This window comes from Mytilus trossulus, chromosome 2 (assembly GCF_036588685.1).
Source record: "Mytilus trossulus isolate FHL-02 chromosome 2, PNRI_Mtr1.1.1.hap1, whole genome shotgun sequence".
Classification (NCBI taxonomy): Eukaryota; Metazoa; Mollusca; class Bivalvia; order Mytilida; family Mytilidae; genus Mytilus; species Mytilus trossulus.
In genome coordinates, this window is record NC_086374.1 from 60317061 (window position 1) to 60560853 (window position 243793).

Genomic DNA, 243793 nt, shown 5'->3' on the forward strand with positions numbered 1-243793 from the left:
TATTTTAGCATTTTCTCTCAATTCCATGAAATATTTGCCACTTGACGTTAAGCAACCAACAGTCGGTATATTGATCTATATTGAACCCACATTAGTCTGTATTCTTTATTTTTTCCCTTTTTTCTTAGTTTTGTCTCGTTATTCTTATTTCTGTAAATCCTTGTTATAATTTATGCTTTCCTTTTTATATAATCTTTCAGATATCTGACGCACTTACCTTACTCGAAAAGCACACATCACGTTACGTTTATGGAAAGAACAACAACTCATAGAAATACTTAGATTTCAATGTAGAAAATCCTCAATAACAACTTATTACATGTACTGGCAGATCAGTGAGATCATACAATGAGCCAACTCCATTTTTATTTACAAAATTAACTGATCTTAAAATTGCAAACAACAGAATAGTCTAAATGTTTCAAAATAATCTATATCGCCTAATCCTTTTGGGAAAAAAAACATTTCGGGACCAATCTTCACACAATACCACTTTGCCAGTCTCCGTGTCCCTGAAGAAATACATAAGTTAACCAGCCATTTATGAAACCCAATTTAATACTCTTTGAATTCATGTTTTAATCAATCATATGGACAAGATGGAATGGGATTTATCAAATACTGCATGATAACTTGTAAAAAAAACCCTGAAAAGTGTATTCTCCTACTACAAACTATTATGCTGAGTTCACACGTAATACGAATTCGATTCCAATGTCCATCGTGTATTAAAGGGCAGCTTCACAAAAATTCTCCTGTACATGTGAACTTTTATATAAAATAAGGAGATTGGTATGATTGCAGTTGAGGCAACAACCTAGCAGAGTTCAAATGACATGGATGTTCGCAAATATAATCACTGCTCGGCCTTCAATATTAAGAAAACTCCACACCATATAAATAACTGAGAAGGGTCAGACATGAAAATGAGATACAATGCCAACGTGAATGTCTGTGTACCTTTTTTCGCTTTATGGTTGCTGTCAAGAATAATGTTTATATACTGTGATTATAATGATTGCTGGCAGCTTCAGTAATTAAAAACAAATCTTTGAATCTTTTTTTTTTTTTTAAATTGGAGCTGTATATGATACAATGAAAATTCAAGTATTATAGATTTTTTTTTAATTCTTCACATTTTACATATAATATCTGTGTCCAGAAATCTTCATTGGTTTGTCTACAAAAGAAAGTAAATGTTAAAATCATATTGATTTTTTATCACCAGCATAGTATATATAAAAACAAAATGTTTGGAAAAAATATTATATGTAAATATACATTTTAAAATGTCTTGGTGCAAGCTGAATCCCGCTACGACATGCGAGATTATCTCGCTGTGTTGATGACACAAACCATTGGTGACATTGGGTTGTTTCCTGTTCTTTTGTCGGGTTGATGTCTTTTTGACACATTCCCTGTTTGTATTCTCTATCAAAATCATGCATGAATTTTTATCATTATTGAAGGCCATACAGTTGCCTATAATTGCTCACATCTACCTCGTTTGAGCTTGGAGTGGATAACTGTCTCATTGGTATTCATATCACGTCTTCTTATTTGTATAATATTGACCTTTTGGTACTTTTATTCTCAATTTTTGTTTAGTCTACATTATGACCTCTTAATCATGTAGATGTCTACTTTGGGTAATGTATGTCACTGGGATCACCGGTTGTTGCCTCATTGACACCTCCTTTCATTGATGCTGGATCTATTGTTTTGCATAAAATCGAATTTTCAGTGTTTTCCTCATGCCATGGTTTTATTTCAAGGTTAAGAAAGCCAATTGGTATATATTCACCGACAACATTGCATGTATTCTTTTATGATTTTTTTTTAGTGTGGAAAAAATGCCTTTTAAAAGTGCAAAAAAAGTATTGTCCAGTTGACCAGTCCAGACTTTGTTTACCAACAGTATTTTAAATTACTTTTTTATAACAACGTGTTCCACTTCTTATATGTTTGTAAAAGCTAAATGCATTTGTTTTATAAAAAAAATCGAGCATAAATCATTTTGACCATTTGGTGTATGTTCAAATTGGCATCTTCTAGATATACTTTGTTTGGTTTTCTCCTACTAATGGTTTTGGATTGCGTTCCCCCTATAAATGTGTACAACATTGCGCATTCTTCCCCCCTTTTTTTTACATATCTAAATGCGAACTCCATTATACACTGCAGACAGATACAACAAACTTATCCTTAATGAAGTTCACATTTCATAGCACTTTTCAATAAAGTATTTATAAAGTTAAAGATACTACTAATCAACCACAAAATGTATTTATAGCGTATACGACTGTTCGAGTGGTCCCAGTTAATACAAAAATTGCCATTTATTGTATATAAGTATTAACTTGTTTGCGTAGCACGGACATGCATGAAAGAATATAACTACTCGATGTTTCAGGTTGTACTAGTATTAAAATTTATGTAACAGTTTGTGTTGTTATATCATCTTACCAAAGTTTGATGTGCTGTTATTTTCCTTCGCGGTGATGGAAGCCATGCTGTCTGGTGTTTTCCACGACTTGTATGTCGTCACAAAATATAAATAGCTTAAAACAACAATCGGTACACTCGGGCTTTTCAATAGTATTATCGTAATATAATTTCTTCCGAAGTCAATAACCAACTTCTTGGTTATTCGTCTTGGACATTATCTTTAAATACAAGCTAAAAAATCCGATACTATTCCGAATGTCATAAATTACCATTTTTTTATCACATGTCATCCAGACGCTCTACTTTGAAAAATAAAGCGGCTGGATGATCGAGACTACGATAAATGTACAACTTAGATAAATATAATGATTGTTCGGATTACATCAATAAAAGTCGTTGTATGTCGAGTTTGCGATTATACTAAATATCTGTATTCATCAAATTACTTTTGGATTTACCCAGTTTTTGGTGGGATTCGTGTTGCTTAGTCTTTAGTTTTCCATGTTGTGTCGTGTGTACTATTATTTGTCTATTTGTCTTTTTATTTTTTAGCCATGTCCTTGTCCGTTTATTTACAATCTACGAGTTTGACTGTTCATCGGGTATCTTTCAACCCTCTTTTATCACTATCGGAGCAACCGATTCTTTGCTATATAAAGATAAATACAAGTACACAATAACAAACCTTGTTATCAAATATGAATTTTAAAAAACACTAGAACATAAAACAAAAACAAAACTTTCTTTAACGCTTCCTGAATAACTTCGATAATTAAATAGTTAGCAGTTCTGTTATATACAATACTTTTCTAAAATACTGTACACAAATTTACTTTTACAAATTATGACTTGGATGAGAGAGTTGCTTCATTGGCACTCATACTTATATCTACAAAATCTCTTACCAATTATTATCTCTCTAAATAAATAACGATCTGTATTCCTAACCAAAATAAATTACAATATTTATAAACTCAAGACAACGTAAAGTATATTACATAGATAAATTAATTTAGTATTATTAAATGAATAAACCGGACAATTTGGAACAACATTAGAATTTACACTGCTGACCTACGTTTGAAAGCATGAAACGCCACAGAGATAAACACAAATAGTGTAAATGCAGATTGATCATCTTAATGATATGGTTGACAAATGATGCATGATAATTTCATTTTCTACAGAAACAGTACTGTTGTCAATATAAAGGAATTTGATCTGTCATGCAAGTGAGAGATTTAGCTAGCTTTAAAACCAGATTTAATCCATCATAAGAAAATGACTGTACCCAGTAAGGATTATGACAGTTTTAAAACAAAATCGGACGACATCTGTCATGCTTTCGAAAGATGAATTTAATTTTTCCATTAACAACGCGTGGTTCATTAAAAAATTTCATCGGAATGTATCAAGACCTATTGTATAACTATTCCATATCAACTTCACAAATAATACGTATAGATTATGGGTACTGACGTTGTGTATCTTAAAATAACGTGTTGCACAATTCTTTTATTTGTCTTTATTAATATTACTTTTACTGTTTAGTCTGTTTTATGATTATCCATTTGACGTAGCTCGGAACTGTTTTGGGGCTTTTGATTTTTTCATTTGATAACGAACTTTCCGTTTAGAATTTTCCAAGGAGGTTGGTATTTATGTTATTTTACTTTTTACAATACTTTAATTCGTACCACGTTCCATGGAAAGATTTGTACGCGGCACAAAGGTTACCGTACTTCATCTACTCTGCCTGTTGACTTCTACCTACAGATCATTACACTCAATTGGCATTGAAAAATCTCATAACTATCCTTCTAACTTCTAATTTACCTATGTCTTGACAAGTCTTACAAATAGACTTGAATATAATTTATTCGACTGTCGTCAATGCTACTTAATTTTCTTTTATTGTCCTTTTTATTCCAATGCATTCTTTAGACTACTATTTAGTAACCCTTTGAATACCAGATAATAAGTTGGTTTTGCATCCACGATACTGAATTTATACGTAAACATTGTCTTTTTAGTTACTAAATTAAAATAATCTAACTGTCTCTGATGCATGAGTTTTGTATTATTGATCTGTTTGTTTTTTAACTTGCTTTCTGTAACTGTGAGTACTCTCAAATTATTGTTTTGTGTTGATTTGATGTGTTGACACAATTTTATTTCATCAATGTTTGGGTGGTTTTATTTTGATATACTAAATATCTGTATTCATCAAATTGCTTTTGGATTTACCCAGTTTTTGGTGGGATTCGTGTTGCTTAGTCTTTAGTTTTCTATGTTGTGTCGTGTGTACTATTATTTGTCTATTTGTCTTTTTATTTTTTAGCCATGACCTTGTCAGTTTATTTACAATCTACGAGTTTGACTCTCCATCGGGTATCTTTCGACCCTCTTTTATCACTATCGGAGCAACCGATTCTCTGCTATAAAAAGATAAATACTAGTACACAATAACAAACCTTGTTATCAAATATGAATTTAAAAAAACACTAAAACATTAAACAAACAAAAAAAACACAAAAAAATCACTTTCTTTAACGCTTCCTGAATAACTTCGATAATTAGATAGTTAGCAGTTCTGTTATATTTCTTAATGAAAGATACAATACTTTTCCAAAATACTGTTTTTAAAAACTGTACACAAATTTTCTCTTACAAATTATGACTTGGATGAGATAGTTGCTTCATTGGCACTCATACCACATCTTCTTATATCTACAAAATCTCTTTCCAATTATTATCTCTCTCGATAAATAACGATCTGTATTCCTAAACAAAATGAATTACAATGAATATAAACTCAAGACAACGTAAAGTATATTACATAGATAAATTAATTTAGTATTATTAAATGAATAAACCGAACAATTTGGAACAACATTAGGTTTTACACTGCTGACCACCGTTTGAAAGCATGAAAACGCCACAACGATAAACACAAATAGTGTAAATGCAGATTGATCATCTTAATGATATGGTTGACAAATGATGCATGATTATTTTATTTTCTACAGAAACAGTACTGTTGTCAATATAAAGGAATTTGATATGTCATGCAAGTGAGAGATTTAGCTAGCTTTAAAACCAGGTATAACCCATCATAAGAAAATGACTGTTCCCAGTAAGGATTATGACAGTTTTAAAACATAATCGGACGACATCTGTCATGCTTTCGAAAGATGAAATAAATTTTTCCATTAACAACTCATGGTTCAGTAAAACATTTCATCGGAATGTATCAAGACCTAGTGGATAACTATTCCATATCAACTTCACAAATAATACGTATAGATTATGGGTACTGACGTTGTGTATCTTAAAATAACGTGTTGCACAATTCTTTTATTTATCTTTATTAATATTACTTTTACTGTTTAGTCTGTTTTTATTATTATCCATTTGACGTAGCTCGGTACTGTTTTGGGGATTTTGATTTTTTCATTTGATAACGAACTTTCCGTTTAGAATTTTCCAAGGAGGTTTGTATTTATGATATTTTACTTTTTACAATACTTTAATTCGTACCACGTTCCATGGAAAGATTTGTACTCGGCACAAAGGTTACCGTACTTCATCTACACTGCCTGTTGACTTCTACCTACAGATCATTACACTCACTTGGCATTGAAAAATCTCATAACTATCCTTCTAACTTCTAATTTACCTATGTCTTGACAAGTCTAACACATAGACTTGAATATCATTTATTCGACTGTCGTCAATGCTACTTAATTTTCTATTATTGTCTTTTTTTTTATTCCAATGCATTCTTTAGACTACTATTTAGTAACCCTTTGAATACCAGATAATAAGTTGGTTTTGCATCCACGATACTGAATTTATACGTAAACATTGTCTTTTTAGTTACTAAATTAAAATAATCTAACTGTCTCTGATGCATGAATTTTTAATATCGATCTGTTTGTTTTTTTACTTGCTTTCTGTAACTGTGAGTACTCTCAAATTATTCTTTTGTGTTGATTTGATGTGTTGACACACTTTTATTTCATCAATTTTTGGGTGGTTTTTTTTTTTGGTATTATATCTCGTTTTACTATGTTTTATATGTACCACCTTTGTTTAGTATTACGATAAATGTTCAATTCTGTTTTCGTATTATGAGCAACAACATTATTGTGTTAAACAAAATATTTCCGTACTTCTAACAACAAAAGAATTTTATTCATATTCGTTCAGTGTATGTTTACTTGTTTTTTATATATTTTTTTTTTATCAAGTTAAGCCATTTCAATTGACACTTTATGGTTAGTCAACTATGTTGTAATGTTATGTCACTGTTTCAAGTCAGGATGAAAGTCGGTGCTTTTCAAAACGTTTCAAACCCACTTTTTTAACCTGTCCTAAGTAAGGAACCTGTTGGTCAGTGGTTTTCGTTTGTTGTTGTAGTTCATTACTGTTTCTATTTTCTCGTTTTTTTGTATATACTAAAAAAGAAACAGTACAATTACAGTTTAAATTGAAGAGTACAAGTAACTATGATGACTTTTACCATTGAACTATTTGAAATTACAATATTTGACAAGGAAATTAAAACTACATATAGAAGAAGGGAGACAACACGCACAGTAAACATGATTCATACGAAATATTCATTGATAGATACAATGACATAATGTTGAAAATAAAATTGACCTTTACCCAGATTGTAAAATTAAAAGGACAATTAGAGTTGATGAATAGATGATCACTCGTCTATTTAGGGTCTACCTTGATGATGTCCCATTTTGTAAGTTAGATAGATCTTTAAAAAATCGTCCAAGTAGCATTCCGTTTTCGTTTTTTTTAACAAATACATGCAAGCAATTTAAAGTAGTATATATGTTATGACTTAAGCTATAGGTTGGCCACAAGAATCAAACTTATTCCATACAAAACTTTTTTTGTTCTAACACTTGCTACAAATAAAGGATTTTATTGCTTCATATTTTTTATTTATTGAATATTTGTAAACTGGTATAGGTAATGTAAATAATGTTCACAGATGTTTTACATTAGATGGAGTATCCATCAAAGCATTAGCGGCAAATATTATGCCAGAGAAACACTTCATATTTTTTATCTTGATAAAATTGTTTTGCACAAACAATCTTCAACATCAATTAACAAATTCAATTTCAAATCATCAAGTCCTTATCCTATCAGGCTACCTCACTCTTATCTGATAGGAAGCTTATTCGTTCAACATATTTCAGAAACTTATACAGAATACAAAAAAGAACATAAAAATAGAAACACTTCATTTAAAGAACAATATATATGGTAAAAATCATCATATTATAAGACTGTATTTCATATTTTCATGTGTAAAATATAGATTTTTGTTTTAAATTGTATAAAGAAAGGTAGCAGTTGTATACAGCTGTTCAATGTATGTCTTATACTGCACAGCATTTTGTTCACTTATTGTTTTCAAGAGCAATGCTATGAATACTTGGGTTTCGTTTATAATATTAGTCTCAATTATCAAGACGCTCCATATGCATATAGTTCGCAGAAAGAACAATAAATCCGGTGCAACGGGACAAATATAACATTGAAAAAAAATATTTTATAGAGTTTCCCTAATGGGAGATAACTCAAAAACTTTTTTTTTTAACTACTGTGTAAATTGTTTTCTCTCGCTATTTTCCAGGATTAACAAATATTAATACATATCAGAACAAACATGTGTATTCCCCTGTTTCATCTTTTGATCAAATCTAAAGGCTTCAGACTAGAACAAAGCGTATTAGCCGGTGAAATCATCAAAATAAAAAGTACATTTATGAACGAACTGTTTTATTTTATTATAGGCATATTTATTACTGTGTCATGACTGTATTATGAGTTGATCTCCACATATTTCAATTCTTCAAAATTCTGACCAAGCTGCAATGTGTTAATCAAACCAAACACTCTTTAACTGCTCAGAAATTTTAACAAACTGCTGTAAAAAGAACAGAATAAAAAATTATTGTCAAGTTATATAAGTGTACAGTTTAAAAACAAAGCATACTAACAATCCTATTACACTTGTATTCCAATTCATTAAGGGCAATCTTTCAAAAAAAAAATCTGCATATCTTTATTAGAATTGTAACGCTGAAGGATTTTTAAATACATAACTAAAAAATATTAAAAGATTTTGAATTATTTCTTCTAAAGTTATTTTTTTTTCTATGGATGCTTCATAGCTTTCTTTTTGTTTAATCTCATAATCTCTCGTTGAAATAAACTTCAAGTTAAAAGATTTTCTATTAAAGCTTTAAAAGAAGATCAGACTAAAAATTAACAAATCAATATTTCAGATTATTCCCCATGGAAACTAATTAACGACGTTTTTTGAAGTTGGTCAATTATTTATCCCTTAATAACGTCCTTTGTGGACAACAGAGAGTACCCCCTGTAATCCTACACTATTAAAGTTCACCAGGCGTCTTTGTGATGGTCATTAAACCGGATAAATAGAAATTATATTTGATCCGTTTGTACTTAATCACAATTTCATAATGATCACTTACAAAACATGGGAAGGAAGTTTCGATTCCCTTAACGTACGAATGATGGTCACTAAAACCAATTTTTTGACGGAAATGCAACAAATTTGACAATGGCCTATTCAACTATGTCTGTTACTTACAAACAGCAATTATTGCAAACACAATCAATATCCTTAACCTTCGCCATCCACCATTTATGTAGGCCTAGCTTGGTTAAGTTTCAGGTTTACGGGAACAAAAGTGGTGATCAATCACTGCACATTTTTAATTGGTTTCCAGATTCTGGTAAAATATCAGAAAACTGCACATTCTTTCCTAGGTCCACTTTCTAGCTGCCAATCTCCTGCCGCGTTATGGTGTTGTGGTAAAAACAAATGTAGTCTTGTCTTTGCTACATATGACGTGGCTCTATCTTTATACATCCCGTCATTGTGCTACTGTTCTATTATAGTTTTTGTATTCTTGTCTTTCATTTTTGGTAATGTGTCTTTGTCTTTATAGTCTTTAAGATTATAACACAATGTTAACTGCTGTACCTACTTTTGACATTTTTACCTACTATGTATGTTTGTTTTGTTCACACATCGTTGTCAATAATAAAATTAACGGTACCAATTTTCTTGCACCAGATGCGCCTTCCGACAAAATATGTTATGAGACAGTCAAACAAGTGTAAGGTTTACCTACCATAAAAATCATGAAATAGGCGTTTACTACTGATAAATTTAACCAAACAAATGTAAGTAACTGTTCAAAAGTCATACATCGAGGGAAAGAAAAAAATCCGGGTTAAGAAACTAAATCCGAGGGAATTCGACAACTAGAGCGGAAAACAACGGAAAAACATAAACGTTTAAGTGAAACAAAAACAAATGTAAACATACATATTTCATATTTATTATTCAGCAATCACTGTTAATGTTTTAGGCCAATTTAGAACAATAAACAATACAAAACACTTGGTTACAAAGTATAGCAATAGAAATGAAAATCATAAAAGCTCTTTTAACAGAAATCTGAAGCCTAGTCTTTCATTTGTATTCATAGTTATACATACTAAAAAGTTTATTCAGTCGTTTGAATAAATATCATATACCTATTTGTCGTTCAAATAATTCTTTATATCATACATAAAACAGAAGATAAAATTTCCAGCGTGAAAAGGTAAAATAAAACAAAACAAAACAAAACTCCAAAAATAATTCAAAATGAAAAGACTATTATCTAAATTAACCAACCTTATCGTTAACACCTCATACATATAAAAAAAATAATGTTATAATCATGACCTACTTCAGGCACTTTACCGTGTAGAAAATGGTAAGAAAAAAAAACCAGCAAATATAAAAAAAAAAGATGATGTGGTTTGATTGCCAATGAGACAACTATCCACAAAAGACCAAAATGACACAAACATTAACAACTATAGGTCACCGTACGGCCTTCAAAAATGAGCAAAGCCCATACCGCATAGTCAGCTATATAAGGCCCCGATAAGACAATGTAAAACAATTCAAACAAGAAAACTAACGGCCTTATTTATGTAAAAAATATGAACGAAAAACAAATATGTAACACATAAACAAACAACAACAACTGAATTACAGGCTCCTGACTTTATATAAATAATGTGGCGGGGTTAAACATGTTAGTGGGATCCCAACCCTCCCCTAAAAACCTATAACCTGTACGACAGACGCACAGACCTCCACCACATTGACAAGTTTGCTTATGCTTAACAATACTCTTGTTTAGATAAACTCCTTTAACTTTCATTTAACTTGATTCGATTGAAAGTGCACCGTACGAACAGATTACGAATCGGCGATAAAGAAAATGTTTCCAATAAGCTTACCAATGGTAAATGATATAGCTGGATGTAAAATAGATGTTTTGAAAAAAATGTTTTACATGCCACATATCACTCCGTAAATATGCCCTGTCTCTTTAACAGAAGTGTTATTATCCAGGGGTTAATAAGGAAACAATCCAACTATGCAGGCACAGACATTACAGAAATCTGTGTAAGGTAAAACAGATTATGATATTATATATAAAAAAAAGTTCGACAGAATTTTTAAAAAGCGATTAATGTATATTGATATCAAGTAATCTTTGTATTTTGTAATGAAATTACATTTAATCCTAATTACAGTTTTCATCAAAGACACACGAATATGTCACATTTCTTTAGTAATAGTTGGAATTGCATATATCAACTTTCATCATAAAAATATAGTTTATATGAAATCTGTTACCAAGGTTATGGTACAGTGTTCGTGTGCTAAAAAAAACCCAGAAACATTGATTAATACTATGAATTAAAATGTCGTTAACAAGTGTTGAAAACAAGATATTTAAAGGAAAAGCAAAAGGAATAAAAAAAATTGAACACAATATGTCAGGGACTATAGAATTATCTGCCTATTTTACATTGCTCTGTAATCTTTGATAGAAAACTTAGCATACCTTTAAAATAATATTCAAATTTTTATTGTGCTGTAATGTTTTAGATTCAGCTTTGGCGTTTCGCATTTTGCACATATCAAATTGGCCTTGGTGTATAAAATTTGACGTGTAAACAATAATTTGTTTTGCAAAGATCTTTTTATGTTTCTTTACTTTTTATATCTGTGATTTCTTGTTTCATTTTGATGTAGATACTGTATAGTTATTCAAGTATCTTTCAATGCATAGGAAAATGGTTTCTCTGTCCGAAAAAAAATATTGTTAACAATCAATTAATTTTAATTAACAGAACATTTATTGTTTGATTATAAGTTTGAGTTTTAAGGATTACAATTCAAAGAAATTTCAAATTGTCATCTTGTCTGAACGTAGTTTTTTATGTGCCGTGTTTCCTTCATTCCTGTTGTTTAAATCCTTATTTTTTCTATCAAGCAATGATCGATTCATCGCAGCGTTTCATTTTGCCATTTGAATAAGGACTTCCATTTTGAGATTTTGCTATTTTACTTTTTATAGAAACAAATAAGTCTTTGCAACCTGCTTCCGTGTTTGCGTAGAGGTCAAACCAGTTGAATATAGAATGAACAGATGTATTCCGAAAACTGAAGCAAAATGAACAAATGTCCGAGTGACCACAAAGCCGCCAATACAGATGAGTGAATTATAAGGGTCTCATAATATAATTCTTCTAACAAATAAGTGCAATAAGATTTGTAAACAAATAAATAATTCAGAACAACAAAGCACCGCAAAAAGACAAAAAAAAAAACTATAGGGTTGAAAAGCATTGGGGACTAAACGTTTTGCCAAATACAGCTAAGGTAATCTATTCCTGTATTCGAAGTTTTGTAAACAGATAATTTATAATAATGACCATATCAATGATAATTCATGCCAACATAGGAGTGCTGACAACTGGGCTGCTGGTGGTACCCTCGGGGAATAAAAAATCAATCACCAGTGGCATCGACCCAGTAAATGATAGGGAATAAGATGTCTGGGAAAAAATGACAGATAGTCGGATGACTGGAGTTTTGAAGCTGAAAACATAAAACTCTTTATACAAGTGATTAAAAGTTCAAAACAATCCGTGTAGAATACTTGTATTGCAAATATACAATATGCAGTATAAATTTCAGAAAAAAAGTTTTATTTATCAAAGTTATAAACATATATCTGTTCAATAAAATAATGACTGCTAATTTTTTTTATGATAAACACCACTTTCATCACTCTTTGCAATTTCTTTGTGGACAAATTTTATTGGTATTGTAAACTGGAGTACCCGGAGAAAATCACCGACCCTTGGCTTGATAAACGAAAAGATAACTGAAACAATATTCATTTATGAGAAAATGGATTAAAAATGTCAAGTCTATGGCGAAATGACCAACAGTACAAATCACAACATATTAATTAAAAGTTTTAATTACAAAACGATGGTATCAATAAAATAGATTATTACACATAAGTTACAACATTATTTCGATCTTAACCTTACTAAGAGAAGATTTAGACGAATACAAACACGTGATAAAGTGTGTGTGTCAACTTATTTATTATATCGGTACTAAGCAAATAGTTCAACAAAATGTATTTGGATAATTTGAGTTATCTAATTTTTTCAACAAGTATCGATTTTTTATATTCTTTCATAAAGAAAATGGTGTTTTTTCTATATCTGTAGATTATTGTTATAACTACAATAAAGTTCAGATACATGTCAAATTAAATGTCTTCATTTCCAAAATTTTTGTATTTCCACTTTTAAGCAAACACATATGCAGACCATCTGGTGTTAAAACATGCAGTGTTCATACTTAAAGAAGAAAACGCATGAATAACCAAAGTATTTGCAATTAACCAAGTTTTTCCAGCTAATTTGATACAAAAAAAAATTACTTCGTATTCTTTCTTTGATAACGAAGTGTTTTGTTTAAATCTAGCAATGTATTTTGTAAATACAATAAAATAAAAAAAAAACACTAAGTGCAATAAAGAATAAAAGTCTGTAATAAGGCTTCCCATGTAAAACATGAATGACAGTATTTGCATTTAGTGCTGGGTTTTTTTAATGTCAAATGGCTTATGATTGTGTTTTGAATTCCAATTACTTTTGAAGCTTATAATCTGGCAACCTTAGATAATAATTATTCTCTCTAATACGTGTTATCGTAAATTTGACACCAGTATCCTGCAAGACTGATTGGATATTGACATAGTTACTAAACAAAATTATTTTAGTAGCACATAAATGTATCATTTAAGTTGATTAAATATATATATATATATATATATATTTATAGGTCTCTTGATGCTTCCCACACATCCTTTATAGAACAAGTAATCTTGAATAAATATAACAGTTTATATACAGCTTTGCAGATGTACAGTTCATATACCGGTTTACAGATATACATTTGATATGATCTTTAGAACTGTACATCAAGATTACTTGTAGAAAAGTAGCTGTGTATGTAATACAAAATACTTATTTTTTTAATGTAACAAAAAATACATAAAATCTGAAAAAGGACTCTTTTCTAATGATAATCTTTTTTTAATTCTTGATGGGGTATATTTGCAATCAGACTTTTATTCAGTGGAAACGTCATTCTTTTTTCATGAGAACATTATTCTTGATCTATCAGGACCATCTTTTCAAATGCAATAGAAAAATTAATCGATTGTCAGATGTAAAAGTCCTTGTATTGTATAAGACTCTCGATTATAAAGCTATAGCGACAACGATACAGTTTTGATCCCGTGTTAATTTCTTTATTTTTCACCAAGTCCTTTCAAATATGTAATTTAAAAAAAACCTTCTTTTTCACTTTAAGAGATAAATGGCGTCAAAGTTTAAGACATTTACCCAAAATTTCGATTTTTCATATTTCTACCATTTGGATAGACAAACCTTACTTTTTATTCAAAATATAAACACATGGTTTTTTTGTAAAATATCTGCAATAGCTTCTTTACACAAGTATTCTATTATTTTTTATTACAATTCTTCTGAAATATTTTTTTAAAGGTGCAAGATTTTATAAAAAACGACATTTTGTTGTAAAATTGTCAATTTTTTTTTTTTTTTAATTGTTGACACGTGGTCAAGGTAAATCAGTCAAAAAAAATCATCTTTTCCCGGTATATGTCGCCGTTTGACGTCGCGAAATAACATATTGACAAGCAACATCATTACCTCCCATGTAACTGTATCGTATGCCCTTAAGAAAAACATTCTTGCTGAATTATTTGACATTTTAGATACGCTACCATTAAAGAAACTAAGATAACGGCATTTATCTTTTGTAATTACAGATGAATGTTCTTTTAACTATGATATATATAAAATAGTGGCAATTTTGTTTTTCACTATGACTTAATAGCTACAATGGCGAGCTGATCACTTTGGTATTAAAACATAAAATGGCGTTATTCTTTTGGCAATGTATGTTATTTGGTTGAAAACTTGAAGTAAAATGAAACAAGAGTAAAACTATTTTTACGCGTACAAAATTATTGGGATAGTTGTTCGGTTTTATGAATGAAGTGGCGTGAATTTCAATTTGACAATGATCTAATAATGCGGTGGACTTGACCACGTGACGTTCTTGCACTGATACATGACGTCATAGCTTTACATTTTCGAGTATGTAGTCATGTCTTTGATATCATGAATATTAGGCATGAAGATCAAAGAGGGAATGTTCAAATTGTCAATGATTTTGTTTTCCATTGTAGTATTCTCAAAATTCTCTGCTGACGTCCACTGTATTACTTTTACAATGAAATGCTTTCATCATAGCAACCTTGACCTCGTGTACACGTAAGACGTACAGGAACGGACTTACTAAAACACATATTAGTAATAGTCCAAGAAGGCAATATCTTATCCAATCTATGTTTAGAATAGCTAATATCTGACCAACAATCAAAGACAGGCTGTAGATTGAGACTAAAACTATCAGTGATCGTACATTCTTTTGAGCCTTTCTATGCCAATTAGTGTCATCACGTTTTTCAGATTCTGTAAAAGAAAACAGAAATTTTAGTATCGTAATTTGCAGATCACATTTTTACCTGCTACAATCTGAAAAAGCACCTCTTTTCTTTTTGTTATTAAGCTCCAATAAAAAAGTTATATTCTTTTCGACAACTTGATGCAAAATACAAATATTTCTGCTTTTTGTGTAATAAATAAAACTTTTATGTATGTGTTACTTAGCGTTATAAACACATTAATACAGAATTCTAAGATCTCATTAGTTTAGATCAATTGTGCAGAAAAAGATTTTGCAAGGTACAAATCCGTCCTTTAAATGATCAGATTGACTTTTTAAGTTAAAAATAAGACAGATTGGTCATATTTTCACAGAATTAACAAACTGATTGCGTAAAGGTTACACTGGGAATATAGTAAGACGGAAAACTGATATTTTATGTCAAGACATAGAAGCTTTTTACCTTGCGTAGGTGTGTGTAAAATAAATTTCAGATGATTTCCCTAATTTGATTTTGTAACAATGAGCAGTCCATATAAAAATCATTAATAAGATTAATAAAAGTGGATGAACATAAAAGATTCTTTATTATTCTCTAGTAATTGCAACTAAATTATATTCAATCATTTTTTGGGACAAAATTAGGGCAATCTTTATGTTTTAATTTGCACAGTGAAGAAATGGTCAACAAGTTCTATTTTTTTATTCTTCATTAAATGAAAAACAGAAGATTTAGTAAGCTAACCTTGGTTTGAATCGACAGCCCCATGAACATTCTTATTTTTCTTTTCAACATCTTCCTTCGTTTCCTGAATGATTGATATATCTGTCAGATGCACATGTAACTTCTGTACATCTGAGAGAAAAAAATATGCTGAATTCAAGGTTTACACTCAAAAAACATAAATAAAACAACCAATAAAAGAGATTTGTTTTTAAATAAATATGCAATACGTTTAAATGAAAAATCAAAGGAAATAAACAACAATAAATAAAGGGAATTAAAAATTATTAAAAATTAAGCTGTATAAACTTTGCATCGTATATTCAATTTCTTGCTTGTAAGTAACGTTGTTTGCTTGCTTGTTTTAGTTTGGTTAGTTGGTTGTTATTTCCGATGGGTGTCTTTAATTTTTTGTTAGTTCAAACACCATTTTCTTTTCTTTTTTTTTTGTAAATATCAGATATTTTCAGGGAGTGAAATAGAAGTGGTCAGAAGAAGTCACCAACATTCAGGTAGTAAATAAAAAAAACTGTCAGAATATACTATGTAATTATCGCAAATAGTTGGAGCAAGGTCCGACAGTATACAAAAATGGCGATACAGTTACCTTCCGCGCTTAGGTTTCTTGGTATTTGGCAATCGTAGATGATCTCATCGTTTTTGTCACATGTCAAGTACTCACTGTCTTCAAGATCACGAGTGTCCGTCGATCCTAGTTGACTGTTTGTACTTGGTACACTAGATTTTGGACGGTTGTTAGACATAATTATCTTCTCAAACAGTACATTAGTATTTACATTTCTAACATTGATGATGTTATCCTTGGGTGCCAATATTGCTATCCTACGTAGTGTCTTTGAGTACAATCCAACAGTTATTATAAAAAAACAAAGAACAGGAATTGAAGTCATTCCTGCAAATACCGGGTACAGGTTACGAAATAAGTGAACACCATCACATATGACTGCATTATTGTCCTGAGTTAGTGAAAAGATTATCGCTAAATAGATAGCAATTCCTAAAGCGGTACCACTGACTATCTTATGTCTGTATGTTTGCATCCAATTGACAGTTTTCATTGGTATCTGTTGAACAATGATATATTTTTCAAGACAAATCAAGAAGGTCATGAAGTTGTTATAGATGATGCCCCATGTCATTGTCCAAGTACTGATGGCACATACGTAAGGTGCACCTTCGATAAAGAAATTAAGTACAGACAGAAAGGTGGAACAGCCCATCAAAATATTTCCGAGACATAACGACATAATGAAGAATCCATGGACATTTTTGGGTCCAGATCCAAAGTAAAACACCATGGAAACTGCGTTACTAAGTATTGCAAGAACCGAACATGTGAGAAAGAAAATTGCTCCATAAGGAGCCCCGTTCTCAGTTGCTGTAAAACTCGTGTTAACTTCTGTTCTTTTTGAAAATACAGCTGAGGTTGATTCGTTCATCTAAAACAGATTGAATCATTGATGAGATATAATATAAAAAAGAAGATGTGGTATGATTGCCAATGAGACAACTATCCACTATCCACAAAAGACCAAAATGACACAAACATTAAAAATTATAGGTCACCGTACGGCCTTCAACAATGAGCAAAGCCCATACCGCATATAGTCAGCTATAAAAGGCCCCGATAAGACAATGTAAAACAATTCAAAGGAGAAAACTAACGGCCTTATTCATTTTAAAAAATAAACGAAAAACAAATATGTAACACATAAACAAACGACAACCACTGAATTACATACATAAATAATGTGGCGGGGTTAAACATGTTATCGGGATCCCAACCCTTCCCCTAACCTTGGACAGTGGTATAACAGTACAACATAAGAACGAACTATCAAAATCAGTTGAAAAAGGCTTAACTGATCAGATAAACAAAAATTCAAGTATAAGTACGTATATGGTTTAGGCGACTATCTTTTGCAAAAAGGAAAAGCATGTATTTCAAGAATTTGTTGCTTACTCATCTTAAGTACATGAACTATGTTCCGATATAGGCGCATGATTAAGTGATTTATAATATACTTAATTTGAAATTTTACATGATGAGTGATATATATGATAATTTAAATGAATGACGAAATTGTTTCGCACTTCCATTTTATCAACTTAAAATGCTAAGATATACCATTGATGGCATATTAGTTTTTACATGTTTGTTTGGTGGTCCGATACCCCGGAAAGCATTTGAAACCTTTCAGACATTGTAGGTGCAGCGTGATCTGCAAATTTGGACTTTAATTTGCCTTTCTAACATTTTGGATTCGAGCGTCACCAAAAATACTTTTCTAGGCGAAATGCACTTACAAAATTTTAATCCTGGTATCTATGATGAGTTAATTCTTAAATGTTGTTCGCTACCGCCTTTTATGATATGTTTCATGAGAATAAAACATGGCCTGACTGAGAGAAAAAAACAAAAGACGAAAATGTATCGATGTTTACCAACAGATAATGTGAATCTAAGTCATGATGGAGTTTTACATTTTGTGAACCTTAACACGAAAATTTGTTTTGCAGTATTTTATATTCTAATTTCAAGCTGATAGATGCTAGAAAAAATTTCACAATGCTAACTTCAAAAACACATAACTCACAAAAAGGTAAAATAATAAAAATACCGAACGCCAAGTAAAATTCAAAACGAAAGTCTCTTTATCCAAGGAAAAAATCAAACGCTCAAACACAGCCAAAAAGTAATAAAAACAGCTGTCATTGTAAGTGCTGTGTATACTATTGTTTTTCCTTCCATGATGTTGTCAGTTTATTTTTTAGATTTTACTAATGACATTGAACTTTGATATCTTTTGCCTCTCTTTTACAAGTATCAAATGTATTTTTTAAATGCCGATATTATAATCTTCTTTGTGCATGTGTAATATTCTTGTCATATGACCAATCTATAAATATTAGTAATGGTGAATAAATTTGATCTGGTCTACTAGTCTCACCAATTATCTCTCCTTTCTCATTCAATGTTTGAAACCTTGATTTATGAGATCTTTAAGGTAGCACAATACAAAGATTTTATAACTCCAACTACCAAGTTTTAAAATGCTGTAACTTTCTTAAAATTGCTTGAAAATTTATAAAAGTGGTAGTTTTGGATAGCTAACAGATTACTCTTTCAAATTAATGCAATGTTAGCATTATGCAACAATTATGTAACCAATTATAATGTTAACGGTGTCTAAAATATTTTTCACCAAATTTCCACTTTCAAATTAAATTAGCTTCTGCATAGGTATCCCTAGAGGCTTGATTTTATTATATGTTGTTCCTATGGTCATTATCTACAAAAGGGTGTCTCAGATTTCAGATAGAATGTATAGAACAAATTTTGCACCTAATTAAACATTATCTTCTTTTATGTGGTTAGGATGTTTCACTAATTGGAGATTTATGAGAGAATAGAATACAATAGAGACAATCTGAGACACCCTTTTGAAGCCCATGATGTGTTGATTAAGATTTCGTTAAAATTTTCTGTATAGTTAAAGAGATGAAAGAGCTAAATTCATTCAAGTGACCTTACCCAGATTTTGCCACTAATTACATAATAATTGATTACATAATGATTGCATAATGAAAATATTACATTCATTTTAAAGATTAATCTTTTATCTATCTATATGTACCTCTTTTATTATTTTCTATGCATTCATAAGAAAGTTACAGCATTTCAAATGTTAGTGATTGGAAGTAAAAAAATCTTTGTATTGTGCTACCTTAAATCGCTAAACTACTGTATGTAGCCTGAAGTTGTGAACTAGTTAACCATAATTACATAATTGTCTTTTTACAGTTTTATGAAAAAATCTGTAGGAATTTCGAAAAGTGAACAAGAGATTTATCCATCACTTTTATTTCATTTTAGTAATTAGGTATATTGATGTACTTTTTCAACCATATCCCATTCTCAATATGATAAAAAGCTGTCTGTTGAAATTCTTATCTTAAGGATTTTGATGGAAGAGACATGTTGTGCACCAAAAATTGAATGAAAATTACACTTTATAAATATGGTGTGTTCTGTTCAAATTTCTGCAATCTGAAATTCTTAAATCCAAGGTACTTCTTTGACCTTTTTAAGGATACAAATAGGAGAGTTGAGAACAAGACAACCTACTTTTAGTTTCTGCAATTTGATGAATCAAAAGCAATCAGCGCGCATTTTTTTTTTGTGTGTGTGATTTTTTATGTGAATGTACTAATTTTGTGCCATTGGTGGATACTCAATATCCTTTGTTTTTCTCTTGCATGATTTTGCTATAATTTATATGTATATTCTAGTCATATATATGTTCTTATATAAAGATATAAGAAGATGTGGTATGAGTGTCAAATTGATATGTATTTATACATTTATTTATTTTAGATTTGGTACGAGTGTTCTTGATGAAAGTTCTAAAAGGCGATAAAGATGTTCGAAATTTGTATACAGTTATTTTTAGTATATCAACCTTCAAAAGTTAGATTATAAATCAAAAATGTTCGGTTCTCTTCACATTTTATCGACTATAGCAAATATATAAATATTGAAACCAACTGTGTATTTTGGTAGGCTATTATTGGTATCTATATTTATCGACGGCATTTTCCGTAAAGAAACTGTACAGATAAATCAAGAGGTACAATCAAAATCACGTGATGGATATACACACACCGAAAGTTACAGTCGAACCCGCCGCTTGAAAGGTTAGTAGTTGCATTTTCTTGTTTATATCAATTAAATTTTGATTAATAAGTTGGCACATCAAATGTCGGATAGTATGTAGTTTTAAAATACACAATTGTTTTTGCTAGAAAGCGTGCAGTTATTGCAAACACTTCGACACAGTTATCTGGTGAAATTTTGGAACTGTGTCGAAGTGTTAGCATTAACTGCACGCTTTCCAGCAAGGATAATTGTGTACTTCAAAACTAGATAGTATCCGACATTCGGTGCACTACCTTATTTATTAAATTTTATTGATATAAACAAGTAAATACGACTACTTACCTTTCAAGCGGTCTGCTCGACTGTTACTTCCGGTGTGTGTATATCCATCACGTGATTTTGATTGTACCCCTTGTAAATGATAAGGTAATAACCATCGGCAAAAAAAGAAGACGATCCAGATTTGAAATGACTGACTTATTGATTGATAGATCAAATGAAAAATGGTCCCGTTTTAATTTTTTTTTAAATCGAAGTAGTATTGTTTGATTAAAATATTTTCCTTTTGATATTGTATACTTATTTATGAGATATAAGATAAGGCATTTCGTTTAGAATTATTTCAGTGATATCAAAAAAACTTTAATAACAATTTTTGTCAATACTTAGACAAAATTATGGAAAATTATTTCTAAAGGTTTTCATTTTAAACATCGCACACACCTTCTGACCTAATGACGAAATAATTAAAACTTTTTAATTGTACTTTCCGAAGCTTTTTGTCATTGGTCACTACATATTTTTTTATTGTGATGTTGTATTGGACGAGTACTTATTTCATATCTATCAGCGTTTACATCAGTTAAATAGATAAGAAAACCATAGATACCAATAATGGACCTAATCAATAATTAAAGAAATGTTTCTGGTAGAAAAATAAGTATGTCAGACACACAAACTAGACCAAACTCCATACAGTTGTTGAATATGGAGGTAGACTTTTTCAACAAATGATCGGCATTCCTGTGGAAACGAATTGTGCTCCTCTCTTTGCCGACCTCTCCTTATTTTCCTTTAAGTTCGAGTTTTTCAGCCACTTTTCAAAAACAAGAAAATCAAAGAATTTCACATTCAGATATATTGTTTATGATCGTTCCATTAAACAACCAAACTTTTCTGATGGGTTCCAATAATATATCCTGGAATAAAAAATACAACAGACAATGCTCCCTTCTCATTTTTCTAATTATACCTCAAATTTGACATTATTGGTCCTCACAGTACAGAAGAAATCTATATCAAAGGAGACGATTCTAATCTTGGAATTAACAATATTTTCCACCTTAGTAGTAATATACCAACTGTACCTGCATATGGGGTATACATTTCCCAACTTCTAAAACAAAAGTTCTCCGAAGGATACTAAGACATTGTTGATAAAAAAATCAGTAACAACTTATCAAATGATACATGATGGTCTTGATGTATAAACTCTAGGTACTAACGTTGTTTATCATCTTAAATACATATTATAGTGTTCATGTATTTGTCTTTGTAAATTATTAACCTGAACTGTTGAGTCATTGGTAATATCTGTTTTGGAATGATTGAGTTAGTTAGCATTCTGCCAATGTATTTTTGTGATATTGTTAATTTTTGTATTCTTGTCTTTCATTTTTGCTTATGGCATTTAGATTTTATTATTTTAGATTGTTTTACATTTTTGTTTGTTTTTAAGTAATAAAGATTTTTACACAATGTTGACTGCTTTATTCCTTTTATGACATTTTTATCGATATTTCTGTTTGTTTTTGGTCACACATTGTTTACAAAATGATGGAATTTTATGCGACTTTCATACAAATGAGGGGGTTAGCTAGCTACAAAATTAGGTTTTATCAGCCATTTTGACACAAGGAAAGTCCTGTGTAAGTTCAAATAAAGTTGTTTTCTTTTTTTTTCGTCATGGATTGACTGGCTTTACATATATTTATCTGTAGTGGCACATAATAAAGCAAGCAAGATAAAAAAAAAAAAAAAGCATAATCAAGGAAATTAAAGTAAATAAAATTAGTAATAATAATACCATACGATTTAACAGAATTTCATAACATAATGATACTTGTAAATACAGTTGCCTTAATACTTCAACGTTAATATCTTATCAGTGACTTTAACACAGGGTTTGTAGTACAGGCTTTATCCTTTCGCAATATTTTGAGGATATATGCTTCTCTAAAAAAAGAATGTTAAAAATCTTTGTGACAGTTGATTTCCATTCGTTCTTAATTTTGACCGTTGATAAGGGACTATTCGATTTGAATTTAAATATTTTTATATCAAATCTATACAAATTTTCAAAAAGTCCGGTTAACCGGTTAGCGTTTTTGGTATTCGGTTATTGGTCGTTCAAACGGTTAACCGGTTAACCGTTTACAACACTAGTTAGACTTGCTTCATGTCCCTTCCTAATGTTTTTTCTTCTTTTTTTCAATTTTGCCCCTTTAATAGTTTTACTGCTATAACTAGGAGATTACAATTATACTGACATCTGCAGGAGGGCAATCAGTAGGCTAGCAATTATCAGTAAAGATATAAATTAGTAAGAGAAAAATAATAGAAAGGGAATTGTAGCAAGTCTAAACACTAGTATAAACCTCTTAATTAATTCTTAAATGTTTCTTTCCGATGTTTTTGCTGTATCAATTTACTATAATTTCATGTGCTTACATACAATTTCCTAAAAAGAATTTCTTACCTCGTGTCTAAGTATCTATTTTCCTTCTTGATATAAGACCATTTAATTCAAAGGTCTCGAATCAACAAAATATATACACTGTCAAGCATAATAATTGAAATGTAATTAGTGTTAGTTATACAGCACAAACTAACAACTTTTTGTTTAGAACAACATCACCTAAATGTTCATAATTATATTTCATGACGTCTATCAGAACCCAATTAATTTTCTATAATTATTAACTACAATACGATTTTGACTTTCATGTAATGATAAATCTTTGTCATAGTTATTACTTCTCATTACATGTTGTAAGTCGGTCGAATCCAGTTTTAAGGAGGACGAGTCTGGTTTGTCTAATGATACGTTTTAACAGAGCACAATATAAAGTTACAAGAAATATTCTTTTTGGACTTGAAACAAGATGAAATGTTATCTTCTGCAGAGTCGGAGAAGGTTTTACTTTATGAAAATAGTTGTGAAATGTTACATATAATCAATTTTGTTAAAATATTACTTTTTTTTTAAACGTGAAATAATGTAATAATAGGGCACACGGAGGTAATACGAGTAATGCGCATGTGTTGGATCTGACTTTAAGTGCATGACTTATGTTTGGTCACAAATTGGATTTCAAAATATCAACAATACCAATACCAATACCAAATTGTTTTTTTATAGTGAAATGTGTTTTATAACAACATACAATATTTCAATAAGCAGTAGTAGTCACATGTATAAACACCCGGCCCTATAAGTCACTTGAAACATTTATACATATTAAAGAATAATCATTTAACATCGGACAAAATTAGAATTAATGTTTGATTGTTTCTATACAAAAAGCCTTTTTTTATTGTTGAATGCATTGTTCTAAAATATAGCAGTTTTCCTAGGATATTTGCAGGTAAGCACTTTAAATTGTTCATCTTTAGAAATACCAACAGTATAAAATTCTAAAAAGAAATGTATTTACCTCGAAACAAGCTCATTTCATAAGATTTGCAGAAACAATCATTCTTTTCTTATTATGAATAGCCGTATCTCTTTACAAAAATTGTGTAAAATTAAACGCTTTCGGTAATTTATAATGAAACATATATTCGACAAAAGAGATTAGACGCTGTCAGCTCTCTTTCAAATATTTACAACTTGACGTAAAATAGGATGAATGCATTTTGTTTTAAAATAAAATCTAACGAGACGAAATTATGATTTCTCTCCATGTTTAAATTCATATGAATATAGTTATCAAAGGTACCAGGATTATAATTTAGTACGCCAGACGCCAGTTTCGTCTACATAAAACTCATCAGTGACGATCATATCAAAATATTTATAAAGCCAAACTAGTACAAAAATGAAGAGCATTGCGGATCCAAATTTTCAAAAAGAGGTGCTAAATACGGCTAAGGTAATCTATGCCTTTGGATTAGAAAATCCTTAGTTTTTAGAACAGTTCAAAGTTTTGCAAACAGGAAATTCTTTTATAAGAAATTAATAAGAATCAGTTATTATCCCTTAACATCCAAAGCATGTTTGATTTAATTTATTCATCCCCTGTTATATGGTTAAACTTAGCCGTTCATTAATCATATTCAGCTTTTGAATCAAAATATTCATATCACTTACTCGCAGAAAAAAATTCGCTGCACTTTTAATTATGTTATTTAAATAAAAATTAATACCACTGCTACCTCTGTTTGGGAAAACCAATGTTTTGTTAATCACGACATTTGAACAGTTAAATTTTCAAAACCTTCAATGTTGTAGATGAATATAATACCACTTATTCATAATTGATTACAAATCGATTTATAATTATCAATGTTTTCCCAGAGTATTTCAATATCAAGTTTGGCCCAAAAATTACTGCGTATTTAAAAGTTATCACACATAAATTTTGAATACTGAAAACTTGACTAAGGTATAAGGTACATAGAAAAATAAAACAAATTTGACATCGAACAAGTTACCATGGCAACAACTCATGAACTTATTTGCATATTTTGTTAAATTTCGTGATTTTCCTTGTTTTTTTATCAAATTTTAAGTATATTTCAGATTGAAAAAGTATGTGCTCACCCAAGAAACAACTTTATATTTGGTGAGATTATGCCAACAGTTATAATAAAGCTTCTGTTAACTTATTTTGTTGTTTTTCGGCTGCGCAGGATGTTTCCACAACGGAAATAAAGACAGCTAACTGCATAAATTCTGTATTTTTCATCGTTTTTGTGAAAACAGTACATATCATGACGTAATTGTGACGTCATTAGATAAAAAAAACTTTATGTTTTTCATTTATATTTCTTGGTCCTGTGCATTTCTAAACATGATGTGCCAATTTGAAATGGTTATCAAACATTTTATTTTCTTAGGCTAAAACTAGGCCTTAATGACACTACTGCTTCGATAAACTGTAGTTATTTGATGGAATAATTACAGTTTGTCGAATTTCATGCACATTTTTACTTTTAAATTGACTTTTTATCAGTTATAAATAAGTGTTCAAATGTGTTTTCAGTTATATTGACTTATCTTTTTTTTTTTGTTCTATTTAATTTGTCAGATAATAAAAGACGTAACTTCAGTTATAACTTGGTCTAATGAGTCTTTATAAGATATAAATTGGCATTGCACTAATCAAGAAAGGATATACCCGATAGATTTACACGAAATTATGTCTCGTTAATCTTTCTTCTACAATTACAAGGGGTACAATCAAAATCACGTGATGGATATACACACACCGGAAGTTACCGTCGCACTCGCCGCTTGAAAGGTTAGTAGTTGCATTTTCTTGTTTATATCAATTAAATTTTGATTAATAAGTTGGCACACCGAATGTCGGATTATATGTAGTTTTAAAATATACAATTGTTTTTGCTAGAAAGCGTGCAGTTATTGCAAACACTTCGACACAGTTATCTGGTGAAATTTTGGAACTGTGTCGAAGTGTTAGCATTAACTGCACGCTTTCCAACAAGGATACTGGTGTATTTCAAAACTAGATAGTATCCGACATTCGGTGCACTACGTTATCTATTAAATTTTATTGATATAAACAAGTAAATACGACTACTTACCTTTCAAGCGGTCTACTCGACTGTTACTTCCGTTGTGTGTGTATCCATCACGTGATTTTGATTGTACCCCTTGAATTAGTTGAACTGCAAATTCAGTATTAAAGACCTCGTCAAATCGATACATAGCACATAACATATTGTAAGGATAAAACAAAAACGATATAACAGTTCTCACAGTAATTTAAAATAATCCTGAAATCTGCTATTAAATAAACCATTTTCCTCGATAGAAATTTCAAATGCCTTTTTCTGTGTATCTGTGGAACGACAAATCTATGTGACGTATAAAATTTTCTGACGTCAGACACACAAATCAATGAATGTGTTTGTTGATAGATGTGTTTGTGTTCTGTTAAATTGTTCCTTTTAAAATTGTTACACGATGATGACTGCTGTACCCATATTTTGACTATCTTATTTATTGTGTATGTTTAGTTAACGCATCATTGTAAATATTACGGAATTTGATGAGACTGTCATCAAAGTGAGAGGGTTAACGCTTTAAAACCAGGTTAAATCCACCATTTTCTACATTTGAAAATACCTGTACCAAGTCAGGAATATGACAGTTCTTGTGCATTCGTTTTTGATGCGTTTTAATTTTTGATTTTGCCATGTGATTATGGACTCTCCGAATTGATTTTCCTCTAAGTTAAGTATTTTGTGATTGTACTTTTCATTATTATTCGATGGATACTTATTTTTGTGGGTTTCGTGGGTACAGATGAACCGCTAATTCAAATGTTCAACAAATAACATATTTTTGTATAGTGTAGGCAAAACCGCGAAATCGAATATCAACGAATATGCATGTTTTCGGCAATCAACGAAAATTGATACCCACAAAAATAAATGAATCCACAGTAAATCATTGACATTGCATAGTCCGATATTTTGCAATCTTATTTACCATACGTAAAACATGTACATGGACAAAACAGAATATGATTCACAGATCACACCCGATGGATGCAGCCTGCCTTTTCAATTTGCTTGGCAAAGGCATGAATAAAGCTGGTCTTGCCCGGGTATAAGTTACATATGCAAAAGGTTTAAATGGGGTGTTAAATTACCTTTAATACAATAACATCTATCTCAAATTCCTACTCAAATCGAATGTTGAAAAAGTGATTTTTCATTGATATCATGATAATTTGTAAACAAAAATGTCTCAAAAGAAGGGCGAAAGATACCAGAGGGACAGTCAAATTCAGAGATCGAAATAAACTAACAACGCCATGGCTAAAAAAAGAAAAAGACAAACAGACATCCAATAGAACACAATACACAACAAAGAAAATTAAAGCAACACGAAACCTGCCAAAAAAAGTAAGCGAGGTTTTTAACAGGTGACAGGTTAAACTACTTGCCGATTTGTTTCTTTATTATTATGAGGCTGACTTCATACAGGAAATTCTTAGGAAGAAAGATACGAAGTTATCAATATCCTTTAACTCTTCTTTCCGCTATATAGATAATGTTCTTTCAATACATAATTCAAAATTTGGTGACTTTGTTGAACGCATCTATCCCATCGAACTAGATATAACAGATACAATTAAGTCGGCCTCATATCTTGACCCACATCTAGAAATTTACAATGAGGGTCGGTTGAAAACAAAACTTTACAACAAAAGAGATGACCTCAGCTTTCCAATTGTGAACTTTCCATTTCTGAGTAGCAACATGTCACCAGCACCTGCATACGGGGTATATATCTCCCAATTGATACGATATTTCCGTGTTTGCATTTTCTATCATGATTTTCTTGATAGTAGATTGCTGCTCACAAGGAAGCTATCAAGTGCCTGATCTGTTATACTAGCATTATATTCTGTTTTATAAGCGAAAGAGTGAGGGATCACACTAATACACTGTAGGTTCAATTGGTAACATGGGCGAATCCGAAAGATACATTAGATCATTCGACTTTTTCATCCTCGTTTAATCAGTTTTTTTGTGTTTACTGTATAATTTGGTTCGTAGCATAATTAGCAGTGTTGAGAGAGAAAAGAAAACACATACTGAAGATTTATTATTATTCGTTGCATACAAATTTTCATGGATTTCGTGGGTGCAAGTGAACCACGAAATTAAATGTTCAACTAATGACATATTTAATATAGGTTTGTACGTAGATTTCGACAAAACCACGAAGTTAAATATCCACGAACATGTAGATTCTCCTTAATCATTCCTAATCCACGAAAATTAGTACCAACGAAAACTAATGAATTCACAGTATTAAGGGTCATATCACATATTTAATTATTTTCCTGCATATCTTTACTTTGATATTATTTAGACAGATACAAATAATATTGAACCGTATATAAAATTATCTGAATATAACTGTGAATGAGTTTAAATTATAGAAAAATCTAAAGTTTAAGTACAATTAATGCAATGTTATATTCAGCGCCAGTTGCGGAATGTTCAGCCCCTAAATATGTTGATCTATCGGAATCTTTTCCGTCTGTGTAACGGACTTAAAAAGATTCAAAACACAGCCATCTGCGTCTAATGTCATGTCGTCGCAGTCTGATTTTAAGCGTATCATGACACCCACAAACAAAAATCGTGGATAATCTTATGTGATCCGGAATGGTATTCAGATCCTGTTCCATGTTTTACATCCGTCGTGTGGCTCATCTAAGTTCAAGTTTGTTTACAAATTGGGAGCTGAATCATATGTTTTTTCCTCAACCGATCGTCATTCTCAATGTCTCCTTTATTTGAAGTTCGATGGGAAATCAACATAGTCATGAAACTTTGCATTAATTAGTGAGAGGACGTCTTTTATAGAGAGAAACGTGAAGTTAAAGGATATTAAATTTGCTAGCTTCTTTAAATTTAGTCGGTAAGAAGTGGGGCACAGTTTGGTTCCAAGAGAAGTAGTGTTAGGACACTTCCTCCAAACGACAAAAAAATGTTTTCAACCAAGTAATCATGTATTTTGATAAATAAGTGTTAGTTTCATAGAATTGTTTGGTTTTGTAGAAGACAATTTTTCAAAACCCGGTTAAATTTGAAAAAAAGTTGTTCATTTGTATGGCATATTTTTTTTAATTTTATTTCAAATAAAGGCAACAGTAGTATACCGCTGTTCAAAACTCATAAATTCATGGACAAAAAACAAAATCGGGGTAACAAACTAAAACCGAGCGAAACACATTAAATATAAGAGGAGAACAATGACACAACACCGAAACGCAACACACACAGAAACGGACCAAGCATCAGACAAAATCCCACAAGAATAACACGTATAACATCTAAACCAAATACATGAATTTGGGATGAACAAGTACCGTGCCACGTCTTATCTTAATATCTCAAAAATTAGAGAAAACAAACGACACAACATTAAAATGCAACACACACAGAACGAACAATAATATAACAATGGCCATCTTCCTGACTTGGTACAGGACATTTTTAAAGGGGAATACAAATGGTGGGTTGAACCTGGTTTTGTGGCATGCCAAACCTCGCACTTTAATGGCCAAGTGAAATATAACATTGAAATGACAACATAATATTACAGGACTACAATACAAATAAATAGGAGAACATATTAGACAAAGAAACACATGATTAATAGATAACAAAAAGAATCAGGTTTAAAATTCAATACGTCAAAAACGCGCCTCGTTAACACAAGACTCACCAGTGACGCCCAGATATAAAAGATCGAAAGTGAAAAAAAGTACAAAGTTGTACAGCACTGAAGATCAAAAGTTGAAAAGGTTGTGCCAAATAAGGCGTAGTTTTTATGCTTGGGATAAGAACATTCTTATTATTTAGAACAATTAATGTTATTGTAAACAGTAAATTTTATCAAATTAATATGAAAGAGATATATATATAATGAAACTGAAGTATTAACTAATTACTGAAAACTAAACCCGAATACATAATGCTAAGACCAAACAAAATAGACACACCCGACTCAGTTCAGGCCTAAACGCAGTAAATCATAAATTTTAAAATGACGTCACATACGATGGCGAAAAGGCACAAACATTACGCCACATTTGAATTTATGAAATTTAGAAACAGCGTGACGTCACATATGAAAAACTATAATTTAAAAGTAGAATAGAATTAGGATTGATTTAAGATTATATTAGAACTAAATACTGATATTACATTTAAACCATGCATATTGCAATACTTATTAATAGCAATTAACTATAGTATATATATATATGTCCAGTTTGTTATGAATCCAACTTCAAACGTAAATTATCGTACAAAATTAAATATAATTAATAAAGGCAGTGGTTAATTTTTCTTTCCGTAACTCTTAAATATAATAAAAAAAAGACGTCAACACATTTGACAAAATCCGATGAGAATTACAAATATAACATTAAACATTTAAACTAAATAAATGAATTTGGGATAGACAAGTACCGTAACACGTCTTATAGTAATGCGAATTCACATTCAGCAAAACAGTCACAATCGGGAATAAGTCATGTTTGTTAATTAAAAGATTAGACGACCTAATGACAAACCACAATCTACCACGTGGTAAAAATGTCCTTAGCTAGTTTGGTTAAAGACACATCGTATGGATCCATCAATTCGTGATGGTGTCAATAAAATTTACGGAGTGTCAATTTTAATCTGTCCTCCTCATAACTTTGTTGGAGCAGTTTCTGCGTAAGGAGCACACTCCTGTATATGAAGTCCGTATAGTGTGAACAAGCACGTGAATAACGTATCAATTATGATATGTAAACACCATACGAAGGGCAGAGGGTATGTTACTGCTGAGAAATGGGAAATTGATAATTGGGAAGTTGAAATCGTCCCGTTTATCATAGATTTTCGTGTGAAGTCGTCCATCTACGTCAATATTGAGGAAAAGATCAAGGTATGAAGCAGTCCTTCTAGTATCAGTAGTATCCTTAATTTCAAGTTCACTGGGATATATGAGATGTAAGTATTGGCTGAAGTATGGGTTATTCAATGATAGAACATCGTCAATATATCGGAAAGTAAATTTAAAGAATTTCGCAAGGTGCTTTTTCTTTTTGTCTTTTAGAAGGTTCTGAATAAATTCTGCTTCATACGAATACAAAAACAAATCAGCCAGCAGGGGTGCACAATAAGAACCCATTGGAATACCGACTGTCTGTTGAAATATGAATCCTCCAAACTCAACAAATATATTGTCGATCAAAAAGTCCAGCATTTTAATAATATCATCTTCAGTATATTTTCTGGAAGATTCAATGTGATTCTTCACAAAATATGAATTATTGTATCCCAAAACAGGAAATCTGTATCTACGATTCCCATTTTTATAGAAAAAGCTCTGTTTTATGAGATGGTGAAATCGATCTTTCAACTGAGCATGAGGAATAGAAGTATATAGCGTAGAAAAATCAAAAGTTTTTATGTTGCTGCAAAATTGCAAAGATTGTGATCGAAGGTTAAGCAGTAGATCTTTCGATTTTTTTAGAATCCACATCTGGTTAACACCACTGGTAGAATATATCTCCTCACAATATTTGTGAAGCCCATCTTTAACTGTAGAAAGAATAGTAGTCAGTACTTTAGAAAGATGTTTAGTCGAACATTTTGAAGACCCAGCTACGTATCATTCTTTATTTTGAGTTTTGTGTAATTTAGATATCCAGTATAATGAGGGCAAGTTTTCTTCGTTTTCTTTGATGTTGATACCAAAAGAAAGAAGGACAGATTTATGATTTTATAAAATTTCATCCGTGGTAAATGATGTTAAAGAATATGTAGGATTACCAGTAGTTTTATCAATTCCAAGCTCTGTAGTGAGACATTGCAAATAATGTTTTTTACATATGAAGACAATATTATTGGAGGCTTTATCTGCCGGAACAACGACATATTTGTCATGCAAAGAGGATAAAGCATCCACAACCTCCGGATTCTTGAAAGGGTTGGAAACTCTAGTACTCATATTACATCGTAGTTTTTGTATGCGCCTCTGAATGCATGATCGAATAGCTTTGATCCATTCAGACAAAGTGTCCAGTTCGGGTTCGTCTGGTTCGCGCTTTACCCATTTTCTTGCATAGTCCTCAACTGCATCCATCAGTAACTTGAAGTTCTTTTTCCAGTTGATGGGCTGGGGGATTCTATATTTTGGTCCCTTGGCTAGCAACTCTCTGAGTTGTTCAATGGTAACAATGCCAAGGTCACCAGTAATAATATGACCAGCTGGACTATAATTGTATTGTGATGTTTTCAATGGACAGATTTTTTTTAAAACTGATAACGTCCTACTGTGTAACCTCCGTGAAAAGTGAAGCTACTGTAGGGTTTTACGTCGTTATACATACTGGGATATACGTCGTTATACGTCGTTATACATACTGGGTTATACGTCGTTATACATACTGGGTAATACGTCGTTATACATACTGGGTAATACGTCGTTATACATACTGGGTTATACGTCGTTATACATACTGGGTTATACGTCGTTATACATACTGGGTAATACGTCGTTATACATACTGGGTTATACGTCGTTATACATACTGGGTTATACGTCGTTATACATACTGGGTTATACGTCGTTATACATACTGGGTAATACGTCGTTATACATACTGGGTTATACGTTGTTATACCTACTGGGTTATACGTCGTTATACACACTGGGTTATACGTCGTTATGCATACTGGGTTATACGTCGTTATACTTACTGGGTTCTATATTGTCACGATTGATAGAACATTGCAGATTGTCATATGAAAGAACATGAAACAATAAAAAAAAAAACTCACTTTGTGGATGTGCTTTCCTCCTCACGTATTTGAGTTCTTTGTAAAATAACGCAATATAAAAATAACAAGATGTTGTTTAATTGGCATTTAGTCCACTCTCCACCACAGACCAAATGACGTAGGAGGTTAGCATAATTATTCTTGTGCAACAAAAGAAGGTTCGTTTTGATATAAAGGTATTATTCACAGTTTTATAATTATTTCTATCTTTATATAGTTATTATTGTTTATAAGAAAAATATGATAATAACATAGTCATTCATTTGTATGTTGTTTTGTGATGCATTTGTCTGAATATATTTGTTCGCGTGTAAATTGATTTATATCTATTGTTGAGCCTAAAGTACAGTGTAACAGTTACAAAATTGATAATGGAAATAGGGAATGTGTCAAATAGACAAAACCTGACCAAAGAGCAAAAAACGGATGAGGGCATCAATTAAGACCTGATCCATTCTTCAAGTAAACATAAACCTTGTCATTAAAGCATGATTCATTTGAAGCAAGTTTCTTTATCAATTACGATTAAATTGTATTTGTGTTTATGTTAAAGTAGGCCTACTCGGACAAAAAATAGTGCATTTGATGTTGTTTACTTTAACTAACGAACAAATTGGCAGAAATGGTGAAAGAGAAATATATTAAGACCATTTTGAGCTAAAATTTACTAGTTTATGAGTTTGCATTCAAAATTGAGGATTAATACACTCCATGGTATACTAATTTAAGATTTCCAGAAAACCAGGGGTTATTTTTAGTGGTACCTCTATTCGGATGACCTTTTCTTTTTTATATGACTTTAAACATCTTTTGAAAATTGGCATGCAGAAAGCTGATACATGTACGATTGATATACCTGGTTTCTATGAAGTTAAACTTTAGGTAAAATATTAAGAAAGCTGTGAAAATTGCAAAATTTGGTTATAAAGACTTTTAATTGGTGGTATGACACCTAAAGTGCATGTAAATTGTTAGGCATTCTTAGTGTAAACATATTTTATTAATTAAATTCAGGTAAATTAATGTACACAAATAGGCATTTACACAATAATACAAGTGAATAATTAATAGGATCCAGAAAAGGCTCTTAGCTTATATTAATCCGTTTCCTAATTTAAATAAGAAAATTTCAGATTGAAATACTCCAGGAGTAGAATGTTAAAAAAAATAACAATGTTACACTAGGTGGAAAGAAAAAAAAACATATAATAAGGTTTTAAACACATAAGAAAGAAGAAAAACAATTATACATCGGAAATACAATACTAAAGTGTATGTTTCTGAACGGACACAATTATTTAAGATATAAGCCTTACTTGTTGAACAAGATGTATGCTATCATATAACAAATCTTTTGCTACTGAGTATAAATGTTTGAACTGCCAAGAATTTTTCAATGATTTGTTCGTAGCTGAAATCCGTTGAACCGTGTAGCAAGATTTTTTAAGACAAGAAATGTATTATATTGATATTATAAAAATGCTGTTCACGCATAATTTGAAAACAGGGGCAGTGCAACAAGTGGTGCCCTGTTTTTTTCTATAGCACCACATAAACAACGTGTTTTAAAAAAGTAAATAAATGGAATAACGTTATTTTAAACATTCATGTCAATATCATGTAAAAACAATTCATGTGATTTTCGTGTGAAATTCACGCGAGTTTCATATGAGATTCCCATTAAACTTATATATGAACTGATTTCACACGAGTTTCATGTATAAGCTCGTTTGATGTGGTATTCACATGAGATTCCCATTAAACTTATATATGAACTGATTTCACACGAGTTTCATGTATAAGCTCGTTTGATGTGTTATTCACATGAGATTCCCATTAAACTCATATGAATTTATTTCAAATGAGTTTCATGCATAAGCTCTATTGGGGTGAAATTCACGTGAGTTTCACGTGAGATTCACATGAATTCAAATTCACGTGAAATTGATGTGAGTGATTTTATTCTGTGTCGAATAACAGATATGTCTATTATTGGTATCTAGACCTGATCCATTCTTGAAGTAAATAGAAACTCTGTCGTTAAAACAGACACATTTGAAGCAAGTTTCGTTTATTGATTACGATTTCATTGTATCGAATTGTGTTTTAGTTGAATGCTACAATATTTCATCTCTTGGTGACTGATATAGAAATTAGATATAGACATTTTGTGTCGGTTTTGTTTCTTTTAATCTAAAAGTATTGTCTACAAAACACTCATTCGTGACGCTCGATTCAAAAATGTCCAAAAGGCCAAATAAATTAAGAAGTTTTGGAGTATTGAGGACCCAATATTCTGAGATATGTATCAAAATACAGCTATGAATATGCACCAACGTCTTTTGTAGAAATAAAACCGAAGAAATGCATTACTCGAAACAAAATATTATATATATATCCGATAATCCCCTTAGCAATAAGCAGTTTGAATTTGGGTGTAAGAGCAGTTGTTGGAAGTTTGGTAGTAGTGTCACTGCAGGATGAGTCTTTTGTAGACGAAACGCTAGATTGACGCAAAAACAAAATTCCTATCCTGGTATCTATGATGAGTTTATTCACTCTCTGTTCTACACCATGTACACTGTGTGTTTCAAAGTTCTCATGCCATTGTGGTGTGCATTCATTCAGTACCTTTTCTTCCACTTTTTATAACTAAATTAATGTGAACAAATAGAAGTTACGTTGACAATATCTATTTGCGTTTGTTCAAGATAAAATATGTAATGAAGTACTTGAAATAAATGAAATATTGACAAAAAGTAAAACGTAGTTAATTCAGGCAAAACATAATGACAAGACACTTTCCGTTGCGACAAAACCACAATGACTTAAGCGTAAATATTACAGTCGTATTTATTTTTAATACACGTACAAATATATAAACGTCTTTATTTGGTGAGAACACAATTCAAAAACAATTGAGCAACACACTGGATTCCTAACTGCTGATTGTAAGTATAAGATAAGATAAGAAAACTTTATTTTGATTCGGCATGAGTACAAATAAGCAACACAAGCTCTAAGGAGATTTTGACCGAATATAAAAACATATAAATAACATAAAAACAGTGCATTTTGACATGTAAAACAACCTGTAATACAAAGTTGAAATCTCACATACATAGCATGCAATAAAAATAATCAACAAATTTTAGAATGAAGTAAAAACATGCTTGACCAGAGCAACCAATAAGCAGCATAAATAATAAAACAGTTTAAGAATTATCTGCAAGCAGAACAGTGACATTCCAAACCGTTCCAGGACAGAACAAGACTTTTAAAATGTGAAAAACTGTTTTCAGTCCTGAAATGGTTTGGAAGACTGTTCCATAAAGTAGCAGCAGCAAATTTGAACGATTTTTAACCGTAACGGGTTGACTTTACCTGTGGAATTTCAAGAATATTTACATACCTGAAAGAATATTTAGATTTTTTGACATTCACAAAATTTTGTAAGCACACAGGAGCGATGTTGTTTATAATTTTAAAAGTTTCTAGAGCCATTGTTCTTATCCGTCTGATCTGCAAGGAAGGCACCTTAGCTTTAAGTAAGAGGTCCTCGTAGGAGCTGGTAAAATCCTCATAAACAAAACGGAGTGCTCTTTCCTGCACCTTTTCTAGTTTTTTGGAATTTTTCTCAGTGCAAAAATGCCATGCCAAAGGGCAAAAATTAAAATTACTAAGAATAAAAGTATGAAATATAGTAAGTTTACTAAGTCTATCCAAAAATGAGCCTAAACGTTTTAAAACATTTAATTGCTGTGATGCCTTCCTACAGATTGAGCTGATATGAATATCAAAATGTAGCTGGTAGTCTATTTCAATGCCTAATAATTTTACTGTTTTTTCACATGTGAGGTTCGAATTTTGAATATGTATAGATGGGTTCTTTTCAAAGGTCTTTTTGCCAACAGCCAAAACTTGAAATTTGTCAGGATTTGCTTGCATTTTATTTACCCTGAACCACTCAATAAGTGTTTTTGAATCAGATTCCAAAGTTGAAATTAATAAATCGAAATCTGGAGTACAAAAAGATAAAGTATTGTCATCTGCATAGTTATATAAACTACCATTTTTAATAAAAAGAAAAATATCATTTATAAATATATTAAACAACAATGGCCCTAGTATCGAACCCTGTGGTACGCCTTTATGGATGCCAGCCCAACCACTCAGAACATTGTTGACTTTAATTTGCTGTTTTCGATTAGATAAATAGGACTTTAAAAGAGCAACTGCATTGGGGGTTAAACCATATGCTGATAATTTATCTAGCATAATATTGTGAGGCAGGCAGTCAAAAACCTTAGAAAGATCCATTAATACTGCTGCAATGTACTGGTTTTTATCAAGAGCTTCTCGCCAGTCTTCTAACACTCTGAGAAGTGTGGTCTGACATCCATGTCCACGTCTGAATGCACACAAAAATGGATTAAATATTTTATCAAAATAATCAGTTAATTGAATTTCATATATTTTTTCAAAGATTTTAGAAAATATGGGTAAGACACTAACTGGTCTATAATTTGTTTTTAATAATGGGTCACTTTTTTTATGAAGGGGGGTCACTTGGGCTTCTTTAAGTTTATCGGGGAAACAATTATTATCAATTGACAAATTTACAAGAGTTGTCAGCTGTGGTGCAATATAAGATTTACAATTTTTCACTATTTTTGCTGGAATACCATCAGCTCCTGTAGCCTTCTTTATGTTTATTTTATTCAAAATTTTTTCAACATTTTCATTTGATACTTTTTTAAATTCAAAATCAGAATTATGCTTTCTGTTATCCAAAATTTCTTTTATACTAGGGTGATTTGAGGGGTCATATACAACATCTGCTCCAATCTTGTCTGCTACTGTGGAGAAAAAATTATTAAAAACATTTGAAATTTCATTTGAACAATTTACAATTTTGTCATTTTCACATAATAAAATTTTTTGCCCTCCACAGTTCCCTTTTTTTGAGAAAAATGGTTTGACTGTTTTCCAAAAATCGCAAGATTTTGACCAACCGGAGCAACGTTCTAAAAAGTATACTTTTATTGATTTTCTTTTTATCTTTGTTACCAAATTTCTTTGTTTTCTAAATTTCTCCCAATTTTTGTCACTCCGGTTTTTAGTATATTGTGAATAAAGCATTTGTTTTCTATAAATGGCCCCTCTCAGTTCTTTATTCATACATGGAAGTGGTTTTTTTCTTTGACCCCTAGATTTTACAGGTGCATGTTTATTTAATATGTTTTTAAAATCTTCCTCATAATCATCATATATTCTATTTAAATCTTTTTCATTACAATTTTCTGAAATCTTCATTTTCTGTAAATCATTTGTAAATTCATCAATATCAAAAGTTTTGTAACTTCTATATGTTACATCCCTGCGTTTTTGTGCAGGTAAATTTCCTTTCACAACTGTTGAAATAATATTATGACAGTCACTAACACCATTTGGACTATTTATTGTTTTAAAACACAAATTCTTTTTATTTGTAATAATAACATCTACAAGGGATGGATTACATCCCTTTTTAAAACATGTTGGGTTTTTAACCAGTTGGGATAAGTTAAAAATATCACATATATCATGTAGAGTGAGGTATATAATATACAAGGTTCTTGATACAGTCACCGTAACTATCACCGTGGTCTGTGCGCATGCGCAAGAAACGCCCACTGAATTTCCTACTTTCATTTTTGAAAAATCTTCTATTTGGAGATAGATTTGTACGCATCTATTTACATTTTATCTGCGAAAGAAAATACACTTGCTCAGTTGCTGAAGTGGCTCTCTTTCTCGTCTTTAAGAGCACACATAACTTCTAAAACGTATAAAAAAAACATTTGAAAGGTATGAAAAATAATGCATTGTAACAATGAAAACATACATCATCTTTAAATGCAAAATAACATTTTAAAGGAAAGGAGGCTTCACCCCCCCCCCCCCCCCCCCCCCACTTTTTTCCTTTTCCAACTACAAAATGTGATCTGGTTCTAAAGAGTAGGACAATTAATACTTTTCATGTGCATGCGTCAGGTCAGTGTTCATAGTAGGTGGCCGAAATGATTTCTTGGGGAGTCCAGAAAGTTTTAAAAAGATTGTTATGGATCGTGCATGTACGAGGGGGATAGGACCTTTAGACACCAGGATTTATGAGGGTGATACTTGTAATCCCCTGGGAATCTTGGTACCCCTGTCTTCACTAATAACCGTTAAAAAAAATTGCCAAATGACAATAGACAATATAGACAATAGACAATATTTTTATTATGACATTTATAACAGTAATTTTTTATCCTTGACGATAAAAAAGTACACATTCCTTTAGGCCATATTAAAATCAATTGTTTTTGACACAGTCAAGAGTGGATAAATATAGTATTGCACAAGATTTGGAGGTGAAATATATTTCTCTGTCTTTTCATGTCGTCACAATGGGAATTTCAGATGAAAGCATGAAAATTTTACGTCATAATCAAATATTGACCAATGAACAACTACAATGTAAGATCAAACTAACCACACCTAGATTAAATGAAAATAATCAACAGGTCGGGAATGCGATATATCGAGTTAAAAAATATTTATTATAAAAACAATATTTATAATAAAAAAATATTTATTTTTTATCACCAATGTAAACATACATGATATATATTACCATTGTATATATCTATCACCATTGCAAACATCTATCACCACTGTATATATCTATCACTATTGCAAACATCTATCACCACTGTATATATCTATCATCCTACTGTTTTTATATCTCTCACCAATCTATATATATCTATCACTTCACTTTATTTATCACTACACTATATATCACCAATATATAAAAATCTCCACACTAAATATATCTATCACCACACTATATATTTATCACCACTCTATAAATCTATCAATCCACTGTATATATTTATCACCATTCTGCATTAATCACCACTGTATACAACACTGTATATATCTATCACCACCCTATCTATTTATCACTATTCTGTATCAATCGCCACTTTGTACAACACTCGCGTATATATCTATCACCACACTAAATGTTTATCACCACTCTATAAATCTATTAACACACTGTATATATCTAAAACCACTGTATATATTTATCACCATTCTGTTTTTATCACCACTTTGTACAATACTGTATATATATATATCTAACACCAAAGGTGTTTAATTCAGATCTTTCTATATATATTTTCCATTATTTATCACAATATATATCTATCACCATCTACAATATCTATCACTTTATCACTTTATCTCTCTATCACCATACTTTATATATATACCACTTCAGATATAGATATCCACTAACTATATATCTATGTCTTTACTATACATCTATCACCTCACTTAATCTATCACTACACTTTTGTATCATCTATGACCTCACTGTATATATAGACTATCAACTCTCTAATTATATATCACCATATTAATAAATATAAATCACCTCAATAGAAATCTATATCACCACACTTTATGTATCTATCACCACATGTTATATCTATCACCACACTATATACATCTATCACCACATTATCACCACACTATATACATCTATCACAACACTATATACATCTATCACCACACTTTATATATCTATCACCTAACTTTATACATCTTTCACTTAACTGATCATATATCACCACACTTTATGTATTTATCACTACACTATACATCTATCATCTAACTGATCATGTGTCACCACACTTTATGTATCTATAACCACACTTTATACATCTATCACCCTACTAATCATATGTTACAACACTTTATATATCTATCACCACACTTTATATATCTATCACCTCACTATATACATCTATCACCTTACTGATCATATGTCACCACACTTTATGTATCTATCACCACACTTTAAATATCTATCACCTAACTCATCATATGTCACAAAACTTTATGTATCTATCACCACACTTTATGTATCTATCACCACACTATATACATCTATTACCTAACTGATCATATGTCACAACACTTTATGTTTCTATCACCACACTTTATGTATCTATCACCACACTTTATGTATCCACCACCACACTTTATGTATCTAACACCTATCTGATCATATGTCACAACACTTGATATATCTATCATCACACTTTATATTTCTATCACCACACTTTTTATATCTTTCACCTCACTATATACATTTGTCACCACACCTCATATATCTACCACCTCACCTTTTTTATCTATCACATCACACTTTTACCTATCATCTCTCTTTATATTTATATTCACATATTGAATTTATCTATCACCTCTCTTTATATATATATATATATATACGAGTCTAAATTGAAAACTACGTTCAAACCTATGCCTGCGTTGGATAAAAACCGCAATTTTTATACGTGTGCATGTCAAACAAATTTCGTTGTAGAAGGGTCTAAAAACAGCACAAACAACATTTTCCAAAAGACCAAAAGAGTGAAAAAGTATATTTAAACAAAACGCATTTGACTAACAGGTCGAACAACTGATGTTCTTTAACCCTGCTGACTGCCATTGGCGATTGCCAAATAAAATTGATCACAAGATGTAACAAAATGGATCTTAATATAAATTTAATACGTCACAGAAAAAAAAATTTAACTTGTGGACAGGATGTTGTGCCACAAACATTCGGTGTCAATATTTCTTTAGTACACCATATCCGGATTATATATATATATATATATATATATATATATTATATATATATACAACTCGTCTAAACATCAACCCAACAATGTTAGATCTGTAAATTTGCTTTCGCAAATTTTTGGTTCTTCCCTCGCCGGGATTCGAACCCATGCTACTGTGATATCGTGACACCAAATCGCCTGCACTGCAGCCGTCCCGCTAGACCACACGACCACCTGGGCTCTCAAAAAAAGAGCTTTCGGTGGCCATATGTTACCTTTCCACGTCAGTTTTAATCTAGCGGCGTACTACAGTACATGATATATTAGGCATGAAGATGTTATTGTTACAGATCAGCTAAATTATCTATAGTAAAGGATCCTACAAATTAATGTAAGATACAGTCACAGAAAATAATTATATTCATAAGTACGTCTGAGTCAGTGACAACCCTACAACAGATGTATATATATATATATATACAACCTGCTAAACATCAACCCAACAATGTTATATCTGTAAAAGCAAATTTTTTGTTCTTCCCTTGCCGGGATTCGAACCCATGCTACTGAGATATTGTGACACCAAATGGCCTGCACTGCAGCCGTCCCGCTAGACCACACGACCACCTGGGCTTCACAAAAATAAAGCTTTCGGTGGCCGTGTGTTACCTTTCCTCATCAGTTTTAATCTAAACGGCGTACTACAGTACATTAATATATATATATATATATCACCACACTAATAATCTATTACTTCTTTATACTTCTATCAATACATTTTTTTTATATTTATCACCATTCTGTATAAAATCACGACTTTATACAATGTTAAACATATTTACCATAGAAGATGTTTATATTTTTATTTATTACAACTGTATGTTTATATCTATGACCTCACTGTATATATAGACTATCAACTCTCTAAATATATATCACCATATTGATAAATATAAATCACCTCAATAAAAATCTATATCAACTTACTATATATCAACTCTGTACTAAATTTATCTATCACCACACTATTTATCTATCATTACACTTTTTATTTTATCACCAAACTGAATACATCTACATTGTTCAAATCTATCACCACATGTTACATTTCTATCACCACGCTTTCTTTATCCATCACCACACTCCCAATAGCTATCATTACTATATGTATATCTATTTTCACACAATTTACACTATGCAATTATCACCACAATCTAAAAAATAAATTTGTCTTTCCTTGTACTATATAGATCTATTACATATTTTTTTTTATATATTAAAGATTCGTATATCCATATGTTAAAAAGTAAAAAAAAACAGCTTTAATATATGTTAACAAGTAAGAATGGGCTTTATATAACAGTTTGTTGATATGATAGAATGTCTTTTGATTTACTGAATTTGTAATGTTATTTTTTATATGAATTTTTCCAGATTGCTATTCTACAGTGGACCTTGATAAATTCTGATGGAAAGGAAGTAATACAAAGGTACACATCAAGAAGAAAACTGCTTCTCATTTTGATTATTCATTTTTATCATGCACAACTTGCCAGAATATTCATCATATTTGGAAGAAGAAGAAGCTATGTCATGAAAAAACTGCTTCAAATACAGTTGGTGTATCTAGAGGAAAGAAATGGATTGATTCAGGTTTTTTTTATTAGCTACCAACTATCCTGATTATATTGGATATCCCCACACTATATATATCAACAACCACACTGTATATATATAACAACACTAATAGTACATATAACTACACTTAACATGTATATCATTCAACACACAATTGATACTTGTCACCCCTCTGTATATATCCATCACCACTTTGTTAATATGTCTACCACTACACTGGTTAAACCAATCACCGCACTGTTTATATTTGTCACCACACAGTATATATGTATACCTCCACTTTGCTTATATATCATAAGTTATATATAATCGCTATTCTGTATATTCTTCACCGCACTATATTCAAAAATTACAATATATATATATATATATATATAACTCGTCTAAACATCAACCCCACAATGTTATATCTGCAAATTTGCTATATATATATATGTCCTCACTTATCACCACTTTATATCTATGTATCACCACTTTATCATATTTATATTTATAAATTACCACACTATATATCTTTCACCACCTCATCTTGTTATATATAATTAAACCCTTAAAAGTAAACAAAACAGTAATGAAGTATTTATTTATAAATATTTTGGTTAACCTTCATCAGTATGATCATGATGTAAAATGAATCACATCAATCTTCTTTGATTAGATTATAATAATTTTGAAATTTATACAATAAAACAGTTAATACTGTATAACTAAGTTGTAAAACTTGTACAATACTAAAATTTAACTTAGGTTATATAGCTTCTTAATATTTTAAATTTTAAAACGGTAGAGAAATTCCAACAAATTCTGCTTTTCCATTGATATATGTTTGTATAAGCTTGTAAACATATAATGACTTCATGTAGGAATTATTATTTATATTTTGATTTTTCTTACAGATATACAAAACACGATTTTAAAAGGACAAAGATGTAATGGGTGAAAATGGAAGAAAAGAAAAAGGTATATGTAATTTCAAATAAAATAACAAGTATAATTTAATGATTTATAACAAAGAAGCACTCAGCAATTCTGTTTATAGTGATGGTGAAGGGTTTATTAGAAAATAATTATTAGGAAAACTGCTACAGCATATCACACAATATTTATATCAATGACTTTTCTACATTCTTGTAATCATGCACATGTATTATGTAAATAAAAATAGGAATATGGTATAATAAATGTTGGTCAAACATCCTTATTGAATACATGTATATATCCTTTAGTAACAAATTTATATAGTGATTATTTTAACACATGAAATTTCATTTTTATCATACCACACACTGCATATCTATTCCTACAGTCTCTATATCTATTACCATACTCTCAATATCTATCGCTTCAGTCTGTTACTTTATTCGGCCTTTTAAACTTTTTTGGATTCGAGCGTCACTGATGAGTCTTTTGTAGATGAAACATGTGTCTGGCATATATACAAAATTTAGTCCTGGTATCTATGATGAATGTATTTGTATATTACCACATTATAAACACCTATCATCTTACTATCAGCTCATGGTATATATCAATAACCACACTCTATAATTATCATCATACTGTCTTTATCTACCCCTACAGTCTCTATGTGTATCACTACATTATATATACCTATCACCTCACATATCAACCACCACTCCCTATATCTATACCTATACTCTCTGTAGCTATCCCAACAGTCTCTTTGTATATCACCACATAATATACACCTATCACCTAAGTTTAAATACCTATCACCTCAATTAATGTATCAATCATCACACTCTCTATATATATACTTATCTATACCTATACTCTCTATATCTATCCCAAAAGTCTCTATGTATATCTCCTTATTGCCTCACCTATCAACTTACTTAAGATACCTTTAACCTCACATTATATATCAATCACCACACTCTATAATAATCACCATACTCTCTATATATATCCCCACAGTATCTATATATACCACCACATTATATACACCTATTACTTACTTTAAATACCCATCATCTTGCCTTATGTATCAATCACCTCACACAATATATTTATAATCTCACTGTTTATATGTAAACCTCTATTGATATATCTTTGACGTGACTATATATGTAACTCAACAAATAATACATCTAACACATTTCTTTATATATCTGTAACCTTACTTGATACATTTATAACCTTACTTGATACATTTATCACCTTGCTTGATACATTTATCACCTCACTTTATATATTTAGCACTTCACTATAGCTATATATATTAATGTCCTAACTCTCTCTCTCTCTATAAATATATATATATATCTCACCTCATTTTATATATCTATCCAATAACTTTATGTATTTATCACCTAACTTTATGCATTTATCACTTTATACATCTGTCACAACACTGTATATCTGTCAACACACTTTGTATTTCTATCAAAACACTTTATATATCTATCACCACACTTTACAGATCTATCACCACACCTTCTATATCTATCATCACACTTTATATATCTATCACCTCACTATAGCTATATACATCTATCATCCAACTGATCATATGTCACCACAATTTATGTATCTATCACCACACTATATACATCTATCATCACCTTTTATAAATCTATCACCACACTTTATATATCTATAGCCACAATTTATATATCTATCACCTATCTTTATATATCTATCACCTAACTTTATACATCTTTCATTTAACTGATGATATATCACCACACTTTATGTATCTATCACCTCACTATACATCTATCACCTAACTGATCATGTGTCACCACACTTTATGTATCTATAACCAAACTTTATACAACTATCACCCAAATAATCATAATTCACAACACTCTGTGTATCTATCACCACACTTTGTATATCTATCACCTCACTATATACTTCTATCACTTTACTAATCATATGTCAACACACTTTGTGTATCTATTACCACACTTTATATATCTATCACCACACTTTATTTATCTATCACCACACTTTATATATCTATCACATAACTCATCATATGTCACCAAACTTTATGTATCTATTACCTCACTTTATAGATCTATCACCTATCTTATCATATGTCACAACACTTTATATATCTATCACCACACTTTATGTATCTATCACCACACTTTATATATCTATCACCTAACTCATCATATGTCACCACACTTTATGTTTTTATAACCACACTTTATACTTCAATCACATAACTAATCATTTGTCACCACACTTTATGTATCTATCACCACACTTTATATATCTATCACCACACTTTATACATATATCACCACACTTTATATATCTATCACCACACTTTATATATATATCACCTCAATATATACATTTATCATCTAACTGATCATATGTCACCACACTTTATGTATCTATCACCACACTTTATGTATCTATCACCACACTTAATATATCTATCACCACACTTTACATATCTATCACCACAATTGATATATCTATCACCACACTTTTATATTTGTATCACCTAACTTTATACATCTTTCACAAAACTTATCATATATCACCACACTTTATGTATCTATAACCACACTTTATACATCTTTCACCCTACTATTCATATGTCACAACACTTTATGTATCTATCACCACACTTTGTATATCTATCACCTCACTTTATACTTCTATCACCTAACTAATCATATGTTACCACACTATATGTATCTATCACCTAACTCATAATATGTCACAACACTTTATGTATCTATTACCACACTTTGTATATCTATTACCACACTTTATACATCTATTACCTAACTAATCATATGTCACCACACTTTATGTTTCTATCACCTTACTTAATATATCTATCACCACACTTTATATATCTATCACCACACTTTATACATCTATCACCTCACTATATACATCTATTACCCTACTATTCATATTTCACAACACTTTATGTATCTATCACCTCACTTTATATATCTATCACCTCACTGTATACATCTATAACCTAACTAATCATATGTCACCACACTTTATGTATCTATTACCACACTTTATATATCTATCACCTATCTGATCATATGTCACAACACTTAATATATCTATCACTACACTATACTTTTACCACCTCACTAATCATATAACACCACACTTTTCATATCTATCACCACACTTTATATATCTATCACCACATTTTATACATCTATCACCTCACTATATACATCTATTACCCTGCTATTCATATGTCACGACACTTTATATATTTATCAACTCATTATATACATCTATTACCTAACTAATCATATGTCACAAAACTTTATGTATCTATCACCACACTTTATATATCTATCAGCACACTTTATGTATCTATCACCTTACTATATAGTATATACATATATCACCTTACTAATCATATGTCACCACACTTTATATATCTATCACCACACTTTATGTATATATCACCACACTTTATAAATCTATCACCACACTTTATATATCTATCACCTCACTATATACATCTATCACCTAACTAATCATGTGCACCACACTTTATGTATGTATACCAAACTTTATATATCTATCACTTATCTGATCATATTGCACAACACTATATACATCTATCACCACACTTTATATATCTATCATCAGACTTTATATATCTACCACCAGACTTTATACATCTATCACCAGACTTTATATATCTATCACCTGACTTTAAATATCTATCACCACACTTTATACATCTTTCATTTAACTGATCATATATCACCACACTTTATACATCACACTTTATACATCTTTCTTTTAACTGATCATATATCACCACGCTTTATGTATCTATCACCTCACTATACATCTATCACCTAATTGATCATGTGTCACCACACTTTATGTATCTATAACCACACTTTATATATCTATCACCACACTTTATACATCTTTCATTTAACTGATCATATATCACCACACTTTATATATCTATCACCACACTTTATACATCTGTCACCTAACTGATCATGTGTCACCACACTTTATGTATCTATAACTACACTTTATACTTCTATCACCCTACTAATAATATGTCACCACACTTTATACATCTATCAGCACACTTTATATATCTGTCACCTCACTATATACATCTATCACCTAACTCATCATATGTTACAACACTTTATATATCTATTACCACACTTTATATATCTATTACCATTACCACACTTTATACATATATCAGCACACTTTATATATCTATCACCTCACTATATACATCTATCACCTAACTCATCATATGTTACAACACTTTATATATCTATCACCACACTTTATATATCTATTGCCACACTTTATACATATATCCGCACACTTTATATATCTATCACCTCACTATATACATCTATCACCTAACTCATCATATGTTACAACACTCTATATATCTATCACCACACTTCATATATCTATCACCTCACTTTATACTTCTATCACCTAACTAATCATATGTTACCACACTTTATATATCTATTACCACACTTTTTACTTCTGTCACCTAACTGATCATATGTCACCACACTTTGTGTATCTATTACCACACTTTATACATCTATCACCACACTTTATATATCTATCACCACACTTTCACACTTTATATATCTATCAACTCATTATATACATCTATTACCTAACTGGTCATATGTCACCACACTTTATGTTTCTATCACCACACTTTATACATCTATCCCCACACTTTATATATCTATCACCACACTTTATATATCTATCAACTCATTATATACATCTATTACCTAACTGATCATATGTCACAACACTATGTATATCATAACAGTTTCCATGTATATCTCCACATTATACAGAAGCTACCCCCTTACTTTATATATCTATCATCACACTTTATATATCTATCACCTCACTATATACATCTATCACCTAACTAATCATGTGCACCACACTTTATGTATCTATACCAAACTTAATATATCTATCACTTATCTGATCATATGGCACAACACTATATACATCTATCACCACACTTTATATATCTATCATCAGACTTTCTATATCTAACACCAGACTTTATACATCTATCACCAGACTTTATATATCTATCACCAAACTTTAAATATCTATCACCACACTTTATACATCTTTCATTTAACTGATCATATATCACCACACTTTATACATCTTTCTTTTAACTGATCATATATCATCACTCTTTATGTATCTATCACCTCACTATACATCTATCACCTAACTGATCATGTGTCACCACACTTTATGTATCTATAACCACACTTTATATATCTATCACCACACTTTATACATCTTTCATTTAACTGATCATATATCACCACACTTTATATATCTATCACCACACTTTATACATCTGTCACCTAACTGATCATGTTTCACCATACTTTATGTATCTATAACTACACTTTATACTATCACCCTACTAATAATATGTCACCACACTTTATACATCTATCAGAACACTTTATATATCTGTCACCTCACTATATACATCTATCACCTAACTCATCATATGTTACAACACTTTATATATCTATTACCACACTTTATATATCTATTACCATTACCACACTTTATACATCTTTATATATCTATCACCACACTTTATATATCTATTGCCACACTTTATACATATATCAGCACACTTTATATATCTATCACCTCACTATATACATCTATCACCTAACTCATCATATGTTACAACACTTTATATATCTATCACCACACTTTATATATCTATCACCTCACTTTATACTTCTATCACCTAACTAATCATATGTTACCACACTTTATATATCTATTACCACACTTTATACTTCTGTCACCTAACTGATCATATGTCACCACACTTTGTGTATCTATTACCACACTTTATATATCTATCAACTCATTATATACATCTATTACCTAACTGGTCATATGTCACCACACTTTATACATCTATCACCACACTTTATATATCTAGCACCACACTTTATATATCTATCAACTCATTATATACATCTATTACCTAACTGGTCATATGTCACCACACTTTATGTTTCTATCACCACACTTTATACATCTATCCCCACACTTTATATATCTATCACCACACTTTATATATCTATCAACTCATTATATACATCTATTACCTAACTGATCATATGTCACAACACTATGTATATCATAACAGTTTCCATGTATATCTCCACATTATACAGAAGCTACCCCCTTACTTTATATATCTATCATCACACTTTATATATCTATCAACACACTTTATATATCTTTCACCTCACTATACATATATCACCTAACTGGTCATATGTCACCACACCTCATATATCTTTCACCTCACTATATGCATCTATCACCTAACTGATGATAGGTCACAACACTTTATGTATCTATCACCACACTTGATATATCTGTCACCACACCGAACATCTGGTACCATGCTTTGTTTATCTCTTCAATTTATACATTGATCACCTTACTTTATGTATATTTTACATCACTATACATATGTATCACCTCACTTTTTAAATCTAAGACGCAACTATAATTTAAAACCAACCTTTGTATATATATATTACCTCACTTTATATATCAATGTCCTCATTTTATTGATGTATTACCTCATTGCTAATATCTTATTGGCCTGACTGTCAATATTTTTCTTCTTTCTCACTTTATATATGTAGTCCCTCCTCATATGAATCTGTCACCAGGGTTTCCCCTGGGTCAATTATTTTTTTCGCCACCTCTTTCGCCAAAACAATATATTTTTCGCCACTTTATTATTTTTTTCGCCAAGTAACACAATATATTTTTCTTTTAAAATTTTCCTTTTTTTTCAGCCCCCCCCCCCCTAAATAAGAAGTGTTTTTACAACAGAACGAAGCATCTTATCACTTGAAATTGATCCCTCATGTAAGGTGTAGTCATTACATTGAAGGGTTACTCTCATGCCAACCTTTTGAATATATTTCTTCATAACGACAGTTTTCTTTTCTAGACCATCGTCAATAAGTAAAACTATATGCTTGAAACACGTGTGTCACTGAAACGACTTTGGAGTACCCACTCAAATCAATGATCTATATGAAAGTTAAATGATAAAGTTTTAAATCAGAGATCTTTCTTGCTTTTGAACATTTTCCGTCATAACAACAATTTTCTTTTCGGACTATCATTAAAAGAAGGAGAGGCAGCGTAAAAATTTTGCTTCAAACACGTGCGTCGCAAAGTGGTTAATAGTTCCCTTTTGTGACATGTGACAGAAGCCATTTAATCATATCATTTTGTTATATTATAACAATCAACACCTTTATTAATTATTCCTTTGATGTCGATAGCTATGAGTGCAATCAGCTGATTATTGATTATCTGTCAAAATCTTAACGAGTTCAAGGTGAATTCCGAGTATTGTCTGATTGGTAAAGTCAGAGAAACCCGAAAAAAGTAAATAAACAAGATGGCTGAAAATAAATCGTTTTATATATTTCTTTCGCCAAATTCTTTCGCCAATGACGAATTTTAATCACCACAATTATTATTTTTTCGCAAATTGCGAAAATGGCGACCGCCAGCGGAAACCCTGTCTGTCACCTCTCTGAAAATATCTTGATGACATCATTGTAAATGTTCTTTCCACCAGACACTTATCTATAACCAAACTATCTATATCTATTACCTCACTATTTATCTATAACCAAACTATTTGTTTCTCTAATCTTACTATATATCTATTACCTCACGTGTTACATTTATCATCTAACTTTATATATTTATCACTTCACTATAAGCTATGACCTCACTATATATATGTACATACATATCAATCACATCACTTTATTCATCTATCACCTCACTTTAAACATGTATCACCTCACTTTAAACATGTATCACTGCACTTTATGTATCTATCACCTCACTCTATATATCTATCACCTCAATTTGTATATCTATCTCCTCATTTTATGTAAGTTAGACCTCATATATCTATCACCTTATTTAATATATCTATCACCACACTGTACATATATTACTACATTTTATATCTCTATCACATACCTTTATACATATATCACCACACTGTGTATCTGTCACCACAATTTTTATATCTCTCACCTTAATTTATATATCTATCTCCTCATTTTATATATGTATGACCTCCCTGAAAATATCTTATTGACCTCACTGTTGATTTTTTTTCATCAAATTTTATATATAATTTTTATATATGTATACCCTGCACATATGTATCTTTTAAATCACTACACTGTTTAAATCAATCACAACACCATTGATATATGTCACCACACAGTATGTATATATATATCATCCTTTTATTTATATATCATCACACTGTATATATCATACTACTGTTCTGTGTATCCTTCACCTTATGTATATACACATAACCCAACTATAACTAAGTCCACACTTATCACCAATCTATATCTATTTATCACCATCTTATCATATTTATAGTAACACAACGATTACATCTATCATCATTCTTTTTCTGTTTTTCACTAGACGATATACTATTGTTGTATCTTCTATAAGTGAGAGAAATGGACTGGTCATTGTATAATTTACAGTGGAAGATTATATGCAGATATGCAATGTCCACTGAGATATGTTTATATAAGATTGTACACTTATCATGTAGCAATTATAAAATTTATTATTTATATTTGTGTTCTTCTGACAGAAATACCAAACAAGATTTTCCAGGGATTTACAGGTCATTGGTGAAAATTGAAGAAAAAGATAAATGAAATAACAAAAATAGTTAAATGATTTACAACCAAGCAGCACTCAGCAATAGTGATGATGGTAAAGTATTTTTTTATAAAAAAATGATACTCAATAACAGATAAAAAGTGTGGTGGTTGATAATTTACTCCATTGCTGCAGTCGCTGTATTCATCACCACACTCTCCATATCTATCTCACCAGTCTCAATAGCTATCCCCATACTATGATTACCTATCACTACAATCTTCATAACTTTGCCAACAGTCATTATGTATATCATAACAGTTTCCATGTATATCTCCGCATTATACAGAAGCTACCCCCTTACTTTATTTATCAATCACCTCACTTTATATATCAATCACCACACTCTCTATATCTATCCTCATACTCTCTATATACACCCCAAATGTCTTCCTGTATATCTCCACTTAATAAACACCTATCACCTTACTTTATTTATCAATCACCTCATTTTATATATCAATCACCACACTCTGTAATCTATCCCCATAATCTCTATATCTACCCCTTAAGTCTGTCTGTATATCTCCACATATTAACCACCTATCACCTCACCTTATTTATTAATCACCTCACTTTATATATCAATCACCTCACTTTATATATCAATCACCACACTCTTTATAATTATCCCAATACTCTCTATATCCACCCCGAATGTCTTTTTGTATATCTCCACTTAATAAAAACCTATCAACTTACTTTATTTATCAATCACCTCATTTTATAAATCAATCACCACACACACACATCTGCCCTAAAAGTCTCTTTGTATATTTTCTCAAAATGAACACCTATCACCTTACTTAATTTATCAATCACCTCACTTTATATCTCAATCACCACACTCTCTATAATTATCCCCATCATCTCTGTGTCTATCACCAGATTCTCTATGTCACTCACCACACACTCTTTATCTATGCCCATACTCTAGATATATTTTCCCCACAGTCTCTATGTGTATGACCACATTATAAACACCTATCACCTTACCTTATTTATCCATCACCTCACTTTATATATCAATCACCACACAATATCTATATCTATCCTTATACTCTCCATTTCTATCCCAACAGTCTCTATGTTTATGACCACATTATAAAGACCTATCACCTTACTTTACATACTTTCACCTACCATAAATTATCAATGACCACACACTCTCTATATCTACCCCAAAAGTCTCTATGTATATCTCCACATATTAAACACCTATCACCTTACTTTATTATTCAATCACCATACTTTATATATCAATCACCACACCCTCTCTATATATATCCCCATACTCTCGATATCTACCTCAAACTTCTCTATGTATATCTGCACATAATAAACACATATCACCTTACTTTATTTATCAATCACCTCACTTCATATATCAATCACCACACACTCTCTATATCTATCCCCATACTCTCAACATCTCTACCCACAGTCTCCATGTTTATGACCACATCATAAACACATATCACCTTACTTTTTTTATCAATCACCTCACTTTATATATCAATCACCACACACATTCTATATCTATGCCCATGCTATCCATATCTATCAACACAGTACCTTTATTTATGTCCACATTATAAACACATATTACCTTACTTTACATACTTTCACCTCACATGAATTATCAATGACTACACACTCTCTATATCTATCCCAATTAACCATATATCTACCCCAAAATTCTCTATGTACATCTCCACACAATATACCCTATCACCTTACTAAAAATACCATTCACCTCACCTTGTAAATCAATCACCTCATTTTATATGTTTCACCTCACTCAAAATATCTATCACCTTACTCTTTAGATTTTCACCTCAATTTATATATTATGTCTATCACACCACTGGGTATATCTCTCAAAGCCCTATTTATACCAATTTGAAAGTGGATTAGCATGAAACAATCCTGGTTGAAATAAAATAATTTAAAAGAAATATTTTTAAAGAATAACTGCTTCAACATATTATGCAATATTATATGTAAATATCATGTTAGGTGTCTTTTCAATAAAAGCAGCAAATATGGTATACTAACTGTCTGTCTATGATTCTAACATTCATGATGAGTAAACCTAATAACTATATATTGTTTCGGTGTTATTGTACATTGTCAACATAATACATCTGCTGGCACACACATAATGTATATACAACCACATATTATGTATCTACTGCCACACATAATATATAATTATGACCACATATAATATATCTACTGCCACACAAAATCAATAACCTCACTGTATAAATCTGTCCTCACAGTCTGTATATCTATCACCACACTATGTTTGTCTATCACCACACTATTGTCTCTCACCACTCTATGTTTATCTATCACCACACTATGTTTGTCTATCACAACACGTTTTCTTTTAATCATCACAGTTGTAAATCAAAGGAAAGTAATTACCCAAGAAAAAAATGATTTGAACTTTTCATTTAAATGATTGGTCTCACACGTGAATTGAATTTCTGCATTATAAGTTTTACATTCTGATACTATCTTGGGATTCTGCCATTGCAATGGTGAAACATCCTATTTGTCCTTAGATATAAAGTAAATAACAACTGTTTGAAGCTTTTAAATTTTGTATTGTTTTGGAATAATCATTTGGTCAACTGAACCATATTGTTATTTTTTAGGTTAAACAAGATTTAGTGCCTACCACACAGTTAAAAGCATGAGAGACAAGAATGTCTACAGAACAGAGGAGACTATTTTTACTGCACTTAGATTTGTGTTTTAGTTATATTCAATTAGTATTAAAGAGCTACGTACAATAAATCATGTTATATTATGTTCTTAGATACTTTATGTCATTTTTTCTTCTCATGCTTGGGGTTCTTTGCCAACATGGGATACTCCTAGTAAAGTGAAAAATGCATATCTTTTTTTAACCTTTTTTCTAACATGTGTATCTGTAACAACTAGAAATTTCAGAAGCAGTTTTAATATGCCTTTATACTTGATTACCTTTAAACTGAATGTTGCTCCTAGTTTAGTTAGTGTTTAGAATTCATTTTATAGGGGAGTCATAATCAGTGCCAAACAATTATTATTGATGGAGTTATTCCCCTTCGATATATAAATCATATGAAAAATTGCATGGAAAGCTTTTTCAAATCTACATCATTCATAGGATTGCTACGAAATTCATATTGAAGGTTTATCTTAGCAATAATTGGGGTTAGTTTGAAATTCATTTCAATTAATCCACTATTTCTCCATGAGTAATGTCCCTTGGAAATGTAAATTATATAGGAAACTGCCTTACACATGTTTTATATCAAATGCACTTTTGGCAATTACAGAATGATTTTACACCAGACTAAACTGGATTGATTTTAACCTACTCACTTTCTGAATGTGTTGACCCCAAGTTTTCTACACTAATGACACGGCTGGTTTTCTCCTTTGAACTAAATTATACAATATGGTATGTGTTTTGCCATTTTTGAAAGTCTCCATTGGATAGTTATCTTCTTGATAATCATACCACATTTCAAGTGTTTAATTTTTAAGCATGTATGAAACAATGTTAAGCTGAAAGATTACTTCTAGATTTTCTTCATGTATTAGAATAACACATGATATGGGTATTCTTCCATGACACAAAATAAGAACATGCACAGCAAAAAGAATATGCTTCATTTGTATGAAGTAAAATAACAAAATTACAGAGCTCCTAGGAAAAGCAGAAACGGAAAATTCCTGATCAAATGGCAAAATCAAATGATAAAATACATCAAATGAATAAACAGCAACTGTTATATTCCTGACTTTAATTTGTACCTGCATTCTTGAATGCAAAAAATGGTGGATTTAACCTGTCTTTATAACGCTTGTATGACTGTCACATCAAATTCCATTTATGTATAACGATGTTTGAAAAAAACCACAGACATATTTGGTATACCACCTGTCTTTTTACTGAAAGGGTACAGACATTTTCTGATGTAGAAACTGGTGGCTTTAACCTGGTTCTATAGCTAGCTTAACCTCTCAGGTGTATAAAATTCCATTATATTGACAACAATGTGTAAACAAACTTACATAAAAGGTGGGTCGTTAATCCACTTAAACCTATATGTATTGCATGTGTTCTTAATGATTTGTCTAATTGTTAGGTACGTTGGTGTGTTTTGTCTGTGGTTCTCCTTCACAGTCTGAATGTATTGTCTGTGGTTCTTAAACGTAATCTGAATGTAAATAGTCTGTGGTTCTAAAAACAGTCTTTGTATTTCGGTGGTTGTAAGATACATCTACAGTTTTTTTTATAGTCTGTGATTCCCATATACAGTCTGTATATGTTTTGTTTATGGTTATGAGATGGCAAGAGGTATAGGCAGTTGGTATTGTTCTGGAGTCTGGGAACCAGCTTGTATCAGCCGTGATTCTGAGTATTTTGTTTGTTTGTATGTACTGAAACTATTAAAGAGTTGACACAGTTGATTAGCTGAAACTTGTTTGTTACTCAAAAGACGTTATCTCATGATTTTGATAATAGTTGGCAATTTATTATAAGGTGAAATATCAAATCCCGAAAGACATACGCCGAAAGAATTGATCTCTTCATATAAGCATTGAGAGAATCAAGTCTTAATTATTCAAAGCAAAAAATAGCATGAAGGTACCGGTAGATATATTTAACGTTTTGTAGTGAATGGAATCTACACGGTCGTTACTATCTTTTGATAATACACTTTTGTTCACAAAAACACACGAACAAATCTAAGAACAATGTGGAAAAATAAAATAAAAAAATACAGTCATGCGTTTTAACTTTATTTGCCAAACATTAATATACAGTTTTCATGGAGAAAATATATAGCTAACATGATATCATCATGGGTCTTTATAAGTATATGTGCCATATTCATCATTTTCCTGACCGAAGAGGACATGCTATTAGTTGCTGATAACAACTGGGTATTTTAAAAAACCTTTAACCTATGAAATAGAAATGAAGTACGCAAATCAAGAAGTCACAACCATCAATCGATTTGAAGTGAACATACAGGAGATGCAGTTATTTAAAACCTCCAAGAAGTTGAGCTTTAGAGAGGCGATCGATATAAAAGGGACTTACAAACTAAGAAGTCGAAAATAAAGTGACAACATCAGGGATAAAAAAGAAAAAGACCAAATCACAAACACAAACATCAGCATAAAAGCACATAAAGACTTAGCAACACAAACCACACAAAAAAATCTTCACTAAACATATCTTTTTCCGTGGGTGGTTTAGAATGATTGAAGAAATACTGATATTTGTTAATACTACATACAAGATACAAGATTTGAAGAAGTTTTCGATATATTTTTCTGTTGGTTTGCATTCAGTTATCCCAGTAATAATAGAAATGGACGTAGCATTAACACATTTGTTTGACTAAAAACTACTTTAGCGTCTGTCCGATGTTCAGATTTATAACATATTTTACAATGGAATGAAGAAAATATTTTAATTTCTTAAATGTTTCGATGATACTTTATAAACTATAACCCGTTGATCTTAAAGTTTGATGTGAAAACACCAGTTAAAATATGATTTACACCTATAATGTTGGACTTTTCAATACCATGTTGAAAAAGTGTTAAGTGCTTTATGGACACTTGATATACTTGTCGCATAATTGATTAAAAGTTACTCCTCAACTTGGACCAAGTTTGTCTGCTGTTTAAAAAATAAGGAAAACAGTCTGAAACAGCGAATAAAATTGAAGCAACATCGGTTATTTTGAAGACAATGCCTTTGTTCATTTTTATCAATGCGACTGAGAGAACAGCCTTTCGTGAAATTGTATATTAACTACTAAAGATTTAACCTTATATTTATAAAATAATTGAGATATTTTATTAACAGTGAATACAGGTTCATTAAGGGATTGCTGTATATGTGTTCAAAGTCCCATGACGCATGTTTCGTTTAAAGTGCCCATTCAGTTTATAATATTTAATTGTTATATAGTTTATTGCTGTTGTGTGTTTTAAGAGACTTGCAATTATAAGTTGTCTTTTATCAAAAGATATGTCCTACTGCATGCATTTTAAATTGTTAATGTTTATAAATAATTTTTTATATAAGAAAATGTGGTTTGAGTAAGATAACTAGAAAAAAATACATCCAAGTTTAACCAGATTAAGTGCATACAGATTTTTTTTCAAGTAATGCCAAAACGAATTTGCCTTAAAGATAACTACAATTGTATTTTGAGCTTGCGTGCCAGTTAATTTCCGGCTTTTCATGGGAATATTACTGTATCTCCAAGTGTAAAGTATAGTACGCTATAACAAATCTGATAAAAAATGAGATGCTAAAAGATTATATGGTTAAGATCATGAGAAAGTTTAATGTATTGTAATATATGGTTTTAGAAAATTAGGTGTCAAATATCATATAATATGGTTAAGATTATAAGAAGGTATAAATCATTGTAATAAAGGATTTTTAGAGTTTGTGGATAAAAATTGGCAAGAATTTGTATAAACCGCAAAATCCTTTTCATTATAAAAATCCTTAACAGTGTGTATCTCTCAAATAAACCTATTGCAAAATACGTTCATGCTTCGGCAAAGAAACCCACATACAGTTCTGACCCAAAAATCTACTAGCATATAAATTGCACTACAACATTAGAGAGTAAACATTATGCCAAAAGATTATTACATTTCGGTTAGGAGTTTTGGAGCAGATGGTGATCATTACAATGAGTAAAATAATGAGCAGATATGATGAAGCACATGTTCCACAAAAGTAAATACAAAAACAACTTGAAGATAAAGACACAGATAAAGAACTAACGATTTACGTTTTGTGGTGGTGCAAACATAAACGATACGATAGTTTGTGCAGATTCACAAATTCTAACCATAATCTTGCAATTTTTATTATATCAAATGTACACAAAGGATTGTATGTGTTGTTTCTCGAATTCAAGCACATACTGCCTTCTGTATAAATGTACATTTATTTGCACCTGTCCTAAGTCAGGAATCTGATGTACAGTAGTTGTCGTTTGTTTATGTAATATATACGTGTTTCTCGTTTCTCGTTTTGTTTATATAGATTAGACCGTTGGTTTTCCCGTTTGAATGGTTTTACACTAGTAATTTTGGGGCCCTTTATAGCTTGTTGTTCGGTGTGAGCCAAGGCTCCGTGTTGAAGGCCGTACTTTAACCTATAATGGTTTAATTTTTAAATTGTTATTTGGATGGAGAGTTGTCTCATTGGCACTCACACCACATCTTCCTATATCTATTGATAGATTTCAATTATACCTAAGTAGCTATATAGCTCCCGAAGTCGGTAAACACCCAAATGTGTACCTTTACAATAAAGGTTGTGGTTATCTTGTGAAACTGTTTAACATATAATCCCTTATTTTAATGATTTTGTATTATCATTGTGGCATATATCAAACCTATTCGTTCAGTGTATATATTCACGTTTGTGGTAATATGTCCTTTGATTAAGTTAACCCATTTTAATTCCTATTTTATAGTGAGGTTTTATATGTTGTGATGTCACACTATCGTTCATTTAAGGATTAAGCTTGGTACCTTGTTATCAAAACGTTTAATTGCACTGCATTTGTTTTTTCGCCTGTCCTAATGAGGTACCTGATGTTCAGTGGTTGTTGTTTGTTGACGTGGTTCATAAGTGTTTCACGTTTTTTTTTCATTTAAATAAGATCGTTTGTGGTCCTGTTTAAATGGTTCACACTAATGATTTTGGGGCCCTATATAGCTTGCTGTTCGGTGTGAGCCAAAACTCTGTGTTGAAGACATAACTTTGATTTATAAATGTTATAATTGGTTACTTTTACCACTTGTTAATTAGATGGAGAGTTGTCTCATATCACATCTTCTTATTTCTATTTATGAAGGATTGACTTTGTAGATGTTCCTTCTCAAATATCACCACTTACATCCTCCTAATTATAAACAAGAGTGCACACACTGATATATCTCGTCTTCGTTACTAATCATTGGTATAATGTTGATAGTCCTAAGTAAAAAGCTTAATTACAACTGTCACATAAACTTAACATTAATCAAGATAGCTAAACAAAGACCAATGAACCATGAAAATGAGGTCAAGGTCAGATGAACCATGCCAGGCAGACATGTACAGCTAACAATGCTTCCTTACAACAAATATAGTTGACCTATTACTTATAGTTTAAGAAAAATAGACCAAAACACAAAAACTTAACATTGTGCAATGAACCGTGATATTGAGGTCATGGTCAAATAAAAGCTGCGGGACTGACATATAGATCATAATATATTTCCATACACCAAATAAAGTTGACCTTTGGCATATAATATTAGATAAAAAGACCAAAACTTAAAAACTTAACTTTGACCACTGAACCATGAAAATGAGGTCAAGGTCAGATGACTTCTGCCCGCTAGACCTGTACACCTTACAATCATTCCATACAACAAATATAGTAGACCTATTGCATAAAGTATAAGAAATTAGTTATCAAAACAGACCAAAACACAAAACTTAACTATAACCGCTGAACCATAAAAATGAGTTCAAGGTCAGATGACATCTGCCAGTTGGACATGTACACCTTACAGTCCTTCCATACACCAAATATACTAGCCCTATTGCTTATTATATCTGAGATATGGACTTGACCACCAAAACTTAACCTTGTTCACTGATCCATGAAATGAGGTCGAGGTCAAGTGAAAACTGCCTGACAGGCATGAGGACCTTGCAAGGTAAGCACATACCAAATACAGTTATCCTATTATTTATAATAAGAGAGAATTCAACATTACAAACATTTTGAACTTTTTATTCAAGTGGTCACTGAACCATTAAAATGAGATCAAGGACATTGGACATGTGACTGACGGAAACTTCCTAACATGAGGCATCTATATACAAAGTATGAAGCATCCAGGTCTATCACCTTCTAAAATATAAACCTTTTAAGAAGTTGGCTAACACCGCAGCCACCGCCGGATCACTATCCCTATGTTAAGCTTTCTGCAACAAAAGTTGCAGGCTCGACAAAAAAGAAAATATGGTATGATTGACAATGAGACAACTCTCCACAAGAAACCAAATTGACACAGAAATTAACAACTAAAATTCCCAGTACGGACTTCAACTATGAGCACAAACCACAGCTTTATAATTTTCCTGGAAATATTTCATATTTCTGCCATTTCTTATATGTCATGCAGTCGGTAAAATACAAAATGTGTATGAAGGATTGTAGATTTTCCCTCTAAAATATCAGCACTTGCAGCCTACTGTATAAATGTTCTTGGAAAAATGTCATCCTTACTAATAAACCTATATATCCCTTACAGTTAGTAAAATATCAAATGTGTATGAAGCATTGTAGATGTCATCGTAGTTCGACACTTGAAGCTACTGAATAAATTTTCATGGAGAATATCATCCATAATAGTGTACCTATATATATATCTCTCCTGCAGTTAGAAAAATACCATAGAACTGTGTATGATGCATTGTTGATGTTCCCGCTCAAATATCAATAATACACCCTACTATGTAAATGTCTTTTGGATATTTCACCCTGACTAAAGTACCTATGTATGTCTTACAGTCGGTAATATATAAAATGTGCATAACAGATTGTAGATGTTCCCTCCGGAATAATCTGAAAAATTTCGGAAACCAATAACTCTATTTCATGAGTTTAATATACAACCATTTCAAGATATTCCAAGTCTCCCTATCATAAGACTGTTTACAATTTCTTATTATCATCATAGACACAATATTTAGTTCTTGTCAATAAAGTGATGAAGAATTTCATTATATATATAGAAAAGCCATCATATAGCAATTGTTGCTGAAAAATAATCACATTGATATTAAGTAAAAGTAATAATAAAATTTTAGAACTTTTTATTTCATGAAAATCAAACCTACATAACATAGAACGAAGGTTTCAGAAAATTAAACATATTGTACAATTCTAAATATTCCAATATATAAATGCATAAACAACGTAAATATATTCTTAACTACACAATACAACTGCTTTGATTTGTATTCAAACAACCAGGAATCTGTTTACTTTCACCTTTCACCTTTCAGATAACATTTTATACATGTAAATAAATTCTGTGTTTGTTACTTTAATGATAACCATTTTCCAGTAGTATAAAGTTCATGCATTTTAAATCATTGTAGGTCTTCAATATATAAGAACACAGTTCAGTTGTCCTCCACATTGCAGATATTTTATCCAAGGACAAATTACAATATCAGTTAATTATAAGAAAAACACAAATCTAAGTGCAGTAAAATAGTCTCCCCTATTCTGTAAAGACATTCTTGTTCTTATTCTTTCTTAATTGTGTGGCCAGCACTAAATCTTGATTAACCTACAAAATAATATATGGTTCAGTTGAATAAATAATTAGTCTAATACAATACAAAATTTAAATGTCTCAAACAGTTGACATTTATTTTCCATCTGAGAATAAATAGGAGTGTTTCATCAATGCAAAGACAGAAAATAATCCCCAGATTGTATCAAATTGTAAAATTTGTAATGCAGAAATACAATTCATTTGTGAGATCAATCATTTAAATGAAAAGTTCAAATCATTTTTTTCATTAGAAATGCATTTCAAAGAACCATGATTTACCTTTTTTATGAAATGTCAATATAGGGAGAAAACAAGGCTTAATCATAACTATTTCTTTTTATCTAGTATTGGTAATAAGAATGTGTTGGTGAATATGTAAACTGTGATGATTAAAATATAAAGTGTTGTGATAGACAAACATACTAAAGTAATAGACAAACATAGTGTGGTGATAGACAAATAAATAAAAATGAAGATTACCTTTTCCTTTTCTTCTATTTTCTATCTCTCAAATATCTAGTTTCCTTTTTCTGAAAAAAAATAACAATGATAGGTGTCACATTGAGTATTTTTTAGTTTAAAATCTAAAAACACATAAACAGATTTCTGTACAGAAAATTGGATTATCATTATGCTCATATCCACTTTGAAATTGGTATAAATAGGGCTTTGAGAGATATACCCAGTGGTGTGATAGACATAATATACAAATTGAGGTGAAAATATAAACAGTGAGGTGATAGATATTTTGAGTGAGGTGATACATATAAAATGAAATGATTGATTTACAAAGTGAGGTGATTTGTATTTTAACTAAAGGCACAGGTGTATATAGTATAGTGATATACATAGAGATTGCGGGGGATAGATACAGAGATCATGGGGATAGATATAGAGAATGTGGTGATTGATATATAAAGTGAGGTGATTGATAAATAAAGTAAGGTGATAGGTTTTTATTATGTGCAGATAAACATAGACTTTCGGGGTACATATAGAATATAGGGATAAACAAAGAGAGTGTGGTGATTGATGTATAACATGTATAAAGTGAGGTGATTGATAAATAAAGTAAAGTGATAGGTAATTATTATGTGCAGATAAACATAGACTTTTAGGGTGGATATAGAATATGGGGATAAACAAAGAGAGTGTGGTGATTGATGTATAACATGTATAAACTGAGGAGATTGATAAATAAAGTAAAGTGATAGGTGTTTATAATGTTGTGCTATACATAGAGATTGTGGGGATAGATACAATGATTATGGGGATAATTATAGAGATTGTGGTGATTTATTTATTAAGTGAGGTGATTGATAAATAAAGTAAGGTGATAGGTGTTTAATATGTGGATATATACAGAGAGACATTTGAAGTGAATATAGAGAGTATGTGGATAAATATAGAGAGTGTGGTGATTTATACATAAAGTGAGGTGATTGATATATAAAGTAAGGTGATAGGTGTTTAATATGTGGATATATACAGAGATATTTGTGGTGGATATAGAGAGTATGTGGATAGATATAGAGAGTGTGGTGATTTATACATAAAGTGAGGTGATTGATAAATAAAGTAAGGTGATAGGTGTTTAAAATGTGGATAGATACAGAGAGACATTTGTGGTGGATATAGAGAGTGTGGTGATTTATACATAAAGTGAGGTGATTGATAAATAAAGTAAGGTGATAGGTGTTTAATATGTGGATATATACAGAGAGACATTTGTGGTGGATATAGAGAGTATGTGGATAGATATAGAGAGTGTGGTGATTTATACATAAAGTGAGGTGATTGATAAATACAGTAAGGTGATAGGTGTTTAATATGTGGATATATACAGAGAGACATTTGTGGTGGATATAGAGAATATGTGGATAGGTATAGAGAGTGTGGTGATTTATACATAAAGTGAGGTGATTGATAAATACAGTAAGGTGATAGGTGTTTAATATGTGGATATATACAGAGAGACATTTGTGGTGGATATAGAGAGTATGTGGATAAATATAGAGAGTGTGGTGATTTATACATAAAGTGAGGTGATTGATAAATAAAGTAAAGTGATAGGTGTTTAATATGTGGATATATACAGAGAGACATTTGTGGTGGATATAGAGAGTATGTGGATAGATATAGAGAGTGTGGTGATTTATACAGTAAGTGAGGTGATTGATAAATAAAGTAAGGTGATAGGTGTTTAATATGTGGATATATACAGAGAGACATTTGTGGTGGATATAGAGACTATGTGGATAGATAAAGAGAGTGCGTGGTGATTTATACAGTAAGTGAGGTGATTGATAAATAAAGTAAGGTGATAGGTGTTTAATATGTGGATATATACAGAGAGACATTTGTGGTGGATATAGAGAGTATGTGGATAGATAAAGAGAGTGTGTGGTGATTTATACATAAAGTGAGGTGATTGATAAATAAATTAAAGTGAAAGGTATTTAATATGTGGAGATATACATAGAGACTGTTGGTGTAGATATAGAGAGTGGGTGATAGATGCAGAGATCATGGGGATAGATATAGAGAATGTGGTGATTGATATATAAAGTGAGGTAATAGGTATACAAAATAAGGTGATCAGTGTTTATTATTTGAAAGTACGCATAACTCTGTGGGGATAGAGAGTATGAGGATAGATATAGAGATTGTGTGGTGATTGATATATGTAGTGAGGTGATTGATAAATAAATTAAGGTGATATGTATGTTTATTAAGGTGGTAGATTAAATATAATGTGGCGATAAACATACAAACTGTGGGAAAGATGTAGAAAGTCTGATGATAATCAAAGAGAGAATGTGATTGATTTATAAAGTAAGATGATTGATTAATAAAGTAATGGAGTAGGTTTTATATAGTGAGGACATATACATAGAGACTGAGGAGAAAGATATAGAGATTGTGGGGATTGATATCAAAAGCATGGGGATAGATATAGAGAGTGTTGGGATAGATATCGAAAGTATGTGGATAGATATATAGAGTTTGTGGTGATTGATATATAAAGTGAGGTGATGGATAAATAAAGTAAGATGATAGGTGTTTATTATGTGGGGATATACATAGAGACTGTTATGATATATATAGATAGACATATGAATATGTGGTGTGAGTGCCAATGAGACAACTCTCCATCCAAATAACAATTTAAAAAATTAAACCATTATAGGTCAATGTAGGGCCTTCAACACGGAGACTTGACTCACACTGAACAACAAGCTGTAAAGGGCTCCAAATTACAAGTGTAAAACCATTCAAACAGGAAAACCAACAGTCTAATCTATATAAAAAAAAGAAACGAGAAACATGTAAAAATTACATAAACAAACGACAACTACTGTACATCAGATTCCTGACTTAGGACAGGTGAAAAATTTTGCAGCGGGATTAAAAGTTTTAATGGTACCAAACCTTCTCCCTTTTTCTGAAACAATAGCATGACATCACAATATAGCAAAACGCACGATAAAATATCTATTGGCAGGCTTAACTCAATAAAGAAATAGAGGCTATTATGATATAAATACAGACAATTATGATATACGTAATGACGACTGTTGGCTTTGGAATGGAGAGTGTAGTGATAGATAATCATAGTATGGGGATAGCTATTGAGAGTGTTGGGAAATATATGGAGAGTGTGGTGATGAATACAGTGACTGTAGCAATAGTGGAATATATCAACCAGCACAGAGAGCGGTGGTGTAGTAGTTAGTGCATCGGACTACTAACACAAAGGTTCCTGGTTCGATTCCCGTTTGGGATGAAAATTTCAGGAACTCAATTTTCGGCTCTCCCTTGACACCATTTGCGAGTATGGTCTTGAGGAAACGATGATAGTCCGTCGGAAGGGGACGATAAATGGCTGACCCGTGTTAAGAGAGAGCCATATCTCTTGCACGTTAAAGACACCCTTGTAGATTTCGAAAAAGAGTAGGCTAATGCCGCTACAAGGCAGCACTCGCACCCGCAAAGTGGAAAGGGATTAATATAAGTTGTAAAACTTGTTTCCCAATCCACTATAAATAAATATGTTTAAACTAAACTAAACCAGCACACTATATATATCTTTTATTGAGTATCATTTTTTTTTAAATCTTTACCATCACTATTGCTGAGTGAGAATAGTATTAAGATATATACTGGCTAGTGACAAGTATTGATGGTGTTGTAATTGATTTAAACAGTGCAGTGAGGTAATAGATACATATATAAAATGTGGTGAAAAAGTATTATTAGTGATGTCAATAAGATATTTTCAGCCAGGCCATACATATATAAAATGAGGTGATAGATATATAAAGTGAGATGAAAGATATACATAGTGTGGTGACAATGCACAGTGGGTGATATTTGTATAAAGTGAGGTGAAAGATATACAAAATTATGTGATAGATATACAAAATGTGATGATAGATACATAAATAAGGTGACATATGAACAGTGTGGTGATAGATGTACATAATTTGGTGATAGATACATAAAGTGTTTTGACATATGAATAATGTGATAGATATATAAAGTGTGGTGATAGATATATAAAGTGTGGTGATAGATATATCAAGTGTGGTGATAGATATATTAATTAAGGTGATAGATATTTAGAGTGTGGTGATAGTTATATAAAGTGTTGTGACATATGAACAGTGTGATGATACATGTATATAGGGTGGTAATAGATATACAAAGTGTGGTGATAGATATATAGTGTTGTGACATATGAACAGTTTGGTGATAGATGTATATAGTGAGGTGATAAATATATTAAGTGTGATGATAGATATATTAAGTGTGATGATAGATATAAAAATCGTGGTGATGGATATATAAAATGAGGTGATAAATATACAAAGTGTGGTGATAGATATACAAGGTGTGGTGATAGATATACATTGTGGTGACAGATGTTTAAAGTTAAGTGGAAAATATGTAAAGTTAGGTGATAGATATATAAAGTGAGGTGATAGATATATAAAGTGAGGTGATAGATATATATATATATATGTATATACAGTGAGGACATCAATATTTATAGCTATAGTGAAATGCTTAATATATTAATTGAGATGATAAATGTATCAAGTGAGATGATAGATATATGAAGAAAGGTGGAAGATGTATCAATTGTGGTGTTAAATATTTACTCAGGTCATTGATATATCAATTAAGGTTTAGATATAAACAGTATGATGATAATTATAGTGTGTAGTGATTGATATATACCGTGAGCTGATAGTTAGGTGATAGGTGTTTATAATGTGGTAATACACAAAGGGACGTAGTGATAGATATTGAGTATGGTAAAAGATAAAGAGACTGTATACAAAATGTGATGATAGATACATAAAGTTAGTTGACATATGAACAGTGTGGTGATAGATGTATATAATTTGGTGATAGATACATGAAGTGTTTTGACATATGAATAGTGTGGTGACAGATATGCAAAGTGTGGTGATAGATATGAAAAGTGTGGTGATAGATAAATGAAGTGTGATGATAGATATATAAAGTGTTGTGACATATGAACAGTGTGGTGATAGATATATATTCGGTGGTGATAGATAAACAAAGTGTGGTGATAGATAAATATAGTGAGTTGATAAATATATTAAGTGTGATGATAGATATATTAAGTGTGATGATAGATATAAAAATCGTGGTGATGGATATATAAAATGAGGTGATAAATATACAAAGTGTGGTGATAGATATACAAGGTGTGGTGATAGATATACATTGTGGTGACAGATGTTTAAAGTTAAGTGGAAAATATGTAAAGTTAGGTGATAGATATATAAAGTGAGGTGACAGATATATATATATGTATATACAGTGAAGACATCAATATATATATAGCTATAGTGAAGTACTTAATATATTAATTGAGATGATAAATGTATCAAGTAAGATGATAGATATATGAAGAAAGGTGGAAGATGTATTAATTGGGGTGTTAAATATTTACTAAGGTCATTGATATATCAATTAAGGTTTAGATATAAACAGTATGATGATAATTATAGAGTGTAGTGATTGATATATACCGTGAGCTGATAGTTAGGTGAAGGGTGTTTATAATGTGGTAATACACAAAAGGACGTAGTGATAGATATTGAGAGTATGGTAAAAGATAAGGAGACTGTATACAAAATGTGATGATAGATACATAAAGTTAGTTGACATATGAACAGTGTGGTGATAGATGTATATAATTTGGTGATAGATACATGAAGTGTTTTGACATATGAATAGTGTGGTGATAGATATTCAAAGTGTGGTGATAGATATGAAAAGTGTGGTGATAGATAAATGAAGTGTGATGATAGATATATAAAGTGTTGTGACATATGAACAGTGTGGTGATAGATGTATATTGGGTGGTGATAGATAAATAAAGTGTGGTGATAGATATATATAGTGAGGTGATAAATATATTAAGTGTGATGATAGATATAAAAAGTGTGTGGATGGATATATAAAGTGAGGTGTGATAGATATACAAAGTGTGGTGAAAGATACATAAAGTGTTATGACATATGAACAGAGTGGTGATATATGTATATAATTTGGTGATAGATACATAAAGTGTTTTGACATATGAATAGTGTGGTGATAGATATATAAAGTGGGGTGATAGATATATAAAGTGTGGTGATAGATATATTAAGTGTAGTGATAGATATTTAGAGTGTGGTGATAGTTATATAAAGTGTTGTTACATATGAACAGTGTGGTGATAGATGTATATTGGGTGGTGATAGATAAACAAAGTGTGGTGATAGATATATAGTGTTGTAACATAAGAACAGTGTGGTGGTAGATGTATATAGGGTGGTGATAGATATACAAAGTGTGGTGATAGATATATAGTTTTTTGACATATGAATAGTGTGGTGATAGATATATAAAGTGGGGTGATAGATATATAAAATGTGGTGATAGATATATTAAGTGTAGTGATGAATATTTAGAGTGTGGTGATAGTTATATAAAGTGTTGTTACATATGAACAGTGTGGTGATAGATGTATATTGGGAAGTGATAGATAAACAAAGTGTGGTGATAGATATATAGTGTTGTAACATAAGAACAGTGTGGTGGTAGATGTATATAGGTAGGTGATAGATATACAAAGTGTGGTGATAGATACATAAAGTGTTATGACATATAAACAGTGTGGTGATATATGTATATAATTTGGTGATAGATAAATAAAGTGTTTTGACATATGAATAGTGTGGTGATAGATATATAAAGTGGGGTGATAGATATTTAGACAATATACGTATAGTGTCTTGAAATATGAAATTTATTTGTATGAGGCTTAGAAACGGGAAAATGCGAGGTTCTACCGAGCATTTTCCCGTTTCGTGCCGAATACAAATAAATTTCATATTTCAAGACACTATACGTATATTGTTTTTATACTGAAATCGAAAAAAAAAATGAAAAATGAAAAAATCATGTAACAAAAATTGTTAAAAAAAGTGTTTGGAATTTCCCTCTTGAGGTACCATTTTGGGGTATTTCCCTATGAGCGTAGTCCAGGTGGTAAGACATTGGCGTATTAAGGAATTAGAAAGGGAAAATGAACTTAATTAATAACATTTGATAAACATGATATATAAATAACCAATTTGAAGACATAAAAGTTTAAATTGAAAAAAGTTTGACCATTGTTACTTTACGTTGTCATGGTCGTGACGTGATGTTGTTGATGAAATACAATAAGGAGGCGGGGCTTATAGGTCAGTTGGGGTCATTGACGTATAAAGCTAACTTTTATACGTATAGCTTTATCTGTACAGTAAACTAGCTGATTGCAGTATAAATAGTGTTTTGACATAAGAACAGTGTGGTGATAGATGTATATAGGGTGGTGATAGATATACAAAGTGTGGTGATAGATGTATTTAGTGAGGTGATAAATATATTAAGTTTAATGATAGATATATTAAGTTTGATGATAGATATAAAAATTGTGTTGATGGATATATAAAATGAGATGATAGATACATAAAGTGTTATGACATATGAACAGTGTGGTGATAGATGTATTTAATTTGGTGATAGATACATAACGTGTTTGACATATGAATAGTGTGGTGGTAAATATATTAAGTGGGGTGACATATGAACAGTGTGGTGATAGATGTATATTGGGTGGTGATAGATAAACAAAGTGTGGTGATAGATATATATAGTGAGGTGATAAATATATTAAGTGTGATGATAGATATAAAAAGTGTGTTGATGGATATATAAAGTGAGGTGTGATAGATAAACAAAGTGTGGTGATAGATACATAAAGTGTTTTGACATATGAATAGTGTGGTGATAGATATATAAAGTGGGGTGACATATGAACAGTGTGGTGATAGATGTATATTGGGTGGTGATAGATAAACAAAGTGTGGTGATAGATATATATAGTGAGGTGATAAATATATTAAGTGTGATGATAGATATAAAAAGTGTGTTGATGGATATATAAAGTGAGGTGTGATAGATATACAAAGTGTGGTGATAGATACATAAAGTGTTTTGACATATGAATAGTGTGGTGATAGATATATAAAGTGGGGTGACATATGAACAGTGTGGTGATAGATGTATATTGGGTGGTGATAGATAAACAAAGTGTGGTGATAGATACATGTATATATAGTGAGGTGATAAATATATTAAGTGTGATGATAGATATAAAAAGTGTGTGGATGGATATATAAAGTGAGGTGTGATAGATATACAAAGTGTGGTGAACGATACATAAAGTGTTATGACATATGAACAGTGTGGTGATATATGTATATAATTTGGTGATAGATACATAAAGTGTTTTGACATATGAATAGTGTGGTGATAGATATATAAAGTGGGTGATAGATATATAAAGTGTGGTGATAGATATATTAAGTGTAGTGATAAATATTTAGAGTGTGGTGATAGTTATATAAAGTGTTGTTACATATGAACAGTGTGGTGATAGATGTATATTGGGAAGTGATAGATAAACAAAGTGTGGTGATAGATATATAGTGTTGTAACATAAGAACAGTTTGGTGGTAGATGTATATAGGTAGGTGATAGATATACAAAGTGTGGTGATAGATACATAAAGTGTTTTGACATATGAATAGTGTGGTGATAGATATATAAAGTGGGGTGATAGATATATAAAGTGTGGTGATAGACATATTAAGTGTAGTGATGGCTATTTAGAGTGTGGTGTTAGTTATATAAAGTGTTGTTACATATGAACAGTGTGGTGATAGATGTTTATTGGGTGGTGATAGATAAACAAAGTGTGGTGATAGATATTAAGTGTTGTAACATAAGAACAGTGTGGTGGTAGATGTATATAGGGTGGTGATACATATACAAAGTGTGGTGATAGATACATAAAGTGTTTTCACATATGAATAGTGTGGTGATAGATATATAAAGTGGGGTGATAGATATATAAAGTGTGGTGATAGATATATTAAGTGTAGTGATAGCTATTTAGAGTGTGGTGTTAGTTATATAAAGTGTTGTTACATATGAACAGTGTGGTGATAGATGTTTATTGGGTGGTGATAGATAAACAAAGTGTGGTGATAGATATATAGTGTTTTGACATAAGAACAGTGTGGTGATAGATGTATATAGGGTGATGATAGGTATACTAAGTGTGGTGATACTTATATAAAGTGTTGTTACAGATGAACAGTGTGGTGATAGATGTATATTGGGTGGTGATAGATAAACAAAGTGTGGTGATAGATATATAGTGTTTTGACATAAGAACAGTGTGGTGATAGATGTATATAGGGTGATGATAGGTATACAAAGTGTGGTGATAGATATATAGTGTTGTGACATATGTACAGTGTGGTGATAGATGTATATAGTGAGGTGATAAATAAGTGTGATTATAGATACATTAAGTGTGATGATAGATATATTAAATGTGATGATAGATATGAAAATCATGGTGATGGATATATAAAATGAGGTGATAAATATACAAAGTGTGGTGATAGATATACAAGGTGTGGTGATAGATATACATTGTGGTGACAGATGTTTAAAGTTAAGGGGAAAATATGTAAAGTTAGGTGATAGATATATAAAGTGAGGTGATAGATATATAAAGTGAGGTGATAGATATATATATGTATATTATTAATTTGTATTATTTAACAAATTTGATTCGTTTAGGCATAGTCACATGTTAAACTATATTTTCGAAGGTAGAGAGAAAACGGTGTATAGCAAAAAGCATATTGCCCGGCAAAATGCATATCGCACGGTTATTTTTAGAATATCTAAAAACCGATATACTTTGTGACGTCATGTAATGAATTTCAGGATATTGTTTAACGTTTTGCACGGGGGGTCAATTTCCTATTATTGGGTATACAGGGATGTGCCAAAAATATGGGTCATAATTTTGCGAGATTTTATATAAAAATGACCCTCCTTTTTAATGACATCCTATATTAAAATGCATTTACGTTTGATAACTATATTGATTTGGAGAATGATCTACATTTTATCATAAATATGCTATTGAGAATGTCAATTCATTTATTAGAAAATCAAGGCTAGCTGGTATATTTATGAATTATGAGTGATGATCAGTTAGTGGTTATATAAGCATGGGTCATATTTTAAATATTGTATATACGTAAAGGTCATTCTTTCTGAAATATTTATATAACTATAGGTGCCGAATTTCAGTGAATGTTAAATAAAAATGGGTACGTTTTTTCAGGCAAAAGTGGCACACCCCTACCTACCTACTTCGTCCTCAGTCAATATACTTCTTTCAGGTCAATATATCCTTGTATCAACCTCATACAAAGGCTATATTTGTATAATATATAGTGAGGATATCAATATATATAGCTATAGTGAAGTGCTAAATATATAAAGTGAGGTGATAAATGTATCAAGTAAGACGATAGATATATGAAGAAAGGTGAAAGATGTATCAATTGGGGTGTTAAATATTTACTCAGGTCATTGATATATCAGTTAAGTTTTAGATATAAACAGTATGATGATAATTATAGAGTGTAGTGATTGATATATACCATGAGATAGGTGTTTATAATGTGGTAATACACAAAGGGATGTAGTAGTAGATATTGAGAGTATGGTAATAGATAAAGAGACTGTAGCAATAGATATGCAGTGTGTGGTATAATAAAAATGAAATTTCAGGTGCTAAAATAGTCACTATAAAAATATGTTACTAAAGGATATATACATGTATTCAATAAGGTTGTTTTACCAACATTCATTATACCATATTCCTGTTTTCATGTACATAGAACATGTGCATGATTACAAGAATGTAGAAAAGTCATATATATAGAGAGAGGTGCTAGATATATTCAGTATGGTGATACAAATATAAAGAGAGATGATAGGTAAAACTGTGATGTGATAGATAAATAAGGTGCGGTGCTAGATACAAAGTGTGGTGACAGCTTTATAAAGAGTGGTGATGCATATATATAGTATGGTGAAAGACAACAGTGAGGTGATAGATATATAAAGTGGGGTGATTGGTGTATAATGTTAGGTGATAGATATATGAATTGTGGGAAGAGATATGTGAAGCTACCTAAAAGATATCTAGCAAGGCGATGAATATAAACAGTGAAGCCATAAACATATAAAGGGAGGCAGTTGAGGTCTATAGTATGGAAAGAAATTCAGAGAGATACAAATATAAACATCTTTTGGTGGTTAATTTATACAGTATTGTACAAATTGATATGTATACAGAACAGTGATAGTTATATACAGTGGTTTTAGTTATATATAGTGTGTTGATTGAATTATAAAGCAGTTATAGATTTATAAAGTGGTGATATATATATATTCAGTGTGGTGATATTAATATAAAGTGGTGATTGGTGATATAAAGTGTAGTGGTAGATTACGTGATGTGATAGATGCATAGTAAGGACATAGATATATACTTAGTGGATAGTTAGTGGATATATATATATATGTATATATATACAACTCGTCTAAACATCAACCAAACAATGTTAGATCTGTAAATTTGCTTTCGCAAATTATATAAACAAGTCTTAATTGAAAACTACGTTCAAACCTATGATTGTGATGGATAAAAACCACAATTTTTATACATGTGCATGTAAACATATATATATATATATCTGAAGTGGTATATATATTAAGTATGGTGATAGAGAGATAAAGTATGGTGATAGAGAGATAAAGTTAGGTGATAGATATTGTAGATGGTGATAGATATATATTGTGCTCAATAATGAAAAATATATACAGAAAGATCTAAATTAAACACTGTTGGTGTTAGGTATATATACAGTGTCGTACAAAGTGGCGATAAATATATATTGTGGTTTTAGATATATACAGTGTGTTGATAGATTTATAGAGTGGTGATAATTATATAGCATGGTGATAGATGTATACAGTGTTGTACAAAGTGGTGATTAATACAGAATGGTGATAAATATATAGCATGGTGATAGATATATTGTGTTGTACAAAGTGGTGATTAATACAGAATGATGATTAATACTGAATGGTGATAAATATATACAGTGTGATGATAGATGAATAGAGTGGTGATTACTGTTATAATTGTCATTTGGCAATTTTTTTTTACGGTTATTCATTAAGACAGAGGTACCACGATTTCCAGGGATTACAATTATCGCCCTCATACATGACCGGGGGTAGGAGGAGTCCCGATCCCAAAATCTTGGGCTTAAAAACATGAAATCCTGAGATCCCGAATTTAAATCCTGACATCCCGAAATTCAAAAAAAGAATTCCTGGATCCCTAAATAGTCAATCCCGAAAAACACCTGATTGATCTTGGAGTCCCTATAAAGTGGGTCTGATTGATGTCTAAGCGTGACATGGGATTGCCAATTCATTTGTAATCATGACACGTGAAAGTCAAATTATTGTGTCATGAAAACGGGAAATGAGGTCTTGCGGGACCAGGGAAATGACCAAAAAATGAGAATTGCTTATGTATATAGTGTAAGCAGGATACGGGAATCTGATAAAATAGTAAGCAGGATCCGGGATCGGAACACCCCAATGAGACCCCTGATAAAGATCCTATCCCCCTCATACATGCACGATCCATAACAATCTTTTTAAAACTTTCTGGACTCCCCAAGAAAACATTTCGGCCACCTCCTATGAACACTGACCTGACACATACACATGAAAAGTATTAATTGTCCGGCTCTTTTGAACCAGATCACATTTTGCAGTTGGAAAAGGAAAAAGGGGGGGGGGGGGGGGGGGGGGGTGAAGCCTCCTTTCCTTTAAAATGTTTTTTGCATTTAAAGATAATGTATGTTTTCATTGTTACAATGCATTATTTTTCATACCTTTCACATGTTTTTTTTTTACGTTTTAGAAGTTATGTGTGCTCTCAAGGACGAGAAAGAGAGCCACTTCAGCAACTGAGCAGGTGTATTTTCTTTCGCAGATAAAATGTAAATAGATGCGTACAAATCTATCTCCAAATAGAAGATTTTTCAAAAATGAAAGTAGGAAATTCGGTGGGCGTTTCTTGCGCATGCGCACAAACCACGGTGATAGTTACGGTGATTGTATCAGGAACCGTGTATATTATATACCTCTTGAGATTTTTCAGCAGACAACATGTCAAAATTTAGGTCACCAAAAATAATAATATTGTCATATGACACAAAACATTTATCTAGTGATTTTGTAAAATTTTCAATAAAGTCATCATTTTTCATGGATGGAGGCTTGTAGGCTCCCATAATAAGCCATTTGGCATCATTTATATAAATTTCATAGCAAATATTTTCAATTATATCAGATTCGAAACATTGTTTTCTACTTGATGGAAAGTCTGATTTAATCAGGGTAAGTAAGCCACCGCCGTACACTACTGATTTCTGTCACGCCTTTGTAATTTACAACCTTCAACTTGAAATAGGTTGTCTTGAAAGGTATTGTCCAATTTTGATTCGGCAATCATTAGTAAGTCAACTATATTATCTGTGAGTAGTTCTTTTACCTCATCAAATTTGTATCTGAGACTGTTAATATTAATATATGCCGCAATAAAGTTCTTTGGATGCAGACGTCTGGTCTCTCTCAAGTCTTGAAATAAAAGTTTATTTACACCGGAAGTAGAGTTAGACGATAGACTGTCATTTGGTGCGTTAGATTCCTCGTTAAAATCAATAAAATAAGAATCGCTAAAATCTGGTAGATAACATCTTTTACAGAACCAGCTGTCAGTTGTACTTCCAAGTAGTTCATATTCGTTTAGGGGTAGGTCTATACATTTTAGGTGGAACCACACGTTACAATCATCGCACTGGATTGCCCGTTGGTTCTTTCTGACTCCCTTCTCGCATGTCCCACACGGAAATTTTACTGGCCCAGGATTTAAAGAAACATCTCCTGATAGTAAGAGTAGTCTTATACAAATAGACGTTGTATATTTACAGTTCGTATTCAGTTTTTTATTTTTGTTACACGTATTTCGGGTCTGTTTGATTTGTACTCTGGGGTGCAGTAGATCTATTAAAAGTTCTCTATGAAGGTATGTTTGAATCGACCTTGCTGCATAAAAACCCAAATCTTCTATATTTTATTCAATGTTGGTGTTTACTGGCTCAGTTGGTGATGCCAGAAGACGGTTGAAGATGGTAAAAATTGTGAGAGCTGTTAAAACACCGCTTACACCTGCCGCCATCTTGGGTAGGTCGGTATGAATAACAGCAATCAGATAAACAGAAACTTAGGGTGCTTTTCTTTCTAACACAAACGATACAAACGGCTAAGCGCGCACACGTTTTAATCATTTTGTTTCTGACATACAAATACATGTTTAAAGAAAAGTTAACATAAACTTTGACAAACTATGCACTCGGTAAAAATGCGTCTACAGTTTGTCGTTCATCGTTTGTTAGAACAAACGCTACATTTGTTTCTAACTTCACCCTGATTAAACGATGTACTTGTTTCTACGTTTGTAAAAAAAGTCTGTTTACCAACAACATGTGCATGCATTATTGAAAGTTCAAACAGGATCAGTAAACACTGATTAAAAGATGTATTTGTTTCTACTTTTGTAGCGTTTAGAAAACAACAACAAACGCCACACAAAGTTTACAAAAGTTTGGTTAGAAAGAAATGCATTCTAAATGTGGACAAACTGCATATAACATATTAGTCCAGTCAAACTAAGATTTAACCTCAAACTAATTGCAACAGAAAATGTTTTAGTTCTAATCTATAGCAGTATGCCTTTTATATTCACAGAAAAAAGTCCCATAAAATCTAACTTGAGGAAACTCAAAATCAGCATTTTTAATTTTTCCATGGAAATTAACATTGGAAGGGGAGATAACTCTTGTAAAAATGAGTCTTTTTTGGTCAGTTTTTGGTTATTTTTCTTGAAATTTTATGTAAAGTATGATACTTTGATTGGGTTATAAGTTTGTATTTGACTAAATTATATTATCTTTTGCTCCTGAAATGTACAAAACCGAAGTGTTATGGGTAATTTTAATTTTTTTCGTGCATTTTTTATTAAAGAAATTGCAAATCTGAAGCTTTGTGACCATTTTGAAAAAATAATGTGAAAATTTGGTATTGTTTATATCTGTATATTATATTTTTTTAACAACTTTCTTATCTAAAGAAACTTTGAACCACAAAAAGAAGAAAACATGCTAAAATTATTTTGTTTAAAGAGATTCTTTATCTTGACATGTTGAGAAATTCAATACATGGTCAACTTAAGAATTACGAAATCTAGATTACAGCTTGATAAAAGATATAAAAACACCTTTAGAGTTGTTTGTCATACTCTAAAGACCGCTAAAAAATCAAGAGTTAATACATTCTGATGAATAGAAGCGGTAAAGTTGTAATTTTGTATCAATTTTTATTGATATTTCTGCCTTGTTTGCAAGAGTTATCTCCCTTTTCAATGCAAATCTCCGTAGGAATTTTAAATAGTGATTTTTTTAGTCTTCCTCAAGTTAGATTTTATGGGACTTTTTTCTGTGTATATTTGAGGTATAATGCTAAAGATTAAAACTTAAACATCTTCTGTTGCAATAACTTTCGGGAAGATAATTGCTGTTCGTTACAACTAGACTTATCTCGTCGTTTTTTTTTATGAGAGTAATTTTCAACAGCTATTGAATAATAATTGATGTAAAAGATACATAATTTTATGATGACTGTTATGGAAATAAGAATGTGTCCCCATTACACGGATGCCCAATTCGCACTATCATTTTTTATGTTCATTGGACCGTGAAAATGGGGTAAAATCTCTAATTTGGCATTAAAATTAAAAATATCATGTCATAGGGAACATGTGTACTTAGTTTCAAGTTGATTGGACTTCAACTTCATCAAAAACTAGCTCGACCAAAAACCGAAGCGGGACGAACAATCGAACGAACGAACGGGCAGACAGACGCATAGTCCAGGAAACAGAATGCTCATAAATGGGGCATAAAAAGTAAAATTACAAAAATAATTAACTCCGAGGAAAATTCAAAACAGAAAGTCCATAATAAAAAGGCAGAATCAAAAGCTCAAACACATCAAACGAAAGGATAACAACTGTTATATTCTTGACTTGGTAAAGAATTTTCTTAGGTAGAAAATGGTCGATTTAACCTGGTTTTATAGCTAGCTAAACTTCTCACGTATATGACAGGCTCTGGTTGCTTGTGTACGGAGTTCGTTTGAGAACCTATACAGAGAAAATCATATTGTGTGTACGATTTAATGTATAGTGCTCACAAACTATCATATTGCGTTTTGTATAGAATTCCACACATTGTTTAATTCATACCTTTTATATTTGTTTTCATTTGTAAAGTATATGTATGTATTTGAATGTAAACGTAAACAAATATGTATAAATAAGATGCATAAGGGCAATTAATTGATATAACCTTTTTTTAATTTCAGAATTAGAAACAGACATACGGACAAAATTATTCATACAAAAAAAATGTTTTTTACAGCTTTATTGATTTGCCTTTTTTATTGTTCTGAGATTGAAGCAAGCAGGAATGACTTGACAATGTTTGCTGTAGACAATAATCTTCAAAAGATTACGTCTGCTCTTTCAGAAATACGACTAGAGCTTAAAACTTTGAATCGCAAACCAAGTAAGAAATTTGCAAAATAGTTATGATCAGTTATCATATTTGTGTTAATTAGAAACAAACGTATAAGCAGAAGTTTTCAGAACAAGCGGCTCTATAGTTAGATGTCTACATTGTACCTGCATGCTGCCAGCCATCGATTTCAGTTTCCCATTGTCAATTTCCCATTTCTAAGAAGTAATATAATCACCAGTTCATCTTAGTGCAGTTTATATAAACTGCATGTATATTTCTTCAGGTAACTTCTACTGATTATCAGCAGAAATTAAAATCACAAAAATACTGAACTCAGAGGAAATTCCAATCGGAAAGTTCATAATCACATGGTAAAATCAAATGAAAAACACATCAAAAACGAATGAACAAAAACTGTCATATTCCTGACTTGGTACAGGCATTTTCAAATGTAGAAAATGGTGGGTTAAACCTGGTTTTAAAGCGGTAAACCTCTGTCTTTGATGACAGTCTCATCAAATTCCGTTATATTTACAATGATGCGTGAATTAAACAGACATAATAAATAAAATATTCAAAATATTGGTACAGCAGTCATCATCGTGTAACAATTTTAAAAGGAACAATTTAACAGAACACAAACACATCCATCTACAAACACATTCATTGATTTGCGTGTCTGACGTCAGAAAATTTTATACAATGTATATATGCAAACAATTTTAAAAATTTCACATGGGCAATGTTAGCATACAGGGTTAAAAATTCAAAGTATGTAAGAATTAATTTCAGAAATAGACCGAGATTTAAAATAAGTCCAAAAGTTATATAGAATTTTTAAGAATCCACAAAAAGTTCATTCCACTACTCGATTGAATAATTTTGACGTTTGTTGTTCAACGTATTTTCTAATTCATAATTGAAATAGATATATCATAGTGACATTTAATAGAACATTATCATATTGACGGGATCTTTTAAAGTACAGAGTCACGTTATAAAAACCAAAGAAACACGACAATTCGCATATACAAAACACACCAGCGAAAAATAAAAGATCATTCAACCACAATGACGGGATGTTTAAGTACAGAGCCACGTTAAATGGATATCACATAAAACAATCCAACAGTAAAAGTAATATTAATAATAGAACAAAGACAAATGAAAGAACAATATAACACGTTGTTAAGATGATAAACAACATCAGTACGCAGAATCTATACATCAAGACCATCATGTATTATTTGTGAAGTTGATACGGAATATTTATCAACAAGGTCTTGGTACCTTCCGATGAACTTTTTTTTTAGAAAAAGGACTAGACGTTCTTAGACATACCCCTGGTTCATCAACTTTCTACTCAGACACTGATGACGTTTTACAGAAGTCTGAGTAGGAGCTGCAAGCTCTTGAATATCAAATAAGTTGGGAAATATATATCCCATATGCAGGTGAAGTTGGTATACTGCTACTAAGGTGGGGGAAATTTATAATTTCAAAATTAAAATCGTCTCGTTTGTCATAGATAGATTCTGGTACTGAGATGACTGTGTAAGTCAAATTCCAGATATAAGCCTAAAAATAAGGCGGCGGAAGCCGTTTCTGTTGTTTCTTTAATTTATAGTTCTGGGGGATATATTGATGGAACTCAATCAGAAAAGTTCAGATTGTTTCCGGAAATAACATCACCAATATATCTGAAAGTGAAATTAAATAATCTGGCTTCTTTTGTCCTCTTGTTTTTGACCAGTGTCTGAAGGAACTCCGATCATATGAAAATAAGAAGAGGTCGGCAAGAAGATGTGCACAGTTTGTTCCCATAGGAATGCCGACAATTTGTTGGAAAAGTCTACCTCCAAACTCAACAAATATGAGGGATAAATCTTTGGTTGTTCTGAAACAATTTTGGGAATCGTTACTCCCCAAACGCCCTTTATTCTCAGTCCTAGCAATGTGCTCTTCTGAATAGAGTTTACAATTCATCTGTGTACGACAATTTCCAGTAGACATTCACGTTGATGGTATGCTTCGTGATATGGTTGTGATGCAACATTTTTTTTATGCATTCAATATCCAGTTTTTGAGTAATAGTTCACAGTAACTTCTTTAATTTCTGTCTACTTATTAATAAAAGCGTATTTTCCTCTTTTACTCTACAAGAAAACTTTTCGTGGTTTTTGGTATCATCAGGCATGTTTCCAAAACGTTAATGTAAATTCATGGCGTCATGTGTTAAAACAGATATTATTTATGTACAAGTATATGAATGTGCATTCCCTTGTATTATATTTTATGTTTACTTTTGTCATTTTCTTCTAGAATCTTGCGAAGATATCTACACAGATGACAATCTAAGTCCAAGCGGAGATTATGTTATTTATCCATTGCAAATGGCTGTTAGAGTATATATAACCAGGAAGATTTGGACTATTTGCGATTAGAAATAAATTAAGATCAGACATAATATTTTAAGTGCTACAGTGACAATTTGTTAATCCGTCTATCTAACCTGTTATACTTCTTTGTGTTTAATTAATTCTATTGTTAGATATATGTTTGTCGTGATGGAAATCACTCTGACCATGACAAGTTAATCCGTTGGACACTAATACTTTTCTATAGATAGTATCATACTGTTTTTTATATATGCTTGTGTATGTCATTTGGTAGTCAGTTTAGGTCTTAGGTCTGGTACTGTCCGGACCTTGCTAATAAAGTTTAAAGTATTGGTATTCCGTCTTTGCATTACTTTAACACGGAAAACGCCCGGTTATATATTGGTTGAGGTACCCGCGGCACGATTCTGAGCTAGTTCCCCCAAACTAGTAAATGGATACCTTCAGAAACAACACTATGGAAGGAACCTGGAATTACCATCCTTGCAGAAATGGACATCCGTTTCCGATAAGAAAAGAAAATACCTGTTTGGACTTTCTGTGTAAATATTGCGGTAAGACATTGGACATTTTCACCTACCATCGATGTTATGCAGCTAACGCTCATTGTTACCAGTGCAGACATCATGGACGTTTTGCCCGTATGTATAGTTTTCACGTGAAGTCATGTGAAAACCCAAAACCAAAGATGAAGTCAAAATCTAAAATGCAAAGAGACAGCGACCGCATGAGAACATTTATTGAGAAGAAACAAATGTCTCAATTTCCGTTTCAAGGACTCGAGGACAAGGAACTCTTTGTTTTTACGTGCTCCATACAAGACGAATCCGCTAAACTGAACTTAAAGAAGTTAAAAGTTTCTCACAGTAACTCGTTGAAAGAAATAGCTGTACTCAAAAGTGAAAATTCAAAATTGGATACCGTAAGAAAAGAAAATGTTATTTTAAAGAACAGTTTGGAACGTTTAGAACATGGCCGGATAATTCAAAAGATAGAACATGAGTTAGCCGAACATAGAAGTAGAACTGAGCATTTGGAAAGAGTAATAGTTCAACTGAAAGAGGAAAACCTAAATTTAACGAACTCTAGACAACGCTTAACAATGGAGTTTAAAAATACTGACTTGCAGTACAATCGCATCTTAAATGATATGGATGACGAAATTCAGAGACTTAAGGCAGAGAACGTAAACAGTAGACACGAGATTCAACATCTAGATATAAAACATTCAAACCGAAATGTTGCAATTTGCTCGCGTGGCAATTCGCAGCAACGCCATCGGCGAGGAGGAGGATACCCACGACGATAACAAAATTCATTCGGCAAACTCGGAGACCGAGTTTAGGTGGAGTAGTGGCGAATATAACCAGGAAGATTTGGACTATTTGCGATTAGAAATAAATTAAGATCAGACATAATATTTTAAGTGCTACAGTGACAATTTGTTAATCCGTCTATCTAACCTGTTATACTTCTTTGTGTTTAATTAATTCTATTGTTAGATATATGTTTGTCGTGATGGAAATCACTCTGACCATGACAAGTTAATCCGTTGGACACTAATACTTTTCTATAGATAGTATCATACTGTTTTTTATATATGCTTGTGTATGTTATTTTGTAGGCAGTTTAGGTCTTAGGTCTGGTACTGTCCGGACCTTGCTAATAAAGTTTAAAGTATTGGTATTCCGTCTTTGAATCACTATAACACGGAAAACTCCCGGTTATATATACTGTTCGTTCGAGGGCGACTATGGATACACATTCATTTCTAGAAAATCCTCGGGGGTTGCTTTCGATATTACAAAACTATATTCTACAAATAAATTTGCAAAAATACGTCTTCTTATGTCAAACGGAGAGCAGAGAGAAGTCAAAGTTGAGAATTTGCTAGCCTACCAGCACCAGTCTTCTCTATCTTTCCAATCAAATTCTCATCAATTGTCGTGACAAAGGACCAACAACTTCAAATACACAACTGCATCCATTTTTATTTCTCGGGTTTCTGCCTAAAAGCTTAGTTCAAAACCGTAACATACAGGGATACAGAGCTACCGGAAAGGACTTTACATTCCGAAACTGTGACTCCAACCCAAACAGTTATATAACATTTTTCTTCGATCCCAAACATGGCACATTCGGGAACCAAGGAAGTACGAATGCTTTTATGAATGGATGGATCTCCTCTTCAACAGTTATGGACTATCCTAAGTATATGGGAAATAGTTTTTACATGGACTGGGAGATGCATATGGGCGGCTGTGGAGGGTTAATGACATCTAAAGTACAAAGCATTAAAGCTGCTTTAGGTTTACCGTTTGGTAAGAATAATCAAGTTAAAGATTCCGTGTTTACGAGCAAAACAATTCATTGTTTAGAAATTTAAAAAAAAAAATGGGGATCAGATGTCGACGTCTAGATATATGATCAAGAAATGTGCATATCAAATTATTTTGACAGTTATCCAACAACATAAAAACAATATACTTGCCATGCAAATGGTAATAGAAAAAAATAAGAAGATTTGCAGTGGTATGAGATCCATTTAGACAACTCTTCACCAGAGTCCGAATGACAGAAGTTTACAACTCTAGGTCAGCCGTCTTCAACAATGAGCAAAACCCATACCACATAGTCAGCTGCAAAAAGGCCCCAAAATATATGTCAAGCTCTCTATTTAAATGCACACTTACATAATTAAAATTAATAACAATGTATTTTGATAATGGTCAACTTTGCTATGTTTGCCTTGTTCAAATAATCTCTTGAATTTTTAAATCACCTTCCTTGCTTCTTTCCCTTTTCTTCTTATTCTTTTTATATAAAAAGTTGTAGTTTTGTCTCTTGAACTTTGACTATTCATTTATTGAATCTCTTGCAGCTATTCATAAAGAGTAAGGATTGTGGATGACATTGGTGAGATGTAGTACTTGGTTGGATGAGTGGACTAGAATCTTTGGTGGCAATCCTCGCAGCTTAGAATATATAATAATAAAAGAATAATTCGGAGTATTTTAAATATTTAAAAAGCGCCCAATGATAAGTCTTTATTGTTTTGTTCTAAGGAAATATAAAAAAAAATACCTTTTTTTTTTATCATGATTCATATATAAAGGGGGATTAGAAGGAAGTGTTTAATAAAATTCTTCGCTGATCTACTACCGCAGATGTTGAACCCTGATGACAATTGGGCCAAATTTAGACACAATATCCAAGCAAATTTGGACATAATATCCAAGCTTGATACTATCTGAATTTGGATTGTTATCAATTTTTTTTTACATAATAAAGGTTTCTGACACAAAACAAATGTCAAGATCTTACAGATCTATTGTGCAATACTGTGCAGTTAAAGATTTCTTCTTGAATCTTTATAAAAATTTGTGAAATTTCAAAAATTTTGAGAGAAAAAAGAGACCCTCCAAAACTCTTTGAATCCTACCCTGGAACAATTATCCTAATTCTCGATCCCTGCCTTTCCTTTGTAATATGGAACCTTGTAGTATAATTCTAGAGAGATCTATGGCACGCCTGAACCACTTTTATAGATAATCCTAAATGATCTCAGATAAACCAGGATTTTCTCAGATAAAGTAGGATTATCTCATTTTTTTACATTAAGCTCAGATAAACCGGGATTATCTCGATTTTTTCCAGATAATGCCGATTTATCTCAGAATTTTCAGATAAACCGGGATTTTCTCCAGATAATGGATTTTCTATATTTTCTCAGATAAACTAGATTTTTTTCGAATTTGAATTAAGCTGAGATAATCTTAGTTTATCTGAGATAAACCGGGATTATCTGAGAAAAATCCTGGATTATCTGAAAATTCTGAGAAATTTGATTAACTGAAAAAAAAGTAGCCAATAGAAAGTCACGACACATTGGAAGAAAATTTCATGGTCATAAGGGATAAGGTATAGAGACCATGGAGCATCTATACAGACAGAATAATGAACGATATTAATGAAGATCAGAGGGAAGTTGTCTTGAAAAGTTTCTTTTAAGAGAATTTGAATGTAATATCCGTTTTTATTTTTCCTTATGAAGATAGTGAAATGTGTTACATAAATCTGACATCCGCACAATTAACCAGGACAAATAACTTTAATGTTCAAAACAAGTTTAGCACAGTTGAAATACACTATTTAGAAGTCCTAAAGAGTTTCCTTTTAGAAAGTTATAATCTTAATTAAAAAAGATACCACGCTCCATTATCTTTCCGTAATGTTCTCTATTAAAACAGTGAAATATGGTATCATACATTTTATTGCTTAAATATACATTTTAGTACTTACATTTTTGTGTTTAGTAAATTGAAATTTAAAATTTTAAGTGTTTTTTTGTCAATTAGATAATCTAATCATGATGATGGCAACTGCCCAATACCTGAAATATTTATTACCTTACAACTTCATTATATTGTTTATTGGTTTGTTATTTAACGACACGTGCGACTGCCCAGTGCAATGTTAACCATTAAACAAACGCTGTTGGGTGTTTGATCGGTTCATTTTTATTTATCCAACATTTTAAAAACTATATGTAGAACAGGTAAAAAAAGTTGGATAGATGAGATCAAAGGTAATCAAGAACAAAGTTGTTTTTTTAAATTAGAGTTTGGGTTGAAAAATAAGAGTGAAAATTATACCCGGATTAAATTTTCTGTAGTATTATTTAGCATAGCATGTTAAAATGTGCAACTGCCATTTAATTTTCATCCTCGTTGAAGTAGGTGGAATACTGCATCAGTGTTGTGATATACGTTGATCTGTCCTTGCTGTAGTCTATCCTTAAGTTGGGTCAGTCTGTTGTCTATGTAGCTGCGGAACCGTAGCTCATAGGTCCTTATGTTATTTTTTGACTATTTGCGGACCATAGATGGTTCGGCAGCTATTGTCTATGTAGGTTTAGGGGCGTTACCATGATATTTGAAAGAGGGGGCGGGGAATAAAAAAAAAACGGCAATTATTTTTCTCTGCCGAACTTCCTCCATTAATTGTCTATGGTTTGTTAAAATGGTTGGATTGATCTTAAAAGCAGAAGACCAATAACGAGAAATTCCAAACATACGGTATAAGGCGTTACTAAACATTTCAATAGTCCTAGGCCAGGATTTTATGAATGAAAGGCGTAATTATGGTTGTCCTGGTAGAGGGTCCATGAGGAAGCTCAAAAGCTCCTGGGTTTCAACAATTAGCATCAAATTATGAAGAAGCTATACTTATAAATATCTCTCTATTTTAGATAAGATTTTGGTTTCTTTGAACAATTATACATGATACAAGACAAACAAACACTGAAGTATAAAGTTCGTTCGTTTTAAATATTGTCGGATTTGATATGGAGTACACGATTGAATATGGGAAATTGACTTTAATGTACAACAGTGCTAAATTAAAGCAATCGTGTCACTGTCTAGTTCCGATAGGTGGTACCAACTAATGGATATTGAAACAATATGATACTACCAAAGGCTATCAAAATTGGGAAGTAAAAAAGCTGCTTTTCTGTAAGTCGTCGAACCCCTGATTTGTGGGTTTCTTCTGTATAAAAGATGAAATATTTATTTATTATCTAAAATATACTATAAAACTTTATTTAAAAATAGCTTACTATCGCCTATATTTTATATATTTTTTTAAATAGTATAAAAACATACAGGAACAAATTTACTGTCAAATTTTAGAAAGACACCTTACTCTCACTAAACAAACAACCCAATAATTAACAAAAATAAAAAGTTGGACAAATGAGAAGACATCGTTTGATCGCCACATTTTGCATAGAATTAGATCTAAATTTTTTGCAACTTGTATCTTAATTTTTGTTCTAAGAACACATTTCGCACTGAGTGCAATCAGGAGGTCCAGGACGGTTTTACGACTTTCTGGAAAATTATTACTTAAAATATTTGTCTGACTGTTAAATAAAATACATGTAAATTCATGGAGTGTTAGTGAGTTTTAATTTTTTATACAAATGAGACCCCAACTTTGGTAGTCCAAATTGAACACATTGGGCAATCGTATATATGCAATAAGGAACAGATGTATCCACAAAATTATAATAACATTTTATGAACTTTCCTGCTTTAATAAATCATTTTTTATACACTTTTAATGTAATACTATTTATAAATCAGTGTTTAAAAGTCACCAATATATGCTAATTAAGATTAAAACTTCATATAACATTGTTATACTTAATCTTGTAAAAAAAATCATTAATAAATACTGTTTAAACTAAGATTAAAATTGCATGTGTCATTGGGTCATTTCATGTGTTATTCAATCATTCGTGTTACGTATCTTTAGTACTTATATATGGATAAGAGCTAACACTACCAAAAACAAATTCACTAGAATCATGGAAGTATTATATTGACTTCCATGCTAGAATTAATCGAAAAATTCTAGAAAAAAACTACCTCTAGGCTTCTACTTTCATCAACAACTTATGTAGCAGATGTAACAATCATCATCCTATAGACGGAATACTTCCAATAGAAGCCCAACTTCATATTAGACTATTGAACAACACCTTTTGCGCAAGAAATCGAGTGGCGCTATGTTAAAAAAACCTGAAACTATAAGGCTAAAAATTTGAAGAAAAAAACCGGGAAAAAAGTGGGATTGGCCTATTTGATGGCTTCTAAGAAAAAATAATGAGGGGAGTCACCGGGTATAACTATATAGGTCTTGTAGAGGAGAAACAGGTGCATCTTTTGCGCAAGGTATCGAGTGGCACTATGTTAAAAAAAAATTGAAAAAGGGGGATTGTTTTCATAGCCTCTATAGAAAAATAATTAGGGGTGTCACGGGGTATAGCGTGGTGATAGATACAGTATACAGAGTGATTGTAGATATACAGAGCTGTGATTAAATTCTTAATTCGACGTCCAATTGTTTGATACTCAAATCCACGCCCAATGACAATGTTCCGTCATGTATTGCCAAAACGACGTCCGATTACCTTTATAGTATCTATAGTAGTCTTCTCTTACCGATGTCCAATATCAATGAATAATAGAATAACAAATTGCTGCACTTACACTTATACATGTAAATGCATATTGATAAATGGCATGCGAGTATACTTAAATCAGAACCCAACGACAAAGAAAACTAAACGAAATATATATATAGGGCAACCCTCAGTCTTCAACAGTAGACGAAATAAAGAAGTATAAATGCCAACTTTTAGAGTATTATAACTTGGACTAGCTCTGTAAGAAGTTTGTCAACAATTTATTGTTTTACACCTGGAGTGAAAAATATACAAAATAAATTGGCATTATGTTTTTATGTTGTGCTGTTACACCACTGTCTCAGATTATAGGAAGATTAAGCGCTCACAAACATGTTAAACCCAGTCAAATATTTTATGTGCCTGTAGTATAGTGGTTGTCGTTAATTTATGTCTTGAATATTTGTTGTTCAGATTGTTTTGTTTTGAAGTTATTTTTTAGTTGTATAATAATTATTTTATATGTTACATGTCGTGACCTTTAATTGCTCAATGATTCCTTGTTGAAGGACGTTAAGTTCCCTATGGATATAAGAAAATGTGGTTTGAGTGCCAATGAGACAATTCTTCATCCAAGTCTCAGTTTATAAAAGAAACCCACTATAGGTCAAAATACGGTCTTTAATACGGATCCGTGGCTCACACCGAACAACAAGCTGTAAAAGGTAAAGGACTATATAATTGCTTACATCCACCTTATTTGAATTCTGGTGTATAGTTGTCTGATTAGCAATCTCTACACGTTTCATTGTTTTAATAAGCTTTTAAATTACATACAAATGGATATTGCAACTTGTATCATCGGTTAAACATTAAAAGAGAAAAAAAACAATATATTTTATTTGTTACATACACTATGTTTAGGTTGTAAAAATATTGATCGAGAACTGTCTTTACTTCTTTTTTATCTTTATTCTTCTCCGACAATCCAAGTTTCAGTTCTGTTATAAACTTTTTTGTCCCAATTTCCACAGTTTTGTTCATTTTTTAAAGTATATTTAATGCACAATACGGCATAATGGCAAAAAATGTCTCGGCGTTTGGATATTTCCATAGGTCCATTAAAACGGACAACTATTAGAGAAGCTAAAAAATTGGACGTCGATTAGAGGAGCCAAGGAGCCAAAAATTGGACCTCAATTAGAGGGTGATTGAATTGGCCGCCGATTTGAAATATTATTTTATTGTGACGTCAGCTTTGGACCTCGATTTGCGGAACAACCGTCGGAAAAAGACTGATGGTAGATAAACAGAGTGGTGATATGTGTACAGAGTGATGAAAGATATACAAAGTGGTGGTAGATACACAGAGTGGTGGTAGATACACAGAGGCATAGGACATAAACTTAATTGTCACAAATTTGATAGGACAAAAATCAAAGGACAAAAAGTCACAATTAATTTGTTGAGAATTATTTGAATATATAAGAGAAAGATCTTAAAATATTTCTTTTCGTTACATATTTTCATTTCTAGGCTTTGAATATTTGTTCATAATAGATATAGGTAGATGTGGTGCGAGTGCCAATGAGACAACTTTTCTTAAGCCTTGATAAATCAAAATTCATTAAATTTTGATCATGCAAATGATATATTCCTTGGTACATATCAATTATTTTATCATTATTTTATTTAATCAATACATTTAAATAACAAAGTTGTTTATATAGAATACTTCAAGTAAAACTTTAAAAAAATGTTTTTAAAATTAGTGTTTTTCTTATTCAAACACTTTTTTTCTAAAAAAAATGTATTTTGACCTTTTTGTCTGCGACTTTTTGTCCTGTGACTTTCTACATTCGTTTTAAATACTAGTACATTCAAACAGAGTCTCAGAGGATTATCAACTTCCTTAGTTTACTATTGTCATGTCAATTGACTGTCTGAAGAAAAAAAAATTTAACTTGAAGAATGAAATTTAAAAAAACATGTTATTCATTTACCTTAAAAAGAAACAAAGTGAAAGTGAGATTTTTTCATATAAGAATCTTGACTTTCAATCTTGTAACGAGTGCCTAAGTTGTAATAAATTATCTTGTCTTGTTGGTAAACGGACAGAAAGTCACAGAACAAAAAGTCACAGGACATAAAGTCACACATTTGATAGGACAAAAAGCCACAGGACAAAAAGTCACAAATATGTTTTTGACAATTGTTCAAATATATTTTGAAATATTTTCTTTAAGTTTTTATACCATATAATCCTTTTTAAGTTAAAAAAAAAAAAAAAGCTCATAAACCTTGATAATTGAAGATGTATTAAATTTTGATCATGCAAAGGATACTTATATTGGCAAAATGAAGCCATTTAGGTTCCAAGTCACTTTGACATTTTATTTTCATAACAATTACTTGAACGTTATTGACATTTATTGAGAAGATTTTTATTACAAAAATGCTTGAAACATAAAACTTCAAGAAAAATGTGAAAAAAATTATTTTAAAATAAATGTAATCTTGTTCAAACAAAAGTAATCTCAAAACTGAATTGTGAGTGACTTTTTGTCTGTGACTTTTTGTCTGTGACTTTTTGTCTTGTGACTTTCTGTCATGATACATTCGTCTTGTCTTACCAGTTTGATGAATTTATCTTGTCTTGCTAAACTTCTGAATTTATTTATTTTTACTTATAAATCGACTAAATAATTGAATTCGCTCCTCCATTATTCATGCTTAGGACCAACATTTTACAACTTGGTAGAGTTATTTTAATTCTGTACAAAATATGCTGACACATCTGTGTTTGTTTCAACACCGCGACAATACCAATATCATCAAGAGGTATGTGAAATTCAGATGGATTTTTGGTTGAACTGGATGAAGTTCCCTTCTTTCTTTGTACACGGATTGACGAACACATTTTAGATTTCTTTTCATTCTTTTCTATATGTTCTTCGACAATTTTGAAGAGCTCTGAATTAATTATTATAGAAGGGTATTTCCTGTGAGAAGGATCTAATTCAAGAAAAAAAATTCATATCACTGGATTGTGATTTTGTGTCTTGTGTGTTAAAATATGCTAGTTTTCGAGTCAGAAGCAATAATCTAATTTAGAATAAAAGATAAGAGAAAAATATAAAACAGAAACCTTAGGAATGTTAATCTTTCAAAATATCTTTTTCGTGCATGAGTTTTTTTTGGTTTTGTTTTGAGCAGTCTTAAAAGAAACTTTTATTACTTTTTTCCTGTTATGTCAACATGCATTGGGGGAAGTTGTATATTTATTACCCATATTACAGGCAGAGGTTTGACAATCATGCATGTCACCCGTAATTACATTTACATGTAAAAATTTCCCTTTTTGGATCCAGATTTAAAAACAGAATGAAGAGGGTTTCTCCTGTTTCTTAGCGAGTAAGCAAACATTTAGTATTTCCGACAATATACATGTATTGTTTATATCCTACAATTTAAATCTGGGTCTTTAACATGTTTAATTTTAAGGTATTTAATCTCTGACTTATGTATTAAATTATTTTGAAAGCAAAATGAAAAGTATGTGATTGTCTTATCAATAACCATGATGAAATAATTGTTTTTCCATAATTGAATTGTGCATTATTTGTTTATTGGATTACTCGATTTTCATCTCTATTTTGTTTACTGACACATGACGAAATAGTTAAATTTAAATATTTTACAAAAACGTTGTCATTATTAAAAGATTAAAATCAACTGAATAAATGAATATGAGAGTTCAATATTATTATCGGCGATGTCGAAATTAGCCGTCAGTAATAAACAGTCAGTTGGCGTCAAAACAGCTAACAAATGTGTTTATTAAGTATGTTTAAAGTATATGATGTATATTGTATCTAATCAGCCCTTCTGTATTTCACTGGTCTTTTTTTTAATTTATTCAACAAATTTCGCTTGTCCAGGTGTCAATAACGGTGATGTCCACACCATGAGTAGTTTGTTAATTGCGTGCCGTGTGCCGAATGTCGCCCCTCCTCTAAAAAAAGGACGGTATAAAAACTATTTTTCATATACAATCTTGCAAACGATTGTCGTCCAATTATAACACTCGTTACATTGTTCTTTGGTATATTTAGAATCCGTAATAAACCTTAATTATCTGGAAAATGAGATAATGAATTATCTGACGGTATTCTTCAGTAAATATAATCTGGCAAACGATTGTCGTCCAATCAGAACACTCGTTACATTGTTCTTTTGTATATTTATCGGTCAATATCAGCCCTCGAGACATGCGGCTCTTGGGCTGATATTGAACCTAGGGCTGATAATACCGGCACGGGACATTTGCGCTTTTTTTTGTGGACACTTGCGCTTCAAAACATAGGACATTTGCGCTTTTTTAAAATGGACATTTGCGCTTTTCACATAGGACATTTGCGCTTTTTTTATATATATATCTATGACTTCCCTTTTCTTTTATCCGGGCTTGGGACCGGCAGGTTTGACCGGGCAGAGTTAAAGTCATTCTTTATGGTTAAAAGTTTAAAAATCATTTCATAGCACAAACATGTCATATTGTTGATATTTGTTTAAAAGTTTATGTACAGCTAAAAGTACACATTCTTATGAAATAAAACCATGCATGTACTGTCATCACAATTACAGGTCAGTTATAGCTTGATATTCGAAGCCCAATGAGTGAACAAATCTTGTTCTTGTTATCTGTCCTGATTGGTACTTAAATAAATGATCGAGTTTCTACTTCTCAATTCTTGTTTGGGGAGCCTGTTCATTAATGTACCTAATCATAAACATTTTTTTCATTTACTAGTCTCTATAACTTTAAACTCCATGTTCAAGACTGTGTAAATGTGAACTAACTATAATAACAAATATAAGTTATTTTTTTTAACTTAATGATTACTTCTCATTAAGATTACAGGTAGACCACTTTAGGTAAAAAGCCTAAATGTCCGGTCAATTTAATACAGGTGAATCAAAATTAAAAGCGCAAATGTCCATAGTATTTGAAGCGCAAATGTCCCATCGTATTACAGGTAAAAAAGCGCAAACGTCCTGTGCCCGATAATACATGCGATATGAAAAATGCCATGTAATAATCTGATAATACGATTCGAACAATGCTCTTTTCAAGTTAGCTGTAGTCAAGTCCTACGGTTTCTCAAAATTAAATTGTCCACAGAGCTTAGAATGTAACGCGCTTAATTCTTCTCTGAAAATTCAATCTTTTAGTCGTGGATTATTATTTTTATAATAGAAAGAATTGAAAATACTGTCACTCATTCAGCAAGCTGTTTTACTTTAATTGAAAACAAATAAGATGCAAAAGATATCATAGGGATATTCAAACTAACAAGTCGAAAATAAACTGACAACACCATGGAGAAAAGAAAAAATTACCAACAAACAAAAGTACACAAAACACACAACTATAAACTTAAGACTGATCAACACGAACCCTACAAAAAAACTGAAGTTGTTCCGTATCTAGAGTGCATTTCTTTCTAACAAAAACGATAAAAACGGTTCAGCGAGCACACGTTTATATCCTTTGTTTCTAACATACGTTTGCAAAGTTTGCAATAACCCTTATACAAACTATAAATTCGCGAAAAATGCGTCTACAGTTTAACTGTTGACAAGCGGATGATGGTAACTGTAGTTTTTGCCTGAATAGAACTTATCACCCTGTTAGTAAAATTGTATAAGATACCGTGAAAAAAACAAGTGTTTTTTCTAAGTGGTCTTGATTTATTTTCGATTGTCTTCCTACTAGAACATTTGTGGATATCCAAGTGTGTATGTGTTGAACAATCTAGCTTTAGAGGCAGTTATTTCATTGTGCTTTAAATTCAAATAGAAAAAAATGCTCCTGCTCTATCTATAAGTTCATTATATTTTATGCCATTATTCTCTTCTTTTCCCCCAATATTATTATCTATTCATTTTTGTCCATTCTGTCTTCTTTTTCCGTTATTTTCTGTTATATCAACAACCCATCCAGACCTTCATGCATGTGTATGACAGGCACCATTGTTTGTCTAATTAGAACGAGGTTTACATTTTTGTCTTTAAGTTGTTGTTTACATATATTATTCTCTATTGTTATCCTATTGTTTTTAATTTCCTTTTTGTGTCCATTCTGTTGTCTTTTTCTATTATTCTCTAATATATATATATAAACATCCCTTCCAGAACTTCATGCATATATATGACAGGTCAGACATTGTTATTGGTGAGTTATATGAAAAATGTTAAGAACGAAAATTAAATCTTATTCTTTTAGCTTATAGTTTACATATTATTTAAATCTAAAGGAGATACTACAAAGCCAATTAAAAAATACTTACAATTTCAAAGTATTTATTCAAATTAATTCCGACAAAACAATTTAAATTAACTTAAAATGAGAAAAAAATAGTTGTAAATTAGATCTGTTTGTGAAAATACACATTTGTGGATATATTTTATTAAGTTTAAAAACGGTTGTGGAAGAACACAATGTGTTTTTTTTGGCAATTAGTTAAATTATATCAATAATAGTTTTTTCTCTGAAAACTTAAGACACTGTGCAAAGGGAGGCAAATCAAATTTTCCCAAAAAGGTGCCGTATCGCCAGCTGATGGTGCTATATCAGCAGGTGCTCTATCAGCAGGTAAGTGATCTAGACCTTACTGGTCTGGGTTGGTTGGCCAGGTCACACCACACATTTTTTAAACTAAATACCTCAATAAGTGGCGTAGCTTGCATGTATGCTCAGATGCTCAAGCATCCACATCATTTTGACCAAAAAAATAAAATAGCAGACTTCAACTCAGAAGTATCCAAATGTATCAAGGCTGAGGTTAATATCCAGTCATTTTCGAAGCAGTATGCCTGCATGGTCTTTCATTCAGGATAAATTAGAATATGTAAACAAGATAGTCCAATCGCAGAATAGTGTTTCAAGTTAACTTTTGTTCGTCAAAAAAATCTACGTTATCGGCTAATTAAGGTAAGCGGAGAGGATGATGAAACGCAGACCCTTGGACATGTTTCCTCTGAAATTGAACCTAGTGAAGTGATGTCTTCTCATCTGACTACAGCAACTAACAACTAAAACACCATATCCTGACTCCTGATGTCGTTTTTGTGACATGGTAAACGACGTGATAAAAAAAATCAATTTGTAATATACCGTGAAAATTCCTAGGCTTATGAATTCCCGTTTCTATCTAGGTTCAAATACTAGTTTTATTTTCAATTAAAGAAAAGGTCCAATGTTCCCCGCCATGCACATCACAAATGTTCATGTCATGTTTTATCTATCAAAGGGCAAGGAACAAGGGAATAACTAAAAAAGCACTTGTTTTCTTTTTCTTTTCTCTTTTCAATATCTTCAGAGAAATTAAAGCTTACAGCAAATGAAATGGGATTTCCATTACCATTTATATTTCAAAGGGTCATAACTGGTTAAAAATATTTGAATATTACTTATTTTTGAAAGTGTCAAAGACATTGCTGATGATATGAGTTTCACTTAATCTGACAAAAATTGTACACATGAGAGTGCTAACACGACCGGTTGGTCGGAGGCCCGGTATTTTTATGTCTCCTGCAACGCGTTTAGCTAAATACTAGTAATCAAAAATCAAAAACCTAAGGTTGTAGACGCAAATTCCTGGAAAGAAGAGTCACTTCAGTGCCTTTATTCCGAAGTTCCTTAATTATACAAAAGTGCCGCTGTAATGGGGTCCGTTTTTGATATGTCAAATATAAAATTAGGTGGGAAACTTTTAAATGCAATATTCATGAATTAAATGAAGGTACTTTCGAGGAAACAATAAAATTCAGTTGAAAATATAAATATATGAAAAGGTGGGTATTTTGAATTTAAACAAAAATGTAACTAGTGTCGGATTCTGGGGGAGTACATGAAAAAATAATTTTCTGCATAAAAAGGTCCAAAATTTTTGCGAAACATCCACATCATTTCAACCCTGGCTACGCCACTGTCAATGATGATTGTGGCCAAGTTTAGTTTAATTTAGCCCAGTAGTTTCAGAGGAGAAGATTTTTGTAAAAGCTTTAAGCTTCTGTCAAAGTTTGGTACAAATCCAGGATAGTTTAAGAAAGTTATTAAAATTTCAAAAACTTTAACCACAGAGTGAATATTTGTGGGGGCGACGGCGGAATGTAGGATTGCTATGTTTCACTATTTCGAAAAATGTTTAACTAGCAAAATTAAGACCACTTGTAAGTAATATACAAAAAAACAGGAAATAAATTTTTACAAAATTTCCATCTGAATATTAGCTTGATTGTAAACAAACTTCTGTTCATGTTTAGTACAGAGTTATTAAAATTTCAAAAACTGAGTGAATATTTGTAGAAGACTACAAAAGAAATGTAGGATGGCTTAGATAGTCTTGCTTTTGCCACTGAAGTTGCAGGCGCTATAAAAACATGAAAATAAGTTCATGGTCAGATGTACCTCATCAGACAAACATGTTTACCTTTATATAATCATTCTGTATACCAAATATAGTTGACCCTTTTTTGAATATCTCTTATAACTTTTACTTATAGTATCCAAGAAATAATCCTTATCACAAAATTTAAATATGAACAAATATCCATGAAAATAAGGTCAAGGTCAGAAGAACCTTGTTAGACAGACATGTGCACCATACAATCATTCCATCCATTAAAACATAAATAAACATGAAGAATTACCTTGTTTCAGAGAAACAAATACATAATCACAAAACTGAATATTAATCACTGAACCACGACTTGTTTAGGCTAGGCATTCCCTCAGGATGGTAATAATGAATTGCTGTTTAAAGTCCTGTGGCAATTAAATGCATATTCAGGACAGGTTCATGAATATTAAGCCTACTTTGAGCAATCCACAAATAGAGCAGCAGCAAATGCCATTTTTTAAATCATTGGTTTTAACATGCCAGGGGGTCCAACTTGAGACCAACGCAATAACACAAGACCACTGATGTAATCTTTGTATGAAGGACATGTATACCTTTTTTATAATTTTATAATATACCAAATATATAGTCAGCCATATTACACATAAGGTTGCAACCATTTGATTTTCTGGGGGGGGGGCTATGGGTTTTTTTTTCCTGTGCAAACTTTTTTTTTCGCCTTTGGCGAAGAACAATATATTTTTTTAGCGACAAACCAAAAGCATTTTTTTTCTCATGGTCCAAAACAAATTATTTTTTCACCAAAACCTGGAAACAAACTTTTTTTTCCAAAAAAAACCATAGCCCCAGCCCCCCCCCCAAAATCAAATAGTTGCTGCCTAAAAAATGTCAAATTCATGTCCTAACAAGAATGTGTTCAAAGTACCCAACATAGATGCCCCCACTCGCATTATCATTTTACATGTTCAATGGAACATGAAATTGGGTAAAAAGTCTTCTTTGGCATTAAAATTAGAAAGATCATACCATAGGGAATGTGTGTACTAAGTTTCAAGTTGATTGGACTTCAACTTCATCAAAAACTACCTCGACTAAAAACTTTAACCTGAAACTTGCACTTTCCTTTTCTATTTTAATTGGACCGTGAAATTGGGGTCAAAAGTCTAATTTGGCTGTAAAATTAGAAAGATCATATCATAAGGAACATACATACTAAATTTCATGTTGATTGCACTTCAGCTTAAAAAAAACCTACCTTGACCAAAAACTTTAACCTGAAGCGGGACAGACGGACGAACAGTACGACAAATGGACGAACAGACCAGAAAACAAAATGCCCCTCTACTATCATAGATGGGGCATAAAAACACCCTGGTTATTGAACCTGAAATATAGGGTAAAATGTATAATGAAACACCATGAGGCATCTGCATACAGATATGGAGCTATCGAGCCTCTTCTACAGTTTGCATAATTATGATTTTACATAAATCCTTTTAGCATTATAGTCACCTATTAACAGCATTGGTAGCTATATGATGGTAATCAGCAAACACAATGATCAATTCTGTAAGGTAGTGCTTAAAGCATCGTTTATTTTGGGTCTTATTCAAACCAGCAAAGAAATTACACAAAAAATTCTTAAAAAAGTTGAATGATGATGATCGACACCTAATGGAAATATAAATCATCTGCATGTGTGTAATACCGTGGACCACAGAAATCTCTCCCCCTTTACTTATCCAAATTCAAATGAAATGAGGCTTGTTTTTCAAATATATTTTATTTACCAATTATCATTATTATGATATATCACAATGATACAAAATATCCAAATGAAACCAAACACAATCTGCTTTTGTTAGGTGTGTACGAATATCAAAAAACAAATTGATTCTAGAGATATGATTTTGGACACGTCTGTAAATTATCTCTACAATAAAAAGGAGGAAAAGGATCTGCATCATGGGTTTTGTATCATTAGCATAATATTACATTTATACAAAATAAATGTTGACATTGATATGTTTGTTTATCCATCTACAACTTTAACCCACAATTATCAAGATTAAATGGGACTTTCTCTAAACTTTCAAATAATCTTCAGTATCTGCCAACACTGTGTTCCATTGTTTTCACTTCAAAAAGGTTGGGAAAACCCAAAATTTCATTATAATAAATTAAAAAACATACTGCCTTTAGTACAGAAAATCAGCTGAAAGTTTCAATGAAAATCTACCAAGCTGTGGATGAGAGCTGATGATGGACAAACAGACAAACAATACAAATCTTCTTTAACACCCCATTTCAAAGGCATATTTATGGGGATGTCTCCTCTCCCTGTTGCGGGAAAAATTTTGTTTAATCAATTGCGCTGGCCCCCTATAAGAAAGTCCTTTAGGACCCCGCAAAATTTAAGTTTTAATGATTCATCAATTAAAAAACAATAATTGAATGCAAATGGAATACAAATAATATAAATAAAAAATATCCAATTTGAAACTCAATACAGGAAAAAAAAACAATTTGTTTACAACTCATTCTGCCACAAGATTACTGTCTAAGGATTCTACTAAAAAAAGATAGTAACAGTTCAGCCACGGTTTGCAGGATATTGTCTGAAGATTGTACCACACAAGGCAGCAAAGGTGACACTTTCAACTGAAAAGAAATAAAGTCAAGTTTTAATTATTGTTTGATTTCGAATTAATTATTATTCTGGAATATAATAACATTTAATGTGCAATTTTTCAAATAAAAAAAGAACCTGATATCACTGAATGTGAAATATAAAAAATAGAAGATGTGGTATGATTGCCAATGAGACAACTCTCCACAAGAGACCAAATGATACAGAAATTTAAAACAACTATAGACTTTATGACCATCGACAATGAGCAATGCCCATTAACCATTATGCAGTCAACTATAAAAGATTCCCAAAATGACATCTGTAAAACAATTCAATCAAGATAACTAATGGCCTCATTTACGTACAAAAAATGAACAAAAAACAAATATGTAACACATCAACATACAACCCCAGAAACAGGCTACTGAAGACAAAAATAAACTTTCCAAACTTTTCTGAGACTTAAGGTGGTACCTTACACTACAGGGAGATAACTCTGTAAAATCAGCTAAACGTTTTAATTACGTTGTGTTATTTAGGGAGGATTAAGCTTTTTAATGATCAAAAGTAGTGTTTGTAAAACTGCTATATAAGGCCAGGATTTTTTAATTTGTTGGTTTACGGATCCGCCGACCCGATTTTGCCGATTTCCAAAATAAAAATAAAATCGAATTTTCAGGATTTTTTTTATTCTCGCCGATTCTAACAAATGCATTATCCCTGAAAAATAATTAAAATATCCTTTTCTATGAAATGAAATGCATTAATCACTAACAGAAGTGATGACACTTTCTGTTGTGAAAATTGAAACTCTCAGTTTACGTTTCTAAAAATAGACAAATCACTTATTAATGACCTTGAAATGTCGTTTGCGCAAATAATTTTGCGGAACGAATTTTTCCTTTGTTTAAAACCAATTACACAATAAGTTCGTTTCCCTTATTTGTCACCAGTCCGTAAGATGCATGTTCTCATATAAATAGACTTGTCCAAATGTGGACCAGTGGAAGTTCAAGACATCAAGTTAAAATACTGAATTTTAACAAATCATTTGATATTTTCTTGTTTTATAGATAATAAAAAAATATCGTTCATTTGGATAAAAAACGGGAATGCATGACAACAGATTATTTAACCTCATCTTCTCGTTTTTCCAGTGGACTAGTCTATTACGTTTTTGACACGTGTGTTGAAACTTATTTCGTACGACGTTTTACTTTTTTTTTAATCAGTTTTCGTGCTTATTATTTTTCACCAAGTTTTGATTAAAAGTTAAGTCAAATAACTAACGTAAATCTGTTTTTCTTGTTTGTGTAATGACGATTTAATTTCGTCTTGTCAGTGTACCCCCCTTTTTTTTTACGGGAAATTATTAGACAATGTCATGCGATGTTTACAGCTGAGCAATAATATTTCATTAAACTAATATTTAAGAACAATGAAAAAATAGTATGACAAACATATTATTAGGAAGGTGAAATATATTTTTATTTTGCATATCAGTTTTCTGTCTTGAAAGATCTTTTTTTTTCTTTTTTTTTTCCGACCGACCGACCCGACTTTTTCATGGAGAAAATCCGTAAACCAACAAATTAAAAAACCGTGGCCTAATCAGTGTAATTTATCTGATAAAATAGTTCGTTCAACGTTTTTGAAATTTTTATATTTTTGTCAAAGGGTCAAAAGTAATACTTTGTCAAAATTTTATGAAAATATAAACGAGCCAAATTAATTTTAGTGAAAGTGTTGGGTACCACCTTAACATCAATTTTCCATGAGTAATTATGTGAAATATTTAACATGATGAATGCAGAAGCTGCTGATAAATTCACTAAACAAAAAGTTAAAATAATTGAATACGGTATATTATTTGTTGTTTAGTTGACACTTACTCCACACAAAATTTATGTTAAAAATGTAGGAATAAAATTCTTTTGAAAGTTGAAACGAATATATGAACCACTGAATGTAAGGCAGTTATTATGGATCTTTTTATAAAAGCTATTTTTTTACTTGATATCAGGTTATATCCCCTTCATATTTCTTGTTCAGGAAAGGGACAAAAAATCAGTAAAAATGGATACCTAGATATCTAGGGGCATAGATACATGTATAATTAAAATTTAAATTGTTTGTTGATTAATAAATTCTCACCTTATACAGCTCTCTTTACTCCTCAAGCAAGTTACCCAAAGGAAACTTGTGATGCTAACCTGTAAAACAAAGTTCAAGGTCAGTTATTCGCAACTTTAAAAAATATATATAGTTCATAATAATTGATTAAAAGTTCTCGAATAACATACAAAATTCTGTGAGAAAATAATTGGTATTCAAAATCAAACTAATGGTTATGTTTTCTGCTCTTTGCATGTTTTTTTTATCTCTCCAACTCATTCTCGATTGCTATTTTCAATTCTACTAGAACACACCCGCGAAATCGCGGGCATTCAGAGCGTAGTTGAAAGTATGTAAAGTGTTGTTGGAAGAACAAATATTGAATGACTGAAGAATTTCAGCAAAAGTATCATAAGTCAAAGGTTATTGGGGTCAGGAAAATGTGTTTTTTTCATTATCCCTCCTCCTTTATTTTCAAAATTCCCAATTTTGGGTTTCTATCAATTACAATATGACCATAATAAATTTAGTGGGGAATTTAAGCAAAAGTATCATAAGTCATAGGTTATTGGGGACAGGAAAATGTATCTTTTATATCCCTCCTCCTTTATTTCCAAAATTCCCATTTTTTGGTTTTCTATCAATTTTAATATGAACATATTACATTGAGTATGTTACAAACATTTAAGTAACTGAGGATCCTGTAATTCAGTGGTTGTCGTTTTTTTTATGTGTTACACATTTGTTTTTCGTTTTTTTTTTGTGTACATGAATAAGGCCGCTAGTTTTCTGGTTTGGATTCTGTTACTTTGTCAGTTCGGGGCCTTTTAAAGCTGAGTATGCGGTATGACTTTGCTTGTTGTTAAAGGTCGAACGGTGACCTATTGTTGTTAATTTCTGTGTCATTTTGGTTTCTTGTGGAGAGTTGTCTCAACATGGCTAGCATACCACATCTTCTTTTTTTTTGTAACCAATGAATTTTGTAAAAGATTTAATAACTGGAGAATTTCAGAAAAGGTATCAAAAGTTCACTTGAATAATTGTAGTGCTTATCTGTTATGAACATTCATTACTATATAAATATAGTGTATTTACTTTCAATTTGAAGTTTACTAATCGATCCATGGTGGTCATTGATATAGTATACAAACCCTCTCTATTTAATAAACTATGTGACCGCCGTGGATAGTAAACTTGAAAATGATAGCAGATAGAATTCTTAAAATACAGTATACAGAAAAATGCAAACCGGAAGTCTAATCAGACTTAAAATTTCGTCCAATGACGGGACAATATCCGGATGCCTTTTTCTCATTTTTCTCCCAAAATAACTCAATCTGAATAATGATATGAATGGATGACAAATGCGACTATGTACTGTACCTATAGAACACAAACGCGTGTTGATTAATTTATTGTGGAAAGAAGAGAAGCGACACCAAAAATGAGGTCTTCTCGTTTAATAGTATAGATTAAGTTTGCAATACAAAAATAAACTTGTACTTTATCATATAGTATAATATTTCAAACCTTTAAAAAAACAATTGATATCAATTACTATTAAATTATGAAATAACTAAAAGCTTGTATACCTACCATCATGTTAACAATATACAATTATGGCCCTTAGGAAAGGTGAATATCCAAAATTGTCAACCCTTAAAAGGTTATTTCCCTAAGGGCGAAGATTTTTTTAAAAAGTGTAACAAAATTATGCCTTGTCACATTTCTTATGAATTTGTCTTATACTATCATTTTCTGTATGTTAACTTGATACCTAAGGTACAAAACAATTCAATTGAATACAAGTTGTTGTTCACATCCATTTGTATTTTTGTGCATCTGATGAGTTGAGCCTTTTTCAACTGATTTTTATAGTTTGTTCTTATGTTGTACTGTTATACCACTGTCCCAGGTTAGGGGGAGGGTTGGGATCCTGCTAACATGTTTAACCCCGCCACATTATTTATGTACATGCTTGTCCCAAGTCAGGAGCCTGTAATTCAGTGGTTGTCGTTTGTTTATGTGTTACATATTTGTTTTTCGTTCATTTTTTTAGCTCACCTGGCCCGAAGGGCCAAGTGAGCTTTTCCCATCACTTTGCGTCCGGCGTCCGTCGTCGTCCGTCGTCGTTGTTAACTTTTACAAAAATCTTCTTCTCTGAAACTACTGGGCCAAATTAAACCAAACTTGGCCACTATCATTATTGGGGTATCTAGTTTAAAAAATGTGTCCGGTGACCCGGCCAACTAACCAAGATGGCCGCCATGGCTAAAAATAGAACATAGGGGTAAAATGCAGTTTTTGGCTTATAACTCAAAAACCAAAGCATTTAGAGGAAATCTGACATGGGGTAAAAATGTTTATCAGGGCAAGATCTATCTGCCCTGAAATTTTCAGATGAATCGGTCAACCTGTTGTTGGGTTGCTGCCCCTGAATTGGTAATTTTGTGGAAATTTTGCAGTTTTTGGTTATTATCTTGAATATTATTATAGATAAAGATAAACTGTAAACAGCAATAATGTTCAGCAAAGTAAGATCTACAAATAAGTCAACATGACCAAAATGGTCAGTTGACCCGTTTAGGAGTTATTGCCCTTTATAGTCAATTTTTAACCATTTTTCGTAAATTAAAGTAATCTTTTACAAAAATCTTCTCCTCTGAAACTACTTGGCCAAATTAATCCAAACTTGGTCACAATCATCATTGGGGTATCTAGTTTAAAAAATGTGTGGCGTGACCCGGTCAACCAACCAAGATGGCCGCCACGGCTAAAAATAGAACATAGGGGTAAACTGCAGTTTTTGGCTTATAACTCAAAAACCAAAGCATTTAGAGGAAATCTGACATGGGGTAAAAATGTTTATCAGGTCAAGATCTATCTGCCCTGAAATTTTCAGATGAATCGGTCAACCCATTGTTGGGTTGCTGCCCCTGAATTGGTAATTTTGTGGAAATTTTGCAGTTTTTGGTTATTATCTTGAATATTATTATAGATAGAGATAAACTGTAAACAGCAATAATGTTTAGTAAAGTAGGATTTACAAATAAGTCAACATGACCGAAATGGTCAGTTGACCCGTTTAGGAGTTATTGCCCTTTATAGTCAATTTTTAACCATTTTTCGTAAATCTTAGTTATCTTTTACAAAAATCTTCTCCTCTGAAACTACTGGGCCAAATTAATCCAGACTTGGCAATCATCATCTTTGGGGTATCTTGTTTTAAAAATGTGTCCGGTGACCCGACTATCAAATCAAGATGGCCGCCACAGCTAAAAATAGAACATAGGGGTAAAATGCAGTTTTTGGCTTATAACTCAAAAACCAAAGCATTTAGAGCAAATCCAACACGGGGTAAAATTATTAATCAGATCAAGATCTATCTGACCCATAATTTTCAGATGAATCTGACAACCCATTGTTGGGTTGCTGCCCCTGAATCGGTAATTTTAAGGAAATTTTGCTGTTTTTGGTTATTATCTTAAATTTTATTATAGATAGAGATAAACTGTAAACAGCAATTATGTTCAGCAAAGTAAGATTTACAAATAAGTCAACATGACCGAAATTGTCAATTGACCCCCTAAGGAGTTATTGTCCTTTATAGTCAATTTTTAACAATTTTCATAAAATTTGTAAATTTTTATTAACATTTTCCACTGAAACTACTGGGCCAAGTTCATTATAGATAGAGATAAATGTAAGCAGCAAGACTAGTAAAGTAAGATTTACAAACACAAATTTTGTCATGAATCCATCTGCTTCCTTTGTTTAATATTCACATAGACCAAGGTGAGCGACACAGGCTCTTTGGAGCCTCTAGTTTACATAAATAAGGCCGTTAGTTTTCTTGTTTGAATTGTTTTACATTGTCTTATCAGAACCTTTTATAGTTGACTATGCAGTATGGGCTTTGCTCATTGTTGAAGGCTGTACAGTGACCTATATTTGTTAATGTCTGTGTCATTTTGGTCTTTTGTGGATAGTTGTCTCAATGGCAATCATACCACATCTTCTTTTTAATGTGTTATAAAATTGTTCAGCATTGATGTAGATGTCCTCAAAATCAAACCCATTATAAACAAATAATTTAAAATGCCTATAATAAAATGATCATTAGTTTTGTGGAATATTTCAACTCACCACATATTTTTCATGGTAAGGCCTCAGACTGGGTTGAAGATTTAATTAACCATCTTCCTTAAGAGCTGCTATCCTAACCTGGAAGGTGGTTTATGTCCTCATCTTATTGTCCATTTGCTTTCAGAAATAACATTATGTAAAAATAAATATCAGATGCACTTTTTAAGTCTTTTGAAATTTCACCTAATCAATTGTAGTTACCCACAATTTCTCCCACCCTCCAAATCTATTATCTATAGCTAGAGCTCTGCTTACATTTTTTTTTATTTACAGAACTCTAAATAATAGTAATTTTAGCAAGTATACATCTGATATTTAAAGAAAATGTGTACAAAAGTGAATATTTTAATTAAAAAAGTTATATTCCATATAAACACTCAGGAAATTTCAAGTATAATGAGTATAACAAAGGAATTACCTCCCTTTTGTCCTGAAAATTTCACCCTGTTGAGACTCCACACCCTTTAAATATTTAACAATACTAAATTTGTATAATTAAAATAAAGAAATAATAATATGTAAAAACTACAACACATTTCAATAAAGGGATGCGCTTTAGCACATGATACGGCCGTTGCTCTTTTAAGTTTCACCAAAACTGCATAAAATCCCCCTTTTTAAGTATAAAAATTCATTACTTAAGAAAACGTAAAATCTAAAATTAATAAAAAGGGAAAGGGAGCTTATGTCAATAGATATAAACAATTCACCAAAGTTTCATGGACATTGGTGAAAGCCTTTTGGAGTTATTGTCCAGGTGTGAAAAATCCCCCTTTTTTATGAATAAAGCCCCATAAATCCAAAACTTAAAATCTGGAATTTATAAAAATTGAAAGGGAGCAATAACAAAATGTATATAAAAATTCAGGAAACTAAAAAAAAACACTTTACATATTTTTTTTTAGATTCTCCATTCTAAACCAACTGGAGGCCTTTTGACTAGACAGACCATTATTAAGTTGACAAGTAAAATTTGTCTGTTCATTTCATTTTCAAAGTAAAAATGAAATAGAGATACAGGGGGTGGGGGAATAACGAAGAAGATCTAACAATTGTAAATACAAACTTCCAATCTAATTGAAAATGGAGAATCTTTACACCTTTTTTTTTTTTTTTTTTTTTTTTTATAAAAAATTACATTTTTTGAAATATATACAAAAAAAATTTGAATTACATTCTTCAGTTTTATCACATAATCATTGCTGCAGCCACAGCTTCCTGAAATAGAAATAAACATTCTTAAACATATTTGTCAAAACAAGATCAAACCGATATACCTATTTATACAATTATTAGCAAAAAAGGATGATAAAATCAATGGTTGATGTGCATCATGTTTATTTTCCTTTATTAGTTGTATGAATTAATGCATTGGTTTTCTAGTTTGAAACTGTTTCACATTTTGTTATGTTCAGGTAGGGCCTTTAAAACTGTACTGTAAAACCAGAAATTATTGCATGCTATTCTTGTGATTTTTTTTCAACAAATGGACAAATATGCAAGATAAATAATCCCAAGATTTCAGAAAAATCTGGCCTCAAAGTTTTGCATTAGAGATTAGATTTATAAATACAAGTTCCTATTGTGATATTCAACCAGTTGCATTATTTACATTCATATAGGTTTTGCTCATTGCTGAAGGTCCTACAGTGATTGTAATTTGCTTCTCTTATTGATAGTTGAGTAGTTGGCAATCTTATAACATCTCTTTATTCTTAAATACCCAATCCAGATTACCAGTATAATTAAAACTATTAATTTGGAAAATATTTCAAAATACATGTGTTCATAAAAAAATACATGGTGAATTTAAAAGTTCATTAATCAATATTTTAGTTTCTTACCATAAAATTCAGCTCCAATGGCCGTTTCCCAGCTTCAATCCTTGCAGACAAGCTGTGGTGCTAACCTGAAATATAAAATACAAAATTGTTTTAAAGGATAACTTCTGAAATACTGTATCTATGATATATAAAATGGGTTATATATGCGATAGGTTTTGAGAACATTGGTTAGACATCAATCCAACAACACAATTCAATCCTAAAAGGAGTAGGCTTAAAAGGGTTAAGTTGGCCCTAAGATTTTTTTTTTTTTTTTAAATCAAGCCAAAATACTACAAATTTAACATATATATTGTTCTGGTATCATTATTGATACAAAATAAACACTTAATTTTGGCACCTGACACTATAAACTATTAAGTTATGACATCTTGATTATGCAATTCTGGTGTATTCGCAAAAGCGCCAATTAAGGTCCAATTTTTCACAATTCAGAACAGTTTTTAGCATATCCAGTAATAGTTTACGTCTTTTTATTTATATACATGTATTACCCTTGGTTCCTATAAGTTACGAAACATTTTGGATCAAAGGTATTCTTTAAGCTTTTAGGTAAGAAAATTCACAAAATTATAGCATTTTGATAATATCTCCCAATATAGCTAATTATGGAGACTACAATGTATTATAAAGAAGCGATTTATTTTAAGTCACATTAAGTTTCTTGAAATATATCCATTTAAGATCCAAATTGGGGCCCCTTTGATATTCTATGATAAAAGTTGAAATTTAAAATCTATTATAAGGCCATACTTTGCCAAGAGACCATTGTCATATGATACTGATAAAATAAAAACTATATACTGTTGAGCAAACTCTTATAAACCTTTAACCCTAAAAAAGTCAGTATTCATTTTAAAATAATCTTATTTATAGATTATTTTTTTTTAAACAGGATTAACAATACTGGTACCTACCTACATATTAGCTGTATTTGACCACCAAGTCTTATTCCCACACCATGAAAACATGCCACAGAAAGTACCTAAAAAGAAATTAACACATTTATTAATTTTACAAACCAATTTCTATGTCAACCTAAAGATTGATTTGCACATTTTTCTGATTTCTTACTTCAAGTACCAATAGTATAAAATCCACATATTTTGTAAAGATTGAAAAACAAACAAAAGTAGTCAAGGTTTATGATTTGAATTCTGCACTCAACTAATTTGAATAATGAAAATGAGTTGTCTCCCATTGAATGAACAAATCTTGCTGTTAATTGTGCTAGTCTCCCCTTGAAAGTTAATTCCTATCTTAGAATTTACTCCTGCAATTGTAATAGAAATTCTTGTTAATGTACAATCAAGGGGTACAATCAAAATTACGTGATGGATATACACACACCGGAAGTTACAGTCGAACTCGCCGCTTGAAAGGTTAGTAGTTGCATTTTCTTGTTTATATCAATTAAATTTTGATTAATAAGTTGGCACACCGAATGTCAGATAGTATGTAGTTTTAAAATACACAATTGTTTTTGCTAGAAAGCCTGCAGTTATTGAAAACACTTCGACACAGTTCCAAATTTTCAACGAATTTTTGTGTCGAAGTGTTAGCATTAACTGCACAATTTCCAGCAATGATAATTGTGTATTTCAAAACTAGATAGTATCCGACATTCCGTGCACTACCTTATTTATTAAATTTCATTGATATAAACAAGTAAATACGCTCGACTGTTACTACCTGTGTGTGTATATCCATCACGTGATTTTGATTGTACCCCTTGACAATGGTATCCCAAAATATTAAACTGGTAAATAAATTATTGAAAGATGTTTTTCAAGCAGAAAATAAGGATGAATATGTTCATTTAACAAATATTTCTAGAAAATGTATAGAAATTGTTTGACTTCAATAAACTTGCCTTCTCAATTTCATGGTAAAGCCTCAGCCTTGGTTGAAAATTTTATTGACCATCTTCCTTAGAGCTGCTCTCCTGGCTGCCAGAGTGGCTGTCATCATTATCTTAATTGCAATCTTTTCGTTTTTGGTCCATTATTTATAGAAATAAATAAAAAAAATATCAGATGCACTCTCAATTAATCACGTTTCTTGAAAATTTCACCAAATCAATTCTACCGATAGTGTCCCATAATTTCTCCCACCCTTAAATCTATTATCTGGAGCTCTGTTTACATTTTTTTTTTATATACAGAACTCTGAATAATAGTCATTGTTAGCTAGTATACATCTGATATTAAACAAAAAACTTATACATATGAATATTTAAGTAAAATAATAAATTTAAAAGAATGAGGAGTTAAACAGGGGAATAATTTATTACCTCCCTTTGCCAAAAATTTCACCTGTTTAGACTCCACATCATTGCTATATCTAACAAAAATACAAGATGGTATAGCTATAATAAATAATAAATAATTTGATATAAATTATTTAAATAATTAACAAAAATATTTAGTACATCATTGTTCACCTAGGTGGTTCACTTCCATTACTCCGATTTTCTCAACCAATTCAAAAAATGGACACCAAGATATATAACAAATCTTGCTTATTGTGGCATTTAACACTAAAAATCTGAATTAATCTTTTCTCACCAAGATGTGTTTTTTTCTATGCTTCTTGTGAAATAATCTTTTTTATAGCTAAAAACACTGCAAAAAATAACAAACTAATGAAGAAAAAAAGAGATACATCCAACAAATCAGAAAACCAAAATGTACATTTTAACAAAATAACATTATTTTTCTTTTTTTTTTTAGATTCTCCATTTTTAACCTTCTGGAAATGTTTGATAACACATTGACCATAATTAAGATATCAAAAGTAGGTCTAAAAGTAAAATCGGAAAATTATGAAGTATCAATTTAGCCAACAACTTCCAGCTTTGTTGAAAATGGAGAATCTTTACAATTTTTAAATTTTTTTTTGGTAAAAAAATATGAACATTTTTTAAAACATACACAAAAATAGTCTGAATTACATTCTTTTTGGTTTCAGTTGTATTGCACAATAATTTCCTGCAGCCACAGTTGAAGTCACCTGAAAAAGAAATATACATTCTAATATCTTTCAGAACAATATGCAATGCAAAGGAATAAGTAACTAGTTAATAAATGCACTTATGATGCATAGAACAATAGAACATTGCTTTTACTTTGCTTTGAAGTGATTCTGTAGACTGAATTTACAAACAACCAGTCTTCAGTAGCAAACAAGGGATGACAAGTAGTTGGTTGTTGTTCGACGTATTTATAGATTATCGTTGAGATGACCAATGATAATCTGTTTATCGCTATTTTACCTATGACGACCTTGTCAATTTCAATGTCAATTTTGTTAGCAACGCCACGTGGTCTCCTTAGTTTCTAGCAATAATTTTTCCATCTCAAGCGAGAAGCATGATATGAAAATTATCACAAAAAAGATCAAAGGAAAAATGCACAAAATAGCGATAATTGTTATTATTTCATGGTTTCATTATAAATCAAGCTGTTGGTTTTCTTGTTTGAATTGTTTCACATTTTGCCATGTTTCTAACTTTTAAAGTTAACTGTAAGGTATATGTTTGGCTCATTGTTGAAGGCCATAGTGACCATTTGTTGCTTACATATCATTTGGTCTCTGGGAGATAGTTGTTTCAGTGGCAATCATACCACATGATGGTCCACATCCCATTCATTATACAATGTATATACGGGAACAATTTTAGAAAACTTACAGATAGTAAGATTTTCTAAGTAACTGAATAATTTTTTTATTTCCTTTATTTATCTTGATACCTCCCTTTAGATTATATCACAGTTATAGTTCAAGAAAAAATAAAGTTTACTACGTCTCAAGATCTGCATAATTAAAATATAATACTTCTTTGCATAACATTCTAGGGTATTTACATGTTCTTGGCTAAATGACTCATTAATTTATGTATTGGTTCTTACCATATTAGTCAGCTCCAATGGCCATTCTCAGCCTCAATCCTTACAGACAAGCTGATGCTAATCTGAAATATAAAGTGTTAAGTCTTACCAGAATGGTTTCAAAAGATCACTGTTACCATATGAAATTATAAAGAAATAGGTTATATATGTGTAATAGAGGCTGAGAACATATATTAACTAGATAGCAATCCAACAAACTAAATAATTAGGTTCGATATTCAAAATTACGTTATGTTTGTACTGATAAAAAAAAATATGCGTAAACTAGAAACCAAACTCTTACAAACTTTCAAGCCTGAACCACATAAAATTTAAAAAGAATATTTATAAAACATTTATTTTATTCGAAACTGTATACTGGCACCTACCTATATACTAGCTGTATTAGACCTCCAAGTCTTATTCCCACACCATGAAAAAATCTCACAAAAAAAACCTGAAATATATGAAAATTTACAATTTATATACTTTATATTTCAATTTCCCTGACATTTACCAAACATTATTCCAATTTCTTACTATAACATAAATAACTGTAAAATCAATATAAAAGATTAAAATCAAAAACAGTAAGTCTTAAGTTTATTGATTGAATTTTCAACTCCACAAAAATAATAATTTAAATATATTCCATTGTTTATAAAGGTAAATTATGAATTATCTCCCATTGAATGGCAAAAATAACATTTTACATTAGCAACATCAACTCTATCATATGCCCTTAATATACAATTTTTATCAAATTACTGATTGTATAGCAAATGTTTGGCTTAATTAAACTTGCCTTCTTATTTTCTTGGTGAAGCCTCAGACTTGGTTGAAGATTTATGTAACCATCTTCCTTGGAGCTGCTGCCATGGCTACTTTTCATGCTTTTCAACATAATTCTTTGTGATAACCAGTTCACTGAATCCATTTTAATATTCCAATGTCCTTTCCGTTGTATATAATCCAATATACAATTGTCCAAAGAATGTTCCAAAGCATCTCACAATATTTTCTTTTTACATTCATGGCAGCATGGAAGTAACTCTCAATATAAAAAATAATTGTTTGAACTCGTACATAAAACAGTAAAAATATCAGATGTGCTTTTATACATGTAACTTGAATTTTGAAAATTGACCAAATGTTTTTTTTTAAATACCCACAATTTCTCTTTCCATTTTTATTTAGAACTATGTTTACATTTTTTTTATTTACATAGCTCAAATTATTGCTCTTATATTAGTTAGCAGACATCTGATATGTAAATACCTAAAAAAAGAGGTTATAAAAAAAGAACAGAATATTTATTGGCTAACACCTATAAATCACAAACATTTTTTTAATATTTTGGAGCATAGTTTAATAAAATTTCCCTTGTTTTAAGTTTCTCTTTACACACATCATAAGTATGAAAATAATTCTACAAAAATTGATCATAGCCTGAAGTAGCTCAGTTGTGCAAGTTCATTTTTTCCATCAACAAAGGAGAATGGTCTTTACTGAAATTTAAATATATGGAAATATAAAAGGTCAAACATTTGTGATGACGATTAACCTTAATCAATTTGCATGCTCATCATGTGAGTTCTAAACAAAAATTGTTACATTCTTACAAAGGTTTAAATAAAAATCTCCTAATTCAAGAATAGAAAAAATTATAACTGCAGGAGTTGATTACACAAACGAGTACTGTCTGTAAATTTTAATAAAATTTCACAAATTTCGGGAAAATGGGGGGAAATTTCTCAACCAGTTTCATACTAGGAATAACACAACTTCAACGTGAGTGCAATCTTCCTTTGAAGTTTCAATGGTAAAAGAAACGCTGATAATATAAAATACAAATATAATACAAAATAGTGGTTGTAAGAAATCTTTACATTTAGGATAAAATTTAGGATGAAATATTGTAAACTCAAAAAATCCTGTTTCTTTAAATTAAAAAATAATTGTCCAAATTCAAATTCCATGTAATAAAATCATTAAACTAGAATAGTTGAAGGAAATAGTTTCAAAATTTACAATTCAAAAGTAACATTTTTGTTCCCAAATTAAGTTTGAGACATGAACCATATTAATCGGTGATGTCAAAATTTGTTTTTCATAAGAATGCTTCCAAAAAACTTAAGAGAAGAGAAATCACTGATATCTTTACATTAATAGAGATGGACTGACACAAGGTAAACTTTGGGAATGACTGGTTCCTTAAATGGAGGATAACAGTCAGAACTAGCTCCTGTCAATACACAAGACAGGAAACACCTCTTTTCTGCCATTTGGAAACAAATCCCATGTAATAACGTAAATAGTTTTTTCCATCTTCAAATGATAAAAAAGCAATTATTCTCCCCCAGGGGTGGTTCCAGCCATTTTTAAAGAGATGGGGCTCCCACCCAGGATAAAAGGCAGGGTTCAAACTAGGTTCTGTTCTCATTTAATTGCAACCAAAAAATTTGTACAGGTTCTGCAGATCCCAGTGTCTCGCTTACTTTTGCTGTTAATCCCAGGCTCAACAAAAATGAGGGGGGGGGGGGGGGGGAATATCAATAAAAATATTCCTCTCAGACTATCATTTGATTGTAAGAAGCTTCTGTCCAAGTTTGGTAAAAATCCAGAATAGTTTATGAATCTAATAATTGTTTTAAAACTTTAACTTCAGAATATAAGGTTAACTAAGTCCATTAATAAGCAAAATACGGAAAAACAGGAAATAAATTTTAACTATTTTTTGCTAGATACTAGCTTTTGATCATAAACAAGCTTCTGTCTAAGTTTGTTACAAATCCAGAATATTTGAAGAAAGTTATTAAAATTTTAAAAACTTTAGTGAATGTATTGTATCCTGGCATTTATAAGTAGAATATGGAAAAATTAATTTGTTTCATTTACAAAATTTACTTCTGGGTACTATCTTATGATCATATACAAGCTTCGGTGGAAGTTTTAGAAATCCAGAATAGTTTTAGAAAGTTATAAAAATTTCAAAAAACTTAAACTAAAGAGTGAATTTTTGTGATCGGCAATGATGACGCTGCTGACAGAATGTAGGATGGCTAAGTCTCATGTTTTTTTCAATTAAAGTTGAAGGCTCGACAAAAAGTATTAATGGTTTAAAAAGAATGTTAAATAAAATTTGTTGAATAGTGTTTAATCAAATTTTGCAGAGGTACATGCTTCCAATTGGCTTCCCTCAGAGTTACATGCCTCTAATTGGGACCGTGCTGCCAGGGGTACTGCTTCTTATTAGCTTTAGCAGACAGAGGTATATATGTACTGCTTCAAATCAGCTTCGCAACAAGACAGAGGGTATGTGCTCCCAATTAGCTTCACTAAGAGGTACATGCTTCCAATTGGCTTCGCTCAGACAAACGTACTGCTTCCAGTGTCGAAATGGTACGGTATGCAAGTCTGTACTATATCCAGCCTAGTAAATGGTACATAATTGCAAGTCAAATGTCGTCCAAATATACAAAAACATATTTTATTTAACATTCTTGATCTAGTTGATTTTCGCATCTACCTTCACTCTCCTATTTATAATTTATCCTGATGGTGACATTGTGAAATGCAAATTATCATTACAGGATTCTGCAGTTCCCTATAGTTTCAATCCTGATGAAGGTGCCGTAGGATCCAAAATATGGCTATCTTATCAAATTCACTTTAGCAATCCCTTAGTTTTTTTTATTATCTTTTGATTAAAAGAAGCATGTCCTAGTTCTGTCAAAGTTTGGTAAAAATCCAGAATAGTTTATGAATTTAATAAATATTTTAAAAACTTTAACAGCAGACTGAATGTTATGTTAACTTGAAGAAAAACTAAGTCAGTTATAAGTGAAAAATACAGAAAAATGGAATTTTATTTTTACAAAATTTACTTCTGGGTACATGTACTATCTTATCATCATAAACAAGCTTTGGTCCAAGCTTGGTACAAATCCAGGAGAGTTAAAGAAAGTTATCAAAGTTTTTAAAACTTTAACCACAGAGTGAATGTAATATTTCCCAGGAGAAAAACTAAGTCCAGTTACAAGTAAAATACGAAGAAATGGAATTTTATTTTTACAATATTTACTTCTGAATACTATCTTATGATCATTTACAAACTTCTGTCCAAGTTTGGTATAAATCAAGGATAGTTTAAGAAAGCTATTAAAATTTTAAAAACGTTAACCACAGAGTGAATATTTGTGGACGATGCCAATGACGGAATGTAGGATCGCTATGTGTCACTTTTTCAACTTAAGTCAAAGGCTCGACAAAAGGAGGATCCAACCTCTCCAGAACTCCCACCCTCTGAATCTACCACTGCCCCTAAAGTATGGTACATGATCTAATTTGAACCTGCTTAGTTATAAAAAAGAAGATGAGGTATGATTGCCAATGAGACAACTATCCACTATCCACTAAAGACCAAAATGACACAAACATTAACAATTATAATATGTTAAAGTGAATATTGTATGCAATTTTTAAAAGAAATATAAGGGGAATTTCGAAAAGAAATGTCAAAATCTTGTCATGATGAGTAATTGTTAAATGTGACGAAAAAGTTGAAATTAAAAATAGTTGTTAATTATGTATTGATAATTATAAACCAAATAGTTATACCAAACATTTTTAAGAATTACACTGATGTTAGAAAAATATAATGCTGAATGGACAAATGTCATTTTTAGAAATTTCTTAATTAAATTAAATTTGAAACAAGTTATCTCCCTTGCTTAAAAGTAAAAGTTTTCAGCTGTGTAAAGACAAAGCAAAGAAACAAACAACTATTTCGCTTAAATACAACATTCGAGGCTAATTGATGAAACTTGATTACAAATATTTTTCAAGCAAAATGTGAATACTGTGGATTCCTTATTATTGACAGTTTTTTTTATTATTATTATTCATGTGAATGACAAATTTTAGGTTTTCACAAAATTATTTTTTTGGGGATTTGTATGGAGAATTTGTAAAATGTCTGAATGAAAGCATATTATTGGGGGTTAGAGTTAAAAATGAACCCAAGAATGATATATTTGAAGCAAAATAATTAGATACTTCTGTTTAATACTAGGGATTTTTATCTAAATAACTCTGGGAAATGATGATAGTTTCAGATAAATAAGAATGAAGGTTTAAGGGGGGTATTTGAAATGATTTAAATACTTGTTCTTCCCACTTGGTCAAAGCATTAAGTGAATTTAATTTAAAAGGTAGATTATAATTTTGAAATGTTACTTTTACTTCACCATTATCTTGTTAGCAATCAGTGCTTTTAAGAAACAGATACCCTGAAATAATTTTGATGACGCTTAAGTATATAACATTTTGGGTAATTTTTCACAATAAGGTATTTGAATTCAATCTAAGATACAAATATATTTTTAATATTTTGGTTTCCAATACATCATAATATGTCAAATATAATTTAGAATTTGATTAAAGACCTTTGTTTTTGACATTGTTTCGAAAATTATAAAACTTTTTTACAGATTTAAGCTCAAAATTATAATTTTTTTAATACTTAAATTACCAAACAAATATCAAATATTTTCATTTCAGAATTACATATAAAGATTCCCTCAAAAGCAGAACACCATATCCTGAACACTTGAAAACCATGACACCATTCAAAGAACCAATGAAAAAACAAAAGAAACAACCAGACCCTAGCAACTGCAAGCTACTCCAAAGAGAAACTATGTTAGTAATAGATAAGAAACGCAGCGCTCTGACCTCAATGTATTTCTGAAATGGTCATTTGATATTTGCTTAGTCTTCAAAAAAAAAATCAAGATGAACATTAATGTTCAGCTATGAAACTTTAAATGCAGATGACAAACTTTAATTTAGTTTCAAGTACAAATGTACTGTTATTCTCCAATTTGACAATCAAGATGTATTGAAAACAGTAAAATATTTAGGGAAGTTGTTAAATTACAAAACTGAAATTTCAGTTTTATCATTTAAACAAGTGTATCACCAAAAACTGCATGAATTGTTTTGAAAATTTCAACCACCCGAAAGCACTAACAATGCAAACAAGACAATGTTTAAAAATGTTTTATAAATATCTGTTGATCATTTGATCCAAGGACCTTAAACTGTTTTACAACATAATAAACCTCATCCTAAGTTATTTCAACTATCACCCTTTCTGCATTGATCAATTTGATAAAGAAATTAAATAAATGGGCGTTCCACTCTGGGTTAATCTCCAACCTCTTTTTTAGCTTCAAATGTTGTTGCATATATAAGTATGGAGATTTGTCACATTGGCACTCATACCACATCTTCCTATATATATCAATTTAACTATTGAAATTGATGGGCAAACCATTTTGCTGCATTTCAGAAGAAAATCTTGTTCAATGGTTACATAGTGTTGTAATCAAATTAAATCAATCTTCTTCCACGGTTTTATCATTTAATATCCAGTTTTTAATGTATATTATAATTTGTATGCCTGAATCTTTTTTTTAGTTTTTTTCGGTCAAATTTCTAACTTGGTTGTTCACATGAAATGCTTAATAAAAATCTCTGTCATTTATGTATTCAAGCTGAATATGTTCTCAAAAAAAATACTTTTTGGTAATTTTTAAATATGAAATGAAAATTATTCCAGAATCAAATAAATACCACTTGTATTTATATCGGCATATTTATCTCAATATTTTTAAATTATGAGAAGGTGTCCATGGCTTTAATTAATCAAATTATTATTTGGCTACAGTTATAAATTATTGGATGAAAACTTTTACAACAAAAAAAAATTGCTCGACATAATCTTCCAGAATCGTTGATGGTGAATGTTTGGGATAATCATAAATATTTTTTTTTATTACAATATCAACTAATTTCAGAAATTCAAAATCTTATTCAATTAATCTGAACCAAACCATATTTTCCCCAATTACTAAATACTTTGCAGACATATCTTAATTTTCAAGCAGTTTTTTACAACTTCCCAAGGGTAAAATATACATGAATTTGATCTTGGCATAGTGTACCTGAATTTTACTTCACAAATTTAGAGCAAAATTGCATCATTTGTTGAAATACCATATCGTATTGATACCCTTATTTTATACAACTTGCCTCCCCTTCTAATTTAGTGAATTTTTATTTCGCTACTCAGTGGCAGAATCCAGAACTTTTCATGAGGGGGCCTCTCTAGTCATACTACAGTGATTCCTTATATAATCAACCAAAAGGAGTATGTTCGATAAGGTCCTAAAATGGCCCCCTTTTTAGCGTAAATTTCAAATTCAGATTAATCGACCAATATCACGATAAATTACAGCTAATCCATTGACTAGCTAGGATATACACCATTTTGTTGGAAATTTTACGTTTCTGCGTTTCATTATGACGTCACAAGTTGAACTCATATTGATTTTCACAAAAAAATCAATGAAAATGGGTAAATTTCCATAGATTATTGGACAGGAAATATAGAGTGCATATGTCGACAACAAAGATCTTTTAAAATAATGTTTGTGAAGACATTTCACACGTCTTATTTGAATATTAAGCTTGTCGACGCCTGCGCTCTATGTTTCCTGGTCCTTCATTTGGTTGCAATCTGGCTTATTTTGACAAATTTCACCAAAATCCCTTATTTTGACCTTTTTGGGATGTAAAAATTAACGTTAGAAGTAAACTTTGACAAAAACAGTTCTGTGTAACTTTCTAACATGTCTTTAAGGCAACTTGAAACAGTTATTGTCTTGTTACTATGAACTTTATAATTGGGGCCAAATATGGCTCTTACCGAACTTACTCCTTTACCCACAAAAGGGGGGGGGGGCAAGGCTCCCTGGATCCACCTATGCTACTGTCATTCAAGATATCAGTGTTTTCATGTAAACCCGAATCATAATTTGTCATTTTACCTTATATTTTCTGTAAAAAACAATACATTATTATATTCTGGAACAGTTCAATTGTAAAAACTCTTAGAAGCATATCTTAATTTTCTAAAAAAAAAAATATAGAATTTTTTTATTTGTAATCTTTTATTTAACACATTTATTAATTTGGTTATGCATGAAAAAGGTTTGAACATTTATTTTCATATTCGTTGATTAAAGTAAATTAACATTTCCAATAAAAAAAAAATTATTCAAGAAATTATTTACTAATTATTTTTGATAGTCCAATGGAATTTTCAAAAAATTTCAATATGTAAAACATTTTGAAGAAAGAGATGAAAAACACATAAAAATTTCATGTTGCATTTTGACAATTTTTGATAGAATAAATGCAGCACAGAATGAAAAAAAAACCATTTTACTTACACAAGTAGTAGATAAGTTAACATATCAAATACTTGCTAACATTCTGTGGTGTCTGAGATCACCCTTTTTTTTTTTTTTTGGTTGGTGCTTGGTGTCAGATCATTCCTGGTCTTTGGTAAGGTTGTTGTGCCTGAAAGCATCCCTGATCTTTGGAAAGGATGGTGCATGGTGTCTGAGATCATCCCTGGCTATTTAGTTTAGTTGGTTGCATGGTGCCTGAAAACCTCTTAGGTCTTTGGTTGGGTTGGTGCTTTTTGCCCTAGTTCATGTCTGTTCTTTGTTTTGGTTGGTGCTCAGTGCTGGAGTTCATCCCTGGTCTTTGGTTGAATTGGTGCCTGAGAATCTCTCAGGTCTTTGAATGGGTTGTTGCTGTATAATATTTTGTTGTCAGTGTAGACAATTTTCCGTCACTTTTTTTGGTTATGTGTTGTCTTTTTTCACCACATGGTTTGAGATTGTACCTCTTGTTGATCAAAATATCTGACTGTTTTGTTTGAATTTTGAGGATAGTAGTAAAAATACTATTAGAGATATGCTTTTCCCAGATGTTCCAGGACATGGATACCGTAATGATTACACTGTGTGTGCTGCTTCCTTGAAAAAAGGTGAAAACAAGATGTCTCATGTTAAATTTTGTGAGGTAGGATATTTCTCGTGTTCCAGGGTGTTCTCAAATTACACCAGTTAATACTTCTGATGATTTGTTCTGTGGTTTTACCTTATTGACAAAAATACACAGAGACAAAAATAATAAATACTGCATACCTATACATCTTCGTAAGAACTCTGAAATAGATATGAAGAAGAAAGATTAGTTATTTGCACTTCCATAAAAGAAATCTACATGCCACTCTTCTTCTGTCACACATAGCCAAACTCTAGGGTGTATGACTGAGGTTGCATCTACAACAAAAACAAATTTGTAAATTATTAGTGTTTGAGAATGTTGGTGTCACTTCCATCAAATGAGTCCATGACTGAAACATCCTCTCGGCTGCATCTGCAAAAAAAAATCTGTAGTGTCGTGGAGAACGTTGTTGTCACTTTCATCAAACGGGCCCTTTAACAAGCTCATGGTAGAGTGATCTTGTTACTATTGTATAGTGCTGCGGAAACTCTGCGCTACCCTCCCTGGCCTAGTACAACGGAGTCTATCCAACGTCTATGACTGTAACATCCCACTGCTGCAATCTGCGAAAAACAAAATAATAGAATTAATAATCTGTTGTTGAACTCTGAAATGAAATAAAAATACATATACAACATTACACATATAAGAAAAAAATCAATTAAACTTTATTTTATTTTCTTTGAGGTAAATTTCAAAAATTAAATACATATTTTTTTAATTTAACTTTGGTATCTTCCTTTTTTTTATGTAGCTCTTGTTGACCATTATACCAGACTGTTTTAACTATTAGAGGTATTGTATTTCTAGAAGTTCAAGGACATGCATACATTCTTGACTACACTGTGTGCTGCTTCAATGAAAGAAGGTGAAAATAAGATGTCGTGTTAAATTTTTATGAGGTAGGATATTTTTTGTGTTCCAGAGTGTTCTCTCTCAAATTACACTAGTCAAACTTATTACTTCTGATCGATGTACTGTTCTTTGGGTTTTAACTCATTGACAAAAATACACCAAAAGACAAAAAATAATAAATATTTTATACCTATGCATCTTTGTAAGAACTCTGAAATGGATATAAGAAGAAAGATTAGTAATTTGTCACTTCCATAAAAATGGACATACAGAAGTCTATATGCCACTCTTCTAAGCTTCTGTCACAACATAGCCAAACTCTAAAGTGTATGACTGAGGTTGCATCTACAACAAAAACAAATTTGTAAATTATTAGTGTTTGAGAATGTTGGTGCCACTTCCATCAAATGAGTCCATGACTGAAACATCCTCTCGGCTGCATCTGCAAAAACAAATCTGTAGTGTTGTGGAGAACGTTGGTGTCACTTTCATCAAACGGGCCCTTTAACAAGCTCATGGTAGAGTGATCTTGCTACTATTGTATAGTGCTGCGGAAACTCTGCGCTACCCTCCCTGGCCTAGTACAACGGAGTCTATCCAACGTCTATGACTGTAACATCCCACTGCTGCAATCTGCAAAAATCAAAATTATAGAATTAATAATCTGTTGTTGAACTCTGAAATGAAATATAAATACATATACAACATTACACATATAAGAATAAAATCAATTAAACTTTATTTTCTTTCCTTTGAAGTAAATTTCAAAATTAAAAATTTCTTTTTTAATTTAACTTTTACTTTATTTTCCCACAAAATTTAGCTTTGTAAATGTTGTAAAAATACACAAATTATTAGTCTGTTTCTTTTGTTACCTTTTCTGAAGTTGGACACAGACTTCTTTTTAATGAGTTTTACGGTGCAAATTGCTGTGTTTGTTTTTTCTACATTGACTCATAGAGGTATAAGTGTGGGTTGAGATCTCTCAAAACATGTTTAACCCACTGCATTTTTGCACCTGTCCCTTGTTAGAAGCCTCTGGACCTTGTTAGTCTCGTAGGTTTTTTAATTTCAGTTCATTTTAATATATGTTTGAGTTTAGTATGACATCCACTTTCACTGACCTAGTGAACATTTTTGTGTAGGGGTCAGCTGAAGCCTGCCTCCAGATGCTGGATTTTCTTGCTGAGTTGAAGAGTCATTAGTTGATTCGGCTGTTTTTTGCTCTTTGGTTGGGTTGTTGTCTCAGACATAATTCTTTTGTATAAGATTTGTACTTTGCAAATAATTGCACTCAAGTGAGTAAAAAATTGAAGCAAAAACATTTGAGTTTTACCACTGAAATAATATTTTTTGTTGGCAGAACCGTTTTATTTTGACATTCTGTTCTTTTTATTATCTGACCAAGCTGAGCAACCATCTACTACAATGGTTCTTATTAAATGTTGTATGCATACAGACCAAAATGAGGTTGAATTGTGGTTTTGGAAAAAAATATGAAATCAGCAATGCTTTTCAGATCATTTTTACCAATTTAACTATAAAAATGACTGTTAATAATTACAAGTCATTTCTTCATTATTCCACTTTTATTAATATTTATAAAAAAAACAAAGTGCTGTTATTGTTTATCTAAATCATTGCAAATGCCTCTTTAAGTGATAAACTATCTAAATGTATTTTTTTTAAGCAGAAGGTGGCTAAAATACACAAGATAATGATAATTAAGTAATTTTTATAACAATTTGAAGCTCCTACCTAAGCTTAGGAATTTGATGGGTTTTTTTAATGTTTTTTGAGTGAAAGTGACAAGCTCCAGGGGAGGATCCAGCCATTTTAAAAAGGGGGGTTCCCAACCCAGAGTAAAGGGGGGAGGGGTGGGGGAGTCAAACTATATGCTCCCATTCAAATGCATTGATAGGCCCCAAAAAAGGGGGGTTCCCAACCCAGATTAAAAGGGGGGGTCCAACTATATGCTCCCATTCAAATGCATTGATGGGCCAAAAAAAAGGGGGGTTCCAAATTCCAGACCCCCCCCCCCCACCCCTGGATTCACCACTGAGCTCATTGTGTAAAAGGCATATTCTATTGTGCAAACCATAAGCCTTGCTATCAACAATAAATTTGGTGAAAACTTTATCAAAAATGAAAGTCAAATCTTCTTATCACTAAAAAAAAGGTTATATTGCCTTTTGTTCAAACTCATTTACACTCTGACGAAACTAAAAAAAAAATCAGTCAAAGTCAATCAAATGTTTAGCATTGACAATGCATATAACATTTCAATGGAACTAACGTACATAAGGTTCTTTGTGACTCAAGAGGTGAAAGCCCATAAAACTACTAACAATGACGAAATGCTTTCCATGTCTCCAACAAAGTTGTCACTAGTACCATTCAACTTCAATCAACATTGTGTTTGTCTTAGTCAAAGTCAAAGTGCAGTGCTAGTGAAATTGTCTCAACAGAGTAGAAATGAGTAAAAAATGTTTTTGAAGATACTTGAACATTTTTAAAATTATATTTATTTCAAGATGTAGGACACACGTTTGGACATTTTAGTGTGCTGATTAGGGTCTCCATGCTGTGGTATTTTGTTAGAAGAATGGCATCCTACATCTTAGTCTTGGAATTTATTTTGAAAAATGAAGAAAAAAATCTTTTGTTGATTGTAAGCATGGCAAAAGGCAAAACAATTTCTGTATTTCTTTTATCTTAGTTATCAATTATATATGTGAGGGGGATAGGACCTATATTGGGACTCAGGAATCTGGTATTTTAAAGCACAGGATTTAGGGATTGACCCCTTCAGGATAAAGTTGTTTTTTTTTAATTTCTTGATGTCAGGATCTAAATTTATTTAAATTTCGGGAGCTCAGGATTTTGTGTTTTTAAGCCCGGGATTTCGGGATCAGGACCCCTCTTTAAGTTTTCAGAATTATTCCATGTGGTCAGAGTTATCTCCCATTGATCAAACAACTCCATATTTACTTACATTGTTAAATTTTGAAAAATGACCAGAGCAACTGAATTAATTCTAAAGACCATTCAGGTAGTGGCCATTTTCCTCAATGATAAGAGTGACATTTTTCTCTTGTTGGGGAGTCAAGATTTCCATTATTTTTTTAAACCATAAATTGGCTTATTTAAAATTTGAAACCCCTCAATTTGAAAAGTTTTCTGTATGAAATTTTGTCGTTAAATGGTTAGGCATTGCACAAAACAGGCTCAAGCTTTATTAAAAAAAAAATGTCACCCTGCAACATGCTCATGTGCTTAGGTCAGATATTTGTGTGTATGTAAGTTATTAGTCAGTCTGTTCATTTTATTCACAAATATTTTAGACTTTGGATGATTTACAAGTTCACGTATTGTATAAACATCAGACTATAGTTGAAACCTCTAGATGGTTTTGGTTATTTATTTTCCTTTGGTCACTGTCTTGTTGGTGTATACCCTTGATCCCCCATTTTCCATAATGATGCTTAATATTTAACCAACAATAAGAATACTCACCAAGTATAATTTAAGATGAGGTTCTTACCATACTCTTTGGTAACCCCAAATATACTTAATACATTGCTTACTCTTCAAGGTCATACGGTTCTTTTTTCTGTTCAGTTGTTTGGTCCCTACAAAATATCATTTTATTTTAATATATGAAAGGATTGAAACTCAAAACTGTATTGTTCATCCTTTTTTAATAAAATGTTTATTCAGTCACATGTTTTCCTTGGTACATCTCCTTTAATCAATGCCATATTTCACCTCATTTCTAATATATTTATTTCAAGAAAGATAAAATTAAACACCACTATTATCCTATAAAACAAACCTCAAAATTTTAACCAATACATACCTGAGTAATCATTTCCAATGCTGTAAAGCTTCATCATAAACTGATTGATGAAATGCAGCTGGCTGATTTTCTAATCATTGTAATGTTGACTATAGTCTGATTCTCTAATCATTGTAATGTTGACTCTAGTCTGATTTTCTAATCATTGTAATGTTCACTGTAGTCTGATTCTCTAATCATTGTTACGTTGACTATACAGTCTAGGTGTCTGTAAGTCTTCACATTTCTCTGGTTCAACAATTCATCAAAATAAGACTGTTGCATTTTGTGGATAATAGTCTTGTAAATTCTCTGAAAAACCAAATGTAATTAACTTTTATATAAAAAATGTATTCAGAAGGTATTGCCAACAAATTCAGTTGGTACACTGTCAGTCTCCTAGACATATACATGAATGTGTCCCCTATTCCTGTTGTTGTAGGTAGATACTATTTGGAAGCAATACCTGGTCAAGTTACATGGATCTTTCAACTTGAAATGCATGATATATTTGCCACAGGGGGTTATGCACCCACAATCAATCATGAATTTTACCATGGTTACAGAACTTATAGTTACAGTTCGATGATGTTTATACAAGAGTAAAAGCTTGAAAACATAACAACTCTAATAAATCAATAAACTTAAAGAAATGGGGTAAAGTCATCATATTGTAATTTCACATGCAACATGAAAAATTAGTGAAATCATTCAATTCTCCAAAAGTAATTTTCTGGAACTTTTAAAATCTAAAATCCAACACAGATCACATTGAATCAATTAATTGCCTTAAAATTCTTTCAAACATATTTCATGTCCCCTAATATTCTAATGAAACAAGAATGTGTCCATAGTACACGGATGCCCCACTCACACTATAATTTTCCATGTTCAGTGGACCGTGTAATTGGGGTCAAAACTTTAATTTGAAATTAAAATTAATAAGATCATATCATAGGGAACATGTGTACTAAGTTTCAAGTAGATGTGACTTTAACTTCATCAAAAACTACCTTGACCAAAAACTTTAACCTGAACTTTGCACTTTCATTTTCTATGTTCAGTGGACCATGAAATTGGGATCAAAACTATAATTTGGCATTAAAATTAGAAAGATCATATCATAGGGAACATGTGTACTAAGTTTCAAGTAGATGTGACTCAGTTTAACTTCATCAAAAACTACCTTGACCAAAAACTTTAACCTGAACTTTGCACTTTCATTTTCTATGTTCAGTGGACCATCGTAGGTGGGGCATAAAAATACCTAGGTCTTTGTCCAAGTAAAAATCAATTTAAACTGATTTGGCTTCTAATTCTAACCTATTGATGACACGACCATATATCGGTTCAAATTCTAACCTTTTGATCACATGACCATATAGGTGTTACACAACAATCTACTCATTTCACACTTTAGTACCTGGCTGTGCAGAAAAATATCTACTGACAAAGGACATACTGCAAATAAATTATGTAACTGAACTTTACTCAGATCAATAACAAAAACGTGAAAAAAGTGTTAAAACAATTGAGATTAAACCATGTACATAATATTTATTACCACCAAAACGGCTGTAAGTAAATCGAGGATCAAGGACAATATAATGGAGAATCAAGTCTTCTACTTTTTGAATTATGGCTTTATCATCTTTATAAAATACAAATAGACTGCATCTACTATAAACTTGAAAACTGTAAACTTGAAATATAATTCCATGTATCAGTAAAATACGAAAAAGTAAAATAAATATTTTCAAATCTTTGCTATCGATAGTTTAGCAAAAATATGCCATCTGCATTTTCAGTTGGTGCAACCTTTTCAAACATCACGATACTTGCTACAGCATCGACTCAGGCACTTGTTTTGTAGTAACCAGTGCATGCTCTAGTTTATTTATTTTTTTATTTATTCCGATGTCAATGAACACGATTGATTGTTGGTTACTTGGTGTCCAGTGTCAAATAGTTCATGCATATTCAGGACGATCAATGAACACGAGCCAACTTATCAAATTTCATCAGATAGTCTTCTATATCATATCTGAGGGTATGGATGGGGGGGTCTGTTATTCTGTAAACACTTAATTTTCACCCCATTTTTCTCTAATCTTTAAAAAAAATAACCCCTTTTTTCTCTAATCTTCCAAAAATTAACCCTTTTATTCTCTAATCTTCTATTTTTTGGCTCATTATTCTCTAATCTTCATTTTTTAAGGGCATTATTCTTTAATCATTTAACCCCATCCAAACCCTCATATCTTAATTTTTCGAAAAAGATTTCAAAAGTCGTGTTTTGATCCATATTTTTAATAATGAAAATAATCTGGGGAAATACCAAGGGGTTAATATCTACCTTGAGTATGTGTGGTTTCACGAACAGTTCAAATCAAATCTTTTGCTTCTGTAAACTGCATGTGTCCATCTTGTTCGTTTAAAGACAAAGTGCTATTTGAAACACCTCGGCGGGAAGTTTTCCACTGGTCAACAATGAAGGGTCTAAAAACTCCAAACCAATGAAAACTCACAAAATAAGACACACCCTCGGTATTAAAACTGCTCACAAAATTTATTTGACAACAGCTAGCCTTTTTTAACAATAAAATTTAGATCTCAAATCGAGCATAAAAAGGTGTGATAATACATTTGATATAAAAATGACTTGTAAAGATCTTTTTTATCCTAAAGACTCATGAAATTAAGAGACCGTGGCATTTTATACATAAACAGTTACAAATAATAAATAAGAAACAACACGAACTCCATTAAAAAAGTTACAATTAAATATGTATCATAATCTAGTTGTTCTTTATCACTTAGATCACATTTTTTTTCCAGATCCATCAATAGAACAAAGACTACCAGCTTCAATTGGCAACTTGTGACTTCCACATCTAAATTTATTAATAGTATACATCATTTCAGGTGGGGAAACAGAGAGATATTTCTCAAAACCAAATTCAGTCTTACAATTCTATAATTAATACACTTAGGTGAGTTAAATATTTGTGCTTTCCAATTTTCAATAAATTTTTCATGAAGAAACTGTTTAAATTGTCTTGACAGAATAACATTTCTGTCCATAATTTGGTTATTCCTACAATGATTATAACCACATTCAAGTAAAATTTCGTTGATACATGGTAACCATTTAGAGTGATACACATCATCTTCGTCAAGTCTGTATAACATATCAAATCGTGCGTGATATTTTCTTTTTTTTACCATTTAAAATAAGTTGCAAAAAGACAACCATTCTGGCTTTAATACAAATAGGCATAGGTTCTCTACCAAGCTCTCCATAAACAATACAATTTGGAGTACATTTTTTAATCTTCAAAATATACTTGCAAAATTCTATTGCAAAGATTAAATAATTTCATTGTTTTCGTAACCCCACACTTGAGCACCATACAACAATATAGGTGCAACCATTGCATCAAATATTTGTAACAAAATATCAACTGGTAAACAAAGCCTTCTCGCTTTACACAATGCATAGAGCATGGCCTTCCTAGCCTGTTAGACTAGCCGAGCTTTATTTTTTGAAAGTGTACCTTTTCTTAAAAAAGACTGTTCCCAGATATTGAAAATCTTCTATAACAACTATTTATTCATTATTATATAAAAACTGAGTATTCTCACACTGCCTATTTTTGAAAGTAGAATAACATTGGTCTTAGTTACATTGACTTTAAGTTTCCAGGTCTCACAATATAAAAACATCACATTTAGACTTTAGTGCAGATTGCAATTCAGCTGCCAGATTCTGCAAAAATAACAGTATCATCAGCATATATACTAGTCAACAAAAGAAACGATACACGACTTTAGAATAAAATTGATCAAAGAGTATTAAAATTTTAACAAAATGAGTTACACTATTTCCAAAGGCTTTCATTTGCAATGTATGCAATTGCGATAATGAAAATCAAAACATTTCGGAGAGTACCTTAATTCCATGTAAACGATCATAGGGTGCAAATTATTTTTGTGGAAAGTTTGACACAAAATCGTCACACAATTTTCTAAGTACCAAATAGAATTATCAAATTCGATTAAAAAATATTCATAACGCTAATCAAGTTAATATGTTCATGTTGTAACTAATTATATATAATGGGTTGAATTGAAAAAAAAATGGGTAAAAAATGTGTTTATGAAATCTCAAAAATACAAAAAAATAAATTGTTTTCGTCTCAAATCAATGTTTTAGATATGAAAACAACACACTGTAACTTTAGAACCTTTCGGATTAGTTTTAAGATTGTTAACGTTCTTTTTAATTTCACTTTACACATACAGTCAATGGTAAATCAATTGATAATGTTTACATTTTAACGATTTCTTGTTGGGCAGAACTTTGCTTTACAAATAAACAAAGAAACTGTACGATTTTTTAAAAAGAATTAATGTCAAACATTGTCTTTATTGTCATTGAAAGGTTGACATCATTAGTTAGAACTTCTGTTTTAAAAATTGTTGTTTTATGTAAATTTTGTCAAAAAACTTGAATTTCGCAAAATGACGTCACGAAAGCCCCAAAAAATCTTTTTTTTTTAAACGGATTTATATTTTCATGGTCATTTAATATGAGTGGCCGCTCGTGTCATTTGCGCGATATTCTAACGCGTTAGTAAAAACTAACGCGTTATTTTGTACAACTAACGCGTTATTTGCTAAAATAACGCGTTATTTTGCCAAACTAACGCGTTATTTCTTCATTTTAACGCGTTATTATACAAAACTATCGCGATACTTTTGTATATTGTACAAATGTAATCTATCGCGATATTTAATTGGAATTAACGCGTTAATTTTTGATATTTGTACAATGATGTTAACCAATCACAAGCGCGGTTCTAGATTGAATCTGAAGAGACAAGAGAGATAACATTAACAGGACAGAACAGAACATATTTTATTTCCAATTCAAGGCCCACAAGGGGCATACAGAGCATACATGAATAAGGAAAAAGAAAATTGATTTGCAGATACATAGATACAAACATTTTTTACATACAGTAACAATACAATTACTAACTCATATTCACTTTAATAAATTTACCAACAGCATTAAGGACCTGATTGTCTTCACAGTTTAATAAATAAATAAATGAATGCTGATTATCAAGTATAGAAAAATTTGGAATTCTTTGGCAAACAAAGTCAAAGAGAGCATCTCTATCTGACTTAAAATTTTCACAGTAAGTTAAAAATGGATTTCATCTTCAACACAGCCAGAGGAGCATTTTTTGCAAATTCTTTCATTTCGTGGAATATTTGAAAAACGTCCAACTTCAATTTGAAGCTTATGAGCATAAATACGTAATTTGCATATAGATCTTCTAAAATCAAAGTCCTTAATTAAAGAAAGATAATTTTCATAACCAAAATTCTGCTTAAATTTCACATAATTAAACAGTTTTCCATCAGAAGCTTTATTTTGGCTAGCATACCAATTGCTAATATATTTAGTGTGAATTAATTTGCTATCAGAAGCTTTATTTTGGCTAGCATACCAATTGCTAATATATTTAGTGTGAATTAATTTGCTAGATATGTTCAAAAATTTATATTGTCCGAAATGTTTCACTTCTTGTTTAAATTTAAAAACTTCTAATACTTTTTTAGCAAATGAGAACCAAAAAGTTATGTTAGATTTGTGAAGCTCTTGGCTGCATTTATGAGCATCTTTCAATAGACTGAATTCAGTTGTAAGATTTTTAAATCTATACCAGTATTTTACAATTGACTTTACAATATCATAATGTAAGGGGAAACGCCCCAGTTCTGATAACACAGCAAAATTGACACTCCTTTTGTGTATAAAAAAGTATAAATTTAGAAAATTTAAGATGGAAACTCTAACACTTAATATTTTTAAAAATATTTTCAAGATTAAATAAGGAAGACTGTAATTTATTACAAGAAACATTATAACCTCCCCATACCTCTGAATTATATAATAGAATGGGTTTAAGGGTATGATCAAAATATGAACACAAGATTTTATTCCAGGAGACAAATTGATAAAATCCTTTCTAAGTTTATAGTAGGCCTTAAGAGCCTTATTATAAAGTTCAGTTTAAGCTAGATGAAAACTTCCAGATGCAGTAAAGTGAACACCTAAATATTTGTAATGAGCGACACAGTCAATCAAGTTATTCTGCAGTCGAACTTAAGGATGTACTTAGGTGAGGTTCTGGTAATTTTGGTCAAATGTTCGGACTCCTTGGGTTTTTTCCTTAGATACAAGATTAAATAGTTTGTCCCATAACAACCCCTTTCTTTTCAAAGAAATCTTTCAATAACTTATAAAATGTCATTTACAAAATTTAAGCCTACTGTAGATTTCCTTTTTTAACGATTTGAGACCAAAATTATATCAATGCTAAATTTAAGGTAAAAGTCAGAGAAAGCTTTTTCCCGCCATTTTTTAAACATCAAATATCTCAAAAACGAGTTCCATTACCTATCAATAATTTTTGCTTATTTTGTTCCTTAACTAATGCTCTTCTGAATTATTGTATCAATTTTTAATCGTAGATTTTCTATAAAAAAAATATTTCACCTAAGTACATCCTTAAGATTATAGTTCACATCACTTGCTCCTCGATATTTTATATGTCGCCGAGCAAGTGATGTGAACTTAATGTAATCAGATTGGTTCTGTATGAAAACATGAAGGGAAATAAAGTATTTTGCATGAGAACATGAAGGGAAAGACTGGAACATGATGCACAGCACTATTCTTTAACTGTTAGCAGACCCTAACCCCCACCCACTGAGCCGAATGCACTGCCGGACGAAGGGATATCACACCTCAAACTATTGTATTTTCGATGAAATCAATTAAAATTATTCAAATTTTGACCTGAAGTTAATGTTGGTTAGATTGTCTGTCTCTAAAATATCTGATGATCCCAATCCAAAAGCAATAATCGACTGTCTCTGTAATTCTTTGTAAAAACCTATCTCGGTCTCCGTGGATTCCAGCTATTTTGCATTAATTCCAAAACATAGAAATAACAAAATCTCTCATTGGATGATGCTTATTTCCGTATTATCGCGATAGTTTTCATAAATATCGCGTTCATAGTGAAAACTAACGCGTTAGTTTGATAATATTTTAAAGTAAAAGCAAACATGAAATATCGCGATAGTTTTGTATAGTAACGCGTTAAAATGAAGAAATAACGCGTTATTTTAGCAAATAACGCGTTATTTTAGCAAAATAACGCGTTAGTTGTACAAAATAACGCGTTAGTTTAACAAAATAACGCGTTAGTAAACACTAACGCGTTAGAATATCGCGCAAATGACACGAACGGCCACTCATAATTTAATATCACTACCTTCAATATTGGTCCTATAAACGAAAAACTTCATCTTTAATTTGAAAAAAGTCTTGTATCGTTTCTTGTGTAACAAATACAATTTAACCTTCAATATCATCATTATCAAACAGCAAGTGAGAAATAGTACATACATCATTAAGACCATCATAGGCATCTGATAAGAACGAATCCATGATATCTCGGCCTATAACAAAATCGGACTATAACAAACTCGGACTATACCAAACTCGGACTACTAGAAGAATATAAGTATAATGTTGGTTGTTGTTGTTATTCGATATTAATTTTCAGTTCTTAATTCAAAATGATTTTTTATCTTCAATTTATTAAATAATTTATTTTTGAACATTTTTGAAGGGGATAAAAAAAATACGTTAACAAGATATATTTAAAAATAAAAACACAAAAAAAAAATCTTTTTGATATTCATGCATATATTGAAAATTTACCACTGATTTGTCTTTGTAGTATTAATTGTAATAATGTCCCACACAGAATAAATTGTTATTATATGCATATCTTAATTGATTAGACATCATGCAACGTGTATAGTTGACACCTTTTTAATCACCATAGGTTAAACAAACAACTGGCACATGTACTGTTGACACCTTTCTAATCACCCAAGTACCTGTTATTACACGAAATTGGGAACTAAATATCCAATTAAATGTGTCTTGTTTTTTTTCATTTTTACTCCAAATCTATTTTTGGATACATGTATAATATGTATCTGATATTTCTGACGTATATTTATGCATATTATACTGATAAACTGTATTGTTTAAAGTAAATAAAGAATTGAATTGAATTGAATTGAATGTATAATAAATGTTTGCCTCGGCTTGCCTTTCTAAAAACATTGTATCTGTTTGATGTGACCATTTGAATATAATTACTTTTCAATTGCTGAATCCATTACAGATTAGTGAAATTGTTAAGAAGCCATTTACTGTCAATCAAATTTGTCTTTGTTTATTTACTAATCATAAACACCAAGGATTAAACACAATAAAAACACGAACACACGCCAATCATTAACATTTCTTTTGTCAATAAACATCATAAATCACAATAACATTTCTTCAAGTATAAGTTAATTACCCTCATTTAAACATATCTAATTCAACTCATATAACAAATATTAATCATTTCTATAAATACGATCTTTTTTATTCAAAAATATTCATTATAATCTCATAAATTCGTATATAATTTTAATATATAAGATTTTTTTTTATTACAGTAAAAAAAACAATCTTCTAATCGTAGTCCGAGTTGGTTCAATATATTTCTGCATATGAATAATGGTAGGCCGAGTTTGTTATAGTCCGAGTTAGTTATAGTCCGATTTTGTTATAGTCCGACTTTGTTTTAGTCCGAGTTATCCAGCAGCGATAAGAACTATGTCAGATCATTAAGAAAAAATGAAAATATTAAATGAGAGAGGTTTTCTCCTGGTCTGACTCCTACATTTGGAGCAAAATATTCAGAGAAATTATTACCTTCTCTTAAACATGATTTTGCATTTTCATACAGATTCTGTACAGCAATAAGCATTTTACCATCAATATCATTTCGTAACTTGCCATAGTTAACTATGGCAAAAATTGTTACGAAATGGTATTGATGATAAAATGCTTATTGCTGTACAGAATCTACTAACCAAGTCCGTCCGTCCGTCAGTCCTGTTTCTTGTCATCACAACTCCTCTCAAACCGCTCAACAGAATTTCACGAAACCTTTTCAGATAATAAGGACATACTATGTAGTTGTGCATATCGACGGGAAATTGCGATTCAATTTTTTTTTCTAGGAGTTATGCCCCTTTGAACTTATTTACTTTAACGTACTACTGCAACAGTTTGTCATCGCAACTCCTCTCAAACCACACAACAGAATTTTACGAAACCTTTTCAGTTAATAAGGACATACTATGTAGTTGTGCATATCAACGGGAAATTGCGATTCAATTTTTTTTCCAGGAGTTATACGCCCCTTTGAACTTATTTACTTTAATGTACTACTGCAACAGTTTGTCATCGCAACTCCTCTCAAACCACACAACAGAATTTCACGAAACCTTTTCAGATAATAAGGACATACTATGTAGTTGTGCATATCGACGGGAAATTGCGATTCAATTTTTTTTCTAGGAGTTACGCCCCTTTGAACTTATTTACTTTAGTGTACTACTGCAACAGTTTGTCATCGCAACTCCTCTCAAACCACACAACAGAATTTCACGAAACCTTTTCAGATAATAAGGACATACTATGTAGTTGTGCATATCAACGGGAAATTGCGATTCAATATTTTTCCAGGAGTTATACGCTCCTTTGAACTTATTTACTTTAATGTACTACTGCAACAGTTTGTCATCGCAACTCCTCTCAAACCACACAACAGAATTTCACGAAACCTTTTCAGTTAATAAGGACATACTATGTAGTTGTGAATATTGAAGGAAAATTGCGATTCAATTTTTTTTCTAGGAGTTACGCCCCTTTGAACTTATTTACTTTAGTGTACTACTGCAACAGTTTGTCATCGCAACTCCTCTGAAACTACTCAACAGAATTTCATGAAACCTTTTCAGATAATAAGGACATACTATGTAGATGTGCATATCGACAAGACATTTTTATTCATTTTTTTTCTAGGAGTTATGCCCCTTTGAACTTATTTGCTTCAATGTACTTCTGCAACAGTTTGTCATCTCAACTCCTCTGAAACCACACAACAGAATTTCATGAAAGTTAACATCCTTTTTAATATCCAAAAGTGGTACTTGTACTTCTAATGTGCTTCAGTTATTTCTCTATGAACAGAAATTGTTAATTATATACTGGTATAAAAAGTTTGATTACACTAAGTGTGTTTATACGACTGCAAAATATTTTTTGGGATCGTATAATGGTATGATGTCATCGTCTGGGTCGTCATAGGAAGACACATTTAGTTTCCGAACAATTATTTGAGTTTAAGTGAATGGATCTCTATGAATTTTTTAAGAAGGTTTATTACCACAAAAGGAAGGTTGGGATGATTTTGGGGATGATGGTCCCAACCGTTTTGGAATAAGGGGCCCAAAAAAAGCACTTTCTAGTTTCAAAGTGGCTGCTCTCAGAGGGGGCCCGATCCAGTCAAGCTTCGGTGATTCCCTATATAATCAACTAATTTTTTTTCTCAAAAGGGGGGCCCGGGCCCCCTGTCCCCTAAATCCGCCTCTGGTGTCACTATGTAGCTATAGGAAGCCATCTTTTGACTTCAAGGTCACAATCTGGGATGCATCTTGTTTCCGGCTCTTCACATATGACCACAATCTTTTAGGGTTTTTCTCCAAGTCGTTGCTTAGGGGACGACCATTTCATATTTTGGAGGGGAGGGGGGCAGGAGGATTTTGAAAATAAATAACTCAGCCTTGATAATCACACAAATAAATGGTTTGTTCTGTGGTAGTTTGAAAATAAATTACCTGACTTGCAATGTATTGAAAATAAATAACTCAGCAGGTCTAATCGAAAGTATGAGGTGGCATCAGATTCTTCATAAATTCTTCTTTTTTCCCCAAAAAAATCAGGAAATTTGTTCAATAATAAAAGTTTAAATGTTATTTAAATATACTTGAAATGTCTGAAAATTGGTTTCATTTAACTTGAGGTATATTGTCTGAGGAAACCTTACCTCACTTTTATTTTAACAGGGCCTTAACTACATTGAGGCAAATGTCTCATGTAGGAAATTTAAAACCAAACGCTTGTCTTCATATCAAATTGTGTTCACGGCGAGTGTCTTGCAAGAGGCAAGTTCTGTTATCCCTCAGAAATAGCCCTGATTATTCAGGATCAATGTTTCTTATTTATTTGTCTTTTGTTCATTGATTGCCCTTTTGTATTCTGTAAGTGTTGCATTCCTTTTGTAATCTAGTAATTTTGTTATTAACTTGATCATGAGTTTAAATAAACTGTTATCACAGAGATATGTCTCGCCTTTTTGTAATTTTGGCAATGAATTGTGCCAATTAATGCTAATACAATTGCAAACCAAATATCAATGACCTACCACAAGTGGATCCCCATAAATTGACTTAATTACAAACTAATACATGTAATGTAAGCCAAACCAATCAAAGTCAATAGACCATGACTGAGGGGGCGGAGCCAAATAATCTCCATGGCAATGAGATGTGACAATTCTAATACATCTGCATACCAATTATCATTGATGTACCACAAGTGGATCTCCATAAACTGACCTAATCACAAACTAATACATGTAAAGTAAGCAAACCATTCAAAGTCAATAGACCATGACTGAGGAGGCGGAGACAAAAAATCTCCATGGCAATGAGATGTGGCAATGGTAATACATCTGCATACCAATTATCATTGAGGTACCACAAGTGGATCTCCATAAACTGACCTAATCACAAACTAATACATGTAAAGTAAGCAAACCATTCAAAGTCAATAGACCATGACTGAGGGGGCGGAGCCAAATAAGCTCCATGGCAATGAGTTGTGGCAATGGTAATACATCTGCATACCAATTATCATTGACATACCACTAGTGGTTCCCCATAAAACTGAGCTAATCACAAACTAATACATTGCCGACGGCGGAAACAGCATACCTATGTCTCGCTTTTTGACTCCGTCAAGGCGAGACAAAAACTGGATATGGAAAATGTTACCGAATAAGGAAATGAAAATCGAATAAGGAAATAGAAACCGAATAAGGAAATCGAAACTGAATAAGGAAATAGAAACTGAATAAGGAAATCGAAACTGAATAAGGAAATGAAAATCGAAAAAAAAAAAGGAAAACGAATAAGGAAACGAAAAAAAATTTGTTTCTTGAAAAATAAATTTTAAGGAAAAAAATTTGAGGAAAAAATAATTTGAGGAAAAAATAATGTTAAAAAAGAAATTTTGAGGAAAAAAAAATTCAGTTTGGACTTTGAATATCGAAAAAGGAAAAAGGAAACAACTTGTGTCTGGTTTCAGCTCACAGCTCAACATTTTAAAAAAAAAAATCGACAGAACTTGCATTTTACCCCCTGGGTTTTATTTTACCCATATTGACCATATTGGTTTGCAGACAGGGTTATCACTTCAAATTAGTTACTGAATGATGATTTTTGCCATTTAATTCAATTTTGCCAGTAGATTCAGAGAAGAAGTTGTTTTAACATCCATTAAGTCCATTTTGTTGCTGTATTATTCATAAGGCACATTTGGAGGATCTGCTTACTTTTCCAGAGGAATCTGGCGTGTGAGATCACACCTGATTGTTGCCTTTGTTCAGTCTTTAGTGTGCTATGTGGAGTTTTGAAGATTTTTTTAAATTTTATTTCATTTTTTTTGCCACAATTTGTTTCTCTTTCTTCAACTTCTAAATTTGTATTCTCTCTGAGATCACACCTGATTTTTGCTTTTGTTCAGTCTTTAGTGTGCTATGTGGAGTTTTGAAGATTTTTTATTTTATTTCATTTTTTGCCACAATTTGTTTCTCTTTCTTCAACTTCTAAATTTGTATTCTCTTTTTTTCTTCTTTACTTTATCTGTGTAAAAACTAACCATCTAATTACTTTTTTGCATTTTTCTGCATCATGTTTGTAAGACAGGCTTTCTTTAAAAAATGGCCAACATAAATATAACAAGAGTGAGTTTTCTCTTTTTTTTATGATATTCCTCTCAATAACACAACAAATACACAAGTCACAATTACATGTAACTGGCCACAAAATGAAAAAAATGAAACACACATAAACAAAACAGTACCACACATATAACAAACAAAATCATTAAAAATCTTATACTACATAAAAGTTCATACATTGACACATGAAATAATTATAAATCTATTCTGAAATTCTTTTCTGGCACATGTACATGTAGAATAGATTTGATAGACAGAATATAATTGTATGGACATGTACATGACAATACATTTCTATGGAACAGAATTTGATAGTTTAAAGTAAAGTGAAAAGATTTGTCTTAACAAACTTAAATTCATGCATTTGATATTTCTAATCAATCAAGTTGACAGTATTTTTTACTTTTAATTTAAATAATACTATATTGTAATTTCCTGTACAAAAAATATTTAGTCAAAAAAATATATTCTCAGTGTGGCAAAGAAACTATGAAACTAACAAAGATCAAAAGTCCAATACAGATTTTCTTGAAGTACAAAAAATGTAGGATTTTGATAAAAAAGGGTTTGATGAAATTTACCAAAAATGATTGGCTATGAATAAATAATGTGCATCCTTATTTTCTTAAATGCTTATCAATAAACTAAGTTTTTCTTGAAATAAAGAAATAAAACAACACAAAGACTATAAATGGAAAAAAAATCATAAACAGGGCCAATATTGTACATACATGTAAAGTATAACTAAGAATGAAAATTTATATTTCCAAAATTTCTACTGGTAAAAACAAATAATTGACAAAATGTCAATGCATTACATGTGATTCATAATTAACAAATTCAGAAGAATGGTATTTCATTCCATTCACAAATGTATGTACAAATCTTTTCACCATGATGAAGAAATAAACATGATTTAGAATCACAATTTGTAGAGGGGTCATCTATAATTCTCCTCAAGTCCAGCTTTTCACCAAAAGTTATCACATTTTATACTGAAATGTGTTTAACTTACAAGTATTTTGTCTTATAAGACTTTTTGTGAAATTCATTGCTGAGTTTAACAATAAACATTAGGGTATGGTACATGAACATGTATTTCATAAGAATTATTACCTGCTAAAATATAATAATGGAGAAGAAACAAAGAAGTGTTAAACAGATTATTAAAGTAAAAAAATAAAAATACTGTCAGGGTGCTTCTTTAGTTCTTTTACAGAAAGATTTTTCTTATAAAAAAAACCTTAACCTGAAGATTCATTGAAAATTTATGAAAAAAAGTTAAGACATCTAATATTCTAATCCACAACATCCATAGCATGGTAACTTAATTCAGGCTAGTTCATGTGTCAAACAATTATAAAACAAGAATGTGTGCCCAGAACACTGATGCCCCATCCACACTATTATTTTCTATGTTCAGTGGACTGTGAAAAGGGGGTAAAAAACTCTAATTTGGCATTAAAATTAGAAAAATCATATCAAAGGAAAATGTGTACTAAGTCTCAAGTTGATTGGACTTCAACTTCATCAAAAACTACCTTGATCAAAAACTTTAACCTGAAGCGGGACAGACAGACACACAGACCAGAAAACATAATGCCCATACATTGGGCATAATACAAATGGGTAAACTTTGAAATATCTTTGTAATTGTACAAGTTGTTTAATGAAGTTAGAATATTTCTAATTTCATTTTTATAAAGAATTTGAGATTCTGTCTTTTAATTTTAACATAGTCATGGTTGTAATATGAATATTTCTAAAATTGAAAAGTTAATAGGCATCTGTAGGGATCTGCAGTAGATGCACATTTTTACAGGTAGGTTTACATTGGATCAGATGCAGCTACATTGTACATGTACATTTGATTGTAAATGCTGAACTTGATGGCAAAAGGTTTGAGGGTTACCTCTCTTGTCTAAATGGTAAAAATAAAACATCAGAACAAAAGACAGATACAGTGTTGTCATAAAAAATTTGGGTAAAGAAAATTGCCTATTACCCATGACCCAGAAAGTACAACATTAACTGTATACAATTTCTATCAGATTATTATATTCAAGACAGTATTTTCTCCTACTTTACAAAAATGTATAATGTATCATCTGATTTTCAAATTGTTAGACTTTTTTTAATTTTCAAATGATGTAATTCCCTTATTAAGCATACATACATCATAAAATTGAGAATGGAAATGGGGAATGTGTCAAAGAGACAACAACCCGACCAAAATAAAAAAACACAACAGCAGAAGGTCACCAACAGGTCTTCAATGTAGCGAGAAATTCCCGCATACATGTATATATATATGCTTATTAGAGGTTTTGGAATAGGTACATGTACAAAAAATGTACCTGCTCAGTGCACTTATCTTAAACCTTACAGTCTTCAAAAAATTTAGTTTTTGAATTTTTTTACTCATTCTAATTACATGCATGTATGTACAATTGCACATGTTAATTTTTCAAGAACAGTAATAATGAAATTTTGACACACCATTAACATGTAGCACTATAGATTTTCCAAGTTCATTCATAGCAGCAGACTCTTTCGTCTTTAACACAGTTCTGTGATCAAGGAGGAAAAATTGTTTTTCACTTCTCAAAAAAAACTAAACAAGCAGAAACTAGTTGCATGACTGAAGTTGAACAAGGTAACAATTGTACAAAAAAAAACACTTCCTAAAGTGTACATCATACATGTATTAGAAAAATTTATGAAAGTGATTCAATAAACAAATGAAAACAGAAAAGACATTTAGAATTGTAAAACAACTTTGGGATATATCTAGTAAATGATATACCTAACTTTTTTAAACATGATCATGGCTACATACAAAACACTTTTTAAAATTCATCATACAACAGTAAACTTCCATTGCAATTGCAAGTACTAATACAAATTTATGCAGACTTCATACATGTACATTTATTTAATTCACTTTCTGTGGAACAATCCTAGCCTCTTATTAGAAATAATATAATAATTTAATACAGAAGTACAAACAAAGCATGTATTACATGTACATGATGTAGGTAGTTGTTACATGTTAAAAGAAAATAAAACATAAAATAAGAATAATTATGTAATTATGTTTCCATCAACATGATCAATACATGTAGATGATTGCCTGAGACATATTAAAAGCTCTATTAAAATAAGAACATACATTTATAAATTATGCCAGATTCACAAATGTGAACAAAAGAAAGTCTTGGTCTAATTTATTTGCAACTATTTTTCATTTTTCATGTTTATTTATGATTATATAATTACATGTAAGACATGTAAAAGAAACTGATTGCATATACAGAATTTCAACAATTGACATGCTTGATCACCGGACTTCTGTTAAAGACCATGCATGTACATGTAGTGTAGACCTCTTTATGATGTTTTTTGTGTGTTTCGGGTGTTGTTCGTTCACATTTTAAGATCAAAAGAAATCTTTACACATTTACACACATTTTAGTGCAAAGGATGTGCAGAAAGAGAATTAACTTGACAAAAATGTTAAAATTAAATACACATTTGAAAATGTCTGTAAATTGCACATAATGTCAGTTCAAAAATTGGTGTAATTGTTAGAATCCTATTCCTATAGCTAGTCACAATGATGATCTGGCTCTGCTGCTGAGGTTGATGTAGTTCTTTGCAAATCACCAACTGATCTAAAACTGCTGCTTTCCCTTGGTGTGAATACAGCACTAGCACTGCTTGATGGCACAACATTAGCATCGTTAATTTGCCTTCTGATCTTTGTAAGTTCCTCGGCTTTCGTGCTTGCATAATGATGATACATCATTTTAACACCTGTTACGACAGAAAGACGAAGTCTTAAATTATACCGAAAGGAATTCTTCTTGAATTTAACAGCCCTTTTGTAACGAACTTCCAAGTCTCTTATTTTCTGATCTAACAGGGCTATTTGTTGACACGCCCTCTCAAACTTAATCCTAGCATCACTTTCCTTTTCCAACAGATGACTGTGGTCCATTGATGTTCCTCTATCAACAGTCCCTGCCATATTAATGTTTATTTTCTGTGAGCTCTAAGTGCAAAGATAACCTTGAATATTCTTATTATGACAAGAAATATAGGTTCAGCATGTTGAAAAACTTATAACGTGACTTTGAGAAACAGCTGTTTTTATAGACATTCTATGTGCCTGTGTGTGTATAAATAATGACGAAATTTCGACCAGGTATTTTATCTTTATCCTACAATTGTTATTTCGCATACAGGACTAGGTATTGCGTCTGAAAAGACTGGTAAATGAGGATTATTTTCTTCGGAAATCTCTCTTGACAATAAACAGGAAGTGAAAATATTTCCAATTTTCTCGGGTTTTATCCATATCGGTGCCACTACATTTGGAATGCCTCTGTGGTTATTGTCACTCTTGCAGTAAACAATAAAACATTTGTTTTCATAAACTGCTACATGCCTCACGTGTTTACTGATTATAGGTTGCAGTTAGAAAATTCGACAGACACAGATTACATGGTGGAGAGACTTGGTATGTGAAAATTACAATTTATAGTGCTTAAGTTCAGGTGTAAGTTGTTATAAAAATCATATAAAAGAGGGACGAAAGATACCAGAGGGACCACTAGTCCAAATAATTATGACGTCTTAAAAGGCTATTATATTTTTTTTCTTTGAAGTCGAAGTAATGCGTCAAAGTAAAAAAATACATAAGCCTTTCAAGACGTCATAATTATTTGGACAATTAAAGGGACCACAGGCATAAACTGGTCCGCCCTTCTATCACAGGAGTTTGAAATCCTATCAATAACGGGGTAAAAATATACCAAAGTCGACTATCATAGTAGAGCTTCTCTCGAAGAGAGATAGTAGAGCTTCTCTCGAAGAGAGATTCTCTCTTCGAGAGAAGCTCTACTATGATAGTCGACTTTGGTATATTTTTACCCCGTTAATCTCTCTTCGAGAGAAGCTCTACTATGATAGTCGACTTTGGTATATTTTTACCCCGTTAATCTCTCTTCGAGAGAAGCTCTACTATGATAGTCGACTTTGGTATATTTTTACCCCGTTATTGATAGGATTTCAAACTCCTGTGATTACAGTGATAGGAAATTGACCTCAAATGTTAATACTGCGATGCCGCAAAATAAACAAGTACAACTGAGCTGGTATCTTTTGTTCCCTTAAGAACTCAGTGGGGTAATAAATGTGCTAATTTTTCTTTGATTTGTTATCAGTATAAAACATAATTTATTAATTAAACATAGCCCATGATGTACAAGTCTCATTGAATTAATTCTGACCACGGGATTTAGGCCATACCTGTTGTCAGTGTAGCGATAAGTGAACAGGGGTCCAGTTTACCACAGGCACTGGTTTGCTATCCATAGAAAGGTCGGCTATCCATATCTATCCATATATGGATAGTCAACCTTCCTACATGTCCTATGGATAGAAACAAGTGCCTGTGAGAGGGACAGTCAAACTCATAAATTGAAAATACACTGACAGCGCCATGGCTAAAAATGAAAAAAACAATTAGACAAACAATACAACACATGATATATACATGTAGAAAACTAAATAATAAGCAACACAGACCCTACCAAAAATTAGGAGTGATCTCAGGTGCTCTGGAAGGTATAAAGCAGATCCTGCTCCACATGTGGCACCCATCGTGTTGCTCATATTTTAATGTCTAAATATATAATCATGATAATCAAACAGACCTAGAAAAATCCAATTGCTTGCATTTGTTATTTGGAGGTCATCTTGATTATAAATAGATGGTGTCTGGTCTAAAATAAGAGTGAAATATCGATACATTAGTGCAGGACAATGCAATGTTCATGTGTTTTATGTAAACTGACTTTATGTAAATTTGATGTCAGTAGTTCCTTTAGGTTTGTTATAAATAAAACATGTGACTTTTGCTAAAATCATTAAAAACGAATTTGACATACAGCTCATGTTAGCTGATGCCCTTTTAATGATTTTTATACGACCGCAAAAATAATAAAAATTTTGGTCATATATTGGTATCACGTTGGCGTCGTTATCTGCGTCGTCGTCATCGTCGTCTTCGTCTGAATACTTTTGGTTTTCGCACTATAACTCTTATTAGTCAATAGAAATCTAAAAAAATTTAACACAAGGTTAATGACTACAAAAGGAAGGTTCGGATTGATTTTGGGAGTTTTGGTCCCAACAGGTTTGGGAATTAGGGGCCAAAAAGGGCCCAAATAAGCATTTTATTGGTTTTAGCACTATAACTTAAGTTTAAGTTTAAGTTAATAGAAATCTATGAAATTTTGACACAAGGTTTATGATTACAAAAGAAAGGTTGGGATTGATTTTAGGAGTTTTGGTCCCAACATTTTAGGAATTAGGGGCAAAAAAAGGGCCAAAATAAGCATTATTCTTGGTTTTTGCACACTAACTTCAGTATATAATTAAATAGAAATCATTGGTCCAAATTGGGGGTCCAAAATTTAACTTTGTTTGATTTCAACAAAATTTCAATATATGGGGTTCTTTAATATGCTAAATCTAACCATGTATTTAGATTTTTAATATTTATGACTGGTTATCAAGTTGGTTCACATTGAAGTCTAAAGGGTCCAAAATTGAACTTTATTTGATTTCATCAAAAATTGAATTCTTGGGGTTCTTTGGTATAATCAATCTAACCATGTATTTAGATTTTGGATATTGGAATACCGCAAAGGGTTTGTAAGAATTGTCTTTGGGAGTTATGGCTCAAACCGTTAAGGAATAAGGTGCAAAAAAGGGGGGAAAAGGGTTTCCAGGTTAATGGATAATTATTTAAGTACAAAACATAATGTAAAAGCAGTGTAAGGTTGGTCATTGAAACTCATTTTAATATCTCACCTAAACTGCTCTTAAGTTATGTATATTTGAAATTTGCCAAAAACTTTAGTTTTATAATAATAGTTTAATGAACTTCAGTGGATATTTGCCAATATAAAATGTTGCATTGGAGTTATCTTTCTTTGTCCAGAATAGTAGTTTTAAAAATCAACTTAAATCATGACTGTATGCCAATTTATGGGCATTATGCTTTCTGGTCTGTTGGTCTGTTTGTTCCTTCTGTCGTCTGTCCGTCTGTCTGTCCTTCTTCAGGTTACAGTTTTTGGTCAAGGTAATTTTTGTTGATGTTGAAGTCCAATCAACATGAAACTTAGTACACATATTCCATATGATACAATCTTTCAAATTTTAATGCCAAATTAGAGATTTTACATTTTCATGGTTCACTGAACAAAGAAAATGATAGTGTGGAAGAGCAATATGTGTACTTTGGACACAATCTTGTTTATACATGTGTAAGTGTATAAAACATCAAACACATATTTTGACCTCAATAACAATATAGCAATCAGCTACATGTATGACTGATAACTCTCCAAATATTTTGAGTCTCACATTATGATTCCTTCTGTCGCCTAAAATTGGTCATTTCCAGGAATTTACCACCTTTACAACTCAAGTTTCTTTCCACTGTAAAGTTGTTGTCACTGACTTCATTTCTGCTGATTTCCAAGTACAATTAAAATGTCTACTATTCAATTGCTAAACAAGAAATTGATTGAAATACAGACAAATTTGTAATTTTTCTATGGTACACTTATTTTCATTCCTTTGCACGTCATCATATGGTTTTCTTCATTTATACGTCTGTTTACGGGATACTATAGTATATAATGGAAAACCTCTGTCCGTCCGTCCGTTGTCAACAAGCTGGACATTAACTAGAAAACCCTTTAACCAATTTGCATATACATGTAAATTTTGTGAATTGTTTATATCTATACATACATGACATATGAGCTCCTTTTCATTTTTTTTTAATTTTAGATTTTATATTTCTGAGTTTCAGGGTTTCATTCATTAAAAAGGGTGGATTTTCCAATTTTCGGACAATAACTCAAAAATGTTTTCAGCAATAACTCTGAATTGTTCAAACTTGTTGATGTAAGCTCCCTTTTGATTTTCATAAATTTCTAATATGACATTGAGAAGTACTTGAACTTTATTCTTTGAAATTTAAATGGGCATTACGGATCATGGGCTCATGGCACAGCTGTTTATTATAAAACTTTACAGGTTAAAATCAGCAATATCTCAGACAAGTTCTATAATGGTGGATGATTTAATTTGTTTAAAAGAGTTAGCTACATCCCTTGGAAATATTAAATATATATAAGGAAAATGGCCTTGTAAGCACTCTCACTGGTACAATTCTTTCCAGATTTTCATAAAACTAAATCTGTAGGTTAATATCAGCAATATCTCAATCAAGTATAAAATGAGAGACTATCAGCTTTTTTAAAAAGAGTTAAGCCCCTTGGAAATATTAAATTTATGGAAAATGGCCTTGTTAGGGCTCTCACTGTACACTTCATGCCAGATGTTTTATTAAACTTTTTCTATAGGTTAATATCAGCAATATCTAAAGCATTTTTTTTATAATGGTAGATAATTGAGTCTATTTAAAAGTTATGCCTCATGGAAATATAAAATATTTGCAATACATGGGACATCGGAAACTCTGTTCTTTTATTTTAACTAGCAGTGACAAGAAATTAGACTGTTTTCTCCTTTGTTATGCTCATTCTAATCTAAACTGTTCTGGTGAATTCCATAAAGATAACTGAAGACTTGTAAGGAGTGAGAGGCATATCAAAGTAGTTTCAATATACATTTATTTACTATCTGTGAGGATTTTACTTAAACTTCTGCAAAAGGCTTTTATCAGCAACCAGTCTTCACAATAAACTTTTGAGTCCACAAGCCTGAAGCTAAATTTTTTGAATTTTTTTAGGTGGATCCTTTTGGCTTGTAAAGAAGAATTTTACTAGCCTAAAAGCAAAATTTTACATGTTAATGATTTAGAACTTGGGGTTAAGCGTGAAGACTAAGCAACAATATGGCCTTCGACAATGAGAAAACCTATACCATACATATTAAGCTAATATATATGTCATATATGAAACAAATAATCTTTTTCAGTCAATTTCAGAATAATAACAAATTTATTCTTCTATACATTTACAAATGTATAAAAAAACAAAACATACTGAGGTGAAATAAAAAGGAATAATAATTTAAAACATGAAATGTTGTAAAAATTAACATAATAGTGAAATAAAATAAGCAAAAAAAGTCAGCACAAGATTTGAATGAAAAATCTACAAATGCCAATGATGATATATATTAGAATAAAGAACAAACTTTAATATAAAGGCATTATCATAAGTAATGAATATATTCAACTGTAGACCTCACTTTGGTGTTTCTCAACAAGTAATTGGCAAAAGTTGCCAAAAGAATCATATAAGGATCTAAAATGGAACTACATGTATCTTCTTGTTACGATTTTTTTTTATCAGATTTATTATTGATAAGACCATATTATTGTATAGCATATCCTGGTCATATCTTTGTTTTATCGCAAACAACTTTTAAAATCAGAACTTAAAGATAATTAAAATAATCAAAATTGGATGTGGGTCTGGAAGTTGGACTCTTAAAAAGCCTTTGCTCTGGAACTTTTATTCAAAATGCTTTATAAGGACAAAAACTATTACAGTATCCTTACATTACTATGTATTTATGTGACAGTTTTTCAGAGCTAAGCTAATTTCTATTCATGGAACATATTGATTTAGCTACTTTGGAAGGAAATCATCTGAAATTAATTACAAATTGAGATCATTTGATTTACTAGCTGAATGTTTTGCTTACAATTATCAAATCAATCTCCACACTCTAAAAAGAAATCAATTTCATTCAAAATTTGTAAATTTTCATTATTGTAAACATACAGCTAATAAATAGTTTCAATGATAGGTAATATTTATCAGAGGCGGATTTATAGGTTTTTTTAGGGGGCCCAGGCCCCCCTTTTGTTGGAAAATTTTGTAGATTATATAGGGAATCGCACCCCCCCCCCCTTTTCCCCTTTACAAAAAATTCTGGGTTCGCCACTGTTTATTCCATACCATAATTATAAAGTGGGAGTTTTTTATACGTGTTTACTTGAGGTCAACTTATCTAGTTGGTAAGACAAAGGATAATGAAACATTTTTATCTGTATTACAGAATGAGTTTTTGTGGATTTAATTCTAAAGTAAACCACATGGTTTACCCTTGTTTCACTTTCAAGTTTGACATTCTTTGCCTTATAATAGATGTGGATGCCTAGTTCGTGTGTATCCCATCTATAGGTAAGGGTTAGAAGTTCATATGAATACAGATTCCATGAGGTCCAATTATTCACTTGCAAGTGAGCAATTCATCAGTCATGTTCTTAGCTTATTTTGACAAAATTGAACTAATATAAACTGGCTATGAAGTGATTTATTATTTCACTTTTTTCATTTTTTCATTAATAATTGAAGTTTAAAAAAAAAAATGAATTTTTGTTATATGTGGTAGATATTGTCCATTTAAACCCTTTAATGTTTTAAAGCCTTTAAAGGTGTTACTATCAAATTGTGAATATATATAATGCATACAAATAAATTAATACCTATAATACAGTTTTTACAATCTTGTTAATTGGTTAGATCGTTAACTTTATTATTGACATGAGTGAGCAACTGAGGAATAGTGCCAATCACTTTGTGCCATTGATTTTTGGATACATTTTACAAACCAAAATAAAGCCCTGTCATTGATTATGAATTTTATGTCTGATTTTATGCAAGGCTACATTGGTTTAGTATCTTGATTGCTAAAACAGCTTTAAGTGCTAATATGTTGTATGATGGTTTTGTTTTGTAGGGAGGGTATGTTTGATTGGATAAGTGGTATATTGATTTGGTTTAATGCATACTATAGGAAAACCATCCCAAGCTGACATTTAGATTGAAGTTTTATTGCTGAGAATTACAGGTAAATATATTTATGGTTTTTACTTAAACATTTAATCATTAAGATTTTTTTAAATTGGATAAAAATTCAATTTTTTTAAAAGCTTTTATAACTGAAAATTAAAGTATTAAAATAGACGAAAGATACCAAAAGTGACATTCAAACTCAGAAGTCTAAAATAAACTGACAAGACCATGGCTATTAACTTTTCCTGAATTATTAGAGGATTTTTTTTTATTAGTTTTACACAGTATTTAAGACATTGAACAACTTTTCTAACAAAGGAAATTTAAAAAGAAATTAAAAAAAAGAATAAGGTTCTTAGCAGCTTTAAATGATAGATTTGGGGCATACAGTGATACTATAAAATAATTTTAAAGACAAAATTTGCCAAAAAGATTAAACTCCCAAAGTGAAATTAAACCAGAAAGATGTATGTTAAAGACAAGTTTTTATTTAGGTTCCCCTTTTCACAACTTGAACATGTGGGATGTGATGCTATAATTTGCTTGAATGTGATCCTTTAATTTGCTTGAATGTGATCCTTTAATTTGCTTGAATGTGATCCTTTAATTTGCTTGAATGTGATTTTGTAATTTGCTTCAATGAGATTCTATAATGAATTTTGAAGTGATCTTTTGAAAAAGATTCTTGTTGAAATTCTCAGTTTTTCATGAGGTGTTATTAATTTGGGGGGGTGGGGGGGGGGAGGAACGCTAGGTCATTAATAGATAAAAACTTCCCTTTGACAAAATATAATATCTAGGCCTATGGTTTAGGGCGTCTTCTATTTAAATCATTTTTAGGAGAACTAAAAGTTTGTGGAAATTCCATGATAATTGGTATGCTGTTGAATTAGCAAAGGCACATCTCATTTCCATGGAGGTTATTTGGCATCACTCCCTCAGACCTTATCTATTGACCTTGAAACTTTTGCTCAGTTTACATTTATAGGTCAGTTTAAGTGACATATATGAGCTTATATGTTAAATTCATGACTGTCATATTCTTAACAGGCTTTAAAGATGGATCCAGAGGAGTTCAGAAAGAGAGGGAAACAGATGATAGATTATGTAGCAGACTATCTGGAGAATATTCGTGATCGTAGACCGTATCCTACAGTTGAACCAGGATATATCAAGGAGTTATTACCAGACCATGCCCCAAACAAACCAGATGAATGGGACGATGTTTTCTCAGATATAGAAAGAGTGATCATGCCTGGGGTCAGTTTAACTTAGTTATGATTCATTAATACTCGTTTGATACCAATTTTCAAGGATTTCGTTGGTACAGGAGAACCGCAAATTTAAATGTTCAACAAATTACCAATTTTCTGAGGGATTGTATGTAGACTTTATCAAAACCACAAAATTAAATATCCACAAATATGATATGCAATTTTTCCTCAAACCACTGAAATAGGTACCCACGAAAACAATTGAATCCACAGTATTTCCCTATTGAATAATATAAAAGATGAGTTTCAAATGATCGAGTGATTTCAGAAAAGTTTGTTTCTGTCTTAGACTAACAGAAAATAGGTTCAGTGTGGTGGTATAGTGAAAGGCAGGATCTTTATATTCATATCACAGACTTTTGTTCTCTTTCTAAACAAGCATGCTACAAATGTATTTGCCACTGTAAGTGATGGTTTAAAAAACAAATCATCTATCCATCTATTTTAGTAAAGTACATCAACAGATATATTACATAAATAGTTTCTATTATAATTGAGGATTTTGATTCCCTAACATCAATATTTTCATCTGGTTGTAATATGTCTCATTCATATGATATTGATGGTTAAAATTGTAACAACCCTCTGGATATCAATAATCATAATATGACAAAAAAAAACAATTAATTCATACATTGGGAAAGCACTTAATTTTGATATTTTAGACCCATATGGATCTAAAGATTTGTGAAGATTGTTTTTGTAATTTCAGAAATCTGACACACTTGTAACATTGAATATAAATAGACAGCTCCAAGATATTGAATTTTATTGGAAATTGCAAACAATGTTTCATCAATTTTAAAGTTATTTTTATTATGTGTTCACATAAGCATTAATTTTGAAATATAGTCATTGTATTTAAATACTTGTTAACATTAGTCTTGAAGTGTACAGCTAGAAATTGGATGGACAATACTTAAATTACATATAAGTAAATATTTATACAAACTTCAAAGGTGTTTGTATCCTGCTATCTCATATTGTATTTTCTTGTGGTTTTGTATTGTATTTTCTTGTAGTGTTCTATTGTATTTTCTTGTAGACTCTTATTATATATTTCTTGTGGTCTCATATGGAAATATTATTTCTTGTAGTCTCATATGGAAATATTATTTCTGTAGTTTCAGTAGGAGGTTGTGTAATCTTTTGTTTGTGTAATCTTTGTTTGTGTAACTGTTGAGGGATCCTGATATAGCAAATCTCAATAAAGTCAGCATTGCAATATGATAGCTAGCCCACATTAAAATGAGCAAAAAGACCAAATAACTGCTCCAAAACAAACTACAACCAAGGCAAATATAAGGGGTTTCTGTGTGTAAACCAAAACATAGTCTCAGCAAATCATACTGGCTTAAAGCAGAAAGACAGTTAGAATAATAATAATATTTATTAAAAAATCATTTAATTTTGGCCCTTGAGAAACACTCAGCATACAAACGCAATTTTGAGTTCCTGCCTGAGCAAGTCAGCTTGCAACCTTCAGTGTAAGGAAGAACCTGCCTGCCCGACAATGCGCCAGCCGGGGAATGTGAAGCGAGGGTTCTCCACTTAGGTGATGAGACTAGGCGTCTCATCGGCAGCCAGGTAGTGCAAGGGTCTGCCTGGGGGATAGCCCATGTACTCGTGAAGTAGCAGGGGTCTATCAAACTGGCACTGGAATAAATTTGATAAAATTTGTCCCCGAAATGCTTGGGGATGAATGAAATTTTAGAAATGACCAGTGATAAAATTCCATTAAGGTCCAAAAACTCAGATGGAAACATATGAGTGCCCCCAAGGATTTAGGAATTTTGGCCCTTGAGAAACACTCAGCATACAAACGCAATTTTGAGTTCCTGTCTGAGCAAGTCAGCTTGCAACCTTCAGTGTAAGGAAGAACCTGCCTGCCCGACAATGCGCCAGCCGGGGAATGTGAAGCGAGGGTTCTCCACTTAGGTGATGAGACTAGGCGTCTCATCGGCAGCCAGGTAGTGCAAGGGTCTGCCTGGGGGATAGCCCATGTACTCGTGAAGTAGCAGGGGTCTATCAAACTGGCACTGGAATAAATTTGATAAAATTTGTCCCCGAAATGCTTTGGGATGAATGAAATTTTAGAAATGACCAGTGATAAAATTCCATTAAGGAAAACTGAAATAAAGAAAAAATATATCACTAGTTTAAGCTGAGTTGTTTCTCTAGTCATGAAACAATATTGAAGGTGTTATAGGAAGGGGAAGGTGGGAGGTAAATTGAATAATAGCACTGTAAAACTCCATCAACTAGTCAGGCTGCTATGAACCAAGAAACTGATTATACAAAAACCATGCAATTGGCTTTACACACAGATTGGGTACATCTTACATCCAGGGGAGGAGACTGACCTACTGACCCTCAAATAATATACTATTATTGTGTAATCAGTATTAAAGAGATCTGGTATCATATTCTGCTTCCTCTCCCACAGTGATTGTTTGTGACATGTAACTGATTAAGACAAGATTAGTGTGCCTCCTAGTGAGATTCCAGTTGTAACTTCAAAGTGTCAAATGTTAACAAGTGGTCTGTGTATGTTAATTAATTGCATCCATAATGTCAGCATCTTTATCATAAAATTAATTACTTGAAAACTGAAATAACTTTTCTGTTTGTATAAATAGAGAGCTAATACACCTTATTGCTATTTGTTCGCCGTAACTTGATATCACACAGGTTCCTGTAAAATTTTGATGTCATAAAACAAAATATCTGACGCCATAATGGAAAAGTAATTGTATGCGTCAACAGTTCAAGCGGCCTGGTTAGCTGGAATTAGCGATAAGGTGTATGAGGGCCAGGGTACTTTTCAATTTTCTTGTCCACAATCCTTAGTGTAAATGTATATAAAAGAACTGGTAACCTAATTAATACACATTTGACTAATTATTATTTAAAAGTTAATGAGATTTTCTTGTAGTTTATGAGTTAATGTGGATTGGAATGCCTTCCCTATTTTTTTTTTTTTTAGAAAAATGTAAAATTCCTTTCAAATATGACATATCCCAAAATCATTTTAAGTAATAATAAAGGATCAGACAGAAATACAGAATACCATTACATGTATCATGTACATAACAGTATCTGAAAGTTTAAGGGGTGTAGGGAGGAGCTGTATAGATCAGGGAGAATGATATTTATTATTAGCTTCTTTTGATTTCAGGTAACCCATTGGCATTCTCCACAATTTCATGCCTATTTTTCAACTGGAAACTCGTACCCAGCCATTGTAGCAGACATATTATCAGATGCTATTGGTTGTATTGGATTTTCATGGGTAAGTCAAGGATCTATAGGAAGGACTGAGAATATATCAATAAAAATGTTTTGATAGTTTCAGACATGATTTTATTTTCCTAAATATAAAGTTTGATTTTGGATCATCCAATGAAAGGCCTGTGTTTAGATTTTATGAATGGATTATCCAGCTTTACAGCCAATATTTCATATTTTAGCACAAGAAGTAAATTTTATATAACAGTATTAATTCATTTAAAATATTAGATCAAATTTGATAAATGATTCCATGCTTATTTACAAGAATTTAGAATAAGAGGAGAAATTTAATTTACCAAAGTTTTAATAATCATTTGTTTCAAAAATTAGATTTAACTTATAAATGATTCCATGCTTATTTTCTAGATCATTTGCTAGTAAAATTAGAAAAAAGATAATTTACCAAATGTTTAAGCCCTTATATAGTTTAAAATAATAATAGACAATTATGGCTTGGTTAAGGTTGAACCTAACACTACATGGAAATAACTGTGTAAAATCAGCTATATGTTTTAATCATGTTGTATAATTAAGAAATAATTAAGCTTTTCAAGGATCAAAATTAGTGTTTGTCAAACTGCTATATATTCAATGATATTTCTCAGAGAAAGTGTGTGTTTTTTTTGGAAATTTAAATTTTTGTCAAAGGGTCAAAGTTAATATTCTGTCAATATTTTATTGAAATTAAACGAGCTAAACTAATTTTAGTCAAGGTGTTAGGTACTACCTTAACATGGTAAATGTAATTAAATAAATGAAATATTTTATGACGATCATTTTGTTTATTTCATAATTCAAACCGGTTACCTACTGTTTTGCCATTTTAGGCCTCAAGTCCTGCCTGTACAGAACTAGAGATGGTTGTAATGGATTGGCTAGGCAAGATGTTAGATCTGCCAGAGGATTTCCTCTTCTGTTCTGGAGGAAAAGGAGGAGGAGTAATTCAGGTAAATGGATTTTCTTATTGTTTTGTCCAGGGGCGGATTTAGGCGGGGGCGTGGCGGGCGTGCGCCCCCCCTAAAATTTTCAAAGCATGGGTTGACTTCAACATATTTAAGTATCAGAAGAGACCATTTAATCTTTTTTAACATTCAAAGTATATAAAATAGTCAGTTTAACACAATCAGCGTGATTACTAATCAACTGACCTACGCTTTATTATTTTAAAGTTCTTTGAATGATTTCAAAGGAAGGTGTCAAATGCGGAGATGCGTTTGATGACAAATATAATAGGTTTTTAGCAGTTAAAGTGAAAACAAATGTTACATTGTATTTGCGGTTTTTAAAGTGAATTTGTTTGATCATCGAAGTTCCAAAACATCCCTTACTCACTTTCACAATTTCATCATGACACGGTCTAAAAAGACCAGTCGGCAGGTGAGATTCTTTTATAATATCCGTAATGAAAGATAGAAATGCTGTTTCAAGCGAAAGGTTAGTTTATTAATTTGTATCTCTGTGTCTATATTTACTTCCCACTTGCAACCTAAATATTTGGCCGAATTCTGTACCGTATTACTACTGTATGCTTGGGATCCCAAGAAAATATAAATATAAATGCATCTCATTCTGATTTTAGTTGTTTGTGGCGAACACAGTAAATTCTGGCACGACCTCCGAAAATCAAAAAAGTTAAAAAAAAACCTAAAAAAACCCCAAAAAACAGATAGTATGAAAGGACAATTAAAAATCGCTGGTAAAAGTAGAACTTTTCGTTTGAAAAATATATTGGTCAGGTGAGCAAATGTGATCTGTCTCATCTCACTTTGCGTCCGTCTGTTCACCCGTCTATCTGTCAGAGATTGTTGTCAGGTATGGAATGATGAAGGCGGTTTCAGCTTGAAACTTTAATTCCTCGCTAATTTTAACACACAATAGTTCGAGATATCTACATTTCACCGCTTTAGAAGAATATTTCAATAATTTTATCTAAAAAAAACTCCAAAAATTTTTGGACTCGCTCCGCTCGGCGAAAATAAAATTTGCGCCCCCCCTAACTGGAAATCCTGGAATCGCCCCTGTTGTCTTCAATGGAAGAGGACACATTTTTAAAGTTATGACTGTTTATTTCCAGCAATTTTATGTTCTAGACAATGATGATCGACTCATGAAGATGCCTTTTTGTGGCTAATTTTGATAATTTTTTATCAAATTGAACCAGCTATATTTTCCATTTATTGATATTTAATGTAAAATGTGCATTGCCATTAAAGTAAACCATCAGTGAATTTATTTTGAAAGTTTGCATGATGCACATAACTTCTCATGTAACAAAATTATAATGTATGAAAATATGCGTTATTTGATTTTATGTAAGACTATTTTAAAGTATATTATTGTTTTTTAGCTCACCAGCCCGAAGGGCCAAGTGAGCTTTTCTCATCACTTGGCGTCCGTCGTCCGTCGTTGTCGTTAGCATTTTACATTTTGAACTTCTTCTAGAGAACCACTGAATGGAATGAAACCAAACATGGCATGAATGTTCCTTATGAGGTGCTGACCAAGTGTTGTTACTTTGTAGCCGATCCATCATTCAAGATGGCCGCCAGCGGGGGACTTAGTTTAACATAGGACCCTATGGGAAATGCATACAAATGACTTCTTTTAGAGAACCACTGAATGGGATGAAACCAAACATGGCATGAATGTTCCTTATGAGGTGCTGATCAAGTGTTATTACTTTGTAGCCGATCCATCATTCAAGATGGCTGCCAGCGGGGGACTTAGTTTAACATAGGACCCTTTGGGAAATGCATACAAATGACTTCTTTTAGAGAACCACTGAATGGGATGAAACCAAACATGGCATGAATGTTTCTTATGAGGTGCTGACCAAGTGTTGTTACTTTTTAACCAATCCATATTCCAAGATGCCGCCAGCAGGGGACTTAGTTTAACATAGGACCCAACGGGAAATACATACAAATGTCTTCATTTAGAGAACCACTGAATTGAATGAAACCAAACATAGCATAAATGTTCCTTTCTTAATGAGGTGCTGGCCAAGTGCTGTTACTTTGTAGCCAAATTTCATCTTTTTTTAGATGATTTTAAAAACCCAGGTAGAATCAGGTGAGCGACACAGGCTCTTGAGAGCCTCTAGTTTATCTTTTTAAATATTTTCTTGATGAAGTCAAATTTTGAGATTTAAGTTTGAGAGCTAATCTTTTCCATATTTTCAGGGCACAGCAAGTGAAGCAACATTAGTGGCGTTGTTGTCAGCGAGAACCAAGATAATCAGGAAATTATTAGAGACTGGAGATTACAAAGATCAGGGACAAATTATGCCAAAACTCATAGCTTACTGCTCAGATCAGGTATGTCTATTGCAATAAGCTGACGGCATTTGCTAATATATAGAGGAAGGAGTTGACTTTGACATGGGAGATTACTCTTCCAAAACTTGCATGATTAAAGGTAAAAACCCTAATCAGGTTTCAAGTTTGAATAGTCTCTTTAACTTTGGTTGAAAAAAGTTAACTGAATGGAATTTTCAGAGCAATTATTTGATGAATTTTAGGTGAAACACTTACTGTTGGGATGGAACAAAACGTTTAAAAGTTTTGCGTTTCTTTAATGTCAGATGAATTTCAAATGTAATCAGTATGAGAATTAATTTGACAGTAGAAAAAGCTCACCTTCATGAGAATGATTTTTAACTGATAATTTTATTGTAGAGTCATTCATCTGTTGAAAGAGCTGGTTTGATTGGTTGTGTAAAGATGAGGGAAATACCAGCAGACGACAGTGGTGCAATGAGAGGCAGCAACCTAAAACTAGCCATTGAAAAAGATAAAGCTAAAGGGCTTGTTCCTTTCTTTGTAAGTCAAACCATGGAATACATGTGTAATGTGTTAAAATACTTCAACAAAGGAAGAAATTGTAGTAGTCCAGTTAGGAAACATAAAATTTCAGTTCCTTCAATCTTTGTTCAATTTTGTCTTAATATAATCATGTATTATTTTTACGAAGCATAAAGTCTAACTAATAAACACAATTTACATGATATTTACTGGAAACTATTTTATTTACAATGATCTACAATATGAAACAAATTAATGCTTTAAACTTAATTTATTGTTATCTGCCAAATTATTCTTAGAAACAGATAGAAGTAATTACTTTTGTATGTACATACTAAGTGGTAATGATGAGAAGTACATTTGATGCGGGCATAAAGAGGGGTATCTGCACGGAAGAACGCAAAAATGAATTTGCCATTTCACGATGAACGAACAATTAAAAGTTTCTTGAATGTTGATCTTTTTACCAATATCACAAAATACAATGAATAACGAATCTTTTTCACGGCCGCAAATGAAATAAAAATGTGTAAGGGTTCCGAGGAACCCAGTGTCTCGCCTACTTTTGCTGTTACTCCCACTCACTCAGGCTCAACAAAAATGAGGAAAACAATCAATAAAAATATTCCTCTTGATACTATCTTTTGATTGTAAGAAGCTTCTGTCCAACATGTCCAAGTTTGGTAAAATTTCAGGATAGTTTATGAATCAAATAAATGTTTTAAAAACTTTAACTGCAGACTGTATGTAATGTTAACTGGAAGAAAAACTAAGTCCATTTATAAGTAAAATACAGATAGACAAGTACCAAATATTAACAAAATTTCCTTTCTAGATACTGCCTTTGAACATAAACAAGCTTCTGTTCAAGTTTGGTACAAATTTAAAATATTTAAAAAGTCCATTTAAAAGAAAAAAAAAGAAAAAATGGAATTTTATTTTTGCAAACTTTACTTCTGGATACTATCTTATGGTCATAAACAAGCTTCTGTTCAAGTTTGGTAGAAATCCAGTATAGTTTAAGAAAGATATTCAAATTTTAAAAAGTTTAACCACAGAGTGAATGTAATGTTTCACAGCAGAAAAACTAAGTCCATTTATAAATAAAATACAGAAAAAATTGAATTTTATTTTTACAAAATTTACTTCTGGATACAATCTTATGATCATAAACAAGCTTCTGTCCAGGTTTGGTAGAAATCCAGTATAGTTTAAGAAAGTTATTAAATTTTCAAAAACTTTAACCACAGAGTGAATATTTGTGGACGCCGCCGCCGACGGAATGTAGGATTGCTTAGTCTCGCTTTTTCAACTAAAGTCGAAGGCTCGACAAAAATGGGAAAACACACAAAATAACCTCTTACCATCTTCTTTGATAAGTGCTAACCTCCTCCAAAATGATCATGGATGTACTAGTTTAAAACTTGTATTTGTCTGAGAGCTTGTGAAAACAAAACAGAATATTATAATGGATACAATAAATGAATGCATTACAATGAAACCACAGAAGCTGTTTAAATTACTAGTACTCCTAAATCTACATCTTCCTGATATTTATAATATTCTTGGTGAAGGAGACCTTAACCTCATTTGAAAATATTTTCAATTATTTTTCATTTTCTACAGGTTTGTGCTACTTTAGGAACTACACCATCATGTGCCTTTGATAAAATCTTAGAAGTAGGTCCTTTATGTAAGTATTGATTTTAATTTTTAGATCACCTGCTGACCAAGTGTTGTTACTTTGAAGCAGATCTATCATCTAAGATGGCCGCCAGTGGGGGACTTAGATTAACATTGGATCCTATTAGAAAAACATATATATGTATTTTTTTAGAGAACCAATGGATGGAATGAAACAAATCATAGCAAGAATGTTTCTTATGAGATACTGACCAAGTGTTGCTACTTTGAAGCCAATTCATCATCCATGATGGCCGCCAGCGGTGGACTTGGTTTAACATATTACCCTACAGACAATACATTCACATGTGTTCTTTTAGAGAACCACTTTGTGGAATGGAATCAAGCATGGCATGAATGTTTCTTATGAAGTGCTGACCAAGTGTTGTTACTTTAAAGCCTAGCCATCATCTAAGATGGCCACCAGCAGAGGACCTAGTTTAACATAGGACCATAAGGGAAATGCATACAAATGTCTTCTTTTAGACAACCACTGAATGAAATGAAACCAAACATGGCATAAATGTTCCTTATCAGGTGCTGTTGAAGTGAAGTGTTGCTACTTTGTTACCAATTTACTGTTCAAGATGGTCATCAGGATTTTTTTATCAAATTACAGGGCCAATCATTATTATTTTTGTATCTGTTATGATTTTTATCTATTTTTACATGATTTCCAAAACCCAAGAAGAGTCAAGTGAGCGACAAGGGCTCTTGAGATCCTCTAGTTATTTGAAATAGAAATTTATGAAAAGCATAAAAAAACAAGGCTGGGTGTTTAATATGTCTCTGAAATTATTCACCACTTCAAATTATGCATTGTTTCTTTGATTTAAATGAATTATATATTAAATTTAAGGTAAAGAAGAGGATATTTGGATGCATATAGATGCTGCATATGCAGGGAGTTCATTTATTTGTCCAGAATTCAGGCCAATGTTAAATGGTATAGAGGTCAGTAGTTAAATTAGTTATCCTGTTTATATTTTTCTCTTCCTAATCATTTGAGAGAAAAAAATACATACAGTTTTAATAGTATATGAGTGCATTGCCTTTTCTTTTTTAGCTTACCTGGCCCAAAGGGCCAAGTGAGCTTTTCTCATCACTTGGCGTCTGTCGTCCGTCCTCGTCGTCGTTAACATTTTACATTTTCAACTTCTTCTAGAGAACCACTGAATGGAATGAAACCAAACATGGCATGAATGTTCCTTATGAGGTGCTGACCAAGTGTTGTTACTTTGAAGCCAAAATATCATCCAAGATGGACGCCAGCGGGGGATTTAGTTTAACATAGGACCCTATGGGAAAGGCATACTAATGACTTCTTTTAGAGAACCACTGAATGGAATGAAACCAAACATGGCATGAATGTTCCTTATGAGGTGCTGACCAAGTGTTGTTACTTTGTAGCCGATCCATCATTCAAGATGGCCGCCAGAGGGGGGACTTAGTTTAACATAGGACCCTATGGGAAATGCACACAAATGACTTCTTTTAGAGAACCATTGAATGGAATGAAACCAATCATGGCATGAATGTTCCTTATGAGGTGCTGACCAAGTGTTGTTACTTTGTAGCCGATCCATCATCCAAGATGGCCACCAGTGTGGGACTTAATTTAACATAGGACCCTATGGGAAATGCATACAAATGTCTTCTTTTAGAGAACAACTAAATGGAATGAAACCAAACATGGCATGAATGTTCCTTATGAGGTGCTGATCAAGTGCTGTTACTTTGTAGCCAAATTTTATCTTTTTTTCATATGATTTAAAAAAAACAGGTAGAATCAGGTGAGCGATACAGGCTCTTGAGAGCCTCTAGTTTTTTATCTCATTTTTTTTTTTGTAGTTTCTTTTATTAAAGGCAAATCATAGGGTTTGCTATCATAATATGTTTAGTTAAGCATATTTATTTATAGTGGATTGGGAAACAAGTTTTGCAACTTATATTAATCTCTTTCCACTTTGTGGGTGCAAGTACTGCCTTGTAGCGGTATTAGCCTGCTCTTTTTTCGAAATCTACAAGGTGTGTCTTTTAAAGGTGCAAAAGAAATATGGTTCTCTTTTAACAAGGGTCAGCCATTTATTGTCCCCTTCTGACCGACTATCATCGTTTCCTCAAGACCATACATTCAAATGGTGTCAAGGGAGAGCAGAAAATCCAGTCCCTGAAATTTTCATCCCAGACCAGGAATCGAAACAGGAACCTTTGTGTTAGGAGTCTAATGCACTAACCACTACACCACGGCTTTCATAATATGTGCAGTTTTGTATGTGAAGATTTTATATGGATCAAATGATTTTTTTGTGAGGTAAAAATCTTACACAAGCAGGTGGAAATAAAGATGTTAAAAGAAAATATTTTCATTGTTTGTTATTACTTATGATGGAAGCTTTTCATTATTTGTTATAACTTATGATGGAAACTTTTAATTATTTGTTATTACTTATGATGGAAACTTTTCATTATTTGTTATTACTTATGATGGAAACTTTTCATTATTTGTTATTACTTATGATGGAAACTTTTCATTATTTGTTATTACTTATGATGGAAACTTTTCATTATTTGTTAAAACTTATGATGGAAACTTTTCATTATTTGTTATTACTTATGATGGAAACTTTTCATTATTTGTTAAAACTTATGATGGAAACTTTTCATTATTTGTTATAACTTATGATTGAAATTTTTCATTATTTGTTATTACTTATGATGGAAATTTTTCATTATTTGTTATAACTTATGATGGAAACTTTTCATTATTTGTTATTACTTATGATGGAAACTTTTCATTATTTGTTATTACTTATGATGGAAATTTTTCATTATTTGTTATAACTTATGATGGAAACTTTTCATTATTTGTTATTACTTATGATGGAAACTTTTCATTATTTGTTATTACTTATGATGAAAACTTTTCATTATTCGTTATAACTCATGATGGAAACTTTTCATTATTTGTTATAACTTATGATGGAAACTTTTCATTATTTGTTATTACTTATGATGGAAACTTTTCATTATTTGTTAAAACTTATGATGGAAACTTTTCATTATTTGTTATAACTTATGATTGAAATTTTTCATTATTTGTTATTACTTATGATGGAAATTTTTCATTATTTGTTATAACTTATGATGGAAACTTTTCATTATTTGTTATTACTTATGATGGAAACTTTTCATTATTTGTTATTACTTATGATGGAAATTTTTCATTATTTGTTATAACTTATGATGGAAACTTTTCATTATTTGTTATTACTTATGATGGAAACTTTTCATTATTTGTTATTACTTATGATGAAAACTTTTCATTATTCGTTATAACTCATGATGGAAACTTTTCATTATTTGTTAATATTTGGTAAGAAACTAAAATTTAATACATGGATTTTTGTTTGAAATCTGATCACAATGGCTTAATTTTATTGCAATATTATATAACCTACACAAAAATGTGACCCTGAAATCACAAATTCTTATTGCCATTTTGTGATGTTAGTTATCTGCTTTGAGGAGGATATCAAACACTTTTTCATCAACAGCACAAATTTTATTTTCATTTTTGTGATTCTGTTTCAGTATGCCATGTCATTTAACTTCAACCCACATAAATGGTTAATGGTCAACTTTGATTGTTCAGCTATGTGGTAAGTATAATTGTATAAAGTTCATTTTACTACTTAGTATGACACTATAATAAAAATGAATGTCATATAACAAAGCATGGAGCAAGTACAGAAACTAACTTAAAATTCGAAGATTCCGTTACAAAAAAAAAATAATCTTAAAATAGGTCGGTCACTGCAAATGTTTAACATGTTATACAATTCATTACATTGCGATCGACTATATAATTTAACCCTTCACGATCTTTTTCCAAGGAATTTTTATATTTACATTTCTTTTTGTCAGTTTTAAAAACTTTATTTCAAGTGTTCCTTTGGAATGTCATTTATTTTATTTTGTTGTCCGGCGTTTTAACTTGTTCCAAAAATTTCTTCATTTTGAGTTGTTGTGAAGGACCATCAACTGAGATATAAATAAACAGTTGTAATACATAGTACCCCCAATGACTGTGTTATTAGGTTGGTTTTTTTTTGTTAACACACTGAGATTGCCATACATCAGTGATTTTTTTCAACAAATTTCTACTGGTCGGCCGGACCACCAGCTGATAAAATGTACTGATCGGACACAAATTCTACTGGTCTCAGACCACCGCTAATTTCAACCCCTGCATGGACTATAAAAGTTATAGTGTTGTGACATGCAAATATCCCCCTTTAGACAGGTTACCAGTTAAAGCAGGGTGCAGTTAAGACAGGATATTCAGTTTAAGCAGGATTAGTTTCAACAGGTTTCCACTTTCTCAATGGTGTTTTATGTATAAGTAGGTACCTCATATCTCCTTTTAATTACAGGTGTATGCGTAAGTTATTTTTTAAGAAGTATAATTTATATACATCAAATCTGAAAACTTTAATGGCTGTACAACCAAATACTTATAAAATATCACTCCACATAAAATCTTGCAAAAGATTGTTAATAAATGGAAAAGTTATGAAATTTAATTTTGATATTTTGTTTAAAATTCAAAATGTATGTAAAACACATATATTTCACAGCATTGTTTATAATGTAGGGTAAAAGACAGCCAGTTAGTTAGTGATGCATTTAATGTAGATCCACTGTATTTAAAACATGATCATTGTTTATAATGTAGGGTAAAAGACAGCCAGTTAGTTAGTGATGCATTTAATGTAGATCCACTGTATTTAAAACATGATCACCAAGGAAAAATTCCTGATTACAGGGTAAGTGTCATATATTTGTTTTTTTTCTAATTTGGTCATCGTCCACTGGAATCAGCACATACTGTCTGTGCCCAAACACTTATGTCTGCTCATTTAATTTTATAATATGAATAATTCAGTTACTGTATCCCATTTAATTGAACATGTTATGTTAAATAATAAGTAAACATTTTGTAAAATTTGTTTTTATAATTATTCTTCTCTCAAGGAGTTGATATAAAAATGAAGATGTGGTATGATTGCCAATGAGACAAATTTACTCTCCATCAGAGACCAAATGACACAGAAATTAACAGCTATAGGTCACTGTTTGGCCTTTAAAACCCTTTCCTCAATGGGATTTTATTTTTGCACACTTGATTCGCATAGGATTTTTTCAATAAAAAAATCATCAGGTTTTATAGTATTAATGCATTGCACAAACAAATATTTCATCAATGAAATTCCAGTCAGATCTTCTCATGAATATCCTTATTATATTAGATACAAATTTGATTAAGTCTGATACAGATTTTTCATATACAAGATGGTTCAGCTGAGGCACTACACACTGCGTCAAAAGGTGTCATTATGGAGTAAAGGGGGTGGCATCAAAAGGCATTATTATGGATGAAAGGGTTAACAATTGATAGATCCGTGTTTTTTACTTGCTCGGATAATAATATTAAAAACACATATTTTTGTATCTATTCTATATTCTTCAAAACTACATATGTACAGTTATGCTACAAATCTACAACTCCCAGTTTATGGCTACACATGCTGATCTTATCTATATTCATGCATATTCATTAGCTATGCCGGTAGGTGTGTCAAAATCTAATCATATGCAATAATGACCAGCCAGTACACACTATAATGATTTCATTAACCAGTATTAAAAAGATAAACATAACACAAAGAGCAATTTTGCCTCCACCTAATTTGCTTTCACCTTTTTCCTCCATCCATCTTTATCGTCTTTTCTGCAATGCAAGCCACATTAAGAAGCAAGAAGAAAGATTGTGTAGATTGGCATATCTTCCTGTACAGTGTCATTTTGGTAAAGAGCACAATTTAAAAAAATCTTAGAACTCGTCTAATACAAAGTAAAGTCTATTTTGTTTTACCAAGGAGGATATATTAGAAGGAGAGAGGACGAAAGACGATAATTACACATAAAATGTTACCGACTTTTCTGTAAGTGGGTGTTAATTTAATTGAGATCGACTCTGTCACAGAGGGAGATTTTGTCCAAATTACATACCCGAGTAAGAACGGAAACACCCGAGTGTCATAGACTGACCGGATATACAATTATTGAAATGTTAATCAGATTTTTTGTGATATTTTTTATTAAGTAATTAAAAATTAAAATTGTATGTTAAAAGTAAACTTATCACCAATAGAAATAAATCGAATATCCGTCTCATTGCCGTCAGTGTTAATATCAACAGTCATAACAGAAAGTCACTTTTATGTTGTTCCCGATAAATTTCTCTATGTTTCAATTGCAAATATTCCTTCCAGTCGCTACCGGTCACCATAACTGAAGTACTTTGCATATTCATATATTTTCTATGATTATTACCTGCCAATTCTCATAAGCAGAAATTGACAGGTGAAGCGAAAATCTTTGTTTAAAGCAATGTAGTGTTGAATAAAAATCACTCACTAACTTTCCTTTAAACCCTCAAAACTTTGTCATTTCTTTATCTTTTTTCACCGTAGACAGACGATTGATTTTGAAATTGCGCGTCCGATCTTTTTACATATCATAAACACCTATACACTGCATTGTTACCGAAAATACACCTGAACTTGAATGACCCAGTCACTGATAACAATCACGTGACATATGCGATTTATCTAATAGCCCCAACTACTCGCGGTAACAGCCCGGTACATCAGAGGGCCATGTCAAGTGGGTGATAAACATGTCGGTTTCTTTGTAATTTTATCATTTTTCTCTGATCGAACTGCTATCCTGGGGATGCTAATTTTGTATCAAGCAGAGTGTTCACTCTCCTTCTAATATAACCTCCTTGGTTTTACATAAATTAGTTAATATTATCATAAATGCTGATGTAAAATTTGTAGCTGAATGTTAATTAACCAACAATTTATAAATTAATTGCTACTTATCATTAAATTGAATTTATTTCAGCATTGGCATATACCATTAGGCAGAAGATTTAGGTCTTTAAAGCTGTGGTTTGTCTTAAGATTGTTTGGTCAGGAAGGTCTTCAGGAAAACATAAGAAAGGTATGTTAATCTCTTACTATGGTAGTCAAATTATTAAAAGAGATAGACAAAAATAAATACCAGGAAAAGATTATGTTACTTTTTCAAAGCCCTTTCATGTGCTGATCAATCTTTTAATTTTGTGGATTTCTTTGCTATAGATAAATCACTAATTCAACTATTAACGAAGTACACACTTTTAATATATGCTTATATAAAGACCTTGGCCATACTACAACATTAGTTTCCCCCTATCAACAAAAATAGATGAATCCACAGGGGTCAACACAGGGTTGGTAAAGTATTACCCGCCCGTGCTTGGCAATACTCTCAGAAATGGGTAATACTGGGCATTACTGGGCAATATGAATTGTTATACCTTCGCTTTAAAAAAGGGGGGGTATTCTGTTTTACCTCTGTCTGTCCTTCCGTCAGTCCGTCAGTCAGTCCGTCCGTCCCATGAATATTTTTCGTTGCATTTTTCTCAGGAACTACAATACAAGGATTTCTGAAATTTGGTTTCAGGGTTAATCTAAGTCAGCTATACAGTGTGATGCGTTTTCAGATTCATCACTCGACAACTTCCTGTTTACAGAACACTTGCATATTTTTACACTATTAATATTATCCACTTGCGGCGGGGGTATCATCAGTGAGCAGTACACAAAATAGTAAAGAGTTGGTGTAGTTTCATAGTATTACAGCTAAATATATACTTTTCATACAAATAACCATTGACAGTCATTTCTAAAAGAATGAAGAACTCAATATCATTCTCTTCTATGTAGACAGTATATAAGATTTTTACATTTAGATAAGGATACCTTGTTAATTACTAAGTATTTTTTCAAATTCAATCCAAATTTTGTATATATGTTCCGGACCATATGAGTATTTGGACTAAACGCGTATGGTCATGACCATATGGGTATATACTCATATGGTTCGACCATACGCGTATGGTCCGACCGTACGCCTATGGTCGGGGTAATTAACACTCTGTTACAGTTTACTTTTAATACTTCTAAACTCTTCGAATGGTATGACTGTTTCTTAAAAAAGACGGTATCATATAGGAGATTTTCAAGATTATTATATTATAATAAAAAGATAAGCTAAATAAAGATTAGAATTTTAACTTAGTTAATTTTACTTACTTGTCAGAACTATAATAAACACATTTTATTCCGATGGTCATTATTTACCCTTTGGTTATTACCGATTTTTTATTTCGCATGAATAGCAATATGTCGATTAAAAACAAATAAAATCCAAAAATTTCTTATTGAACTGTTACACAAGTGAAGAAGTCATTGGAAAGTAACATAGTTTATTTAAGTTGTCTTGTGAATATGGTGTATTGCAGTCATGTTACAATATTTGAGACCTAGAGCTTCTTAAAAAAACCATAGACATATCGGAATGACCAAAGACCTCGATATCACTGTACACAGCTACATAAAAGCTTGATTTTCCCTCGCAAACTAAAGGTGTAAATGAAAAGGATCATGCACATCCAAGACTTGCAAATGCAAAAAAAAACTAAGGTACCATGTGGAAGTAAATGTCACTCCAAGCCTTCATGCAAGAATGTAATTAACGATGAAAATTAATTTAACTATGGCATCAATATTTAAATTGTACGTAGTATTTGAATTATAAAATAATAGATTGTCATGTAACCATCATTGTTTTTTAGTTAAAGTTTTTATATTATTGAAACTTTTATAATGTAATTTAAAAAAGAATATACCTGCATGGTCCAAATACTCATATGGTCTGGCCCGTTAATAACCAAACGAGTATTATACTCATATGGTTTAAATACTCATATGGTCCGGAATATATATACATTCTATTGCAGTGATTAAGTGAATTGTTAATTTTAAATGTTTTACATTCATATTGCTAAATAAACATCCTAAGGGGTCATGCCATTAACACTTATAGAATTGAAAGGGCTGATTATTGTTACATAAACAAATCTGCATTCTATTCTGAATAATTACTTATTAATAAGTCACAGTACATATAAATTATTTAATTGTAATTTTTCTTACATGTAATTCTAAATTCTTAATAGGAGGCATATTTATTTGAAAAAAATGGTTTTTTTTTGCTTTATATTTACAGTTTTACCAATTCAAACAAACAAAATAGGTTATAAATATCTTTAATGTATAACATTTGTGTTTGATTATTGAATCATCTATAAAATTCAGGCCAGTATTTTATATTACCCAGTATTACCCACTTAAACCCAGTAAAACCCGGGTTTTCCCAGTATTCCCACTGGGCTGGGCAATACTCATAAAACCTGGGTTTTTGCCAACCTTGGGTCAACAATAAATGAGGACTGATAAACCTGTATAGATTAATATTTATTCATAAGTGAAAGGTCAAAATTTGTGCGATGATTCCATTCAATATGAAATCAGATCAGTTAAATTATATCAATAATTGACTGAGTGCATAGACAAAATATTCTTACAGTCAAAGGTTATAACTTGAAAATAATTGTCTCCTTGGATCATCCCCATCACATAATGTTTACCAATGTATAACTATTGACTTGAATTATTGTTTCAGGATGTACGATTGGCTCATGAGTTTGAGGACCTGGTGAAAATGGATCATAATTTTGAAATCATTGGGGAAGTCAAAATGGGTCTTGCTTGCTTCAGATTAAAGGTAAATTTCATATTAAGATATCAGGACAAATAATTTTAGATGTCTTCCAAGCATTTGTGGAGAGTTTTCTCATTGGCAATCATACAGGGTTGGCAAAGTTTTCCTTGGCTGGGCAATACTCCAAAAATTGGAATTTTCTAACAATTGACTGGCTCAAAAAATCAGGAATTTTTCTTTATCGTTAAAAGTTCATTTTGCAATGTCACTTGAGGTTAAGGTTTTATAAAAATCCAACTCCAGTGACTCGAAAAGTCTGCAGATGTTTTCAAAAACCTAGTAAAAATCAGAAGAACTTTAACAATGATTAGAATTAAGAAATAATTGATGCAAGCTATACTTTATTGTAGTTTTAACATGGGTAGGCATTATATTCATGATTATTTTTGCCCGAGCGATTGTGAGGGCTAAAATAACACGATTATAATGCCTACCCATGTTAAAACTACAATAAAGTATAGCTTGCATCAATTATTTTGATTCTAATTAGGACAATTAAGGTAATTTCTATGTCTGATGTGTATAGGTGTGGAACGTTTGTGTAGGCTCTTCCATGAACCTTCATTTTTGTTTGTAAACAAGCAAACGACTGGCAATGTGATTTTTCTGAGGAAGGAGTTTTGAACAGCCAGCATGAACTGTTGCTTTATCTAGGTCAAATGTGTCAATTTTGAAGTGCAACATGTTACAATCATAATAAATGAATTAGTAACAACATGTGCATTATTTAAATATCAAATATATTATCAAATATACTAAATGCATGCCAATTTGATAAAACTCATTATTCTGTAGTAGTCAATATACGCATGTGCAAACAAATTTTATTGGATTTAGAGTATGGGTTTATTCATAAAGCAAATGAAGCACATCATGTTAGAATGACATATATGAAAACTTTAAAATATATTTTTGAAATAAGTGTTGAAAAATAAAGGACACTTTCTGAATGAAATGAACTTGCATGGTTGATACAAAAAAATATACAAAAAAATAGCATGAATAATGACAATAACGATAGCAATGGACATTTGGAGAATGCAAATGTAATAGATGATACTTTAATTTAAACTTTTAACTTTTATCACAGAGATATGTCTCACTTTTTTGTAATTTTGATTTTTGGTATGCAAATGATGAAAACAAAAGAGCAATACTTTAACATCTTAAAAAAGTTATGCAAATATTCAAAGTTAATGAACCATGACTAAGTTTCATGGCTAAACAATCTCCATGTAAATGTGATGTACAAATGCTAATACAACTGCATATCTAATACCATTGACTTATTATAAGTCGTTCCCAAACCTAAATACAAACAAAACTTGTTAACTATGTAAAAGTATCAAAGTCAATGAACCATGAAGAGGGGATGGGGCTATATAATATCCATGGAAACAATACTTGCAAATGCCAATAAATTTGCATACCAAATATCATTGACTTAACATTAGCAGTTCATCTTAAACTGACCTAATCACAAACTAATACATATAAACTAAGATAAGTTTCAAAGTCATTAGACTGTGACTGAGGGGTGAGGCCAAATATTCTCTATGGAACTGAGATGTTCATATGCTTATACAACTGAATACCAATTAATATTGGCCTACCACAAATGGTTCCTCTTGAACTGACCTAATCACAAACTAAAACATGATGTGGGTGCAGGAATTTTTCGTTACATTGAAGACCTGTTGGTGACCTTCTGCTGTTGTTTTTTCTATGGTCAGGTTGTTGTCTCTTTGATACATTCCTCATTTCCATTCTCAATTTTAACTTAGAAAAAAAATCAAAGTCTATTGACCATGACTAAGGGGGTGGAGCCAAATTATCTCCATGTAAGTAAGATATGTCAATGCTTATACAACTGCATATCAAATATCATTGACCTACCACTTGTTGTTCCCCATAAACTGACCTAATCACAAACTAACACATGTAAAATAAGCAAAAGTTTCTAAGTCAATTGAACATGACTGAGGGGGCAGGGCTAAATAATCTTCATGGACATGAGATGTGCCAATGATTATACAACTGCATACCAAATATGATCAACCTACTACTTGTGGTTCACCAGTAACTAGACCTAATCACAAACTAATACATTGTTGTTGCTGTCACCGCCGGAACCAGCATACCTATTTCTCGTTTTTTGGCTTGATCTAGGCAAGACGAAAACAGCTATTTCTCTTGACCTCCATTCTATGTGAAGTAATTCAAACTGATATACTTTTAAAGTATATCAAAACAATGTATTGATATCTTTATATTAAATGGAAAATCTTGAAAGTTTAAAACACCAAGAATGCACTTGTTGTACCGTTGTAATTTTCTGTAAGGGGCTTATTTTTTGCTAATTTCCTGAATTAGATAAAATTGCCAATATATATTGAGTTAATTTGATCTAGATTGAAGATAAGATTCAGAAACAAGAAAAACCTGGAAAAAATCTTGTAACTGGTTGGGAATCTAAGTGAAAATATTCCAATTAATAGTATATTGTAAATTCAGAAATTATGGTGTGCATTTATTATTGCTATTATTTTAAGAATGGACAAAATTGATTGGTTATTGTGATTTCAGGAAATTCTGCATATAGATGAATATATATCAGATATAAGAAAGCAAATTCAAATTATTGAGATATTAACCACATTGTACTATTCGCATTATAAAAACCTCGCAATAATTACATAATTTACAGTAATAGAAATGTACTATGAACATTTGTGTCAAAGGGTTAAAGCAGTACTTTTCACTTGTTAATTAAAGCAAACAACTTTTGACATGATTTTCTGTTTTGTATTTCAGGGCAAAAATGATAAAAATGAAATGCTGCTGAAAGCAATCAATGAGGATGGAAGAATACATTTAGTTCCTTCAAAGTTTAGGGATACTTATTTTCTACGATTTGCTGTTTGTGCTTCTAGAACTACATCAGATGATGTAAAGTTTGCTTGGAAAGTTATACAAGAATTGTCAAGAAAGTATATGTCTGATAGTAGTAATGGGAACATTGAAATCAAAAATTCATTAGAGAAAACTCCAAATCAGGCAAATGTATAAGTAGTCATAATGACACAATTTCATTTAAGTGCAAGACATAGAAAATTTGTTTTGAATCTGATACATTTATGAAATGCTGTAGATACTTATATTTTCCAAAAGATAGATTTATGGAATGCTGTAGATAACTTTATTTCCAAAGGCTTTTTTATCAAAGATGTTCTACTTATGTTTACTCTATACAGTATTAAAACAAATTTACCAAAAATAATTATGGTCTACCTCTCAAATATTTAATAGTAGTTGATAATTGGTGTACCTCTTATATAATAACAGATACACACTTTCCACAATTTGCCTTGTAGAATCATGTTCACAAAATATAGACAATGGAAGTAGTTTTCAAAATATTGGCAAAAAATGTTTTTTTCTTTTTTTTTTATAATATGAAAATTCCTTTGAAGTTTTTTTAAGTTACATGACTAATCCTTTTGAACTTAGAAATTTTTACGGAAATTACCTTGTTTTTGCAACTTCAAGATGCAGGAGTATAAGTCCAGCTTAGGAGACTAGTTGTTTTTTGGGAAAGGGGTTTGTGGGGGACAAGAGTGATGATGATTCTCAGGATAACAATACTTGACCATTCCCTCAAATGTTTGTTATACATTTACAAAGATAAGCTTTAAAATTTAGCATTTTTTATAGTATTTGTTTTTCTAAATGTATTATTGTTTTTGTTTTTTAAAAGTAATTTGTAAAACTATTTAAGTTACATCCAAATGATTTGAGTGTGTAGGTTCAATCATCAATATTGTTTACCTTGCTTGCTACCTAAACTGAAATCAGTCTTAGGTAAGGTATGCTACCCACCATTTGGGTTAGTCTAGTCAGAAAGACAGATAGATTGGTTATCTGTGGGACTAGTCTACTCTTAAAGGAGGGTAGTATACCACACATAATAATGACTTCACGGTTCAGCTGACAAGCAAAGATTTTGTTTGAACCTACACACTGAAGTCAATATAGGAAGAGAATATGTATTCAAAATGTTATTCATAGCTTAAATGAATTTCCCACCGAAATCATTAGTATTATGTTAGTCTGATCTGACTGACTATTTTTTATGTTAAACTTTATATGATTTTTTAAGTCAAAGTCTAGTCTGGTTGTGATTTATAAGTCAAAGTCTAGTCTGGTTGTGATTTATAAGTCAAAGTCTAGTCTGGTTATGATTTATATGTCAAAGTCTAGTCTGGTTGTGATTTATAAGTCAAAGTCTAGTCTGGTTGTGATTTATATGTCAAAGTCTAGTCTGGTTGTGATTTATAAGTCAAAGTCTAGTCTGGTTGTGATTTATAAGTCAAAGTCTAGTCTGGTTGTGATTTTTAAGTCAAAGTCTAGTCTGATTGTGATTTATAAGTCAAAGTCTAGTCTGGTTGTGATTTTTAAGTCAAAGTCTAGTCTGATTGTGATTTATAAGTCAAAGTCTAGTCTGGTTGTGATTTTTAAGTCAAAGTCTAGTCTGGTTGTGATTTTCAAGTCATAGTCTAGTCTGGTTGTGATTTTTAAGTCATAGTCTAGTCTGGTTGTGATTTTTAAGTCAAAGTCTAGTCTGGTATTTTTAAGTCAAAGTCTAGTCTGGTTGTGATTTTCAAGTCATAGTCTAGTCTGGTTGTGATTTTTAAGTCATAGTCTAGTCTGGTTGTGATTTTTAAGTCATAGTCTAGTCTGGTTGTGATTTTCAAGTCATAGTCTAGTCTGGTTGTGATTTTCAAGTCATAGTCTAGTCTGGTTGTGATTTTTAAGTCAAAGTCTAGTCTGGTTGTGATTTATAATTCAAAGTCTAGTCTGGTTGTGATTTATAAGTCAAAGTCTAGTTTGGTTGTGATTGATAAGTCATAGTCTAGTCTGGTTGTGATTTATAATTCAAAGTCTAGTCTGGTTGTGATTTATAAGTCAAAGTCTAGTCTGATTGTGATTTATAAGTCAAAGTCTGGTCTGGTTGTGATTTTATAATTCAAAGTCTAGTCTTGTTGTGATTTATAATTCAAAGTCTAGTCTTGTGATTTATAAGTCAAAGTCTAGTCTGGTTGTGATTTATAAGTCAAAGTCTAGTCTTGTTGTGATTTATAATTCAAAGCCTAGTCTTGTGATTTATAAGTCAAAGTCTAGTCTGGTTGTGATTTATAATTCAAAGTCTAGTCTTGTTGTGATTTATAATTCAAAGTCTAGTATTGTGATTTATAAGTCAAAGTTTAGTCTGGTTGTGATTTTTAAGTCAAAGTCTAGTCTGGTTGTGATTTTTAAGTCAAAGTCTAGTCTGGTTGTGATTTATAAGTCAAAGTCTAGTCTGGTTGTGATTTTTAAGTCAAAGTCTAGTCTGGTTGTGATTTTTAAGTCAAAGTCTAGTCTGGTTGTGATTTGTAAGTCAAAGTCTAGTCTGGTTGTGATTTTTAAGTCAAAGTCTAGTCTGATTGTGATTTATAAGTCAAAGTCTAGTCTGGTTGTGATTTATAAGTCAAAGTCTAGTCTGGTTGTGACTTTTAAGTCAAAGTCTAGTCTGGTTTAGTCATCGTGATTTATAAGTCAAGGTCTAGTCTGGTTGTGACTTTTAAGTCAAAGTCTAGTCTGATTGTGATTATTTTTTATAAAGTCTTAGGTTGGTCCTTGTTTAGTTTTTGTTAATGATTGAACATAATTATACTAGAAAGTCTAGTCTCAGTCCTTGATTATGATTTAAGTTACATCTAATATTTGTATTAGTTTTATCAGATTTAATTTATAGATATAATGATGTTCAAGTTTGTATGTCAATTGTGGATTGTTCCTGTATTAACTGATGGGCCAAATTAGATTGAAGATTTTTTTTTTAAAGAAATTGGGTGCATCACCAAAAATCACATAATTCCTTGTGTTGACTAAATATTTCCATTCATTTCTGGTCATCTCTGCAAATCTGATGGATTCATATTTGATTAAATTATAGGTTCAACTTATTTTTAGAAAATTTGAAAAAGTACAATAGTGTTGAAAGGGACTTATACAAATTGTGTTGGTTGCATAAGACCTACCCGTCTTGAATAAGACAAAATTTAGTCTTGTACAAATCTTGATATATTAGATTTATAGAATTTGGATTCATTCTTATATTACATGTACTTATTTATATAACGGAAATAAACTAATACAGTGCTATGTTTAGTTTTGAATGCACAAGTCAAATTAAAGGAATAGCTTTGCCTCCTCATTGCTCACAATCATTTTGTTTTAACAAGGTTTAATACTTATAGCTTCTTGTAAAAATTATATTGTACATTTGAACTACATTGTATGTCAGTAATAATGTCACTATGAGAATTTGAGCTTTAAATAAAAATGTATTTATCACAGAACATTCCATCCTGATTTTATTTTTAAACAGGTTTTTGCCATAAAGAAAATGTATTGATTTTATGTTCCTATGTTTGTTATTTTGTATAAACAGTTTTAAAAGTTCTCAATTTAATTCTATAATGAATATTGTTTCATATAAAATCAATTTAAGGCAATTATTGTTTCATTTTTTGTCATTGCGTTTTTATATAATTAATTTTTGAGGAAATATAAGTTCAAGTTGGTTTTTTTTGTGAGGTTTGCTTTGCCTACTGGATATGGCCATATACTTAAAAGAATGGGAAAGAAGCTGCAATGAGGACTAACAAGTTCTCTTGAGTTATAAATCAAAATTTATAAATAAAATGTTTACTAAATTTATAATTTTTTAAATACTAAGGCTTTTCTACGTCAGGCATAGATTACCTTACCTTTATTCGGCAAAACTTTTAGGAGTTTTGGACCTCAATGCTCTTCAACTTCGTACTTTTTAACTTTTTTGGATTCGAGGGTCACTGATGAGTCTTCTGTAGACGAAACGTGTGTCTGGCGTATATACAAAATTTAGTCCTGGTATCTATGATGAGTTTATTTATACCTGTGTGTTATATGCTAAGTAAATTTTAAAATGTATAATATAATCTGTTATTATTTGAGCTCTCTGGGGTATTTTGAGAAAGTTGTATAATAATCTCAATGCATGTTAATAATAATTTTAGACAAGAATGTGTCCATAGTATAGGGATGCCCCTCTCCAATCTAATTAAAAACCGATCTCTCATGCTCCCGTTTTCTGATATGTCGCCACGCGACATATCAGATAACGGGAGCATGAGAGATCGTTTTTTTATTAGATTGGCCCCACTCGCACTATCATTTTCCATGTTCAGTTGATCGTGAAATTGGGATCAAAACTTTAATTTGGAATTAAAATTAGAAAGATCATATCATAGGAAACATGTGTAATAACTTCATTAAAAACTACCTTGACCAAAACTTTAAATTGGCATTAAAAAATTAGAAATTTCATATCATGGGGAACATGTGTACTAAGTTTCAAGTTGATTGGAAAAACTACCTTGACCAAAAACTTTTACCTGAAGCAGGATGAATGGACGGACGAACGGACAGACCCACAGACCAGAAAATATTATGCCCCTCTACTATCGAAGGTGGGTAAGTGGGGCATAAAAATCATGATATTCTCTACATGTTTATAGTGAAAATAACAGTATTACTATTTTTATTTTTAAATGTGGGATTTTGGTTGTGAATTTATATTTTTGTGATTAATCAAGATACAATACATGTTGACAGCATTTATTTTTGGTTTATATTTATACTATATATTTTACATAATTTACAGTTGATTTTTTCATTGATTTTTGGATGATTTATGTCTCAAATAAAGTATAAGTGGAAAGTATTGTTTTGTTTGCTTGAGATACTTCCTAGTTATTTTTTTTTATCCATACAATTATACTCTTTTGAAACAAAATGTCTATTTTACTGATAAATGGTCAGGGTTAAGCAGTCAAATTACTTTTTAAGATCAAGTGAGCTTTTCTCATCACTTGGCATATGTTGTTGTCCATCATCGTTGACTTTTACAAAAATCTTCTCAAAACTTGGCCAATCATTATTGGGGTATCTAGTTTTATAAATGTGTGTGATCACCCGGCCTGCCATGGCTAAAAATAGATCATAGGGGTAAAATTATTTATAAGGTGGAGATCTGCCCCCAATTTTTCAGAGTAATATGACATGTTGTTTGGTTGCTACCCCTGATTAAGTCATTTTAAGGATAATTTTGCAGTTTTTGGTCATATATTACAATTGATCTAGAAGCTGTAAACAGCAATAATTTTCAGCAAAGGCAGATCTACAAATAAGTCACCATGGCCAAAATTGTCAATTGACCCCATAGAAAGTTATTGCTCTTTAAATTCAATTTTTTAACACTTTTCCAAAAAATTGTTTATCTTTTACTAAAAACCTTCTCTGAAACAACTGAGAAAAATTAACCAAACCTGGCCACCATCATCATTAGGGTATCTGTGGTTGATGACTAAAGCAAAAGTATAATGGTTGAATTATTTCATGCATCTGTTTATGTAAAAAAACATGCTGGCCGTCTCCGAAGTAAAAGAAGAAATAGGTGTGTCAGTGCTTTACTATGGGAAACCGCCAAGATCACTCAGATATTGAAAATTAACATGCCAACTTCATGTTCTGTAGAAAATATGTGCAAATGCATCTACTATCTCTCAGGAGCTTATGAAGTTATGTTTGTATTGTTATATGTGAACCAAATCAATTAAAAAATTTCGTATTCGTATAAGTTGTTTTCAAGGAGTTGCTGATTAACAAACTGATAAGAGAAATTTCAAGGTCCATGATTTGGTATGGAAATTCCAGTAATCAAATAACATTTCATGTGGTAGAACCCGAGAATGTTTGGGCTAAATTCTGTTGTTTACAAAGTGATTCCCTTATGTGATAGGAGTTCCTGAACAATGTCAGGCTAGACCATGTGAAAAATGTAAAGTTTATTAAATGTGACAACAGACAACAAATGTCACCTTGAGGAAATCCTAGTTATCTGTCAAAGGATTACTCAAATTGGTAACATCTTCCCTGGTAAAAACAAATAAGAGTCAAATTCAGTATTGCCATCTTTATTCGGCTGTACATAATTACGTAACAAAAATATCAACTTCATGCTTTGTGGAAGAGAAATTATGAATGATATGACACATATTTTATGCTGTATTTTCTAGCTTAGAAGACATGATCATACTGGTATCTTTACAAATGATAATATCTAGTCAAAATTAAATTTGAATAAGATTATATTTCAATTGAACTCAATTAAAAAAAAAAAAAATTGAAAAACTTGTACGTTTTAAGAGTACTTGTTATATAATTATATGATATTTTATTTCCCTAAGGAGTTTTAACCATTTCAATTTGATTTAAATTCATTATCATATGAGATTTTGTTCATTATTGCATACAATTATCTTAAAACATTTTTCGTAGTAATTGATGAATCTCATGTCTCATAATACAGGAAATGCAGCAAGCAAAAATTTCAGATTTCTTCACACAAAAATGTTAATGTATATAATGATACAGCTAGCTGTATAATGGTAAATACAATAGGATGTTTACAATGAAAATATGAGTTAAGACTTAATGGTTCATGAATAAATACAACTACAATTACTCCATACATACAACCAATCAGTACAAAATAACTCTTTGTTTCTTTATCCTGTTTTTTTTTCTATATTTAGTTTTTCTTTCTTAATAATATTTTCTTAGTATTATTTGAAGTTTTCTTTAGTTAATGATTTTCACTAGTTTTACATGAACTACTCACAGGCAAAATAAATTTGATTTCTACATATATTAGGGCTTTTCTAGGAAAACTGTATGGGAGGGTTGGACATCACATATTTTTTTCTGTGGATTATAGGAGTGGATGTAAAAACAATTCTATTACAAATAAAAATAATGGATGGTTGGGGTATACCGTTGAAAAATAATGTTGTTCATCCTCAACCCAATCCCACTTATAAATTAGCTCCTTTACCAAACTGAACACTTGAGAAAACTAATTAACAAAAAATTATTGATTACACTGTCAAAATCAACCACTGGTATTATCAACCATCCTTTGTTTTTCTATTATATTGGCATACACAGTATACCTGACAAATGAACTACTTTCAAACAACTGTTACAAATCTTTATTACTATATCTGTACTTAACAAACACAAAATAAATGAGGACAATAATAAACAAAACAATATAAAAATGAACATGTAATTTATACAGCTTTGGTGTTGTGTTTAAATGAATGTTTTGAACCATGAACATGCATTCATTCATCCACCTCTAATCTTAGCACCCTGTTGCATCAATTTTATTTACAATGGAATATGTCTAAAAGCAATATCCTGAATCAAGACTAATTGTTTGTTGATTTTTTTACACTATTTGTACATTTAGTTTTATGGCAGTGAGCTTTATTGATTAAGTAAACTGTAAAGTCCAAAGGTTGTTCATACATTTTCCTGGATTTGGCTTAGTTTAGTCACCATCAAGTCAATGTGCAGTATTAGAAAGTAAATAAATCAGCTTTAACAATTCTTTAGTAATTTTTTTTTCTTTCTTTAAATAAATGATTTTTTAAGGTACTAATTCCCTATTCAGAACTTATGAAAATTCAAATAATCTTCATTCAAGATATGGCACTATTCAAGATATGAAGAAATAGTTATAGGTGAAATATATAGCTAACATCATTTCCCATTTCAGTACTGTTAAAACAGGCAGAAAAATTGCCCAAAATTCTCATTCAAATTGCTTTTTAAACAGCAAAATTGCACCATGTATATATCTGTACAAGATTTGTCATTCCTCACAACACTAAAATTAAAACACTGATTACTGGAAAAAACATCTATGATTTCAAACTCAACATGCAAAATAATTACAAACTCAAGAAGTTATTACTCTTTCAAGAAAACACCAATAAAATAATGTCTGTTTTCAGTTTTTTGATATATTTTATGCCTTTTTTCTGAGTTCACAAACACATTCAAGACAAACATTATTTATACTTAATTCATACATGTAGATTAAATGTAATATACATATTTACACACATTAACTTATAGCAATTCATTTCAAGACACAACATTAGCATATGCACAGAATTTTCCTGCCATCAACAAAACACTCGTCCCAACAAAATATTATGCACAACTATCTACATTCAATATTGTAATAAATTAGTGTTTTAATAACATATACTTATTCCAATGATGGAATTATCTATGTACAATTTCACACCAACATTACCGATTTGTAAGAGGTAAAGCATTGTCTCTATCTGCATGGTTTATTTTATCCACTAATGTTTCCAAATAACATCTTGCATACCAGAATGAATTCTATATGAAAAACTATTCATTATGTTTCATACAAAGTAAAAAAGTAAAAAAAAAAAAGTAAAAAAAAAAAATTTGAATCCGAGAGATAATGGATAAATGGAATCGTAATTTTTAAGTACAACCATTTTTCTAAATAATAATAATACAAATGCTTTTAACAGCCTAGAAAGTCCTATTTTCTGTTGTTGATCTTATGAAAAGTATTTACTTGTTCTTAATTTCTGGTTCATAATTAATACCTTCAAATTACTTTAGTAGAGAAATCTCTCCTATTCGACCTTTCTAAGTGCATATAATATGCATGTCATTACAATTTCTTTTACATCTTAAATATTTCTACTGAAAACAGAAGTATAATTACATTCTTTACATATACTTTGAACAACAGAGATATATATTTATAAACATAACAACTAAACACTTAAGAATAAACAACATTTTTTCAGAGATCAGAGTTCTTTAAAAGAGCACTTCAAAAAGTTATCTCAATATTTTGAGTTGCTGTTTACGAAAATATTGACAGTTTCAAATTTTTAGCACAGTAGGAAGATATTTGTCAATATAACGAGACAAATATTATTTCTTATAAATTGTATATAGGAAAATATTTAAATGTTTCTGGTTTCTTCTAATTATCTTTATTTTCTTGAAGACACATTCCTTCATTTCAAAACGGAATATAAATTCTACTTTATAATTTCCTTTCTGAATTTGATTATTACTAGAAAAAGAACTTGCAAAAGAAGAACTCTAAATTGAATTTAATTTAATATTTGAGCTTAATTATTGAAGAACAAAAAGTTGCAAGAAAAGCTCATTGTTGCAAAAACAGGTCTTTATCCTGAATTGTTTGTGAATTTGCACATTTTTTTGTTTTTTTTGTTTTTCAGCTACCACTTTGAATATGTTGTGTAAAAAAAGAGCACACCAATTACTAAAGATCAATATCTATGTCACATAACTAACATTTTAGGTTTTAAAATGAAGAGATCAAGACTGTTTACTTAATTTGTAAAGTTTGATGTTAAATAAAACTACAGGATCACCCCTCTAAAAGGAACAGAACGCAATCTGACACTTATCCTTTTAATTAACATCTCATCATTCCTTTACATTTCATACTTCATAAAAACTGCTGTTTGTTGATGTAATAGCAAGTTTGACCAGTAACATGAATCAGTAAGCCTTTGAACCTCTGATGAACATTCCATGTTGATATATATAGTTATGCACTTTAAAATCCTTACACTTCTGACATAAATAATTATATGGAATGGACAAATCATAGCCATTGAGGAATGTTTGTGTGACCTGTGTTCTGGCTTGCCTGTCAGTGATGAATCTTGTATATTACACGTAATAATTCACATCATTTCTTCAAATGAGGCCATCAAATCACTCTGAGCATTCATATCTATTCTGTTTGCCATCTGAAAGATAGAAATAAATGAATTAAAAAATGCTCTCTGAAAGCAATGTTGTAATCCTGATATATGTCTTGCATTCTGTGTCTTTGGTTGGAGGCAAAACAAAATTAAGGAGATGTAGCACCAATCCAATGAGACATCTATCCATCACAGTTCAAATGAAATAGTTTAGGCAACTATAAAATATCTGTTTGCCCAAACCATGTAAATATACAAAAATAACTTTATCTAATTAATGATTTAAATTTAAATGTAAGTGATTGACTGATAGCGTTTAAATTGGTTATGTTGCAGTGAGAAAATTCATAAGATTCATTTAACTTAGTTTGCTGTCAAAATCGATAAAAAAATAACAGCAACAGTATGTGTAATAATCACAATTAGATTTACTATGAGTCTTTAATAGAAATAGAAAGTTTTTATCCTTCTTCTTTCAAAGACACTTTTAAATTGAAATCAACATAGAAATTAGACTAACCGCTTCACGTCGTCTTCTCTCCTGTTCCTTTCTACGTTCTATTTCTTTTGCTTTTCTGTCAGCCTCTCTTTGGCGAGCAGCGTCATCATTACTTGATTTTCTTGCAGCGTCCAATGCTTCCTCTTCTTCACGTTCTCTGCAAAAAGAATTACAATAAAATACTCTTATTGACTCATATTCCCATTTATGTTTTTTTCTTCTGGAAATAATACTTGACAGTGTTTGTAAAACTAATATTGGAAGCCAAATCTTTTTAAGAACCAATAAGTCTATAAATACATTTTCATCCGAATATCTAGAATTTCAATTTTGATCTTTATAAACAAACCTAATTTTCTCCATTTCTGATCTCTGTCTATTTCTTTCCTCCATTTCTTTATTAAATTTTCTCTTTTCTTCTTGTTCCTTCATCATTTTGTCCTGGAATACGAGAAAATCAATTTGAAGTTGAAGTTTACAAAAAACAATGTATTTAATATTCTTTCTCAGTTATCTCAAAACTTAAATATTTAGACAAAAAAATGTAACATAATATACCTTGTTATTCTTGCATGCTATTTGAGCCTTTTTTTGGCCTTAGAAAGATAAATATTTTTGGTGTTCCTCCGTCAGAGTGAACTGACTTTTGATATATGACACACACCCCAATAGACAACTTTCGAGTTCAATGCATTTCTGTCAAAAACTCTGGTTTTAGTGAACGTCATTTGTGCGTTAAGGGGCGTCATCACATCCTTTCCAATGTTGAGCAAGTGGTTGGAAAACTATTAGTCTATATTGTACAAATTATTCGTCAAAATTCTCAAAATTGAAAATCAGCACTGCTGTCATTAGGGAATTGTCATTAAGTACCTACAGAACAACCATTATTTCTAGTATATCCTGCACAATGACGATCACTAAGGCGCTTGATGAACTTAAATAGTGCAGGGATACATGCGACCCCCTCTATCTGGTAAATGACGTCATAAAGGCGTGTATAATTGACGAGTTTTTTCCAGTGACGGATGAACTGGAAAGAGGTCTATCAATGATGCATCAGTAGTTTTCTAAATCGTATGATCGTCCTTGTAAAAAATCTTTAAAGGAATGTTTCTTACCCTCTCTTCCTTCTGTTTAGCTGCTTTTTTAAACTGTTCAAAGCTTTGCATTGCACTGGGTCCCTTCTTCTGAGATGAAGGAGTTGACATGTTTGCTAAGCTAGACCAAGAACCAGCATTCTTTACCTTAAAAGTATCCTAAAATTGAAAATGGCATATATCAGTAATGTAAGCTTACTGAAAAATACTGTAAAAGCAAGTCATCTGTAGGAAGTTTATATTCAATTCAATCAATTCAAAACCAGCATAAAAATAAAACTAAGTGGAACAAAACTGATGGTCTTGAAAAATGAAGAAACCATTGTAAAGATATAGTTCTTAAAATAAAATAAAATAAGAAATTAGTTACTATACTACAACATTATTCTATGGCAGAAAAAAAATTATTTCAAAAGGAAATATATACTAAATTACTAACTAAACTATTTTGGCAGTAAAATACTTTGATAGTAATAATATTGGTCTTTTACAGTCACTGATAAAATCCTTGGTGTGGTGACTATGATGATGTGTTTCGATGGAATTTTATCTTAAACATTATCCAGGGTTACAAATATTTTTTTATGGCCCTTCACTTCAAATTTACATTTGTTGATTTTCACCCAAATTATTTCTTTTGGCAGTTTCATCATGAATTATCCTCACATTCTACCCCTTTCTTTAGCCTTGTACAACATCAAAATTGTTCCAAGACCATGTCTAGTTATTATTCTATCTATATATGTGTGTGTATAAAGTGTGTTCCAATGAGTGAGGAATAAGAAAGTGTCATACCTTTTTAACCCTGTCCTCCATAATGACACCTTTCGACACCACCCCCTTTACACCATAATGACACCTTTTGATGCCTGTGTAGTAGCTCACTTGAAAAGCTTTGACTAGAAAATGTCTGAGGAAGAGGAGTTTTATCTGCCTGTATTGGTCACATAGAGTTAGGAATAAGAACATACCTTTTTTTACCTGAGGAAGAGGAGTTTTATCTGCCTGTATTGGTCATATAGAGTTAGGAATAAGAACATACCTTTTTAACCTGAGGAACAGGTGTTTTATCTGCCTGTATTGGTCGTATAGAGTTAGGAATAAGAACATACCTTTTTAACCTGAGGAACAAGAGTTTTATCTGCCTGTATTGGTCGCATAGAGTTGGGAATAAGAACAAACCTTTCTAACCTGAGGAACAGGAGTTTTATCTGCCTGTATTGGTAGTATAGAGTTGGGAATAAGAACATACCTTTTTAACCTGAGGAACAGGAGTTTTATCTGCCTGTATTGGTCGTATAGAGTTAGGAATAAGAACATACCTTTTTAACCTGAGGAACAGGAGTTTTATCTGCCTGTATTGGTTGTATAGAGTTAGGAATAAGAACATACCTTTTTAACCTGAGGAACAGGAGTTTTATCTGCCTGTATTGGTCGTATAGAGTTAGGAATAAGAACATACCTTTTTAACCTGAGGAACAGGAGTTTTATCTGCCTGTATTGGTCGTATAGAGTTAGGAATAAGAACATACCTTTTTAACCTGAGGAACAGGAGTTTTATCTGCCTGTATTGGTAGTACAGAGTTAGGAATAAGAACATACCTTTTTAACCTTAGGAACAGGAGTTTTATCTGCCTGTATTGGTCGCATAGAGTTGGGAATAAGAACATACCTTTTTAACCTGAGGAACAGGAGTTTTATCTGCCTGTATTGGTCGTATAGAGTTAGGAATAAGAACATACCTTTTTAACCTGAGGAACAGGAGTTTTATCTGCCTGTATTGGTCGTATAGAGTTAGGAATAAGAACATACCTTTTTAACCTGAGGAACAGGAGTTTTATCTGCCTGTATTGGTCGTACAGAGTTAGGAATAAGAACATACCTTTTTAACCTGAGGAACAGGAGTTTTATCTGCCTGTATTGGTCGTATAGAGTTGGGAATAAGAACATACCTTTTTAACCTGAGGAACAGGAGTTTTATCTGCCTGTATTGGTCCTATAGAGTTAGGAATAAGAACATACCTTTTTAACCTGAGGAACAGGAGTTTTATCTGCCTGTATTGGTCGTATAGAGTTAGGAATAAGAACATACCTTTTTAACCTGAGGAACAGGAGTTTTATCTGCCTGTATTGGTCGTACAGAGTTAGGAATAAGAACAAACCTTTTTAACCTGAGGAACAGGAGTTTTATCTGCCTGTATTGGTCGTATAGAGTTAGGAATAAGAACATACCTTTTTAACCTGACGAACAGGAGTTTTATCTGCCTGTATTGGTCGTACAGAGTTAGGAATAAGAACATACCTTTTATCTGCCTGTATTGGTCGTACAGAGTTAGGAATAAGAACATACCTTTTTAACCTGAGGAACAGGAGTTTTGTCTGCCTGTATTGGTCGTACAGAGTTAGGAATAAGAACATACCTTTTTAACCTGAGGAACAGGAGTTTTATCTGCCTGTATTGGTCGTACAGAGTTAGGAATAAGAACATACCTTTTTAACCTGAGGAACTGGAGTTTTATCTGCCTGTATTGGTCGTATAGAGTTAGGAATAAGAACATACCTTTTTAACCTGAGGAACAGGAGTTTTATCTGCCTGTATTGATCGTACAGAGTTTGTTCCTCCTCCTCCTCCTCCTCCTCCTCCTCCACCACTAGGGGTAGATAACCCAGGAGCCATGGTCGATAAATTAGGATTACTAGAACTTGATCCAAATCTTACTCCTACTCCACTAGCAGCTGAAATACATTACAAATAAGAGTAGAAACTAGGCTTGTCAACTTGGTGAACAAATACTTATCAAGAACTTGCTGGTGCTACAGAGCAATATTTGGGTATTCACTCAGAAAAGTATCCAACTAACTGAAAACTCACAAATATGTACATTTTACTTATTGTTGGTTCTTTTCTGTCTTATATTTTCTAATATGGTAATCCTAACAATGTTCAGGGGACCATAATGATTCAATAGCTCATTAGCTATTTCATGTCTTAAAAACGTTTAATAAAATTGAGAATGGAAATGGGGAATGTATCAAAGAGACAACAACCCGACCATAGAAAAAACAAGAACTATCTTTAAAAAAGATATCCGACGTATTGAGTTTGAGTATATGTTTAAAACTATCATTTCGATAACCTTCAGAAGCACAATGACTTAATGATGCAGGACCTGTTTAATAAAATCTCCATCTGAATGTTACTACAAGAAATTCTGTACTAAGTCTGGTTATATTAAGATCTAATATATAAGAATATTGTGATGACACCTAAAATTTTTATTTGTCAAAAAATCTAGTGCAAGTAAAAAGAAACTAATATAAATTTACATCTGTTTACATTAAACTTAATTAATGGTTAACAAAGCTAGAAAATATTGGTAGTATACATGTAAGTATTATCTTTCTGTTTACATTCACCAAAACCCCGCGGAAATCTCACATGCGTAGGTGCGTTCTAAAAGTCATGTTCGTTCGTACAACAAAGTTTACATTAAAAATTATATAATTATATAATTGTCCTGAATAAACAGCTTTCATGGATGCAAAGAACTATTGGAGAAACAATTATTTTAATAAAAATATAAATCTTTGTAAGATCTAGTTCACATATTTATAGTTTTTCACTTGCTTTCCATCACGATATAATTTTTGAGACGTTTTTTCAAACACAACCAAATCACCAACCATGACAGCATTTTGTCCAATCACAGAAAGGATTTTCGATAATGCGTACTCTGTTGCCATAGTGAAGCGTCCTTAAGTTCAAAGTGCACAAACCGAAACTATACTGACTACGTCGGAAAAACAACAGTAGAAGGTCACCAGCAGGTTAGTGCGTACAATAACCAGTAATTTCTATGAGTTTTATATCACAATTTTGGTTAACAACAGGATTTGACTATGATCATTAAGTGTCACTGGTGAGTCATTTGTAGACAAAACTTGTCTAGCGCATTTACAGAATTTCAATCCTGGTATCTATGATGAGTTTATCTATGTAGATATGTAATGTTGATACATTTATTTTCTTTGAAACCAATTTGCAAGGATTTAGCAATTTTTCATAATTTCTTCATACAAGTCAACAGGAAACTTGTATTTTCTTTTAAATCCAGGTTCAGGTACACTTCCAATAATTAATGGCCAGTGAATAATAATGAATCAACAATGAACATCACTTATTAGACATACAAACATATAGTCGCATTTAAGAGTGTTAAATGAACATAAGTAATTAGATAAACATACATATAGTAGCACCAGGTGGAGCAGGAGGTGCTGTTTTAGGTGGACTAGGTTTAGGACTACTGCTATTATTATCTTCTCCAAGGTAAAAATCCAGTAAATTATCAGCTGAATCTTCATGGGACTTGGTTGGTGACAATGGATGAAAATCTGGAACTCTCGTCTCCACTAACAATTGTGGAGGTGATAAACTGGGAGGAGAGATATTCATAGTGTTGCCAGTAGGTACTGTTGGAACTAAAATAAAATATACTCTTTAATAAAACCTGTCAACTCTGGTATTCAATTTATATTACATATGACTCCAAAACAAATTTGAAATAAACTTTCAAATCTTGTATATGAATTTAAAGAGGTCATATTTGTTTTTCAGTAAATTGTATTGTTATAGTTTTACGCTGTAAAATTTCTTAGTTAAATTAGTTCTCATTTTTTATGTTGATGCCTTTTAAAGCTGACTTTATGGTATGGGCTTGATTATTGTTGATGCCTTAAAGTGACCTTTAATTGCGTATTCATTCATCATTGAACTCTCTGAAAGTTGTCTCATTGGCAGTCATACCACATTGTCTTTTTCTAAATAAAGACTTCTTTCAAAAGCAGGTCAACAAAAATAGACAGTTAACCAAAATATAAGAAAATTTAATTATGCTTTGCAATTAAAGTTAGCACACTGATATTAAAATTTGAGCCATCAAATCTAAGCATTTGCAACATCCATACAGAAAATCGGCTTGAACATACATGTCTTTGTCTGAAAAGGTCTTTCAAAATGTAATGCGAAGACAAATTTTTAAAGTTTCTTTGCAAACTAACTGATGTAACAGTTGTGGAACAAGCTATTGACATATACCAAATGTCTCTTTTCATTTATATTGTTAAGACACTTTAACAGTGATCACCAGAAACTACCACTAAACGATAGCATAATGACTTACCAATTAATTTTGTCTGTGGCTTTGCTGTAGCCAGCCCTGAAGGACGACTGGGCTGCTGGGGGAGTGAGTGAGTTACGGGTTTAACTGGAGGTGGTGCAGGTGCTACAATAGAAAGAATAATGATTATCTATTTTACATACACTTTTTCAGGTTCTTTACTGCCTAATCATCATCTAAAATCATCCTACTTTTTTTTTACCTGAATGGTTAAAGAAGAACAGATTGTATCAATGAATCATTTTAACAATAACTGCAGAATTAGCATCTGTTGGTACATGTGTAATAATTCATCAATATTACCATCTGTTGTTTTGATAATTGGAAATTAATTATTAGATACAAATTGATATTTGGATAAATTTATTCTAAATGGTTATTTAATAATCACTGTAGCAAAATCTGTAAAAAATGTTTTAATGGTACCAACATTGACTTTGTTTGTCATCAATTAAAAAACAAATAATTATGTATTGATGTACAAACTGTTGTGATGCAACATCACCTACAACTCGGTTTTTTATGACATCAGTTTAGATCACATGTGAAATGATGAGTTTTTAATTAACTTGGAAAGAAAAGAACCAAATGTAATAACATGATTTACTGCAAAAATATTACATTTCTTTCTTTTTATATTGTGATATAAACAATATTAAATATTATAAATAAAATATTTTGATTTTTTATGAGACCACACAGATTAAATTATGATATCAAATTTGGGAGTAGTCTTACCTTGGTACTTTTAACTTATTCATATGTTGTGCTATTACACTACTAATACTGAAATGGGAGGGTTGAGCACTCAAACATGTTTAACCAGGAACATTCTTTATGTAAAATTGAGAATAGAAAGGGGAATACGTCAAAGAGACAACATGACCAAAGAGCAGATAACCTGTATGGGGCGTATGACATTTGCGCTGATTTTGAAAATTTTCATTCTTTCAATTAACGGAGGGATGATTTCAACTTCACATGTGGAACTCTTGGTTTAATAGCTCCCTTGTGAGAAAATGCGAACTGTAGAAATGCCACAACCAGTATGTATGCCAGACAAAGAAAAGATGGCCTTCTTTATTGACAATTACACCAAATGTAGAAGAGACGAAATCATAAGAAAGGAATATGTTAGATGTGTTGCCTACTATACATACTCGGAATTATGATTTGAATGTTTTCCGTTTTTATGGATTTGAATTCTGTACATATATTTTTAACTCGTCATTTTAGTATAAACAGTGCTTTTATCTTAATAGGTTTTTACTTTTTGATTTAAAACAGGAGACAACAGTTATAATATACATGTTAGGATTGACAATTCATAACATATGTACAACTGGCTGACGAAAAAGGTCTTAAATGATAAATGAAAATAACATTACTGGGATGGAGAGTTGTCTCATTGGCACTCATACCACATCTTCTTATCATTTCACCTGTAATTTACCTGTTATTTACCTGTAAAAAAATCGGCGCAAATGAAAAGAAAAATCGGCGCAAATGAAAGAAAAATCGGCGCAAATGAAAGAAAAAATCGGCGCAAATGCAAAACGCCGCCTGTATCAAGTCTAATCTTCTAAATAAATGGAATCCACAAGCAAAACTCTTCCAAATTAGAAAATATTTGTCAATTTTCTTACAATGCGGCTATATGAATTGATACTAACCTGTGATTACTGGAGATGGAGGTCTTTGCTGTATAACAGGTTTTTGCTGTATAACAGGTGTTTGGTGACTAGTGATTGGCTGAGATGGTGGTGGGACAGGTGGTAAGGAATTTGTCGTTGGCTGTATTGATGGTGGTGGTATAGAGTTCATAGTTTTCTGAGGTGATGATCTTCTTCTTGATGTGGGCGAGAACATGACCATGTCGTTTCCACCGATAGTAATTTTGACTGGGGGAGATGACAAAGCATTACTGCTTCTTCGACGACTACCAACCTGAAGTATGATGTGAAAATTTATATTTCAACTATATAACAAAGGGGATAACAAGCTGGTTCAATTTGATGTTCAAGTAGCAGTGCTTATTTCCTGTCCTTTATTTCTCACGGTCAATATTAGAGCTTTAGTATTAGACTTAGTGTTATTTAATATACATTCTGAATATGCATATGTATGCCACTTGACATCAAGCAACCAATAAACAACCAATCTCCAAAAGATACATTTTCAGAACTTCCATATTCATACATGGTTTTGTTGCTTTTATAATAAATAATTTAAAGTTTCCTGCAAAGAAATATGTACAAGGAATACAAGTCAACAGACGAGTCTCTAAATTTTGGTCATCAAAAATGGTTTTTATAAGAAAAGTGATTCATTTCATGGATTTTGAACAGACATCTTCAAATAGGGAGAATCAGGAGAACCCTAAAAACTTCATGAACTTTTTTCAATCCCTATTTTATAAGTAATTGGGTCCAATTGACTTTTAAATGTATAAAAATGTATTTGTTAAGGAAACAAAACTGAAAACAGCTGCATATTTGACTACAATTTCTTATAAAAAGGAACCACTGACCACAAGTTTTGGTTAAACATTACAGCCCTCATTGTCAGGAAATATGAGACAAAGAATAGTGATCATTTCCTAAACCAGAATAGAATGAAAACTTGGCCTGTAACCAATCGATGTTACAACTACAACACTTGTGCTAAAAATTTAGAAGATGTGCTCAAAATTTGGAAGCTCAACTTCATGTTATTTCTCTTTTCTCTTTTTATCACAGTTAAATAATGTATGCGAGGACATTAACCAGGAAAGAAATAAAGACAAACATTTCCTAATATCTATCCCTTCTTTTGAACATTAAAATAAGTCAAGGATACAGGAATTTTATTTTGAGGGAACCCATGTTTTCAATAATTTACAGTCAGCTATATTGATTTAATAATCTTTATACCTGTTGGCTCTTCCCTTTGACCTGATGAATCAATCCACTGTGAACCAATCAATGTTACAACAACAACACTTGTGCTAAAAATTTAGAAGCTGTGCTCAAAATTTGGAACCTCAACTAAATGTTAATTCTATTTTTATCACAATTAAAAATTTATGAGAGGACATTAACCAGGAAAAAAATAAAAACAAACATTTCCTAATATCTATCCCTTCTTTTGAAGTGAGGGAACCCATTTTGGAATGTTTTCAATAATTTTCAGTCAGCTATATTGATTTAATAATCTTTATACCTGTTGGCCCTTCCCTTTGGCCGGATTAACCATCCCAGCACCTTCAGAACTACCATGTCTTGAACGTGTTTTTTTCTTCTTCATTGGAGATCCTACAATAAATATCTTTTGCTAACAAAATTTTCACATACTATATTTGACAGAAACATTTTCATTTTTTGTTGCGTCTTTTCACACTTCACTCTGTCGTAATCATATATCTACAATGTCATTGTATGCAGTATTCATCTTTCTTCCTTGTGAGATATATATTAAATACATATATATAAATAAAACGAAGAGTCAATTTCATTATGCTTGTAGGGTAAAACTTAGATAGGACTTGCTTGCATTGTTTGTATAATCGTTTACTCAACCTTTGTAAATTAAGATTGACATCTTCAGACAATATATATACGCATCAATAACAATTGTACAATATACATACCAAGCAAACAAACTAACCATAGTCTTGCTCTACGTGCAATACGAAATTTGCTCTCAAGAGTCTTAGATAATTTATGTTAATACTATGATAAAAACCCTACTTCAAAATTTAGGCATCTCCTGACAGTGTCAAAGATATGTTAAAGACTACGCTGTGTATATGAAGAAAGCCAAAGCTGTTGGAATTGCTAACAAATCAAACAGGTTTTTTATCCTATTGCTTTATAAAGTTTGTAAGAAACAGACCTCAACATTGACCAATGAACCATGAATCAAATAAATACTTTGCCAGACATGAACACCTTTCAATCTTTCTATACACCAAATAAATAAGTGCAATATTGCTTATCTGATCAACAGACATAGCATTAACCAATGAACCATTTAATTAAGGTAAAGGTTAGAAAACCATGATAAACAGACATGAATATCTTACTATCATTCCAAAAACCAAATATAGTTGACCTACAACTGAAATTACGAGGAGACTTGACAACACAAACTTAACCTTGACAACTATCCATGAAATTAGTTCTAGGTCTGATGATCCCTGTCCCAAGTGCAAGCAGACCTTATACCAAATCCTATTACCCATTACAAGTCTGGCAAGAAGAAAATTCCCACTAAAAAAAGAAAGGACTTTTAAGCAACAAATATTATTCAACCAAGTTTATTAAGGAACTATTGGCTTAAAATACTGGAAACAAATTCAGTTTATGTTGGGCATATGACAATCTCATTCAGAAAGTGTGTCGAAGCTCTACTTACAAGGACATGAAGTATATGACTTCAGTCTGTTTTACTTTCTGTTCTGTTAGTTATGACAATAAAATTCCAGACTTCCTATTTTTGAAGGTGTGATTTTATCTGACAAACCAGGGGATCCTGAGAGGCCTTTAAAACAGATCACCTTTAGATCCTTGAAAGCAAATCTTGGAAACAGGACCCGTATTTTGTTCAGATTTGATATTTGGTGCAATAGCTCTCATACTATAATCAAAATTTTGCTCAAATATCAGTCTATTGATTGCCATGTAGCCTATTTTAAACATTAAGATCCCTTCTGATTTTAAAGGGATGTGGGAAGTATTTTGAAAATTGAAGGGCCTTGAAGAAGTTTTATCAACATTTAGTAATTTAAAAAAATAGTTTTAGTAGTTTTGTACATTAAATGAGTCAAAAAAAGCCTAATTATTGTGATGTTCAAAAAGTTTATTAAAATTTGGAGCTTCCATAGACAGATCCAGGGGCAGGGGGCCGAGTGGAAAAAATCAGTCGATTATATTAGGAATCACTGGAGCATGACTGGAGCACCACTCTCCCCTTTTGATCAGTCACATGATATTGTTTGACAACATTTTATCTTATTTTTTTCCTTTCTTTTGCATTATCGACACTTTTTTTTATTATATAAAGTTAACTAATTTTCTTAACAGACATAGCCTGATAGCAGATTATTAAAAATAAATATAAAAAATATACTTTATCTTCAGCCTGGTAGCAAGTAATTCTGTAGTTTATTGGAACTTCTGACATTATTTTAAATTTTCATAAAAAATGGCAAAAGGTGTTCAAAATGTACCACAATTGTGTTACATTTTTTTAAGATTAGTCATAACTGCCTGGTGTTTTAACCATTTGCTTGGACATTTAAGTAACTTTAAATAGTTCGACATGTTTGATATTGTTATGGACAATATTGGATCATATACTAGTAACAGCTATTAAATTAGGGTCACTAGGATTTATTTATGTTTAGTCATGCTGGCTGTAATGTTCCATTGGTCTAAGATTTGTAGCAATATTTCCATTACAGGCTTATTTATCAAACTTTTCTTATATGACATAAATGGCAAAGCAGGTTTATCTATGACAATATTGAACAGAATTAATTGCAAGAATATTCTTAAACAACCCTATGACGAATTGAAGAAGAATTAAATTCTAAAATTACTACTTATTCCAATATTAAAAGGATTGGACAAGATGGACAACCAAGTGATAGCAGTTATCAGCACTGCATACTTATTCAGGTTAAAATAGTCAGGACTTCACCCTGCAAGCTGCATATACACAAGAAATAAAGGTCTCTTTTTGTCATTTATACATCTACCTTGAACTTGTAATCTGCTATCAGGCTATGTCTGTTGACCACTTCTATATACAAGGACATACCTTACTGGTATGTTATTTGACCAGAAATATTTTTGGCATTGTTTTTACATCAATTTTGTGATCTGTTACTTAGGACCACATCCTCTTATTGCAAGATGGTAACTAGGTTTGATTTATTGCTATCAATTGTGAAATTTTAATAGCCTACACAGACCCCAACAAAACAATTGTGCAATGCAAATCAAAGGAGATTCACTTGCTGCAAGTATTCTTCAGTGTGGAGTGTTGTTCAATACCTTTATGTGTGTTGTGAATTGTTAGCTTCATTTTAAGGTGGGCTGTCCTGCGTTTAAAATTTTTTATTTCTATAATCTTCCTACTAACTACCAGTTCAGTAATCTTCCAATTTCTATGGTTTTTATTTGTTTTTGTTTTTTATGTGTATATATAGAAACAAGAATACAGTGAACAATTCCTTTAGTAAGATTGGGATATTAGGTTTCCTTTTTACTTGTACAATTCCCAATCAGGAATTGTTGGTTCCATTATTTAACAACATTTATGATGTGATTGAAATTGTTCTGTTTCACTATGAACCATTGTTAATGGCAGTGGATTTACCTTCTGCATGTCACTGAAATATTGTGACTATAAATATTGTTATATCATGGTTTTTATGTACTGTCAATGGAGAGTTCAGTTGGTTTCAAGGTATTCATTCAAGTAGTCGATTGTTCCATTTTTGTTTTTGTTTTCAAATTGAACTTTTTTTTGTAATACTATGAACAATTGCCTTTGCAGAACTGGTTCAAGAGTTCACATGAATTAACCAAATTATAGTTACTTCATCCAGATGAAATAAACTTTGATAGACTTGTCTGAAAATAACAAAATTTAGGCAACTTTCTGACTGCTGTTAATTTTCTTGCTCAATACTCATAACCTGAATATTTGCAAGAATTTGGTTGTGTTCTGTTCATCTGAAATTTTAAATTCTGAAACAAATGAAAAACCTGTTTCAAACTCCATCTTTCAACTTATTCTTTTTCTTTAGAATTAGTATGAATCTTAAATGTGTGTAATAGTTACAGCAAAATGCATTGAATGTGTTGGAAAAGGTTTATATCTTTGGCTAGCTAGCTAGCTAGTTGAACCTTGAAGTCTTCACAGTTCTGCTAGCTGGGAAATTAGTCAAATATATTACCTTTACCTACACACTCAATGCATTTTGCTGTAAAATAATATTTGAAAATGGTAAAACTTTTACATTTTCTCCATCTTTCAGATATTATATTTGTCCAGACATAATAGTGTGAAACAGGTTTTACAGCATAGATGTATCCCAAGTATTTGATAAAAACTAAACATTTTAAACCTAGAGTGCAGAATGTGTTTCATATTAACAATAAAATACGAAAGATCTGTTTTTAATTTTATTTGACATGAGATCTACAATAATATGACAATGGGGTCAGTGTATGTACACCAAATGAAACTCTACACTATAAAATGATACAATACAAAAAATTTGTATATCTATTTAATATAAAGCAATAAATTTTAGCTATATGAATATTTACAATTCTTTCTTGTAGAAAATAAAAAGAACAAAAAATGTATTTCGACACAGCACAATAAATGTAAAATTAAGCATTAAATGTTTTTTTTCGTCTTTCACAATGCTTGTTCAAAACGTGCGTAATTTGAAGTACATTAATAACATGATGTGTTTGACAACAAGGAATGGACAATGATATCAGCCATGGAGTGCTGTAATGTGTGATGATGAGGCCATGTTTCTACACTCTTTATATGATTTTTTTTTATATTATAAGTGTCTGAAATTAATTTTTTGATTTTTTTTTTTTAGTTTTTGTAATTCAAAGTTTCCCAGCCAAAAGAAAGAAGATACTCATATAAAAAATTTCAAGTTCATGGCTACACCTGAATAGAAATAGTTTTAAACAAAGGGCATATTCTCATGGCTCATATCAATGTTTGAAAAAGCTTAACAACATATGCCAGCAAAGAACAATGCTGACCTCAACATCTTAACACATTCTGCACTCTTGGCGATTGTTTGTTCTTAATATTTAAATCAAATATTGGATTTCAATAAGCTCTAGTAAACAAACACATAAAATGATTGACGATTAATATAAAATTCATTTATACAGCCCTGCTGCACACCCTATTAAAAATTTCTTACACAACCAATGCAAAATCAGTACATTCATCAATGATAATGGCAGATGGCTTATTATGAAATATGATCACACAGACTTATGAAGGATTATGACAAATGCTCAGATCATTGTGTGAAAGTTTGTTGGCCTTTTCCCTAACCTGATTCAGAATCACTAGATTCTGAAGAACTTGATGAACTGCTGTCACTGCTGGAATCTGTACCAGATGAGCTACTGCTACCATCTGACAATCTACTGGCACCGTCAACATTCACAACACCTCCTTCTTCTACAAATAAAATCACTCATTACAGCAAAACATTTCTAACCCATCTGAAGCACTCAATCACAGAACTTTATAAGCATGATTGTTAAAACAGGTCATTCATAGTAATAACTTTAGTCAGTACTTTATAAACATGAATGTTTATCAGGGATTTATTGACCCCTTAAGCCTGGTTAGCCATAACAAAAGATTCAAGATATAAATTTAGTGTTGTACAAATAAGTGCTGTATCTTATCAAAGGTTTTAATTCATGTGCATCCACAGGATGTGCCATGCTGTTTCCATCTTTCTCTTTTCAAAGCCAAAGAAACAACCCTTTTTCATATTGTTGGCTATTTTGTTTTACAAACGTGATTTAGGGCGATCCTACATGCACAATTTTTTTTTATGGAGATTTTCAGTGACTAAGTGTCTCAAATTCAATCCAAATGTACTATTAGACGAGAATACAATTTAAATGGAAAGTAATAGAATTAGAGGTTAAATTTTTTTTTTATTATTTAAAAAAAATTAACTAAGCTCAAACAATGTATGTATCTCAGTCTAAAAGTAGTTTAAAATGAAGTAACATCTGTAAACTTAGAATTGTGTATAAAAACATTATTTACTGACCTTTCTTGGCTTTCTTTGCACTACTTCCCAGCTTTTCATGAACCTCAATTAATTTTTGTTCTAACTCCAGCTTTTTCTCTTTCTGAGCTTCTTCTCTTGACTTTCCAGAGGCTTTTTTGGCTATAAATGAAAAGTTCAACATATGTATTCATAATTGTTAAAGCTCAACTATATCTTTATGTAGGGTAAATTAAGAACTAATCAGGAAAGAAATGCCAGATTACAAAGTTTAGAAGTTTCATATTTAACTAGATGTGTGTGATATGGCATCAGCATACACTTCTGCAGACAATATGTGATAAATTCCAGCTCAGTTAAATTTTCTTTCTATAAGCTAAAGCCTTTTAACATGTTTAATAATCCTAATTATCACTTTTTTGTGTTTTTTTCCTAAGATCTCTTTTTGTTATAATTTTTCATATCGTGCTTCTCGCTCAATATTGAAAATTATCATTAGAAACTAAGGAAGCATGTGTAGTTTCTAATGAAATTTGCATGAAATTGACGTTGTCATAGGTAAAATAGCTATAAACAGATTATCATTGGTCATCTCAACTCGATTGCTTTTCTTGCTTTCACTGTACCAGCTAAAGCATGAAAATCAATCTCATTGAGATGATCAACGATTATCTATAATTACAGCAACAAATGGGGAACTGAACCTCAACACGATCTTTTTCCGATAGTCTACATTTATATTCACAAGAACCTACAGTCTCTTAGCATTACAAATCATTGAAATGAGCAATACTTTATGTTCCTGCCACTTATTTGCAAAAGGGGGATCATCAGGATATTTTTTTAAACATTAAATTTTTAAATTGAGAATGGAAAGTCATAAATGACACTTCCTTATTGATATTCAGGACTGAGGTTAGACAATCTGCAAAGATGGCCTAAAGCAATGTTTCTTTTGCAGACGTATGCATTGATATTGTTTGCCTTAAATTAATGGAGAATAAAGACTTTTTCCCCTGGAGAAGAATCCCAATTTGAAAAAAAATGGCTTAAAAATATTCCCAAAAAGACAACATTTTCCCCAAACACTTGAAAGAGTGCAGTTTCAGTAGTAATTGTGCATGAATACAACCTGAAAAACACTCATTTTTACATTTTTCATGCCTGAAATGACTATATGTGCAGATTTGAGGGTTTATATGTGCATTATCACTGACATAAGGAGTCTTATTCTGTCTGAAAATGGGGTCTGAAAATTGAAGTTTTAATTAAATTCATGGTTTATTATAAATTTCCCAATTTGATAAAAATGATGCATATTTTCCCAATAAAAAAGGGTAGAGGTAGTTTTGAAAAAAGCCAACAATATCACTGGTATGTTGTTGCCAAGAAAATGCAATTCATAAATGTATATCTATTGTAAATTACAATCTCTAAAAACTCACTATATGGCTTTCTTGCTTTCTTTTTCAGACAAGACATCACATATGCTTCTAATTCTCGCAACGTGGAAGGTTTGAGAGTTTCAAAGTCTATTTCTATTTCATCTGGATTAGAGTCTCGCAAGGACGGTTCTCTAGACTGTATTATGAACACAACTCTTCCTAATTTATCACCTGTGAAGCAAAAAAATATCATTAATTTACATTCCACTAAGTAAAAACTTTCCATATATCGACACACAATATTACAAAAGGGTTATGCCAATTTGACTACAAGTGCACACATCATCTAAAACATCAAATAATTGATTGCTCAGGACTCAGTCAGGAAATAGTGTTCTTATTATTGATTCACAACCATATGGTTAAATATTTCAAAACATTTCCTTCCGTATAGATAAAATTTGTTGCACATATGATCTTTGAATCACTAGTGCAGTTTTGTCCTTAACATTTACCAGGCAAATTGGAGTAAACAAATGCATACCTTAAACATAATATATATCACTCATAATCATGGAAAAATGTAATTAAAATTAGAACTTATATGACCAACCAAATGAATGACATGTAAAACCAAGTGGTGACAGAATATTTACAAAAAAGAATGTATAAAATTAATCATATGTTCACACAAGTCAGACACTACATCTATGAGGAGTAGGAGATACAAATTAATAACATGTTGGTTTGAATTAATGGAAAAACCTACAAAATTCATTTACAATGAAGATTATTTTGTTATACATGTGTATACTTTTGAAAAGCTTTTTATGTTTGAAAGATGTCATTTTATTTCTGTCAACAGTCAAAGGAGTAGGTCCCGTAAGGACCAATTTTGGCCTCAAATTTCAGTTTCATTTGATGAAAGATTTTGACCACTTTTTAAACACTTAAGTGTCTATTTCATAGGATTGAATTAATTTATGTGCAAGATTTTTTAATTTATTTAATCATTAAAAACAATCCGATTCAAGCTCAAATATGAAAAATCTACCAAATATGCGAAAAAATGTCACTTTTCAGATGGTTTTTGTCAAAAACGAAAGTGGCCGCATTCGTGTTCATCCTCAATCTTTATACATGTTATGTATTATCATCAAATACAACTTCCATTTCAATATTTTGGATGAACACGAATGCGGCCACTTTCGTTTTACACGGAAACCGTCTAAAATTTAACTAAAATGCTGGAATTGTGAAGATTTCCGTAATTTAGCATAACTTCATGGTGCAGTACCCAATAAATGAGCATTGTATTGTCAAAAACAGCCAATATGTATGTTGCATAACCATTCTACTATCCAATAAATATCTAAAAGTTTACATTTTAACAATTTCGTAAAACTGCTATATTTTGGGGCCAAAAAGGGGTCTTACTGTACCTACTCCTTTCCACTTACATACATGTACATTGTTAGTGTAATTTAAAATAAATAATAAATGGAGTCATATTGAGTTATAAATATAGTCTGACTTAACTATGGAACTCTAGAATTTAAAGGCGCTGAAGACATTGATCATCTGAAAAATCAGACTTCCCTTCACCATTACATGACAAATCAGACTACTAAAACCCCAAAACTTAACATTGTTTATTATTTATGATGAACATCTAAAAGGAAACATAAACAAAGTTTAAATGAAAGAGTTCTTGTTGATGATCCTCTTAGAGACACAGCTAATGCATACACATGGTAAATTATCACAGCAAGTTCAGGGCCGAGACGTTTTTAGCTACCTAATTATAATGAAATGTATTTTGGTGCTTTGGAAATGGTATTTACCCAATATAAAAGGTTTCTATCACATATCTAGGATTTGATTAAGTCTTAAATAAATTAGGCATCATGAAACCAAATTCCATCCAATTTAAGTCTCTTTGACCTTTACCTTGGTCAAAGTGACCATAAAATATCCTCACAAGTGACCATTTATCATACATCTAAACAAGGTTTCAGTCCAATAAGTAGTATTTCATTTTCATGAGCACCTTGTAACTACTTTTGTGCGAAAATTTAAAAAAAAACTTCAACAATTCGAGCTGAATATTTACTATTGAAATCCAATCTCAAGCATGTACATGTAACTTATCACAAGACATTCAATTTAGCATTACCTGGAAGTTTATTAATATCCAAACTGAGCTGTCGTTTTTCATCATAAGTCATTGGTTTAGCATTGTCTTCATCATCACTATCAAATGCCACAGGTGGAGGAGGTCCACCAGTCCCTGAAGACACTATCTTATTTTTCTTAGCACTAGGTGTACGAGTTGCTGGAGTCTTTTTTTTTGTACTTTTTGGTTCTAATGGCAATTTTTTCGTAGTTTTCACTTTCGGTGTTTTAACATCGTTCACAGATGGTGGCACAATAGTAGCATTTGTACTTGATGCCACCAAAGCAGGTGTCTCTTTCACCTTAACTTTCTCAATTTTTTCTTTCTTTTTTTTCTTCTTTTTCTCACTCTTTTCCTTTTTCTGTTTTAATTTTTGCATATGTTCTTCTGTCAATTTACCTAAATCATCTTGAATTTTTTTCAGTTCTTCCTGAAGACTTTTAATTTTTTGTTCCCTTTCTTCCTCACTTTCATTGTCAGACTCCGATTCACTTTCAGAAGTATCACTACCACTATCTGCCTTGTCACCATTGGCAGTATGTGGCTCATCTGGCAATTTTGCATATTTCATTTCAAATACATCCTGCAGTTTTTTAGCCATCATAACAACGTCACTATCAGAAGGATTATATCTATAACAATTTGTAAATATTAACCGTGTATCATCAGCAAACTCTGAAGGAGACTTATATTCTCTATCGTCCATTTTTTTCTGAAATGTAATAAAATCAAATATAGAACCCAGTTCTCATCGTCATAAGCTATTTTCTTTCAAAGCCACTGTAATTTTGATGAAATTAAAATTTAATAAATACCACAATACCACTGATGTATATTTTAACCAAATTTTCTTTCGCCAATTTCAAAACATGAAGCTACCTAAGGAAATTAATTCAATTTTTCTATACACATTCGAAATGAACATTAAAATAAATATTTGAAACAAGAATATACTATAGAGAAATAGGAACATTTGCTTCAATGAACAACTGTGTATTGTCTCTTAGTCTAAGTGCAAAATAAAGTATATTAAAAGTCCTAGTTTAAAGCAAAATGAAATAAATAACTTTTTTATTGAAATACAATTAGGTACTGATTCCCTACAAGTATATTTGACTTGAAGCAAGCCATGCTTAAACTGATTGACGGTCTGTCATGCACTTGTCAAAATGTATCAGCAACATGAAAATGATCTGCTTCAAAATTTGGAAAATCTGACAAAATTCTCACAATACATTAGGTGCTTCCATACATGTATGTATAAACATTAAGTAAAATTTGAATGGTCTTGGTTGAACATGAATGGAGATGTTTCCTTGATATTTGAATAGTTTTCAAAGCATAACTGCCTGGCTTATAATTTATAGTACTACTATATTATATCAATGTCTGTTTGCATTTCCTACCAACTTGAAAAAAGTACTATTGTAGTATTAATGAAAATATGCATTCATAAAATGCTGAATTTTAAGTGCATGAAAACAATCCCTTATTCTCTTATCATTTCAGATCCATTTTTCTGAAAATATCAAAAATTAAATTAAAGGGGAAGTAATTAGCTTTTAATGGTTATTGGACTATACAAATCCATAAATTAAAATGGAATAAGAACCAACAAGACATGAAATTTCAAAATCACCTTCAAATATTGAAATTATGTCCCATACATTTACAATTTAACATTGTTAAAATCATAACAAGGTCAAATAAACAGTATTATTTTCAATAATGGTGCCACTTTCTTTGCAAAAAAACATTTGAAATTGTATAATTCAAAGAGTTTGTCTCAATGCCAATCATGGAACACCAGCATATCAATGGTTTTAGATTTTTACAGCAAAGCTACATGTCATGCTTCAAGACGAAAGTATATTATAATGCATCTTGTGTAAACAGGGATTCAAAAAATACAAAGAATTGACATGTCTCAGTGCAAAGAATAATGGAAATCAAAAGTATCAAAAAAGTCATACAGAATCATAGATATTAAAATAGCTTTCACATTACAAATAATCATCGACAAGCTGCTGGCCAAATACAAAGTAATTAAGTTTAATAAGTATTTTCAGAAAAAAATGTGACCAAAAGATTATTTGAAAAACATGAAGAGTCAGGGTGATTACAAGTCTTGACACTTAAAGAGTGAGTACAACTATTCAATATTTATGAAGTTCAAAAGCTATGTTCCCTTACAAAATTTTCATGCTTAACTTTAAATTCAGGGAATATAACTTACTTTTATACTTCCAAGGTCCATTGGCTTCTTAATTATTTCATAATAATCATGAAGACCAAGCATTTCTGCATCTACTGGTTTGTAAAATGGCCAAGCATACTCCTGAAAATATATGTAAGTGTTGAGATCTATTTCTGGAACAAACCAAATAAGGGCAAGCAAAGAAAAACTAGAAATTTTATTACCAATATCTTTTTGACAACTGATCAATTTCATAGAAAAGCTAGAAAGAGAATCAACTCATGAAAATTTAAAGATTGAAGAAAAAGTAAACACATAAAATTTTCAGTGGATTATTTACAGTATATATCGCTTTGTGAATGAAAGGTTTGCATTGACATTTAAATATCTACTTACAGCATGTTTTTTAGCAATCAATTCTTTCACCATATTATTGCAAAATTTGAGCTGTTCAGTCAGTTTTCCTTTCTTTGTTTTAGACACTGTTTTTTCCTGCAAATAAAATGACTAAATATTTTAAAGTTTTTAATGGATAATCTAATCAGTAAAAAAATTACTTCATGGAAAGTGAACCATAAAATGACCAGTTTCACATCAACTCAATCCCATTTCAGTGAACCTTCTTTTGACTAGAAGTATAAAATAATGAACATTTGCACAAATTTCCAGTTGAACATGGTTACACTACCTTAACAAAAATCTTTAACAATACTGGACAGCTTAAGTCTGAATAATTGACTGATGTGCAGGCCAAAAAAAAAGCCCCCTTACTATCATAGAAGTGCTTAAACCCATTTAAGTGGAACTTACTGGATCAGGAGAATCTTCTTCTAGTAAATCTCTCTTTGGCTTTTTGATCGGACGATTGCTTTCTCTTCGAGTGGGAGGAATTTTAGCTGGAGCCTTTTCTACTTTTACAGTAGTTGGTTCAATTGATGGATCCTTAGGCATGGTTGCAACAATGGGTGTGGTTGTATCAGCTTTTCTTTTTACACCTCTTTTTGTCTAAAAAATAAAAAAAAGTACAACACCGATAAAATTTTACACAGGTAACAGTACCAGAGCTAATAATTTCTTCCTTACTAAATTTAGTTAGAGTTTGTCAGAAAGATTACATTATTGACATGTTTTAGTGTTTCCATGGCATGAAACAATCATATCTATGAAGACAGACTGAAATTAAACATGAACATTTATATCACCTTCACTTATTAAGAATTACTTAATTTCAAACAAACTTTGCCCAGGAGTGAAGGTAAAAAATTGGAGAATACTTTTTATGTTCAGGCGTCAGGTGATAAAAATTAGAAAATTACAGACCTTACAAAGAAGTTTGGTATATATCTAATAATTTTATTGCTAAACTTGTGCAAATGTCTTACAAATAAATGTTTAAATGCCAAATTAGTTCGGATACCCAATACATATTTCTTGGTGTGCCTAATAAACAAGCCAACTTCATATTAATCTATCATTCATGAAATATAATTTGTCTATTATGGTTTGTGTTTCCATGTCATGAAACAATCAAATCAATTAGGATAAGATTGTAACTAAAACATGGATTTTTGTGTCACCTTCACAGATTAAGATTAACTTAATTAAAAGCAACCTTTGCCCAGGTGTGAAGGTAGATTGAATTTCAACTGGCATATTGGGATTTTTTCTTGTTCTTTAAATGATTGAACAAAATTTATTTTCATATTTCAAGATAAACTTCAGTATAGTATTTAAATGTTTTTCTATACCTTTCAAAATCATCATTCATAATAATTTTTGATGTTGTCCTCTTATTTTTGGTTATTGTTTGTATGAGTATATTGGATATTTTATTCGATGATACATACCTGACATTTTCAAACTCTTCTTTGGGTTACTAATATTATCATAATTTTTAAAATCTAGCATCAATGAAATATAGTTTGTCTATTATGGTTTGTGTTTCCATGTCATGAAACAATCAAATCAATTAGGATAAGATTGTAACTAAAACATGGATTTTTGTGTCACCTTCACAGATTAAGATTAACTTAATTAAAAGCAACCTTTGCCCAGGTGTGAAGGTAGATTGGTTTTCTACTGGCATGTTTTGATTTTTTTGTGTACTTCGAATGATGCATGGAATTTATATTTGTGTTTCAAAATTTACTTTAGCATATTTTTCTGGGTTTTCCTCTACCTTTAAAAATCATCTTCCATAATAATTTTTGATGTTGTGCTCTTATTTTTGGTTATTGTTTGTATGAGTATATTGGATATTTTATTCGATGATACATGTCTGACATTTTCAAACTCTTCTTTGGGTTACTAATATTATCATAATTTTTAAAATCTAGCATCAATGAAATATAATTTGTCTATTATGGTTTGTTTCCATGTCATGAAACAAGCAAATCAATTAGGATATGATTGTAACTAAAACATGGATTTTTGTGTCACCTTCACAGATTAAGATTAACTTAATTAAAAGCAACCTTTGCCCAGGTGTGAAGGTAGATTGGTTTTCTACTGGCAAGTTTTGATTTTTCTTGTGTACTTTTGAAGTTCAATGATGAAACAAAATTTGTATTCATATCCCAAGATTAACTTCGTCATATTTTTCTGCGTTTTTCCTACCATTCAAACTCATCTTGTATAATGATATTTAATGTCCTTTATTTTTTGGTTATTATTTGTATGTTTGGTATTCTATTCAGTGTTACATACCTCACATTTTCAAATGCATGATATGAGTTAATATTGTCTATTACAATTTGAAAAATCTAGCATCAATGAAATATAATTTGTCTATTACAGTTTGTGTTTTCATGTCATGAAACAATCAAATCAATTAGGATAAGATTGTAACTAAAACATGGATTTTTGTGTCACCTTCACAGATTAAGATTAACTTAATTAAAAGCAACCTTTGCCCAGGTGTGAAGGTAGATTGGTTTTCTACTGGCATGTTTTGATTTTTTTGTGTACTTTGAATAATGGAACAAATGCAATTCTAATTTTTAGATGAAATACATCAAACTTTCTAGGTTTTTCCCCCAATTTTCAAAATAATCTTGTATAATTTTTGATTATGTCAATTTTTTTGTCAATATTTATATGTTTGGTATTATCGTCACCGAAATACACCTCACCTTAATATGGCTTTTTTTTATATCTATTTTATACAATTACATGTACCTACCTTAGTTGGTGCTTGAGGAGGAATGACAGCAGACTCTGATATACTATGATTAGTGTAAGTCCCTGTTGTTTCTGCTGCTGTTGTAACAGGCGCTGAAGGCATTGTCTGACTAGGTGGTGCTACTGTAACAACAGTTGTAGATGCTGGTGCTAAGGAAGTAGTTGAAAGCTGTGATGACTGGGCGGAAGGTTGAGAATTAACAGGGGTGGGAGTAGCTAATGGTTTTATTATAGAATTCTTGGGTGTTGAAGATAAAGTTCTAAATTTGTTTTTAGGAGTCTTTTTGCTTGAGGCAGCCACCTCCTGTTCTTCAGCAGGCATTTGAGCTACCTTTTGAAGAAAAAGTTTTTCCAGCACCTGGGCCATTAGCACAATATCCTGAAAAACAAGCATGATATATTTCAAATATGTATAATTTATAGCAGAGCACATTAGAAAAAATTTCAGAGTATAACTGTGCATATCTAAAGTGATCTGTTTATTTTATGACATTATTTTTTATTTAATCTTTAAAATTTAGGCACCTGTTTTATTATTTTTTAGCAACAACTCTTTTTGGCTATTTAAAACTATTAAAGCAATATCTGTTGATCAAATAATTGATTACTTCACACAAGCAAAACTAGTGACTCTCCTTTTAAAAGATGCATGCATGTCTATTGGATTGAGCTTGTGTAAATATAGACAAATAACTACAGATATACAGTAAAATATAACATTTGATGCCATTTAATAAAAATTTATTACCTCTCCTGGTTTATTGTAAATGTAGCAATTGGTAAACATCTGATTGAAGTCCTGAATACATTCTGAAGCTGAGAAATACTTATGTGTTTCTAGTTTTTTCTTGATAGATCCTAGATCCATTGGATGTTTGATTATTTTGAAGTAATCCTGTTGATAGAATGCAATTACAATGAATTATATGATACAGTTTTGTTTGTTAACTACTTTATGATTTTATCTAATTTGTTAGCAGATGCATATTTATCAATTAAAGCAGTTTGAAGTTAATAATTTCTCAATGGAGCCTATGCCAGCCGTCTCAAAATAACGTAAGCAAAAATGAAGCTCTAACTCTAAGTATAAATTTCCTCAAATATATCATAGTAATGTGGTATGAATATCATCTTTAGATAGTATTCTGTCTGGTTTGTTTATCTACCTGTACAAGCTCAGGTACAAGTGATTAGCGATCTTAATCTGGAAATCAATCACATGTTAGAACTGTTTAGGATTATAATATAAAACAAGTTGAGGGTTATGCAATTACATGCATTTGATTACAATTGCTAAAAAAATGGCGCCGGGCTACAAAAAACATAACAGTTTTGAACAATGGCGGAAGACAATCTTACAATGGCGCGGGTCATTTGAAAACGGAGCAAGGCCATCCTTTAACAGGCCATGGAGATCCTGGATCAATAAGACGACTATCCACAAAAAGACAAGAATTTTAACAATTGCACTACAGGTCATTGAAGAGCATTCAATAAAAATACTGTATATTGTCTGAGCTGTATAGTGATGTTTGAAAGAACATTAGAAAACATTTTTTGTAATGCATAAAAAAACTTACAGGAAGGTTTAAAAGAGATGGATCGACCGGCTTTTGAAACGGCCATGAATACTGATGTTTCCAAACCATCTTCATCACATTCTTTAAAAGATACTGTAGCTGGTTTGTGTTCCGACCCTTTTTTTTCTCCGTTGATGAAACATGATCTTGAGTAGAAGATAGGGGTGATGCTGGGTCATTAAAATCAGAGTCATTCTACAAATAAATAAATATGCCTTCAACATTTTTTACCAGAAATTGATCAAATATCTAGCTATATGAATTGTAATCACACATTAAAATCGGTGTGAACCTATTCATCAAACTGGTCTCTTTCCATGCAACTGTAAAAGTATATAATTATGTCTTATAATTTCCAGTATTACTTATAACTTATTGTCAATCAAAACAACATAAAAAGTACCACTTACTGCACCAGATGGGCATTAGACAATTGGGCCATAAAAAAGAATAGGTTTGTTTGCCCAATAGCTACCTACCCAGAACAAGAGGCTCTCAAGAGCCTGATTCGCTCACCTGAAACGTTTTGCTTAAACCTTTCACAAATATTATTTTTGCTTTAAAATGCCATTTAAATGTTGATCATATTGTTTATTTGTAGATCTTAATTTGCCAAACATTTCTGCTGTTTACAGTTTATCTTTATAATCAATAATATTCAAGATAATAACCAAAAACTGCAAAATTTCCTTAAAATTACCAATTTAGTGGCAGCAACCCAACAATGGATTGTTAGATTCGTCTGAAAATTTCAGGGCTGATAGATCATGACCTATTGAACATTTTTAACCATGACAAATTTGCTTTTAATGCTTTAGTTTTTGAGATATAAGGCAAAAACTGCATTTGACCCCTATGTTCTATTTTTAGCCGTAGCGGCCATGTTTGTTGATGGATCAAAACTTCGGATACAATTTAGAAAGTAGATACCCCAACGAACATTTATTCAAAGTTTGAGAGTATTTGGCCCAGTTGTTTCAGAGGAGAAGATTTTTTTAATTTAAGCAAGTTTGATGAACAAATAGAGCAAATTTGTCTTTAAAGGGCAATAACTCCTTAAGTGGTCAATTGACAATATTGGTCATGTTTAACTTTTTTGTAGTTCTTACTTTGCTGTACATTTTTGCTGTTAACAGTTTATCTTTATCTTCAATAATATTCAAGATAATAAACCAAAACTGCAAAATTTCCTTAAAATTACCAATTAAGTGGCAGCAACCCAACAATGGATTGTTAGATTCATCTGAAAATTTCAGGGCTGATAGATCTTGACCTAATGAATATTTTTACCCCATATCAGATTTGCTCTAAATTCTTTTGTTTTTGAGATATAAGCCAAAAACTGCATTTGACCCCTATGTTCTATTTTTAGCCATGGCGACCATATTTGTTGATGGATCAAAACTTCGGATACAATTTATAAACTAGATACCCTAAGGAACATTCAGTTAAAGTTTGGAAGTATTTGGCCCAGTAGTTTCAGAGGAGAAGATTCTTGAAATAGTTTACGACGACAGACGATGACGGACGCCAAGTGATGGCATAAGCTCACTTGGCTATGCCAGGTGAGCTAAAAAAGCTGCCTACTCAAATTCTTTCATTGTCCTGATTTGAAGAAGTTTTTTTTTAATCAGATAGGCATGAAGACTAATAAACACCTGATATTTCAATTACTCTTTTTGAAATTAAAAAGAAAATGCCTACCTACCTACCCACTGTCTCAACCTTTGGGTAGGGTTTGGGCAAACCAAAATATTTTTAATTGTGGCCTTGATGTCTTTTATCAAAGTACTCAAAGCCAAAGTAAAATACTATAACTAATTCAAATATTAAAGAGCTGAAAAAACACAAAAAGACAAAACAAAACAATTGGATCGCACTGTCTTCTGATATGACAAAAAGTGTAGCCAAAGCAGGGCAAGGAAACAGAACTTTGAACAAGGGAGATATTTTCCTAAGTTAAAGATCATTTTTCAAATTTTGTAAAGGGGACAACAGAAGTTTGAATCAATTTTTGTTGTTGTAAATTAATGGAATTTAATAAATGATGAATGATAAATACAGGTCATTTAGCAAAATTATTTGAGCAGATAGCTGGAATACTTACAGCATTCTCTACTTTGACATCAGACTTCTCAGAATCACTTGTGAAGTTATATTCACTGGCAGAGTTGTGTCTCAATGGGCTTAGAGAGGAGTCGCCACCAATCCTGAAATACAACAAAATAATTCTTGATTTTTTTACAGTCCTACCATGTAAAATGCACAAGTTAGCTATTTTAATGCCAAGACAAAAAAAAGAAATTAACAGTGAAGTTGTATTAATTAAAAAAAAAAAGTTAAAACATAATTATAACTAGCCTTTTAGTAATTTCAATAGTATAAAACAAATGTTTAGGTAACAAAAAGAAATCTTTTTTTGATATTTCAAGAGGTAATAAATGAGTGTTTTTTAATTGTATATATAAAACAGCAAAATACTTTCAAGCATTTAATTCTAGGAACAAAGTCTGAAGTTTGTTTGTTTGAGACTCAAAATCTAGTCTTTCATGTCAGCACACACTTCCGACACGAAATATTTTTTTTACAACTTGGTCATTTTCATACCTCGTCATATCTGCCATCATTTTATATCCCTTAAATCATAAGGCTTTTACAAAAGAACAAGTATGTCCTACAGGGTGTTTATTTCCCCAGTACATGTCCACAACACATTTAAATGGACATCTTCATGTATCTGTAAATATAAAGTAGAAACATACTATAATCTATAAAATCAGATATCATGCTTTCATCAATTAAGTAAAAACCACTCTAATATGACATGCTTCTTTCGCTACTTCCAAACTCTTAACCCTTTCCTTCATGGAGTTTTTTACTGGCATACCTGATTCTCATAAGATTTTTTCAATATTTTTTTTCAAGTTAAGTTATAAAGCATTGTGAAAAACGAATATTTCATCAATGAAATTCAAGTCAGAAATTCTCATGAATATCCTTTTCATATTGAATACAAACTTTTCTAAGTCTGATGCAGACATTTTGTAGTCCAAGTGTTTCAACTGAGGTACTACACAGGCGTCAAAAGGCGTTGTTATGGAGTAAAGGGGGTGGCGTCAAAAATCATCATTATGGAGGAACGGGTTATTTCTTATTTATTTATTGTGACTGTAATATGTTGCAATTTGATATTGACATATTTGACCTAGATAGGACAACCATTCTTGCTGACTGTTTAAAGCTCCTCCCTCTGAAAAATCACATTAACAGTTGTTTGTTTGTTTACAGACAATAAAAGGATGTTCAGAGAATAGTCTAAACCAACGCGCTACACTTATACCTCACTATCGCTCCAGCAAAAATAATCATGACTAGACATTAATATTATGTTTGTTTTATTGAAATTGATTAGCAAAAATTTATACACTCCGACTTTTTACTTAAGTCTTGTTTTGATTGTGTCAGTTCCCCTCTTTGAATTTGCCTTGGATTTCAGAATTTTTAACATGCTGACCAACCATTCTTTTGCATAATTTTTTTCCTGAACAAATGCTTCTCGGGAAAAATGGAAAGTCAGTTAGACAGAATCAGAGGCGAATTTAGGGGGGGCCCAGGCCTTTTTGGGAAAAAATTTGGTTGTTATATAGAGAATCACTAACTGGAGTGGGCCCCCTCTTAGGCAGTCAGCGGGCCCCCACTTCGCAAATTTCTGGATCCGCCAGTGAGAATCCACATTAACAATAAAAAGAAAAAAAATCTGGCGGTAGGTTTAGTGTTACAGCTGGCCAAGGTGGAGAAAGAATTGTTGGACCTTCAGAATTTTGATATGGTTCCTCAAGGTTTAGGGATGACATCAAAAGATCAATGTAGGATAAAAAAACTTAAATCAAATAGTTTGGGGGCAGGGGGTCAACCTGGCTGCAAGTTTTGTAAATCCTAAATCGATTTTACATATATCCATATTGGCCAATTAATTTTTCCCAATTTAAGTTAAGAGGGGGTTGTGGTGGTCAGTGAAAAAACTATGTAAATTAAGTTTTTAATCCTTCATTGAACTTTTGATTTCATCTCTTAGGTGCACAATCTTGAGTGTTTTGATAACTTTATAGTGTTAAGTTACATGTTGTTAAAGGCCATAGTATTGACTTCCTGTGACTTGCATCTTTTATTTGAATTTTCCCCTTGTTATTATCATCTCTTTTCTCTATCTATTAATTTGTTCTCATTTATTTTCAGAGGTACATGTAAATAGTGTAATATCAGACCGTTGGTTATCCCGTTTGAGTGGTTTTACACTAGTTCTTTTGGGGCCCTTTATATCTTGTTGTTTGGTGTGAGCCAAGGCCCGTGTTGAAGGCTGTACATTTACCTATAATAGTTTACTTTCATAAATTGTTATTTGGATCGAGAGTTGTCTTATTGGCACTCACACCACATCTTCCTACGTTTTGTATATCTATGTATGAAGTAGACAGACACTACTCTTACATTACATTTTTCTTCAGAAGGTCTTGCCAGCAACATGTCAGAATTTTATGTTGATTCTCAATCTTTTTTTTTTTCATTGATACATGTATTTGAAAGTTTAGTTTAAAATGAGGAAAAATACATTCATATCAGTACCAGTCTAAACTAAACTTGACTTAACCTATGATGCATTTGTTTGCACTTGTCCTTAGTGAGGAATCTGATGTTCAGTACTCGGTTGTTTATGGTTTTTCATATAGATTACCATAGACAATTGGTTTTCCTGTTTGCATGGTTTTACACTAGTCATTTTAGGGTCCTTCATTGCTAAGCTAGCTTTTTTGTGGGAGCCAAGGCTGTGTTGAAGACCATACTTTGATGGTGACCCATTACAAAATAAAAATTGTGACTTGGATGGAGAGTTGTTTCATTGGCACTCTTACCACATCTTCTTATATCTATCATTTATGAGTTTGGACAGAACAGACAATTCCCCAAAAAATTAAAGATGCCAAAAGAGAAAATGTCAGACTCTACAATGCAAAAGTGAATTTTGTGTGTAATAAACTACTGTAAATGACCTCAAGTCAACAAGCATAACTCGTTCATATAAGATCATATAAATAACTTAAAATTGTTTCATTTAAATTGAGATACACCTATCGCTATGTAGTAATCTACGCCATTTTAACTGTTGACGTCATACAACAATCTCTTTTCTACATATTGGCACCAGATATTTTCTATTATGACGTCAAAATTTCACTGAAACCTTTCTGATATCAAGTTATAACAGACAAATAACTATACACCTTATCACTAATTCAAGCTGACCTGGCCGCTTGAACTTTTGACATACAATAATCATTTTTCCAATGTGGGGTCAGATATTTTGTATTGTGACGTCAAAATTTTACAGGAACCTGTGTAATATCCAGTAATGGCGGACAAATAGCAAATTGCTATTTGGAAATATGTCCCAGTTGACCCGTGAATCTGTCCCGATTGAACTAATGATATTGTACAAAAATCAATTTTTCATTGTGGCGCAAGATATAATATAACCTGAAAATTTAACACGAACCTTTGTGATGTCCAGTTTTGGGGGTGAAAAGCAATAAGGTGTATTAATATTATACATCAACTAATAAAGTAACATTGCTTCTGAAAACATTAAAAGTTGTATCTATATTAAATCTATAAACAACAAGTGAAACTGCGAGCTACTGCTCACTGATGATACCCCCGCCGCAAGTGGATAATATTAATAGTGTAAAAATATGCAAGTGTTTGGTAAACAGGAAGTTGTCGAGTGATGAATCTGAAAACGCATCACACGGTATAGCTGACTTATATAGATCCTGAAAACAAATTTTAAATTATAATCCATATGGGCTAGTAGTGGTCATTTGAGGCGAGATTAAGAAGCACTTGCAAATGAAACAAAGTATGGGTCATTTTATGTCAACAATGAAACCTTGTTTATTAAATTTTATAATAAGGTATGTTTAAAATGGGATCACAAAATACCCCTTGAGCTACATATATATATTAACAAAGGACTTCCTACTAGAACAATGAATGAGTCATTTTCTTGTGAATAGACGCCATTTTCACGTGGAAAAATACACGTTCACAAAACGAAAGAAGACCATGCAAGGGCTATTACTTCAATAATAATTAAACACAAACTATCATATTAAATAAATACAACATCTATTTACATAATTTTCGCGTTCTGTCGCGTATGTTTGATTCCTTTTGGTACATAGGTCCTTGATTAGTGCATAATCAGCGGAAAATTCATCAATGCATTCACAACCGTGTTTTTTTATAGTTCTACATTATGAAGAAGTTGAATATCATGTTTGTATGATCACGACTAACAAACTCCCAAAATGATGCAAAAAAATCTCAAAATGTTTCCAGATAGACGAAATATAACGCTATTTTTCTTTTGACGATGTGAACACAGCCATGTAAAGATGGCGGTTTATGCGTCGTTTGTGATGTTGACTGACATTTTTTAAGTTTTTTGCACTTTTAAAATTGTTTAAAACAAAAAATTTAATAAAAGTACCCTGCACTGGTTACTGGGGTGTTCTGCTGAAACCTTTGTAGTGTCGGATGGCTCGTCATGTCCATTCAATCCACATGATTCAACAGGACCCACAGCGTATCAGTCATCAACATAAACGACCATCCCGGTTAAGAATGGTATTTATACGACCAGACAAAAAACAGAGGTTTTGATTGGATAAAAGCTGTCACCTGACATGAACAACTTTTAAAATTAGTGAAAATCCAGTTAAATTTGTTTTAAAATTATGTCCAAAATATCATTAACTCTTTCTTCGCTATGTTTTAAAAGAATAAGCTTTAAAAGAAATTTATGTACGGAGGTAGAATGCATCAAACTCGACTGATCTTTCGAACACAAATGATCAGTACGTCTTCACGTATCGACCGAAGTGAAATGATTGGCCATCCATGTCACGTGTCCAACAAAAAATGTCAACATTGCAAAGCATGAAATGACAATTAATAAAACGAATAAAGATTTTCCACATTTATCCATGCTGGCTGAAATCTATGATATTTATTTTTTCACTTATACAAAATAAAAAGTTAAAGAAAATCGACTACGCAAACAAACGAGATTCTGCTACTGGGCATGCGTATTACAATACCCATGTGCTGATGGCCATAAACATTGTACAGCGGGAAGATGAAAGGAACAAAATAGTAGAAGTTTCAATAGATCAATTCCAATAAAACCAGTACAGCACAAACGAAAGAGCTAAACGTAAAAGTAAGATCTTCCTTACTGATTGCTCGCAGCTTAAAAAATACCTGAATTTATGCCAAGTTAGTAAACATAAGCACAAGGAAACCTAAACTGCAAAAGTCAAACAGCCAAAAATAAGTCATATATTCACACAGATGTATCTATATCAGAACATTCGACATGTCAAGTTCATTTATAGCTATGATGAGGATAGTAATACCCTTAACCATCAGGCGTCTTAATGGTTACTTTCACCTATCATTAGCATCAAATTGGTTAAAAATTGTATCATTATGTGTCAAAATATTCTTCGTCTGGTTCATCAGAGGTCTCAAATCATTATCGTTAACGTGATTTGTTGAAATCTGTTGATTTTTTTATCGGCTGAAACAAAGTGTACACACTTAATGATCATCAATAGGATTTGAAAAATATGGCTGTGTTGACACCATAAATTGATAATTGCAGAAAAATCTACTATGAGTACAGACTAACTGATGCATCAAGAAACTATTTAAGAAATAGCAGTACCTAATTATACAAAAGTTACATGTAGTCTATGTTTCGAAAAACTAAGAACTTACATGGATTTTGATGTTCGTTTTTTTCCAATATGCAGAAAATAGCAAAATAAACAAACACACAAGTTTCATTTGATACATTTTTTTGTACATCACCGTCCACTAAATTACACAGTTTCAATCACCTTTAACTTGTTTGGAGATGTCTATTGTCTATTTAAATCAATACTACTCACAACATTGATTTTATGAAGGTAGCTTCTCAAAATGTTCCCCAAGTTAGTTTATTTTTGAACCTTCTGCAGGAGTGAACAAAAAATAATAGCAAAACCCTGAAAAGTTTATTATTTTCTGAAACATAAATACATTTCAAATTTCATTATCTATGTCCTGCCTTGCCTTAACACTTCCCTAGGTGCACAGGTTTTTATGTACTCAGAATAAAATTTTTGGTGGAAATATGGCAATATTACCAGAAAGATTATGACTATCTCTTGAATTGATACTGTTCCCATTTCAGGCATTTGTACTTACATTGTACCATCTGTCACATTTCCAACTACTTAATCAATAATATTCCATTTACCCTGAAGCAAATAAGAACTGAAGACATATTTCTTTTTAGAATCGCATGACAATTAATTGTATTCAATTCGTCCATATAAAAATAGCATGACACAGACATGTAACTCGTTATTCTATTCACAATTTACTGTAACTTATCATAAATTCTGCCATTTTTCTACATGCAGTATTCGTAAAATACTGTTATTACAATATTTACAATTACGCTTTGATCAATGGCAAATATTACATTACTTTATAAAAATATGACCTGTCTTCTTTTCCAAAAATACTCTCTGACTCATTCAAATCTTTCATTCGGATGTTATAAACATGCAATCTGAAGAGAATTTTCTCGAAAATAGGAAAGTTGACCAAATCTATTAATTTGTGTGGAAATGTTAATAAAGAAGAAAGTGCAACTTACTAGTCATGTCTAGAAAACTGCAAAGCTGAATATAGTCAATATACAATCTGTAATATCATACATGTGATTCTTCTGGCGGGAGTCAAAATCTCCCGCTATTAAGACCCTCTTCCGTCCCTCCCGTTAAAATTTGAAATCTTCCGCTTTTTGAAAATGTCAATCTCGCTTTTCAGTAGAAATTTTTGTTTACAAATTGTTACTGACAGAGAAAAAGTCTGAGAAACTCAAAATTGATATCGGAAAAGTCAGAGAAAAACGGAAGTTTCCTTCAATTGTTTTGATGTGAAACGGTAAATAGCCGACTATGGTGACCCTAATGACTTGACCACACATATGGAGACGGCAAACCCACCAGAAAGCTCACAACTCTATCAATGCAACACCACTGTTCAGTAGTGGTACCAAAATTGACAATGTAGTTTAAGCAGAGATACTTTTTACCAACTATATATGATGGCTGATCACTTTATTTTGAACTTTACATATAAAAAATTAATATTTAAAAACCCCTTATCTTCTATTTCTTTCAAGTAAAAATGTCTATGGAGTTATAGAATCATTAACAAAAAAGGAAAATATGCAGTTTAAACACCAAAAAACCATTGCGTACGTCGATAAAAAATCTCCAGTTATGAGGCCCAAACTCCAGCTGAAAATTTCCAAATCTCCAGTTGTGGCTTGACAACTCTGTCACATGTCTGTAATATATATGGTAAACTTGATAAACAAAATAGACAACTTTCACTGACCTGTGTCCAGGTAAAATTCTGACCACAGTATGCGGTACTCATAGGAAAACTCAACTAAGAACCAATCAAAACAAGAGTTCAGTTACAACCTCCATGAATATGTATGAGTAACATTACTCAATACGTAAATTATATACTAAATCAAGTCATAATCGATAAATATCCTTTAGTAAAACTACTTTGCAAGAGTGAAATAATTAAACTAAAAAACTATATAAGAATTTGATAAGTAGATTTTTAATATAAATCAATGATTTCAAAAGTGAAAATTACATAATTTAAGAAGCATGAAAAATCGCTCTGCTACATATACATTTGTTATAAAATCTACATCTCTGGCATCATCAGTATTAATATTCCTTTGTATTGATTTCAGATGTCTACAGAAGAAAATAAGACTGTCCAGACATCAGGAGATGTAAAACCACCATGTACCACAACAAATCCTGTATCCTCTACTCCATCAAGTACATTGACATCATCATCCGTCACAACACCCAAAACACCATCATCACAGTCATTGGTAGGTTGATAGGTCATACTGTCCGACTCTTTTCTGCTTGTTAAATGATTGTAAAAATTCTTTTGATGTTGAAATACAGTCACAATACCTAAAACACCATCATCACAGTCATTGGTAGGTCGTGATAGATACAAATATATGCTGTCCGACTCTTTTCTGCTTGTTAAATGATTGTACAAATTCTTTTGATGTTGAAATACAGTCACAATACCTAAAACACCATCATCACAGTCCTTGGTAGGTTGTAATAGATACAAATATATGCTGTCTAACTCTTTTCTGCTTGTTAAATGATTGTAAAAATTCTTTTGATGTTGAAATACAGTCACAACACCCAAAACACCATCATCACAGTCATTGGTAGGTTGATACGTAGTGATAGATACAAATATATGCTGTCCAACTCTTTTCTGCTTGTTAAATGATTGTACAAATTCTTTTGATTTTGAAATACAGTCACAACACCCAAAACACCATCATCGCAGTCATTGGTAGGTTGATACGTAGTGATAGATACAAATATATGCTGTCGGACTCTTTTCTGCTTGTTAAATGATTGTACAACTTCTTTTGATGTTGAAATAAAGTCACAACACCCAAAACACCATCATCACAGTCATTGGTAGGTCCATAGGTAGTGATAGATACAAATATATGCTGTGCGACTCTTTTCTGCTTGTTAAATGATTGTACAACTTCTTTTGATGCTGAAATAAAGTCACAACACCCAAAACACCATCATCACAGTCATTGGTAGGTCCATAGGTTGTACTGTCTGACTCTTTTCTGCTTGTTAAATGATTGGACAAATTTCTTTGATGTTGAAATACAGTCACAACACCTAAAACACCATCAACATAGTCATTGGTAGGTCTTGACAGATACAAATAAAGGCTGTCTGACTCTTTTCTGATTGTTTAAAGGTTGAATCAATACTTTTGATGTTGAAATAAAAAAAAAATCAACAGACCAACAAAGGCAAATAAAAAGAAATTTCACATTTTTTCACTGACTTCCATGGCACTGCCCAAAAAACTGTTTCTTGTCTTGAAGATAATGATGTTTTGGCAAATTTACTTGCACTGAGAAGATTTAAATGATTATAAATAACTGACAGTATTGATAGGAAAAAAATAAGATTCACATTTTAATGTGGATTCAGGGAGCATGTTGAATTTTAAAAGTTATTATTAGAAATCTGGTCTAAATGTCAGAGACCCCTAGATATTGAAGTCAGCTACTTGCTAGGCCTTAAATTAAATGGCATTTGTTTGGCATTGCCACCCGACCCACTGAAAAACTTGCCGCCTGAATAATTTAATTGGTGTTTCAAAATTTGTATTTTTTTGTGTTAACCAAAAGAAATTTGAAAACTGCCAGAATTTTGATTATATCCATGGATTTTGTCTCCAGGCTTAACTTTTTTCAAATCATGATCTTTAAAGTGATTTTTATACACTGTATTCATTTAGATGACATAGATTAAAAAAAAAGTCTGCCAAAAAAAGTAAAAAAGACAGGCAGTGGATAGCATCCCCTCATGCTCCAGTCAAGGGAGAGGAACTCTTTTGTAAAGAACCATGTATTCCCAGAATGATATATTAATCAGTAATTTATATTTTTATATTTCCAGAAACCTAATTACACATTAAAATTCACCATGGCAGGCCATACAAAAGCAGTTTCATCAGTAAAATTCAGTCCAAGTGGAGAATGGCTAGCTAGTTCCTGTATGTATTGTCTTTTTGTTGTTGCATTTAGTGAATCTTTGTCATCATTGTAGATATTAAAATCAACATTTCAATGAAAGATTTTTTTAAAAATCCCCAGCATGGTCTCTATTAATTATGAAAAACCAATGTATTGTACCAGGTTCAGTAGTAGCGGGAATACTGGTTTACCTCCACAACTTTTCATTCTTGCGAATTCAGTCCTATTAAATTTTGTATTATTTTCCTCAGAATCCCCAATCTAAAAGCTTTTTAAAATTTAAATTCAAGCTCCATGTGGCCATATCATTGCATATTAAACTGTGTTGCGTCATCACAGTCATTGCCAATCTACTTTCTATTTACTGAATATATATATATTCCAACTCAATGGCTGTATATGAGTTTTTTCTCACATTTTTCCTTAAAAAAATTAATTGATTTAAGATTCCAGAAATTAGTTATTCAGCTTCATGTACAAACACTGTATGGTAATCATGTTGTACAGTGTGATGTGTTTTCTCATCCATACTTCATCAACCATCGGCTTTACCAAATACGTTTTAGAGTATCAACTTGCAAACCATTCACAACAACTATAGCTATAATTGAAATTAATGTGAATATTTTATTTAGGCAAACATTTGATATTAATCATCTTTCAAAGCTGATGAACAAATATCTGCATGAATGTAGTGACTCTATTTTGAATTTTCTGTAAGAAAGGCAAAATTGTTTAAACCTATATATAAAAAGCATTTTTCTATGTTAACCTAATGAACTAATTGAAAGATCTTTTCTATTACCTTAGCTGCTGACAAACTTATAAAGATATGGGGAGCTTATGACGGGAAATTTGAAAAGACTATTAGTGGCCATAAATTAGTAAGTAGTATGAAAGATTTTTTCAAAAACATAAAAAAAAATTGTTTGAAAGGCGCTTTAAAAACAGATATATTACTCACTCTAGCTTAAGTTTGTCTCATCAAATTTCATAAAAATCTTGCACAATGCTAAGAATCATAACTCACAGACAGTTTGAAATTGGGTTGTTTGTTATATATACCATGTACAATATACAGTTCTAGAGTTGTGTCCCTTTTAAACTTATTTGTCTTTGATTATAATTTTTGTGCACAAATAATACACAGAACCTGAAATACCCCAAATATTTCTACATCAGACTGCCAACAACCACCTTCTCGGAGAAAATAGACAACATGCAAAACACATGGTCCAGATCATCTTTCTTAGTACAGACTCAAATCTGGTGGAATTATCATCATATTAACAGGAAAATAAACATCAGTTGATGTATTGCTTTTGCTAGTGTGTGATATATGCAGGTAAAATCTAAACATTTTTCCCCAAACCCTACATTTCTTGCTGAGGAATGGATTGGTATATTTTTTTAAGCTTTACCACAAAAGTCAATAATTTAAATACTGAACACTGATTAAATAAGTTTTAAAGTTTTGCATTCTGAACTATGTATGCTTGGAAGGGGGGGGTATTGAATTTACTAATGTTTAAGATAAATGCAATTTTATTCTGCCTGATTATTATTTTTATTTGTAGGGTATTTCAGATGTGGCTTGGTCGAATGATAGCAGAATACTAGTTAGTGCATCTGACGATAAAACATTAAAAATTTGGGATTTTGCTACTGTAAGTTGACTAAATATTAGTTATAGGGTAGCATCTTCTCAAGCGTATTTACAAATATTAGTTATAGGGTAGCATCTTCTCAAGTGTATTTACAAATATTAGTTATAGGGTAGCATCTTCTCAAGTGTATTTACAAATATTAGTTATAGGGTAGCATCTCCTCAAGTGTATTTACAAATATTAGTTATAGGGTAGCATCTTCTCAAGTGTATTTACAAATATTAGTTATAGGGTAGCATCTTCTCAAGTGTATTTACAAATATAAGTTATAGGGTAGCATCTTCTCAAGTGTATTTACAAATATTAGTTATAGGGTAGCATCTTCTCAACTGTATTTACAAATATTAGTTATAGGGTAGCATCTTCCCAAGTGTATTTACAAATATTAGTTATAGGGTAGCATCTTCTCAACTGTATTTACAAATATTAGTTATAGGGTAGCATCTTCTCAAGTGTATTTACAAATATAAGTTATAGGGTAGCATCTTCTCAACTGTATTTACAAATATTAGTTATAGGGTAGCATCTTCTCAACTGTATTTACAAATATTAGTTATAGGGTAGCATCTTCTCAAGTGTATTTACAAACTAAATATTAGTTATAGGGTAGCATCTTCTCAAGTGTATTTACAAATATTAGTTATAGGGTAGCATCTTCTCAAGTGTATTTACAAATATTAGTTATAGGGTAGCATCTCCTCAAGTGTATTTACAAATATTAGTTATAGGGTAGTATCTTCTCAATGGTATTTACAAATATTAGTTATAGGGTAGCATCTTCTCAAGTGTATTTACAAATATTAGTTATAGGGTAGCATCTTCTCAAGTGTATTTACAAATATTAGTTATAGGGTAGCATCTTCTCAAGTGTATTTACAAATATTAGTTATAGGGTAGCATCTTCTCAAGTGTATTTACAAATATTATTTATAGGGTAGCATCTTCTCAAGTGTATTTACAAATATTAGTTATAGGGTAGCATCTTCTCAACTGTATTTACAAATATTAGTTATAGGGTAGCATCTTCTCAAGTGTATTTACAAATATTAGTTATAGGGTAGCATCTTCTCAAGTGTATTTACAAACATTAGTTATAGGGTAGCATCTTCTCAAGTGTATTTACAAATATTAGTTATAGGGTAGCATCTTCTCAAGTGTATTTACAAATATAAGTTATAGGGTAGCATCTTCTCAAGTGTATTTACAAACTCTTTCAAGTCTAATTTGCACAGTGTGTTAGAACTAAGGACTGCTTTAACACCATAATTCTTTTAAATGTATTTTCCTGATAAAAATCATTATGTTCTTTGTTGCAATCTTCATCCAGAGTAAAATCCTAGTCTCTAATGGGAAAAACTATTATCATTATAAATTACTTTATCTGTAACATACTTTGAATTAAATGAACTGCTCTAACTAAAAACACATTATAATAATTTGATAATTGTGTTGCCTTCAGGCAAATCCCCATTATTTATTATTGTCTCTTGATGTAGATAATTTATCAATTATTTAATGAATTATAATTTTATTGTACTTTGCAGGGGAAATGTATGAAGACATTGAAAGGGCACAGTAATTACGTATTTTGTTGTAATTTTAATCCACAGTCAAATCTTATTGTATCTGGTTCAGTAAGTAAAGATAATTTGTAATCCATTGTTATTTATTCTATAGATTTTGGTTGAAGTTACAGAAATCCTCATTCTTTAGATTGATTGAAAATATGGAAAATTAATGTTGCACCTCTCCCATATTACCATATTTCACCACTTCCTTTTCATTGGTTTCTTTAGACATTTCTGATTTAGCTAAGCGACCAAAACAGGCTACTGTGAATTACCTCATCATTTAGACGACTCAGACATTTGTCCTTATAACCATTGAATAAAAAGAATGCTATGCACTTTTAACTCTTTGAAGATATATGTCTTAATGCAAGGCAAAATTTCTGACTCAAAAACCAACAAAATCATTCTTTTTTAGCAATACCATTTCAAACCACTTGTCACTGTGCTTATAGAACTTGCTACACTGAAAAAATCATTTGCTTGTTCGTCTTGAATAGGCATGAAATACTGACATAGGGAATAGGCATGAAGTACTGACATAGGATGTTACAAGAGTTTTTTCTGTGCCTAGATACATGTAACAAAGAAAATTACCTTTTTTCTCAAAAAATCATATCAATCAATCGATCTATTTGAATTACATCGTAACAAAATTGGAAACAGAAATATAATGATGTCAGGTTTTGAAAGATATGTTGATATCTATTGTTAGATTGTTCATAAAACTTACAATCATTACAATTTGAGATCTGTATATGATCAATTTGTTTAATTGTTTTTCACAGTTTGATGAAAGTGTAAGGATATGGGATGTAAAAACAGGAAAATGCTTGAAAACACTGCCGGCTCACTCAGATCCTGTTACTGCAGTAAGTTGACTAGATAACATAGCCAATACAAATTAAGGTTTTTACTGGACACTGTCCGAATAGTGATATAACTTAATTACATATTTCAATCGCTTAAATGGTTTGAACAGTTGTCTTAAGAACTTAATTAATATATCCTATTCATACAATATTGAATTTGAAAGAATTTAATTTCGAAATATTTTGTTTTCTTTGGAAAGAGCATGAAATGTTTAACTCTTAGATTTGATCAACTATATCAACTGTACATTTTCTTGATGAAATAAAGACATCATTGATCATTTTAAATTTTGTAATTGAAAGAAACACTAATAAAGAAGTAGAAGTTAAAGTAAAACAATATACCATAGTCTTAACAGATATATTTTACTAAATTATTTGTCCTGTCTGTTGTTGTGATCATGAGTGTTTGATTTTAACATTTTGAGTTCTTTAAAAACTTCAACCAATCTACTGTAAATTTAAGATATGCATTGAAAATGTGTGATTACTGAGTAAAATTTGATGAACTAGATCCCTGTATCTATAAGCACTTGTCTATATTGTTGTATCTTAACTTAGTTTATATACTTGTAGGTACATTTTAATAGAGATGGTTCATTAATAGTTTCAAGTAGTTATGATGGTTTGTGGTAAGTTTTGCATTTATAAATATTTTACCATACTCTTGATCAAAGTGAAGGAGAAAGTTGTTCAGAAATAATGTTTTGAAAAGTGTGCAATGAAATTTGTTTCTTCCATTTGAGGCTTCTGAATGCAGTGAATTATAGACTACTATCTACCAAATAATTTACAGTTCTTAAAAAATATTAAATGACAAAAACTAGTAGTAGTAATTGTATAAATCCTTGTACAGAAAAATGTTGTTTCAGTGTCAAGGAAGGATAACATTTTTTCTGCAATATGTTTTATTTTCATATGAATTGAGTGCAGTGACACTAAAGAATGCATCACAATATATTTATATTATGTGAGACAAACACAAAGTAACAGATATCCTTGTAAACTTTTGAAAAAAAGAATATTTGTAGAGGTATTTTTATATATGATAGATAAAAATAAATGTGCTGTTTTTGTTATGATTTTAAATAATCTACTGTAAATTCAGAAATTATTGCGTGCACTTATTATTGCGATTTTGTCATTTTACACTTGAATGCGATTTTAATTTTTACGATTTTGAGAAAAGTCATGCTTAATTCAGTTACAATATTACTAAATGCGAGTTTTAATTATTGCGTTTACAACTCAGTCGCATTATTCGCAATAATAAAAACCTCGCAATAATTTCTGAATTTACAGTATATTGTTTACACACAGTTTAAATGGCCTTAAGATCATTGATGATTTATGTATTGTAAAAATATGATATGAAAATCTATTTTCAGTCGAATATGGGACACAGCATCAGGCCAATGTTTAAAAACATTGATAGGTAAGTTAGATTTTATTGTTAAATATTTTTTTTTTTAAATGCTCGGTTGACAATTAAAGAAAATAATGAATTTTAGGTGAGAAGTTAAAAGTAATTTTATGCTCAAACTAATACTCTGATGCTGTTGTTTTTCTGTAAGATTTTGATGATTATTCCTTTCATCTTGTGTAAAATATTCAATAGTCCAAAATTAGGAATAGATTGTTTTATTCAAGGAGACCAAGACCAGTTAAAACATTAAGGAATCTTCTTCAATTAAAAGACTATGATGTAAAAGCAAATTCACAACAGGACCTCTCAGATTTGGATTTTATCTACAAGCTTTGGAAATTCATATTAAAATAATTTCTTATATTGACTAAATAGACATCTGGTTTTAACATTCAAGATATTTTGTAATGCCTCTCATTTTCAATATGATGTATTCAGTAGGTAAACTTATTTCACCTTTGATGATATTACTCAATTGAAACCTTATTTTTTGGCTTATTTTCTACTGACAGGAAAAATTGTGATCCTCAAATTTGAGGTATTTATGTTTGCATTGTTTTTCATTGCTAGATGATGATAATCCACCTGTGTCATTTGTCAAATTTTCACCCAATGGAAAGTACATTTTAGCAGCAACATTAGACAAGTAAGTAAAACAAATTATAGAAATCACTCACGACTTTCCTAACATAATAAAATTTCGAAATTTTCTATTGTATGAAAATTTGAAGGGTATGCATAGATGCCAACCATTACGATTTTTGCGTAGTTTTTCTGATTTTGCGATAAAAACTACGCTATTACGGTCAAAGTCCAATAGTTACGGATTACCAATAATCGCTGTTCAATTTTGTAAAACACGGATTTTTATCATTACTTTCCCGTCCTGGTCCGGTATTTAGAAAACGCCAATGTAATGCTTCCGGTTTCTCGGGAGTTATCAACCTATTGTTGAGTAACTAACTGACTTCCGAAGAGGCAAACTTGCATTTATGAAGTAGCTTTCCACCTTTCCCTACTTCTCCTTGACAAAACGAAAATGTATGAGTCGAGAACATCTGAACATTAAATGAATGGAATACATACTACAGACAACATGTTAAACTACAAATTTCGTGCACATCACTTTGCAACCACCTGACAGTAATTTTTATTGGTAAATGCACGTTTATGAATGATTACTGAAAACTTTTCAAAAATACGGAAAATTTGATAGTTTGTTACTGATTGTGTCAAAAGGGGGTTGGCATCTATGGGTATGTCATTAACATGATTGTTAATTTTTTACACAACCCCAAAAAATTGGTCCACATTGAGGTCTAATGGGTCTAAAACTGAACATTATTTGATTTCATCAAAAATTGAATTCTTGGGGTTCTATGCTATGCTGAATCAAACCATGTATTTAGATTTTGAATATAGGACCATAATAAATGTCCAATTTAAAAATTTTAAGTTTTTAAGTTTAAGTTCTTAGACCACATTCATTCGGTGTCTGAAACCTATATTGTATCAACTATTTAATCATAATCCAAATTCAGAACTGTATCAAGCTTAAATGTTGTGTCTATACTTGCCCCAACTGTTCAGGGTTCAACCTCTGCAGTCGTATAAAGCTTCGCCCTGAAGAGCCTCTGGTTATCAAATAAAATGTGTATAATAGTTATTATAAATTTAATATAGTGTACACAATTGCAGTTATATTTATTTGAATACAGTATATGTTGAAACAGTCTCTCTGTTTTTTTTATTTTTAAGATTTCTAAAGCTTTTCATATGCCAATTTAAAGTTTTCATGAAGTGAACATTGTTCACTGATATAACTTATTACTTTTTCAGCACATTAAAATTATGGGACTACAGCAAAGGAAAGGTAAGTTGATTCATTAGCTTTTAGATGAAAATTGAGACCACATTATTTTAAGGTTTATTAAGGGAACACATTTTTGTTTTAATAAAATTGAGAATGGAAATGGGGAATGTATCAAAGAGACAACAACTCGACCATAGAAAAAACAACAGCAGAAGGTCACCAACAGGTCTTCAATGTAACGAGAAATTCCCGACTGACCTATGTGGAAGAAATTGCTGAAACAAGATTTGAGAAATCGGCTTAAAGTGAGATAAGCCAATGGTACACCTCATTTTCATGAGGATCATTTGACTACAACCCCAAGTAATGGTTCACTACTGGAAAATTTTGCATAGTTTGATTACTTTGATAAAAAAAAAATGTCTGGTAAACAGTGAAATTAACATTTTAATAATATGAAAAAACAAAGAATTCACTGTTTTGTAAGTTTGCATTTTCAATGTTCACACAAGTTCAGAAATTGAGGAGGAGTAGAAAATTCAAAACAGTATAACTGATAAAAAATTAAGAATAAAAGGGATAATTTCTGTAAAATGTAGACTTGAGTAAATATCCAACCAAGTTTCACAACAATTGGCTGAATGGTTCTTCATATGTCACATGGAGAAAATTTTAAAAAAGATCCTGCCTGGCTTCTTTTCATAATTTTTTATTTTAGTAAAACCACCTAAAAGTCATGAACATTTATGTGTAACTTATGATCGATTATATAAAACCTCATAAAACTATTTATTTGTCAGAATATTAGAGACTGTTATACAAAAGTGATTTACTGTTGCCAGGTATGTTATTCAAATGTATTTGTTATCTCTTTTCAGTGTTTGAAAACATATACCGGTCATAAAAATGAGAAATACTGTATATTTGCAAACTTTTCTGTAACAGGAGGAAAGGTATGTTTTTTTTCTGGTTTCAGCATATTAAATACTTCCTTATATATATTATGTAACCAATTTTTTTTATGTAAGATGTGTCACACTCACCTATTCAAATTATTTGTGTGTTGTTAGCATAGCTGTAAAGGCATAAAAGAATATATATCTTCTTTTCTATTGAGTCATACTTATTATAATCAAGATTCAAGAGCCCCAATATGTAGCACTAAATTCTTGATTATTCTTGATTATTATTCACAAATCAATTGTATTTGAAGATTAATTTCTTTAATAAGTTTAAAGTTTTTATAAGAATAAATAACTCATTTAAAGTGTAATAGATATTACTCGTTCTTAATTATCATAATCTAGGAGTTTTATTACATGATCAATTAAAAAAGTATTGCTCATTAACTGTCAAAAAAGTGCTCTATTAACATCGGATAAAAATTAAAAACATTCAGGTCAAATATATTCAAATGTGTTTTCATCCCTTTAATTGACCAAAGACTAGCAACAAAATTGTATGTCCCCATTTGGAAGTAACACTGTTTAACTGTTAAGTGCCAAACCATATTTCATACTTTATTTCCTGAGACCTATAAATTTCTTCATAATATATTTTGAAGATGCTCCCTTTAATGATATGTATCAATGCCATTGCCAAAAGGGATATCAATACAATTTCAATTTTTTGGAAAAATCACATTAAAACTGATTATCCCCCTTTCTACCCCATTTTGAATGCTACACAATTTTGAATACTACACAATTAACAAATTTCCACTAGAAACATACATACCAGGTGTGTTCTTCAACTATCATTTTATAAATAGAACCCACAATTAGTGTCTTGTATACTCTTACTCTGTAAATTTGAATTTTAATTTGATCACTTTCCCTTAACATCAGGGCTTTTCCAGAATTTATTGTATGAAGGGGGGAAGAGGAAGGCACTTATATTACAATTTGATAGGTGGTAGTTATTTAAGAAAGATTGCTTGAACATTTAATTATCCAATATAAAATGTATGCATGGTGGGGTCAAATAAAAAGTGCCTCCTTCCCCACATATGTTTATTTTTGGAACAGCCCTCTCTAATTTAGCAAACATTTGACCAACGTCTGTAATATTTTAGTAACTTAATATAAGGGCTATTCCAGAAAAAAATGTAGGAGGGGGGGGGGGGGGAGAGTGGAAGGCACATTGTATTAATAATACATGGGTGATGGGTATCAGAGCATCTTTTTCACACTATAATGCACTATAATTCTCAATTACAATTGTCTGGGTGGTGGGTGCTGAGTGCTGACAAAAACTTCCTGTGTTTTTTATTCTCATGTTTTTTTTTAACTTTTTTAGTGGATAGTATCTGGTTCAGAAGACAATACAGTATTTATATGGAATTTACAGACAAAAGAAATTGTACAGAAATTACAGGGTCACACAGGTACTATTTTTAAGATTTATGACAGCTGATTTGATTGCAACTCTTAGAATGTACTAGAACACACCCGCGAAATCGCGGGCATTCAGAGCGTATTTGAAAGGATGTAAAGTGTTGTAGGAAGAATTTTGTAAAAGATTTAATGACTTGAGAATTTCAGGAAAAGTATCAAAAGTCATAGGTACTTGGGGACAGGAATATTTTTTTTTAACCCTCCTCCTTTATTTCCAAAATTCCCATTTTTTGTTTTTTATTAATTTCATTATGAACGTAGTACTTCATTTAGTGTACATGTATTATGAACATTCCAGTCAGGAGCCTGTAATTCAGTGGTTCAGTGATATTTGTTTTTCATTCATTTTTTGTACACAAATAAGGCTGTTAGTTTTCTCATTTGAATTGTTTTACATTGTCATTTTGGGGCCTTTTATATCAGACTATGCAGTATCGGCTTTTGCTTATTGTTGAAGGCCGTAAGGTGTCCTTTAAATGTTAATTTTGGTGTCATTTTGGTCTTTTGTGGAGAGCTGTCTCATTGGCATTCATACCACATCTTCGTTTTTGTAAAACATTTAGTGACTTGAGAATATCAGAAAAAGTATCAACAGTCATAGGTAATTTGGGACAGGATAATTGTTTTTCTAGCCCCGCTCCTCCTTTTCCACAAAAAAATCCTTTTTTTTTTTTTTGTTCTCTATTATTTTAATGACACATGAATAATTTAAGCGCTTATCTGTATATTATGAACATTCATTAAAGGGGGTCGGGGCAGAGGCGGATTTAGGGGACCCGCCACCCCCTCCCCCCCCCCCCCCCCCCCCCTTTTTTCTGGAAAATAAATGGTTGCTTATATGGGAAAATTTCTGGATCCGTCACTGCGGAGGGGCCCTGATCCCAATATCCCGGGCTTAAAAACATGAAATCCCGAGGATCTGAATTTGTTATACAAATTAAATATCTCGACATCCCGAAATTCGAAAAAAGAAATCCTGGATCCCGAAATGGTCAATCCTGAAATTTCGATCTTAAAAACACCCGTTCCAGACGTCCCGAAAGTGTATTTTCTTTTTAGTCAATTCTCAGTTGAATAATTGATCCACAGCAGTCATTAATATATATTATTCAGACCCTCATTATTAAATAAACCCTGTGACTGCCGTGGATAGTAAACTTGAAAACGATATCAGACAGAAAATACACTTTATTCGTAGTATATGTATTTGTTTCAAAGTAAAAAGAAAAACGCAAACCGGAGGTCTAATCTGACTTAAATTTCGTCCAATGACGGATATAAGACAGAAAAGAAAATACACTGTATTCGTAGTATTAATGTATGTTCAAAGTATACAGAAAAACGCTTTGTTTCAAAGTAAAAAGAAAAAAGCAAACTGGAGGTCTAATCTGACTTAAATTTCGTCCAATGACGGATATAAGACAGAAAATACACTGTATTCGTAGTATTAATGTATGTTCAAAGTATACAGAAAAACGCTTTGTTTCAAAGTAAAAAGAAAAAAGCAAACTGGAGGTCTAATCCGACTTAAATTTCGTCCAATGACGGATATAAGACAGAAAATACACTGTATTCGTAGTATTAATGTATGTTCAAAGTATACAGAAAAACGCAAACCGGAAGTCTAATCTGATTTAAAATTTGGCACAATGACGGAAACATATCCGGAAGTCTTTTTTCTCGTTTTTCACCCAAAATAACTCAATCTGAATAATCATATGAATGGATGACAAATGCGATTATGCACTGTACCCATAGGACACAGAGGCATGATGATTAATATATTGTGGAAAGAAGAGAAGCGACACCCAAAATGAGGTCTTCTCGTTTAATAGTATAGATAATTAGCAGATAACTGTATTGCATTACAAGCTCTGTCATCAATTCTAAATTGTTTTTAGTAAATTTCCATTTTAATAATATTCAAAAGTTTTGTATACCATATATTATTATGACTCAATGGTTATCTCTATAAAATGTATTTATTTAGCTATAAAACTATTAAACTACAATAAGTTTTTAACCGGATTTTTTTGACAAAAATGTCGGTTATTCATTTGGGGATGGTCGGGTGGGGGGGGGGGGGGGGGGGGGGGGGCGGCAATTACATGTTGTCTGTGCATTAACTCATGAACCGTTCAACCAAAGCTTTTGAAATTTTAATATGTTGTTACTGACAACTAAATGAAGGTCAAGTTCAAGAATGGCGATTTTGACTTTTACCGTTCAGGAGTTATGGTTCTTGAAAGAATGAAAAATGGAGTGTCCGTGCATTTTCGCATGAACTGTTCTACCAAAGCTTCCCAAATTTTAATATGTTACTGGTGACAAGATGGAGGTCAAATTCAATAATGAGGATTTTGACTTTTACCGTTCAGGAGTTATGGTTCTTGAAAGATCGTAAAAGGGTGTTTCCATTCACGTTGTTGCATTTACTCACTAACCATTCAATCTAAGCTTTTCAAATTTTAATATGTTGATACTGATGACAAAATGGAGGTCAAATTTGATATTGATGATTTTCACTTTCACTAATCATCAGTAATGGTTCTTGTGATGTTGCCAGGACACAAATAAATGTTAATAAATCCGGTTTGCTGTCGTTGTGACAGCCTCTTGTTACTTTTTTATGTAAAAATAAGCTTAAAAAATTAAATAACCCAGTATTGCTCTTTATAACTGTTTCTAGGAGTATTGCCCGGCCTGTTAAAACCTGGGCCAGGGTTATACTTTGTCAACCCTGCTATAAAATAACAAGCGGTAAAGGTTAAAATTGCACTACTTTATTTTTAGAATATTTGTTTCTTGTTTTTGAATTTGTTTATAAATTTTAAATAAGTAATTTCATTTTGAATGTTAATCTACTGTCTTGTACTTACAGATGTGGTATTGTGTTGTGCCTGTCATCCCACAGAGAACATTATTGCATCGGCAGCTTTAGAAAATGACAAAACAATTAAACTGTGGAAAAGTGATGTGTAGCAAAGATCTGTCAGATTATTATTTATTATTTTATATGTCTTTGTCAAGGCAATGTTTTTATACATGAAATGCAATCATGAGATCTTTACCGGTAGTCATAATATTGTTTGTTCTTTGATTGAATGTCGGTTGTAAATGATGAATTTATTGAAGGATGAGAATTAACTCGATTCTACACTTGGCCCGCCATTCTTGGAACACTCAATAGGATAATGTCTGATGTAAATATTGATTGAATTTCAACTGAAACGCAGCTAAATTTCATCATGGTAATATTGTTGTACCTGTTAACAATAAATGTTGATAACATAGATTTTATACACTAGAGTATCTTAACTTGTAACAGTATGTTTCTCAGGTTTAAATAGACAGAAATATTCTTAGACATGTGTAAGAAATGTAAATGGTGTAATAAATGCTCATTATAGAAGTTGACTTCTAATTAAGTGATATTTGTAGTACAGTAGTATTATTTTGAAGGTGGCAGTAGTTTCAATAGAAGGTATCATTTCATCCTATCCCTTAACATAGGACTCCATTATAGTAGATATATGATGGCAATTAGGTTGCCTTTAAAAAGAAATCAAAGCTTGTTCCACTGTTTAACAAGTTATGATGTTTTTTAACTTTAGAATTTGATTATTTTCAAGTTGTTAATAATAAGGCATCTGTTCTGAATAAATTGTAATTTTGAATCAAAAGATCTCAAAAACTTTAAAAAACATAACTGATGATAGTCTGTAAAAATGGTATTCAGGTCAATTTCAATCATCCATGAACATTTTAAATAAAAAAAAATGGAAATACATATTCACATTACAATATATACCTTAAATATAGTTGACCTACTGCACATCAAAGAAACAAATTAAACCAGGAAAACTTGACGTTGAGCATTGAACCATAAAAATGAGGCCAAGGTCAGACAAACCCTGCCAGACAGACATGTATGTGCACTTTACAAGCATAACATGCTTTTAAAAATATAACTGACTTTTGCATTTATAGTATCTATGAAACAAACTATATAAACCATGAAAACTTTAGATTGACCAATGAACCATGAAAATGAGGTTGTGGTATGATAATGACTAGACAGATATATTAATATTACAACTACTCCATACACAAAAAAAAATAAAGTTGACCTATTGCTAATAGTATTTGAAAAAACAAAACCAAAACACTGTAGAAATGAGGTTAAGGTCAAATAAACAATGCCAGACTGACAAGTACATCATGAAATATCTTCATACACCAAAATTGTTAATTCATTCAAACAGTATTGGAACAGCAGACTAAAACACAAATTTAACTCTTTTTTTTAACCATGAAAATGAGCTTAAGGTCAGGTGCCATCATGGACACTTACACCTTAAAATCATTCCAAATACCACCTTTTGCATACAGTATGGGAAAAAACATCAAAACTCGAAAACTGAACTAGAACCAGTGAACCATGAAAATAAGGTTGAGGTCAGATGACACCTGCCAGTTGAATATGCACACCTTACAATCATCCATATGCCAAAGGAGTAAGGGCAATAAGGCCCTTATTTGGCCCAAAAATTACTGCAAATTTTAAAGTTATCATACATATTCTTAAATAACTGAAAACTTGTCTAAGGTATAAGGTACTTAGAAAAACAAAACAAATTTGACATCGAACTAGTTACCATGGCAACAAATCATAACCTAATTTGCATATTTTGTTAAATTTTGTGATTTTACTTGATTTTTCATCAAATTTTAGATGTACTTTATACTGAAAAAGTAAGTGCGCACACAAGAAACAACTTTATATTTGGTGAAATAATGCCAACAGTTATAATAAAGCTTTTGTTAAATTATTTTGTTGTTTCTTGGCTGCGCAGGATGTTTCCACAACGGAAATAAAGTCAGAAACTGCATAAATTCTGTATTTTTCATCATTTTTGTGAAAATAGTACATATTGTGACGTCATCAGATAAAAATCTTTGTTTTTCATTTATATTTCTTGACCCTATGCATTTCTAAACATTATGTGTCAATTTGAAATAGTTATCAAACATTTCATTTTCTTGGGCCAAAACTAGGTCTTAATGCCCCTACTCCTTTAGGATTTTAGTATCCGAGATGTGGAATTTACCACAAAAACTTAACCTTATTCACTAATCCATGAAATGAGTTTGAAGTTGAGAACAATGGACATATTACAGACAAACTTCATACCATAAGGTATCTATATACAAAGGTTGAAGTATTCTACCTTCTATAATGTTGACCCAATGCCTCCACCACCGGATCACTGTATTCTTTTGTCGAGCATTCTGCCTAAGAAGTCGCAGGCTTGGCAAAAACTTGTAGATAGAAAAAACTTAAAAAAGATGACTAGAACAAAAAGATCCTCATGGTCAAAGGGTCATTGTGAGCAATTGCTATCACATGGCCTTCTTATGTCCTCCATCTTAATCTGGTTAACTTTTTACATAAGTACTTGGCCAAACAGAACCAAGTATTGCCACTTTCATCCTCATCAAACAGGCTCTATTGGAATCTTAATTTTAAAAAGTGTCCTCTGATTAATCCTGGTAAGTTGGCAACCAATATGGCCCCCAATTCCAAAATCAGATCATTAAGGCTAATATTATCTATAATCTTGTAAACCATTATGGAAAAATCCTAACATGACAACTTAGATATACTAGGAAGATGTGGTGTGAGTGCCAATGAGACAACTTTCCATCCAAGTCACAATTTATAAAAACAAACCATTATAGGTCAATGTGCTGCCTTCAACACATGGAGCCTAGGCTCACACCTATTTTATTCTACCATATAGTGACCGCCTTCAACAAATTGAAGATCATGTCACAGGAGGAAACTTACAAGACATAGATTGAAAAAAAATGTACAATTTTTTTTAAAATATGAAAAATAAAAAATATAGCAAGCTGTAAACTTACCTACATAGACCAAAACTGTTAAAAGAGCTCCTTCAATTATTGTGTTGACCATTTATTTACGATTTTGTCTTATATCGTGAAAAGTAAAATAGAAGGAGTGAAATTTATTAGCAAAAGTACTCAGTAAAATACAGAATATGGCCGAAATTGTCAGTTACCTCGTTGCAAATAAAACAAATAGTAATGAACTTTATACAGCAAAAATTATTAGAAAGACCAAAAATAATCCTGTAGGCCAACGAGGTCGAAATTGTTCGTCAATTCCACTAGAATTTTATGTCTTTGGTTCCACGCAGGAATTATTGCTCCAGAATGAAGATTTTTTACAAATTTTAGTAATTGCCCATAAATATTTTGAGAACTGTAAAAGATAAGATAGCAACAATGATCAGCAGTTCAAGATCTTATAAAAGAGGGACACAAGATACCAGAGGGACAGTCAAACTCATAAATCGAAAATAAACTGACAACGCCATGGCTAAAAGTGAAAAAGACAAACAATAGTACACATGACACAACATAGAAAACTAAATAATAAGCAACACGAACCCAACCAAAAACTAGGGGTTATCTTAGGTGCTCCGGAAGGGTAAGCATATCCTGCTCCACATGCGGCACCCGTAGTGTTGCTAATGTTATAACAAAGCCGGTAAATAGTCTAATTCGGAAGGTCATATTCATGAAAGGGAAGGGAATTGTAGTTACGACGTAAGGAACATATCCGATATCATCCGTGAAACAGTAATTCCATAACGGTCAACCAACTCGTGATCAGTGTCCGTAAAATTTACTAAGGGATGATTTCAACATCACCATTTGGAACTCTTGGTTGAATAGATTCCTTGTGAACAGCAACACTTTATCAAAAAATTCACAATAGGAAATACAAGCACTGGAATATCGTAATAATTGGGAGATATGCACCCCGTATGCAGCCAATAATACTTCATCAATTTGAAGAAATAAGGAGCTAAACGATCGAGCGGCGAAAGAAAATCGACTCAATTACATGAAAAGGAAAACGGACGACGCTGGCACCAAGAGCAATTGGAAAGCTGAAATCATCTCTTTTGTCGTAAAGTTTTGTTTTCCACCGACCCTCATTGTCAAGATATGTCGGAGAATGATCATCGTGGAGATGCGACACAGACAATTTATTTTGAGTCTCTAATTTGCTGAAACTACAAATGATCAGGATAAACTGAAAGTAAAAAGCAATAAAATATAGAACTCGTTTTATATACTAACAGAATCCGAGTTTGGTAGTTTTGATGCAATTAGAATGAGTAAACAGGATCAGCAAAATCGACTCTACAAAAACTTGAGCTAAATAAGTAGATTAACATTACCAAAATTGTAAGTCGACTCGGTACTAGAGTTATTGCCCTGAATTGATTTTTTAAACAGATTTAAGGGTTTTTATCCAAGACATTAAAAACCATTATAGGTACGTACTTGAACTTTGAATAGCAACTATGATAAGCAACACAAGATCTACAAATAAATCAATAGAAATGAAATTGTCAGTCCACTCCTTACAAGATCTGTGATCCCTAAATCAATGCAATTAACCCTGCTAACTGACATTAAGGCACAGTGCGAGCTGTTGCGACCAATCAGTGTTTTTATTTAGTTGAAAAAGAGGCGGGAAATACCAAGCGTACATTCAAAGTAAGTAAAAATTCGATAACAACCCAAGAAAAGGGGTCGGACAAAAATCTTCTCTGAAACCTCTAAGCCCTGTATTATACATTACATTACATTATACATTACATTACATTACATTACATTACATTACATTACATTACATCACATTACATCACATAACATTACATTATGCATTACATTACATTATACATTGCATTACACTAAATTACATTACATTACATTATGCATTACATTGCATTGTGTTGTATTGTAAATGCATTGTATTGTATTGTTGTATTGCATTATATTGTATTGTACATGTATTTATAAAACGAATGATAATAATTAATTTATTTAAGAGTTACATAATGATTGTCATAAAACATCTAGACTATCAATTTGATGTATTTACACATTTATATAAACAATCAATAATCTACAAATCTGACTTATGATACGATAACACTTAATAATCAAAGCGCGAAAGCGCTGTAAAGGCAGTTAATTACAGGTTGTGTGTATTTCTAGTCCAGTTATATCATTATCTTTCATAGAACAGAGGTGGTTTGTAGAATTTAAGATTTAGAGTTCTTTTGTATCTAGTTCACCTATATCTAGTCTTCTGTTTACAGTATATTTTCTGTGCCTCCCATGAAATGCATTTTTAGCCATGGCCTTGTCAGTTTGCTTTAAATTTATGAGTTTGACTGTCCCTTTGGTGTCTTTCGTCCCTCTTCTTTAGACATAATATAAGAACTTTTCCTTTTCAATATAAATAGACTATTTTTAATTATTGATTGTATACACATATTTTATGACTCCCATAAAAAATAGTTCACAAAGATTGACTAGTCTCTGTACTGTGTGTATAGCAAGGACATCAAGTAACATAATGGTAAATGTACATAGTAACATGTCAACTTTTTTGATGACCATACCTGTCAACTGTCAGTATTTGCAAGGTATTTCCCCCATCGAGCTAAAGGCTCCCAAATGGAAATTTTGTGAGAGCAATTTTGTCGACTATTTTAAGGAAAACAATTAATTCAACAATGGCTATGAGCTTGTTAATGCACGAAGAAGCCAAAAACCACATTGGAATATATTTGAAGGGAATCCATGACAAATCGCCCCACTTTTTCACTAACTCGCCTCACTTTAAAAACAAGAGTGCACACACTGAAATGTCTCGCCTTCTTTACTAATCATTGATATTCTGTTGATAGTCCTAATAAAAAAGCGTTATTACAACTGTCACATAATCTTAACATAAACCAAGAAAACTAAACATTGACCTTTGAACCATGAAAATGAGGTCAAGGTCAGATAAACCATGCCAGGTAGGCATGTACAGCTTACAATTCTTCCATACAACAAATAATATTGACTAATTGCTTATAGTTTAAGAAAAACAGACCAAAACACAAAAGCTTAACACTGAGCAATGAACCGTAAAAAATGAGATCAAGGTCAAATAAAACCTGTGCGACTGACATGTAAATCATGAAATATTTCCATACACCAAATATAGTTGACCTATTGCATAAAGTATTAGAAAAAAAGGCCAAAACTCAAGAACTTAACTTAAACCACTGAACCATGAAAATGAGGTCAAGTTCATATGACACCTACCAGGTAGACCTGTACACCTTACAACCATGCCATACACAAAATATAGGAGACCTATTGCAAACAGTATAAGAAAAACAGACCAAAATACAAATCTTAACTATAACCACTAAACCATGAAAATGAGGTCAAGGTCAGATGACACCTGCAAGTTGGACATGTACACCTTACAGTGCTTCCATACACCGAACATACTAGACCTATTGCTTATAGTATCTCAGATATGGACTTGACCACCAAAACTTAACCTTGTTTGCTGATCCATGAAATGAGGTCGAGGTCAAGTGAAAACTTGCAAGGTACGCACATACCAAATATAGTTATCCAATTACTTACATGTATAATAAGAGAGAATTTAACATTACAAAAAATTTTAACTTTTTTTTCAAGTAGTCACTGAACCATGAAAATGAGGTCAAGGACATTGGACATGTGACTGACGGAATCTTCGTAACATGAGGCAGCCATATACAAAGTATGAAGCATCCAGGACTCCCACCTTCTAAAATATAAAGCTTTTAAGAACTGAGCTAACATCGCCGCAGCCGTATCACTATCCCTGTCGAGCTTTCTGCGACAAAAGTCGCAGACTCGACAAAAAAACTGCCCCAACCTGGATTACCAAATCACCCCACTTGTGAACTGTGTTAAATCCCTTTAATATTACTCCTGCCAACTGGTCCCATCTAATGGAAATGGGTGAAATCTAGATAAATATATTATTAACCAGGATGAATTAAGTAATGCCAACTCGCCCCACTTATGGAAAAAGATGTTATTCCATTGAATATAAGTTAAATTCCTTATATTGCATTTTGATACATTTAACTGGTTACTTTTCAATTGTTATGCAAATAACTAAGCTTCAAAACTTAGTTATTCTTCAACAATCATTTTTTTTTTAGAATTATAATCTCAGTATATATCAATAATAGTAATTAAATTAATTTTCGGTTTGTTTGTATTCTGTGTAGATTAGTTTTCATTAAAGTGGTGCGAGTTTTTATTTTTAATTGTATATATATTAATCTAAATATTACTGTTTTTTTATAAGTAGGGCGAGTTGGCAGGAGTAATATTAAACATGATTTGACCAATTTCACATGTGGGGCGATTTGATAAATCAATTTGTGGCGTTTTTTTTAAAAGTGGGGCGATTAGCCAGTGGGGCAACTTGTCCTGCTTCCATTTGAAGGCCCCCTTGAAGGTTTTGTATGACTATATGGACCATCTTTCACGTAAAACCCCCATGTGCATTTTGAAAAGTTGGCAGATATGTTTCTAACTCCAGGCAAAATCAACCGGTATGAATGAAAAAGAAAATTTCAATTAAGGCTATGTGGCCATAACAGCTGTCTCATTAGCATTTTAACCACTTCCCATATTTGCAATTAAAACAATAGAAGAAAATTATTTAACGCAAAAACAAAACTTGCTTGTAAATATGAAATTCTCTTTTATACGGTATGAGTTTTTCTCATTGTTTGAGATTGTACAGTAGTACCTGTAACTGCTTATACCTATTTCTTATTCACTTTTGCTTGATAAACTCACTAAATATCAAATACATTGTACCACATCTCCTTATTTTTATAAGCATTCCAATAACATGAACAATTGTAATTCAATTCTATATACCAAAGCAAAATGAACTGCACCACTTTCATTCACTAGTATGCATCTTTTGGCAAAATACAAGTTCTTAAATGACACAATATATATTTATTGATAAAAGAATATATTTATTGATAAAAGAATAAAATTTAGTATACAACTCTTTAACAAGTATAAAAAAAGCACAGCTGTGTCATAACTTGTGAAATCTGTGCTGAAAACATAGACATTGGTTTTTGAGTAATTCCATATGTGAAGCTCAACATTAGCTTGTCAGTTGGTGGTGGACAGTTAAATATATAGTTCCTTTCTGTAGGCTAGGATGAATGACTTTTCAGGAAAACCAATTTCACAAATCAAAACTTTCCTCTAGATTTCTCCTACAATATTCATCCAGTTTAGTTCTTTTGTTTTAATTGGACACCGTCCTGATTTTTAATTTTGCAAACCATTCAGTCTCTTGCTTGCAAATGGTGCATGAAAATAGGATGGGTATGGCAGTAGACAAGTCTCTTTAAAGTGGGTTTGTGCCCTGAAAAAAAAGTTTTATAACCAGGGGTGTGGAAATGCTATGCCCGACTCGTACATTTGAACAACCGGACAAGTAATTATTTTTGTCTTGGTTGCCCGTGGACAAGTAAAAAAATACACAAGACAAAGTTCCAATCCAACAAAAACATAAAATTAGTTTCAAAACGTATAGAGATGTTTAATTTATGTAAGAGAAACAAATGTTAAGCAAGTAAAAACATCAATGTTCATGACGATAAATATTACATGATACCGGAAATAGATCGATTACCAAAATAAATAAAATAAGTATGCGAACCCGAGTCGCGTAACATTGCATTGGCTTTGTCTATTGACCCGGGATCGTCGATTAGGTTTTATCCGTCATTTGCCGGAAGTGTCATTTTGGCGGGAAATCATGTACACATACACACGTAGATTGGCTGGTACCCGATCGTAATGTTACACATCACATATATCAAATAGCTAATACCCGGAACGTAGTACCGGAAACCAGGATAAAACGTGGACAACATACAAATTGAAAACGCTTTACGGTTTCTCGTTCATAAACCGAATTCCGCTTTGAATTATAGAAGATGCAATATTAATCATGTTCAGTCGACTTTTCATTGTTATATCAACGTCTGAACTAATTAAAGAATCTTTAGAGATGTCAGATAACACTCGAAATTGACCCGACCTCTTTCCACACGGAATACACATAATGATAGTTTGTAGTCAGGTTGACTGCTTATAATGCAAAATACACACTAATAACAAGTTCTAAAAAACGAACAATACACACTGATCGTTTCTTTAGTCCCCAATGTAAATGAAAGAAACAAAAACCATATTATACCATAAAAAGAAGAGGAGAAATTCGAACATTTCCGGATCTATTTCTGGCCAAAAGACCCCCTGCAAAGATTGCGTATGAAAAGATGAACCTCATGACTTAAAAGTCAGGCCTTAAAGCACTGCCTTTAAAAATGGTGATCATTAAAAGTTTCAAACTCCATCTGTATGAAAAATTTAATAATACATAACAAAAATGTTTGACTACGGTTGTGAACGAACAAATGGGTATTGTTTAAATCTATGGAAGATTTTAAATGTGAATAAATTAATAAATGAAATAACTGAAAATTGGGGTGGCAATCTTCTGCAATGCTATTGGATTATTTGCATAAAAAAGCCCGGTATATTCAAAGTGAAACTCAAAGTACAAAGTAATTGAAAACTAATTTAGTTAGAGTACACACGTTGAGTTAACACTTAACTTAAAATTACTTTTGAATTCATA

The 243793-nt window shown here is 31.4% G+C and overlaps 4 protein-coding genes and 8 long non-coding RNA genes across 18 annotated transcripts; 6 read left to right on the forward strand and 6 right to left on the reverse strand.

Moving 5' to 3' along the window:
- The first annotated feature begins 36274 nt into the window (after positions 1-36274).
- On the forward strand, positions 36275-83543 carry LOC134707682 (uncharacterized). Of its 2 annotated transcripts, none has more exons than XR_010105750.1 (3): positions 36275-36407; positions 80979-81181; positions 83456-83543. It is a non-coding gene; the product is annotated as an uncharacterized LOC134707682 (long non-coding RNA). The 2 variants fall into 2 exon arrangements; XR_010105751.1 differs by lacking the exon at positions 36275-36407 and adding an exon at positions 78723-78740.
- On the forward strand, positions 43561-56354 carry LOC134705292 (uncharacterized). Its single transcript, XR_010105529.1, has 4 exons — positions 43561-43778; positions 44660-44723; positions 53491-53615; positions 56228-56354. It is a non-coding gene; the product is annotated as an uncharacterized LOC134705292 (long non-coding RNA).
- LOC134705294 (uncharacterized) lies at positions 63498-77517 on the reverse strand. The gene is made up of 3 exons (XR_010105530.1): positions 77387-77517; positions 64443-64492; positions 63498-63974 (listed from the first exon to the last, which is right to left on the reverse strand). It is a non-coding gene; the product is annotated as an uncharacterized LOC134705294 (long non-coding RNA).
- A 1719-nt stretch (positions 83544-85262) lies between the features above and the next one.
- On the forward strand, positions 85263-86569 carry LOC134707681 (uncharacterized). Its single transcript, XR_010105749.1, has 2 exons — positions 85263-85853; positions 86414-86569. It is a non-coding gene; the product is annotated as an uncharacterized LOC134707681 (long non-coding RNA).
- Positions 86570-90785: 4216 nt separating this feature from the next.
- On the forward strand, positions 90786-119852 carry LOC134707685 (uncharacterized). The gene is made up of 3 exons (XR_010105754.1): positions 90786-91230; positions 91622-91882; positions 119124-119852. It is a non-coding gene; the product is annotated as an uncharacterized LOC134707685 (long non-coding RNA).
- Positions 100759-111091, reverse strand: LOC134707683 (uncharacterized). Its single transcript, XR_010105752.1, has 6 exons — positions 110746-111091; positions 110589-110656; positions 109672-109736; positions 107828-109045; positions 103721-103779; positions 100759-101595 (listed from the first exon to the last, which is right to left on the reverse strand). It is a non-coding gene; the product is annotated as an uncharacterized LOC134707683 (long non-coding RNA).
- LOC134707684 (uncharacterized) lies at positions 111550-114023 on the reverse strand. The gene is made up of 3 exons (XR_010105753.1): positions 113951-114023; positions 113583-113644; positions 111550-112683 (listed from the first exon to the last, which is right to left on the reverse strand). It is a non-coding gene; the product is annotated as an uncharacterized LOC134707684 (long non-coding RNA).
- Positions 119853-122595: 2743 nt separating the features above from the next.
- LOC134707686 (uncharacterized) lies at positions 122596-129680 on the reverse strand. Of its 4 annotated transcripts, XR_010105757.1 has the most exons (5): positions 129539-129680; positions 127204-127494; positions 126861-126976; positions 123535-123555; positions 122596-122647 (listed from the first exon to the last, which is right to left on the reverse strand). It is a non-coding gene; the product is annotated as an uncharacterized LOC134707686 (long non-coding RNA). The 4 variants fall into 4 exon arrangements; XR_010105756.1 differs by lacking the exon at positions 122596-122647 and having other exon boundaries at positions 122692-123555; XR_010105758.1 differs by lacking the exons at positions 122596-122647; positions 123535-123555 and adding an exon at positions 123676-123977.
- Positions 129681-142507: 12827 nt separating this feature from the next.
- Positions 142508-144542, reverse strand: LOC134707689 (uncharacterized). The gene has a single exon (XM_063567676.1). It carries the CDS (start codon positions 144235-144237, stop codon positions 143815-143817), a length of 423 nt encoding a protein of 140 aa, XP_063423746.1. The 5' UTR covers positions 144238-144542; the 3' UTR covers positions 142508-143814.
- Positions 144543-144596: 54 nt separating this feature from the next.
- LOC134707687 (aromatic-L-amino-acid decarboxylase-like) lies at positions 144597-175386 on the forward strand. Its single transcript, XM_063567675.1, has 14 exons — positions 144597-144729; positions 151008-151118; positions 152114-152323; positions 155516-155629; positions 156456-156575; positions 158811-158945; positions 159306-159449; positions 161058-161124; positions 161974-162068; positions 164709-164776; positions 165853-165943; positions 168090-168188; positions 170757-170858; positions 173670-175386. Exons 3-14 carry the CDS (start codon positions 152123-152125, stop codon positions 173922-173924), a joined length of 1491 nt encoding a protein of 496 aa, XP_063423745.1. The 5' UTR covers positions 144597-144729; positions 151008-151118; positions 152114-152122; the 3' UTR covers positions 173925-175386.
- Positions 175387-179898: 4512 nt separating this feature from the next.
- Positions 179899-216579, reverse strand: LOC134707690 (bromodomain-containing protein 3-like). 2 transcript variants are annotated; one of them, XM_063567677.1, is made up of 22 exons: positions 216216-216579; positions 212276-212405; positions 211776-211878; positions 209669-209863; positions 208837-208983; positions 208090-208467; positions 205719-205913; positions 205305-205400; positions 204948-205049; positions 202712-203423; positions 200596-200766; positions 199193-199312; positions 198454-198582; positions 193567-193658; positions 192039-192312; positions 190369-190470; positions 189434-189667; positions 187746-187921; positions 185207-185344; positions 184435-184526; positions 184107-184242; positions 179899-183631 (listed from the first exon to the last, which is right to left on the reverse strand). In XM_063567677.1, the coding sequence occupies exons 2-22, from the start codon at positions 212293-212295 to the stop codon at positions 183566-183568; spliced, it is 3678 nt and encodes a 1225-aa protein (XP_063423747.1). In that variant the 5' UTR covers positions 212296-212405; positions 216216-216579; the 3' UTR covers positions 179899-183565. The 2 variants fall into 2 exon arrangements, with proteins under 2 accessions (XP_063423747.1, XP_063423748.1); XM_063567678.1 differs by lacking the exon at positions 216216-216579 and adding an exon at positions 215860-216136.
- A 213-nt stretch (positions 216580-216792) lies between these two features.
- On the forward strand, positions 216793-234571 carry LOC134707691 (WD repeat-containing protein 5). 2 transcript variants are annotated; one of them, XM_063567681.1, is made up of 14 exons: positions 216793-217003; positions 219561-219707; positions 221341-221437; positions 222228-222301; positions 222995-223084; positions 224629-224718; positions 225441-225524; positions 226101-226156; positions 226913-226959; positions 227521-227596; positions 228790-228823; positions 229642-229716; positions 231062-231149; positions 234041-234571. In XM_063567681.1, the coding sequence occupies exons 2-14, from the start codon at positions 219561-219563 to the stop codon at positions 234139-234141; spliced, it is 1059 nt and encodes a 352-aa protein (XP_063423751.1). In that variant the 5' UTR covers positions 216793-217003; the 3' UTR covers positions 234142-234571. The 2 variants fall into 2 exon arrangements, with proteins under 2 accessions (XP_063423751.1, XP_063423750.1); XM_063567680.1 differs by having other exon boundaries at positions 216793-216947.
- Positions 234572-243793: the final 9222 nt, after the last annotated feature.

Bases quoted from the DNA above. Each gene is read 5' to 3' on its own strand.
- LOC134707687 (XM_063567675.1), top strand. From the start codon at position 152,123: ATGGATCCAGAGGAGTTCAGAAAGAGAGGGAAACAGATGATAGATTAT. The intron at 162,069-164,708 runs GTCAGTAGTTAA...ATTCTGTTTCAG, and splicing joins CAATGTTAAATGGTATAGAG to TATGCCATGTCATTTAACTT. The intron at 168,189-170,756 runs GTATGTTAATCT...TTATTGTTTCAG, and splicing joins TTCAGGAAAACATAAGAAAG to GATGTACGATTGGCTCATGA.
- LOC134707691 (XM_063567681.1), top strand. From the start codon at position 219,561: ATGTCTACAGAAGAAAATAAGACTGTCCAGACATCAGGAGATGTAAAA. The intron at 219,708-221,340 runs GTAGGTTGATAG...TTATATTTCCAG, and splicing joins CACCATCATCACAGTCATTG to AAACCTAATTACACATTAAA. The intron at 223,085-224,628 runs GTAAGTTGACTA...TGTACTTTGCAG, and splicing joins AAATTTGGGATTTTGCTACT to GGGAAATGTATGAAGACATT.
- LOC134707689 (XM_063567676.1), bottom strand. From the start codon at position 144,237: ATGGCAGGGACTGTTGATAGAGGAACATCAATGGACCACAGTCATCTG.
- LOC134707690 (XM_063567677.1), bottom strand. From the start codon at position 212,295: ATGATGGCAGATATGACGAG. The intron at 200,767-202,711 runs GTAATGCTAAAT...TTTGCTTCACAG, and splicing joins GGATATTAATAAACTTCCAG to GTGATAAATTAGGAAGAGTT. The intron at 192,313-193,566 runs GTATAAAGATTA...ATCATACTTCAG, and splicing joins CCAAAGGGAAGGGCCAACAG to GTTGGTAGTCGTCGAAGAAG.